This window comes from Nuphar pumila, chromosome 6 (genome assembly GCF_984573655.1).
Source record: "Nuphar pumila chromosome 6, dmNupPumi1.hap1.1, whole genome shotgun sequence".
Classification (NCBI taxonomy): Eukaryota; Viridiplantae; Streptophyta; class Magnoliopsida; order Nymphaeales; family Nymphaeaceae; genus Nuphar; species Nuphar pumila.
In genome coordinates, this window is record NC_143254.1 from 100,060,761 (window position 1) to 100,327,649 (window position 266,889).

Consider the following 266,889-nt stretch of genomic DNA (forward strand, 5'->3'; position numbering starts at 1 on the left):
TTAATCAAAAGATAGGGTTTGACAAAAAGTTTACAAGGTATATACTTGAGAGCGTAGACGATGTCACCTTTATGTCTGATTAGGAAGAAATGATTCAAATGTATGACCTTGAAGATTGTGTATGGTTACAAAATTTAAATGCAAAAAAAGAGAAGTGGGCATTGGCATATGAAAAACAATACTTTTGTGCAAGTATGATAAGCACACAAAGAGTTGAATTTATGCATGCCACATTGAAGAAAACCCTGTATTCATGTTTAACAATGTTTCGCTTCATGGAACAATATGAATTATTTGTATACGGTCTTAGACAGAATGAACTTGAACAAGATGTGAAATGCTTCAATACACGCCATGTAACTTTGGGCATAAAAATATTAATGTGACCTGCAGATCTGTATACACTAACTATATTTGAATGAATTAAGAAGGAGGTTATGCATGTCATGAATTACAACATAGAAGGATGCATGCAAATCGAGAATATGCACAAATACCATATTGTATGGGAGAGCGAAGAGCATTCAAAAAGGCAATAAACACAAGTTACGTATAATATTGACAACACAACAGTTGAATGTACGTGCAAAAAGTATAAATTCAAATGTATTTTATGTCGTCATGCATTAAAGGCACTTAATCAAGATAAGATACAAGAAATACCTGAGTCATATTTAATGCGAAGATGAACAAGACAAACAATGGTTAAACTACCGGATACATATAATGTCAATCAATCTGGTGTTGATCAAAAGTGCCACATAGCCTCCCGTTACCAACAACTATGTAGGTCACTTATACATGTTGCAGATTTGGTTTTGAAAAGTGAATAAGCCTATGTATGCATGAGAAAAGTGTCAAGAGAGTTACTCAAAAATGTGTAGTTAATTCACCATCACTCTGTTGCAGCTCGTGAAGACCAATCCAAGAAAATGAGAGTGAACAACGGAGGTGAAAATCATGATTCTCTTGATTCGTATGAGAAGTTGCGCCAAAGCGTAAACATCATCTTCAATAAGTCAGAAGTCAATGTTGTAGATTATGATGAAAAAATTTACCTAGCGAAGGGTATCAAAAAGAAATTTGTCTTTAATCGCAGTCGTCGGAGGACAAAGTGTGCACTAAAATTGGTTGGTAAGAAAAGATCTAAGAAACAACCAACCTCTAAGTAAAAGCAACCAAGTCCTTCGCATGAACAAGTATGTAATACATTATATTATTTTCCATGTAAATTGCATTACGTGCAACTTATCAATATCTAACTTGTATAATTTTCAACATACAACAATACCCTACAGATGTGCACTACAACGTTGTAACCTTCAATCCTCCCGACCAATTTTTCCAGAACGATAGCTTCAATTTTACAAGTCTTTTGGCATGTAATCAATGTTGAAATGATGTTTGTATTTCTTGTGAAACTTAATGTAGTGTCTTATATTGTTTTGTTTCATGACAGACTTAGATTATTTCGAAAGCGAGCTATGGAATACAGGAATCACGTGTGAATTGTGTTTAAGTCTTACCATAAAGTTAGTTGTTATGCCTTTTTGCATGACCCAATTTTCACATTGTTGAATTTGTTAAGAGTTTAACAAAAAAGGAGGTGGATATGCTTATACACTAGATGGTCTTATTAAGAAAGAGTTTTTAAATGAAGTCATTTTCATGAATCGTGAGCCAAAATAGAATTATTAATATTTTTGTGGATCACCGTTCATGAAAATGGCTTCATCCAAAAAGTTATGGAACACAGGAATCATGTGAGAATTCTGTTTAATAATGTATCTTTCACATATATAAATCGTTGTAATATGTATCATTCACATGTATAAATCGTTGTCTCATCTAACCTACAGAGCTAGAATTTTGATACCGTAGGTAAATCGTCGTTGCTTAGTGCTTATACAATTAATGAAAATCGTTGTCTCATCTAGCCTTTGCATATACAAATCATTATACATATATTGTAGTTAAATCATTGCATAAAAAGTTATCATGTAAATAAACTTCTTAAAAGCAAAAAGTTGTTACATTTACTACCTGTGCATGATCATTGTTAAATCGTTGTAGCTTAATTTTTAAACCATTAGTAAATCGTCTCTATGGTGATTTATTTGGTATATAAATCATTATACCATGTAGTGTCCTATCACGATTTACATAATGACGTCTATGTCGACCACAACTGGATGAAAATCGCACTATGCATGAGTACAAATCATGGTAAAAGTGCATGGTCAATGTTTGTGCAAATCATTTAAGCTATTTATCAATGTTTGCGCAAATCATTTTAGCCATTTATCAATCATTGTGTAAATCGCGATAGGAACAAAACTCATAAAAGCAAATCAGTGACATTTTCACAATACACAATGTTAAATGCTTATTCAATTTTTATTTACGAAGGTTGATCATTACAACGATTTGTTTAGTGGCATTTGTGTTCTACACTTATTAAAATAGATTTATACACTTACAGAATGTCACGTTACAGAAAAGAATTATAGAATTACAACAAAAAATTATAGAATCCCAAAAATAATTATCAGGACGTCGATTTGTACTTATGAAGTTACCGCGACAACGATATCAATATGTTTGTAAAACCCTAATATCTGTGTAAACCCTAATACGAAGTTACCACGAACATAACAATGATTTGTTCACATAGACAAAGCAAATCGAGATAGGACAAATACTGTTATTTTATGAAACTTAAAGAATATTGGTTGGAAGTCAATTTGTATCTATCAAGTTATCTAGATTTGTAGTTCACCAATAAACATCGTGTCAATTAGTTTTTTTTTTTATCTTTTTCTTCTTTTATCAGTCATTATGTAAATCGCTATAAGACAAATCCTTGTACATATACTGTATTTGAATTATTATATAAGACAATGTCCTATAGCGATTTACAAAATGACGTTTATGTCAGAGACAACGATTTGCCTAATATACATTATAAAATCAGATAGAGTCTGTTTGCAACAAATATGCATGTGTTAACATACATACCTATGACATACGTAAATATATAACTGATAGTGGTTTCATACGTACAAAATTGTTGATAGTGTTTCCTTCTATAAATTCATATTGCAGTCGATTGATGTTATCTTGGAACTCTTTGTTGAGTTTTCGGGCACAACATTTTTTGGATGTTGCACTGACATTAGCAGAATATTCAATAAACGATATTGAAATTCCTTTCTATAGTATACAACACAAATCAAATATACGCCATAAAAGAGATAAATTTTGAAGAAACTCGTCATGAGGTTTAGACAATATATGCCTGATTCACCATCACTGGTCGTGTAGCTGTCGTTGTTTCCTTCTTCGTCATCGCTGGTCGTGTAGTTGTCGTTGTCTCTTTCCTCAACATCAATACCTCCTTTGCGACAGCACAGGTTCTATGTTCGATTCACGAACACGTCGTTTATAAATGAAACATTGGTTTATCTGTTCCTTAATCACGAAGCAAAGCAAAGCAACACCCTCCTGAATGTCTGTGATGTGTCATTCATATATAAAGGAAACGTCGTTTCATATACCACCAGTTTTCAAAAACCGTGCGCACATAAATTTTATTATGCATTAATTAAATAAAAAAATATTGTTTCACCTGCCTTTTACAAAACTAATCAACGCGATAAGACATATCAAGCAAATTGTGATAGCACGTATCGTTACAGTAAAATCGATTTGCAACTAAGTCTCGATTTGTAGTTTACTAAGTCTAAACATCATGTCAATTTCTTTATTATTTTTCTTGACATAACGTTCACATTAACAAAGCTCATAACAACAAATCGCGATAGGACAAATATTGTTATATTATGAAATTTAAAGTCTTTTGGTTATAAGTTAATTTATATTTATCAATTTAACTAGATTTGTAGTTTATCAATAAACATCATATCGATTTTTTTTCTTCCTCTTTTTCATCTTTTAGCAGTCATTGTGTAAATCACGATAGGAAAATCGTTAACATAGACAAAGCTCGTCAATGCAAATCGTGACAGAACAAATCGTTACAGTGAAATCAATTTGCAACTATGACTTAAATTGGTATCAAGTTGACTTAAATCGGTATCAACTAAACCTCAATCCCTATAACATAAAACCCAAAAACCTAAACCCTAGACGCCTAAACCCTAAACCCTAAAACCCTAAACCCCAATCCCTACAACATAAAACCCAAAAACCTAAACCCTAGATGCCTAAACCCTAAACCCCTAAAACCCTAAACCTTAAACCCCAATCCCTACAACATAAAACCCAAAAACCTAAACCTAAAACCTAAACCCTAGATGCCTAAACCCTAAAACCCTAAACCCTAAACCCAAAATCATAAACCCTAAACCCTAAACCCTAAACCCCTAAAACCCTAAATCATAAACCCTAAACCCCTAAAACCCTAAATCATAAACCCTAAAACCCTAAACCCTAAACCCCTAAAACTCTAAACCCTAAACCCTAAACCGTAAAACCTAAACCCCTAAAACCCTAAACCATAAACCCTAACCCCTAAAACCTTAAACCTAAACCCCAATCCCTACAACATAAAACTCAAAAACCTAAACCTAAACCCTAAACCCTAAACCCTAAAAACTAAACCCTAAACCCTTAAAACATTAAACCCTAAACCCCTAAAACCCCAAACCCTAAACCCTAAACCCTAAACCCGAAAACCTAAACTATAAACCCTAAACCCTAAATCCTAAACCCTAAAAACTAAACCCTAAAACTCTAAAACCTAAACCCTAAACCCTAACCCTAAACCCTAAAACCTACACCTAAAACTTAAAATCTAAAACCTAAAACCTAAAACCTAAAACCTAAACCTCTAAAACCCTAAACCCTAAGCCCTAAAACCCTAAGCCCTAAACTTAAACCCCAATCCCTACAACACAAAACCCTAAACCCTAAACCCTAAAGCCCTAAAACCTAAACCCTAAACCCCTAAAATCCTAAACCCTAAACCCTAAACCCCTAAAATCCTAAACCCTAAAGCCTAAACCCTAAACCCTGAATCAGTCATTATGTAAACGTGATACGACATATCGTTCACATAGACAAAGCTCAAATAGGAAAATCACAATAGGATATTCAAACAGATTTGGTGGGATGAGATGCGTTCGATTGAATTGATGGGTTTAAGTAGGGGATTGATTGGATTGGGTTGGTTGAGAGACCCATTTAACTCTCATCAATATTGCAACTGTTATCGATATGTAATATAGTGATTTATTCATATCAATTTGCAAATGTTACTACGACAATGATATGTCTTTGTTTATATTTGTGAACAATATCGATATGTAATATTGTGATTTACTCATATCGGTTTGCAACTGCTACTAAAATATTATGAACAAAATAATGAAATCGATTTGCAACTGTTACTTAAATCGGTCTCAAGTTGTAAATCAATTTGTATTTATGAAGTTACCTCGATTTGTATTTACTAAGTCTAAACATCGTGTCGGTTTGTGTACACATGCATAAAACCCTAGTATATGTAAAACCCTAATATAGATCTGTGTAAAATCCTATTCTATGTAAAACCCTACCCGACCTGACCCATGGTCCATGTATAAAATTCTAAACAACTTTTCTTCTTTTCTACGGCAGCGCAACTTCTTCTACTTCTTTTTCTTCTTTTCTCTCCTCCACCTTCATTTTCCTTCTTCTTCTTCCTTGTATACCAGAGCAAGCACATATATTCTGCATGATAGACAGGGAGCAAAGCTGATGACCATCTATTTGATCTATTCTTATTGTCGTACCCTTCATCATTCACAAAGTATCATTCGCAGTTGAAAAAATATTTGCCTAATCTTTGATATACTTCATGATAAATATGCCACAGTTGTGCGAACTTCATCTTCTCCATTGGTTCACATAGAAAAGAAAACTAACAACTGAAATTATCACTATGTGCTGCAAAAACAACTTGCAAAGAGATAAAGACCTTCATTGGTAGATAGATTTACCTTCTATCGTTCCCAGTGACTAGCGAAGGCCACTTAGTAAACTGAAGGTGTTGATGCTGATGCTTCTAATGATGATGATGATGATGATGTTTGTTTTGAAGCACATAACTATTTGGACATGGGGGTGATGCTGATGATGATATATGTTTTTTTTATGATGATGGTCATGTATTGTATTTAAGACAAACCATTGGTCATGATGTATTGTAACTAAATACTTATATATTTTGTAAATGAATGTGATTGTAATGTATCGTTGAAGTTAACTAGATTTATAGTTTACTAAGTCTAAACATCGTGTCGATTTGTTTATTGTTTTTCTTTTCTGCCTTTATAAATCAGTCATTGTGTAAATCACGATAGGTCATATTGTTCACATATACAAAGCTCATAAAATTAATTCGTGATAGGATAATTGGTATCAAGCAAATCATGATAGCATATATCGTTACAGTGAAATCCATTTGCAACTACGTCATGATTTGTAGTTTACTAATTCTAAACATTGTATCGATTTATTTATTGTTTTTTTTTGCCTTTTATGAATAAGTCATTATGTAAATCACGATAGGACATATCGTTCACATAGACATAGCTCATAAAAGCAAATCACGATAGAAAAATTATTATTATATTATGAAGCTTAAAGAATTGTGGTTCTAAGTCGATTTGTATTTATCAAGTTACCTAGATTTATACTTCACAAATAAACATCATTCTACATATACTTTATCTGAATCGTTATACCAGATAGTGTCCTAGAGCAATTTATAGAATGACGTTTGTATCTTTGAAGTTAACTCGATTTGTTCTTTACTAAGCCTAAACATCGTGTTGATTTGTTTACTTTTCTTTTTCGCCATTTATGAATCACGTCATTGTGTAAATCGTGATGGAACATATCGTTCGCTTAGACAAAGCTCGATTATTTGATGGGTTTTGGTGGGATGGTTGTATAGATCATGATGGAACACCTTTTTAAAAAACAAATCATGATCTCTTATAGAACTGGTTGCAAGGCAATCAGAGTCAAGCAAATCGCGATAGTACGTAGTCTTTATACGTACAAATCGTTTCAGCCTTTTATCAATATTTGTGTAAATCACGATATGAAGATAGCTCATAAAAGCATTTCATAGTTTGCATAGTACACAACGCTTAACACTTTTTTTATTTTTTTTATGAAGGCCAAACATTACAATGATTTGTTCAGTGGCACTTGTGTGTTACACTTATTAAAAAAAGAATTATACATTTATAGAATGTCACTTTACAAAAAAGAATTATAGAATTACAACAAAGAATTATAGAATTATAATAAATAAATATTGAGATAAAAAGCCATATAATACTTATTGAGTGACACCTAACAACTCAGATGGACTATGACATACAAATCGTCTTTTTCTTTTTCTTGGTGGACTCTCTTTCCTCAGTGGCCTCTTGGTTCCCTAGATCTTATTCTAAACATTGATCATCATCTCTACCAGTGCATCATATTGTCTCCCCAAATTCCTCACCTGCTTCTGTAACTCTTTATTCTCCCTCTCCATCATCTCTAACCTTATTTTGTGAGTTGTGTTTGCTCCTCATCATGTACTGAAACTGGAAAAATTATTATTGTAGCTGGAGGGATACAATGGAAGTGTTTTCTATGCTGGAAGACGACATGATGGGAGACAGGAGGGACGCATGGGTTCTCCACATTTCCACATTGCTTATTCTCAATTTTTAGATTTTAACACATAGGTTCCCAATATTTTTTAAAATAGTTGGGGTTATATTGTCGTTCTTTATAATCATACGCTATGACACGAACACCTCCTTTGTTCCAGCTATTCAGTTGTTCCCTGAAGCATTCATGTCAATTCATGTTCTTGACCTCGCCACTTTTCATCTTCCTTCTCACTTCCACAGGTTCCTTTGGGGTAGACTGTCCTAAGTCAACTTGTAGAAGAACTCGACTACCATGCTGCAACTCGGCTTCATAATTACTAAACAACCAAATATCGCAGCCGGACAGTCTCGTAGCCTGAGCAATAATCTCTTGGTCCTCGTTCTCCCCATCTCCATACGGTCTCCACATAATCTATATATTAGAGATTATGGTTTAGGTATAGACATAATTATTCATGCTAATGAATGCTAAATATTAAAATAATTTATAATAACGAGTGTTAAATATATTACGACTGTTAATAATGAGAGATTTATATTGAAATAATTTACACTAACAAATGATACATATTACAACGATTTACAATAACGAATGCTAAATGCTAAAATGATAACACTTTGTACTAACAAAGAAAAAACCCTGCAATGATCATTACTTAAGAAAGCTAACGATTACAACGATTTATAGGCGATAACGATTTGTACTAAGGAATACAAAATCCTACAATGATCATTACTTAAGAATGCTAACGATTAAAATGATTTACACTAATGAAAGTTAAGTGCTAAAGCGATAACGATTTGTACTAAGGAATACAAAATTCTGCAACGATGATTACTCAAGAATGTTAAACATTAGAACAATTTTTACTAAGGAATACAAAATCTTGCAACAATCATTACTTAAGAATGCTAACGATTACAATAATTTCTACGCGATACGATTTGTACTAAGAAATACAAAATCCTGCAACGATCATTACTTAAGAATGCTAATGATCACAACAATTTACACTAATGAAAGTTAAGTGCTAAAGCGATAACGATTTGTACTAAGGAATACAAAATCCTGCAATGATGATTACTTAAGAATGTTAAACATTAGAACAATTTTTACTAAGGAATACAAAATCCTGCAACGATCATTACTTAAGAATGCTAACGATTACAACGATTTACACTAATGAAAGTTAAATGCTAAAGTGATAATGATTTGTACTAAGGAATACAAAATCCTACAACGATCATTACTTAGGAATGTTAAACATTAGAACAATTTGTACTAACAAAGACAAAATCTTACAACAATGATTACTTAAGAATGCTAAATATTTCAACAATTTATACCAATGAATGGTAAATGCTGAAACGATTGTAAATGATTTTAAACCATTTACCTTATTTAATTATAGACCATCTGAAATAAACTTAGTATTATCTTGCTTTACATTTATTCCAGCCCACCAACCAATCTTTGGAAAACCACAAATAGCAAGGTCACACTGAAGAAGCAAGGCGACAATATGCTCCCACAACCAGGCCTACAAAATCAATATATTAGTAAGACTATAACCTTCAACTATCTTAGTTTACAAATATAAAATATGTAATCAACAATTACCTGAACAAATGATGAAAACCCTGCGACATTTTTTGTACCCTTACATGCACGATAAAATTGATTGTACAAGTGTGCGAGCATAGCAGCATTCCATGCATAGTTGTCGACTTTATCTAAGTCTTCAAAGAATTTCAGCTACAGATAACTTATCCTCGAACCAGACAAATAAAAAAATAAAGTTAAAAAAAATAAAGAAGGAAGCTGCACAACTCTTGGTCAGCTCTTTCAGATGCACATGTAGCAGACCGACCTTTCCATTTATTACGAAAAGAATAATCTTTCATCGATGTGAAATTGCTTCCACCAGAAATACATTGCCTCCAGTCCTTCATCAACATTCCTAGAAGGGTCGTGCACTTGTTCCTTGCGATATAATTTGAATCCTGTAATAAGACAACACTTTCATGGCACTTAACTTCTAGGGTCATGGTGATCTCAAAAGAATCAAACTGAAATGTGTTCGTCTTATTATTTCACTTCTTTACTAGGTGGATCATGGTGTTTCAGCACGTTTTAAAAAAATACTGGTCCAGAAGGTCGTCAAAGTGCATATTTCATAATCGATCCTTCTGTTATTCACTTAGTTGTCCATACCATGACAGAACTACAGGTCACTGACATCGCCCTTTGAGCTTTTTACCTGGTGTTCTACTTCTCTTGTGACCTCCCTATAACACAAAATAACATATTATTCGTATCAAATCAAAATTAGTCTCATTTGTACTTCTACACGTCATTGTACACAATAATCGCTATAAATAATAATCGTTGCACACTCGCTATACATAGTAATCATTATCACACTAATCACTATATATAATCATACCTATAACAGTAAATCGTTTTCAGTAATCGCTATCACATTAATCACTATATATAGTAATAACTATCATAGTAAATCATGACAAACAAGACTGATTTACGTACCTTGGTCACATTTTTCTCCTCTTCATCTCCTCCCTCCATCCTCTGCCTTTCTTCTTCCTCTTTTGGCTCCCTCCTCTGTTTTTCAATTTCTTCCTTCCTTTCCATTTCCTTCTCTTCCTCCTCTTGCTTTTTCCTTTTCATTTCTTTCTCTTCCTGCTTATTTCTTTCCCTTTCTTTCTCTTCCTCCTCCTGCTTCTTTCTTTCCCTTTCCTTCTCTTCCTCCTCCTGCATTTTTCTTTCCCTTTCATTCTCTTCATCCTTCTCCCTTTCATTCTCTTCCTCCTTCTGCTTTGTCCTTTCTCTTTCCTTATCTTCCTCGTCCTCCTTCTCCTTCCTTTGTCTTTCCTTCTCTTCCTCATCCTTCTTCTTTTGTCTTTCCTTTTCTTCCTCGTCTTTCTTCTCCTTCACTTGCCTTTTCTTCTCTTCCTCATCCTGATGCTTCTTCATTTGTCTTTCCTCTTCTATCTTCATCACTTGCTTTTCCTTCTCTTCCTCCTCCTTCTTCTTTAATTGTCTTTTTTTCTCTTTTTTCTCCTCCTCCTCCTTCCTTTACTTTTCTCTTTCCTCCTCTTTCCTTTGCTTTTTCCTCTCCTCCTCCTCTTCCTTTGCATTTGTTTTTCATTATCTTCCTTCTTCCTTTGCCTTTCCCTCTCATCCTCCTTCTTTCTTTGTTTTTCCATCTCCTTTTCATTTGCCTTAGCTTTTCATTCTCCTCCTTCTTTCTTTGGTTTTCCCTCTCTTCCTCCTTATTCTTTCTTTGCCTTTCCCTCTTCCCCTCCTCCTTCTTCCTTTGCTTTTCTCTCTCCTTCTCCTTCCTTTGCCTTTCCCTCTCCTCCTCATCTTTTTTTGCCTTTGCTTTTCATTCTCCTCATTCTTCCTTTTCCTTTCCCTTTCCTCCTCCTTCTTTCTTTGTCTTTTCCTCTTCCTCTTATCTTCCTTTGCCTTTGCTTTTCATTCTTCTCCTTCTTCCTTTGCCTTTCCCTCTCCTCCTCCTCCTCTTCATTCTTCCTTTTCTTTTCTCTCTTCTCATTCCTTCCTTTACCTTTCCCTCTCCTCCTCCTCCTCTTCCTTTGCCTTTGCTTTTCATTCTCCTCCTTCTTCCTTTGTCTTTCTCTCTCCTCCTCCTTCTTCCTTTGCCTTTCCCTCTCCTTCTTCTCCTTCTTCATTTGTCTTTGCTTTTCATTCTCCTCCTCCTTCCTTTGCCTTTCCCTCTCCTCCTCCTCCTTCTTCATTTGTCTTTTCTTCCTTTGCTTTTCATTCTCCCCCTCCTTCTTTCTTTGCTTTTCCTTCTCTTCGTCATCCTTCTTCTTTTTCTTTTATCTTTAGTTCTTCTTCATGCTTTTTTTGCTCTTCAGCCTCAATATCTGATGAATAATGCTCTGCATAATACAATTCCAATGATTTGTCCCTTTCTTTATCATTCTCAATCTTCATTATATTTTGGTACCTTTCATAACGCTCATAGAGATGAGATTGGCGGATCATTTCAGTAATAGTCATGAAATCGAACGCTGAATGATTTCTTATCTGACGAGCTTTAGACATTACTAACCTGTACAACACATAAATTTAACCACATCATTATATGTTACAACCGCCTCTCCAAGTATATAATATTGCAAATTATCTCATTCGTTAAACAATCACCAACATACAAATCGTCGCAATATTTGGCTTCATAAGTAAACATCGTTGTAAGATTTAGCAAACTTAAGTACAAATCAAGGTAACTTCATAAATACACATTGCTACTACTTTAAATGTATAAATCGTTGTTGCTTCAAACTTACAAATCATTGTAGAAATTATAACCTTCATAAGTACATATCATTGTAATGTTTGGGCTTCATACGTAAACATTGTTGTACGATTTATCAAACTTAAGTACAAATTGTGGTAATTTCATTAAATCGTTATTGCTTCAAACATATAAATCAACATTGCTTTATAAGAATAAATCGTGCTAACTATTTTTTGATGCCCAGAAGGTGGATAGGTACAAATCAATTTGTTTCAGTATGAAAATAGGTGTTATTTAGTATGAATAGTACAATCACTTGTAAGATTTAGCATTGAGATTTACAAATCGATTTATTTGCATAACGAAACGTTATACGAAACTCACCAAAATGATATGAGTTTTGGTAATCTGACAGTAGAGAAGAAACACCCAGAAGGTAGACGTAGTCGATGGTGGCAACGATATTGCCACTGTGCAGATGACAGTAAAGAATGCTTCAGCAACAACAAACAAGGGCAAAGGGTGCCCTGGCGGCAGCAGATGACGCTAAAGGCTTCTCCGGCGGCAACAAATGATGATAAGGGCTGCTCCAACGGTAGTAGACGATGACAAAGGGTGCTCCGGTGAAAGTAGATGACAACAAAGAAGGGTTCAGTGGCAGTAGACGACGGCAAAGGGTGCGTCGTCAAAGAGAGCTATTGCTACATCAGATGGTGCAAAAGTTTATTGCTTAGGGAAAAAACGAAAAGTTTGGACTTTGAAGAGTTAACATCATCTTCGACTTTTTGTGATGGAGGATATTTTTGTCCTTTTCTCGAACCATCATTTTGCTTTTCTAAATAGATGGCATTTTTATCCTTTTCTTGAACCGTTGTTTCATGGCGAGAAAGGGTAGTTAAGTCTTTGCAATTGCACTAGACTCTGATGCTAAGTGATGCATACACACATGAGAATACAAGCCCCACGTGCTTATATATGTGACGCTCATTCGGACCCTGAACACGCACTATAGCAAACAGTGCATCTTAGGAGGAAAACATATAACCTGCTTCAGTGAATTATTCATTGTCTTTTAGTAACTCTCAACCTAATCTTAAATTACTTTATTTATGGATAACTACCTTTTTTTCAATGAAAAACCAAAGCATATTATTGGGGAAAATCTTTTTTAGAGGTCAGCCTTTGGCCCATAATGTAAAAAATGGGTTTCACATTTCTAAATTTCTTGATATGCTGCTCTGTTTGTCTGAAACTGCCCAACAATGGTCTACCTTTATTACCACATATATTAACTCAGGCTAAATCATAAGTTAAATTACAATAATAACCTTCACGAACAAATATTTATTTATTTTTCTTTTTTTTCTTATTTGGACAAATGAGTATTTTTCCAATTTTGAAAGGACAATTCAGGAATCCCAAAAAATATCACGGTTTTTTTAGATGATATCCTGAGGTCCCTGTTTGACAGTTTTCAGGAAATATATGGCTTGTATCAGGTATTTAAGAAAAGTGAAGCTCAATCTTGAGATGAGGGGAAAAGGGTTGGTATTAAATGCAATTTCCCTTAATGTTTCCATTGTTATTGGTATTATCATCATTATAAAAGTAATAATGTATATACCTCCTCAAACAAGTGTTCATATGGGGGCGTCTCGGCCTTACTCTATAAATGAACAAAATTACCAAAATCTACCGGAAGCATTCATTTCAGTTCACACAAACCGCCGGTTCCGGAAAGAAAGACCGAGTTAAAAAAAAGTACCCTACTTCTCAGATATTTACAAGAAGATGCTCAATATTTCATTTTTTACATTCAACTGATTGTTTTCTTGACGTATTTAAAACACCCGCTTAAAGATAGAAATTATATTCGCCGTTCGTAAATAAGATCAACTCACCTTTTGTGAAACAAACACAAATTGAAGGCATCATGATCAATTTGTTTGGCCAAACGATTGTCAACAGGCTGATTTTTGGATCAAGTGGGAACTTGAAACAATATAGGCGGTTAAACGCAATAACTTGTAAGTTGCTGGCTATTTGCAAAAAAGCCAATAATGTGGATACCTTTTTATCACGACAGAGCTATATTTTAAGACAAGCTGGGGTTAGGCGGACCCCTACCAGAACAACAGCCGCTCCATGTGACTGAGGGATTCAATCCTCCGCCTTCTGCTTGACACATGACCCGGCTTACCACATGGGATACCACCCGGGTGGTGCTATCTATCTATCTTATTTATTTATTCTTACTTCATCAATATATATATATATATATATGGGTAAGTGCTCGACATTTTTTGTGCCTACAGTGTGCTTACCGAGCTTGGATAGGGGTTTTCAGGTTTTTTTTCAAAAATCTGACTGTTTGCATGATCGATTTGCAAAAAAATCATACTTGGATCATATTTTTGAGAAAAAAATAAACTTTTTAAGCATTGAATATTTTTAAAATTGTAGACAGTTGATTTTTGAATCTTATAAAAAACAATCTTGTGTTGGAATCGGACGACTTACAAAATCAAGCATGTCAAATTTTAGAGAAAATAGAATCAATTTTTTGAAAGCAGGGTAGGCACAAAGAAGTGGACACCTCCTAAAACACAAAAAAAAAACACATGGACGCTGGTCACGGCCGATGCTATATATATATATATATATATATATATATATATATATATATATATATATATATATATATATATATATATATATATATATATATATATATATATATATGAGTTAATATTTGGTTCATTCAAAGACACCAAATTATATAAAACTATTGAGTTGAAAATCATAAGTTTTAATTTCTTTGTGTCAATTAAATGATATGGATGTGGCCTAAAATGTTTGCTTAGTGAGAAATGAGTTTTAAATCATATATATAATCAAGTTTTTAAAGGGCTTAAAAAATAAATGGTGCACTAAAATTTCATGACTCAAAAAATCATATTTTTGGATGGAAGTAACACTATCCAAGGCTTTATCCTTAGCAAACAAACCTTCCTGAACACATCTATGTGGCCAGATTGAGTTGATAAAGCTTGAACCTATGATTTTAACTCCATAGTTCTATATAAATTAGCAGCTTCAAATGCACCAAATATTAACCCATATATATATATATATATATATATATATATAGAGAGAGAGAGAGAGAGAGAGAGTAAATACTTTAAACTAGTGAAGGTATAGAACTTTTGAGGTAGAAATCATATGTGCAAGCCATAACAAATCAATCTAACCACATGATGTGTTCTTTGATGCCGTCATGGATCCAAATCAAACAAACATAAAGAAGAAGAAGACCAAAGGGTGATGGGATTGAGATTCAGGATCTAATTTGATCTGTAGTTAGTATTTAGGATGTGGGTTTTATTTTTGGGTTTTCTTTCGTATTGGAATGTTATCTTGGATCCATATCCATAGTAAAGTTAGGGTTTTCTTTTCATGCTATAAGTATTTGTTATGAGATTTTTTGAGGGTGGTTAATGATTGAGATTTTGAATATTTTATTTTATTTTATGAGTTATTTTATTGTTGAATTTCTATTATTGTGATGACATGGCATCCATGAACAAATCAATGAACATGATGAAAGATTAATACCGAGCACAAATGGCAGTGATGGAATGACGACTTGATTGTTTCTCGCGACGTTAGGAGAAACAACCAATTGAAGAAGATCCTATCATGGATGCTCACAAAGAAAACCCCCTTGAGGCAGGTGGTGATGCAACATCGGTGAATGTGGGGCTGCAGGCACAGACATCCCCCAACGGTGAGGGGAACCTGATGAATGATATTGTTTTCAAGGTGAAACTGATCAACATGACATTGATTTTAGAAGCATAGTCCCACGTGGTGCAACAACCTGGTGAAGGTGGGTCTCAATCACCTTTCCTTCTACCACCACCCACCTTTATTCAAAGCAAGGGAAAAGCCACCACCATCCAGGGGTCATTAGGCGACCTTATGTCAGAGGTCTTAGGGCAGCGAGTGACTTTTCAATTGGTGGAGGTGGCAAGAGGAGCATTGCTGCTCGCCGTCCCACCTGAAATATCCAACTTGATCCTTATCAAGTTTACTATCCCACACCCAACCCGCGAACAAAACCCAACCCAAACTCAAACTCATCCAAATCAGCCCTTATCCTACCCACAACCACCCATTTATCCTATGAGTCCCATGCCTAGGCCTACCCAAGTCAACCCAAACCCCATACTCGGATTCAATCAAATCTAGGGTTCGTTTCACGAGAGGGTGGTGTATGTTCACCCCCGATGATTCACTGAATCCCACGTCTGTGTTCGGGGGTCCCAAAAAGCACCACGTATATAAGCACATGGGGCTCGTATTCCCGTGTATGTTGACATCACTCAGTATTGGAGTCTCGTTCGGTTGCAAAGACTTAAGTACCCTTTCTTGCTATTCTTGCCATAAAACGACGGTTTGAGAAAATGACAAAAATGTCCATTCAAAAAAGAAAAATAAACGGTTCAAAAAAAGGACAAACATGCCCTTCATCCAAAAAGTCGAGGATGATGTTGACTCTTTAAAGTCTACACATCGAAACAAACCTTAGCCGACGATCTGATGGTGATCCGGCGAAACGATGGTGAGCCAACGATCCGATGGTGAGCCGGTGATCCGATGGTCATCCGGCGAAACGAACCTGAACCATAAAAAATGTCTGTTTGAACTTTTCATCATCATCTTCTTCTTCTTCTTTCTCCGTAAAACACTGTAAAACTCTCTCTCTCTCTCTAGAGAAGAACTCAAGGGAGGCAAAGAGTTCCCCTTAGAGAAGGTCATGAACATCAACCCTCTCACTCTCTCTCCCTTCTCTTTGTACTTCTATGCACATCCAGCAGACGATCCTACATTGCTCCATCAAACATCGACTGACCTGCACACTGACTGTAGCATCGTTCAACTTGATTCGTTGTGGAGCCTGATTCAGAGTTTTTGCCCTTACAGAAATGAGGTTTGGGGGCTCCTCCCAGCGTGGGTAGCATCGTTCAACTTGATTCATTGTGGAGCCTGATTTAGAGTTTTTGCCCTTACAGGAGGGGGGTCCGGGGGCTCCCCCCCTCCCCCCGGCGTGGGTCGAAAAAGAGCAATAAAGCATTTTTTTTAATCGTGGGGCTCATGTTTCCTTCAATTGTTTCTTGCTCGAGGTTTTCGTAACACCCCTTCCCATGATTTTTCTAATTTCCTTTTTATCTTTCTTTCTCACGATTTTTTCACTGACTCCTCTACAACGATTTTTAGTGTTTTCGGGTCTCCAACGAGCCCCACAACGATTTATAGTGTTGTTCGATCTTCCAACAATGATTTTTAGTATTGTCGGGCCTTCTTACAATGATTTATAGTGTTTTCGGGTCTCCAACGAGCCCCACAACGATTTATAGTGTTATTCGACCTTTCAACAACGATTTGTAGTGTCTTTCGCAAATCACTATAACGATTTATAGTGTTTTTGGGTCTCCAGCGAGCCCCACAACGATTTATAGTGTTGTTGAATCTCACTATAGTGATTTGTAGTTTCTTCCGCAAAACACTATAGCGATTTGTAGTGTTATTCAGTAAGCAAATCGCTGTAAATTGCTACCCGAATTAGGACCAACTTGTCAGGGTCATATCTCTCTAATCAGAGGTCATATTCCAAATCCGTAAAAAGTGGTATCTTCGTTATTGTCTCTAGTTTATTTCTGTAAATTTTCAGTGATTTCTATTGTTATTTTATTCCCTATTTTAACTAAAAACCAGACCCCTATTATTTTGTGTTATTTGAGTTGCACAACACGATTAAACAAAATGCTTTATTGCTCTTTTTCGATAGTTAAAAGAGGGAAAGAAAATAAAAAAATTATACAAGGCCCCCCCAAAAATTGGTTCGGGGGGCACTGCCCCCCCCGAGCCCCCCGCCAGGGGGAGCCCCCGGACCCCCCTCCTGTAAGGGCAAAAACTCTAAATCAGGCTCCACAACGAATCAAGTTGAACGATGCTACCCACACTAGGAGGAGCCCCCAAACCCCCCTCCTGTAAGGAAAAAAACTCTGAATCAAACTCCACAACGAATCAAGTTGAACGATGTTATCCACGCTGGAAGGAGCCCCCAAACCCTCCTCCTATAAGGGTAAAAACTCTGAATCAAGCTCCATAACTCATCAAGTTGAATGATGATACCCACGCTGGGAGGAGCCTTCAGACCCCCCTTCTATAAGGGTAAAAACTCTGAATCAGGCTCCACAACTCTTCAAGTTGAATAATGCTATCCACGTTGGGAGGAGCCCCCAGACCTCTCTCCTGTAAGGGTAAAAACTCTAAATCAGGATCCACAACTCATTTAGTTGAATGATGCTACCCACGCTGAGAGGAGCCCCCAAACCCTCCTCTTGTAAGGGTAAAAACTCTGAATCAGGCTCCACAACAGTCAATGTGCAGGTCAGTCGGTGCTTGATGGAGCAATGTAGGATCTTCTGCTGGATGTGCACAGAAGCAGAAAGAGAAGGGAGAGAGAGAGAGTGAGAGGATTAATGTTCATGGCCTCCTCCATGAGAGATTTCTTTCTCAGATAATCCTGCAGTGCAGAGACTGGGTCTTAAATAATCATCTTTGGGGCACTTAAGTCTTTACAATCACTCATTTTCTAGAATCATTATTTTTTTTGGCACCAATGGAGGAGAGGGTACTTAAGTCTTTGCAATCGCATCAAACTCCAATGCTAATTAATGCTGACAAACATGGGGATACGAGATACACAAGCTTAAATACGTGGTGCTTTTTGGGACCCCTGAGCATGAGATGCCCTGTTCGGGGGGGGGGGCATATAACCTGCTTCATCGTTTCACTATACAGATCCATGACTCGCTTTACAGGGGGATCGTTTGGGCCAACATGCACACATTCCAGCAGCTTCCCATCAAGATCAGATGAAACCAAACATGCCTCAAAGCCGTTTACCAGAGAGGTTGTCTCCTAGGCATACAGTTCGAGGTGATTCAACAGATCTATTTCAGAATCTGGATCATGATGCAGACTTTTGGCATGATCACCCTTAAGGACCTGTCTTGCATCATCAGGAACGTGTGATCGAGTGAGTGGATACTTATGGGTCCAAGCTAGACCTCTCTGAGTCTGTGGACCAGCTTGACATTGTTGTTTTCTTAGATTGTAAGATGGTGATGAACGTGTACTTCTCTTCTCAGCATGTTTCAGATCACCGACGGGTAGAGATTGCGGTGACCTACCTATGAGGACTAACATTGCTATGGTGGTCCCATTTAGGTTAGGTTCATAAGGGCCAAGGTCTTGAGCCCACAGAGGTGTGGGATGAGATATTGTTGGCCATGAAAGCCAAGTTTGTCCCACTAAGTTACTCCATATCATTGATGCCTCTTGCTTAAGTTTGATTATCTTTGGATAGTGATTCAAGTTAAAGTAAGTTGATCTAGCCTTGTACTTTATTTTTTCTTTTTTTTTAATTAATATAAATTTAAGAGCTTTGGTTGTGAAATGCACACTCTTTCTTTCTTGATATTATTAATTTATGCATGTTATTTATTTAAATTTGTGTTTGGATCCTATACATATGTTTGGGTAAAATCATAACATAAAATCAGATAGCACTTGACAAAGTCAGCTTGTGAAAGCCATTAACTTCATAATTGTATATCAAAATTCAGTGATTTTTGATGTGTTCTAAAACTTATTTAATTCTTTAAATTGTGTCTTTTTAAACCAAAGATTTTTTTTTCTCTTTCATGTCTGAAATTGCATAACAATCAAACAAATTTTGTTTTGTCAGATTCAGTTCTTATTTAATAAGCTTGATCTTATTTTTTATCTTAACTAAAATCATGTTGATTATTGGTTATAATTATATGTTTGTTTCTAATTATAAGTATAGAATATTTGTAATTTTATTCATCTATATATGCTTAGATATTTTAATTGATTATTTATGATCTTATATACTAATTAGTACATTAATTTGATTATAGAGATACCATTTGCATATTTGAATTGTCATGTCATATGGATCACATAGAAAAGTGTATAACTTCTCTTGTTACTATGATTATTTTAAATAAATAAAAAAGTAATATAATAAAACAAATTAATAAAATTCTACACTTAATTGCAAGCATATGTGGGTGTGTCATACTCGATTGATAATATTTCTTGTAGTATTTAAATTTTATAAAATTTATAAGTTATTTTTAGTATCTTGACCTACTACATTTTTCAACCGTCATAAATTTAATTATTTAAAGATAGTTTAAATAAAAAAAATGAATGATTTAGATTTCACCAACATATAATTAAGAAAAGATGTCCAAGTCCAAATTGTTAGACAAAAAGCATGATAGCGTAGAATAAACAACGCAAAAGCCATTCTTTATGGTTCGATGTATTTGAAAATGCATAAGGTAAGATTGAACTCACATATATATATATATATATATATATATATATATAGAGAGAGAGAGAGAGAGAGAGAGAGAGAGAGAGAGAGAGAGAGAGAGAGAGAGATGCATTTCTTAGGCCCCATTTTTAGTTAGGTCTTGTTAGGCTCCTTCAAAAATCATAGTTTTAAGTTTTTTTTCTCATGTCTAACACCATAGGGTTTTGTTTAGTTGGAACCAGCTTTTAGATCTTAGGAATATGACCTATACAAGTTTTTCTAGTAATCCAAAATCAATGGCTATAAAGATATCAGTTTTTTACTCATAAAAGCATGTTTTTTCATCAAAAAAACATGATCCAAGAGTCGATTCCCACTAAATCGAGCATGCTAAACACATCTAACGGTTCAGATCTATCATAAAACACTTAAAATCTATAAGAAAGAACGAGAAATGGGGTATAATATGTTAAGTTCTCATATATATATATATATATATATATATATATAGAGAGAGAGAGAGAGAGAGAGAGAGAGAGAGAGTCTAAGTGTATTTTAAAGTCAGATACTAGGTCTGCAATCTCTTCTGTGATGTGGCGAAACTCCATTTTGAAAGGAAAACTAAAATCTTCTCAATTATAGATGATTCTTTTTCCCAGCTATATTGGAAAAAGTTTCTCTATATACAGAGTTGAAGAAAATTTTTAGATAAAATTTTAAGAAATTTTCAAATATGACCCAAACTTTTTGGTCTAATTAATGCATACTCCAAAAGTTTTCAAAATTGCCAAATTCCCACCAAAGCTTTCTTATTAGAGATGGATCGGGGCAGGGGACAAGGTCTCCACCCCAGCCCCGTCTCAAAATCCTACCCTCCATCCCCGCACGGGTTTTGATTTTAACCTCTATCCCCGTTTTATGTCCTCCATCCCCGGTCCAAACCGGGCGAGGTAGGGCCCCATTTCCCCTCGATATCCATTGTCATCTCTAAAGAAGGATCGACGGGGCAGGGGCCAGTTTTCCCCTGGTCCACTGCCATCTCTATTTCCTATTGTTTAATCAAATTTCCCCCGTCATAAACTACCCTTTGGTTGTGCTTAGGTTAACACAAACTTATGTTCTAAAGTTACCATTTTATCCCATAACAGGCAATATGAGCTTGATGATGTAAAATAAAATTATTAGTTTACCCCCTATTCTTGAAATATAAACTAGTAAGTTTAACTGTGGATGCACGAACTGTCAATGGATCGGGTTTGTGTTGGATGTCTGACCCGACCCGAACCTGTAATTCCTTATGTACTTCTTAGTCTAATTCGTGGCTACTAATGACGACATTGTCAGCACTTTTCTGGTGGGCTCCGCACAACTTGCACAGGGGACAGCTTGATCGGATCAATGGACGGTTGGAATGTTATAGCATTTCTTCATTGTGATATTAGATCACCTGATCTGCCCTCGGGGAAGAAGAGATCTGGGTCTTGCTATCTCAGCACCGTACAAGATCTTGCAAACACAGGCCACTCTACCCACTTGTACGGTTAGGTTCTTATTGCTTTTCTTAGGTGCAACAATATTTTGTTGTTGTAAGAATTAATAAAGAGAAGGTCGTGCAAATCAGTTGAGATGCTTAGTGTTTTATGACTACTTAAACACCAAGTGCCCACGTAATAATGTGTCAAAGGTGACATGGTTCCAAAAGCCTAGTCAATTTGTTGCTCCGGGTTGGCGGCCTTTAGACAGAAATAATCAAAAAGTACATTTCTCTTATTAATTTGTTAATTATAACTCTCTCTCTATATATATATATATATATATTGTTGGAATTCAGACCAAGATGTGTGCAGAGAGGGTCTCGGAAACAGCCTGTGTCAATGGGGATCGCTGGTACTATGTCTTACTGTGGGTGCATGCGTAGGAATGATATTTAACCTCCCTTGGTGTGGCTGTTTACATCACTAATTAAATATACATTTCATATATTTAATGCATTTTAAATGCGGCTATTGGAACTCTTATAGCTATACTGGATCCAATTACCAAGATATATATATATATATATATATATATATATATATATATATATGTGAAGAGGGTAGCTGCCTTCACCAATCCAAGCCTACCACAGCTTACGGGGTTTTTTAATGGCTTCTTTTCATGCTTTGCTCGAATCTGATCAATTCTACATGCTTGACTTTATAAGAATTGACTCTTGTATAATCTAATTCCAATGCGTGGCTTTATAAGGTTTGAAAATTGACAGTGTAAAATTTTATAAATATCATAATTTTTAAAGTTTAACAATCATATTTTTATCGAAAAAACACAATCAAATGTTGTTTCCTAGCAAATAGGCTATGCTGAACGCATCTGTGTGGGGGTAAGATTTGCGAAAAAAGAACTCAAAACCCATTGTTCACTCACAGTGGGTTGTGGCAGGCACAAAACAGAGTGTGTGTATATATATATATATATATATAGGTGCTTGAAGGTTTTTTTTGTTTTATTTTTAAATTCTGACCATATATATGTGATCAATGTACTTGATTTTATAGGGATCAGCTCTTGAAGTATTTGATTCCTATACATGGGTGGGTTTTTATAACATTCAAAAAATCAATGGTCTAAAATCTTTGTAAATTTTTGAGGCTATAAATATCATTTTTTTTCATTAAAAACACATGATCTGGGTGTGAATTCCTCATAAATCCCAATACATTTATGAGGTCAAAACTACGAAAAAAACACTGAAAGAGCATAAAAACCCATCAAACACGTATCACAAGCACCTAATGTTCAAGCACCTGGGCTCTACTATATATATATATATATATATATATAGTAATGGGTAGGTGCAAAATTGATACTTGCTAAATGGGTGTTTTTGCTCTTTTGGTATTTTTTCGAAGACCCTATAAATGTGTTGGGCATGGTCTATTTACTAGGAATCTACACTTGGATCATGTGTTTTCGATGAAAAAAATGATATTCGGAGCTTCAAAATTTTACAAAGATTTTGGACCATTGATTTTTTTTGAACCTTATAAAAACTCACCCATATTGGAATCAAACACTTCAAGAGTTGATCCCTATAAAATCAAGTACATAGATCACATCTGTATGATCAAAATTTAAAAATAAAATGAAAAGACCCTGCAAAACTCATTTAGCACATTTCATTTATCACCTACCCAAACTCATATATATATATATATATATATATATATATATATATATATATATATATATATATAGAGAGAGAGAGAGAGAGAGAGAGAGAGAGAGAGAGAGAGAGAGAGAGATTGGCACACCTTAGGTGCTAAATGATAAATGTTTAGTCTTTTTTCAATTTATTTATAAATTCTGACTGTACAAATGTAATCTATGTACTTGATTTTATAGGGATCAGTGCTTGAAGCGATTCTGATACATGGGTGGGTTTTTATAAAGTTTAAAAAATCAACAAAAATCTTTATAAATTTTAGAGGCTCCAAATATCAATTTTTCATCGAAAACACATGATCCAGATATGGATTCCTCGTAAATTGATCATGCCCAACAAATGTATGGGGTCGAAACTGCAAAAAAAAAAAACCTAAAAGGGCAGAAAAACCCATTTAGCACGTATCATTTAACACCTAACGTGTGAGCTCTCTCTCTCTCTCTCTCTCTATATATATATATATATATATATTCAAGTTATGTCACATGAACATGCCATTTAAGGTCTCATGTTCAGGGAACATGACACTGACAATACAAACTCACATGACATGCTAGGACACATTTTTATAGATAGTCCGAGAAAAACTGGCTAAGTTTCTATCAATTAGAATCTCAATCAGTTCACCCATGTTCTCGTGACTTTCTTTACCTACCAATGAGTAAACCCAGCTGAAAGACTTACACCGTGTGTTTCAAACTTGTAACGTCCCCTTCAACCTGGTGAAATTATCAGCCCCTCATAGCCACTATGATACATGTGAACGATTATTTTATAATATTTGAACGGTTTTCTAGTAGTTTTGAATAATATTGTCACTAATAAATTTGCATCATTGTGTTTTAGTACCACCGTGCACATGACCAGCGGGTGGTTGTGACGGCATTGAGATGAAGACACAGAACCAAACCCTGATGCCTGATGGCACGCACACTAGCTTTCAGAGGGTTGGGCCACCAAAGACGAACACTGATCCCATCATTTGAAATAGGATGGGTCCCGTCATACACTCAATCCTATATGATGGGACCCATTCTATTTCAAATGATGGGACCCGTGTTCACTCGAAGGCAGGGTGATCGTGTTTCATCATTGAATCCTAACCATATTGAATGGCTAGGATTGAATGTATCCTATTTCAAATGATGGGATCCATGTTCATGAGGTTTGTCTGGCTTCGGGGCGGGTTTCTCATCATAAAAATCATTGTAGCTTAGTTTTCAAAGGTTCAGATCTTCTTGAATCCCTGTCCACGTGGCATTTCTCCAACGGTTTCTTAATCCACCAATAGCTAAATTACATTCTTAATATTTTTAAAATAATGACAAAAATGTGTGCTCATTTTTACACATGTGAGCATGTCTTAATTCCTATTTGACGAGGAGATCGTGACAGGCACAAAACAACACCCACTTATCTATCAATAATCTATCGCTCACTCACTCACATCCCCATTGGTCGAGAATCTTAGTGAGAGAAAGCATGAAGGCTGTCATTGCAAGTGCAACCAACACAAAACCCAAAAAAACATGGCACGTGTCTCAATATGAGCCAATACATTCATGCCATGTGGCACGAATGGCCACACGTTCCGTACGTACAACAACTAGATAGAAAGGATACCATGAAACATAGGAATGGTATTTTAATGGACCGCCCCATTTTGGGAGCTTGAAATTATGCTAATGAAAAATTAAAAAGTGGTAATAAAAAAATAAGTGAAAAAGGAGAAAAAAACAAAGTGAGACCCCCCCCCCAATCTTCCTTTTTTTCACCTGCTATACTTGGAGATGGGCCATTTCCTAAAACTGCAATCCAATTGGACGAATATTGATCTTTTCCATCACTTTCATTCATGTCAAATCACAGATGGGGTAGTCATTGATACACTCACGCAAACAGCATAAAAGGAGAAGGCACTAGTAAGCATAGGGAGGGGGCATTTTGAAGGACTCCTCTAATTAAGGACACATGTCTTTCAACAAGTCCCCATGATTCCCTTTCCATTCCCTTGCTTTAATAATAATAAAAAAAACTTTTTAAGTAAGTGGGCAAAGGAGCATAAACCTAATTTTCTTGGTGTCCTTGTAAAAAGGGAAAAGACCAAAGTTCTCTTTTGTTCAATGAATCCCCTAGGATTACCTTACCTAGATTGATTCAAGTTGGAAGGTAGACCTATGGTCAATACATGTATGTGTAGCTGTTGTGGGGCAATTGTGGTTTTCATTGTGCCACAAACTTTTTAAACTCCTCTTCTTGTGGGTGAACAGGATTTGGCCCACTTTGCACATAACTCCTAACATGTTAGCTCAGTTTTCTTCAACCACCAAGGGTAGACCCCCCCCCCCCAAAAAAAAAAGCAAGAAAAATCAACTTAAAATAGGATAAATTCATATATAAGCGCCTAACACACAGTAAATTTATGCTTAGCTGCTTTAGTTTTGAAAGATTTAAGATAAATTGTTTACCCTTTGTAGAAATTGCTCGAATGACTGCCAGAGTTATTATTATCATTATTATTATTTTAGTGATGAGGAATCGGGCTAGAAATATAAATAAGGGTTGTTTAATGGCCCTCCTCCTAAATAGTAATCCCCGAATGAGTTCCCTAGCCCATGAAGAAGGACACCCGCCAGGCAAGCCACCAGTATGACCCTGGGGGGAAGACTGCCCGAGGTGCTTTTTATATCACCTAATTGCAGTTAACTCTTTAAAATGACACGTTTAACCTCCTTTTCTTTTTTTTGAAAAGCAAGCTGAGGTTAGGTAGACCCGTACCAGTTATATAACTATACCATTGGGATTTGAACTTGCAACATCCCAACACAAGGTGGTGACACGTATAACTTTTTTTCTTAACTATTTATTGTCACTTTTGTAGCTCTTCATTTTTCTACCTAGCAAATAAATAATCAGTGTATTGACAAAAATATAAGGACAAGTGTTTATCTTAAATATTTGAAAACTGAGGCCAGTAAATGTAAAATTCAGGATACATTTTTATGTAAATTACCCCTTAAAATATCTTGTATTTGCTTTTAGCTTTCGGTTGTGCATGGAAATTATGTTTTGTATCTAGCCAAACAGTAGGTCAATGGGAATGAAAAGAATGGTAACCTTGTTTGAATATATGAATGCACTTGAACATGGTTGGTGTAGGAAAAAAGAACATGATAAATGAACTCGTGGCCCAGTGGTAGACCACACCCATGTTAGTGGTTCAAACACAAAAGGAGTCACTCGAGTCAACACTGGTTGTGTAAAGCACAGTGTTAACATAACAGAGCCACGAACATATACGTGCACGCATGAATGACTTACCACAGCTGTGCATGACTTGTTCTTGGCATAACATAGGAAATTATGCATGTGTAAGGGTAGGGATGTCTATGATTTGGATTTTCTCCAATATCCTACTGAATTAGATTTTGTTTAGTTACATTTGGTAAGCTAAAATCACATCTGATTAAAACAGGATGCAGGTATGGTTTTGATTTTTGCTACCGAATCCGACAAATATCTGTATTTAATGGATATCCGAAACTGTTTACAAGTAAAAAAGGCAGATCTGGTACGAGTTTTTCACCATCCAAACCCGAATCTGAATTTGCATCTTAGCCAACATTCGAAGTCATATATGGTATTTGCCACATTCGATCCAAATCTGAATCGTTTACATCCCTATGTAAGGGCAAGCATTATGACCTTAGGGGCATATGTGGTTGCATATGAAAAACCTTATGTATAACTAGAATGGTAGGACACTCTATGACACGTATGGATGTTATCATATTAAATTTGTAATAGTTTTTCATAGAATTACAATAAAATGCATTTTTATGTATTAAAAAAATACTAAATAAAATATATCTCATAAGTGAGAATTTTCAATGAAAGAATTCATGTCTTTGTGACAAAACCAGGGTCCTATATTTAAAAAATCTTACAAGCTCGCGTCTCAAACTCATGTCACGTACATGTCGGGCCATACCCTTGTCTTTGTGGAACATGTCACACTACAAGAAATCTGCGGATTAGCGACGAACGTAATCCATCGCAAATCTGTCATTAAACAGTTTAGCGACGGACTAGCGGCAGATAACTTTCATCACAAATTCTTAGTCGCTAATTAGCGACGAAGAATATTTGTCACTACTTTCATCGATAATTCGCGACAGATTAACGAATGCCATGATCCATCGCGAGGCCGTCGCTAATCCGCAGATATTTGTTTTTGCGATGAATTGTAATTCGTCGCTATTATAGCGACGAATTACAATCTGTTGCAAAACAATGACCAATTAGTTTTGCGATGGATAAATATCCGTTCTTAATCTGTCGCTAAATTGGAGGCCGATACTAATTAGCGACGGATATTATCCATCGCAAAAACTAAAAATAAATAAATAAATAATTTGTTTGAAATATAAATATCAAGAAAAATTTTCTCGTTATACAATTTATATATCCCGTGTATAAAAAATAAAGTACACATAAAAAATACATATACAAAGCAGTTGAAACAACTTATCAATCAACTATAATCCTTGTCAAGTTCTAATTATTTACAAGTAAACATTTACAAAGAGTTTCTTTTGAAACAACAAGAAGGTATAACAAATTCAACACATAAATCTAATCATCGCCAAGATTATGAGCATCAGCTTCTTCATTATCTTGATCTTCCCCTTCATTCATGCCTCCATCATTTCCTCTACGCTGATTATCTCCAGCATCCTACAAGAGAAAATAAAGGTTAGTATTGATAAACAAAATATAATGAAATAAATTATATGCAATGCAACTAATCTAAGGCAATCAAAGTAACATGAATGAATTACACATAGACTAGCTAGCAATAAAGTGAAGGACATTAACAGAATTCAGACATGTGTTCTACGACTGACAGAAAAAAATTTATAGTGATTCAATCATGCGGATATGTGTTCTAAGGTTGTCAAAAAATATCATAGTGATTCAAGCATGCATATATGTGTTATAAGGTTATCAAATAAATGTCTTTTGTATCACAATCATGCTTATATGTGTTCTAATGTTGTCCAAAAGCTCTCATAGTGATTCAATTATGCATATATGTGTTATAAGAAAGTCAAAAACTTTCATAGTGATTCAAGCATGCATATATGTGTTCTAAGGTAGTCAAACAATTTCATAGTGATGAAAGCATGCTTATATATGTGTTATAAGGCAGTGAAAAAACTTTCATAGTGATGAAATCATGCTTATATGTGTTCTAATATTGTGAAAAAACTTTTATAGTGATTCAATAATGCATATATGTGTTATAAGGCAGTCAAAAACTTTCATAGTGATGAAATCATACTTATATGTGTTCTAATGTTGTCAAAAAAACTTTCATAGTGCTTCAAACATGCATATTTGTGTTCTAAGGTTGTCAAACAATTTCATAGTGATGAAATCATGCTTATATGTGTTCTAATGTTGTCAAAAAACTCTTATAGTGATTCAATCATGCATATATGTGTTTAAAAGTTGTCAAAAAACTTTCATAGTGATTCAATCATGCATATATGTGTTCTAATGTTGTCAAAAAACTTTCATAGTGATTCAATCATGCATATATGTTTTATAAGAAAGTCAAAAACTTTCATAGTGATGAAATCATGCTTATATGTGTTCTAATGTTGTCAAAAAACTCTCATGGTGCATCAAGCACACATATTTGTGTTCTATGGTTGTCAAAAACTTTCATAGTGATGAAATCATGCTTATATGTGTTCTAATGTTATAAAAAATTTCTTATAGTAATTCAATCATGCATTTATGTGTTCTAAGCAGTCAAACAATTTCATAGTGATGAAATCATGCTTATATATGTGTTCTAATGTTGTAAAAAACTTTTATAGTGATTCAATCATGCATATATGTGTTATAAGACAGTAAAAAACTTTCATAGTGATTAAATCATGCTCATATGTGATGCATTCATGCATATACTAGCTTAAAATCTAACGACATGAAACAAATGACATGAAACTTTCATACCTGACAGGCAGTTCTAAATAAAGTTTTTTTGTCCCGAAAAAAGCTGCACAACTCATTACGGACAACGTCGAAATTGCTTCATGTAATAGTCATGCATTGTGTCCTCAACAAGCTAGCGGAGACCATCCCAAGAATTAGTGGGGTCAATCGGACGCTTAGAGTTGATACTGGCGGGAGAACTCTGAGAGCCCTGGCTGAAGGAGGCAACGACTGGTGTGATGTTTAAATTACTCTCAAACCTGAACACACGACTCTTTTTGGGTTCACCGGTTGCAGTCACTCATGCTGCATGATCAAAAGGCGAATGTTGAGTGGAGTCATCGCCATATCGCTCTACCATCTGTTGCTCGTATGACTTCTACAAAGGAAGGATTATAGTATGGATTAATAATTAAGAATTACAATGTTCATGGTAACTTGTATATTATAATGTTTATTAATACAATAAATACATACCATTGTCGTTCTCGCCTTCTCTGATACGAACTCTTTCGTGCTCTTACGTTTATGTGTTTCAACAAACACATCCTTGTAAGGCACAATGCCTCTTTTTTTTGCTTCTTGTGAGGTTAAATGATAAAAAAATCATTTAAAACGTATGCAACAATACTTATAGATTTGACAATATATATATATATATATATATATATTGATGAGTTACCATTTTCTTTAGGTGGCTCCCAAAAGTCCTAGATCCACCTGTGTGTAGATGGGCATCAGGCATTTTCGCTCGGTTTTGTGCAGCCTTTGCTGAGCAGATTCAAAATTCATGCCCTGCCCACTTGTCGCACATTGCATCCCAAAAATCTAACCTGATAGTAGGAGGGTCATGACCCTTCCACTCTAGTGGATCATCTATCCCACCAGATGCTTTTATTGTTGCGGTCTTCATATTGTACAACATGTCTGAAAATCAACTGGCAGCCACCTTCTGTCACACCCGCCTTGCGTCATGCTCCTCCATCACAGTCGTGAAGCAATTCAAGGCTTACAAATAATTTCAGAAAGTTAGTATACATAAGTATAACAACAAATTAAATATAAAACACATTAGCTATTATAAATGATTGTATACCATAAATGAGGACCACAATCTGTCAAATACCTCTTTCGAGTACTCTTTTTATTGAGCGACCGGTCTTGGTAGATGTTGAACTAGTGACTGCCTAATCTCTCATATTACTTCTTGTAGCTTGAATCTCGCACTACACATGAATTGATACACATAACTATTGATATATACTATTTATAAGATAAGTATTGGATAAGTGAAAATAAAATACTTACGGTTGATTATCGATATACACTATTTGAATGAGCCATCGTGTGTCAGACTGAGAAGACCCTACATCCATCTGTACATAAACCTAGCCTAACATTTCTCACTTTCCTTGCGAAGGTCTGATGAGTACGATCAAAGTGCTTCCAAGCTTTCGCGTAAACAGGATGTGTGATCATGTCTTCATCATGTCGAACTTTATTTGCATGTCATCTCATGTGTTTAGTTGTCCTTGAAGACATATACAATTGTTTCAATCTAGGGGTGAGAGGGAAGTAGCAGAATGACTTGTATGACACTTCTTTTGACCTTGTACTACCATTGCCTCTTGTCTTTGGCGTGAACCGAGGATGCCCACAAGACGAACATGATCTGCTATTTTTTTTTATCTTTGAAATACAACATGCAGTGATTTGGACAAACATCTATCTTTTGATACCCTATACCTAAAATGTTGAAAATAACCTTCGCACGATAAAAATTTTGTGGTAATTTCTCATCTTTGGGTAACATACTCTCATAATAGAGCATAGACGGTGAAAACATGATTGAATCAAATTATACTCGGACTCTAAATTCATTAGTTGAAGAATTGCAGACAAGATAGTGTGACTCTCGCAACCATTCCAAAGTGACTCATCAACATCTCTAAGTAAATCATAAAATCTACTAGCTGCATCGTTTGTTGTTTCTTCCTCTACCCCAGTTGGTACATCACTAGGACCCATAGCAGAACCCAGTTCTGGTCCTGTGACATCAAATATCATATGCACATATGAATTATCATGCACCACATCCACCCGTGCGTCAAAATTGTTCCAAAATTCTTCACCATGAAGCATCTAATTCTGATAATCACTCACAAAATCCTTCTTGTATAGGTGATGTCTAATGTCATGAGGTTCTACAAATAGATTGTTCTTACACATCGTGCAGGGGCACATGATCCGACCTGTGGAATCCACTGTATTGACACTTGCCATTGCAAATTCAATAAAACTGTCAACATCATCCATATATTTATATGATACCTCATTGTCAACTATCCTATGATACATCCTTTCATGATTTGCAGCCATTTTGGGAGACGGATGTTACATATAATATTTTAACCAATTAAAAGAGAATCATAAGAATGCTATGATAAAAAAAATATCTAATTTATCATGCATTCATGGTGGATGTAATGATTTGATATATATATATATATATATATATATATATATATATAATGTTATTCAATCACAAGAACTATGATGCATGCATTGATAACTTAATATTTTCATGTGCAAAATCATTCATTTGAAGCATATATATAATGTCATTCAATCACAAGAACTATGATGCATGCATTGATAACATAATATTTTCATGTGCAAAACCATTCATTTGAAGCACGTTTGAAGCATTGATAACTTATCATTCATTTTTAGGTGCAAACGCATTCATAACACAATACATTCATTTGAAGCATATTTTCATGATACAATTTCATATGGAAGGCATAATCAAATTGAAAAAATAATCAAATTGAAAATAACTCCATGCAAGCATGCATACAGTCACATCAAACATTGCAATACATTCAAATCATTCATATCAAAATAATGTCAAAAATGTATTTGCAGCAAACACACTTCAATATCATGCTAACTACTACCATGACTAGCATAAAATCTGAATTCCAAAAATAAGAGCACTTCTATTTTCAGACATTAAAATCATGCTCAGCATGATCTTCAAATTTCATCAAAGCAGTCATAGATATTTACAACTAAGTGAGTGTGTGAACAGAAAAGTATTGCATCCAAGAAATTAAATAACTTGTGATGCGCTTGCATCACTTACTTACTATGAGTATTTACCTAATTTGCATGCTATTGTTTTTGCATTTTTTTCTTATTTCTTTTTGCATTGCATTTTTAGCCGCATGTGATGCTTAACACTAAGCATCACACAATTAGCTCAGCTACGCACCTGCAAAACACATTTATATACGACAGAGGTAGCAACTCATCAAAAGGCGGCAGGGGCTCCACCACTGCCTGACACATAGAGAGAGACAATATACCTGCAGACTCACCGGCGAAGGGGATCCTGTCGCGGGTCGATTGCGGAGCGAGATAGAGGCTGGGGTTATATCGAGCGAGCAAGATGAGAAAGGGCGGGGGCGAGAGACGGGCAGGGGCATCGACCCCTGCCATAAATAAAAGAGGGGTAGGGGCATCGGTCCCTGCCAAAAATAAAAGAGGGGCATCAACCCCTACAGGGAATAAAAAGAGGGGCAGGGGCCTCCAGACCAAGAAGAAGAAAAAAGGCGGTGGGGGGAGGGAAGGCCTCTGTAGCTCTTGAAAAGGAAGAGGCAGGCGCCGCTGGCCCCTGCTGGACCCAGAAGAAAAAAAAGTGTGTGTGTGTGGGGGGGGTGGGGGAGGGGGGGGGGGGGGGGGGGTGGGGAGGGGGGAAAAGGCCCCTGCGGCTCTTGAAAAGGAGGAGACAGGGGTTGATGGCCCTTGCCGGACCAAGAAGAAAAAAAAAAGGGGAGGGGGGGGGGTCCCGACCCCTTTCGCCGACCCGCTGGGTGACAGAGGGCAGAACGAGAGAGAGACAGATGAGGGGAAAGATGAAGGGAAGGGAGGAGATGTACCTGGAGGAGGAGGTCACCGGCGTCAGCAGATGAGCAAGAGTGAAGGAGAAAGGAGAAAGGAGAAAGGTGGTGCCGGCGTTGGGTGGCCAGAATACAACGAGAAAGGGGCGACAGAGGGGGAACGATCGAGGGAGGAGAACGGGAGGTGGCTGACGAGGTCTCCGGAGGGAGCTGTCGGTGGGTCGCCGGAGAGCTAGGGCGACGGAGACAGAGAACCCAATTTGGGGGTGGCCTCCAGTGAGGCAAGGATCGGGGCTTAGGGAAGGGAGCAGCGACAGGGTGGCTTCAGCATGGGCTACCGGCAGTAGGGAAGGTCGCCGGAGGGTTAGGGTTTGGGGATAATCAGAGAGAGAGGAGAGATAGAGAGAGAATTTCATGTGTTAGATGGGCTTACATAATAAATTAGCGACAAAAAAATTCTATCGTAAACACCGTCGCTAATTAGAGATGGAGTAGCGATGAAAAAATTTTGTCGCTAAGTTGCAACGCAGTTTGCGATGAAATGTAATCTGTCGTTAATCTCTCACTAATTAGCAATGGTGTTTGCAACAAAATTTTTTCATCGCTAATCACGCTTTTAATTTCAATTTTAGCAACGGCTAGTTTTTTCTAGCTAATTCGTCGCTAATTTGCGACGAAAAGAATCCATCACTAATTAACATTTTTCTTGTAGTGTCTCAACAAATAACATGATTTGGCTAACACAACCACAGGGTACAGTAAGACGTAGTTATGTGAGGGAGACCTGAGCCTTCTTTTGCAATGAAGCCAAAGCCAAGTGAAGTCCTTTGTGGGCAACAGAGACCTGAGCAGCAGTGAACTTGAGTGAGGTCATTTTTTCTCAGTTATCCAGAAAAAAAAAATTTCCTTGGAATTTAGCTATTTGTATCCTATCATTAGAAAAAAAAATCAACTTGGAAAGACCAAAAAGAAAAGGAAAAGAAAAGAAGAATTGTGCACGGCAGAACGCACACCACAAAAGGATGAATTTCTTTGACCACCCCCATGAACTCAAACATTTAAGAAGATCACTAGAACATTTTCAAAGTCAAAGAGAATTTGTCATTTCAGTTCCATACGCCAGTTCCTGTCCACCAAGATTTCAACAAAGCAATCTACATATACTAGCTTTCCTAATCAGCAAAAGCAATATATTGCTTATGCATATAGATGGGACCTGTCAATAATGTGCACCTCCCTTTCATTCCACATTAAAAAGTAACAAAAAGAATTTGTTTTGGGACACTTAATGTATACTTTTTTCGAATACAAAAGGGAATTGCTCATCTCATGATCCCTTTAGGCTTTGGAAGTGGGCCGTGTTCACTTTTCATTACTTTGCCATTGGTGCTCAATGTTGTCATGATACTTAAAAATTGCCACAATCCAAACGGAGTGCTTCCCAAAAACATTGGATAGCCTCACACTGAGAGAGAGAGAGAGAGAGAGAGAGAGAGAGAGAGAGAGAGAGAGAGAGAGAGAGAGAGAGAGGAGTTTCAAAACCAACCACGTTGTAGAACAAGTCGCGACTTATTCAATGTAAAGAAGTTGCTTGCTCAAATTCTTATTGATTGATAGCAAAAAAAGGCGAGTCCACTTGTCAACCTAAGACCAAGGCACTACTGAAGGATTTTTTATTGTCATGTTTGATACCAACAACTAGAGGTGCACAATGGGCCAAGCTAGCTTGAGCTCGACTCGATTAAACTCGGCTCGGACTTGTCCGGGTAAATAAACAAGCTGTTAAACATAAACAAGTCGAGTTTGATCAGCCATTAAAACCCTATTAAGCTCGATTAAGGCTGGTTTGTAGTTGTATAATGAAGAATATTAGGATATGTATAGTTTTTGTTTCTTAAAAATCATAAAAAGTGGTTTCTCCCAAGTGGTTAGGGCACTGTGCACTTGTGCATGAGGTCTAGTGTTTGAATTCTCCATTTACGCTTGCTTGGAAAACACCTTTTTCGAAACAAATCAACTGAGCTCAATGAGCCAGGCTCAGACTTTAGCTGAGTCAATTTTGTACGTTGGGAGTTCAAGCCTTGAACATATACTTTTTTTGAACGAGCGGGGCTTTTTGAGCCTAAGCTCGGCTTGAGCCCGACTCGTGTGCACCCCTACCAACAACCATGAGGGGATTCCAAGCATAATAAACAAGATCTTAGCTCCCTTAAACACATGCTAACTCCCCCAACATGAAACTAGGATGCCTATTGGATCCTTCCAATTTAGAATTATTGTTTGGTGGCCATTGAATCGATTGAATACATCTGACTTGATTCAAAGAAAGTAAAGTGCATTGGCTTCATAATGATGATGATGAATGGTTGAGCAGTTTGTATTTAAGAATGATAGAGATAAGATTAGGTCTTATCTGGCTGACAGTGTCCAATCTTAGGTACTGGTAAAGCGTAAAAGTGAAAGATTAAATACTGCACAGAGTCAAAGGCGTGAACACATTCGGACCAGGGTAAGATGAAGACACGTGTCACAACAGCCGTTGAGATGAGTCCAAGTGCCCAAAAGAAAACACTGTTCGAGGTTGACCGTTCATTCTCTTTTGAGAGAGGATTGAGTTGCATATATATATATATATAGCCGCCTAGCTATCTTATTTTTATTTTATAAGAAAATTTTCAAAAACACACCTAAACTTTGAGTGATAATTAAAACTACACCCAAGTTTTCATTATTGTTAAAAAAACACACAAACTTTACCAGTTGATTAAAAAAAATCCAGGGTTTACTTCTATCAAAGTTACCATTAAACGTGTGCTGTAATTACCTAAACATAGGTGTGTTTTTTATTACCACTAGAACTTTAAGTGTGTTTTGAAAGTTTTTTCTAAATAAAAAACGGTTTTGAAGGTAAATTAATAACTTTATCCTATTAACTCAACTTTGGTTAGTGGCACTGAAGTTAGATTGATGAAAGTTATTCTTAATTAATGAAGCAGAAATTTTGGTGTGTGTTTTTAACTATATAAAAAATTTTGGTGTATATTTTATTATCTCTAAAACTTTAAACTTTTATTTATATGACTACCTAAGCTCCTTTATCATGAGCACGATCTTGGCTCAACTAGCCACGAACAGGAACAAAGCTTTTATTCCAAAAAAAAAGGGACTAGCCAAAAACATGAGCAAAGCTTTTATTCCAAAGTGAAAAATAGAAAAAATACATTTACCTTTGGACCCTAATTTAAAAAATATTAATGATACTCTCACCTAATTAAAGCTTTAGATTCTCAAATTTCTTAAACTTTTCAGTTGATCAAACCTTATAGATATAATCTATAAGCATTATTTAGTAGAAAACAAGTTTTGGATCATGTGATTGTAGCATATATGTAGGTTTTTTAAGACCTTTAGAAATCAACGGCTCTCAATGTATCAAAATTTCATGACTTAAAAAATCCTACTTTTATGTTAAAAAACCATGATCCAAAGCATGATTCCTATCAAACAAACTATGTTGAGTACATCTATAAGGTTTAATTGAAAAGATACAACCTACAACCATGATTTATAGTATGTGGGAGTAGGTACTCCCGGAGCATCTCTCTTTAAAAAATGAACCTTGGATTTCTGAAGTTCCAGACATGGGCCATTCTTTTGCTGAAAACAGTTAAATGGGGACTTCACTATCATCTTGAAAAATGTGATTCTTTTTTGGTTTTCCTCATTGTCCTCTGAAAATTGAAAAATACTCATTCATCCTCATAAAAAGAAAAGGTAAACAGTTCGAGCACTTAATGATGAAGGCTATTATTGTATTTTGATTTGACAATAATAAATGTAGGAACTTGTTTGGTAGTTTTCAGGAAAACAGTGGACCACATCTGAAATTTCAGAACAATGAGACCCATTTTTAGAATTAGGGGCAAAACTTTGGCACCTAAGTGGAATTTTCCAAAGAAAAAAAGAGCAATGAACATCTCATGTTGGGTTTGTTCAGCTTGCTTACTAGCCCTATCCAATACATCAAGTGACAGCCTGATTTTTCTTAAAAATGCTTCCATTTAAGAGTTTCAATGTAATTATGTTCAGCTGTTAATGACTATTGGTTGAATATATAAAATAAAAACCTTTAACCTTCATTCTTTTCTCCTAACTTCATGGGTCCGGCGTCCCCAACTAGCAACGCCTAAACTCTCTCTCTCTCTCTCTCTCTCTGGTGCAGATGTCCAAGTACTACTCATTTGTACTGGTTGAGGTCTGCCTAACCCCATCTTGCCAATCTAAAAAAAAAGGATATGCATACAGTGAGTCCAATTTTCACCTCCACAAGAAGAGCTGTACATAGATATTTAAAAAAAATAATATATATAGGAAAACTAGAATATGTATACCAACAAACTATGTTTGCAGGTTTGAACCAACAGGAGCCGGCTCCAGTCTTTCCTCTGAACAAGAAGAGCTGAACATGAGCTGGCTTGTTTAATTTAAAATATGTCTTTTAAAATGTAATAATACATATATAATATGTAATAGATATTACATATAATATATATGACATTAAAACGTATATAATATATAATATTATACTATATATGTAAAAATATATAATGTATAAATATATAATATATATTAATGTACTGAGCCAAGCCAAGCTTCCTTTTTCATACTCCATTCAGCTACCAATTCGAGCTAGCTTGTATCTAGGCTCGTCGAGCCGAGCATTTTCTAAACTGATCGGAGCTGAACAGCGAGCAGCTCATCTCATTTGTTAGGCCTAGTAATGATGCAGGAATAACCACAAACCTAGTTTACTATAACACTGATCAAGGGTTTAGACGCAAAACATAGTGAGATCCCTCAAAACTTTGATGAATTAGCGAAGCATTTACATGCCCTAATCAAATAGTAAGTAAATGAACCGAGCGACTTGTAACCATTTCAGTTTGGCAGGATAACAAGCTGGTAAAATAAGCTCTCAGACAGATATGAACTCGTTTATGTTTAACAAACCAAGCTTGAGCAACTCATACTGAAAAGGCAAGCTCAACCTACTTACAGGATATATATTTGCTGTTGTCTACTGTATGTACAATCTAGTGGGAAAATCATAGGTGCAAGTTGTATCCACTCAATCTGACCTCATAGATGTGTTCAGTGTGGTTTGTTTACTATGGATCACACTTTGGATCATCTTCTTTAGATGTAAATACATGATATTTTGGGTCATGAAATTTTGGTACATTTTTTATTTTTGAAGCCCTTGAAAACCACTTGCATATTGCAAAAGCATGATCCAAAACTTATTTCCTACCAAGGAAACTATGTACATCGTATCTGTAAGCGTAGATTAAAAATAATAATAATGTTTTTTATTAGATTGCATGTACAAACAACTGTAATTTATGTTCTTTTTACCAGACACAATGCCTAACACAATGCCTAACACAACTTTTCTGACGGGGAAAACTTGCATCATTTAAAAAAAAAATTGCAAGCAAATAATCCTATAACATGAGCCTAAGCCGCCCATGGTACGATCAGAACATGCTCAAGGAGAGCAACCAAACCTTGTTGCATCTAGAATCTGAGACAGCACATCGATCGCAGATAATTGGTCCTCTTTGTTGGGAACATAATCAGAAACAGTTTAGCTCATGTATTCTTGGCAGCACCACTGCAGATAATTGACCCTCCTGCTCAAAGTTGGGTGGCCTGTCCACAAAATTCCAAGTCCCATTAAAGACAGAAACTATGACATGACTTCAGCCAACCATGACTCCATGCACACTCCACTGACAACTGCCAAGACCCACGAAATCGCAACTCAGTCAGCTTTTGTTAGTGAATTGTCTTGTGATTAATTGGTAGTTTATTAAATAACTCATGATTAATTGTGACTACTTGGTTTATAGAATTGAATCTAATTTTTTTTTATGATGAGGAACCCTCGCCGAAGCAAGGAAAACCCCGGGTGGGGCCCCACGACCACCCTACCTTAAAAATTGAATCTAGTTTAAGCTTTATGTATTAACTTCTTATTCATTTGTAATGTTGATTTTCTTAAATTCATATTCAGAAACAATACAGATAAACAACAGTGGGACCCCTCAATTAATTTTCCAAAACATAAAATTAAATGAAAATTGACCAGAACAAAGTCTTTCGTACGCAAGATACATAAATAATAGCAACCTATGAAGCTGCAAAAGAACAAATCCCCATTTATTGCAGCAGCAATTTTTTTTTTAAGCAAACTAGAGTTAGGCAGAATCCAGACCAAGTACACAAGACAATCACACGTTACTATACGGTAGAATCTGAGAAGCACTCTGGTTTATCTTTCTAGGTTCGATCTTGACCAATTACATTGAGATTGGCTAATTTATGAGCTATAAGATCACTCTTTTTTCAACTAAATGGATCACTATTATCTGCTACATTTGGTTAATGATGGCCACTTTGTCCCTTCGAAAGTCTCAAGAACAACCAGGTTACGAGGCTTTAGTTTACTTAATATGTCTAACCAGCAAGCTCATTCGCTTAAAGACATTGCCTCTGTTCCTCACCATCCACCCAAGATACAAAGGAGACCCTTTGTGATCTCTTATACTGCAGCCTGCATGTCAATTCTGCTGGCACAAACTGTAGACATTAAACTTTGTCCGTCCTTCAGATGGTCGAAACCACCTTACTGCATACAACCATGTTAGTTTGACGTGGTGACACACCGGTTCACAAATTCTTAGAACAGTATGTCTGCCACAATGACCAGTTTAGAATAGTGACTTTGGAGAAATATGATTTTGTTGCGAAAGTTCCATAACTTTTTTTTTCACAATTATTTGAAAGGCCAGAAGGCATGCTTCATTAACATGCTTAAAATGGATGTTTAGCCTATCTCTCAAGTTCAACACCTAGTTGGAGTTTAGGGATCTTCCATCTGCCAAAGCAGTGGACAGTTATGCTCCAAACTGTAGCCACAGTGTCACAGTTGATGATAATAATAGTTATCCTTTCTTATTGCACATTTCAACTCATCACTCGCACAACCATCATATGTCCTGAGAAAATATCTATCCCTAGTAGTCTGATTTCATTCACTTTAGATGTGTGTGTATTGTGATTAATCCCAATTAGTTGTTTTGATTTGTTGGCAATGAAACAATCCTGATTTCTTCAAAATAGTGATCATTCTAACACATTAACAAGCAGCTCATTGGCGATTTTACCAATGAGTTACCAAGTTCTCTACTACTCTGGGTACCACCCCTTGCTCAACCATGCCTAGACAGTATTCGTAGCGGACAACAGATAAGAAGTGGCATAAGATAGCGTGAGTAGAACAGCTTCCGAGTGCCACTACTATGGGGTACAAACCCTTGCTGTTGGATGCTCAAACGTGTCCAGACAGTATTCATATTGGACAACAGATAGAAGTGGCACAAGAATTGCGTGTGATCATAAGTTTCACAATACATATCGTTTGTTACGCTACCATAGTGATGGCATGTTTTCATTATTGCTGCACATAAAGTTGCTGAGCAAGTACCACCAGATTGACATTGTATCAATTCAGGGACCATATGAAGAATCTTCTTCCCATGTCATCGAATTGATAGAACATAAGAAGTCGGTCAGCATGTCAGGCTCAGTAAGCTAATTATCCATGGACGCCGTACTTTTTTAAAAATAACGATGGACTTGAAACTTGGATTTCTCAAAAGAATGATGCAACTGTACTGAAAAGCATATTCCTTCAAAAAAACAAAAACTGTAGGGTAAAGCATAAGAACAGACACCTCTTAAAGAGTCACATACAGTTACGAGCGTGGTTCACGTCTATACTTGTGGTGAATAGCACCTGCTTAGGCCTATACAAGGGACAAGAAAGGAAGAAATAAATTTTGTACTGTTTTTTTATGTCGATTGAAACAACATTGCTGTGTCTGAGGAAAGATATTCTTTAGGCCACACAACGGAGAATAATTTGTTCATCAGCGGTTCATTCACTATAGATCAAGTGATGTTACCAACCTAATAACTTTGAACATATTGAAAGCATAATTACTTCTTCATTAGTTCGCATATCAAGAAAAGCATAAATTTCATGACAGGTGAATGGCAATAGTTCTTGCAATCAGAAAACTGAACACAGAAATCAATGACATTCTTGTTTTACATCTGCAGTTCTCAACAAGAAATCAGATGATCAACTTCGGGGCATGCATGATTGGTTTGGAAGACAATTAGCTTTCCAAAAGATCTTCGAACTCATCAACATCATCAATGGCACCAGAATACTCGCTACCATCATCAAAAGCTTGATCACCGCTCTCTGTTGGTAACATATCAAAATCCAGAAGTAACCCTTAGCCAAAAGAGTAGCTGTTCAGCAAGGAAAATTAGACTAGCTTCCCAACAATAAGCTCAAAAACAAGAAGAAGAAGATCACATCCAAACCATGGCAGATTGGTAGCAGCAGAAAATATTATCTTTCAAGCTACAGAACCCAAACCTTCCCCCATAGAAAAAGGAGAAGTTTCTCGGTTCACATTTGCAGAAGTCCTATAAATGTTGCTGATATTATCTTAAATTTCCACCACCACCAAATTTATAGATGCATATTGAGCCAAGACTTATCGATACGTTCGGAAAAAAATAATTTCACAGAATATGTGTATGAGCCTACAGAAAAGAATACAATCACAAGAGCACTTCAAAAACTTTAGTCGCAAACCACAAGGTAAAACCGAAAATTAAAAATGTATGATGAAATAAGTCAAATACCTTTAACAGGAAAAAAAAAGGGGAGGGAGGGGGCTCATACACTGCATAACTAATGTGGAAGCAAAGAGCAATATTGCTAATAATAAAGTATCAGCAGTTAATCATACATGAATGGTATAAAAGGTTATAAAACTTAATTCAAGTCTATGATAAGGTCACTTTGCTTAACATTGACTTCATGAAGAACAAACCATGAACCTAGTGATAAACATCAAACATGCACCCAGTTGAATTTGGATTCAGATTCGAATCTGGGGTATATTCACAGAGTCTAAATCCAGGTCCTACTGGACCAGACATAAAACATCAAGATCCGGGCCATAATTGGGTTAAAAATCATAAGGGCCATGCCAGCCTAATCGGGTAAATCTTCCTTTTCCTTCAAATTCCCCCCACCACTTTTTGCCGTTTCAAGTCATCGCACTCAAAAGGGTCATGCATTGATTGGAGCACAGGTTGGACCTAGTTCTAATCCACAGACACCAAATCAAGCACTCTAGCCAATGCCATTAGCTTGCAGCCTTACAGGATCTGTTCCAATTACTTTCAAGTGTCTACAAGGTCGACTCTGAACAAACCTGATCCATTGAACAGCATTCTTAATAATATTTTCAGATATCACAACATTCTCGTAGCCTGTAAAAACTCCAGAAATGTCAACAAATAGAAATTTGAGTGTCATTACGAAATTCAAAATATCATATTTTGATATTGATGATATGTTTGAAATATGTTAATATTATCATAGACCTAGTTAACTGTCCCATACATCCAGTTATTTCTGTTTTCCGTACTTTCACAGAATTCTCCGAACAAAAACCCGATAAGATTCCACCACAACTTCAAAAATGCTTCGGAAAACCCTTCTTGGTTTGTATTAGGGGTATTTCTAAGGTTTCAGAAATCATGAGAGAGAGAGAGAGATCTATCAGTTCCTATTTTTAAGGAAAACATGTTGGACTCCTCTCTCATAGTTTCTCTCTATTTACATATTTGAATCTTTTTAATGATAGAAAGGCTAATAATGAATACGAAAAAGATTTTCATACCTAGTTGTGACTTCAGTAAATACACCAAGGCAAGCTGAAACCTAGTGACCTTCCTGTTTTGGATTTTACCCCTCTGTTAGAAGGGACGGTTAGGCTAGTATAACTGAAATATTAGAACAGCTAACATTAGATCAAAAGAATGTGTCTCAAGACTCTCAACTATCTGCTACATCCTTAAATGAATGAATCAGTCACCGCCATCTGCTACATCCTTAACTGTATATCTATCTCAATAAGTCCAAATAACAAATACAGAAACTTTGAAAAAGGAAAACGAAAAGTTTGTGAACTCATACATGTACAGGTTAAGGATACGCACCTGATGTTGATGTGCTGTCAAGAAGGTAAGGAAGCTCTAGCAGTTGCAAGAAGGATTCAGTTTGCGGGTTCCGAACATGTCCTATACAAAAGTATTTCAAAGAGGCATCAGAGAACCTTTAATCAACGAGTTCACTGTAAGCATCACACCATAAGCTGAAATTACTAGAAAGATAATCTAAAGTTCTAAGAGAAATCACTTGTAAATTATGTTACGTAGGTGAGGGTTGTTAAGATTAATGCATCCTTTTGTATATATGTATAATTATATATTTATTATAAATATATATAGGGACTAAGTCAAACAAGTTGATTTAGTCCCAACGGCTAGAATTCTAGCCATTGAGAGGTCTTTCCATTCGTTATTGAGAGTACTTTTTTCCTCTATTTTATGTAAAGGGTTACTTGTTTGTTTTTGCAAACTTAGAGTGACTCATTTTGAGAGGTGTGTGAAGATAAATGCATTATATATATATATATATATATATATATATATATATATATATATATATATATATATATATATATATATATATGGGTGTGTGTGTGTATGTATGTACGTACATATATATTTAAATATTATATATATAATTATATATTTACTATAAATATACATATGGACTAAGTCAAACAAGTTGACTTAGTCCCAACAGCTAGAATTCTAGCTGTTGGGACCTAGTCAAACTTGTTTGACTAAGCTCCCAAAAGCTAGAATTGTAGCTGTTGGGAGGTCTCTCCCTTGGTTATTGAGAGAACTTTTTTCCTCTCTTCCACTACTTTTTCCTCTCCTTCTCTATAAATGGGTGTGGGTGTGTGCTTTGTAAGGTGAGAGAGTGATGGGTAGTATTAGGCTTCTGTGTGTTTTAATTGTATTGTAGTGAGGTTTGAATGTAATTTTCTTTTTGTATTTTTAATGTTCATTATTAATAAAGTTATTCATTCACATTTTCATGTGTGTCTTTTTAGTTCTAAAGTTTGTGTCCAAATGTATAATGTTTTGATACTTGGAGTTCATTATGGAGTGCATTGAAATGCGTACCATTTCATGACATGGTATTAGAGCGAGGCATCGGGGTCTTGAAAAATATTTGTATTAATGAATGGTATGGATTCAAGAATTTCACATTCCGGTACGTATCTTTGGATTTTCTATTTTCATTTGTATGGTAAGTGTTTTAAAAAAGGTTATGTTAAAAATAAATGTTTTTTTAATATGGGAAAACTGTTGTGTTTTGATATATGAAGTATATGTTTTAGATTATGGATATGCATAGTGAAAAATTATTTTTTGCAAAAGATATGTGGTTTCTTAAAATCCTATATGTGTTCATGTTTTGCAAAATATTAAATTTCATATTTGAATGTCCCCTATCATAAGTGTATACACGGAATATCTTTGGGATTGTTAATATATTGGGATGTTTCTTTAGGTTATTTTTAATTATGTGACCAAGCATGAATTTTTAATGATATATTGTGTAAACTATTTTAACATAGATATTATTTTATGCTCTCATAAAGGTCTTTCTTTCATCATATGAATGTGTTATTCCATGTATGATTGAGTGATATTGCTCTATAACTTATTAAGATTATCTTCAAATTAGTGCTTGTATTGGATTAAGAATTCTTGGTATATGCCTCAAAGTAGTCCTTATGATTATTATTGAATGACATAAGCATGGCTTGTCATCATGTACTCGAATGCATATGATAATAATATTAATTGTCTTTCTCTAATATGTGTTGTATCTTTCTCTTAGTAGATTTTTGTGTTTATGCTTCTGCTTGAGCATTGTTAAAACTTATTTTTGAAAGATTCTTGCATGCTTGTCATTTATTCCATAGTGGCTTTATGTACCTTTGCCCATTGGTGAATTATTGATTTGGGTACTTGTGCACTATTGCAACTCCTAGTGGTTTCTTTCTTAAGCATTGATATTTTATATCATGCTTCTTAAAAATTTCACATTTGTTGCATTTTGATAAAATTTATTGTATATGTGGGTTCATGATTAGAGATAATTATGTATGTTATTAAACTTCTATATGTAGATCTTTATGAATCTCTAAATGTTTGCCTTAGTATCTCGTAGTAGACTTATGATTTAGATTTAGCTTCTTAAAAGGCTATTATTCTTGTCTCTTTATTGATTTCTATTGGATCATTGTACTTTGGTGCACGTGTTCCTTGATTGATGGATTTGTGATTACATTATCTCTTGAAAGATACTCCAAAAGTTTAATCTCCTCTATGTTGATTGATTAATTTGAGCATGATCCTTGTTCATCATTTGGTTGTTCAAATTTGTGAAAAATGGTCATGAGGCATCATCTATTGCATATAATTGAATCAATTGGCATATTGTTATGCATATGATTGCACTATATTCATTCTAAGTTTTCATCTATTTTTATTGGATTTGATTTGAAATTGTCCTTTCAAATCGGTTATTTTATAAGAACTCGCTTATTTGAAAATTAATTTTCATGAGTATGTATTGCCTTTTTAATGACATTTGGATTGCCCATCACTGAATTTTATATAATACATCATTTGGTTTTTGCCTTGTTACTATTGGGTCAGGGTTAGCCGTTGAGTTGAGTTATGTGTGTACCTCATGTCATCCTATCAATCTAGTTTTTTAAGTTTATGAGTGACATGTCATTTGCCTTGGGTCTGAATAATGGATGATTGGCCTCTGAACTCATTGTTGTTGGATATCCGAATTGGTCATTGGGATAAGTTGCGTGTGCACCTCATGTCATCTTGTCAGTACAGGTGATCATGCATATATTTTACATTTTATTTATACTATTTTATGCATAATTCATCAAAAAATCGCATTAAAAACCCATTCTTATCTTTATTTTCGAGAAACCACGTTGAAATTGAAAATATATAAAAATCGCATTAATAATGAACGTTTGATAGGGGTATTAAGATTAATGTATCATTTTGTATATATATATTTATTTAAATATTACATATATGATTATATATATATTTACTATAAATATATAGTGGGACAATTTGACTTAGTCCCAACGGCTAGAATTCTAGCAGTTGGGACCTAGTCAAACTTGTTTGACTAAGCTCCCAAAAGCTAGAATTCTAGCTGTTGGGAGGTCTCTCCCTTGGTTATTGAGAGGACTTCTTTCCTCTCATCCACCGCTTCCTCTTCTTCTCTATAAATGGGTGTGGGTGTGTGCTTTGTAAGGTGAGAAAGTGATGGGTACTATTAGGCTTGTGTGTATTTTGAGTGTATTGTAGTGAGGTTTGAATGCAAATTTTTTTTTTAATGTTCATTATTAATAAAGTTATTCATTCAAATTTTCATGTATGTCTTTTTAGTTCTTAAGTTTGTGTCCAAATGTATAATATTTTGATTCTGAGTTCATTATGGAGTGCATTGGAATCCATACCATTTCGTGACAAGGGTTTGGATGCAAATAGGGGTGTGAGTGTGGAGGGTGCAAACACAACAATTTTGAAAACTTGGCTGTGGGAGTGCATAATATATATATATATATATATATATATATATATATATATATATATATATATATATATATATATATATATCGGCAATATTTTCAAAATATCACGATATTATTGTTGTAAATTCAACAAATATTTTGAAAATATCGCCAATTTGATAATATCATGATATTATAACAAGAATATTGTGATATTTATAAGATATTATCAATTAGTTTTACTGTTTTTATTTATTTTTTACATATTAAATATGTTTTTACATTTTTTATTTATTTTTGTTATTTTTTTATCATTTTTAAGCCTCTAGATTTTTTCGAGATCTATCACTAAACCTATAATATCACGAGATATAGCCGATACTGATATTTGTTACTATGATATATAATATATATAGCTGGACTTGGTTAGGGTTAACTGAAACCACATTCGGACATAAATGAACCTCAGTGTAGTTGATTTCACCTGACACAAGGGAAGCTGTCCAAGTGTTGTGCAAACATCAATGCAAGTGCGACCTAGGTGCATTGCTGTTAGAAGTGTCCATGTTACATAGCTTATAAAAATAACATTTATTTCTCTTCTTTTCCTCACGAGTCTTTTATGCATTTGAGAAGTGAACAAATGGGCAATCAATACCGAATTTATCAATAGCATGAATACCATTGTATGTACCAACATGCTTTCCCTTTTCCTTATATGCATATCCTCACTCAAGAAACACCATACTAACTACAAACTACACAACTTGGAAAAGCTAAAAGATATGTGACTTTCATAGTTTGCTTCCTATCAATGGTCAATGCTGCAGGTCCAGAAAACTTCATAAAACCCCAGAGAGGGAGACAAAATCCAAAGCACAATAAAGAAAAGGGAATTGTTCCAGACAAAGGAGAGGAGAGATTTGAGCTGTAGCACTCTCAAAGAAAGGAAACACCCTTGATTATTCCTTAGAGGGGCATCTTTAGTATTATTTATAGTGAAACCAGAATTGGTTCAATATAAATTTACAACATATTTTCCCCTATATTACAACAATGCCATCTATAGATGGTGTCAGTAATAAATAGTTAAAAGCTTCCCATTGCTTAAATATTATGATTATGCTACAATGAAGTATGCATCCCAATCCCATCCCCCTCAAGTTGTTCAAGGTTTTTAATCATAGATGCAATACCTTTAAGAAACCAATAATTGCCAGTGTGCCCCTCTGGTAATATTGTTAGAATCTGCACCTTCAAACCTTGGAGATCTGCCTTCAACCTGAAAATACAAATTAGGGAGAAGAGAAGAGAGAAGAGGGAGAGAGAAAGAAAAGGGATGCTGAATGGGAAAATAGGGTACGTGATATCGATACCCTCTTTGCTGTATGTATTTATAATAAAACAACACAGAAATTACAAGTATGCCACATTCGTTTGGATCTGTTCGGATATGGATCCTGAAATCGGATCCATATCCAATACAGATATAAATCTAACATCCCCCCTCAAGTTGTGCATGATATTTCATCATGCCCAACTTGTTCTTCAAATACCAAAACTGTGATCCAGTAAGTCCTTTGGTGAAAAGATCAGCAACTTGTTCAGAAGTATGTATATACGCAGGGGAGATTTCCTCATCTTCTATTTTCTGACGGATGAAATGTTGATCAATCTCAATGTGTTTGGTACGACTGTGAAGGATGGGATTGAATGAGATTTTGATGGCACTTTGGTTGTCAACAAGCATGTTAGACTGAGCAATAGGAAGAGACAATTCCCCAAGAAGATGACGAAGCCAAGTAGCATCGGCTGTGCCAGCAGCCATGGCCCTATATTCAGCTTCTGTGCTGGATTTGGCAATGGCGCGTTGTCTGCGACTACTCCAACACACAAGATTAGAATTAAGAAAGACACAATAGCCAGAAATAGAGCGGCGTTCATCAAGATCGCTTCCCCAATCAGCATCAGTGTATGTAGAGATAATATGGCCATCCACAGTAGGAGAGACGCGTTTATAAGTAAGTCCATCGCCAATGGTCCCCTTGAGGTAACGTAAGATACGCTTGACAGCTTCCATATGAGCATCTGTGGGAGCATTCATAAACTGGGAAACCTGATTGACGGCATATACAATGTCGGGACGAGTGAATGTTAAATATTGAAGTTTCCCAACAATACTGCGATAAAAAGTAGGAACAGGATATGGAGGACTGCCATCTGAAACGTTCAACTTTGTATGCAAAACACTGGGTGTGTTAGTGGGCTTACAATCAGTCATACCAGAGGATGTAAGAATATCAAGGGCATATTTGTGCTGAGAGAGGGTAAGGGAATCCTTAGTCCTGTCTAATTCAACCCCCAAAAAGTATCTGAGGTCCCCAAGGTCTTTCATTTTGAAATGTTGTTCTAACACTTCTTTGATCTGGACAATATGAGAAGAAGTATTACCCGTGAGAATAATGTCGTCCACATATATCAATAACCAAGTAGTGATCCCTCCTTTGTGATAGATAAAAAGAGAATGGTCAAGGGCGCTCTTCTGAAAACCAGCTTCTTGAATGTGAAGAGAGAACCTTTCAAACCATGAACGAGAAGCCTGTTTTAACCCATATAATGACTTGTGCAACTTGCACACCCATAAATTAGGATCACTAGTAGCATATCCTGGTGGCTGTTCCATGTAAACATCCTCTTTGAGAAAACCATGAAGAAAAGCATTTTTGACATCAAGTTGATGTAATGACCATCCAAAAGTAACTGCAAGAGAGAGAATAACCCGGATTGTACTCATCTTAACAACAGGGCTGAAAGTCTCATCATAATCTTCCCCATGTTGTTGAGTGAAACCTCTGGCTACAAGACGAGCTTTATACCTATCAATACTTCCATCTGGTTTATATTTGATTTTATAAACCCATTTGGATCCAACAATATTCTTATCCTTTGGTCGAGGAACGACTTCCCATGTTTGACATTCATTCAAGGCTTCCATTTCTTCATTCATGGCTTCAATCCAACGGGAATTGTGAGAGGCCTGAGAATAACACTTTGGTTCAGTCTGTTTATGCAAACTGGTCATAAAAAGTTGAAAATCCAAAGTGAAAGAGTCATAGCTTATCCATCTATCCACGGGATGTCTTGCTCGAGTGGACCTTCGTGAATGAGAAGGAACAATGGCAGAGTCAATGGTAGGGGCAGGAGTGCGACGAGAATAAACCAAGCCAGAGAACCTGTCTAAAGGAGGATCATCCATCTGAGCATCAGACATGTCTGCTTCATTATGAGTACTATCCATCTGGGCATCAGACATATCTGCTTCAATGTGAGTACTGTCAGAAGAAACTGGAAAAATAGTCGGTTGAATTCCACCACTTAAGATATTTGAACACAGCCATGGATCATATAGTCTAGATGCTGAATCATGAACGGCCTTGGATGAAGTATGAAATTGCAATCTGAGTTCATCAAAAACGACATGTCTTGAAACATGTATACGACCTGTAAGGGGATTATAGCATCTATAGCCTCGATAATGATCCGCATAACCCACAAACTGACACATTATAGCTCGTGTCTGAAATTTGTTCCGGATGCTGGAATCAACATGAACATAGCAAATGCATCCAAAAACCCGAAGCTCATCATATTTAGGATGCTCATTATTCAAAAGAAAGAAAGGAGATTTCCCAGCGAGAAGAGCTAGAGGCAGTCGATTTATAACATAAACAGCTGTGTGAAATGCCTCAGTCCATAGAGTCATAGAGAGATCAGTGTCATGAAGCATGCTTAAGGCAGTCTCTACAATGTGTCGGTGCTTGCGTTCTGCAATGCCATTTTGCTGTGGTGTGTGTGGACAGGATATCTGTCTAGTGATGCTAAGTATTCGGTAAATTCAGATGATAAATATTCACCACCACCATCACATTGAAAATGCACTATGTTGGATGAAAATTTATTTTGGATGAGGGCATGAAATTGGGTAAATAGATGAAACACTTCAGATTTGTGTTTTATGAAATGTATCCATGTATAGCGAGAAAAGGAATCAACGAAAATGACATAGTATCTACTGCCAGAAGGAGATGAGACAGGAGCTGGTCCCCAAACATCGGAGTATATCGTTTCAAACAATTTAGAAGCTCTTTTATTTATGGAATTAAAAGGAAGAGCATGACTCTTACAGAGTTGACAACTTGAGCACATGCCTGACTCACTAACAGATTTCAAACTGGATTTGTGTAACAATCCATTATTAACAAGACTGGCAATAAAAGAATGACTACAATGGCCTAATCGATTATGCCAAATGGTCGGCATATCAACTTGAGTCAAATTGACTTCATTCGGATCAACTGAAGGAGAAACAAGCGGACTGGACTTGGACACTGGAGGAGCTTCCTTGAGGACGTACATGTTGCCTTCACGAATTCCTTCAGCGAATATCGTCTTGGTGAGAGGGTCCTTGACAAAAACAGAGGAAGGAGTGAATTCAACTGATGTGGAAGAGTCATCAATGAGTTTAGATACTGAAATGATGTTTTTCTTGACATTAGGAACAACTAAAACATTTTGTAAAGGAAGAGAAGTATTTGGCAAAGACACATGTGCATTTCCAATGTGAGTGATTTTGTGATGGGTGCCGTCACCTGTAACTACAGAACCTCTTGCTAAGTATGGAGAAACACTAGATAGTTTACCTGCATCATCAGTCACATGAGCGGCAGCATCGGAGTCCACATACCAGACACCATCATTGTTTTGCTTGAGATTCAGATTAGAAATCGCCGTCATTAGGAGTTGTTGAGCATCAGGTGTGAAGGAGGAGGAAGACGATCTAGGAATGGCAGAGGGGTTTGGCCTGTGATCACGTCGACCTCCCTTAGATTTGTTCTGAGGATTGTGCCAACATTCAGATTTAACATGTCCTCTCTTGTTGCAATAAAAACATGTAGGGATGCGCTTCGGCAAGTTAACATGAGTGCTGCCCTGAGGAGTAGGGAGAATACCCTTTCCTTGTCCAGATGTATGACCCAAGATGTGTGCACGCTGCCCTGACGTACCATGTGTAGAGGTGACTAAAATACTAGCCGAAGTAGGAATAGAAGCATCATGCCTGTGAACTCTACTAGCCTCATGCTGAATCGGTTTTGCCTTTAAGTCTTCAAAAGAGGGTAAGACAGGGAGAACCTCTAGGGCAGTGCAAAATATATCAAACTCTGACCCTAGACCACTAAGGGCCTGCTGGACTTTATCCTTGTCTGAAATAGGATGACCTATAACAGCAAGTTGATCGCTTACATTTTTAATTTCATAAAGATACTCAAGTACAGATCTAGAGCCTCTATTGATACTTTGAAATTGACGCTTCAATTGAAGATATCTAGCTTCTGAAACTTGAGAGTATGTCTTTGCAAGTGTATTCCATAGTTGTAAAGCCGAGATATCATCATCAATGCCTGCAAGTACTTCTTCAGAGAGAGTAGAAGTAATATAAGCCACTAAAGCCTGGTCATGTGCCATCCATACAGCATATGCTGGGTTAGGGATATTATCTGTAGCGGTCCCTGAACTGGTAGCCTCCATTGTTTCACCCAAGATGAATTCAGGCGGGACTAGGGTGGAGCCATCAATGTGACCATACAGACAATGGCTCTTAATGAAAGGGACTATCTGACGTTTCCACGTCAAATAGTTGGAATGGGTTAACTTTTGGGAAATGAGTTGGGAAAGAAAACTCGAAGAGAGGGTAGACATTATGATGCTGATATAATATTGCCCTTAAAAAAAAATACTCGGCCAAAAAAAAAAATGAGAAGTTCAATACTCAGCAGACGTGGACAGGCAAGGATGCTCGACTGCTAATGCTCAACTGGAGTGAGATAATCAATGCTCAGCAGTCATTGACAGGTAAAAATACTTGACTGCGTGTCCACAGATGCTCGGTGGAACGAGGTTTGATCGTGATGTTGCTCGGTGAAATGAGATCTGATTGGCAGCTGCAAAGAAGAAAAACCAGCGAACCAGCGAGGTCTGATTGACAGGCGTGAAGACTATCTGATCGTGATCAGTCGTGGCTCGGTGGAGCGAGGTTTAATCGTGATCAATCGTGGCTGAGAGGCTGAAGAATGCTCGCTCGATCGCAACAGGCGTGAAGACTCGCTGCTCGATCGCGACGGGCGTGAAGGCTCGCTTGATCCTGCAGAATACTCGTTCGATCGTGAAGAGGACTTGCTCTATCGTGACAGGCGTGAATACAGGGAAAAGATCGATCACGGATGCTTTGATACCATGTTAGAATCTGCACCTTCAAACCTTGGAGATCTGCCTTCAACCTGAAAATACAAATTAGGGAGAAGAGAAGAGAGAAGAGGGAGAGAGAAAGAAAAGGGATGCTGAATGGGAAAATAGGGTACGTGATATCGATACCCTCTTTGCTGTATGTATTTATAATAAAACAACACAGAAATTACAAGTATGCCACATTCGTTTGGATCTGTTCGGATATGGATCCTGAAATCGGATCCATATCCAATACAGATATAAATCTAACAAATATGTCAGCTAGTTGCTTTTCTATTCAACACATCACATATCTATCGCTTTATCTTCATTGTCTTGAATCTTGATTGATCTTTTCATATTCTGGTTCAAGTAAGAACGTGACATGTCAAAATAACCTTTATGGCTAGTGAGGCCATAGACCTCTATTCTACTTTCATATTAGATCTAGATACAGTTCTTTGTCTTTTGCTACCATAAAAGATGAAACTCTTTTCCAACAGTCATATAAATTTACACTAGGATCTCCAGCTAGATCGACACCCAAAGAGCCAGCTATAATTTGTCCCTTCTACAAATTCCAAACCATCATAGCTTTTACATATCATAGCATGTGATTCACTGCCCTCATATGCCAAACGTATGGTCATATAAATTATAATATGTAATCAAACGCATATGAAATATTTGGATTAATAAATGTTAAGTACTGTAAGGAATATACAATATTTTTTTGACATGAAAGTAAGTGCATGGATCACTTTCATTTGCCGTTAAGCTCTGATTTATTGATGAGGGACACTTTAAACCTTTGTAATCTTTCACTCCAGATTTTTCAATAGTCTATAGCGTATCTTTGATGTAATAAAAATATATGGCTCTGTCCCTCTATCATCTTCCACTCAAAAATGTTCGAAGTGTCCAAGAATTTTATTTGGAATTTGGTTGTTTTTAAGATACTTTTTTACTTCTTTAATATGTCATTCACAGATTCTGACACATGGCAAGAGATAAGACCATTTGATTATATTGTTTTTATAAATGAGCTAAATATTTCATCATAGTCTAAACATGTTCTTAAGTATAACCCATGGTTACCAAAAGCCTCTATCAATCATGGGAGGTCACTTTCTTGGAAAGTTGTTTCAAAGGTCAAAAATTATGTGCTTCTGAAACTCATTTCCCTTATCTTGGGAAGCAGCACTTCCAAAGGCACTAGATTTTCAACATGAGAATTGAACCTTCACTAATAAACAAAACATTTACATAACTTCAATGAATTAGTGTCATGTATTATAATCACTTGACCTTTTTCATGCATTCTAAAAATCATCTTAATTAACTTTTTAAATGCTTCTTAGTTACTTCTCACCTTCCATTTTATATCATTATAAATCTCTCATTTCCCTTTTGCTTCCTACATCGCTTCCCCATTCCACTTTTGTTTGCAAACTAGGTATAACATTTCACCATTAAATGTGTTTTTTAAACCCTTCATATGGCACCCTTTCTTAATAGAATGGAGTGTACATTTATGTTATCATGTTTGAAAGATTTGCAAGAAATATGTGTCTGTGTGCAGGTTCAAAGAGAAGGAGAACAGAATGAAGGTAGAGGAAGCAGAATGAGAATAAGTGGAAGTTTTGTGTGATAGAATTAAGACAAAAGAATGAATGAACTTTATCCAATGGTTCTCAAGTTATGTACATAAGATACATATTTTCCTGGACAGAAATACCCATGAAACATAGGGCTAGACAAGGAACGGTCTAGGAAGATTCTGCCCAGTTTTTGGACACGGGCAGGCCTAAGCCTTTTTCAGATCAAGCTAGGGATTGATGCCTGGCACATGGCCCACATGATGAACAAAGAAAAGTCATTCTCTAGACATTGTATGAAACACTATTAATACAAGTGAATTAGAACTTAGGCCGTCAAGTGTAACGCCCCAAATTTCAAACTTGCGAACCTTTTCAGAAAAACAGGCAAGAGACTAGAAATATCTCTTTCCTTCAGAGTTGGTTTATGAAATCAGCGGAAGATTTTTCTTTGATAAATCATAAGGCAAGCTGACAACTCTGGGCACGTTAGCTAAAAGAACCAAAACGCACAAAAATTCGGATATCCTAAGGGAAATCCGATACAAACCCAAGCGTCCAGGACGCAAGCTAAGAGCAGGAAGAAGAAGTCTTGAAGCCATCTTGCAAACGCGCCATCGCCCGTAGAGTACCTAAACATCACCTGTACCCATAGAATGGGTTAGTTTCGCGAAAAACTAGTAGGTGCACAAGAGAGACTAACAGAAAACTGAATTAAGTACATTTAATTCGGTAGGCTACGCAGTTTAAAGCAGATAGGCAGTTAAACAAGTAAGCAATGCAAGCAAGTGAATAGTGCAAACACGTAAGCAGTACAAGCGAAAAAGGCGTGTGAGCGAGTAAGTAGTGCAAGCAAGTAAGCAGTGCAAATGCGTAAGTAGTGCAAACAGTAAGCAGTTCAACGCAAGTAAGCAGTTCAAAGCAAGTAAGCAGTGCAACTGACCAACGCAGCATACGATCCATTTGATCGTAAGTTGGGAACTACTACGCAACAAGCTTGTCCTCGTTCCTAGAACGAGGTCTCTACATCTAATCACCATCAAGACATCGTTTGTCACTCACTACTTCTAACCAACGCTTTATCCTGAACGACCTTAATCTATCCTCATCTCTCAAAGTCTTACGCGGTTAACCGTCAACGGTTATGACGCACTAAGGCGTCATACTTTCTCAGAAAAGCTCACCCTTCCATAGAAGGTCCAAAACATGATCACTAACTCAAATCGCTAACGATCTGATTCTCACACCTAAGTCAAGCATGTAATCATGCTAAAACAAAAAGCCGAAACTATGAATTCATAGTTGGCTATCACAAACAATCTCAGAAGATCGTCACAGCTCACTATAACTTTTTATGGTAAGCAAAAACACAAGATCCACATCGGATCGTTCGGTCTGAGAGATATATGACCGGACAAGGAATTACCGCCCTAAAGGGTATACCTGATCTTGGACCCTACACTTCCTCACAGGAGTTCACCGTCTTTGCAGCTACCCGTTCGTGGACAGTGTACATCCTCACAGAGATCTCCCACTCTAGCCGGGTCACCTGATCTGGGAAATGTATAACCTGACAGCGAAACCTTTTGGAGATCGGTCCCTAACAAATGTCATATCCAATGAAAATCATTACGATACACGCATCCACACAAATGACCGCTCTCAGGGTCGATAGTTATTAATACAAACAACAAGATCAACGCCCGGATCACCTGGTCTGGGACATGTATAACCTCACAAGGAATTCCGCCCTAGATGGTATACCTGGTCTTGGACCATACACTTCCTCACAGGAGTTCACCGTCTTTGCGGCTACCCGTTCGTGGACAGTATACATCCTCACAGAGAATCTACCACTCTAGTCGGGTACCTGGTCTTGATCATACACGCCCTCGCAGATAATCCTTTGGAGATTAGGTGCTCGACAGACACCTCACTTAGTGATACATGCATCAATAATCGAGTACTCTGAACCATTGACCATCTCGGGGTCGGTAGCCACAATATGGGCACAAGCTTGCATATCAGCAATATGCATCGTATCACTTCACATAGAAGCATAATATCCTACGCATCGTGTTATTGCCACAAGGAATATTGCAATCCTCAAATAGGCCCTCAAAGCATGTGTAAACGACACATGAGAACGCACAAATATGGCAATTCAGTTGATTCTATGGGCGAAGGGTAACTAACTCTACCCGTCAGCCAAACAAAACAACCGAATAAGACAAGCACTCATAACAATGCTCGTAAAACATATAATTACCATAAAATGACTCAGTCCATGAACAAGTAATTAAATTAATCGTAAGGCATAAACCATTACATCACAAGCCATTCATAAGCAATCATACGGCAACAGTTATATCACAATATGTAAGCAGCTTATAAGACAAGCGGCCACATCAATCCTAGTTGACACCAGTTCGTAGATTACGAGTTGTATGCAATCACATCAATCATAAGAGATGCAAGCCAACAAGTGTTACGCTACAATAAGCACCAAAACAGTTCGACCAAGGGATAAAGCAAGTCATATGCTAATATGTAGCAACTGGTATAATGCTATTATTATAAGCATTTAACTAGTATGAGAAACTCCTTATTACTCTGCAAAGAACTGCGTAAGCAGTTTAACCAACTAGAGTAACGCCTTGACAGGCGTGCATAGTTCAACGAGTAGCATACTGAACTATCGAGCAAGCAAGCGAATTAGTAGTGTAAGCGAATCAGTATTGCAAGTGAAGCAGTAGTGCAAGCGAAGTTCACGACTCAACGACCAGTGTGAACAGACCTTATGTTTCGATAATTACTAGTCTGCGGGTACGCGTAGGCAAAACGTAGAAACAACTGAGACTAGTTCGAGCGTCTGTTATTCTATGTATTTTCAATAACCCGAATAGCAAGTTGAGTCCGCTCCAAAGGTGACGGCATTAGCCGAGAGAGAATTCCCCAGAGGCAGAAAAACAGTGTCACGGATGCATCCAACTTCTGCAGAAGTGTTGAGTTAACTTGTGTAGCCTAGGTCCCCTAACTCCAATGACTGGGAAGGCCGGATCTTTGCTCGTGGGGTGGTTGTTAACAACCTGTCCAATGGAGTTTTTGTACCGATCTGTCCTCTCCCTTGACAAACATCAAGAAGCGAACGGATGTGTTAGAGGTTGCTTAACTAACGACGCATTCTATGTCGTGGTCTTTAAACCACTCGAGCATCTTGCCTGTGAAGACGAATGTGAGGTCATTTATGTGATTACAGCATTTTGTATTTAGCGTTGTTCGAGGTCGCCCGACCGTCTCATCCGATCATCGCAGTACTAGACGTGTTGTGCACGACTACAAGTACTCCAGGATGAAGGGAGTATAACTCCTCAATAGAAGCCTCAACAGGAGTGTTTCACAAAGATGTAAAGTTTATCAACTTTACTTTATCTTTTAAAACAACAGTACATTGTGCCAACATTATGCATGTGATTATCTCGAATCACATCCGCTATCGGGGTATCTACATGTCTCGCATAACTCAATATCGACCTCGATAGACGGGATACGGGTTTCTCAATAAAACACCAGATAAGAAGTTCGCTCGAACCCCCCAATTCGGGATCACCCGAGATATGCCAAAAAGGGCGAGCAGAACCGGCCAGTCACATCCCTCCAAATGCTTCGATTTGGAGCAGCCTTTGATGCTTTTGCGCGGCTCCCTAAAATCTCAAGTCGACTCTGTCGGACTGCACACACGAAGAGCCAGGATCCTTGCGAGGTATCCCTCTCCTTAGACGAGGATGTGACGCTCGCTCCCGACTGAACTCTGGTCGCAAGAGGGAGAGGGGGGGTAAATGCCCCTTGCATCCTCCACGAGGATGCCTTTAAGGCATACGCAAAGAGCAAGAACTTGCACGTCATCTGCAATAGCAAGGCAGTAACAACACATATGCAAAAGCAAGAGCCTAGCGCAAAGCGCGACGGCAAAGTAAAGACTGTAAACAGGAGTGCAGCGCAAACCCTCTACACAACGCGCAACAACAAGTAAACACTGTAAACAGAAGTGCAGCGCAAAACCTTTGCGCGATGAGCGACGGCAAGTAAAGACCGTAAGCAGGATTGCAACGCAAAACCTTTGCGCGGTGCGCGACGGCAAAGTAAAGGATAAGGATCGCGAAACCGCATCCTTGAGTTAAATGCGTACTCATATAAATATATATGATATATATATATGCATATATATTTATGTAATTGTCCTTTTTAGTTAATTGAACTCAATTCAATTGTCCAAGTCTTCTGTGCAATCTTTCCCTACCTTGAGAGGTGGCGGTCCTCATATACCAGCTGCGTAGGTAAGCACGAGCTCAAGCCATGAAGAGTGAGCATGATCCAACGTTCAACATGCGATGCTTAGAGCTTTAGTATGCTATACCATAAAGAAAACAAACAGGAGGTGAGTCCGACAAGACCCGATGCGAAGCAAAACAAGGGACTTCGCTCCCTGCAGACACGCTGCGGAAGCAGAGGCCTGGGGCACGAGCCCTGCTTAGCGCGGCAGGAACAGGGGAGGAGAGCCCTGGCTTTCTGCCAGCGAACAGAGGCAGGTAGGCCTGCTCCATGCCAGCCAAAGCAGACCGAGAAGACAAGCAGGGAGCAGCCGCTCCCTATTTGTAGAAGACTCAGGTTGCTAGGGTCCAGCCCCTGCCGACCTGCTAGAGGACGAGGGGGGCGGAGTGGAGCGGAGCCCCCCTGTCAGAATAACAAACGAAGGCAGGGGCGGCAAAGGCATCACCCCTACCTTCCGACCAAAAAGAAAGGTGGCGGCAGAGGGGCGTCGCCTCTGCCAGTCCGCTGGAAAAGGTGTCAACAGAGGCATAGCCCCTGTCGGCGGGTCAAAAGGAGAAAAAAAGAAGGGAAGGGGGGGGGGGGGGGGGGAAAGCGTACCTGGTGGTCGCCGACGGCGGCATCGTCAGCGTTGGAGGGAGGTTACAGGAGGCGGCAGCGTCGACGTCGGGTTGACAGGGGTCTCCAGAGGGTGTAGAGACGAGAGAGTCAATCGGAGGAGAGAGACCGAGAGGCGGTGCGGGAGAGAGACAGCGAGGGAGGGGTTTCATGAACCTCCCTCACCTCTCTTGCCTCGACCTTAAAAGGCACGGGAGAGACGGTCAGGTTGCCCGACCGCCTGTTCCCCCTTTGGATCCGGGTCGGGTCCAAAACTGGTCCGACCCGATCCAACAATTTTTTTTTGTTTATTACATCCTACCCTCCTTAAAATAATTTCGTCCGCGAAATTTCTATTGCATAAATTGGTCAAAAGGCAAGCCAGAGCATTTTTCCTTAATATTTGACCATTCGTTAACCGAATCTTCGTTCGAGTTCCTTACCATCCTTGAAGTAAACAAGAGATACCAAGGATCAACAAGATACTTTAGTCGATAACGCAACAACCTTAAGAATAAATGTGTGAACATACACACCCAAGAACACTTGTGCACAACAAACACAACACACCGAATCACAAATGTGCACTTGCACCCATAAGTTTCATAAACACTAAAGAGGTTGGGCTATAATCCCAAATCCCTTGAAGAAATACAAGAGGAGCTGCCCATATATATAGGGCTTTGGAGGAGGCCTTGGGAGGGGCTCCACATAGTCGTTGGAGCCCCTCCAACGGTCACAAATGTGACCGTTGGAGGGGTCCAACGACTAGTGGGTTGGGCCCCTCCCAAGGCATGTACAATGCATTAAATGAAAAAGCAAAAATAAATAAAGAAAAAGAAAAAAGAAAATACAAAAAACATATTCTTGAAAAAGAATGTGTAAAATTCCTAAACTACCCTTACTATGACTATATATATTTTATATATATAATTGGTAAATACATATACATATATTATATATATGTATATGTATTACCTTATATATATATAAAATATATATACGAAATTACAAGTTTGATTACATAATTTAACACCCCCCCTCAAACTTAGGGCAAGATGACCGATAGTTTGCCAAGAAGGAAGTTGAACCGCGGAGCGCACAAGGCTTTAGTAAAGAAATCTGCCAACTGATATTCGGACGTGACATAAGGAAGATCGATAACTCCTCGGAGATATGCTTCACGAACATAGTGACAGTCCATTTCGATGTGTTTTGTCCGTTCATGAAAGGTGTGGTTCTTTGCAATGTAGATTGCACTTTTGTTGTCGCAGCATAGCTTGGTGGGTCCTTCAATTTTGATCCCCATGTCTTCTAGCAGTTGGTGAATCCAAACAATCTCCATAGTAGTAGTGGCCATGGCACGATATTCAGCTTCAGTTGAGGAGAGCGACATATTTTGTTGCTTCTTGCATCTCCACGAAATTAGTGAGTCTCCTAAGAACACACAAAAACCAGTGGTGGAGTGACGGTTATTTGGGTCACCTCCCCAATCAGAGTCAGTATAAGCAATCAATTTTAAGTCAGAGGAAGAGGACAGAAAAACTCCCTTATTTAGAGTACCCTTTATGTATCTTACGACCCGTAAGATGGCACTCATGTGAACGGATGTAGGCGCATGCTGAAACTGACTTGCAGTATGGACTGCATGGGATATATCTGGTCTGGTAATACTCAGATACATCAGAGATCCTACAAGCTGTCTTTAGGGTGTAGGATCCAACAGGGGAACTCCATCATCAATTTTCATCTTTGCTCCTACAACCGCAGGAGTTTCACACAGCTTCTCATCTGTAATACCTGACCTGTCAATGATCTCAGAAGCAAGCTTAGTTTGAGATAAGAAATATCCTCTAAGAGAGTATGCCACTTCAATTCCCAAGAAATAAGTTAAAAAACCCAAGTCAGACATTTCAAATTTATCTTTTAAGATAGATTTTATACTTTTAACCCCGTTAGAATCACTCCCAGTGATGAGCATGTCATCAACATACTGAAGTAAAATTACAATCCCTGCATTGGATTTTCTAACAAATAGAGCAGTGTCAGTAAAACAAGAGGAAAAACCATTCTCAATCATAACAGAGTTAAATCTATCATACCAAGCCTTGGGAGCTTGTTTTAGGCCATAGAGTGCTTTCTGAAGACGAAGCACCTTTCCCTTAGGAGTCTCCATTCCAGGAGGAGCATCCATGTAGACTTCTTCGCTTAAATCGCCATTTAAAAAGGCATTTTTCACATCCATTTGATAGATGTTTCATTTGTTGATAGAGGCAACGGTTATAAGACATCGAACAGTGACCATACGAGCTACAGGAGCAAAAGTTTCTTCATAGTCAATACCATATTCTTGACTATATCATTTTGCAACCAAGCGAGCTTTATACCTTTCAAGGGATCCATCACTTTTAGTTTTTACTTTGAAAACCCATCTGCACCCTATTGTTTTCTTGCCTTTAGGAAGATTTTGGAATTCCCAGGTTTTGGCTCTTCTCAGAGCCTCAAGTTCATTGTTCATGGCATTAATCCATTCAGGGCATTTACGTGCTTCTTCAAAATTTCTAGGTTCTATATAAGAGTGGATGTCACTAAGGCAGGCTCTATATCTTGGGGAGAAAGAGTCATAGGAAATGAACCTAGAAGGAGGCCTTCTACTTCTCTCAGTTTTACGAGGGATCACTTCATTCTGAGAGGCACTGGGACTGGCATCATTATATCTGTCAAGAGCACTCCTAAAGTTGTTTTGATCTCTATGAGAGTAGGTGATAGGGTCTTTAGGTAATTCAATAGGTTGATGTGACGAAGGAGACAAGGAGATGTTTTCCTCGGTTTCAAGTTCATTTGGGTTACTTTGATCTGACTCATTATCACTAGTATCATCGTCCTTATTCAATAAATCAAATAAAAAAAAATAATCCATATTTTCATTACGGGGTCACAACGTTCAAATCCACTAACATTTTCCAAAAAACTCACGTTCCTGAAAACATACAATTTATCACTTTTGATATCATAACAACGAAACCCCTTTTGGGTTTCAGAATAGCCAAGAAAGGCACAAGAAATGGCTTTTGGAGAAAGTTTGTCATTCTTATCAGTAAGAACAAAACACTTACACCCAAAGACCCTTAACCTGCTATAATCAGGTTCCTTATCATACAGTTTTTCAAAGGGAGAAATTTTGTTTAAATTTTTCGATGGAAGTCGGTTTATGAGATAGACAGAGGTAAGGGCTGCCTCAGCCCAAAGATTTTTTGGAATGTTTTGAGAAATGAGCAAAGTCCTAGTTGTTTCAATGATGTGCCTGTGTTTTCGTTCTGCTAACCCATTTTGTTGAGGGGTTTTCGGACATGATTTTTGGTGAAGAATTCCAAAATTTTCAAGATAACTCTTAAATTCATTTGAGAGGTATTCTCCTCCAGAGTCAGACCTAAAGATTTTTAAACATCCATTGAACTGATTTGAAATCATCATGTGAAAACTTTTAAAGGTTGAAAAAACTTCATGTTTATGTTTAAGGAAATAGATCCAACAAAACCTAGTATAGTCATCCACAAAGATCACATAATATGAAAAACCTCCTTTTGACATTACCGGAGCCGGTCCCCATACATCGGAATGGACAATTTCAAATGGTTTTGTCGTAAACATGGATCTTTGAGGAAAAGGCAAACATTTCATTTTCCCAAGAATGCATTCATTACACAAAAAGTCACTTTTACAAAGATGTTTAACAAAAGGCAAATACGAGATTTTAACAATATTGGGATGACCCAATCTCTTATGCCATACATGAATGTCTTTGTTTTGGACGACGTTGCAAAATTGACTCTTGGGAACTTGAAGAAAATCTACGTAGTAGAGGTCTCCTCTTCTAGAGCCTTCCCCAATCAATCTCCCGGACTGGCGATCCTGTATCCAACATTTATTAGAAGAAAATTTTATATCGCAACCATGGTCCGAGAGTTGGGAAACGGAAAGAAGATTTAGGTTAAGGTTTGGGATAAAACGAATTTTTGGAACAAAGAAGTCTTGTTTTTCAAAATTACCTATTCCTTTAATCTCAAGAGATGTACCGTCCGCGGTTGATACAAAGGATGGAAAAGCATTTTTAGAAAAATTTGAAAGAGTGCAATAACTAGGGGTCATGTGAAAGGATGCCCCGGAATCTAAAAGCCAAGATGTCTTACCGGGGGAAGAGGATGACATAGCGGCTCCGGAAGTACCTCCCTTGAGAAGAGGTTGTAGGGCTTCCACGATTTGTTGAAGAGAAAGAGACTCACTTGATAAGGAGGGTCGTTCTTCAACTTGAGATGCCATAGCCGTTGCAATCAATTTCTTCCATTTAGGACACAAGGGTTTGATATGTCCGGGTTCTTTACAATGATAGCAAGTTACTTTGCTATAGTCTCTTTTGCCATACCGATCATTTCCTCCTTGACCTTGATTCTTGAAATGAGGAGGTCTATAGGTCCTCATGCTATTTCCCGGTCTTGACACGACATTAGCCATTTCACCATCTTCTTGAGTAGAGGAGGTAACAAGAATGCTAGGATTATTTTTGCTAATCCCCATACGGGTTTCTTCACCACTTAGCTTGGTGATAACATCTTCGAGTGAGGGGGATGTGAAGGCGGAGAGAAGAGAGGACCGAACTTGTTCAAATTCGGGTCTAAGGCCATTTAAAAAATTGAAGAACCGGTCTTCTTCAAGTTGTTTGTGCCTTAATTCGATTGCCTCACCACTCCATTTAGGTTCAAGGATTGCGAGCTCGTCCCAAATAGAGGATAATTCGGCAAAGTACTCCCGAATGGTCATGTCATTTTGTTGGAGAGTCAAAGCCCTCTTTTGGAGAAAGTACTTGTGGGATAGATCTCTTGAGGTGTACATTTTCTCAAGATATACCCAAGCTTCGGAAGCCCTTTTAAATTTGATGATGTTGGCATTTATCTTGGTCTCAACGGATGAGAAAATCCAAGATAAGATCTTGAAGTTCTTCATTTCCCAATCATCATGTTTCTTAGAATACTCTTCAAGGGCCTTTTGTCTTTCATCCCCTTCAAGGATCTTAATATCCCCTCCTTCAACAATGGTAATTTTGGGTTCCGGTTCCGGTATGGATCCATAAACGTAACCCCAAAGCCCCTTTCCTTTAATATGGGCTTCCATATTACCGGCCCAAACATGATAGTTTGAGCCATTAAGCTTAAACCCAAGAGAGAAATGGGAGTCTTTTTCGCCCATTAGAGAAGAAAGAATGCAAGAGATAGTATGTACCTTAATTACTTTTTGCGTCTTTCTTGACAAAAGAAGCTCCTAAAATATTGCCCGAAGAAGATGATCCTCTTTGATTTCAAAAAACTTGAAGGCACGCTTCCCAAGGAATGCAAAAGAAGACGAGTCGCAATTCTTCTTCTTCAACGAGGCTTTGATACCATGTAAAAGTATCTTCAACAAGATACTTTAGTCGATAACGCAACAACCTTAAGAATAAATGTGTGAACATACACACCCAAGAACACTTGTGCACAACAAACACAACACACCGAATCACAAATGTGCACTTGCACCCATAAGTTTCATAAACACTAAAGAGGTTGGGCTATAATCCCAAATCCCTTGAAGAAATACAAGAGGAGCTGCCCATATATATAGGGCTTTGGAGGAGGCCTTGGGAGGGGCTCCACATAGTCGTTGGAGCCCCTCCAACGGTCACAAATGTGACCGTTGGAGGGGTCCAACGACTAGTGGGTTGGGCCCCTCCCAAGGCATGTACAATGCATTAAATGAAAAAGCAAAAATAAATAAAGAAAAAGAAAAAAGAAAATACAAAAAACATATTCTTGAAAAAGAATGTGTAAAATTCCTAAACTACCCTTACTATGACTATATATATTTTATATATATAATTGGTAAATACATATACATATATTATATATATGTATATGTATTACCTTATATATATATAAAATATATATACGAAATTACAAGTTTGATTACATAATTTAACACCCCCCCTCAAACTTAGGGCAAGATGACCGATAGTTTGCCAAGAAGGAAGTTGAACCGCGGAGCGCACAAGGCTTTAGTAAAGAAATCTGCCAACTGATATTCGGACGTGACATAAGGAAGATCGATAACTCCTCGGAGATATGCTTCACGAACATAGTGACAGTCCATTTTGATGTGTTTTGTCCGTTCATGAAAGGTGTGGTTCTTTGCAATGTAGATTGCACTTTCGTTGTCGCAGCATAGCTTGGTGGGTCCTTCAATTTTGATCCCCATGTCTTCTAGCAGTTGGTGAATCCAAACAATCTCCATAGTAGTAGTGTCCATGGCACGATATTCAGCTTCAGTTGAGGAGAGCGACACATTTTGTTGCTTCTTGCATCTCCACGAAATTAGTGAGTCTCCTAAGAACACACAAAAACCAGTGGTGGAGTGACGGTTATTTGGGTCACCTCCCCAATCAGAGTCAAGTATAAGCAATCAATTTTAAGTCAGAGGAAGAGGACAGAAAAACTCCCTTATTTAGAGTACCCTTTATGTATCTTACGACCCGTAAGATGGCACTCATGTGAACGGATGTAGGCGCATGCTGAAACTGACTTGCAGTATGGACTGCATGGGATATATCTGGTCTGGTAATACTCAGATACATCAGAGATCCTACAAGCTGTCTTTAGGGTGTAGGATCCAACAGGGGAACTCCATCATCAATTTTCATCTTTGCTCCTACAACCGCAGGAGTTTCACACAGCTTCTCATCTGTAATACCTGACCTGTCAATGATCTCAGAAGCAAGCTTAGTTTGAGATAAGAAATATCCTCTAAGAGAGTATGCCACTTCAATTCCCAAGAAATAAGTTAAAAAACCCAAGTCAGACATTTCAAATTTATCTTTTAAGATAGATTTTATACTTTTAACCCCGTTAGAATCACTCCCAGTGATGAGCATGTCATCAACATACTGAAGTAAAATTACAATCCCTGCATTGGATTTTCTAACAAATAGAGCAGTGTCAGTAAAACAAGAGGAAAAACCATTCTCAATCATAACAGAGTTAAATCTATCATACCAAGCCTTGGGAGCTTGTTTTAGGCCATAGAGTGCTTTCTGAAGACGAAGCACCTTTCCCTTAGGAGTCTCCATTCCAGGAGGAGCATCCATGTAGACTTCTTCGCTTAAATCGCCATTTAAAAAGGCATTTTTCACATCCATTTGATAGATGTTTCATTTGTTGATAGAGGCAACGGTTATAAGACATCGAACAGTGACCATACGAGCTACAGGAGCAAAAGTTTCTTCATAGTCAATACCATATTCTTGACTATATCATTTTGCAACCAAGCGAGCTTTATACCTTTCAAGGGATCCATCACTTTTAGTTTTTACTTTGAAAACCCATCTGCACCCTATTGTTTTCTTGCCTTTAGGAAGATTTTGGAATTCCCAGGTTTTGGCTCTTCTCAGAGCCTCAAGTTCATTGTTCATGGCATTAATCCATTCAGGGCATTTACGTGCTTCTTCAAAATTTCTAGGTTCTATATAAGAGTGGATGTCACTAAGGCAGGCTCTATATCTTGGGGAGAAAGAGTCATAGGAAATGAACCTAGAAGGAGGCCTTCTACTTCTCTCAGTTTTACGAGGGATCACTTCATTCTGAGAGGCACTGGGACTGGCATCATTATATCTGTCAAGAGCACTCCTAAAGTTGTTTTGATCTCTATGAGAGTAGGTGATAGGGTCTTTAGGTAATTCAATAGGTTGATGTGACGAAGGAGACAAGGAGATGTTTTCCTCGGTTTCAAGTTCATTTGGGTTACTTTGATCTGACTCATTATCACTAGTATCATCGTCCTTATTCAATAAATCAAATAAAAAAAAATAATCCATATTTTCATTACGGGGTCACAACGTTCAAATCCACTAACATTTTCCAAAAAACTCACGTTCCTGAAAACATACAATTTATCACTTTTGATATCATAACAACGAAACCCCTTTTGGGTTTCAGAATAGCCAAGAAAGGCACAAGAAATGGCTTTTGGAGAAAGTTTGTCATTCTTATCAGTAAGAACAAAACACTTACACCCAAAGACCCTTAACCTGCTATAATCAGGTTCCTTATCATACAGTTTTTCAAAGGGAGAAATTTTGTTTAAATTTTTCGATGGAAGTCGGTTTATGAGATAGACAGAGGTAAGGGCTGCCTCAGCCCAAAGATTTTTTGGAATGTTTTGAGAAATGAGCAAAGTCCTAGTTGTTTCAATGATGTGCCTGTGTTTTCGTTCTGCTAACCCATTTTGTTGAGGGGTTTTCGGACATGATTTTTGGTGAAGAATTCCAAAATTTTCAAGATAACTCTTAAATTCATTTGAGAGGTATTCTCCTCCAGAGTCAGACCTAAAGATTTTTAAACATCCATTGAACTGATTTGAAATCATCATGTGAAAACTTTTAAAGGTTGAAAAAACTTCATGTTTATGTTTAAGGAAATAGATCCAACAAAACCTAGTATAGTCATCCACAAAGATCACATAATATGAAAAACCTCCTTTTGACATTACCGGAGCCGGTCCCCATACATCGGAATGGACAATTTCAAATGGTTTTGTCGTAAACATGGATCTTTGAGGAAAAGGCAAACATTTCATTTTCCCAAGAATGCATTCATTACACAAAAAGTCACTTTTACAAAGATGTTTAACAAAAGGCAAATACGAGATTTTAACAATATTGGGATGACCCAATCTCTTATGCCATACATGAATGTCTTTGTTTTGGACGACGTTGCAAAATTGACTCTTGGGAACTTGAAGAAAATCTACGTAGTAGAGGTCTCCTCTTCTAGAGCCTTCCCCAATCAATCTCCCGGACTGGCGATCCTGTATCCAACATTTATTAGAAGAAAATTTTATATCGCAACCATGGTCCGAGAGTTGGGAAACGGAAAGAAGATTTAGGTTAAGGTTTGGGATAAAACGAATTTTTGGAACAAAGAAGTCTTGTTTTTCAAAATTACCTATTCCTTTAATCTCAAGAGATGTACCGTCCGCGGTTGATACAAAGGATGGAAAAGCATTTTTAGAAAAATTTGAAAGAGTGCAATAACTAGGGGTCATGTGAAAGGATGCCCCGGAATCTAAAAGCCAAGATGTCTTACCGGGGGAAGAGGATGACATAGCGGCTCCGGAAGTACCTCCCTTGAGAAGAGGTTGTAGGGCTTCCACGATTTGTTGAAGAGAAAGAGACTCACTTGATAAGGAGGGTCGTTCTTCAACTTGAGATGCCATAGCCGTTGCAATCAATTTCTTCCATTTAGGACACAAGGGTTTGATATGTCCGGGTTCTTTACAATGATAGCAAGTTACTTTGCTATAGTCTCTTTTGCCATACCGATCATTTCCTCCTTGACCTTGATTCTTGAAATGAGGAGGTCTATAGGTCCTCATGCTATTTCCCGGTCTTGACACGACATTAGCCATTTCACCATCTTCTTGAGTAGAGGAGGTAACAAGAATGCTAGGATTATTTTTGCTAATCCCCATACGGGTTTCTTCACCACTTAGCTTGGTGATAACATCTTCGAGTGAGGGGGATGTGAAGGCGGAGAGAAGAGAGGACCGAACTTGTTCAAATTCGGGTCTAAGGCCATTTAAAAAATTGAAGAACCGGTCTTCTTCAAGTTGTTTGTGCCTTAATTCGATTGCCTCACCACTCCATTTAGGTTCAAGGATTGCGAGCTCGTCCCAAATAGAGGATAATTCGGCAAAGTACTCCCGAATGGTCATGTCATTTTGTTGGAGAGTCAAAGCCCTCTTTTGGAGAAAGTACTTGTGGGATAGATCTCTTGAGGTGTACATTTTCTCAAGATATACCCAAGCTTCGGAAGCCCTTTTAAATTTGATGATGTTGGCATTTATCTTGGTCTCAACGGATGAGAAAATCCAAGATAAGATCTTGAAGTTCTTCATTTCCCAATCATCATGTTTCTTAGAATACTCTTCAAGGGCCTTTTGTCTTTCATCCCCTTCAAGGATCTTAATATCCCCTCCTTCAACAATGGTAATTTTGGGTTCCGGTTCCGGTATGGATCCATAAACGTAACCCCAAAGCCCCTTTCCTTTAATATGGGCTTCCATATTACCGGCCCAAACATGATAGTTTGAGCCATTAAGCTTAAACCCAAGAGAGAAATGGGAGTCTTTTTCGCCCATTAGAGAAGAAAGAATGCAAGAGATAGTATGTACCTTAATTACTTTTTGCGTCTTTCTTGACAAAAGAAGCTCCTAAAATATTGCCCGAAGAAGATGATCCTCTTTGATTTCAAAAAACTTGAAGGCACGCTTCCCAAGGAATGCAAAAGAAGACGAGTCGCAATTCTTCTTCTTCAACGAGGCTTTGATACCATGTAAAAGTATCTTCAACAAGATACTTTAGTCGATAACGCAACAACCTTAAGAATAAATGTGTGAACATACACACCCAAGAACACTTGTGCACAACAAACACAACACACCGAATCACAAATGTGCACTTGCACCCATAAGTTTCATAAACACTAAAGAGGTTGGGCTATAATCCCAAATCCCTTGAAGAAATACAAGAGGAGCTGCCCATATATATAGGGCTTTGGAGGAGGCCTTGGGAGGGGCTCCACATAGTCGTTGGAGCCCCTCCAACGGTCACAAATGTGACCGTTGGAGGGGTCCAACGACTAGTGGGTTGGGCCCCTCCCAAGGCATGTACAATGCATTAAATGAAAAAGCAAAAATAAATAAAGAAAAAGAAAAAAGAAAATACAAAAAACATATTCTTGAAAAAGAATGTGTAAAATTCCTAAACTACCCTTACTATGACTATATATATTTTATATATATAATTGGTAAATACATATACATATATTATATATATGTATATGTATTACCTTATATATATATAAAATATATATACGAAATTACAAGTTTGATTACATAATTTAACACCCCCCCTCAAACTTAGGGCAAGATGACCGATAGTTTGCCAAGAAGGAAGTTGAACCGCGGAGCGCACAAGGCTTTAGTAAAGAAATCTGCCAACTGATATTCGGACGTGACATAAGGAAGATCGATAACTCCTCGGAGATATGCTTCACGAACATAGTGACAGTCCATTTTGATGTGTTTTGTCCGTTCATGAAAGGTGTGGTTCTTTGCAATGTAGATTGCACTTTCGTTGTCGCAGCATAGCTTGGTGGGTCCTTCAATTTTGATCCCCATGTCTTCTAGCAGTTGGTGAATCCAAACAATCTCCATAGTAGTAGTGTCCATGGCACGATATTCAGCTTCAGTTGAGGAGAGCGACACATTTTGTTGCTTCTTGCATCTCCACGAAATTAGTGAGTCTCCTAAGAACACACAAAAACCAGTGGTGGAGTGACGGTTATTTGGGTCACCTCCCCAATCAGAGTCAAGTATAAGCAATCAATTTTAAGTCAGAGGAAGAGGACAGAAAAACTCCCTTATTTAGAGTACCCTTTATGTATCTTACGACCCGTAAGATGGCACTCATGTGAACGGATGTAGGCGCATGCTGAAACTGACTTGCAGTATGGACTGCATGGGATATATCTGGTCTGGTAATACTCAGATACATCAGAGATCCTACAAGCTGTCTTTAGGGTGTAGGATCCAACAGGGGAACTCCATCATCAATTTTCATCTTTGCTCCTACAACCGCAGGAGTTTCACACAGCTTCTCATCTGTAATACCTGACCTGTCAATGATCTCAGAAGCAAGCTTAGTTTGAGATAAGAAATATCCTCTAAGAGAGTATGCCACTTCAATTCCCAAGAAATAAGTTAAAAAACCCAAGTCAGACATTTCAAATTTATCTTTTAAGATAGATTTTATACTTTTAACCCCGTTAGAATCACTCCCAGTGATGAGCATGTCATCAACATACTGAAGTAAAATTACAATCCCTGCATTGGATTTTCTAACAAATAGAGCAGTGTCAGTAAAACAAGAGGAAAAACCATTCTCAATCATAACAGAGTTAAATCTATCATACCAAGCCTTGGGAGCTTGTTTTAGGCCATAGAGTGCTTTCTGAAGACGAAGCACCTTTCCCTTAGGAGTCTCCATTCCAGGAGGAGCATCCATGTAGACTTCTTCGCTTAAATCGCCATTTAAAAAGGCATTTTTCACATCCATTTGATAGATGTTCCATTTGTTGATAGAGGCAACGGTTATAAGACATCGAACAGTGACCATACGAGCTACAGGAGCAAAAGTTTCTTCATAGTCAATACCATATTCTTGACTATATCATTTTGCAACCAAGCGAGCTTTATACCTTTCAAGGGATCCATCACTTTTAGTTTTTACTTTGAAAACCCATCTGCACCCTATTGTTTTCTTGCCTTTAGGAAGATTTTGGAATTCCCAGGTTTTGGCTCTTCTCAGAGCCTCAAGTTCATTGTTCATGGCATTAATCCATTCAGGGCATTTACGTGCTTCTTCAAAATTTCTAGGTTCTATATAAGAGTGGATGTCACTAAGGCAGGCTCTATATCTTGGGGAGAAAGAGTCATAGGAAATGAACCTAGAAGGAGGCCTTCTACTTCTCTCAGTTTTACGAGGGATCACTTCATTCTGAGAGGCACTGGGACTGGCATCATTATATCTGTCAAGAGCACTCCTAAAGTTGTTTTGATCTCTATGAGAGTAGGTGATAGGGTCTTTAGGTAATTCAATAGGTTGATGTGACGAAGGAGACAAGGAGATGTTTTCCTCGGTTTCAAGTTCATTTGGGTTACTTTGATCTGACTCATTATCACTAGTATCATCGTCCTTATTCAATAAATCAAATAAAAAAGAATAATCCATATTTTCATTACGGGGGTCACAACGTTCAAATCCACTAACATTTTCCAAAAAACTCACGTTCCTGGAAACATACAATTTATCACTTTTGATATCATAACAACGAAACCCCTTTTGGGTTTCAGAATAGCCAAGAAAGGCACAAGAAATGGCTTTTGGAGAAAGTTTGTCATTCTTATCAGTAAGAACAAAACACTTACACCCAAAGACCCTTAACCTGCTATAATCAGGTTCCTTATCATACAGTTTTTCAAAGGGAGAAATTTTGTTTAAATTTTTCGATGGAAGTCGGTTTATGAGATAGACAGAGGTAAGGGCTGCCTCAGCCCAAAGATTTTTTGGAATGTTTTGAGAAATGAGCAAAGTCCTAGTTGTTTCAATGATGTGCCTGTGTTTTCGTTCTGCTAACCCATTTTGTTGAGGGGTTTTCGGACATGATTTTTGGTGAAGAATTCCAAAATTTTCAAGATAACTCTTAAATTCATTTGAGAGGTATTCTCCTCCAGAGTCAGACCTAAAGATTTTTAAACATCCATTGAACTGATTTGAAATCATCATGTGAAAACTTTTAAAGGTTGAAAAAACTTCATGTTTATGTTTAAGGAAATAGATCCAACAAAACCTAGTATAGTCATCCACAAAGATCACATAATATGAAAAACCTCCTTTTGACATTACCGGAGCCGGTCCCCATACATCGGAATGGACAATTTCAAATGGTTTTGTCGTAAACATGGATCTTTGAGGAAAAGGCAAACATTTCATTTTCCCAAGAATGCATTCATTACACAAAAAGTCACTTTTACAAAGATGTTTAACAAAAGGCAAATACGAGATTTTAACAATATTGGGATGACCCAATCTCTTATGCCATACATGAATGTCTTTGTTTTGGACGACGTTGCAAAATTGACTCTTGGGAACTTGAAGAAAATCTACGTAGTAGAGGTCTCCTCTTGTAGAGCCTTCCCCAATCAATCTCCCGGACTGGCGATCCTGTATCCAACATTTATTAGAAGAAAATTTTATATCGCAACCATGGTCCGAGAGTTGGGAAACGGAAAGAAGATTTAGGTTAAGGTTTGGGATAAAACGAATTTTTGGAACAAAGAAGTCTTGTTTTTCAAAATTACCTATTCCTTTAATCTCAAGAGATGTACCGTCCGCGGTTGATACAAAGGATGGAAAAGCATTTTTAGAAAAATTTGAAAGAGTGCAATAACTAGGGGTCATGTGAAAGGATGCCCCGGAATCTAAAAGCCAAGATGTCTTACCGGGGGAAGAGGATGACATAGCGGCTCCGGAAGTACCTCCCTTGAGAAGAGGTTGTAGGGCTTCCACGATTTGTTGAAGAGAAAGAGACTCACTTGATAAGGAGGGTCGTTCTTCAACTTGAGATGCCATAGCCGTTGAACTCTGGTCGCAAGAGGGAGAGGGGTAAATGCCCCTTGCATCTTCCACGAGGATGCCTTTAAGGCATACGAAAAGAGCAAGAACCTGTACGTCATCTGCAATAGCAAGGCAGTAACAACACATATGCAAAAGCAAGAGCCTGGAGCAAAGCGCGATGGCAAAGTAAAGACGGTAAACAGGAGTGCAGCGCGAACCCTCGGCACAACGTGCAACAACAAGTAAAGACTGTAAACAGGAGTGCAGTGCAAAACCTTTGCGCGATGTGTGACGGCAAAGTAAAGACCGTAAGCAAGAGTGCAACGCAAAACCTTTGCGCGGTGCGCGACGGCAAAGTAAAGGACAAGGATCGCGAAACCGCATCCTTGAGTTAAATGCGTACTCATATAAATATATGTGATATATATATGCATATATAATTATTTAATTGTCCTTTTTAGTTAATTGAACTCAATTCAATTGTCCAAGTCTTCTGTGCAATCTTCTCCTACCTTGAGAGGTGGCGGTCCTCATATGCCAGCTGCGTAGGTAAGCACGAGCTCAAGCCATGAAGAGTGAGCATGATCCAACGTTCAACCTGCGATGCTTAGAGCTTTAGTATGCTATACCATAAAGAAAACAAACAGGAGGTGAGTCCGACAAGACCCGATGCGAAGCAAAACAAGGGACTTCGCTCCCTGCAAACACGTTGCGGAAGCAGAGGCCTGGGGCACGAGCCCTGCTTAACGCGGCAGGAACATGGGAGGAGAGCCATGGCTTTCTACCAGCGAACAGAGGCAGGTAGGCCTGCTCCCTGCCAGCCAAAGCAGACCGAGAAGACAAGCAGGGAGCAGCCGCTCCCTATTTGTAGAAGACTCAGGCTGCTAGGGGCGGAGCGGAGCGGAGCCCCCCTGTCAGAACAACAAACGAAGGCAGGGGCGGCAAAGGCATCACCCCTACCTTCCGACAAAAAAGGAAGGTGGCGGCAGAGGGGCGTCGCCTCTGCCAGTCCGCTGGAAAAGGTGTCAACAGGGGCATAGCCCCTGTCGGCGGGTCAAAAGGAGAAAAAGAGAAGGGAAGGGGGGGAAAGCGTACCTGGTGGTCTCCGGCGGTGGCATCGTCGGCGTTGGAGGGAGGTTGCAGGTGGCGGCAGCGTCGAGGTCGGGTTGACAGGGGTCTCCAGAGGGTGTAGAGACGAGAGAGTCAATCGGGGGAGAGAGACCGAGAGGCGGTGCGAGAGAGAGACAGCGAGGGAGGGGTTTCGTGAACCTCCCTCACCTCCCTTGCCTCGACCTTAAAAGGCATGGGAGAGACGGTCGGGTTGCCCGACCGCCTGTCCCCCCTTTGGATCCGGGTCGGGTCCAAAACTGGATCCGACCCGATCCTACAAAATTTTTTTGTTTATTACATCAAGTATTCATGTAATGCATAAATAGAAAAAAATCATTAATTTAATCAGAAAATTGAGAAGCAAATGCGGCAAAGCAACAAGGCTAAAAAAGTAGAGATTATCTGTGGTTCCTTAAATGTAATCATCAAATTTAGAGTGGGAACATTGATCTTCATCAGGTCATGCATCATGGACATGAATCCAGTCCCATGATCCATAATCAATGGGCTACCTTGTGGGGCTAAGGTCATGCACCTTAGAAAGTTGGAATCACCACAGGAGAAGAACTATGGTATATGATCTAAAACAGGAGAGCTGGCCATGATTTATCCATGCACCTTGAAAACACTAAAGATCATGCACCATATTTGATGCATGACCTAAAATAGGGGAGCTGAACATGCATGTAGGGCTGCACACGAGACAGGTTTGAGCCGAGCTTGGCCTGGTTCGAACTCAGCTCGTCGAAAAAAGCATATCCAAGCCGAGCTTGAAAAGCACATGTACGTGATCGGCTCAGGGCGAGCCCGAGCAGGATTCAGCTCAGATCGAGCTGATCATTTTTACTTAACAAAAAATGTTTGTAATCAATAGAGACCGACATGCTGGGATTTGATCCTAGCACTCTCATGTGAAAGCCCAACTGTCTTACCCATTAGGGTGAGAACTTTTTTTTGTTAGTTTTGTCAACAAAAACTGTACATATACTAAACCTAAGGCATCACATACATATATGAACCGAGCTTCACCAAGTTTGACTGCCTATTCAAGTTCAGTTCTTTTATCTATGTCAAGCTTAGACCATTGTTCAAGCTCGAATCATTAAATTTTTCAGATGAGTTCGACCCGAGCTTAAACGGGTCGATTCCCAGCCAAGCTCGAGCTAGCTCAGCTCGTTGTGCAACCCTACATGCATGGGTTATCCGCACCATGGCAACCCCAAGGGCCCACGGAAGACCATGCAACCTTATCCTATCTATGCACATGCTTAGGCATGTCTACATTAGGCTAGAATTACTTGGGCAGTAAGTGAAAGGGGCATATAAAATGGGCATCGCCTTGCATCTTGTACTACACATGTTAACTGCGATCATCTCTCTCTCTATTCTTGTTTACATTTAGAAGGATTTAAAAGATTCAAGGCAGAAACTAACATGATGTGGACATTTAATGTGTAATCACCATATACTTTTGGATAAAAAATAAAAGAAAACGAATCGGCAATAGAGAATGAAGACAAAAAGGTTAGGAAATCAAGTGATGCATAAAGGGGAAAAGTAGCAAGCAAGAAATAAAATAAATAAATACACAATGCACTGGTAACTAATGCAAATATCAGAAATTTGTAAAACATTAAGTTTCTCCAGGAAAATTATTCCATAACAACAAAAAAAAAAAAAAACTCAATCAAGAGCTCGTTTTTAGATGACTCAAATACATTATAAATTGTGATGCAAAAAGGGAATTACCAGGAAAATTTGTTGGGTTCGATAAAGTAAATTCATAAGCAGGCACTGCAGGAGTGAAGTCAAAAGGTTTTGACGACCCTCTCACCCTAAGTTGATTCCTGACCCACTGCCTATGGTCTTCGATCTCCAGTTGTTGATTTCTGATTCCAATCATGATTATTGCAGGATAAGTAATATAGCCACAAAATTATAGTTGAACATGACCACATAAAAAATTATGACAATAACAACAAACAACGAGGATGCCTATGAAAGGAATCTTATAAACAAAGTCCAAAGAAACAAACCCAAGCCGTGACAGTTGCTTAGTCAAGGGGAACATGGAGTTGCATTTCTTTGTTATTGCCAACCACTCTTCATCGTACAGAAGCTCAAAAGGTCCAGGTTCTGACTCAATGTCAATAATCTGAATTGAATCCACATGATAAAGAAACACAACCAACTACTAAGAAAGAAGCCTAGATATGGATCTTACAATACATATAAAAACATTTTCTTGGAAACTCATAATTTGAACATAAGCAAGTTAAGACCTGCAAGAATTTGCGTCGAGGAAGACATTTATCCAGAGCAAGAAATTTTGTGATAGGGCCTCCATCTCCATGTTGAACAACAGCTGCAAACTTGCAGTGAAGATGACCAGAAAACCAGTAAGGAGGTTTCAACTTCTCTAACAATTGCGCACCAGCTTTGCTACCCAAGGATTCCGCCATAATCTAAACCATTAAAAGTAACTTTGTGAAACTTCAAAAGGTTACTGCAACACTCGACAAATATTGCAAGAGAAGCTCCATAGAGCATGAAAAATCCCTATTATAACTCAAGAACAGTTAAAAACTTTATAAAAGATTCCACCACCCTATCCAAAAAACAACAGCAATATAAAATATATATAACTAAAAGGAACCAGTGAATCTTCTTGTAATATTCAAAAATAAAATAAAATGCAACAAAAATGACAGATTCTTATGTGCAACAGGAAACTAACTGAAAAACAGTGAGCAAACAATGAAAAGCTAGGAATCAATACAATTACTCATATGCTTCCAACTGTTAACAAGGTCAAAGACAAATTTTCTGTTAACAAAAATACATGTTTGAAAGGGGAACCCACAATTAGGGTCTGTTTGGTTAGCACTAATTATCCAGATAAATGAGATTTTAGAAAAATAAAAAACCAGAAATATTTTTTTCTGTGTTTGGATAGCAAAGCTTGATATTCAAAAATCAGATTGTTTGAAAAAAAACCTGAAATATGATAATCCTATATGTACCTGGATTTTTCAAAAGAAGGAAAAAAGTCAGAAACAGATTATCCCAAAACACGGGTGCCCTGCCCCAGCCCAACCAACCCTCCCTTCCCTCCTCTCCCCAGCCTGCCCCTGCCACAAGCCAGAATCCGGCCAGCTCAAATTGGCAAACATCACCACCTCCGGCCCCCTATTTTCCCTCTCCACTCAGCCACCCACCTTCAGACTTAGGCCCATGGTTGCCAGTCGAGGAAGCGGGAAGCGGAAGCGGTAAGCGAGGCACTTTCAAATATTTAGGAAGCGGGAAGCGTGGGATGACTTAGGAGCGAATCAGGAAGCGTCTCGGAAGCAACCTAGGAAGCGAACTGGAAGCGACCTAGGAAGCGAACCGGAAGCGAGGGAGAAGCGAAAAAAGAGAAAAACAAAAAAAAATAAAAATAAAAATACAAAAAAATGAAAAAATGAGGGAAGCGAGGGGAGGCGAGATAAATGGGAAGCGTGTAAAAACCAGTGTTAAAAAAAAAGAAAAAGAAAAAAAATCGAAAGCCGGGTCGGACCCGATCCAGATCTGTCACCCGGTAGGGTTTTTAAAACTCTGGCCCGACCTTTTTCCCCTTCCTCCCTGTAGCCGCCTCGCACGAAAGGGGCTCCCCGTAACCAACGGGGCCACGATCTCCCCTCTTCCCCCTGTGCCTTCCTATTAAGCAACGCAGAGGGAGAGGAGGCATTATGTGCAGCCCCTCTCCCCTCTCTATCTCTCGTTCGCTCCCCTGCCTGCAGCAACCGTCGACGTCGGGCGACCAGGTACGTTGCCTCTCCCTCTCTGTTTTCTCTTCCTTCTCCCTCTGTTTTCCCCCTCTCTGGTTGTCAGGGAACCCATAGGAGGTCGGCGACCTCCCCTGCTGACTGCCTTCTCTCTTTTGCCTCTCAGAGGTCACCGGGAGGCCGGCAGGGAGCTGACGCCCCCTTCTCTGCGATTGACTTCTGTCACGAGGTCGGCAGGGAGCCGGCGGCCTCTGCCGCGATTTCCCTCTGACACGAGGTCGATGGGAGGCCGACAAGGAGCCGACGGCCCCTGCCGCGTCATTCCCCCTCCTCGCGTTCGCCGGGAGGCCGACAGGATGTCGGAGGCCCTGTCGTGCCTCCCATCTTTTTCCCCTTTCCTGGGGACCTGCTAAGGGTCGGCAGATGGTTGGTGGCCCCTGCCGCCCTTGCCCCTCCTCTATGGCCCGTCAGGGGGGCCGCCCCCCTGCCTGATCCCCCTTGTCGGGGAAACCAACAAGGGCTCTGCTTGTCTGGTAGGAACAGCTAGTACAAGTCACCTTGTGTTGGGACGTTGCAGGTTCAAAACCCAATGGTATAGTTATAAAACTGGTAGGGGTCCGCTTAACCGCACGTCGCAAATTTGAAACTCAGTGGTAAGTTGACTAGTAATCGGGTGGGGTCTGCTTAATCTCACCCTTTACTTTTTGTTGGGCCGATCTCAGCTCAATTGGGGTCCAACCGAGTGTGGCTCTATTGGGGGCCTAGTCGACGGCCTCAATATTCTCGCTCGGTGCTCACCGACTCGGGGCCTAGCTCAAACTAACAACGCAGGCTAGGGTTGTGTTTCGCTTGTGGTGACCTCTTTCCTGTGCTTAGGAGACACTCCGACGACACTAGACTAAGTCGTTCCTCACCATCAGCATTTTTGAGTTTTTCCTTCAAGCGTTGATTTTAAGGTACGGGTTCTTTCTTTTGATTCATGTGAGAAATCGAATATCGATTCCATTTTCATGCAATATTTAGTGTAAATCCATGGTTAAAGAGTGATTCTATGTGTTTAGTCTAGATTACATGGATAAGGATCCATAGATCCTCTATTATATGGGTGTTTTCAGTTCTTTACACATAAAAATTTTGTGTACGGGGTGTTTATATAAAAACGGATTCATATTGGGTTATGATCAAGATTCATGCTACTTTAATATGTATTTTCTGTTCTTGGATTGGGTTCTCGCTGGATGTAGTGTGAATGGCTCGATTGATGCTTATAAAATTGATTTTCTGGTATAGTTAAGATCAATGCGTAGGTGGTGATTAGGTTTACAAAATTGTTTTCAAGTTCATTGACTCAGCAAATTGCATATGGCTATATGTGAATTCTCATATGGAAAGCGTACATGTTATTCACTGATGTACATGTGTTAAAGGTTTATTCTTTTTTTCTACGCATGGGAATGTATGGACATGTGCGTGTATTCAAAACATGGATCATAAAAGTTTATTGTTGTTACACTCGCATGATTATATACTTGTATGCATGTTTTGCCAGAAGTGAATCAAGGAAAAATGATATTTCTCTTGTGCTTAGAATCAATATGTTATGCTTAATTAAGACATTAGTGCAATGTTGCTTGCATATGCTTGTGCATATATGGAATTGATGTATTTTGGCACGTACCTCATGGCGTGCGTATTCACATATTTTAAGGTGAACTGGTTCATGAATAAAAGTATGCATTTGACTTGAGTATGCATCTGAATTGAACAAAGACATGCTTATGAATATTTTGTGGCATGCACATTATACATGTTTGCATTTCTGAATATGCATATAACTTTCCAGAATGTGTGGTGTGCATGTTGGTTCTCGAGACATGACAAGATTTGAAATTATTCATATGCTTTGACTTGATCTGACGTGCTTAAGCATCATACTATATGAAGTTTGTTTCAAATGCATGTGTATACATGCGTTGATGTGTCTCGCATGTACATAAAGGCATGAGTTGTTCACTTGTCCCAATTGAGATAATTCATGAGCGAATGCATGTATGTTGAATGATTTTGTAAAGGCACATGCACATGAATGGTAAACACATGCATATGAATGTGACATGTCATGCACATGGTTAAATCGACATATATAAATATGCATTTGGAAGCATATTGACATCATTGCATACATTGCAAGTTGTTATGGTTTTTGCGTATGATGCATCGATGGTCTAAATAAATCATCACAGGCTTGGAGAGCCTTGAGCTTTGGTTGGTCTTTCTTTAATTGTTTAAATGCATCGCAAAAATCACATTTATATTATGGCTTTAATTGTGTTGTTCTATTGTTGTCGTGGATGGTAGACCATGAAGAGTTGTGCATGCTGTTTTGTGTGAGCTTATGGTTGCATGTTGATTTGCAAGCCTATGTTATTAATTTTGAATGTTGATTTGCAAATGTAATTTTATTGCACTATATTGCACTCTTCTATGTGTTTCCACGAACGGGAGTCCCGTGATAGTTCTCGCAGAGGTGAATGCGAGCTTTTTCCTTGTTTTTTGCATGTTGAATTGCAAAACTAAATAATTGACTTTTAATAAAAAGATAATGAATAAGAACAGTATAATATACATTATGGGATCTCCCATCTGGAGAATGGGAATCTTAAAGATCCGATCTTCGGCAGACTGTGAGGATACAAAAACTTCGTGTGCTTTATTTTCTGGCCACGGTTTTAGGGAAAATCCGCCACTTTGCCTGGGGAAAGGTATGTTTGACACAGTTGTTGTTGTTTTGGTACCAAGAAAGTGGCACTTGTGGGCGTGGGGTGTCCCTTGTATCCCCGACATTAGATGTGGAGGTCTAATGTTCCGATGGATAGTGTTTCATGATATCGGTCGAGGGCTAAGTTTGGAACCCATTAATAAAATACAAATTGTGTGTTAAGATACCCTAGAAACCTAACTTGACATCGAGAATTTTACCTGTTTGGTGTATTCGCGGGCAACGGTAATTAAAAAGAGGAATTTAAATTGTATGCATTTAATAGGGCATGCATATGAAAAGACAAACTTTAATGAAAGATAATAAAGTGTTCATGCATTGCACATAAATCATGCATATGTCTGCTATGCATTAGAACATACATATGTTATCTGTTTCCTTAATTGTTACATGTTGATGGATGCATGATGTATAATCTCTAATGTCTTGCTTATTTAAATTGTGATCCATGCTATTGCTCAATGATTTTTCTTGCTTATAAATTATTATTGGTTGCATGATTGCTTAATTGAAATTATGAAGTTGGCATAATTGCTTTCCTCTAAATGTTTGCATGAAATTGTATCTGTATTCTTTTATCTCACTTGTTTCATTAGAAGTATCTGTGCTCAGGATTTCGATTATGTCACCCTACTTCTATGGTTTTTCGCAATCGCAGGTGATCAGTGAAGCGACTGACTTCTGAGAGAGTTACGAGTGTCACCTTCTTGTTGAACGGTTCACAGAGGAACATTGTAGCTCAGTTTTTTATTATTTACTTTTATGTCATTTAAAATAACTCTGATATGTCTTTTGCAATTATTATTAGATGTTCTTTCTTTTATGATTAATAAATAATGAGTTGCTATGGGTTGTGATGATAAGTGTAAGCTCTATTGTGGTGTGTGGTTATCCAGCTGAAATTAGAACTGTAAGGACCCTGGGTCTCTGGGATTGTTTTCGCACATGTTTAAAAAAAAATTGCACATTTTCAAGGGGTATGAGTTAGGGTCGTTACAAATAGTGCTTCCCATAAAATGGAAGCGCGCTTCCCCAAAAATTTTTTGCTTCTCAACACGTTTCAAAAGAACGATGTTTCGCGCTTCCCCAGTTACCTAGGCGTTTTTGGTAACTCTGCTTAGGCCAACCAAGACCCCATCTGCCAGTGCTTGCCGGCCACCCACAAGTCGGTGGCAGAAGCACCAGCTACCGACCACCGGTGGCAGTGCCAGCGCCACCAGTGAATTCTCAAAGTGGGTGGGTTAAGGAGTGTTTACAAACCCTAAGCACCCTTTTCCTTTTTTTTCAATATAAGTGACGAACCCACTGTCCTAAGCGAGGAACCCACCATCATACGCCCTTTTCCTGCCATTTATTGGCTAGAGTGAAAATGAATTCAGACATAATATGAAAAATCAATATGCAAAATCTGCTGGCAATTTGTCTAGTTGTCTATCTGTTTGGGCCTTTCGCATCACATATCAAGAAACTAAACAAAGAAGATAATATGCTCCAGCTGAACTTTGGATTTCCCCAACTTTTACTTGAGAGAGAGAGAGATCTTGAAGTCAAATAAACAACCAAACAGGTGAAAATCAAAATCAGGATATTTTTCTGAGATTTTCAAGTGCAACCAAACACTTCGCTTTTCCAGATTTTCAAAAACCTGAAGAGCAGAAAACTAGAAATTTAAATTTCTAGTTTTCCAACCAAACAGGCCCTTAGGGAAACTAGAACTCTAGAGGTGAAGCCACACAAAAAGAGATCTTAATGCAAGTCCATGCTGCTGTAAGGTCATCATGTCTCTTGTTAAATGATGTCACAACAGCACATTCTCCCTGTACAAAAAAAAAGCCGATTAAAAGCATTGCAATGTACAGGCTATGTTACCAGATAAAAGAATCTATGTAGAACATGTCGAGGCTATAAAAAACTAGACGTGCTCTCTCTCTCTCTCTGTGCTTTGTTGGGTCCCACTCCCAACCCCACAAAAAGAATGGAAGAGGTCTCGATTTGTGCAATCATCTCACCTTTTCTCTCTGTTTTACTAAGTCTCAACCCCACAAGAAAAGGTTGGCAGATCCCCTTCCTATGTGAAAGGATCTCTCTCTCTCTCTCTCTCTCTCTCTCAATATATATATATATATATATATATATATATATATATATATATATATCTGTGTGTGTGTATAGTTTTGTCTATGTATCTAGTTTTTCAAGGCTCGGTGTGTCCAATGCCGACACTCATGTCAGTATCCAATTAATACAGTGCTAACCTTAAAAATGATAGAACATTCAGTTTCATTAAATTTATTCAGTGGCTACATTAGATCTTAGGGTCATGGGATATTCACTACAAAACCGCTCAAAAATAAAGTTTCCTATGATCCCTTCAGGGCATATTGGTCTAGTGGCTGTTAGGGTTTGATATTTCTAGAGAACCCTAAAAACTTCCCTCTGTTCATGCACTTATAATTAATCTTTTGGTGTTGGTCACAAGAATTCACTCTTTTAGGGGCTCAGAGGAGACAAGGATTATTTGGTTTTTAGGTTTTGGATCCAAGATTTGGCGCGTGATGGCTTTAGGATCCATTATACATTGCACCAGACAAAAGGTGTTGGGTTCTCCTAGTGGGATTTTTATTGTTTTGGACAGTGTTTACCCCAAACTTCCTCCTTTTAGACCTTTTAAGACGCACAAAGGATACTCACCATCAGAGCCTTCAATGGGTTTTTGCATTCAGATGGATTTATGTTGGCTGCTTGTTGGAAGCTATTTTTGTGCTGTCAATCTCCATGTCTCTTGGGTTTTCACTGTATGAGAGTTGTAATTTGTAAACATCATGTAGCTGAAAATGATCTTTGCTTGTTAATTATGCAGACTGGAAGAGGGGAAGTCACATTTGGGAAGAACTTCAGCCTCCAAGGGAAGTTAGTAAAAGGTTTTATTTAGGGTTGACGCCGACGGTTGACCTCATGGAGTCTTTGGGCATATTCTAGGATCCCGACCCTTATAAATTGTCCAATATAGAGATATTTAGACCAATTACTAGCAGGATGAGAGGAGAGATTCGCAAGTGCTGGAGACATGATATGGTACCAGGCATGTTCATTTCACGAGAGAGCTAGGGTCACTGCTTAAATCCTCTTCATCCCATCCCCAAACTAACACTTTCAGGTCATCCATCAAACTTCACTGAAACTATGAAAAAAGAAGAGCCTTGGTGCATAACCACTTCCTGGGTAACTGTATGAGTTTCTCCCTCTCTTGCAATGAAAAAGAAAAGCAAAGAGAACAAGGATTATAACTTGAAACTACAATAGTACTATGAAATACTGATTTAAGTGTGAATAATGAAGATGTATAACGCAAAGTTCTGGCTCAAACTATGGATATCAAAGAAGGCCGTCATCTAACAGTTTCAAGGTGATTTGGTTTAGCCACAAAGTTGAGGCCTGCCGCCTGCCATCATCTTCACCGCGAACTCAAAAGCATGGCAGATTAGTACCATGCATTCTTTGGTGGCCATAGGATGGATGGATCTTATGGTTCTTTATTCAAACCAAACTATGTTGTAAATTTATTTAGAAACATTGCTACCATATGATTTTTTTTGATGCATGGATTGAGTACATCCACCTGGGCTTATATGGTTAAAAGTGCATGCTTTCATGAGCTCACAACTAATGGTCAAGGATAAACTTCTAACAACAACAAACCTACAAAAGTATAACCCTATGTCACATGGGTGCGGGTGCGGCGCAATTTCAAAAATTTTGGACACGGGGACTCGGCTATATATATATATATATATATATATATATATATATATATATATATATATATATATATATATATATATATATATATATATATATATATAAGACTCGGTCAAAGTTGTGCCCATTAGGGGACAGGTGATGAGTTGTGAAGCCTGATTCAGGGTTATTTTTTTTTAATTCTGTAGCCCAGAAAATTTTTTTAACAAAAAAAAATCCAAAAAATCAACCAAAATGACCCTGGGTGCGTTGACCGCACCCAGGGATGGGTTGACTGAGTCCGAGCCGCACCCATGTCGGTGCGTGTCGACGCGGGTGCGTCGACCTTGGAGCCGAGTCCGTGTGACATAGGTATCACCTTACTACTAGGTCTTCAATGTGAGCCAGATTAAAGCCACTATAATTTGTTAGAAATTGGAAATGCTTTCCTTATCTGGCGCTCAGTTGCATGGCCTGAAGATCACAGGTTCCACTGCACTGATTAACCTATTACAGGCTTGATCTTTGTCGCTACAGTGAGCACAATGAGAGAAATGGCCAGACCGAAGTGGTGATTTAAAACTAAGCTACTTTTTCAGAATTCTTGTTAAAAAAGGAAAAAGAAAGATGCATTACCTACGTTACATGCTATATTCCATTCACAGTAGGGTGGTTATCATGTAGATCTATATCATGGCTGAATGATTATCTTCATGGATCGATTATCATATTCGTCAGGGCACAAGATTTTTTCATGCATAAAGGTTATCATGGCTTCTTTTTCTTTTTTCTTTTTGAGAATTCCTCACTAACATTTCCGCCTTGTGCTTATTTTTCCAATCGAAGTTGTTCAGGCGACAAAAAATAAAAGATCTGAGATTACCTCTTCCTTAAAGAATGGCTTTTGACGGATAAGTTCCTGCCAATCTCCAAATTTTGTGATACCAAGTGGCCAATCGTGTGAAATGAAAATATCAACAGGCTCCACAATTTGCATTAGCTTGTACACATCATACTCACGTACATGGTACACAGACCTGATTTCTTTCTCACTGTAAGGTGCCCGCTCATGGTGTCCTGTTGATGAAAAGTTTATTACATTTATATTCCCCATATAGTACTGAGTAGTGGAGGCAATAAATCAAATGCCAAACAAAAAAAATGCATCCATGAAACTTAAAGAGTGGGTGCAGTGATGATCAAGGCACTAAAACAGCTTGCAATCCACCTCAAAAGTAAGCTAGTTAGCAAACACAGAAATATTATAAAGCACACAGATATCTCCCTTTCTTTTGAATGCATACAAACTACAAAGTGTTAACCACTGTGTAAGTATAGACAGGATTTACTTGCCTATATAGTAACTGTATTCCTTGTAAATTCCAGACAGCCCAGCAATACGAATGTTGCCAAATTTGATCACTCCAGCAAAACCCAAGAAATATATGTTAGGTGCTGCCCACCCACCATAATACCTAGTAAGGTTGAAGCATACAATGATTACATACTTCCATATGCCTCAGAAGATGGTCTCAATTGCATGGTTGATTGAATTTAATGAAGCAACTCTTGAGAAGTAGGCATTTCTGAAAAAAAATTTGAAGCTAGAGGAAGGACAGTTTCAAATGTTCACCTAAACAGTAACATGGTATGGATATGGACTTATATTTTGTTTTCTTCATACAATGCTATGTAAGTTATGAGCAGTAATACCTACAAAAATAAAACTACAAAACTATACTTTTTTTTGTATCCAACACCCAACTTGATATTCAGAGAGAGAGAGGAACGTTTCATTTTCATTATGGCCAGTAAACAGGGTGTTGGTGTCTCTTGGTTACTGCTGCATACAATGGCCAGTTGCATTATGCATTCGAGGCCACAAAAGGGAGTATTTATGAATTAAGATGAATACTGTGAATATTTAAATCATTATAATCAAGTGTGTTAGAAGTCAACTTGAGATCGAGGAATTAACGAAAAGCATTCCTACCTCAAGTAAGAGGAACATGGTTGCATATAATTCAGCATCAATAATAGGATCGATGTTATTGTGCATCCTAAGGCGCTTTTGGTTTTGCTGGTTTGCTTGCATGTATTACTTATGACCATATATGTGCAGGTGTGTAGCCAACCCTATAACAGTTTGTTATCTGTTATCATTTTGAATGTGACATTAATTTATGCTGGCAACTGTTGATTGATTTTGACGTCTACTGGTGGATCATAAATATATGGTTATATGAAGAACTACATATTTGTATATATAGTTTTCTGTAAACCAACTAAGATGGACCTCAAATTTACACATGGCCCATCTTTAGGCTATAAAGAAAGCATGTGGCAGTCATGGGACCTTATATTATCAAACTGTATGCTTTTGCCTTATTATGTGAGAGGGAAGCATGTGGAAATTTTCAAGTATTAACAGGCGTCCAGATTATCTGGGATCGTCAAAGGGTCACTACAAGAGATGTAGAGTTGAGTATTATTGCAAGCAAAGAAAACTACAACAAGGGGCCGGGTGACACTCACAGGAATAGAGGCCTCAAATGATGTCTGGATGGAACATCTATTGTTCATGTTTCTTCACTATATACTGTTAAAATACATATGTAATCTATATATATATATATATATTGTCTAAATATACTCACTAGGGGTATTTTAGACATTTCACAAGTACCCGATAGGCGTACTTGTTATTTTGTTTTTCTTTTTGTAATTATTTTGCACTTTATTTTTATATTTTTTGTTTTTTATTTTTAGCCACATAAGGGGCCCCACCATGGAGTCGATGGGGCCCCCAACAGTCACATTTGTGACCGTTGGGGGCTCCCAACGACTCCATGGGGAGCCCCCTAGGTGGCTCTCCTTTTAAGGCCTAAGGTCACCCCTCCTATCCTTTTTTTGTGTATATATAGGGGTGAACCCCTCTTGTATTCTTCACTCTTGAGAACTCTCTCTCTTTTCAATAAGAGACATTTATATTTTTATGTTGTGTTGTCTCTTGTGGGTTTGGGTGTTAGCCCTTTTATTTGTTCATTAGTGGATGTTGCAAGTGCTTAACGCACTCTTTGTTTTTCCGCATATTTCATTACATGGTATCATAGCCTTGTGTATGCTCTTCTTCTTAATATAGCTTGTTGTGTAGCTATATTTTTTTCTTGTTATATCTCTCTTTGTTTGTCCTCTTGTGAGTGATTAAATGGAAGGAGAACAAAAGATTGATCTCTCCTTCAAGCTCAATGGTTCCAACTACATGATGTGGGCCGCCGCCATGGAGAACAACCTCAAAGGTAAAAAACTTTGGGGATACGTTATGGGCACCATTCCGGAACCACAACTTCAACTAACTAAGATGGATGGTGATCAAGAAAAAGCTCTTGAAGGAAATGCCCGCATGAAGGCCATTGAAGATCACCAATCTAAAGTGGAAGATTGGGAAAGTAAGCATGCCAAGATTCTTGCTTGGTTCATGAACAATGTGGAGCTCAAGATTTGCGCCAACATTGCTAAATTTCGGATGGTTAATGAAGCATGGTTCTTTATAAAAGGTATGTTTACTCAAAAAGACCTTGCTCGTCAATTCTTTCTTCAAGAAAAAATCTGGACTATTAAGCAAGGGGAAATGAGTGTAAGGGATTACTTTAGCACTCTTGGACCCTTATGGGATGAACTATCCTTACTAGAACCAAAGTGGGTTTCTAGTGTAGAGCACTTTTTTCAATTTTTACAAGGGCTTAGGCCCGAATATGAACAAGTTAGATCTTCCCTTCTTCATAGATCTAAGCTTCTTCCCTTGGAAGATGTCATAGCCGAAATATGCCAAGAAGAAACTCGTCTTGCATGATTAAAGGAGGAGATGATGTTTTGGCCGTATCAAAACCCGACAACCATATGAAACCTTACAAACCTCCACATTTTGGAAGGCAAAATAATTTTAATGGCAACTATAGAAAAGCCATTTGCCATCATTGTCAAGAACCGGGTCATATAACACCTAATTGCCCTAAGTTGAATGAAGGGCCTAAAAATAAGGTTGCTTCCATTGAAGAAGCTACTCAAAAGAAAGAGGAAACCATCAAAGAAAAGGAATCTTTTTCTCTTGCTCAACTATCGGAAGCACTACAAACTCTACTCAAGATACCATCAATCTCGGGTGCCGCCATAGCTTCTTCATCTCTTCCAGGTATGTCTTCTTGGATCCTTGACTCTGGAGCTTCCTTTCATATGACCCCGTTTGAAAATGAGCTTTCTGATTTGTGTAATAACTATAAAAACTCCTATGTTTCAACTGCTGATGGTACATCTTTACAAGTAAAAAGTTTTGGAACTTTAAACTTTTCCAAAGATTTCTTTGTGTCAAACGTGAGAGTTGTACCTCAACTTGATTTAAATCTCCTCTCTGTTGCTCAAATATGTGATCATGGATGTGAAATCTCTTTCTCAACTAAGGATTGCTCTATACAGGATCTCCGGTCCGGGAAGCAGATTGGGCAAGGCCATAGGAGGGGAGATCTCTATTATATGAGCAACTTGAAACTCCCCACTAACTCTTTTTGTAACCATGTCCAAGATAAAAATATTGAAATTTGGCATCAAAGACTTGGACATCCAAGTTTCTCAAAAATGTACTCCTTTCCATTTGGAAAGAAATTATGTAATGAGAAACATTTTGTTTGCAAGAGTTGTATTTTTGGCAAAATGAAATACACTCATTTTCCAAACCGAACTTTTGTGTCCAAAAGACCTTTTGAGTTAGTCCATTCGGACGTTTGGGGTCCTTCCCCGGTCATGTCTAAAGGAGGGTACTCCTATTACGTTACTTTCATTGATGACTACACTAGGTATGTGTGGATCTACTTTCTCAATTTAAAATATGAAATTTTTGACTTCTTCAAAAAATTTCATATGATAGTTAAAAATCAATTTTCAAGTAATATCTCTACTCTTAGATCCGATTCGGGTGGAGAATATTTATCAAATGAATTTCAAAATTATTTAGAAGTGAATGGAATTTGTCATCAAAGATCGTGCCATAGGACTCCCCAACAAAACGGCTTGGCCGAAAGAAAGCATAGACACATCATGGAAACCACTAGGACACTCCTTATTTCTAAGGAAATTCCAAAGAGTTTCTGGGCCGAAGCGGCCTTAACCTCAACTTACTTAATAAATAAAATGATATCTTCATCCTTACAAAATACATCTCCATATGAAAAACTATTTGAAAGAACACCTGATTTCAATAGATTAAGAATTTTTTGGTGTAAATGTTTTGTCGTTACACATAAAAGGGACAAATTATCTCCTAAAGCTATTGAATGTGTTTTCTTGGGATATGGAGAAAATCAAAAGGGTTTTACATGTTTTGACTTAAAAAATAACAAACTCTATGTATCCAAAGATGTAACCTTTTTGGAAAATGAAAATGGTTTTGTGAAAACTAAAGATATTGACGAAAGTGAATATGTTTTTTTATTTGATCTTCTCTATCAAGAAGATGAGACTCCTCAAGAAGAGGAAATCTCTAATGAGTCTTTGAATGACTTAGAGGATATTCCTCTTGACAATGTTGTAGATGAAAGTGATAGACCAATCCAAACCTACGTTAGGCGTGGTCAACAAGCTCAAATGAGCGCCTTAGAAAAATACTCTCAAGGATCCAACATAGAAGAAACCTCTTTAAGGAGATCCGGTCGAATCTCCAATCCTCCTAATAGGTTTGTTTCCTATGAGTCCCTAACTCCAAGGTATAGAGCGTGTCTAATTGCATTGCACTCTTTTCATGAACCTTCACACTATAATGAGGCCAAAAACATTCCCCAATGGGTTGAAGCCATGAACTCAGAGCTTAGTGCCCTTAAAAAGGCAAAAACTTAGGAAATAACTTCGTTACCCACTAGAAAGAAATTGATTGGATGTAGATGGGTAATCAAAATTAAAATTAAAAGTGATGGTTCATTAAAACGTTATAAAGCCCGGTTAGTAGCTAAAGGATATGCTCAAGAATATGGTATAGATTATGAAGAAACCTTCGCACCTGTAGCTAGGATGACTAGTGTTAGGACTCTTATCGCCATTGCGTCAGTCAAAAAATGACATATCTATCAACTAGATGTTAAGAATGCATTCCTAAATGGTGAATTAAATGAAGAAGTTTACATGGATCCCCCACCAGGAGTATGTATTGGTAAAGATAAAATTCTTAAACTTATAAAGGCATTATATGGTTTAAAACAAGCCCCAAAGGCTTGGCATGATAAATTTAGTAATGTAATGACAAGTTTGAACTTTCGTTCATGTTATACTGACACTGCTTTGTTTGTGAAAAGTGCAGGGTCTTCAGTAGTTATTTTACTACTTTATGTTGATGATATGATCATCACTGGAAGTGATGAGCAAGGAATTAATGATATTAAGAAAGTTTTAAAAGAAAATTTTGACATGTCTGACCTTGGTTTCTTAAAATATTTTTTAGGAATTGAAGTGGCGTACTCTCCTCGAGGGTACATTCTCTCTCAGATGAAACTTGTTGCTGACATTTGTTCCAAGTATGGTATCTCTGATGATAAGAAGAAACCCCTGAAGTCATCAATGCGAAGTTAAGATTGGAAGATGGAATACCTCTCGAGGATCCTACTCCCTATCGGCAACTTGTTGGATCGCTAACCTACTTATTCATCACTCGGCCAGACATAGCTCATGCCGTCCACTTAGTCAGTCAGTTTCAACATGCACCTACAACCGTGCACATGAGTGCAGTCTTAAGGATCGTCAGATACATCAAAAACACCATAACTAAGGGAGTTTTTCTTTCCTCCTCCTCATCACTTGATTTAATTGCTTATACTGATGCAGATTGGGGAGGAAATCCCAATGACCGAGTATCAACTACGGGTTTCTGTGTTTTCTTAGGTGACTATGATTTCTTGGAGATGCAAGAAGCAGCACAAAGTATCCTTGTCCTCAACGGAAGCGGAATATCGTGCTATGGCCACTACAACCATGGAACTTGTATGCTAAGAAGCCTTCTCAGTGATATGGGCATTGTCATCTCTACTCCTTCGAAGATGTGTTGTGACAACAAAAGCGCAATTTATATTGCAAGCAATCACACCTTCCACGAGCGTACTAAGCATATTGAGATGGACCGCCATTATGTACGTGATGAATTCCTAAGAGGAACCATAACACTTCCTTACGTCACATCCGAGTACCAGTTGGCGGACTTCTTCACTAAAGCCCTTGTTGCTCCTCGTTTCTTGTTTCTTCTTAACAAGCTTTCGGTCATATCCCCGTAAAGCTTGCGGGAGGGTGTTAAAATACATATGTAATCTATATATATATATATTGTCTAAATATACCCAGTAGGGGTATTTTGGTCATTTCACAAGTACCCGATAGGGGTACTTGTTATTTTGTTTTTTTTTGTAATTATTTTGCACTTTATTTTTATATTTTTTGTTTTTTATTTTTAGCCACATAAGGGGCCCCACCATGGAGTTGATGGGGCCCCCAACGGTCACATTTGTGACCGTTGGGGGCTCCCAACGACTCCATGGGGAGCCCCCTAGGTGGCTCTCCTTTTAAGGCCTAAGGCCACCCCTCCTCTCCTTTTTTGTGTATATATAGGGGTGAACCCCTCTTGTATTCTTCACTCTTGAGAGCTCTCTCTCTTTTCAATAAGAGACATTTATATTTTTATGTTGTGTTGTCTCTTGTGAGTTTGGGTGTTAGCCCTTTTATTTGTTCATTAGTGGATGTTGCAAGTGCTTAACGCACTCTTTGTTTTTCCGCATATTTCATTACATATACTTGTTATTCAGCTCATATAGATAATTTTTAAAGGATGTTATTGAAATAATTTTTTTCTAAGCACCAACTAATTCATAACGGGTGATGGCATCTTTGTGAATAATTGGAGTACATATTCATTTGTGTCCTAGTCATACAAAATCTAAAGGAACATAACATGAATGAGAAGTACGATTAAGCAAGTGCATGTCAGGTTCAGACTTGCTATTTACATGTTTTGCATGAATGCATGTCATTATGTTCGGAATTTTTCTTTTTCGATAGGCAAGCTGGGGGAATAACCTGCTATGGGATTCCAACATGCAACCCCTTGGTTATGAAAGTGTGACATTTATGTGTGACACTCATTTGATTTTTTTCATTTCATTGGGGAAGTTGCATGCCCAGGAAAACAAACATATGAAAAATTTTATTCGTCATAACCTCCCCATGAGAACTATTTTCTCAGTTTGCAAGCATGTCCTAAGCATCATATACCAATCCTTTTCGTCTGTTGCGAGAAAAAAGAGAGCATAATTCAACTAAATGAAACATAAATATAAGGGTGACCAGGAATGTATCCACAAAGGCAGAAGTAGTCATTTAACAGTAACCAGTAACTGCATTCCTCGGAGTAAGAAATGGGCAACAAAAGACCACTTACAGTTCCCATAAATAGTTGGATGCTTCATGATTTCCACCAATAAATACTGTTGGAACTGGCACTACTTCTTTGCCAGCATAGTATTTCCAAAAAGAATTCATACTGCGGTACTTTGGTTTGATGTTAACACATTCCAAATCATTGTTATTTCTAACAGCCTATTTGGAAAAGGAAAGTGTATTTTATAAGGTCTAATATGCAAATATAGATAAAACATAATCATCAGCCTACCAATTAAAAAATTGTAAATTTATCCATTCCATCAGAATATCAATAATGCTGGAAAATGTAAGATCTTAAGACTAATAACTACGCCAAGACCACTGAACAGAAAAGACAGTGCACATAATACACATGATGAACTACAGTGCAGCTTCACTATAGAGATATTGAATCAACATTAAAGAGATTTAGTATACCACCTTTCAGTATTGAAGTATATGTTGTTGATATATTGGCCTGAAATTAAACTCACATAATCATGTCAAAGATTACAAAAGGCAAAACCATCAAGCACTCAAAAAGCAAGCCCTATGGTGCTCCGGAGAGTCAGAGAAAGATATACGCTGAAAAAAATACCAACCTGTGTAGGAAAAGAATTAATGACCAACCTACTACCACTTGACAGCTTATGACCCATTTCGGTAAAGCATGCTTTCATTAAAACAATCACAGCTGTAAGTTGAATAAAGAACTTCAAAGCAATACTGCTACGAAGTCCATATCTCATGATTAGGTCACCTGAGAGTCTGAGACTTAACTTTGAAATGCAGGTTCAAGTTGGGGTTTTAAGGCATCAACTTAGCAAAATGCACAGTGATCCAGCATAGGGGATGTGTACAGAAGCAACACAAGAAAGCAATGGTACAACCTCTGACCCAAAAATGTACGATATATGATAATGATAGAAAAAATGGAGGTCTACCACAAGTATTGGCCTCAATACCTACAAATATGAACTATGCTTTCCATTAAACGGGGCACTGAAAAACTAGCATATCCCTGCAGTAGATGATAGTATACATGGAAAACTCACTCCAACAAAAATCTAAAGCACCATTTCCCAAGATAGCTGATCAAGGAACTTCCCTGAGTTACAAAAAAGAACAGGATCAGAGAGGCACATTGGACTTCAACCCAAATTTGCCATTTTCCTATTACCAACCACTTTTACAATAAGACCAGCAGTAAGGCTGAGGTCCATGCCCCTAGTCAGTTAAATAACCATATGGAGAACTAAAATAATAAATCACACCAAGCATTACAAGTGTGCCACATCAAAGCACGTTTTCCACTATCAACCCACATCCCACATGTGGATCACAGACTTGAATCGTGGATCCGATCCAAAGTTCCTAACCCATAATATGTTCCAACTAGATCAATATAGAATTTTGTTGGATTTATCACATCCATGCTGAAGTCCCACATGTTCCAGAAGGATCTATATTGAGAGAAATCATACCCATTTGGATCTATCTCATCCCTTTCGAAGCACTAATAAATATGTTTAATCATTTTCTGAATCCATTTAACCTGAATTTGATGGAACCATAACTTGATTAATTTTACCCAACCTATGTCAAAATTAATTGATCCAAATATTTTCTTACACTTTATATGTGTGACCAAACATATTGCAGATCACGCAACACAGGATCCAATATAAACCCAACTCTGCATCTAGATCCATTGCAGCAAATAATGATCCATAGTTCAAATATTTTCTTACACTTGATACATACCCATTGCAAATCATGCTATACAGGATCAGTATGAACCAGTGTTGTGAAAAGCGTTGAGGCGTAGCGAGGCGCTCCACCAAAATTTGAGGCAAGGCGTAAGCTTCGAGGCGCAAAGCATACGCCTCAAAAAAAATTATTTAAAAAAACTGTAAAAATTATCTAAAATTATAAATAAATAAGAAATGTTTTAGTGAACCTTGGGAAGAAGAATCTCACATACCTTAAGAACTCTTGCAGCGTGTTACACATGTGCCCCCAGACGACCTTCAGCATCCAACAGAAGTTGAAGGCCGTCCCTAACACCACCCACGCGATGCGGTCCTTCATGAACAAGCCCGACCACCTGAACTGGGGGTTGAGGACGTTCAGGTCGATACCGTTCTGCAGGTTAACGTCGACGTTGATGCCACGCTCCGTCAGATACTGCCGCAAGTCAGCGTTGATCTCGTTTGGGGAGTTGGCGACCTTGACGTGGAACTCCCAGACTAACTTCTGGCCGGTGTGGGAGTGGGTGTGGAGGTTGTCGTTCTCGTCGGAGAAGGTGAGGCCCAGTCGCAAGAGGCAGAGTCGGCCCGTGTTGATGTTTTCGGCGAAGTGAGCGTAGTTGATGCCCGGTGTGTTTTCGCCATCGGGCAGCAGTAATAGGTCGCGGCTAGCTTTGGCGAGGAGAAGGGAGAGACGAGAGAAAGGGGCTACGAGAGAGAGAGGGGATGCGAGAGAGGGAGAGACAAACGAGATAGAGAGGGGTTGAGACAGCCAAATTAGGGCCCCCAACCCTTATTAGGGTCGGGGTAACATTTTAATGTTGGTCAAATAAGGGCTTTGGCCCTCATTTGACCAACAAAATGAGGCGTGCGCGCCTCGCCGTGAGGTGTGCCTCGCCTCGAGGCGTACGCCTCCATGCTTTTACGCTTTATACCTGCGCCTCAAGGCACAAAGGCCCTCGCCTTGAGGCGAGGCGCACTTTTTGTGCCTTGAGGCACGTTTTTAATAACACTGGTATGAACCCAACTCTGCATCCAGATCCATTGCAGCAAATAAGGATCCAAAAAAAGCATTGGATTAAATCTTCAAATCCACATGGGTAATGGTCATATCATGGTTGCCAGTCGAGGAAGCGGGAGCGGGAAGCGATACAGGAAGCGGAAGCGGGAAGCGAGGCACTTTCAAAATTTTAGGAAGCAGGAAGTGTGGGACGACTTAGGAGCGAATCAGGAAGCGTCTCGAAAGCGACCTAGAAAGTGAATCGGAAGCGACCTAGGAAGCGAGTGGGAAGCGAAAAAAGAGAAAAAAAAACAAAAATAAAAATAAAAATACAAAAAATGAAAAAAATGGGGGAAGTTCGCTTCCCATAAATGGGAAGCACGCGCGCTTCCCCAAAAAAAGTGCACTTCCCAACGTGTTTCAGAAGCGCGACGTTTCGCGCTTCCCCAGCTACCTAGGCTTTTCCGGTAACTCTGGGTCATATCAATCTATGTAACATGAGTACCCCAATATGCCCAGCATGCAACATGTTGGTGCTGGTACTCCGGGGAGCTAGTGCTTCTTGGTGCTGCCAAACATGCATATATTACATAGTACCAACATTATATATACATGTGCCACATTTTCAAATATGCTTTTCATTTCCTATACAATTTCCTTCATATTCAGTGATGCTACACACACATGCACACATAACAGATGCAACCCATTTTATGAGAAACACCATGTCATACTTGTAACCAAAAGATGTGATACAGCTTCAGACCAGTGTTATTAAAAATGCGCCTCAAGGCGCAAAAAGCGCACCTCGCCTCAAGGCGAGGGCCTTTGTGCCTTTAGGCGCAGGTATAAAGCATAAAAGCATGGAGGCGTACACCTCACGCGCCTTGAGGTGTACGCCTCGAGGCGAGGCGTGCACGCCTCATTTTGTTGGTCAAATGAGGGTAAAAACCCACATTTGACCAACATTAAAATGTTACCCCGACCCTAATAAGGGTCGGGGGCCCTAATTTGGTTGTCGCAGCCCCTCTCTATCTCGTTTGTCTCTCCCTCTCTCGCATCCCCTCTCTCTCTCGTAGCCCCTCTCTCTCGTCTCTCCCTTCTCGGCCTCCTCCTCGCCGAAAGCAGCCGCGACGCTGGCAAAATCGTGGAAGATGGAGAGGAAGATTGCAAATGCTCATGTCCATTCCAAGCTTTTCAGGCAATTCGTGGGCCGAACTACCCAAGAGATTATCGAGACCCAGCTCATCCCAATCCTACAGTGATTCGCCTTCTCGGGATCATCAATCTCCAAGATGTGCTTCTCAGGTTCACTTTTGATAGCACCTGTACTGCTGTTTTGAGTGAAAGCCTCCACTGTCTTTCCAGTGGATTCCCAACGGTGCCATTTATGAAAGATATTGATGATGTTATGGAGTCTATTTCGTACCGGTATGTGTTATTGGCAAGCTGGTGGCAAATACGTCGTGCACGTCTTGGCTGTCAACCTCCTTCGAGAGTTGGAGTACATCCGAAACCACATAGTAACAACTTTCTTTACGCCATCATGTGGCCCATCCTCGCCAAAGCTAGCCGCGACCTATTACTGTTGCCCGATGGCGAAAACACACCGGGCATCAACTACGCTCACTTCGCCGAAAACATCAACACGGGCCGACTCTGCCTCTTGCGACTGGGCCTCACCTTCTCCGACGAGAATGGCAACCTCCACACCCACCCCCACATCGGCCAGAAGTCAGTCTGGGAGTTCCACGTCAAGGTCGCCAACTCCCCAAACGAGATCAACGCCGACTTGCGGCTCTGACGGAGCGTGGCATCAACGTCGACGTTAACCTGCAGAACGGTATCAACCTGAACGTCCTCAGTCCCCAGTTTAGGTGGTCGGGCTTGTTCATGAAGGACCGCATCACGTGGGTGGTGTTAGGGATGGCCTTCAACTTCTGCTGAATGCTGAAGATCGTCTGGGGGCACGTGTAACACGCTGCAAGAGTTCCTAAGGTACGTGAGATTCTTCTTCCCAAGGTTCACTAAAGCATTTCTTATTTATTTATAATTTTAGATAATTTTTTTAATTTTTTTTAAATAAAAAATTTTTTTTGAGGCATACACTTTGCGCCTCGAGGCTTACGCCTCGCCTCAGATTTTGGTGGAGCGCCTCGCTACGCCTCAACGCTTTTCACAACACTGCTTCAAACATTGCCTCAAAAAAATGGGAACAGAATAAACTGTCATTACACCACGTGTAACCATCAATTGAGCACTAAAGCCCACTTTCTCAGAGAGGTAAAAGGAAGAATCGCTACAAATGCCAAATGACATTCAAAACAATGGAGCCAAGGGTCCCATTCTTTGAATTCCCAATGAATCATGGATACTAAGTTTCAAAATCATGACATGCATGGACAGGGAATTTTGAGGAATATCAAGATATTGCAAGAACAGTGTTGAAGCATTTAAACCTCAGAATTAATACAAAATGATGCCATCAAGTAATGTTTCTTTTTATAAATAGGCCTCTACAATCTTATGCTCTGAACATATAATAGAGGGGTGGTCAAACAAAGTCCACGTTGAAAATGTAACTGTGTTCTTTTCTATAATCTCCTTTAGAAAAAGTGTTTGCAAGGAAGCACGATAATGAGAGAATCTTGTCTGAAATCAACAAAGTTTGCAACAGATATAAACTTTTAAATAAGATAAACCAGATATTATTCCATAAAAATCAGCCAAGGATTACAAGGCCACTATCTGTAAAAGTATTAAATGGACTGGATTTTTATTACATGTCTTAACCACAATATGTGTTGCCTTTCTTTTTTAAATGGCATGATTACAACACCACAAGTAGAAAAGAAAAAGGACACTAATATTACAGTAATTTTTCACTTCTGGAAATGATATCTAGGTAATACCAGTATGGACATAACAAATAATGCGTACAAAACCATAAAAAAGATCCAATCAACAGATCAACACAACCCCATGGTTTAAGCCAGATAATAATCAATTGTAGATTTGCAGGAAACATACTCTCAAAATGTCAGAACAATGATGTTATTCAAGAACATGAACATCGGCTGTGTACACAAGGAAACCACAAAGAACGGACGAAAAGGTGATATAGAATTTTTCTGGGACTAAATCGGCATTTTGCCAAGAGCATGGTTAACTTGCAATTTTAGTTGGCTACTATGCGAGTTGCACTGACATAATAATGATTAGTTGGATCATGCCCCAGATAAATCCACCACCGTCAGACTTCTATCTGCCTCCATGTATTGGTTACGATAACAAAAGTCAACAAGAACCATTTCAAGAATGAAATAACATACCTGAAAATCACCACAGCATATAAGTAGGTCGACCTTTGTGTTCTCCACTTCTTCCAAGTATTGAAGAGTGGAGTAAACATTATCAAGTTCTCCATGTGCACAACCTTCAATTGCGATCTTTTAATAAGATCAACAAAAAGAACCAAGTAAAAGAACTAAACAAATAACTTTAATTCAAAGACATGATAGAACTTTTGCCAAGTAAAAAACTAAACAAATAGCTTTAATTCAGCAACATGATAGAACTTTTTTTGGGTTAACCAGGGAAAAAAACGTTCAGAGACATGATACAAGCTATTAAGGAAAGAATACAAAAACTAAAATTACCATAAATCAACTAGTTTGAAACTCAATAACAGTGATAATAAAAGAAAACATCAAATATCCAATCAACATCAATCACATAAAACATACAAGGGTTAAGAAAAGATGGCATCAACTCCAATAGTGTAGGTAAGTTAAGATATGATACAACAACACATCACAAAAAATGTGCTCTTGTATTAACTGCAGCATCTAAAACCAGAGTGGTCAATCGAGAAAGCGGGAGCGGGAAGCGATACGGGAAACGGAAGCGGGAAGCGAGGCACTTTCAAAATTTAGGAAGCGGGAAGTGTGGGGCGACTTAGAAGCGAACCAAGAATCGTCTCGGAAGCGAACCGAAAGCGACCTAGGAAGCGAGGGGGAAGCAAAAAAAAGAGAAAAATGAAAATACAAAAAAAAATGAAAAAAGGGGGAAGCGGGGGTGGGGAAGCGCTCTTCCCCTAAATGGGAAGCGCCCAATTTTTTTCTGCGCTTCGGGGAAGCACGCTTCCCCACTCCATGTGATGCTTCCGGTAACTCTGTCTAAAACTACAAATACATGGCATTGCTAATTTTTTGTTTCTGCACAATGGCCATACCTGTTCTTCCTGCTGGTTCCAAATGCAAACTAAGTGTATATTTTTAAGCAGAGAAATATTAGAAGGTAAATGCATCTGATCATTTCAGATGTCCTGAACTATTTCCAATAGGGGTGTGTTTTTAGGTCTGTACATGAGCCAACCTCAAGCCCGACTCTGGCTGTTCAAGCTTGCTTTCCAGCAAAGGTGTGTTAAAGGAAAGCTCAAGTTTGGTTTGATTAAACTCATGAAGAATCTTTTATTTTAAGTTACTTGAAAACGGTAGTGAAAGATGGGATTTCAGCCCTTGACCTTCCCTATACAAGCAAGAATAGAGTGTGTCTTTGGATACACATAACAGAAGCACAAGACTTGTGCTAACAGCTAATGCTCAAGAAGCACACAAACATGCACATGCACACACACACACAGAGGTGCACACGAAGACAGGCACACACATACGCGCACACACACAGCATGTTTGGTCCTAATCAAATTAAGATATGGATAAAAGAAAAGTTTTACCAACCTGAATAGGATTGCATATCTATATAATGACATACTTCACATGCAATTGAATTCTAATGCCAATGAGATTCAAAATTGAATGTAAAGCCCTTAAAATGAATCTAACCAATGTCATTAATTAGATCTTACCAAACAGGTTTGCATTGATTGAATGCCTGACTTGAATATCAACTAATGATACCCCAGTGACCTTGATCTAATCAACCAGTTCAACACTGTTTTTTATGATTAGACAGTATTAGATCAGGTCCTCTTAGGGCTTGAGTTGATTAAGAAGGTACGATGTGAGAAAAAAGAGGGAAAATAGATGGAAAAAGAAGGGTTAGGACTAAAAAAACAAGGGCCTATCCCTCACCCAAAACTCTTTTATTCATAACATGAGAGTAATATATATTACATGACCAAAATGGCCTTGACCACTTTTACTATTTGTCAACCTGGTCAAACATAACATGTACAAAAATGTCACAATCTTATTACACTTCCCTTAACTTCAGTCATAACATACTACTCACTCCCAACTTACCTAGAATCTCCTCATGACTAACCGGGATCTCTGGAAATAGAGGACCACTCTCTCTCCCTATCAACAAGTTGCATAAATGCTCTCTCCAAGCAAGCAACTGAGACGGAGAGCAAAATTACAGGAGCAAGCTTCAAAGCGAGGATCGCCAGACTGCTACGTGCTGCGTAAGTTGTAACTGAGAGTAGGACTCCATACAGTTTATGTGCTATGGACGTTTTTGACACAGAGGTAGCTTCCGACACTATGCACACTTAGAAAACGTTTTAACTACTTTTTGTTCCATTGTCGACCGACTTAGTGAGAATATCAGCTTACTGGTGTAGAGTTAGAATTGAGCAGTCTTGATTATGTCTTTCGCAACATTTTCCAAAATAAAACGATAATGTCAATGTGTTTGGTTCTCTCTTGATATATGGGGTTAGAGGCAATATGATGGCAGCATCGTTCTCACAATAGAGAACAAATGGTAGGTTCACTCTAATTTCTAATTCACTTAACATTGATTTCATTCACAATCCTTCACAAATCTCACCTACATGGTTTTATACTTTGCTTCAGCATTTTATCTACTTACTGCATCTTATTTCTCGCTTTGCCAAGGCACCAAATTACCACCACCACGCGTGTGATATCCCAATGCAAAACTCCTGTCATCAACGGAAACAACACAATCCGCATCGATGTAGATCTCCACATCACACTAACCATGACTTGAGTAGATAAGTCCCTTTTTGAGGCTCTTCTTGAGGTACCTTAATACTCTAAATGTGGCTTCCATGTAAAAAGATTTCTTGGGGCATGCATACAGCTAGTTTAGAAACGAAGAATGATACACTTACCCGTTTATTCCATTTGGACTATGGGTGTATTGCCTCAAGCAAATACATTTCTATGGTTATTATCCCTAGACAAGATCAGCCCCCACGACAATTTGAAACACAAAGGTTTCCATCTATGCAAATTAGTGAGTTGCATGCTGCTCCAGAGAAATCAAGTTTCATTTATTCTACACCTGTGATTTCTTTTCAAAAGCTACTTAAATTAGCCCCGCCTAACTTAATGGTGACCCTATATCTTGTATTAGAGATTTACCTACCAGCCTGAGAGTCCTCAAAAGAAGAAATCGAAGTTAATCTGGAATTGGAGGTAGTTGTCTGTGTAATGGTTTGTTTTGGACGAAAACTATCGCAATGTGCCAATAATGATAAGGCAAAACATAAAAAATTAAAAGAAAAAGAGCTCAAAGAGGGTAAATAACCTAATCCAAAAACAAGTCTATAGGATCTCAGTTATAGATCATGTGAAGGGAAACTGAAACTAGGATATAATGACCTTCAACCAAGATCAACAAAAAGAAACCTAACTAAAAATCATTTCTAAATAATAATAACAACAAAAATGACTATATGAATATGAAGAGAACAAAGATACAGCATGAGACAAAAAAGAAAAAAAAAATACCCTAGAAAAAACCATGAAAGCATTAGGGGAAAAAATACAAACATATACAAAATTGCTGAAGTAACTTGATTTGAACACTCACCCTCATCTCCAAGTTTGACTCCCCTAGGAGAAGCCCAAGAAATTATTTATGTTGATGAAACCATGAGCATTAGCAAGCCCAACAGTTTTTTTCTATATCCTGCAGGAACAAATGCCATGTTGCCACAAACTGTTAAAATCAGGTAGGCCAAAAGAAATAATCCATTACCATCAGTCATATATCTTCTAAAAGAACCAATATCTTAAAAGAAATGAAACCCATTCGGATTCATCAATTACACCATTTTTTTATTTTTGAGTGGTTATACAAGTGTCCAACATTGAAAAGAAAGCACAAAAGCAACGCAAATGCAGATAAGAGTTCCCTGTGTACGAAATTTCTGTAAGACACATGGCAATAGCTTATACACTAGACATGATAGTAGAAACCACCAGATTTTTAACATTTTTGTGAGTATTTTGTGAATCAATCCCTACAGATATGATCTACATGGTTTATGCAATAAAGAACAAATAAAAAAAACTTCAAACACAAAGTTTTTGCATCCGCACATCATTTTCTTGAAGGAAATAGAATCAAATATAAGAATTGTCCTGATGAATACATCAAACAGGGGCGATCAACAGACCAAAAAAACATAGGCTAACAAGGATGCCGGAAAAGGGAAAGGGCACACCAAATTTGCTAGGCCTGAAGCAACCATTCCAGCTGCGGAAGGTTAAGATGGATTTCTCATTTTCGGGAGAGTGAGGGAAAATACTATGTTACAGGGGAATGAATTTCTTGAATGGGCATGAGAGTTGGTGTGGGCGAGGTTGCATCTCGCACACCCTCAAGAAGAACGAAGAATCAACGAAACCTAAAAACCTCCTAAAACGCGCTAAAAAGAAAATGAAACTAAAGCACCTCACTGCGTTTCCTGCGTCAATACCCAATAAAACAGGAGAGAGTACCAGGAGCTACTCAGGCCTGCCGCAAGCCATCCCGAAGCGAGGAAGATGAACGGAAGGAACTAGGAGAGATGGGAGGGGACGGAGAACGTAGCGCCCTCAGAGAGAGAGAGAGATCGCGGGACGAAGCCCTGCGCTTGAAATTAATAAGGCCGTCGACGAGTCGGACCTTCACTGGACCCGGTAGTGTGGACTCGGATCCGACTCTGAGTTACGGGTATCAGGTCCGGATCTTACCGAACCTATTACAGGCACAACCAGACCCGAGTCCGGTTATGATTAAATAGGATGTGAACGGGTCGGATGTTGTCAACGCACTACCAAATCTGACCTTATTAGATCTAGCATAATCGAATTCGGATTTGGATTAGGAGTCCGATGTGGAAAAGTAATATCCAAATTCAATTAGCTAGTCAGATATATTTTATTCATAATCGGATAGGATAATCCATGGGATTCAGATTCAAATTAGATCTGCATACTGAATCCAAATCCAATTATTAATCGGATCTTGCTTGCTTTACAAAATCTGACTAATCAGGATCCAAGTTTGGTCAAATATCCGGCAGTTTGGTTACCCGTGGACGTCTCAAGCTATGAATAACATGAACCAGACTCGGTGCCTGTCAGGATATACCCGAACCCGCCCAAATAACTGGTTGTGTTCAGGTTCGAGTTTGGGTAGTACCAGGTCACGTAAATGAAATTCTAAACCAAAATCCATATTTCGTAAGCTTACTTTTACTTCAAATTACATGTAAAACACTCGGTTTGATTCAGGTCGGGTAAGGTACCCAGCAAAAACCGTAACCCAAACTCTGCCGGCACAATGTTTGAGACAGGTTCAGCTCGACCCGAATATTATTCGGGTTGGCACTTTTATGCCCAAACCCAGAAAATAATGGCAAACATTAAAAAAAATGTTTTTTTCAAAATGGTCCCTGCCTTTATACACGATTAGCAAAATTGTTCCTGCCTTATGTGATTTTGCAAAATAATCCTGCTCTTTTCTACTAGGGATGACAGAACAAAACTGAGATAAAGGCATGGACTATTTTGCAAATCGTGTATAAGGTAGGGACCATTTTGCAAAATAAAGTGTTGGAACCATATGAAACAGGCAGAAACTCAAATGGTTACTACAACCTTCAGGCTATGATCCAATTACAGGCAAGGTGACTTGCTTCAGTGCTCATTTGATCATCAGTGAGCCTGTCCTGTAAACATATCTAACCCAATCTCTGTGCACCTCAAAAAATATGAGAAAGAAAGGGATCTTTGTAAAGAATTGGATACAAAAACATCTTTTTCCTCCACTGCTTCTGAAAAGAGGCCAGAAGAAGAGAAGTATCAAATTTTAATTTGAGGAAAAATTTTAATAAACAAAAGTTTCCAATATTGTTAAAAACGCACCTAATTTTTTTTTTTATGGTGAATCGAAAACACCCAGGGCTTACTTTTGCCAGAGTTGTTGTTAAATGTATGTAATAAATAGCAAAATTTAGTTGTGTTTTTTATTATTGTTGAAACTTATTTTTTTAAAAATGATAAGTGAACTTATCCCATTAACTCAACGTGGGCAAATGATGAGCCAACTTTTTTTTAGGAACGATAACCCAAGTTAAATTGCCAGAAGTATGTTTTAGATTAAAATTTAGGTATGTTTTTAACAATATCAAAGCCTTAGGTGTGTTTTTATATCATTGCCAAAACTTTTGGACATTCTTTTTAAATTTCCCATAATTTTAATGGTATTTGTGGGTACCATGTTTCTCTTTCTGGCAATAGAAGCATTTGTAAAGCGGTGGATGGCCGGAAGCCAACGCACGAAACACCCCTGCCATTGGACAATTGCTTCCCCAAGGGGGGTGATGCAACCAATAGAGGCTACAGGGATGCCAACAGATAAGAGACTTTGGTGACTTTGGGTACTTTAGATTGAGCCCGACTGAAGTACATGTGTTGGAGGTACAGAACAAAACTGAGATAAGTGTGATTTGGGTTTCGGGTGTAGATGCTTTGGTTCAGAGGTTCTAGGGTCACCTAGGGATATCGGGGTTTAGGATATGACCTATACTCAGAAGAAGTCTGTTTGTAATTAAGATTTGTCCGTATAACAGTTTTGAGCACTTGAGGAGATGTAGTTTTGGGTTTTGTGACTTAGGAAGTTAACAAAAATTATATTAAGGCTAAGTTGGGCATATATAAGTAATTGAGACGTCTCTAAGAGTTTGGTATGAGGACTCCCATGTTCTGAAACATGAACACACGATCTTCAATGTGAAGATGCCGCTCGGCTCACTGAAAGAACAAAATGCATAGTCTGATGGTTTGGGGTTGCTTAGACTTCAGTGAGGTGTTGGACATCCAACCTTCTAGGTCTGATATGCAAAGAGTTCCAAGAAGAACAAGGGAGTAGTGAAAGAGAGAGAAAAAACATTAAAGAGAGAGAGAGAAAAATAAAGAGAGGGGGATGACTAGAGAGAGATTTAAGAAACTTCAATCAATTCAATAATAATAATTGAGCTCATGCCTCTTTATATAGAGGAGGATGAGGTTGAGTCATAATTAAGCTACACTTTATTTAATTAACAAAGTTAATATCATAATTAAGTATATCAATTAAGGATTCTTAATTAAATCTAAACTAGGACTTCTAATCTATCAAGACTCTATACTAATTAACTATATCAATTAACGATTCTTAATTAAATCTATCTAAATCATCTTCTAGAAGAAAGGGACATCCTCTAGAACTCTCTAATCTCATGCTCCCACCTGTGGGCGTCCTTCTACTAATTGCTTGCTTCCTGGTGATGACATGTGTCAGCCTTCTCTTATGTCAAGTTGTGACTCTCGATAATTAGTCTTTCTTAGATTAAGGAGGTCTCTTGAGTAGTCACCCATTGCTTGTCGACCCTCTTGGGTCTTTGTAGCTGGTGTTTGGATCCTTGGTACTTGATTTAAATCTCTTATCATATTTTGGACTCTAATAGATCCATCACACTCCGATGTACCTTGTCACCTAAGTACAAACTCTGAAAACTTCTCTTTTAGATCACTCGCACTCCCACGTGGCAGTCTCTTGGTCTTTAGAATTCCAATGGGTTGGGGCTCTCTTTCCTCATCATGGGGATCATCTACTCTGGTTGGTGGCTCACCATAAAACGGCTTGAAAAAGGAAACATGGAAGACATGATGGATCTTCAATTATGCTAGGAGTGTCAAATGATAAGCTAGTTTTCTTATATATTCCTTCAGTTAGTATGGTACATAATATTTGGGTAGGAGCTTCTGGTAGTCTTGACCCAAGAGAATCTTCTGTCATTTAAGCTTATGTTTCAGCCACACCCAATCTCCTACCTTGAATGTTTGATCGGTATGCCCCTTGTCATAGATTTGTTTCATGTGTTTAGCCTTATCGATGTTTTGCTTTGGTATAGCGAGAATCTAACCTTGCTCCTTTATAGCCTAATCTACTTTGGGAGATGTTATACTTTTGTGCTTGTATACAACCCTTGACTTCTGTTGTAGGTGTACTTCATCCATGGCAAAAAGTGGTGCTACTTGTTCGGACGGTCTCCCATGAAGCAACGAAGGTAGTGTGAGTTTTCTCCAGAACTTGCGAACAAGAAATTAAGAGAAGGAAGAGAGAGAGGTTGCAATGAGTCGCGGTTTTCATAATGAGAAACCGTGACCTATTTCATTAATATATAGGCAAAAGTCCTAATACATAGCCTTCACAATAACCCTTACAAGTTGAGGGCATTTACAAGTATGCCATTATGTTGTGGACACGGTACATACAAGTAGTTTGGATCCGGTTTCGGATCCAAACTTAAATACAAAACAAGTACACTGTCTAATAGTCTCCTTCAAGTTGTGCATGATTTTGGATCATGGACAACTTGCTCTTTAGGAACCAAAAATGTCACTTTGTGAGTCTTTTAGTGAACAAATTAGACACCTGGTCTTTTGTTCTAATATAATGGGGCTCTATCTCTTTTTCTTCAATCTTCTGCCTGATAAAATGTTGATCAATCTCAATGTGCTTGATCTTGCTGTGATGAATGGGATTAAGAGATATTTGAATAGCACTTTGGTTGTCACAAAAGTGAGAACAACTAGCAATCGTCTCTTTTAGCTCTGTTAACAAATGTCTAGTCTATGTTATTTATGTTGTAGTAACAGCCATCGCCCTGTATTCTGCTTCTGTGTTAGATCTAGCCACTGCTTTCTATTTTCTACTATTTCAAGAAACAAGATTGGCACCAATGAAAACGTTATACCCTGAAACTGACTTTCGATCATCAGGATCTCCGGCCCAGTCTGCATCTCAATAAGCAATGATGTCATAAGCAATATTCATGGATCTGCTTTTGGTGTACGAAAGTCCATCTCCAACAATACTCCTCAAGTACCTCAGAATCCTTTTTACTGCATCCATGTGTCTCGTCCTTGGCTCATGCATGAATTGAGAAACTTGATTGACTGAATATGTAATATCTGGGCTGGTAAAAGTAAGATATTGAAGCATTCCCACTAGACTCCGATATTTGGTGGGATCATGATACAAGTCTTCGTCTTACGCACTTAGTTTCTGGTTAAGCACACTAGGAGTAGCAAGAGACTTGCAATCTTTTATTCCACCCTTTTTTAACAGACCCAGGGTGTATTTATGTTGGGTCAAAGTAAGTTTATTTTCTTGATTATCCACCTATACTCCAAGAAAGTATCGAAGGTTTCCAAGGTCCTTCATTTTGAACCTTTGACTCAGAAGATCTTTAGTTTCTTGAACATGATTCTCACTACTTTCTGTAATAATTATATCATCAACATATATCAACAAGAAGGTAGTAAAGTCCTTACCTCGAAGAATAAAGAGGGAGTGATCCAACTGCGATCGATAAAAACCATGTCTTTGAATTTCTAGGGAGAAACTCTCAAACCAAGATCGAGAATCATGTTTTAGTCCATAGAGTGCTCGATTTAATATGCATACATACTCCTTTAAATCTCCTTCTGTATATCCTGGCGGTTGTTCCATGTATACTTCTTCCTTCAAATCCCCATGAAGAAAGGCATTATTCACATCTAGTTGACTTATTCTCCAACCCTAATCTACAGCCAATGAAAGAACAATGTGAATTGTGCCCATTTTCACAACTGGACTAAAAGTTTCATCATAGTTCTGTCCAAACTCTTGAGTGAATCCCTTTGCTATGAGACGAGTTTTGCATCATTCAACACTCTCATCCAGTTTGTATTTGATCTTGTAGACCCATCGTCAGCCAACAACATTTTTATCTGGAGGTCGAGGGACAACTGTCCATGTTTGACACTGGTACAAAGCTTTCATCTCTTCATTCATAGATTGAATCCATTTTTTGGAATTAATGGCTTGATGGAAATGTCTAGGCTCAGTCTCTTTCTCAATATGTGACAAAAATAACTGAAAATTCATGGTGAAATTCTCATAACTGACCCATCTTTCAATAGGATGTCGAGCTCTTTCAGATCGTCTGATCGGAATTGCTACTGTATTAGAAATTGGAGATGTAATGTCGTTGAATGGATGAAACATAGGCACTTCTTGTTCAATATCATCCGGAGCCAAGAGTGAGTCCCTTTCTTTTCTCCTATAAACTTGCCCAACAAACTTGTTAATCTCTGGAGGATGTTCTATTTCAAGTTCCTGTATGCCACTGTATCCATCTTGACAGGATGTCCCTTGAGCACAGGAGGAAGAACACTCATTGTTGGTTGCAGGAAAGAGCTATTCACTGAGTCATGGATAATAAAATAGCGCATTCATATTGGTTTGGGCAGAAACATATTCTCTATCTCTAAAATTATTTTCATCAAAAACTACATTCCTATATATCTTAATTCATCTGTTGTCAGGATCATAACACTTGTACCCTTTGTGGTGATCTGCATATCCGACAAATCTACACTTGGATGCCTTAACCTAAAACTTGTTTCGCAGAGAAGAGTCAATATGAACATAACACATGCAGCCAAAAAAATTTAGTTCAGCATAATCAGGATGTTTCCCAAATAGTATGAAATAAGGTGATTTGTTTTTTAAAAGCTTCATGGGCAGATGATTAATAATGTGAACAGCAGAATGAAATGCCTCTGCCTAGAGTCCTACGGGAGTATGACTTTCGTGCATCATGCTCATAGCGTTTTCCACAATGTGACAGTGTTTCCGTTCTGCAACTCCATTCCGTAGGGGTGTATGCAGGGAAGATACTCTACGATTTATCCCATTATCTTAAAGGTAATTGATAAAATCCTTGGAGGAGTATTCCCCCCCACCATCACATTGGAAATGTAAAATATTACAATAAAAGTGAGTTTTGACAAATGCATGAAAACAACGAAAAATAGAGAAGACTTTCGATTTATTCTTCATGAAATATATCCAAGTGAAGCGAGAGAAATTATCAATAAAAATAACATAATATTTGTTGTCAGAACTAGAAGGATTAGGAGTCGGTCCCCATACATCAGAACAAACGATTTCAAAATGCCTTGAAGCTCTCTCATTTATTGAATGAAAAGGAAGAACATGACTCTTACACATTTGACAACTTGAACACATTTTATTATCTGGTCTAAGAATCAGGCTAGACTCAGGAATAAGACCATCATATACTAGTCACTCAACAAGGACTCGACTACAATGACAAAGACGCAAATGCCAAAAATCGAGCTTATTGAAGATAGCAAATTGAACACATGAATATTCTTTGATGACATAGACTGAGGAGATGACTTCAAGGTAGGTCGAACACAAGTAGAAGGATCCTCCTGGAAGACATACATATTTCCCCGGTGTTCCCCTCTAGTGAACGTCTTCTTCATTTGTAGATCCTTGACATAAACAAAACACGGAGTAAATTCAACAGAAGAATTGGTATGATCAACAAGCTTAGAAATGGAAATAATATTTTTTGTAATATTTGGGGCATGAAGAACATTGGAAAGATGAAGTGGGGATTCAGGCAAGGGGATAAAAACATTTCCAATGTGGGTGATGGGGTGGTGTGACCCGTCTTCAGTGACGATGTAACTTTTTCCAAAATAGGGAGTTAAACTAGAGAATTTACCCGCATTACCAGTGACGTGAGTAGTTGTGTCTGAATCAATGTACCAGACTCCTTTATCATCATGTTTCAGATCAAGTTCAGACAATGCGGCCAAAAGAAGCTCTTTCACATCTCCACCAAACTTTGAAGGGTTCTCCTTTCATCCTGACGAGCTCTCACCTTTCTGAAAGTTTCCTTTGTTTTGTGCATTATGCCAACAGTTGGCTTTGACGTGACCTCGCTTGTTACAGAGATAACAGGTGAGCACGTTTTTCACATTATAATAAGGAGAGGCATTCAGGGTGGGTAGTAACCCACGCCCCCTAGAGTACCTCATCCTCTGTTTATACCAAAATGACTATCACCACGTCCCTGGCCAAAAGAAACACCAGTAGCAACAACCTGTCCACTAGGGTCATGTGACATCCTCTTTAAGGTCATCTCATATTGAAGTAGTTTCGTGTGCAAGTCTTCAAACGATGGTAAGCTGGGTAGACATAACAATGAGGTCGAAAGAACATGAAATTTTGGTTCCAATCCATTCAAGGCTTGCCTGACTTTATCTTTGTCTATCACTTCATACCCAACAATAGTTAGTTGATCACTTATGCTCTTAACCTTGTTCAAGTACTCCATGACAGACATGGAACCCTTAGTGAGGAGTTGAAATTCACACTGAAGAAAGGAAATTCTAGCCTCTGAAATCTGGGAATATGTCTTCACTAGCCTGTCCTATAATTCTTTTGTTGAACACTCATATGGAATTTACACCAATACTTCTTGAGAGATAGTGGAGATAAGGAAGGCAACTGCAGCTTGATCACGCTTCATCCAATTCTCATATTGGGGATTTGGTATTCGTTGTATAAAATCAGCCTCATTTCGATCCTTAGTTTCTTGTATGATAAATTCTGGAGGGGCTGAAATTGATCCATTTAAATATCCAGAAAGACCTTGACTTTTAATGAATGGAAGAATTTGTCTCTTCTAGAGCAACAAATTGGAATTGGTAAGTTTTTCAGAAATGAGTTGGCTAAGAAAGTTGGATGAGAGAAAAGTTTGAGAAGAAGAATCCATGACGTAGAACAAGAAAAAGAATATTATTGGCGTGTGCAATCAGTATATAAAATGCAGCAAATTTGTTTTTTTTTTTGAACTAGTAGAGAGCTGAGTATTCAACATGAATCTGATTATCAGAACCGATACCCAGATTATCAGGTCTAATATGATTTCACCAAAGAAGCTAAGTCTTTTCCTTTTTTTTTTGTATATATATAAAAATTGCACACAACAATAGTAAAACAAAAACAAAAAGAATATCGTTGTATGGATCTGATGTACAGATCTGTGAAATCAAATGGAAAGGGGAGAAACAAATCTGATGTATAGATTTGGAGCAGTCGATAAAACCCCAAAAGATATCGTGAAAGTTGATTTGGCACAAATCCAAATCAGTTCAAGAGATCAACTGATTTGATGGACAAAAATATCGTGAAAACTAATTTGGCCCCAACCCAAATCAGTTTCAGCAATCAAATTTGATGAAAAGAGATGTGAAGAAGAATGGGAAGGTAAGACTTATTCTCAGATTTCAGATCTGAGAGTGAAAACAAAGGGTAAGACGTCAGATCTGATACGCAAATCAGACTGACTTGTTGGAGAAATGAACTAGAAGATTGAAGAAGTACCTGGGGCTTGTATTCCAACAAAGGAATAGATGAAGAAAGATATGGGCTCGTGCTCGTATTCCAGCAACCACACCGAATAAGAAAAGAGAGGAAGGAATATTTAAGAAAGTACGGAAGGAAAGGAAGATCTTGTATGGACGTACCTGTGTAGAAGAATTTCAGCCCTCGGATCAGATGTGCTATGATACCATGTGAGTTTTCTCCAGAACCTGCAAACAAGAAATTAAGAGAAGGAAGAGAGAGAGGCTGCAATGTGTCACGGTTTTCATAATGAGAAATCGTGACCTATTTCATTAATATATAGGCAAAAGCCCTAATACAAAGCCTTCACAATAACCCTGACAAGTTGAGGGTATTTACAAGTATGCCATTATGTTGTGGGCATGGTACATACAAGTAGTTTGGATCCGAATCCGGATCCAAACTTAAATACAAAACAAGTACATTGTCAAATAGGTAGGTCTATACCATTTTGTTCACAATCTTCGTATGTATGTCCACTTGTGGGTGGTGAGTGGTATTGTAGTTCAATTTTGCCCCACTAAGGTTGAAGTAGGTGGTCCAAAATTGACTCAAGAAGATTGAGTCCTGATCTTTCACAATACTTCAGGACATCCTTTGAAGCTTCACCACATAGCTCATACAATGTTTGGCGACCAACTCGGTCGAGTACTGTCGTGGCAACCTAATGAAGTGGGTGTACTGTCCACCACTGTCATGATGACCTCTTTTCGCTCACATGATGGTAGGGCTTATACAAAGTTTATAGAGATATCTTGCCATGCTTGATCGCATATCGACAATTAACCGTAATGACCTAGGCGATTTCATTGCCTCGTACTTACTGATTTGACAAACTAAGCATTGTCGCACATAATCATAAACACCAGTCTTCATGCCCAGCCAATAAAAAAGGGTTTTCAACCTTTAGTACGTCTTGGACACGGCGCCATGTCCAACACTAGGCATGCCATGCACCTCGTACAACAAATCTCGAATCATGTCGCTTTTCAACGGCAAGTAGTTTCAAATCTGATTTTATTAAGAAAATTGAATCCAATTATTAATCAGATTTGGTTTAGGATTTCATAATCGATTACAACGGAATCCGATTACATGTACTTTTTTTGGATTCAATATTTACTTTTTTCCATCCAAAATCAAAATAAAATCTGTGTCCAATTAGCCAAATATGATATTCACTACGTCCAACCTGAATCCAAACTGTTTACACCCTTAGCTTCAGTGGATGGTAGACATAGTCAGATGACCGGGGCATTGACCCTTAAGGTTATTCGCTCTCGATGTCGATTCCAGACCCAAAATCCAAATTTCCCTCTTTGCCTATTGTTAGTAGGGGTGGCCCAGTGCCCCCAAGGGCTGTTGGGTACCCGGCCCAAATCAGGTTGGGCTCAGCTGCAATTTGCAGCCCTAACCCAAACAAGGTCGATCTGGGCCCAGCCTGATTAGGTAATTGGGATCTAATCAGGCCCAGCCCTTGTGTAAATTACATAGGGACTGACACCCCAGACCATTAACCGAGTTGGGTTTAAAGGGTCCGGACAGACCCGAGCCCAAGTATGACTGAATCAGGCCAAGACATGAGTCAGGCCCTTATCAGGCCAACCCGGCTCGACGGCCACCTCTAATTGTGAGATTTTATCTCGAAGGATGGAGACTGGGTCCCTTGGAAAGACAAACCACATGATTAGAATGTACTCCCAGTTTCCAGAAGGGGGCCCTTGATTCCCCAGCTTGGTTATCAAAAAAGAGAAGAAAAAAAACATATTTGGAGAGTGCAGATATTGTAGCAAGATTCGACAGCTGGAGAGTGCAAAACCAGAATCAAAATGTTGAGAATCACACTGGTAAAAATACAATTATCAGTGGCATAATGCCAACAGTGCCTGATTCAAGAACCATACAGGATAATAAAAATGTAAACAAAACCACTATTCACCAATCAATATCCAAACAACCATTCCAATCCTTTCTGTTGGCCCGAGTAAATTTACAATGACCCCCCAACAGGGCAGGAATGGAAAGTGGAAACTCTACAGGACGGGAGAACATGCATAATCATATAACCACACCAATAAGAATGCACACACTTTTTTTTGGGGTGGGGGGGGGGGGGGGGGGGGGGGGGTGGGGAGGATAAGCTAAGGATGCCTGAATGAGAAGCAACCGAGTGCTGCATGATGATGAATGTTGGCTCCCCTGACTTAGCATTTCCCATAAGAATTAAAACGATTTCAATGGTTGATAATGACTGACCGTTTCTGGGGCAAACGGGTCAGGTAACAGATACAGCTTAAGCAAACCATACAACAGCATTAGATATCTATTTTGGAGCCTGTTGTAGAGGCAGCCAAGCAACTTCGTGATCATCGGTGTACCCATGAATAAGGAAATCCATACAATTCTTCCTAATTCCATGGTTATAAGGATTTCGAAACCGGCCATCTGGTCCATGAAGATATCCATATCGAGAAGAATTTGCCAATTCATTGGTGGTAATGTTTCGAGCAATCTACATTGCAAACAAAATAATGTCGTTACAGCCTCTTTATACTAGTGTCCTAAATCTCACAGTTGGAATTTTCTCAAGAAAAATCACGTGAGCTTTTCAAAATTTAGTATTATTTAGGAATTATTCAGAAAAGCCCGACAAAGAGTACAAAGAAAATGAAAAAAAAGATATTTAAAACCTATAGAGAACTAAAAGCTGCATTAAAATCACAACAAATAAATGGTGTTAATGGCCAGATGACAAAGTCATATCCATCTCCACTCTCAATAAGACATTTTTATTCTCAGAGGTGGTTCTTCAGGCGACCACTCAGCCACTGCCCTCAAATATCAGCTAGATGTAGATCCCACAAGAACCATGAACCGGAAATGACGAGCATTTGTATAGCAAATGATGCATGCAGGAGCTTCACCAAATTGGGGATGAGGACGTGAAGCTAATCACAATTTGGAAATTTAATTATCTTAAAGTCCCACAAAACTGCAGATATGCATTATACTTTGATGGATCCAAAAAAGAGCGCAATTTGATCCCAAAGCGGAGCTGGAATCCATGAATTTATCAAAATAAATATGAAATCTCACTGATATTTGTCATGCACACACACACACACACATATTTTCTAGGCCTGTCACTGCAGGTATAGAATCCCACTTGGAGAGAAAGAGATCTTTGTTTTTCTTCTTTTACCTATCCTCCCTTAACAAGACGTGCATGGAAAGGCTGGAACTGCTAGAGATAGGTGGCTGAATGAACATACACTAGACTAGGCATCTAAAGGGAACTAGTCAAAACTGACCAGGTTGCACCACTTATGTTGATTAGTCCCACCACCTACAATTCTTCTATGCTAAGAAATCTAAAAAAAAATGATTTCATGCCAAGAAATAATTAAAGAATATCATTTAAAATAGGTTTAAAAATGTTAAAAATGTTGCATGTAAACCCATCAGAACACTAGTAAGAGAATTTGACAAAATGCAAATAAAATTAAAAATAAAAGGAAAAGACCAACAAAAACTTGAAGGAGAGAGTGGTGAGGCATATAAAAGATAATAAACGAACTATGTTGCAGCTCTAGATAAGAAAAAGATAAGGAAACAAACTTATAAATCCTAGACAACAAAATCGGGATAAGGTCACATAAGCGCATATATAATGAAGGAATTAAAGCATAGAGCAAAAGTTTTCAATCTGTAACTAAATTAACAACCTCTAACTTATCATTTCAAAGGAGGTAGTGAGAATTATTACCTGTGATGCCTGGGCAGCTGTCAAAGTTGTAGCTCCAATCAACATTAGCACATCGATGACAAGAAACGTGACAGCACCAGGATAGTTAACAATTGTATTATAAGCCCAAGAACCAGCTGGTGAAGGCATTATTCTTTCACTCCAAATCCCTATTAAGATATTTGGGTCAGACCTGCTAGCCTATCAAATCATCAATCAATATTAACTTAAGAATGAACAGTAGGAAGCACTAATTGACTTAAGTTTTCGGTTCATACTTTGAACTGCAACAGCAGCAGCAATAAAACTTGTTAACGTACACAGACAAATAAACACAAAGAAATCCCACTTATTCCTCTGCAATTAATCCACATAAGAAAACAGGGTTAAGATGCAACTGTAGGAAACCAAGAAACAAAAGTTGGGATGCAAGCAACTGCTGCGGTAACCAACAGGAAAAAGAATAGCATGGATAACCGGGAAAATATCTAACAAACAAATTAATATTTATTTTTTTAAATGAAAAATTGTGATCTCAGTATATAAATATAGAGGAATATGAACGATAAATCACCAAAAGAGTTCAACAAAAAGGCCCACATACAAGTTCAGGCAAAAAAATTTAAAATCCTCGAGGAAATTACAAAAAGATGATCAATTTATCACTTATTTACAAATATCTCCTAACTTTCATTTATTTCAATTAGCTACCCAAGTTTCTAGATGTGCAACAAAGACATGCTTTGTCCTTTATTCATTCATCTGACAATAGTTTAGTCAACTAAATGGCCAAAGTATTCTTCACATATAATTTATTTGCAATAGAAGATTGAATGCGGTATTTCATCAATGCAGGAAAAAAAATAATTGCATGCCCTCGGCAGCTGTATGAGATGAATTAAGAAAAGTCAGGCAGTTAAATTTGTGGTAAAGTTGCTCAAAAACCTCAGCTCCAATGGTCAAAATCAGAAAAATGGCAAGGGTCTCATGATACATTCACAAACCAACCAATAAAGAGATAAAAATGAAATAGCCGATTAAAAATGGTTAATTCATGATGAACAAAGGCTATGATTTTCTATAGCTCTCACCTTTCCGACACAATTAGATATCCATGGGCAGTGATGGTCAAATTGCTCCACGCAGCGCTTGCATGTAGAACAATGCTTGGAACGCACGGGTCTGATTATCTGGCAAGAAGTTGAGCATGGTATGAAAATCCTAAGGTTTTGATTATATATATATTTTCCTTGTGGATTTCCATAACAGCAGGCATGGGGCATATATTATATACTAAAGTATGTGACAAACTTAACTCTGTATGTGTGTGCGCGTGTGCGAGCTCGTGTTATGACTTTGTGAGACATCTCTCTAACTCAAACCCATTTAGACCAATATGTTAATGTTTTTCAGATTGACTTGAATAACATAGCAGGACGGGTCAGCGTCTCACTATCCCGAGGGGCTATCAAGCAACTTATCAAATACACAATCTTTTGTTTCCAATTAATTAAACAGGTTGAATCTGGCTTCATTATTATCATTTTGCATCAAGAACCAAAAAAGTAAAAAAAGAATCTGATTAACAGACAAACCTGCTTGTATGCAAAAGTGCATCTAATTAAGAAAAATAGATAACAGGATCTAAGATGAGGCTTTTCCATCCATATGCATTTCTGATTAGGCCATAACCAGATTCACTGATGCCTGTATGCAATGCAGGCACACAATGCAAGCACGCGTGTGCATGCACACACACACACACACATGTGTGTGTGTGTGTGTGTGTGTGTGTGTGTGTGTGTGTGTGTGTGTGTGCATGCATGCACAGACACAGAAGCACACAAGCACACACATGCGCACACACATACATAGGCTAATCTGATTATGCAGGATATACTGATGCCCGCATGCAAATGCATCTGCTGAATCCATTTTCTTAATTGAATGATATAAGATGCTCCTGTAAGGTTTACAAAAAGCCATTATCTAAGAGCTCTCGTATATGTCCATGATTGCTTGAAGTTGCAGGTATCCTACAAAAGCCTATCCAAGTTGAGTTGATGAAACCTTGCAGGTTGGGCAGAGCTGGGACCAATTTCCTGTCCAAAGAGAGTTGTTTTCCAGATCCATGCTTAACAATGGCACCTGTAAAGTAAACAATCAATGTAACTCCAGATATAAATAATAGCATTGGTCCACTTCAGAAAGACCAAAAGTTGCATGTATATAGTCATAGGATATGGGATGCAGTTATTTTCATCAAGCTTCCCTTCAAGAATGGCTTGCATGGGACGTGCGACACAATAAAAACGAACATCTATTGGCATAGCAAAATGCATATCAATATATGTGCATGTATATAGTCATAGGATATGGGATGCAGTTATTTTCATCAAATTTCCCTTCAAGAATGGTCAGAATGGGAGATGCAGCACAATAAAAATGAACATCTGTTGGCATAGCAAAATGCATATCAATATGTATGAAATTAACCAACAAATACAAGAAAATAAGACCAAGGAAACAAAAGAAAAATGGAAAAAATGAAGTGCAGAGTCATCCAATGCTATCATTGGCTTCAGGTGTGCTCAGTGTTTAATCCTCATCATCAAAACACTCTTTATGTCAAGAATTTTTGGTGAAATCCCTCCAGTTACACAACAGGTATGTTCACTGTGGCATGATACACAACCAAAAGAAATATTGTGGAGACAATGTCGTTGAAAGAGATTTACAAATTAAAACAATAACCAAACTTTATATGTATGACTACAAAATGGTACAAATTCCAAATAATCTGCACTTAAAGAAATTTAACACTTTATAATGTTTTTATCATTAGGTAGTTTTGCAACACGCAAACAGTTAGTACATTTTCTGTGACAGTTGAGGTTAAAACAAGCTTCTATCTGTTGTGCTATATATGAAAATGTGAACTTATTTGACCATTACAACACATTCTACATTGATTCTATTTTTACAACATTAAACATACATGGATGCTTAAAAACTCCCCGTCAAACTCGAGAAGATGTGAAAACGATCATCCTGAGTTTGGCAAGGAGTGTTCTAAAGAGAGAAGTATACAAGTTTTTAGTAAAGAAATCTGCTATCTGTTGTGCTGAACCAATGTAGGACAAAGAAATAGCGCCATTCAAATATGCTCTTCTAGTAAAATGACAATCAATTTTAATATGCTTCGTATGCTCATGAAACTTTAAACTCTTTGCTATATGAATAGCACTTTGATTGCCATAATACAATTTTATCCCAATAGTCAACTTTACTCCCATATTTTCAAGTAGCCATCTAAACCATATTATCTCAGCAGTGGCTTGAGCCATGGCCCTATACTCAGCTTCTGTTGTAGATAATGCTACTCTTTGTTGCTTTTTGCTCTTCCAAGATGTTAGAGAATTACCCAAGAAAATACAAAATCTAGATGTAGAATATCTATCTTTGGATGATCCTCCAAAGTCCAAGTCACAATATTCTCTTAGTTCCAGCTTTGATGATGATGAGAAAAATAATCCATGATGTATAGTGGCACATGTGTACCAAATGATCATGAGAACAACTCCTAAGTGAACCAACCTTGGAGAACTCATGAATTGGCTCACAACATATATTGCAAAAGTGTTATTTGGTCTAGAAATAGTCAAGTAAATCAAACTGCCAACAAGGCCACAAGTTGTCTATATACAATAGGATCCTGCAACAGTTCCCCATCATCACACTTCAACTTAGCATTTGGCTCTATGGGAATATGCTTACGCTCATCTACCAATCTGGTCTTAGCTATGAGTTCAGCTACATACTTGGGATGAGTCAAAAGACATCCTCTCTTAGCACAAGCAACTTCAAGACCCAGAAAGTATTATACTTTTCAATATCTTTCATTTCAAACACATCAGCAAGTTTCCTCTTCACATTTGCAAAAATTAATGATTCATCACCTACAATGATCATATCATCCACATACATTAGCATAGGCAATGCCCAGTATTAGATGAGGACACAAATAAGGCTGGATCATAGAAACTTTGTCTAAAGCCAAGCTTTTTCACAGCTACACAACTTCTTAAACCATGCTCGAGGAGCTTGCTTCAACCCATATAATGATCTTCTGAGACTACAAACTCTTCCTTTCAGATCTGTCACTCCTTGAGGCAATTCCATATAGACTCCCTCCTTAAGATCCCATTCAAGAACACATTCTTCACATTTAGCTGCCACAAATCCCAACCCTTAACTGCAGAAACCGCCAATAATGTCCTTATTGTAGTCATATGTACCACAGGTGCAAAGGTTTATGCAAATAAATTAGAGCAAGAAAGGCTTGATGAGTAGCAGGAAAGGACTCATAGGAAACAAACCGAGTGCGAGGAAAAAAAGGACGGGTACTACATCATACCTGTATTGGTGGAGGGTCTTGTGTAGACTGTTTAAGATATGTGGAAGGAATATTTGGAGTTGGCTGAGAAGGACCTGTTAAATTATGTATATATAAATATATATATACATATACTTATATATATACATACGTATGTATATATATACATATATGTATATATACATAATATTTCATTTTCTTTTTCTGTACAATCAAAAACCCGATAGGGGTATTTTGGTAAAATACCATGTACCTTTTCCCTTTTGTATTTTTTCTTTTTTCTTTCTTTTTCCCCTTTTTCTTTTCCTTTTTTTATTTCTTATTTTTCTTTTTGAAGGACCATAATGGGCCCCACCCATCTAGTCGTTGGGGCCCCAACGATCATATTTATGACCGTTGGGGCTCCCAACGACTAGAAGGGAGCCCCCTTTATGGTCCCTCTTTTAGCTCTCCTCCTCTATAAATAGAGGAGGCTCACACTTGTAATGGCATTGGGTTTTCACCCTCTTCTTTCTTTCTTCAATAATATCCAACTTATGACTTTAAGTCATTTTCTCCTTTTGTGGGTTTTTTTAGTACACTTTTAGTGTTTGTGTTCTTGGCTCTTGTAATCACTCTTAAAGAGTGTTTTTGTTTTTTTGGTGCTTCCGCCCCTCTTCATTACATGGTATCAGAGCGAGGTTGGTGATCGGGCTTCTCTTTGTTATCTTGGGACGTGTGCCTCTCAAGCTTTTGAAGAAAGGAAGACTATTCAGTACCTATGGAATGCGATTCTAAAGTTGAGCTTTCTTTTAAGCTCAATGGGTCCAATTATCTTATGTGAGCCTCCGCTATGGAAAATCATCTAAGAGGTAAGAAACTTTGGGGTTTTGTTATGGGAACTACTCCCGAACCCTCTCTTGTTCTCACTAAAATCGAAAATGAGGTTGAAAAAGCTTTAGATGGCGATGAGCGCATCAAAGCTATCAATGACCATCAATCCAAAGTTGAGGATTGGGAAAGTAACCATGCCAAAATTTTGGCATGGTTTATGAACAATGTGGACCTCAAAAATTGTGCTAATATTGCTAAATTTAGAAGGGCCAATGAGGCATGGTTCTTCCTTAAGGGTATGTATACCCAAAAGGATCTTGCTAGACAATTTTTTTGTCAAGAAAAAATTCGTTCCACTAAACAAATGGATATGAGTGTCCGAGACTACTTTAGCTCTTTAACCCCTCTTTGGGATGAACTTGTTCTTCTTGAGCCTAAATGGGTGGCTCCGGAAGATATTGAGTTGACAAGGGAATAAATTGAAAAGGAGCATTTTTTCCAATTTCTCCATGGTCTTCGACCGGAATTTGAACAAGTTAGGGCATCCCTTCTCCATAGAACTAAAGCCTTACCCATTGAAGACGCCCTTGCCGAAATATGCCAAGAAGAAACTCGACATGGCCTAAGCATTAAGAGTGATGAAGTGTTGGCCGTTACTAGGCCCGGATCAAATGTAAAAGCATATAGACCTCCCCACTTTAACAAAAATAGTGGGTATAGAAAGGGAGTGATATGTCACTATTGTAATGAACCGGGACACATTAGACCGGTTTGTCCAAAGCTTAAGGGAAAAGTGACCGCGGTTGGAGAAAATTCTCCAAAGAAGGAAGAAGAAAGTGCCAAAGAAGGAGATATCAAAGAAACTCTTAATCATATCTCCGAAGTTCTCCAACATCTTCTCAAGACTTCTTCTTCAACATCCGGAGCCGCCATCGCCTATTCTTCATCACCTCCAGGTATGTGGATACTAGACTCCGATGCTTCTTTTCATATGACATTTCATAAAAACTCTTTCTAATGTTTTTTCTGAACCCATATCTTCTTATGTTTCAACGGCCGATGGAACATCTTTAAAAATTGAAAGTATTGGAACACTTGATTTTAAAACTTCTCAAAACTTTTTCGTTCCTAAAGTAAGAATCATTCCAAAGATTAATCTAAATCTTTTTTCTGTTTCCCAAATCACCGATCATGGATGTCAAGTCTCTTTCTCAACTAAAGATTGCACCGTGCAGGAATTCCAGTCAGGGAAGCTGATTGGGCAAGGCCATAGAAGGGGTAATCTTTATTTTATGGACTTTTTGACTCTACCTCCAAAGTCTTTTTGCAATCATATAAAGGACAAAAGTATTGGAATTTGGCATGAGAGACTTGGTCATCAAAATTTTGTAAAGATGTCTCTTTTTCCTTTTTTGGACAATACTTGTAAAGACAAACATATGACTTGTAAAGATTGCATTTTTGAGAAATCTAAAGTTATTCCATTCCCTCAAAGAAATTATTTTACCACTCGACCTTTTGAACTTATTCATACCGATGTATGGGGACCTTCCTCTATTTTATCCAAAGGAGGATTTTCGTAATATGTAGTCTTTATTGATGACTTCACTCGATTTACTTGGATTTACTTTTTAAGTCGCAAATCCGAAGTTTTTACCTTCTTTAAAGATTTTCATGCAATGGTCAAAAATCAATTTTTAGGAAATCTATCAATTCTTAGGTCCGATTCGGGAGGCGAATACATGTCCAATGAATTTCAAATCTATTTAAAAGAAAATGGAATTTGCCATCAACGTTTTTGTCCCAACACTCCGCAACAAAATGGTCTTGCGAAAAAAAAGCATAAACACATAATAGAAACCACAAGAACTTTATTAATTTCAAAAAATATTCCAAAATCCTTTTGGGCCGAAGCGGTTCTAACATCAACATACCTTATCAATAGAACCCCGTCATCTTCTTTGAAAAATCTTTCTCCATTTGAAAAACTTTACAATATGTCTCTCGATTATAAAAGACTAAGAATTTTTTGATGTAAATGCTTTGTTCTAACTCACAAAAATGATAAACTTTCTTCTAGGGCTATTGAATGTATTTTCTTAGGATATGGCGAAAAACAAAAAGGTTATCGATGTTTTGACATACTCAAAAACAAACTTTATATCTCAAAAGATGTCACATTCTTAGAAGAAGAAAATGGTTTTTCGAATAAACCAAATGAAAACATTGATTATTCTTTTTTATTTGACTTGTTACCTCAAGAAAACATCATAGATGATCATGTTGATCCTAGTGAACCTCTCATAGAAGATCATTTTGAACATCCAAATGATGACCAAAATTTAGAAGAAAATGTATAAAGACAAACACAAGTCTACTCTAGAACGAATGAAAGAAATCCACCTTGTGCCCTTGAGAAATTCTCCCAAAGTGAGTCGATTGAAGAAACCTCTCAAAGAAGATCAAATTGTATCTCTAAAGTACCAAATAGATTTGTATCTTATGATTCTTTTTCTCCAAACTTTCGAGCATGTTTACTAGCTCTTCACTCATTTCATGAATCATCTCATTACAATGATGCTAAACAATATGCTCATTGAAATGAAGCAATGAAACTAAAACTTAATGCACTTAAAAGGGCACAAACTTGGAAAATCATAGATCCACCCAATGGCAAGAAACTCATTGGATGTAGATGGGTTTTTAAAGTAAAAACTAAGAGTGATGGTTCATTAGAAAGATATAAGGTTAGGTTAGTGGTCAAAGGATATGCCCAAGAGTATGGGGTAGATTATGATGAAACTTTTGCTCCAGTTGCTCGAATGACTAGTGTTCGAGCTCTTATTGCAATAGCCTCTATTAAAAAATGGCCAATTTTTCAACTTGATGTCAAAAATGCCTTTTTAAATGAAAATTTAAATGAAAAAGTTTATATAGAACCCCCTCCAGGTATGAATTTAAATGGAAAAATTTTAAAATTAATAAAGGCCTTATATGGACTTAAGCAAGCTCCTAAAGCTTGGTATGACAAGTTTAGTAATGTATTAATCAATTTAGGATTTACTTCTTGCTATACTGACCCTGCTCTTTTTGTTAAAAAGACAGGTGACTTCATTGTTATTCTTTTGTTATATGTTGATGATATGATCCAAGGTTTTAAAACCCATGACTCGGAACTCGACTCGTTCTTTATTGACTCGTGACTCGGCGGGTCAACTCGGTGACTCAGGCCGGGTTTTGTTAACTTTTGATTTTAAAAGAAAAACAATATATAATTTGTATCAAACCATGTTTTTCAGTAAACATATAGTCTAAAGAGTTGACAATAAAAAATTGCAAGTGCAGAGTAGAAAACGTACAAACTTCTTCATAAGAAGGTCACATGGAAAGATCAAGTTACATGAAGAAACTTCTTCATAACAAGCATGTCTTTGGTATTCAATGAAGGCCCCATGTAACTGAGTTTAAAAACATACTTAAACTCAAATTTCTAAATAGAATGGTTTAGGAATTTCAGCTAAACTTCTCCAGAAGACACCCTAGCTTTTGTTAGCTTTCCTTTGATCCTTTCTAGTGATCTCACCTCATTGAGAACAACAACACATCATCTTGCATAAAAAGCCAGATTGAATTAGTTGCAACAAGGTAAAACAACAATAAGAGAATGAATCACCAGAAGAAATTCCAATTATGACCAAGGGAAATGCTCTCACATGGATACATGTACAAGCATATTGTACAAGATCAGCATAACTGGTATGATATGGGTGTTTCTGTCAAAAAAAAAGGATGACAGGGTACAGATTATTATGCACAGGTGTGATACAGACTTTGTACAAAAATGTATTTTTATATACAATGAAGGATATGATATGTGTTCATAAAACAACACTCAAAGGCACCCAACACCAGAACATGAAGTACAAGCACCGATACGTGTATGCTTCACTTTTTTGTTAGATCTTTGAATCATTTTTTTTGCCAATATGTTTAATCAACACATAAAGATTGATAGATTATTGTATCTTTGAACTGGTTTGTCTTGTAATTTATTATTTATTATTAAACTGTTATTTTGAAATACCCAAAAAATCAAATTTCAAATATCCCAGAACTCGGCCGAGTCAGACCGAGTCAAGGCAAGCCGAGTTTACCCTGCTGGGTTGATTCGCTGGAGGGCCGAGCTGAGTCACCGAGTTGACGCGACGAGTTTTAAAACCATGATATGATCATCACTGGGAGTGACAAAAAGGGGGTAAATGATGTAAAGTCTATGTTAAAAGAAACTTTTGATATGACTGACCTTGGATACTTGAGATATTTTTTAGGAATTGAAGTAGCTTATTCCGCGCGAGGATACATCCTATCTCAAATGAAATTAGTTGCAGACATTTGTACCAAGTCAGGAATATCTGATGAAAAGAAAGTTGAGACTCCCGAAGTTATCAATGCAAAACTAAGACTTGAGGATGGTGTTCTTCTTGAGGATTCAACCCCCTACCGTCAATTAATTGGATTCATCACCTATCTATCCATCACCCGTCCAAATATAGCTCATGTGGTTCATGCAGCAAGCCAGTTTCAGCATGCACCTACTTCGGTTCATATGGCAGCCGTAATGAGAATTGTGCGATACATCAAAAATACCATCTCCAAGGGACTCTTCTTATCCTCTTCCTCATCTCTTGAGTTAACTGCTTTTACGGATGCTGACTCAGGAGGAAATCCCAATGATCGTATCTCAACTACTGGTCTTTGCATGTTTTAGGTGAATCTCTCATTTCGTGGAAATGCAAGAAGCAGCAGAAGGTCTCACTATCATCCACTGAAGCTGAATATCGGGTCATGGCAATGACAACTATGGAAATCGTATGGCTCAGAAGTCTCCTTGGTGACATGGGCGTCCTCATTTCTTCTCCCACCAAGCTCTGCAGTGATAACAAAAGTGCGATATACATTGCAAGCAATCATACTTTTCACGAGCGAACCAAGCATATCGAAATGGATTGCCATTATGTTCGAGACGAATATCTCAGAGGAACTATCACAATACCATATGTTACTTCAGAATATCAACTGGTTGTCTTCTTCACCAAAGCGCTCCCAACTCCACGATTTATGTTTCTTCTTAGCAAACTTTTGGTCTTCTCCCCGTAAAGTTTGAGGGGGCATGTTAAATTATGTATATATAAATATATGTATACATATACATATATATATATATATACGTATGTATATATATACATACATGTATATATACATAATATTTCATTTTCTTTTTTTGTACAACCAAAAACCCGATAGGGGTGTTTTGGTAAAATACCATGTACCTTTTCCCTTTTGTATTTTTTCTTTTTTCTTTATTTTTCCCCTTTTTCTTTTCCTTTTTTTATTTCTTATTTTTCTTTTTGAAGGACCATAAGGGGCCCCACCCATCTAGTCGTTGGGGCCCCAACGATCATATTTATGACCGTTGGGGCTCCCAACGACTAGAAGGGAGCCCCCTTTATGGTCCCTCTTTTAGCTCTCCTCCTCTATAAATAGAGGAGGCTCACACTTGTAATGGCATTGGGTTTTCACCCTCTTCTTTCTTTCTTCAATAATATCCAACTTAAGACTTTAAGTCATTTTCTCCTTTTGTGGGTTTTTTGTGTACACTTTTAGTGTTTGTGTTCTTGGCTCTTGTAATCACTCTTAAAGAGTGTTTTTGCTTTTTTGGTGCTTCCGCCCCTCTTCATTACAAGACCCTCTACCTCTTGAGCATGTTGATCATAAAATGATGTAGACTCAACTCCAGGCTCCTTCTTGCTATAGATCATGACTCTATTCTCCTTTTCTACTTTAGTGCTTTCATGGAAAAGAATCAGAAATAACAAATTAAATTCAATCTTATCCACTTCTTTCTCAGAACAAAAACATGGTTGATCTTCAACAAACTCCACATGTCTATCCATATCTTCTTTAAACAAGATCATAACACTTGTACCTTTTCTGACGATCAGGATATCCTAAGAAGCAACATTTTACAGCTCTAAGTGACAATTTATCCATTTAATGAGGAAGAACAAATATGAAATACACACTCCAAAAAACTCTCAGAGAATCATTATCAGGTTTCTTACCATACAATTTCTCAAAAGGAGTTACTTTTCTAAGAACGCTTGATGGTATGCAATTAAACAAGTAAACAACAACTCCTATAGCTTCAGCCCAACATATTTTGGGTACACAACTAGTAAACAAAAGAGCTCTCATGGTTTCTAATGTGTGTTCTTTCTTTTTGCAACACCATTCTAATCAGGGGTATAATTATGTACAATTCCCATTTCACACAACAAATTCTGAAATCCATGACCAACTTACTCTCCCCCTGAGTATGACCGCAGGTTGTTAATTCTAGTAGAGAATTGAGTTTCAACATGAATACAAAACTTTCTAAAAAATTCAGGTAAATCACTTTTGTATTTCATAAAATATATTCAAGTAAATCTTATACAATCATCTATGAAGGTAACAAAATAGGTAGAACCCCTTTTAGACCCCACGGCAGAAGTCCCCCAAACATCAAAGTGTACAAGACCAAAAGGACTACTAGACTCAATCTCCTTAGACACAGAAGGAAGAGCATGACTCTTAGCTAGTTTACAACTCTCACAACATTTAACAAGGTCATACTCTAAGGGTACAGACTCCCCCTAAATATCATGAGACATATACAATAACACTATGTCAATCAATGATGCCCCAAAACAATAAGATCCAAAACTGCAGCACCAAGACTTGACTCCACCATTCTCGTTGGCCTCATATCAAGATGGTCCACATAATAAAGGTGCCCCTTCCTACTCCCAATCCCAATCCCAATCATCCTCCTTGCAGACCGATCATGCACATAACAACCAACAGGGGTGAAAATAACATCACAATTTTGTTGAGTAATTTGACCAACAAAGATCAAATTCATATCAAGGGAAGGAATAAGGTAAACGTCAGAAATATTCAACTTATTTTTGGAATCAGAAGTAGATGTAATAGAACCTATAGATCCATTCGCAGTGTGCAATGCTCCACCACATGGTCTACAATTGGTTAACAAGGACTCATTGGCAGTCATATGGCATAAAGCCCCTGAGTCTATTAATCAATCGAAATGTATGCTAGGAATACTTGCAAAAGCACTACCAGAAGTAGAGGAAGCATGAGATGACTAAGCAAGAGAAGGAGAGGCATATGAAATGGATGATTGAGCCAAGAATTTACGAATTTATAGCATCTTCTCCATTAATTGAGAGTAACTAACCTGTTGTGGATCAAAAGCTATGTCACATGGGTGCGGGTGCGGGTGCGGGAGCGGGTGCGGGTGCGGGGATTCGGCACTTCCAAAAAACCCGGGTGCGGCAGGGGAAAAAATGTAAAAAAAAAAAATTATATATATATATATATATATATATATATATATATATATATATAATTTTGAAGTTTTAACAGTTTAACATTTAACAGTAAACATTGTCATAAACTCATAAATCATAATATGATTCATCATGCATGCAGTATATCAACCTAAATATCAAATTATCAATCAAATAAGTAAAGCAATTACATAAATCGACCTAAATATCAATCAAATAAGTAAAGCAATTACCCAGAGGGTGAGAACCCAAGCCTGAAAGAACAAACTGCAACACTAACCCATCAAGAATAGAACAAAGTGGTGAAGAAGAAAATGTGGGATATCCCCAAATCTAAAATCCAGTGAGTATGATGACCGCACCATCTGGTAGAGGCGCACCTGCTTCCATTCCCTACAATCACATGTTTCATCGCGAGAGCCCGAAGCCATGGATGAAGTGCCTTTACTTCTAGAAGGGAAGAAAAAAATTGCAGAGATTTTACAACACCCACATTGAGAATGAGAGCAATGGTGGCTTCAGCACAGCATTGCTAAGGGCAATGTCCAAGACCACCACCATTGATCCATCTTTCACACTCACACACAGCTGATATTGGAAGCTTAGGTTCATGTTTTGCTCTCAATTATTATTATTTGTCTTAAACGTTAAATTTATTCTCAAAAGGCACGTTTGATGGTTTCACTTTCACCTGAGCATCAAAGTTTGCTTATGAACAAGTGATGTTCTCTCATTCTCGCAGTCGGATCTGTGAAAGAGAGAGATTGCCAATATGACCTCAAAAACTTTTCATTTTCCTGACAGAAGTATATATAAAATTTCAAAATGAAGCCACCAATATGGTATTCATGATTTCACAAGCACAAACAACCAACAAGGGTCCCATCAATTCCTGAACAGACACCACTACAGGAACTTTTGTCTCACGTTTCCAGATTTATTAAACAAATGGATAATGGCAATCAGCACCAACTATACACACAAAAGCAAAGGGAGGCCACCGTTTCCTTTCCTTTCTTCCCAAAAGAATGAGATAATACAACCGCCAATCAGGTCATATATGCATAAAAAAACAAATGCAGTGAAACCAAAATGGGTGATGTATAATGTACCAACCAAGAGCGAACCGTTACCGCAACGGAACCGAGACTGTCAACTATACGGGCATGGCATGTCTCGAAACAGAAGGTCCGTAACCACCACCGCAGATGCGAGCCAGCGACGAGGCCTTCCGTCTCGCCCGGGACGTACCGGAGTAGAGCAGCGACTGCAGGGAGCGAGGCAGCAACGGCGCCCTCACCACCCTCTCCAGGGCGTCCGGCCCGCCGTGCTTGCACAGCTCGAGCAGGGCAGCCACTGCGTGTTCCTTCGCCTTTGCCGAACCGGTTCGCAACACCCAGACGAGGGCCGAGATTCCCGCCGGCAACGCACTCACGGCGGCTACCCCGTCGGTGTGCCTCGTCAGCACCGCCACCACGGCCGCGGCCTCCTCCGCCACCCCGCCGTCCACCTCCCGCAGCAGCTCCACAAGTAAAGCAATTACATAAATCGACCTAGAGGTAGATGGGGGAGGGGCTCGGCCCCTCCTGTGCCGAAAAACGAGGGAGCAGGGGAGGCTCAGCCCCTCCCCTGCCGACCCAACAAGAGACCGAGAGAGGGGGGGAGGGGGGTGCTCGGCCCCTCCCCAGCCGACCCAAGAAGAGAGTGAGACATACCTGCGAGCCGAGAGGAGGAGTCTGTGAGGCGGAGCTGGGGGCGGCGGCGCTGGGGGAGGTGGCGCTGGGGGCGGCGACGCTGGGAGCTGGGGCGGCGATGGGAGAGCTCGAGCTCAGGGGGAGAGAGAGGAGAGATTAGGGCAAAAAATTTTTTTTGCCCTAATCCTCCTTTTCATCGGGGGGGGGATTTTTTTTTTCGCCCAAAAATGTGGACAAAAATGACCCTGGGTGCGTTGACCGCACCCGGTGCCGCACCCGCACGCGATCCCGCGTCGCGTCGCGTCGACGCGGGTGCGGCATCTGTTTTGCCGAGTCCCTGTGACATAGATCAAAAGTAGTTGCAATTGTAGGAACTGTCTCCTCTCTCCCTGGAGTATTCTCACCCCCTAAACCACCAGAAAGTAGTAGAAGTACTAATAGCTGCTCAAAACTTCTTCTTCTTAAGAGTTGGCATGCATTTTTCATATGCCCCGACTCTTTGCAACAATGGCATCTCACGCAAATCATGTCCCCTCTATAAATCCTAGCCTATGTCACATGGATACGAGTGCAGGTACAAAGGGTACGGCACAACAATTCCAAAAAATATGGGTACAGGGATATGACTATATATATATATATATATATATATATATATATATATATATATATATATATATATTACAAGATATTTCCCATAAACACAAATTTCAAAGAATCAAATTTCAACAACAATAAATTAATTTAACATTTAACAATAAACTAACAACAAACAAGATTAGTTTAATCAAAATTGGGGGGGGGGGGGGGGGGGGGGTGTTAGGGTTTATCAAAGCCAAGGTGGGGACCAAAATGGCCACGCCCTTTGACCCAGGTCAAAACACACAAAAAACTATGTTATTTGGGTCAGGTCAAGGTTGGACCCAACCCAACACATACCTACACCGTGTCGAACCATGTCAACATGGGTATGGCAGGTGCATTGATGTGTCTATATTACATAGGTCCTAGCTTATCCCATACGAACCTACCTCACATTTCTCCTTGTTTAGTAACAGCCAACACAAACTCTTCAGATGATCGAGTACTAAGAGACTTTGTCTTCGTTTCTTCTACTGAGAGCTCATAAAGAGTTTGATTTTAGAGGTAGAGAGGCTCTACGTAGTATGGTACTTCTCACATTGTCATACTCAGGTCGTAGAGCCATCAACAATTCAATGACATGTATCATTTCCTTCGCCTTATTGCCCAACTCCATGCACTCCTTTACGTTTGGCACACCTCTCATTAGACCCAATCAATGCAAGAGAGTGTTATATTTGTTGAATCTCAGAAAAGAAATTTTCAATGGATTTATTCTCCTACCTAAGACTTCTAAGCTCCTGTAGTAACTGATACTCTTACCCAGTTTTCATGTTTGCAAACCTGTTCCAAGAAAGCCCATGCATCTTTTGCTTCTTGGAATTTGGCGATATTCATAGCAATGTGCTGTTCCACTGAACCAAGTATCCATGACTTTACTCTGGCATTATTCATTTTTCACTCCATCAACCTATCATACTCCAACACCCCTTTGCTTAGGCTTCTCACTTGTACCATCCAGCTACCCACTAAGGTATTGTCCTTCTAACACAACCATCATGAACTCGGCCCAATACACAGTTTCTTTCATCTAGTTTCACAGGAATCAACTGAATAGGTTCACTCCTTCATACTTACAACCACCACCAACTACGATGCAAAAATGTTTCACAAACTCACAACTATAGCAAACAAACCATGATATGTTGCACCAAACAAGAACTCAACAAGATACCACCTTCAAACAGACAACAGCACTAACAAAATTATGCACACAACCAGCCAAAACACAATAACTAGGAGCAAACAAGTCCAAAAATCATAACTCAGACCAAATGAGTGCCTCAAAACATAATACATATGCTATAGGGACTGAACCAGACCAAACAGTGCCCAAACTCAGCAATACTAGGGCATCGTGCACAATAAACCCCAAAAAAATGAGTTACTGTCTGCTAGTATCACCTTAAAAACACCACAAATCTCCTCCAAAACACCAAACCTGCTTTACCCAAGCAGATTTCTTAGTCTCCACCAAAAAATAACCTAAATCCAAACAATTTCAGGACCTAAAACCCCAAAACCTGATCAGATTCAATTGGTTTCTCAGATCTTGTCAGGAACTCCTCTATAATACAGAACTTCTTAGAAAATTACCAAAAATCCAATACTTCTTCAAATCACCTGATATTTGCGTATAAAAACTTCCAAAATCATGAGCTAGTGAATCCCTAACTCAAATATCACAAAATTGACCTGACTTTACAAGATGTACCAGTTGACACCTTCAAGGATGATGTCAGCACAGTCTTCATGTGACCGCAGAATGGAGCCCTGCTCTCCTCACAAATGACTTCAATCTCCTCTCAATTTTGTAGACATGGCTCTGAAACCATGTGCAACAATGAAGAGAAGAGGCCTTAATACAATAATTTCTGGACTAAAATGCCCACACTAACATGAATACTTACAACATTGACCTATACATAAAAATCTGGACTTATTTGACCATTACAACACATTCTACATTGATTCTATTTTTTCAACATTAAATATACATGTATGCTTTAACAAATATTTTTTTTTGCATTTAATATTTCTAAAACCTCAAAATATTTTGAAAGAAGCCTGTGACCATAATAATGTGACTTTACAAAAGATAAGGGTATATGCAATCAATTTATTGAACCATAGAACAACAATCAAAATATGATGAGAATCTGACTAGCTATAATCAAAATATGATGAGAATCTGACTAACTAACGTTCAATGTTCACCCACTTGAGATCAACTACAACAAATTTTACCATAATTGTTTTAATCAATATTCAATTTTCAAAAATAAAGTTACATAAGAAAACTATACAGTCTGTAGACTGTAATTCCCTTCAATATCAAAGAGCATACCATTTCTTCTAGTTAACCTTCTTAAGGAAGAAGTTTCTATGCAAAGACTCCATTTTTATTCATGAACCACATTATACCACTGCAAACTATTTCAAGCAGAAACTCCGATCAAATACTTGCATCTTGTATGATCATGTATAATATTCGCATTTTATTAATCATTATTTATGCATGATCCATGTTAAAATCGTTGTAAAAACCCATTTTTATCGTTAGTTTTGAGAAACCGCATTGAAATGAAAATTATCAAAAAATCGTATTTTTCAAAGCTTTCCCTGTGTTTTTAGTGTTTTTATTAGATTTAGAATTTCTTAATTATAGTTTAGTTAGCTTAGGTTTGTATTATCTAATTTTTAATTAGTTTAGTAAGTTTTGATTTTTAGAAAAAAAAACACGTTTTCATAAGAGACCTTGTTTTGGAAATTATCGAAAATTAGCGGACTCTTTTTGAAAATTCAGATTTTAACCTAATTAGGGATTATAAATAGGATTAAGAGGGCCGAAGAAGATGTTTTTTCCAGCAGCCTCTTGCCTCCCCTCCTTCTTGCCTCCCACTTCTCTCTCTCTCTCCCTTGCTTTTCCTCTCTCTTTTGCCGATTTCTTTCTCTCCTTGTTCTCCTCTTCTTTTTCTTCAAGCTTCGAACTCTTTCGTCATCGGCAACCTCTTCCTCTTCATAGGGGCAGCATGGATGCAGCTGGATTGACCACCTTCTCTTCTCAACCCCTCCATCGGAAGCGGATCGTATGGTTTGTTTCTTCTCCCCCATCTCCATAGTTTAGGATCATGGCATCACATGCATCGTAGTTAGTTTTTGTTTTTATTTTCATCGCATATTGCATGATTTGATTTTGTTTTATTTTCAGCATATAGTTTTTATTAGATCTGCATACATTTTTGTATTAAACTTGTAGTTCATTGATTAAGGCATTTGATGTTGATAGTGATTTTTACTAAAGTCGATTTGCATGTTATAAATAGGTTAGCAACTAACGTTTTTTTTATTGGTAAGCATCGCGTCTGATGTTATTAAGTTCTCTATTGTTTAGATCATTCAACCTGCAGTGTCATTGTCTTTATTAGAGTCTTATTGGTTAACTAGTTCTTAATACTTCTTTGCTGAGTGTATATTTGATTTAGTTGACTTAGATTGTTATGGTCTTAACATAAACGTTTTTCTATTTAGGTGTGCATATTTCATTAGTTTTGTAAACGTGTTTTATTTTTCAGGTAGTTTATTTCATATTTGGCTGCAGTTCATAGTTATTTACTTTATTAGTTATTCATCTCATAGTTAGTTATATGCTATGTCACATGGGTGCGGGTGCGGGGGTGCGGCACTTTCAAAAACCTAGGGTGTGGGGGTGCGGCATGGGGAAAAATGTAAAAAATATATATATATATATATATATATATATATATATATATATATATATATAGAAGGGGGGTCCAAAATTGAAACTTCTAAATAAAATCATTTAAAACTTTAAAATATGGGTTTAATTTACACGTTGGACTTTAGGAGACCTTTCATATTCTCAATGAAAGCTTTTAATTTCCAAGAATCTAAATAAAATCATTTAAAACTTCAAAATATGGGTTTAATTTACACGTTGGACTTAAGGAGACCTTTCCTATTCTCAATGAAAGCTTTTAATTTCCAAGATAGATTTTAGGAAACCATTTTCTATTATCAACACTTTCCAAAGCTGCCTTGTTGAGAAACTCGTTTTATGTTTTTGGTGGATGAGAGGAAGTTTTATTACTATTAAATGAGAGAGAGAGTTTAATGAGAATTTATTCACTTGAAAATAATGTTGTTCAATGCATTTTAAATGAATTTAAAGCAAGGGTCTCTTTTTTTTATTTTCCAAAGCATATTTTTTTTAATCCAAAAAATGGACCAAAATTTATTCACTTGAAAATAATGTTGTTCAATGCATTTTAAATGAATTTAAAGCAAAGGTCTCTTTTTTTTATTTTCCAAAGCAGATTTTTTTTAATCCAAAAAATGGACCAAAATGACCCTGGGTGCGGCGGGTCGGATTGACCGCACCAGGTGCCGCACCCGCGTCGCTTCGGCGCGGGTGCGGCACCTGTCTTGGCGAATCCCTGTGACATAGGTTATATGTCTATGGTTATAATGTTCTTAGGGGCTATTTGATAAGTACCAGGGTAGGGAATTAAGGTCTTGTGTGCCAGTCAACTAACCATGTGTTCAGTTGTGTTTTTTTTATTTAACTAGCTATAGTCAGTTTGCTACATGCCACTATTTTAAGTTCATGTGATGATAAATTAGGTTAGTCAATAGTGTTTATTCACAGGTTTTTTTAGTTAAATAGTTAGATGGTTTAATGTGTTTTAGGTTAGGCTGGTTTGAAGTCATTTTAGTGGTTGTTTGAAATTCACGTCTAGCATTCGTTGTCTATAGTATATATAGCTGCAATTTATTTGTTATACATCGGCTATTTTTGTTTCTGAGACTGTTTTCATATGCAGATTTCTCTCTTATATGCTTAGTTACACAGTTGTTAGGTTGTTATGCTATTTTGTCTTTTAGTGTTTGGTTGTTAGATTAGTTTGTTCATAGTTTAGTTCAGTTAGTTAATGCAAATCTTGTTTTTGCTGAATATTTTTAGTCATTAGCTATTAATTTCTTGTTTAGTTTCATCGCTTTGTTTTTGTGTTTTTATGTTGCAGGAAAGCGTTGGAAAGTGTGGTAGAGCCCTTTTTGTGCCCTAAAAGTACCCTCTGAGGTCCCCTCAGACTCTCAGAAGCGCCCTCAGGGAGCCCCCAGAAAAGCAAAAGTTCAAGAAAACATACATTACCTCAAGAAGGGACAAGAAGACTCGAAGCACTGAAGCCTTTGCTTTTATTTTTAGATTAGGTTTTCATTTTTAATTCAATTCAATTATTGGGCCTGTAATAAAACATTGTTATTTTGTTTAAGCGCTCTGCGCAGGGCAATACTCTCTTAGTTATTTTAATTAATTAAGTAATTTTTATTTTCAAGGCAACAAAGAGTAGTTTAGCTTGTGTGTTTGAATACAAGTATGTCTCGTTCCCTGAAATCTAAGGATGGCAATGGATCGAGGCGGGGGACAAGGTCTCCACCCCCGCCCCGTCTCAAGATTAGAACCTCCATCCCCGCACGGGGATGGATTTTAACCTCCACCCCCGCCTTCATCCCAGTTTCATGTCCTCCATCCCAGGTTCAAACGGGGATGAGGCGAGGCCCTGTTTCCCCGTAGTCTATTGTCATCCTTTAGAAGGACTGGGAATGGGGCGGGGCGGGGCGGGGCGGGGATCGGGGCGGGGAAAAGTGTAAGTTCATCTCCGTCTCCATCCCCGAACAACAACAACAACAACAACAACAACAACAACGCCTTCATCCCAAAACAATTGGGGTCAGCGATATGAACCAAAAAAGAAATTCATTTTGGGTCTTCCACATGAATCCTTTTCCTCCAATCATTTCTATCCAACGCCATGTCCTCGGTGAGGTTCAAAGCATTCATATCCTTTCCTATCATCTCCATCCAAGTCTTCCTAGGCCTACCCCGACCTCTTTTAACTAATATATTTTCCCATTTCTCCAACCTTCTAACTGGAGCATCATTAGGCCTTCGCCGAATATGTCCAAACCACCGTAAACGATTCTCTCGCATCTTATTTTCAATGGGTGCAACACCTACCTTCTTACGTATCTCTTCGTTCCGAATCTTATCTTTTATTGTATTTCCACACATCCATCTAAGCATCCGCATCTCAGCTACACTCATTTTTTGAATATGATGTCTCTTGGCAGCCCAACATTCCGTACCATATAGTAAAGCGGGTCTAATAGTCGTCCTATAAAACTTTCCCTTCAACCGCAATGGCATTCTACGATCGCACAGCACTCCAGTAGCACTTTTCCATTTCATCCACCCAACCTTTATCCTATGATTTACATCTCCATCAATTTCTCCATACTTTTGAATGATGGATCCCAAATATTTGAAATAATCATTCACCGGTATATCTTGCTCACCAAGTTTCACTACACTCCCATTCACCGGTCTCCATCCCCGAACGAGGATGGATTTTAACCTTCGTCCCCGCCTCCATCCCCGTTTCATACCCTTCATCCCCGGTCCAAACGAGGCAAGGCGGGGCGGGGCGAGGCCCCGCTTTCTCCCGGTCCACTGCCATCCCTACTGAGATCGACCCGGACTCCACCACTCGTGCGAGCCGGTTTTTATATTTTTGGTGTCAAGTTTTCACACTTGTTTTCATTAAAAATATTATTTTAAAAAGCGTTTTCTAAAACTCACACCATTGTACCTTACAGACCTATGTCACCAGGGTACGGGTATGGGTACTGTTAAAATATATGGATGTTATATATATATCTTTTGTAATGCCTACTAGGGGCAATTTGGTTTTTTCATCTAATTGTAAATAGATATCCATTAGAGACATTTTTGTATTTTTACCTTTTTGTTTTTCTTATTTTATTTATTAATTAAAGGGGTAAAAGGGGATTCCCTTAACAGTAGTTGGGACTCTCCCCAACGGTCATAAATGAGACTGTTGGGGAGCTCCACTTGGCCCCTCTTAAGGTGTATAAAAACGGAATTCTCACTTTCTCTATAATGTTTTTTCAAGCATTTCAATAATAGTTCCATTATTATTTCAGGTTCTCTTTTCGATCCTGTGTGTGTTTGGTGTTTGCCCTTTGTGGCATTGTTTTTTGGCACTTGTATTTCATTTCATGGTATCAGAGCCCTAAGTGTTTGAACACTCTTGGGACTTCTTTCCTTTGTGTTTAAATGTTATTAAGTTTCACACTCTTGATCTTCTTTAACTCTTCCGAAATGGCTGACAAAGATGCAGAGATTGACCTCTCATTCAAATTGAATGGAACCAACTATAGAATGTGGGCGGCCGCTATGGAAAATAACCTTAAACGCAAGAAATTTTAGGGATATGTTATGTGAAACCGTTCCAGAACCACAATTAAGGCTCACCAAGAAGGAAGGGAATGAAGATAAAGCTTTGGGTGATGAGGAAAAAGCTAAACATATTGAAGAATAACAATCCAAAGTTGAAAATTTGAAAAGTGAGCATGCCAAAATATTGGCATGGTTCATGAATAATGTGTAGCTCAAGATTTGTGCTAATCTAGCCAAATTTAAGAGGGCAAATGAAGCAAGGTTCTTCATGAAAGTACGTACATTCAAAAGGATTTTGTTAGATTTTTTTTTTTACAAGAAAAAGAAAAAGAAATCAAGCAAGGGGATATGAGTATTAGAGATTATTATAATACTCTATCTCCTCTATGAAATGAGTTTGCTCTCCTTGAACCACAATGGGAAGGAAGTATCATTGTTATGAGGCAACAACAAATATAGAGAAAAAGATTTTTTCAATTTATTCATGGGCTTCGTCTCGAATTTGAACAACTAAGAGGATCCTTTCTTCATAGGGCTTCTACTCTTAATAAAATTCTTGCCGATCTATGTCAAGAAGAAATTTTCTTGGCTCGTAAAAAAGACTTTGATGAGATCCATACAGTATCAAAACCGGGAAATAACATGAGGACATATAAACCTCCTTACTTTTAGAAAAATAATAATGGTGAAACATCATTGTAATGAAACGAGACATCTTAAACCCGATTGTCCTAAGCTTAAAAAGAATGTGGCTTCCGTTGGAGATATTCCAAGCAATTTTAAGTGAAGAATCAAGAAGAGATGGACTTCATTGGTCAACTTACGAAAATTCTTCAATAATTCAACTCTTTCTCACTTTTCACCTCTGGTGTCGCGGTCTAATCAACTCCCGGTATGTCCTCTTGGATCTTTGATTTGGATGCCTCCTTTCATATGACTCCAAATGCATCTCTTTTATCCACACCAAGTCTTATTTTTTTTAAATCACTCATTTTCACGGTCAATGAAACATCATTAGATGTTAAAGGGATGGGAAACCTTGAAAAAATTTTAAGCAAAGACAAAGAATTTTATGTTCAAAAACTTAGAATTATTCCAAAACTTAACATAAATATTTTCTTCATTTCTCAAATAACCAATTTTGGATGTAGTGTCACTTTTTCACCTACCAATTGTTGTGTAGGATCTTCGGTCCGAGAAGCGGATTGGGCAAGGCCATAGAAGAGGAGACCTATATTAAATAGATTTTTTGTCTTTGTCATGCAAATCATTTTTTAATCATGTTCAATTCAAAAATGTTGTCACTTGGGACAAAAGACTTGGTCATCCAAGTGTCTCTAAGTTGCATCTTTTTCTTTTTCTTTTTTTAAAATGTAATTTAAAAGAATTTAATGCAATGATTGTATTCTTAAGAAAATGCATTATCTCCCTTATTTACATAGTAACTTTATTTTAAAGAGACCATTTGAATTAGTGCATTCGGATGTATGGGGACCGACACCCGTTATATCTAAAGGAGGATAATTTTTAGTGATGATTTCACTAGATATACGTGGATTTAATTTATTAAAAATAAATTCAATGTTTTTTTTTATTTTTAAAGAATTTCATATCCTTATTCAAAATCAATTTCAAAACAATATAACCATTTTTAGATCTAATTCCGAAAGCGAATACATGTCAAATGAATTTCAAAACTAGCTTAAACAAAACAACATTATTCATCAAAGATCTTGTCATAAAACTCTCCAACTAAATGACCTTGCCAAAAGAAAACATAGGCATCTTATTGAAACAACAATTTTTCTTATTTCTAAAAATGTTCCAAAGAACTTTTGCGCTGAAGCAGCTCTTTTCGCAAATTATCTTATCTTATAAATAGGATGTCATCCTCATCTTTAAAAAATGTTTCATCTTTTGAAAATTTGTTCAAAATATCTCCGGATTTCAAAAGATAAAAAACTTTTTGTTGTAAATGCTTTGTTCTTTTTCACCAAAAGCTCTTGAATACACTTTTATTGGCTATGGTGAAAATCAAAAGGAATATAGGTGTTATGATATTGAAAATAATAAAGTTTATATTTCAAGAAATGTGACTTTTTTTGAAGAAAAAAATGGTTTTGAATCTCAAAAACCCAAGGTAGAGGTTGATTATTCTTTTTTATTTGACTTATTACCTAGAAATGAGTCTAAAGATTTTAATGATATTATATGTGATAATGTTTGTTATGGCAATTCTCATCAAAATGATGATTTGCTTCATCAAAATGAAGATTCTCACAATGAGAATCCCAATGATATCCATGTATATACTCAACGAGAAGGAAATGAACATCAAAATGCTTTTGACACATATTCACAAAACATTTCCATAGAAGACCAAGTAGAAGAATCCCTACCTAAGTGATCTTCTAGGAGTAGTAGACCTCATCAAAAATTTGTGTCATATGATTCATTTTCCCCAAATTATAGAACTTGCCTAATGATCATCCATTCCTATCACGAGCCTTCCAACTTTAAAGAAGTCAAGCAACATCCACATTGGATTGATGCTATGAGACTTGTAATGGAAGCACTCAACAAAGCTAACACTTGAATCCCTTTAGGAAAAAAGGTTATTGGATATAAATAAGCTTATAAAGTCAAAACTAAGAGTGATGGGTCATTAGAAAGATACAAAACTAGGTTAGTGGTTAAAGGGTGGGAACAAAAATATGAAATTGATTATGATAAAACCTTTGCTCTGATTGCTAGCATCTATTAAACAATGGTTTATCTACCAATTAGACATAAAAAGTGTTTTTTAAATGTGAATCTTTGTGAAGAACTCTACATGGATCCTCCATCGGGTCTTGAGATTGAAAAAGAAAAAATTCTTATTAAACAAGCTCCAAAAAGCTTGGTATGATCACTTAAGTAAAGTTGTTCTGATAATGGTTTTACTTCTTGTTATACTGATACTGTTTTTTTTGTTAAGAATGTAGGTAATCACATAACTATTTTATTGTTATATGTTGATGATATGATCATCATGGGGAATGATAAAAAGGGCGTTGAGTTTATTAAAAATGTTCTTAAAAACAATTTTGATATGTCTCACCTTAGATTTCTAAGGTATTTTTTAGAGATTGAAGTTGCAAATTCTCCTCGAGGATATGTTCTGCCTCAAATGAAGATTGCATCATATATTATTGCTAAGTCTGGCTTAACTGACAAATAGAAAGTGGAGACCCCATAAGTAAACAACGTCAAGATGAGAAACGATGATGAAACTCCTTTAGAAGATCTCACTCCTTATTGTTAATTGATTGGATCACTAATATATTTATCTGTTACCAGACCAGATATTACTCATGTCGTTCACAATGTAAGTCAATTCCAAAATGCTCCAACTACTATCCACATGGCTGTCGTCATGCGAATTATCAGATATTTGAAGGAATCCATAACAAAAGGACTATTCTTATCTTTTTTTTCATCTCCTAATTTAATTGCTTATACTGACTCAGATAGGGGTCGTAACCTTAATTATCGTATTTCTACCATAGGTTATTGCGTTTTTTCTTGGAGAAACATTAATCTCTTGGAGATGTAAGAAACAACAAAATGTGTCGTTATCTTCCACGAAAGTTGAGTATAGGACGATGACTACAACTACAATTGAACTTGTTTGGTTAAAAAGTCTGCTCAAAGATATGCGTCATTATCTTTATTCCTTTGAAATTGTATTGCGACAATAACATTGATATCTACTTTGCTAGCAATCACACATTCTATGAACGAACAAAGCACAATGAGTTGGACTACCATTATGCTCGAGATGAATTTTACGGGGCACCATTCAACTACTATATGTCACTTCAGAGTATCAACTCGCTGATTTTTTTTACCAAAGCCTTGTCATCACCCCGTTTCTACTTTCTCCTAAGCAAACTCCCGAAGATCTCACCGTCAGTTTGAGGGAGGGTGTTAAAATATATGGATGTTTATATATATATATAATGCTCACTAGGGGCAATTTGGTATTTCCATCTAATTGTAAATAGACATGTTCATTAGGGACATTTTTGTATTTTTACATTTTTGTTTTTCTTATTTTCCTTTTTATTAATTAAAGGGGTAAAAGGGGATAAACTTAAGAGTGGTTGGGACCGTTGGGGAGCTCCCAACCACTCTTTTGGGAGCTCCCCTTGGCCCCACTTGAGGTGTATATAAAGAAGACTTCTTCCCTTCTCTCTATAATGCTTTTTCAAGCATTTCAATAATAATTTCATTATTATTTCAAGTTCTCTCTTCTCCCTTGTGTGTGTTTGGTGTTTTCCCTTTGTGACATATTGTATCTTGTCCATTAGAGACATTGTGCTTATGTGATTGTGCCTTCTTATAGTCACTTTGTGACATTGTTTTTTGGCACTTGTATTTCATTTCAGGTACGACACAACAATTCCAAAAAATATAGGTATGGGGACACAACCATATATATATAAAGAGAATTTAATATTTCGAATATGAAATAAGGTTAAAATGATTTTTTTTAAAAGGAGAGGAAATTTGATATTTTGAATATAAAAAAGTTAAAATAGAACTTTTGAAAAATATAGAGGCCACTGGGATATTTTTTCTTTTATAGAAGGATAAAAGAGACCCACCGCCTCTCTCTCGTTCTTTTTGTGATTCCTATACAAGGAGCACGAGGAGGAGAAAGAGGAGGAGATGAAGGAAAAACAAGAGGAGAAGAAGAAGATGAAGAAGACCGAGGAGTAGGAGGAGAATGATGAAGGAAAACATGTTGGTATTATCTTTCCTTCCCTCTCTCTCTTTCTCCCTTCTTGGACAAATAAAAGAACGAGACCGGAGAGAGAGAGAGAGAGAGTCTGTTGAGGCTTTCGAGAGAGCAGAGAGAGAGACAGAGAAGAGGGAGGGGGGAAGAGCGAGGCCAGAGAGTTGAGGGTGAGTCAAGGGCTTCGGGGAGAGCAGAGAGAGTGTTGAGGGTTTCAAGAGAGAGAGAGAGGATAGGGGATTATGTATTGGGTGGGACGGGACCAAAATGGCCTCACCACTTTGACCTTGGTTTGACCAAAGAAATTTCGGGTCTACGCTGGACCCGAACCGCAGCGTAGTGCGGAACCTGACCAGTGGTGTACCAGCACTACGCATGGTATCTGCACATGTGTCTATGTGTGTGTATGGCTAGGGTTTAGCCGTGTCGCAGTTACATAGTTACAGACATATTATGTGACGTGGAGGTGGCATTGTAAACCTTCCCAATGTGACCGTAAAGGGACTAGGTTCTCCTGTTGGTGATTCTGTACAGTGTTGTGAGAGACGTATGCCTCAGTACCTGAAGCGTATGCCTCAGAGGCGAGGCGCACGCTCAAGGTACTGAGGCGTTGCTGTGATGCGCAAATTGCCCCGCATCACAGTTCCCCGGTTACAAATTCCCCGGTGGCGAACTTCGTCGTTGGCTGCTCAGTCTTCTCCGACCACCGGACGCGGCCCCCCCTCGCTTCCGTACCAGCTGGGCGTGTGGTCCTTCTCCTACTGCATCCCCTCCCACCTCTTCACTTCCAGTCTAGTTGTGAGAGGCGTACGCCTCAGAGGCGAAGCGCAGGCTCAACGCCTCGCTTCGCCTCATCGCATTTAACAACCTTGATTCTGTACCTATTGGTGTATGCAGGTACTATGTATGTGTGTGTGTGTTTTGCATTTCAGATACTGCACTAAAAGAAACTTTCTTGGCATATTTTGGAAACTCTGGTTTCTCTTGAGCAAATTTACAAATTTATAAAGACAAAGTAAAAGGGAAATTTTCTATCAAATAATTGTTATTTCTCTACGCTGTCCCAAGTATGAAGAAAGTCAATCACAAATCACTACGATATACCATCATAATTATCCGTTTCAATGAAATGCAAGAATGATTTGCATAAATATACAATGCGGCTGTTATTTTGCAAATATTGCAATATTTTCACAAAGATTTTAAAGAAGCATATATGACAGTTTCCAAATATCATGTAAATTGAAATCTATCATGGTATCCTCTTAATAACTTCATCAACCATTCTGTCATTGCTCAAAACCCAAATTTTCTCTTATTTTATGCTTTGTTTTGTTCATTGTTCTTGATTAGCTGATATTTCTAAATACCATAAGAGACAAATAAAATTTTTTAAAATATTCAGAGATGTCATGTTGCCAACGACTGCTCAATGACATTTATCATATGTGTGGAGTGCATTAAGTACATGTTCTTTAGTTGATGACAACACTTGTTCCAAACAATTTTCAAAATCCTATGTTTGTTTGTAACATTATTACAATGGATATTCTGATACTTCTAATAGAAGATGGATTGCCATCCGTTATGTTTTAAACTACACAAAAAAATATGGCTTGTATCTTTTTCTAAAATTATCGATCTACCTTTAACGATAACTTTTAAAGTATGCATGATGAATAGATGGATAGGGACAAAAAGTTTTGGTTAATTCCCTCAAAAGGTCATGGATGCTAACATGTTAGCCACAAATTTCAAAGTTCCATGGTGGTCATCACGTTGAGTACAATACCAAGGATACTCCAATAAATTTATGCCACATACCATTGTTTTCTAGAGAGATCCCCTAGTCTTGGAAAGTACATATCTATAAACATAATATGCACTTATTGAGTATTTGATAGCATATGTTGCTGGCTTAGAATACTTTTAGGAGACTCATTTAAGAATCCTTTTCTGTTTTGGCTATGGCATCCAGCTTAAACCTTACTGACTTACAAACTTAGTTGTCAAAAGCGGCACCTAGGCGCAGGGCCACCGCCTAGGCGCAGGGGTCTAGACAACAGCACCTAGGTTGTCTCCGCCTAGGCCATAGGGGCATGGTTGTCAATATTTTTCTTTTTTTTATTTCCTTTTCTTTTTCTTTTTCTCCTTCCTCCCACCACTAACACTTTCTTTTTTCTTCTTTTCCTTTTCTTTTTTACCTTTTTTTTTCTTATCCTTTTCTTCTTCCTCCTCCTTTCACCCTCCACCTTATTCTCTTCCTCTTCTTGTTTTTCTTTTTCTTTTTTTCTCCTTTTTCCCTTTTCCTTTTTCTTTTTTCCGTCTTTTTCTTTTTTCTTGTTCATCCTCCTCTCGCCCCTCCACTCTTCTTTTTTTCTTCCTCTTCCTCTTCTTCTTTTTCTTCCTTTTTCCCCTTTTTTCCTTTCTTTTTTATTTTTGTTCTTTACATGTATGCATGTGTTTTTCACAAATATATATATATATATATATGTGTGTGTGTGTGTGTTTTATGTTCAATGTTATGCAATTTTATGAATTTTGTGACATGTTACACAGATTTACACACTTCATTGACAATTACAATCATATGTTTGTTACTAAATTTAACTATTTATTGTAATATTCTGCTTTTCTTGATGTTTTATTTTTTGGTACCGCCTAGGCCGACTAGTCCTTTTAAGGGTATTCTGCCTAGACTCCGACTAGTGGTTTTGACAACTAAGCATACAAACTCAAAACCTTAAAACCTATCATCACGTATGAGAGGACACAATTGTCACATCACTTCCTTCAAGCTTTTTATAAGGTTGGGATTTAGATAGTTAATTGCTGCAACTAACAAAAAACTCCAGAATGTATTTTAGACAGAAAATTCCTTGCTCAACACTCCAATCTATTCCCATCTCTTGCAGAAAATTTCCCATTTGAGTTGGGAAAGAAATTGCTTGTCTTGTCAATGTTCTCGTTTCCTATTTATTTGTTTTCCTCAATTTTCTTTTCGCATTTTTCTGCATTTAGTATCTTGTTTAAAAAACTTGCGTCTTCAATTTTCATGTGCAGTCTACTTTTAAATCATGATAAGAAAAAAGCACAATATCTTTCCAATTAAATGGACATTGCACAATATCTTCCCAATCAAATGGTTATTCTCACAGGACAATGATAATTAGGAAGACTGCACTCTCTGAAGACTAAACAAGAAATGAAAGAACTAGCAATACTACTTGGGGAGACATGGTTAATTCTATGATGATGAAGCAAATCAGATGATTATCTAAACCTAGAAGAGCTAAATAGGATTACTTACATCTACATGCCTGGAATTTGACAATCCTTCTGTACTTCTTTCTATGTATCCTGGATCCTTACTGCAAAAGGAAAACAAAACTACAGCATTTATAGTACAGAAAATATTGAAAGATTATGCAAGGGAAACCAAACAGCATGGATAAAAAATCCCATGACCAATCAGGATTAATGATGAAGAAAAGGGGAAATGCATTTTTCTTCATAAAGAGGTCAAACACAAGCTTCTCAACCAGGTCTTCTGTTCTCCATTGAATCCTTAAATAATTGCAATTCCTATCCCAGAAAACAATATTAAATTCCAATTCTCATTAAGGGTTTCATTTCTGCATGATGATACTAAAAGACAGTGCTTACTAATGGGAAGAAAAAAGAAGTATAACGAGTGTTGATTTGTGAGGTAAAACAAATGTAATGAGTAAAGCCCTACATCAAATGATATAGATTTCACTTATTTTATGCATCAAATTTCTTGTAATAGTCCCATCTGTTCTTGCTTTTGTTTTGAACGAACTATAGAATTTCCCCTGCTCCCCCCTTCCCTATCTCCTTGCCACAAACCATAGCTTCAGTTAAAGATGTTGAACTGTTGTTTAACCATGTGTGTGTGTATGAGAGAGAGAGAGAGAGAGAGAGAGAGAGAGAGAGTTTGTATGAATGATTAATCAACATAACATCCAGAGCTTCAGGGTTGAGATAAGACATTGTATCCATGATTAATGAACACAATAGTGACAGGTTCAGGTATTATTAGCAGCACTTTCCAAGAAGCAGTAAAGCACAAGCAATGAAATAATCAAAGCATCAATGGACTCACCTGCTACACCTATAGAAAAATAGCAGTGTAACAACAGCAAGAGAAACAGCACTCCATCCCCACAATCCAACAACCGCCGTAACCTTGGTAAATGTTGGTGCTGACAAGTGACAAAATGGACGAGATGTGTAAGTAATACAAATTTATCTATCAACTGGTTTCAGGAAAAAAACTTCAAAACCAAATTTACTGACATGCAAGGGTTGAGTTGATAAAAAGAACGATGAGAAGAAGCAAGACACATAGAAGGATGGGGGCATATCCTATCCTTTCCATTCTCTGAAAGAAAGCATTATCACCACACCGGTTGCCATGCATCCTTTGTACATTTGACTGTAAAAGATGGATGTCAATATTAGTTAAATACTCCAAAGAAATGATAATCTGAAATAATAATAATGATATATTGTCAAAAGGTGAACTATTAGCGTCCAAGCACAAAGAATCAGTGTCTCCTATGGAGATGCGAAAAGTTGGATTGTTGAATATACTTTTGAGATGGACATTTCACTGAACCATTTGATTGTTCAGTGTCAAGCTAAGCTAATTGCAGTATGCACTAGCACATGAATGTGACAAGCACTTCAAAGAGCTTTAAAGCAGGAAACATAGAGTACATTTGCATGAGTGAGGTGAAGACTGAAACTATAAAAATAACAAAAAGGCTTCCAAGTTCCAATGAGGAGATTCAAGCTCATTAATGTTCAGTTATCCAAAGCACAATAAAGTTCCTTACATGAAAAAGCATCTTTTGAGGTATATCGCATGAAGATGGGTGTGGGTGTGAATAGACATTAATTTCATAAAATTAGGGCATGAAACACATATTTAGGCACTAGTGCATAGTATTTTTCTTTATTGTCGCAACCAGAAGTACCAGCATCTACATTACACAATTTTACATATGGTGTAAAACCCGAGATTTTTATTAGAAAATATTTCAAATTTTTCAATTTGGGCCTAGATCCACATTACGGATCCAGGACCCATAAAGGGAGGTAATTAGGATTTATTTATTTGAAATCTTGATTTGATGGTAATAATAGATAAATAAAAAAAATCTATTTTAAAATTTTAATTTAATTCGAGGATCCACAGTGGATCCATTTGTGGACCCATTTTGTTTTGGGGCCGGGTTACGGGTCCCGGGTTCGGACCCGAGCCCCACCCCATATAACAGCCCTTTTAAAACAGAAAGGGCAACCCGATAAGGGTTGCCCGATAGGTTTTAAACAGAAGCAGAAAGGGGCAAGAAGGGGGGGGGGGGGTCGGCGATAAAAGGAAGGCGGAAGAGGGGGTCTCACCCTCTTCCCTCGTCTCTCTCTCCCTGTCTGCGTGCGCGCACTGGAGGTGGAAGATCGCCGGCGAGCTGCGACAGCCACCGCAGCTCTAGCAAGCACTCCCTGTCACGGCAGCAACAAGGAGCAACCCCAGCCGACCGTGTCTTCGCGTCCCCATCCTCCAATCACCGGAAGGATCGCCGGATAAGGTACGGGTCTTCTTGGAAATAGGGTGAGGGATCGAATAGGGATTCGATTCCGTGCATGTGGTTTCGAGAGGAGAAAATCTCGGGGTTTTGAGTAGTAACGACACCCGATTTGGGGGTTTAGCTGACAACCCCATTTCGGAACCCTAGCTATGGTTGGGGTTTCGGTGCCTAACCCTAAACCGAAAACATTTTTTTTCCAACCCAACTGGATTTGGGTATTTTCTTGCTTAATCTCACCCTGCAGAATCCCTAAATCTCATCGATTTGGGATCCGACTGGGGTATCGGATAGCCCCAGTCGTGGGATTCCCGATTTCCCGAAATTGGACAACCCCAGGTTTGGGGGTTTCCTCTTTGGGGACTCGATGAACCTGATTGTGGAAGCCTGGGGTCGATTTGTGATAAAAAGAAGATTAGGGTGCATGTAAATGAATTTACAAAAGAGGGAATCTGATTGTTTTCTTGTTGTGGTTCTGGTTTCTATTTAATTTAAATTTTTGTTTTGGGTATAGTGTCCTTGGAATTTTGTTCTTGGTTTGGAATCGTACTTCTAGGTCTGATTCATGTCAGGGACTTTAAATAAGAACTCTCTGGCCCGTGTAAATCTGGAGTTTTGCAATTGAACATAATGGATTCTTTGTTATTATATATATTTTGCGGAGTAAAATCTGTGAGTATAACTGTCTGTTTTAGAATCATGTTAGCTGAAATCGTGATGGTATATGATGAACTGCGACCTTATGATTTCGAGTCCGATCCAGAGACTAATATGCATTAATGGAATTCACATGCTTGTTTTGAGTTTATTTAGGAAATGTTCTTGTTGGGTGATAAAGATAGATTGGTAGTATATGTCTAGATCCAGAACATAGCTCGCCAATCATATATTATCAAGTCACAATCTGGCTGAATGCATTAGTCCTTTAACGCAACCCTGAGTTGCGTTGTATAATCACTTTTGATATGCCTAGATAAGCTGGTGGAAATCAATATGAATATACTTGAGACTTGTTTTGGCTGTTGGCATACATGTTAAAACCTACAGTACTGAAACATAGTTATTAGCAGTAGTGAATATAGATTAAGTTTAATTATAAACTGAAAAATTTTAGTGTTAAAAATATTGAATGTATTCAGTTTCTGTGGAGTGCTCAAGAATACAAGGAGTTTCTTTCGGTTGAGCACAAGACCGAACTCATTCTGTGACTGAGCTATGATTGTTTAAGTAAAAATTTACTTGTATGCTAGTGAGTGTCTTCTGCGTTTCCTTTATTAGCTATTGTATTATAAATAGCAGAAAGAGGATGGTTTGGTTTTATCAGGACATATGGCCTGTCATGTATCATTCTTTAAGATATATATATATAGGTATGTGTGTGTGTGTGTGGGGGGGGGGAGGGGGGGGGGGGGGTTGAAATTGTTAGTATGGCTACATCATCAGGTGACAATATTAGGTAAATAGTGTCAGATGATTTGCAATTTTTCTTTTAGCAACCAAACTTGGGGCATGTAGGTGTTCTTTTCAGACCTGATTAACTATATGTAACTGTTATAAGTAGTAAGTGGAAGGATAGCATAAGATCATGGGTTGTGTGGGACCCTGCCAAGCCCAGCCGAATGGTGCTGGACTATATTTTTTTTACAAAGGAAAATATGGTTACTGCCATATCCTTAACTGTCCATGCTTGTGGACAAATGACAGGTCGATGGAATCCTTGTTCATGTTTAGGTTAGCTCATATGGAAGCTTAGCTTAGCACTTTAAGTTTCCAGAATATTAGTTAATCATGTTAGACCTGGCTTTTTGCATACAGGTGAATGAAAATGCTCGTAGGCTTAAACTTGATTTGATATGCTTGATGGGATATCGTTGTCTAGTTGTTTTCATGGGCATGAGCAATCAGGAAACTAGTGCTTTATTGCTGGAATTTACATGCATGGGTGTTCACATGATATAATAAAATTAACCAAGGAATGACAACGTACATTTGATATAAATATGTGAATCCTTGTGCCTGAATCTTGGAAACCGTGCTTGTGAATGTTGTTGTTCTATGTCCATGGTTATATCGGCATATATGGATGTACATTTGGAAACACTTGTCGTGGAGATTTATGTTTTCACTTGACTGTTATGATTATGGTATTCATGAGTGTGAGCATGATTCAATTATTACTAATTCTTCCTGAACATGTACACTTGATTTATATGTGAAATTGCACATGTACACTCATACACTTAAAGAAACCATGGATTGGTTAATACCCATATGCGATGTAGGTAACACACACATATTGAAATTGCTTATAAATGAATTATGACATGCATATGTTTGGGGTTATATTTGCATGAATATATATATGCTTTTGGCATTTTGGCCTAGTGTTATAAATGAAACACTAATTTGGTTTTATTACGTGATGCACTGATGGCCTAATTGGACCATCACCGGCCTGGAGAGCCGTGGGTTTGGTTTTCTTTTACATATGTTTTTAAAAGCATCACTTAAACCACATAAGATGGTTTGGCACATTACTGCACTGTTCTAATGGTTTATACGGGCTGAAGTCCCGAATGGGTCCCTGCAAGGGAGGATGCGGGGTTTTCACTTTACTTTTGCATATTGTGTTGCAAACTTAAAGAAATTGACTTAATTAAAAATATAATGAATAATAACAGTGTAATTTACATTCTGGGATATCTCATCTGGAGTATGAGAATCTTGGATATCCGGTCTTGGGGAGACTGTGAGGATACAAAAACTCCGTGTGCGTTGTTGCCCCTGAACCCGATATTGAGGTTCTTCTCCTGGCCACGGTTTTAGGGAGAGCCCGCCACTTTACCCGGGAGTGGTGTGTTAGTCACAGCTGTGAGTTTATGGTACCAAGGAAGTGGCACTTGTGGGCGTGGGGTGTCCCTTGTGTCCCCGACATTAGATGTAGAGGTCTAATGTTCCGATGGATGGTGCTGTTTCCTGATATCGGTCGAGGGCTAAGTTGGAACCCAGTAATAAAATACAAATTGTGTGTTAAGCTACCCTGTGAACCTACTTGACCTCGGGGTTTGTACCCGTTTGGTGTATCCGCGGGCCACGGTAATTAAAAAGAGGAACTTAAAGATGTGTGCATTTAATAGGGCATGCATATGGAAAGATGGAACTTAAATGAAAGATAACAGAAGAAATCATACATTGCACATAATAATGCATTTTTCTGTTATGCATTAGATCATGCATGTTTGGATCATTCTTGATATCATGACATCATTTGGTGGTAGCATATGCTTTACTTTGTGAAATCATGTTGAAAGGTTTGGTTATTGATATGTGACATTGCTTTACTGTTCTTGACTGGTAAGTATATGCAAATGTTGGTAGTTATAGATATGTGAATGTTGCAAAATTTTATATCTGCACTCACTCAAATCACTGCATGAAATCTTATCTATGTTCTTTCTCTCACCTGGTTTCTTTAGAAGTAGCTGTGCTCAGAATTTCGGTTCTGACACCCTACTTTGTTGGTTTTTCACAGGAAATGGTGAACAGTGAAGTTGGACATGCATCTGGGGATGGATGAGTTACACTTGGGCTTGCCAGCTTCAGTAGAGGATATAGTGGCTCTTTCGTTTGTCTTTCAGTTCTTTTAATTTCTGCAATTGTTACTTTACTTTCAGTTGAAGAAAACCTTGTCTTTGAAATTTTCTTATTCATTAATAAAAGAGTTTTAGTTGGTTGATATGGATGATAATTGCAACTTCGTTTGTGGTGGATGGGCTATCCAATGGAAAGTGGACTGTGAGAACCCCAGATCTCTGGGAAGGTTTCCGCAACTCTTAAAAAAAAAAATTTATTCTGCATTTTCAAAGGGTCTGGATTGGGGTCGTTACATATGGTCATGACAATGATACAAAGAATAGAAGCTAATAACAAAACTAATACTCAAGATCATAAAACAATCATGAACAATGTCATCCACATGCCTTGACCATATCCACTACATGTTTTATAATGTTGTGTCCTGCGGAAATGTGTGCAGCACTGAATAAAGCATCCATATCACATAGCTTCTGACTGAAAACAAAAAAAAAGGAATGGCCTAACTTATCATATTCAAATCCCTTAAGCTTAACTTTGAAGAATCTTACAAGCTGATCAAGTCTAGATTCATTGCGACAATTTGATTTTGACTAGTTCTTGATGTCAAGCCCCAAAACAAGCTCATAATTTGTCATGTCTTAGGGTGTGACACTTGGGTTGTTCATTTTTGCCTATGAGTCTTAAATAAACCTGACAGAGCTTTACAAAAGTATGAATATGAACATTTACAGCAGTGTTGTATCGTAGAATATCGTATGATATGCTACGATATGTATCGTATCTATGGTGTTTTTTTATACGATACTCATATCTATCTCAATACGGGTACCTTTGTATCTTATGATACGCCCTTGTATCTTAGGGTACACTCCGATAGGGGGTGTATCTTAAGATAGGCTATAACTGCAGTTTCAGTGCACTCAATTAAATTGTTTTTTCAAAAAAATATAAGGACCCTTGGGGCTAGTTCATATTCATCCCTATAGAGCTTAAGAGTGATTTAGGGAGATTTTTTGCAAAAAAAGGAAGACAATGATGATGATACTCATGATTGACGTTATCTAATTCATTTTTGTTTGAATTTTGAATAAATTTGGTTATGTAAAAATTTTATGTATTGAAAAAACACTGATATATTTTTTGTTTATGTAAACACACATTATTATAAATATTGTGACTTATTAGCTTAGATTCATTATTTAATATGCATATTATTTTATAGTTTGCATTTTTCTTGTTAGATATGCATGTCATTTATAGCATATTATTTTGATTATTGAATTTTCGATGTCTTGTAAGTATCGTACCACATCGTAGGATACAGTATGATACATAATTATAACTATGGGCAAAATCGATACAATACGAGTGTGTATCGTACCTGTATCGGTTATATCGTATGATACAACCCTGTATTATACAATATCATACTATACATGGTGTATTGTACGATACACCTTCAGTGCACTTTAAAAAAGGCCGAATCGTATTTTTTATTTTTTGGTTTTAAAGACTTCTTGTGGGTCGTCGTTCTCATTTGTGTAGAACTATGTAGTCAAAAGCGCCAGGCGGTGCCTAGTCGATGGACCCCTAAAAAACCTAGTCGGCGACTAGGCAGACTAGTCAGTACCTTAATTAAAAAATTAAAAATATAAAAAATATGCAAATGAATTTCTAAAATTAGTAACAAACATATATGCAACATAAAATCAATCAACAATAAGCAATAGACAAAAAAAAACATGTACAACATTACAAAACCTTACCAAATATTAAAAACAATTGAATAAGCAAAGCAAACAACTATTAACAAATGCCAAATGATTTAAAAATAATCTAAATTCTTAAAATAGAGTGCTAAAACTAACAACAAACATGTATCCAACATAAAACTAATAAAAATTTTGATTGAAGAAGAGGGGAACAAAGATAGAAGAAGAAGAGGCAGAGGAAGGGGGAGAGAGAAAGAGAGAGAGAAGAAGAAGAGGCAAAGAAAGGGGGAGAGAGAAAGAGAGAGAGAAGAAGAAGAGGCAAAGAAAGGGGAAGAGAGAGACAGAGAGAAAAGAAGAAGAAGAGGCTGAGGAAGGGGGAGACCATAGTCACTTATATTGTTAAAGGTAATTTTTCGACGAGGGTATAACTCAGACAAATTTTTCAAAATTTGATAAATCTTGAAAAAATCTCGAGTTTAAAAAATTGAAAAAATATAAATAACAAAAAAACTAAGAAAATAATAAGATTTGCATTATTTTTCTTCAAAAATATAAATATGTTTTAAAATTTTTAAAATATAAAATAAACAAAAGAATAAGAAATGCAAACTTTAAAAAAAATAACTTTTCTCAAAAAATGTACCGATATTTTGTTTCTGTCGATATTTTGAAAATATCATGATATATTCCCAATATTATCATCGACCTTAAAATTGTTGATAATATCGCGATATCACTGACTGAGGGGGAAATGACGGTGCATGAGGGTGCTGACGAAGGGCAACGATGGCAAGCGAGGGTGTCAACGGAGGGCGGAGGGTTTCAAGCGAGAGAGAGAGAGAGAGAGGGTTTAAAAACCATGGGCTCCACAGACTATTGTAAAAAAACCAACAAAAAAAAGAGGGTACCCTTTCTCCCGCCTAGGCACTGACTAGCTAAGGGCCGACTAGGCGGCTAGTCGGTGCCTAGGCAGGCAAATCGGTACCCCCTGACTGGGTCCAACTAGGAATTAGACTGATTCCTAGTTAAACCTGCGACTAGGCACCGACTGACTACATAGGTATAGAGGCCATTAAAGGGGTATCCATGCACCCTATGAGTCATGAGAGCGATTCGAGAGCTGATCCATGCGCAAAGGAGAGGCTTTTGCGGTTTGCTCAAGTAAGTGCATTTCCATCATTTTTTCACTCAAGTGGGTTAAGGCAAAAAAATCCTTATTCTTTGTTTCTTATTGAGTTTTTTTAGAAGATATCATCAGATGATCTGACATGGCAATGGGGCATAAAAATCTTATAAATTTTATGGTTGTATTTTGTGCAATTCATCATTGTTTCATGCATTATAATTTTTTTTTAGAATTTTTGTTAATTTTTTATTGATTTTTTTATTAAAAAATTTGTGATTTTTTTATGATATGTATATTTTTTTTGCCCAACTTGTAACGCCCCAAAAGTTTGACTAGAGACAAGAAGATTTGAATGAAATTTTCTTCGAAAGTCAGAGTTTGCAGCAAAGATTTTTAGTGATACCAAAGGTTTTCAAAATAAAGTACAAATCCAAACTTCTGAGTACGTTAGCCAAAAGATCCAGCAAAAACACATTTTCCAACTGAGCCAAACAGTGAACAAAAAGATAAAAATATCTTATCAGTAAAAAGGTTTAGTCTGTACAGAACAGTGGGGTCATCCACCCCAACAACAAAAGTACAAAAAACCCGAAGCGAAGTAGCCAGAACGCCGACAAGAAAGGTGCGGCTTTAATCATGTATCATTGCACCACCGCCTACAAGGAGAGCCTACCTGTCACCTACACCCATAAAAAATGGGGTCAGTCTGTAAAAACTGGTAGGTGCGCAAAAAGAACAAGAAGAACAACAAGTAATCTAAAACATGCTCATGTCTAAGCAGATAGGCTCATACAACAAGCAAAAAGCAAGTGACTAGCCAAGATCGTAGGAAAGCTAACATAAGTATCATCATGAGCATAACCAAGCTAATCGTACAGTGATACAAATCTAACTGTAAGCAGTTGCAAAAAGGCTAATCATGCACACTTTTGAACTATCTCAAGTAGCAAACTAGTAGCAAGGTAAAACATGCAGTCAAGCTCAAAAGCAAAGAACTGTTGGAACATCACCAACGTGCTAATCCAACAATACTGTGAGCATGCCATGTTTGTTCTGATTTTTAACTGACCATTGTGGTTACGCACAATGTATGAAACGTAGAAACAAGCGAGATCGATTCAGAGGTCCATTATGTTATGTATTTTATTATAACCCAAATGACTGACTGAGTCCGCTCCTAAGGGAACGACCAGTGGCCAAAAGAGTAAGTCCCCAAAGGCAAAACAGGGCCTAAGGATGCATCCAACTTCTGCAGAAGTACTGGGCGACTACCACCTAGGATACTTATGGTAGCCTCATTTCCCCTACCTCCGATGACTGGGAAAGCCGGACATTTGCCCGTAATAACCATTAATGGCCTATCCATCGAAGTTTTTGTACCATCCATCCTCTCCCTTGATGAACCATCCCGAACAAGTACGATGAGGGGTTTTTCTTCATCATCGCCTTGTTATATATGCCCTGGTCTATTTGACCCACTCGAGTCTTGCCTGTGAAGGCGCATGATTATCATTTAGTGAAACGTCCATAATTATGTTTTATCGTATATCATGAAGTTTATCCGCCTCGTGCTATCGTAGCATCACATATCATCACCAAGGGATGCGACTACGCTGATAGCCAAGGGCCACAAGGAAGCACCCAAAACAAGCTCAAACCTGTCAACATTCTCGAGAGAAACCTGAGAGATAAAAACAATAGCATAATCGTAATTTACATGGCGCAAGCAAGAAATAAAGCAGTAAGAGCGTAAACAAGCAGGTCAAGAACAAGGCCAAGGCGTGTAAAGCGCGGGGCAACAGAAAGTAAAGTGCTGAAAAGTAAACAGCCAAGGCGCATAAAGCGCAGGGCAACAGAAAGAAAAATAAACAGGACAAGGATCGCGAAACCGCGTCCTTGAGTTAAAAAGACAAAAAGTAAAGCCTAGGCACATAAAGCGCGGCGGCAACAAAAAGTATAGTGCTGAAAAGATAAAGAGGACAAGGATCGCGAAACCGCGTCCTTGAGTTAAAGAACGTACATATATAAATTATATATATACGTATATAATTGTCCTCTTGTTCGATTATCTTTTCTTTAGTTTAGTTTTGTTCATTCAAGGTCCTTTTACGCAACTTTCCCCTACCTTGGGGGGTTATGAGTTCTCGGACACATGTGGGTGTAAGTGTGAATAGTCTCGGGCCACGAGACACGAGTGCGCTCCGTCGTGCAACCTGTACGAGTTAAAAGGTTAGCGTGAAAGCAAAAGTCAGAAAATGGGTCCGGTCAAAAACTGCAACGGTACCAGACCACCCAGACAGAAGCTCCCTACGAGAAGACAGTGGAGGGAGCACGACGAGGAGGACAGGAGAAGCAGAGCCTCCTGTCAACAAGAAAGAAGAGACAGAATGAACGAAGCCCCCTGTCGACACAGCAGATGGCAGGGGGAGTCGCCTGCCCAGACAGCAACTAAAGGGGGACAGGGAAAAACAGAGCCCCATGTCGAACAGCAGATAACAGGGGGCTCTGCGCCCCCCTGCAGACAAACGAAGAACGGACAGGGGGACGAAGCCCCCGTCAAAACAAGAGGTGGTAGGGGGCTCCACTCCCCTGCCCGCAAACACAGAGGGACAGAGGGACGGAGCCCCCTGTCAAAACAAGAGGTGGCAGGGGGCTCCAGCCCCCTTGCCGGCAAACAAAAATGGACAGGGGGATGGAGCCCCCTGTCAAAACAAGAGGTGGCAGGGGGCTCCGCCCCCCTGCCGGCAAACAAAGAGGGACAGGGGGACAGAGCCCCCTGTCAAAACAACACGAAAGGACAGGGGGACAGAGCCCCCCTGTCAAAACAAGAGGTGGCAGGGGGCTCCGCCCCCCCTGCCGGCAAACAAAGAGGGACAGGGGGACAGAGCCCCCTTCTCAAAACAAGAGGTGGCAGGAGGTTCTGCCCCCCTGCTGGCAAACAAAAATGGACAGGGGGACGAAGCCCCCTGTCAAAACAAGAGGTGGTAGGGGGCTCCGCCCCCCCTACCGGCAAACAAAAAGGGACAGGGGGATGGAGCCCCCTGTCAAAACAAGACAGATGGCAGGGGGCTCCGCCCCCCTACCGGCAAAGGAAGAGGAAACAAGGGGAGCGGAGTCCCCCTATCGACATAGCGAGACGAGAAAGAGGGGTTTTACCCGATGGCTACCAGCGAAGATTTTGGTGTCACTGATAGGCGCAGAAGCAAAAGGGGGTGGCGGCGTGAACGTCGGCTGAGGTCGCCAAAACGCAAGGTGGAGGCGGTGGGTCGTTGGCATCCACGCTTCAGAGAAAGGAAGGAGGGTGGTCGGCGACTTCAGTCGTCGATGCTTCCCTCAAAGGGTGAGATGGTCGGCGGCGGCGTTCGCCGGCAACTGCGGCCACGGGGGAAAACGAGAGGAGGAAGGCGGGAGGCGCAGAGAGGAGAGAGAACGGGCGAGGGCATTAACCCCTCGCCCGAGGCGCCTGTGCCTTTTTAAAAGGCATAGGCTTCTCGAATACTCGAGAAGTCGGGTCCGGGCTGGGCTCGGGTCCGACACCGCAGATCGACAGACTTGGTTTTTTTTAAGGGACTTTACACAACAGATACGGGTAACAATACAATACTTACAACCTTTGCTTATGCATGTCATTCATTACACATAATTGTTTTGATATGTGATATTATAGTTTTATCTTATGCTATTCATCATTATTTTTTGTTTTTTCTTGATTTTTTTGGATTTTTTTATTTAAAACATATGATTGTTTACGATACATATTTTATTTTGGGCCCATCTGATACGGGTTACGATACACTTTTTACAACCATGATTTACAGAGCATTTGTACAAGTCTATCTATTAGCTCAACCCTCATTATAATCTCTTAGACAATTACCAGACCTTTCAATACATAATGCTATCAGGCTAATGACTCAAATAGTCAAATGTAAGATAAGAAGCTTGACTCTCTTTGCTGGTGTCCTCATCGTAGTATCCTGTGAGGCTAATTGTACGCACATTCTTTTTTTTAATATATTACCCTCTTTGAGTTTATTGAAAATTGTGTCAATCAGCAAACTGGATTTAGCATTGAAAATCAAATGAAACTATGAAAGTTCCATTTCAAAATCTTCTATTCTGAAAGGATATTGTTGTTATTGAATTTAAGGCAGCAAAAGGGGGGTAGGTCGGTTAGGCTATGGGACAAAATTACCATTTTTCCCTTAGCATTTTAACTTATTTAATGTAATACCATTTTCGTAAATGTCCCCATTATTTTTGTTTTCTATTTACTTAAGATATTGCAGGTAAATAAGCAAATACCTTTCTACTTGAATCCATTAAAAATAGTTAAAAAACAAATGTCAAAAGTTCAAGAGAAAATCCTTCATAATGTAATTATTAAAAAAACATTTTCTCGTTATGGGCACCTTTCACAACACTTGGACAAATAAGGAACTAGGTTTGACTTTTATATAAATCGCCACATTTAAAGTTAATTAAGGCTTATAATTGGGGGAAATAGGGTGTTATGTTATACTTTGTCTTAACCCAAGCAGGTAACGAAGCCTCAAATCAAGCAACCAAGTTTCAGAAAAATTTCCATCTTTCTCACTTAATTTCTTTTTTTTAATTGAAATTTAGAGAACATTGCAGATCCAGAGGAAAAATATGAAAGCAATCAAGGACTACTAATGATATGGGCATCTTAATCTAAGATAAGCCATTTAAGGCCAGGTCATACGATGGTCGAAGTTGAAAGTTTTAACAATAAAAGAGTAGAATGACCAGTTTACATGCATATACTAACTAAAAAACATGGGGACATATGAAGAAAATGGATAACCTTCACATGCAAACCACAACATGGAAATTTGTGACAAAATACTTACAAGAAAAAAGGCAACATGCCGATGACCTTTATCAGAGGCAAGTTGGGCAGGGGTAAATCCAGCATTATCTTTTATTAGTAATTCATGCACTGTGCCAGCATGTGCAAGTACTGTACAAGCCTCCATGTTTCCTCTTATTGCAGCCCAATGCAATGGTGTGCAGCCTGAGAAGAAAACATTAATGCATAATAAAATTATTCCAATTTGATTTTACATCCAGAAGTCCATGCTGTATCTAACCTCAAATAAGACTTACCGAAGTTGAAGCATTGGAGTGGGTAATCTGGTGGAAAATTGATTTGATTCATAAAAACTTCCAAAACATCATGGAAAACCTTTTTCATCCTAGCTTCATTTTTTCTGGATTAGACACTTACTGCTTTTTAAAGATGATGAGAGATAGTGATAGTACCTTGATAGGTTCTTCCTTTCTTTCATATACGAATAAAAAAAAAACTTTTTTCAGGGAAAAAAACAAAGTTATCATGATAGATCATGTTTGTTACCCAAATATACCACACTGTAAAATAACAAAGTCTTAACTTTTCCTATGTAACCTTCTATTAGGAGGGACAGTCAGGCCTAATATCAGTTGAGAACAGAAAGTAAAAAGTGCAGCATATCAAAAATAGTGTGCTCTCCATCTTCAATACAAAATAAAATCTTAGATAATCATCATTACAGGGTCCATATCTATTTTAAAAAAAAAACTAAATAATCCATGAAAAACTTGCTGCTAATTAATACACTTGGATTAAAAAAACTGAAGAAAACATGAAACTAAGTTGGCAATCAACAATAAAAAGAAAATCATCCAGAGGTAAGAAAATATCCATTCACTCACCATCTTTATCTTGCCGGCCTAGGTATGCATCATTGAACAAAAGTAACCTGACAGTGTCTGCAAAACCTTTGTAGGCAGCCCTGATCAAGATCAAGCAAATTTCATCATGACTACAAAACCAACAAGCAAGAAGTTCCTACTCAATGCCGAGCATTTATGTGCACTTGAATTCTCAGAAATAGTTCATGTATCAGTCATTTAGTATGGTACACCACCAAGGTGCATGCTTATTGCAATCTGTATCATTGACCTAAACATTAGAATCATAAAATGAAAATCATAAGGCAATGTTGCAGGAACAAGACCAGGGGAACAACTATTAGCTATTGTCGCACATTATCCATCCAAATAAAGTAATATGAGGACCTTCACATCTAGGATACAGTTCTCTATAACCCCAAAATGTAAATTAAATCATCTGAATGCAGAGATATTTGGGAAGCATAGCTTTTAAACTGGTTGCAGCAGGTCTAAGGTCTACTGGACCAAGACCTGATTTGAACCTGATCCATGATAGGAATCAGTGGCTCCAGATGCACCTGTAGCATGGCAACAATAATTACAAGACTGACAAGTTATAAACATGATCTGACACCCTTACAAGCATAAGGATTTGTAACAAGATGCCATCTTACAAGGAATTGAGAAGCAGGACCCCCACTGCAACAATGAATGAGGCAACGCACTGAAGATGAACAGGTATACAACAGCAGATACCGGCCTTACATGCTAAAGTTGTTATCCATATCAAGTGCACATGAAGGATGATCAAGAGTTCTTCTGAAATAAGTTTGAATATCATGATTCTGGGTATCCTCTATGGTAATACCAGAGTCATCAATATGCATATGCGCGTAACCTCATCAGAGGTCTTCTTAGGCAATAAATCAAACAAGGAATACTTGGAATTATCATTAGGCTTACCAAAATCAAAACCATTTTCATTTTCAAGAAAGTTAATATTTCTTGAAACATATAGTTTGTCATTTTTCTTATCATAGAATCTATACCCTTTTTGGTTATTAGCATAACCAAGAAACACACATTTAATGGCCTTGGGAGATAATTTGTCTTGTTTGTCAATAAGTACAAAATATTTGCATCCAAAGATTCTTAAATCCGAAACAGTTTGATATAATTTTTCAATTGAGGGTATGTTTTGCAAAGAGGATGAGGGCATTAGGGTGATAAGAGAAACTGCAGTTAGGGCACCTTCTAGCTAAGCCATTTTGTTAAAGAGTATTTTGACAAAATCTTTGGTGTGAAATCTCATTTTCTTTTACATAATTTTTAAGTCATTAGACAAATATTCACCCCCTGAATCTGATCAAAAATTGATAATATTAGATTGAAATTGATTTTGAACAATTTTATGAAATTCTTTGAAGCATGAAAATACATTAGATTTTTGCCTAAAGAAATAGATCCAAGTATGCCTAGTATAATCATCAATAAATATAACATAATAGGAGTGCCCTCCTTTTGATATGAGTGTAGTGAGTCTCCATACATCCGAATGAACAAGTTCAAAAGCTTTTGAAGAAATAAAAGTTCTAGGCAAGGTTGTTTGTATCGTACGATATGTATCGTTACTTTTTTTACTAAACGATATGATACGTAGGTGTATCGTATGATACACCTTTGTATCGACCCATATTGTATGATATGGGTCTGGCACACTTAAAAAGACCCGCAAACGAGTCTTTCATTTTGGGTTTAAAAGCCTTCTTAAGGCCCGACTTCTACACATATGTAGAGGTTGTTGGAAATGAACCCATGCACCCTAAGTTCTTTGAGATCGATTTATAGGTCGATTTGTGCGCAAGGGAGAGGGCTTTTGCAATTTTCTCAAGAGTGCATTTTCAACCATTTTTTCACTAAAGTGGGTTAAGGTAAAAAAAATCCTTACTTTTTTCTTGTTATTGAGTATTTTTAGGAAAAAATGGCATCGAAAGATCCAGCATGGCAATGGTGCACTCAAGTAACAATTGAAAACTGATTAAGAATCAAATACAACTATTGCCAAAATAGTTTTTTGGGTGGTATCTCTCGGTTGAAGCATCATTTAGTTGTGACACATCATAATGTGCAAGCATGCACGTCAAGAAAATTGTCGAATGTCGTAAAATGGCAATGTCAGCAATTACTTGATGATCTGAGAAGAAAAAGACAAAAAAGAGAGATGAATGAGGCATAAATGAGGTATGTGGAATCCTGGGATGATGTGTAATATGAAGATAAGCTCTCTACTTCTGATCCTATATCCTATAATATAGGATCAGAAGTAGAAAGTTCTGCAGCGAAAGGAAAATGTGTGGTTGGTGCCAATAATAGTGTTGTGGGTACATAAAGAAGAGGAGGAAGAGGAAGTTGTTCGAGAGGAGGACCAGGAGGTAGAGCTAGAGGCTCTAGAGGAGCTTTTTCCCTCATAGGATTGTCCCTAGGCATAGCTCGACATTTATACTGCTATGACTCAACATTTAGTTGAGCAAGCGGATGTCACGGTTAACAGATGCCTCTATGATGTCTACATTCCTTTCAATGCGGCCAATTTCTTTCATTTTCAGGTTATGGCATGGCAAATTCCTTTTATTTTCAGGCCATGGCAGATGTCATAACCAGTATCGAAGCTGGATACAAGATTTCTTGATATCATGCTTTAAGAGTAAAGATTTTATATGCTAATATGAATGAAGGCTTATTGTGGTGAGATTGCTTATTGTGGTGAGATGAGACAATCATGGAGAGAGACAGGGTGTAACATCATGACAAATGGGTGGATAGATATAAAGTCGAGGACCTTGATAAATTTCTTTATCTATTGCCTCAAAAGAACCATGTTTTTTAAATCAAATGATTTGTTTGATATGCCCAAGATAGTAAATGTATTATTGAGGGTTTTTTATAAGGTTGTGGAAGAGGTTCAACCTCAAAATATTGGACAATTCATTATTGATAATGCAATAAATTATAAGGCCGCAAGCAAAGAATTAGCAAAAAAAATTGGGTCATTCTTTTGGACCTCATGTGCTGCCCATTGCATAGACCTCATACTTGAGGACATTGGCATCATTGATGAGGTACATCAGACAATTGAATGTTGTCAAGAAATTACTAAATTTATTTACAATCATGCATGGGTTTTGAGCTTAATGAAAAAGTACATTAGTGGTATTAAGTTGATTCATAGTGCAGTTACTATTGGCTATGAATTTTTTGACAGTGCAAAGTTTAGTAAAGAATAAAGTTGCACTAAAAAAAAAATTTATCAGATTAGTAGAATGTATATCTCCATGTACAAAAAAGAAATGTCAGAGAAATTGTAGATATTGTATTCAGAAGTGACTTCTGAGATTCATGCGTGAAGTTATTGAGAATAACTATACCTTTGATGAAAGTGCTTTTATTAGATAAGAGTGAAGACAGGGCAGTTATGGGTTATCTCTATTAAGCCATGGATAAGGCAAAAGAGGTCATTAGAGATAATTTGAAGGAGAAAAAAAATCTACATACCTATATAGAATATCATTGATCTTAGGTAGACTGGGCAACTTCATCAACCTCTTCATTCTGCAATATATTTAAATCATGTATTTAGATACTCTCCTACTTTTAAAATGGACAGGAAAGTCAACAAGGGACTTTCGGATTGCATCGAAAGGTTGAACCCTAATTATAGCATTGAAGATCAAATTCATAAGGAAATGAAAACTTATGATGATGCATTGTATGATATGGGGAGACCTGCAACAATGTGAAACTGTGTCACAATGCGTCTAGGTAATTTATTTTGTCTATTTCAATTTTAATTTCAAATTATTATTTAGTTATGATGTTTTGTATGATTGTATATTTGTTATTGTCATATAATTGATTTCTCAAATTATTTTTTCAGACTTATGGTGGGATAGGTTTGGAAGTGATGTTTCAAATCCGAGAGCTTTTGTCATTCGCATTCTAAGCAAAACAGAGAGTGCAAGTGAATACTAGAGAAACTGGAGTGTCTTAAGCAAATCCATATTAAAAGAAGAAACAGATTGGAGCACAAAAGGCTCAATGACCTCGTCTATGTTTGCTACAACTTACAACTGAGGCAGAGGTATGTAAAATTATAAAGTTTATTTGTCATTTTTATTCAAAACTCAACTAATTTTAATTTTTTTATATCATCTTTTTAGGCAAATCGAAAAGTCATCCGCAAGGAGGTAAAAAAAGCAATTTGATACCATCAGTTTGAAACATTTTGATGAATTAGATGCATGCGTTAAAGTCAGCAGAGACTTTTTTGAATGAAGAGAACATTTAGTGGATTAACATGGAAGGAGCACAAGAGGTAGATGATGAAGACCCCCATGTATCTTGAAAATAATGTGGATGTCGAAGAAGAAGATAATGAAGATGATTATGATTATTGATATATCATGTATTCATGTTTTATTAAAAAAATTGTTCTTATGAAATGCTTTTGTTTATGTAATATGAAAAATATGACTCTTGTAGTATGTAATAGACATAAATGCTTCATATGTGATTTTATGCATGTAATTTGTGCAATTCATCATTATTTCATATGATATGATTTTTTTAAAATTTGTCTTGATATTTTTGAATTTTTTTCATTTTATTATTAGAAATTTATGATACGTTTACGATACGATATAGTGTTACTATTGCGTCGACCAATACGGGTAATGATACACTACTTACAAGCTTGGTTCTAGGACTAAAAGGAATCTTCTTCATTTCTCCAAGAATACATTTGTTACATGTAAGCTCTTTATTACAAGAGTTTTTCAAAAATAGAAAAAGAGATAACTTAGATATATTAGGATGACCTAATCTTTAATGTCAAACAGAAATATTTTTTTCCTTGAAAAAATTACAAAATGATTCTTTGGGAAGATGAAGAAAAACCATGTAGTAGAGGTTTCTCTTGCTATAGCCTTAACCAATTAGCTTCCCCGACTGGCGATCCTGCACCCAACACTTTTTGGATGAGAAAGAGACCTCATACCCATAGTCCGAGATTTGAGAGACAGATAAAAGATTTAAATTAAGTTTGGAACAACAACAAACTTTATGTACTTGATTTTTTTTGAAATGTTTGAAAAAGTTTCAATTCTTTTGATTTCTAAATTAGTTTCATCGGTCGTAGAAACACAAGAGTTATAAAAGGATTTTGTGCATTAGGATAAAAAAGACTCTAAAAGAGTCATTAGAAAAGAGGCATCGGGGTCAAGAATCCAAAAAAGCATACCTGGATGAGAAAAAGTAGACACGGCGGCACCAGAAGTAGAAGTAAAGGAGTTCTTAAGAAATAGTTGAAATGCTTCTATTAAATGCTCAATAGAATATTTAAGTTCGCCTTCTTTCATGGTACCTTCACCACCTTTTTGGGTGGAGTTTTTTCAACGGTTGCTACCTTTATTTTGAGCTTGGGACAATCCGGTCTAATGTGTCTCACCTCTTGACAAAAGTGACAAATAAATCTCATCTTCTTCCTCCATTGTTATTTTTTCAAAATTGAAGGGGTTTATACGCTTTGACATTGTAACGGGGTCTTGACACGGCAAGAACCTCCTCACTTCCTTTAGTCATGCCAAGTCAGGTCTCAGCTTGGTATATTTTTCCAAGTGCATCATCGACAGAGGTAGTTTTGGTCATATGCAAGATATTGGACCTAACTTGCTCAAACATGGGTCTTAACCCGAGTAGGAAGGAGAACAAATATTCCTCTTCAAGTTGCTTTTGCCTTTTTTTAATAGCAGATCATTCCCAATTAGGCTCAAGCAAAGGTAACTCATCCTAAAGAGGTGAGAGAGTACCACAGTAATCTCTCACTCTTATCTTCTTGTTTAACATCTTGAATCTTGTAAAAAATATTTTCCAGCCAAATCTTTTTGCACGAACGCTTAAGTTATGTCACATGGGTGCGGGTACGGGTGCGGAGCAATTTCAAAAATTTTGAACACGGGAACACAACTATATATATATATATACATATATATATATAATATATATATAACAATAATAAGATTGTAAATTTTAAAGCAAAAATAAAAAAGTAATTTTATTGAAGTAACAACACAAACTTACCAAATATAACACATAAAAAAGCTATTGAGTGTGATAACAACAAAACTTATCATAAATCTGCCTCATCGTCTAAATTAGAGGGAAGAACAGGATCAAGATCCATGTTGAGAGTATGCAAATCATGTTCTCCCTCAAAGTCAAAATCTTCTGAATTTACATCTCAATACTTGGATGGTCCATAACTGCATTAAAATATGACTAACTTAGTATCTAACTTCAAACTTTGAATACAAATATTTAAATACGAACTTTGAATACAAAAAAAAAGTACATATACTCATCTTTGGTGCGGCGAGAAATTAATCATAGATTAGAGTGAACATAAACCAAATTCTCTGCTCTTTTACTAGTGAGTTTGTTTCTTTTAATGTTGTGAATTTGAGCATATGTACTTCAATTTCTTTCACAACACGATGATATAGCAGGTTGGGATAACAACTTCATTGCAAGACGTTGCAGATTTGATGTCTCTAATCCATATGTTGCCCACCAATTAAGGGGATCTTCCTCGTCCCTTGCCATAAGTGCTTGTAAAGAATCAAATCTCCCAGTAGAGAACTTTTCAAACTCACTATTTACAGCCTTAAACATATGAGGATCATTAAAAAGTCTTCCCAAACATATCATTCTATTCCTTGATATCTCTGGATCTTTATTTGGAGAAACACGATCAAGACCTTCTGGCAACTATTTTTTTGCATAATATTTTGGATTGAGAGAATGTGCCATGCAATGCAAAGGTGTATTGCTTTTATCCCATCTTTTCACTAAAATTGAATGCACATTATTGCAAAATTTTGAATCATAAGTGCAACATCTTTCTTCTCATGTTTGAAAATGATACTTTGAACTTTTTTAATCATATTGTCCCACATTTCATAAATTCTATGAAGCATGGGGACATCTCTGTCAACTTCTCTTAATATTTCCCAAATAGGCTCTATAAATTCAATAAAATATGTAATTTTATCCCACCAAAAATCATCACAGATGCATTTTTTGATAGCTTGAGCCTCAACATCATCTTCAGTACGATAAAAATCCTAATCTTGATCAACCACCATCATCATCAATGCATTCTTGAGTTGCTTAATTCTTCTCATCATAACAATGAGAGAAGCAAAACGAGTTTCAGCAACTTTCAGTAACTTGAGATCAGAATGCTATTAAATATAGAAAGGGCATGATGATGGTTTACAATAAAATTTCTAATATTTCGAACACCATGCTCTATTTCTTCAATCCATAAACACATTTCACGTGCATGTGCATGATCTTTTGATGGATTGCATAAACTCTTAAGTGCCAAATTTAAATTGTGTGTTGCACAAGGAGTCCAAAAAATACGTGAATACGTATCTTCACTTGCCAAATTCATTCTTGCACGACTGCAAACTGAAGCGTTGTCAGTAATTATTTGCACCACACTTTCTTCACCCACTTCGACAAATAATCTCTTTAAATATTCATCATCTTTATACTTCTCAGATGCATCAACAGTCTTCAAAAAGATTAGTCCATTAAGTGAGTAAGCAATGAAGTTTATCAGTGGTCGCCCTTGTATATCAGTCTACCCATCAGAAACAATAGACACTCCAAGTCGTTTCCATGCAAATTTTTGAGTCTCTAACAAGTCTTCAATTCTATTTTTTTCCTCAACAAGAATGATTATTCTTACTTTTTTCTAAACTAGGAGGCATATAACCACTCAAATTACAATTAGCCAAAGATGTAATCATATCTTTCCAGAATGGACTTTTAGCTATATTAAAAGGAATTGGACTTGAGTAAAAGAATCGACCAATCTTTTTATCAATTTATGCTCTTGCCATGTTTTTGAATGACCCGTGTATTGTTTTATTGCCTTCCATCTTTCTTTTCTTCAAAAGCTCTTATTGTTCATCACTAGCAATAGCAAAAGGCAGATTAATCGAATCGCTTCTCATCTCTGCAATTTTTTTCTTTTCAGTTTCCTCTTGTTCTTTCTTTAATTGCTTTAACAAGTCTTTGTCAACCCTAGAACATGGCATAATTCCTAGACCACGAATATGCAAAATGTAGAAAATGAATCGAGACCTAGAGAGAGAAGAGATAGAGAGAGAGAGAGAGACGGTTGCACTGGAAATACTCAGAACTCCATATCGATATTAGGGCCTCTCTCTATGTTAAATAGAGAGAGGCTTAAAAGCATAATTACAATAAAGCCCCAATTATAAAAACAAAAATACAAATAGCATCTTACCATAAAATAAGTTTACTTAAAACCACTTACTATAAAATAACTTTACTTAAAACCACCTATTCTCAACACTCCCCCTCAAGCTGGAGCATAGATATCAATCATGCTCAGCTTGTCACAACATTTTGAAAAATTTGGTCTGGCAAGAGGTTTTGTGAACATATATGCAACTTGGTCTTCCGACTTTAGATATTTGGTAGTGATATGACCCGCTTGAACCATATCCCTTACATAGTGGCAATCAACCTCAATGTGCTTTGTTCTCTCATGAAATACAGGATTGTTTGCTATATATGTTGCAGCTTTGTTATCGCACATCATGGTCATGGGAGAGGAAACCTTCACTTGAAGATCAAGAAGAACAGTACGAACCCACATCAATTCAGCAGCTGTTTGGGCCATAGCCCGATATTCTGATTCTGCACTCGACCTAGAAACCACATTTTGCTTCTTACTTCTCCAAGAGATCAAGTTGTCTCCCAAGAACACACAAAATCCTGTGGTAGATTTTCTATCTACTACAGATCCTGCATAGTCAGCATCAGAATAGGCCACTATATCCAGAGTTCCACCTTTCTGGAACAATAACCCCTTTCCAGGAGAAGATTTTAGATATCTGAGAATCATAATAGCTGCATTCCAGTGTACCTCAGTTGGTTTGTCCATAAACTGACTGACTTTACTTACTGCTAAAGCAATATCTGGCCTGGTCACAGTTACATACAATAGTTTCCCAACTAGGGAGCGATAGCTTTTGCTATCAACCAGTTTTGACCCTTCTTCAAACAACTGAACTTTATGGTCCATAGGAATATTTGTTGGTTTAGCTCCCAACATTCTTGTTTCCTTTAATAAGTCAAGAACATACTTCCGTTGAGACAAAACCATCCCTTCACGGCTCCTGACAACTTCTATACCCAGAAAATACCTGAGTGAACCAAGGTCTTTTGTAACAAAGTGTTTTTGAAGATGAGCCTTTGTGGCTTCAATAGCTTTCACATCATCACCTGTAAGAATGATGTCATCCACATATACCACCATAACAACTATGCCAGAGCTAGTTTTCTTTATGAATAGTGTATGATCTGCTGCTGACCTATTAAAGCCAAAACATGACATTACTTCAAACAGCTTCTGAAACCATGCACGAGGACTTTGTTTCAAGCCATAAATTGCCTTTTTCAATCTACACACCTTCTGACACTCCCCCTCAACCTCGAATCCCGGAGGTTGTTGCATGTAAACAGTCTCAGATAAGTCCCCATATAGAAATGCATTTTTCACATCTAATTGGTACAGGCTCCACCCATGCTGAACAGCTACTGAGAGAACAAGACGAATGGTACCCATCCGTGCAACAGGAGAAAAAGTTTCAAAGAAATCAATACCATATGTCTGAGTATACCCTTTGGCTACCAATCTGGCCTTGTACCGTTCAATTGAACCATCAGATTTGTACTTTATCGTATATACCCATTTACATCCAACAATGTCAGCATCTGTCGGGGAATCAACTAGATCCCAAGTATGCTGAGATATTAAGGCATCCATTTCTTCTTGCATAGCCAGCTTTCAGCGAGTATCAAGCTCTGCCTGCTGATAGTTCAGAGGAATAATTTCAGCAGATAAAGTTGAAATAAAAGATTTCATATGATTTCCAATTCTGTCTTCGGAGACAAAATGAGATATGGGATATAGGGTACATTGTCTTGTCCCCTTGCGTAGAGCAATCGGCCTGTTATCATCATCATGAAGATTATTATTTTCAGAATTTACCTCAGGGGAATAAGAAGATGGAGGCACTTGCGGAGGTGGATCTCTACGCACATATACCAATGGAGGATTATGATATCTGGAAGATGAAGTGTGGTTCTGGAATGAGGGCACGGATTCCAAGGGAAAAGGAGGTATAGGTAATGGACAAGACTCAGCTGGATCAAGCTGCAGCGGGGAACTGGTATAAGAGTAATATGGAGTGGATTCCAAGAAAGATACATCCGCACTGACATACTCTCGGCGAGAAGTAGGATCATAACATCGATATCCCTTTTGATTTTTGGGATAACCTATAAATATGCATTTTGTAGCTTGAGCAGCTAATTTTTCACGGTCAGGGCCAAGTTTGTGTACAAAACAAACACATCCAAACACTTTTGGCGAGAGGGAGAAGAGAGGGGTATTGGGTTTTAGGATATGAATTGGAATTTGATCACCCACAGAAGAGGAGGGCATGCGGTTGATCAGATAACAAGCAGTTGTAATTGCATCTCCCCAGTATGCTGCAGGAACATTTGATTGAATCATAATGGTCCTGGCAACATCAAGTAGGTGACGATGTTTTCGCTCAGCCACCCCATTTTGTTGAGATGAATAAGCACAGGAAGTTTGGGGTTGGATGCCATTATCTTGGTAAAATTGTAACAGACCTTTTGATTTAAACTCGAGAGCATTGTCAGTGCGAACAATCTTGACAGTAGATTCAAACTGAGTTTTTATTTCAAGAATTAAAGATTTGATAATATTTGGAACATCAGATCGTTCCTTTATTAAAAACACCCATGATAACTTAGAGAAATCATCAACAATAACTAAATAGTATCGACACTGAGTCCTAGTAGGAATCTTACTAGGACCCCATACATCTGCATGAAGAAGTTCAAAGACTTTATTACTAGACTGACTCTGACTCGAAGGAAACGAACTTCGATGATGCTTGCCCAGCTGACATGCTTCACACTGAAATGATGTGGTGGAGGGAATCTGAGGAAAGACCGAACGAAGCTTTGACAATGAAGGATGACCAAGACGACGATGCCACTGAATAGGACTAAATGAATGTTCCACTGCAGCATGAACAGTACCCATTGGATGATGTAAGTAGTAGATTCCATTTTCTTCATAGCCTCCACCAATCTTCTTCCCCGTCAGCAAATCCTGAAAATGACAGCCCATTGGATCAAATATTACTCTACAGTGTTGTTCTTTTACAAGGCAACTAACAGAAAGTAAAGTTTGAGGAAATTTTGGAGCATGAAGAGCATTTTTCAACTGTAATGAGGAGGATATAGAAATATTTCCCTGACCAACAACCGAGGAGGTACTCCCATCGGCTAATGAGACTCCAAGTTGAGCCTTAATATCCTTTAGATCTGAAAAAGCAAGGGAATTACCACACAAATGTCTGGATGCACCAGAATCAATAATCCACTTACGGTCAATCGGATGAAGAAGATTCCCGGTTGAATAGGCAACACCAGCAACAGGAGAGGTAGAACTCAAAGGACGAAGAGCTATCAGCTCATCATATTCAGCACGACTGAGAGTTATACTGCTGTCACTTGCAGATATATTTTCTTGTGCCTTTATTGCCTCGAGAGTAGTATTATTAGCTTTAGGAGCATATGACTTTGATGAAGAGGAGGTTGGTCGGTCATGCTTATCCCAGCAACGATCTTCTAAATGTCCAGATTTTCCACAGAATGTACATTGAAGCTTTCCTCTGCCTCCCACACCTCGTCCACGACCTCGTCCTCTGATGTTCTGAAGATTTCCACGTCCATAACCAGATGAGACAACTAAGGCAGATGACTGAGTACCTGGCTGAGAATGTGGAAGAGATATCACAAGTCTGCTTAGACGGTTATATGCCTCAGCAAGAGTAGGTACATCCGAACCAGTCAACATTTGGACTTTTGCAACAGAAAATTCTGAAGATAAACCTGTAAGAAACCTAGCAACCATAGTTTGTTCTTGATGATCTTTTTGTTTCGAACAACAGAGAGGTCTGTGAGCATTAAGTCTTTCAAAAGCAGCTTTTACTGAAACATAGTACTAGGCCAAGGTTTGATCTCCCTGCTGTAAATTGTATATTTCATGTTCGACTTGTAGGATATGACTCACATTAGTCTCTTGTGAGTATGTATCTCGAAGATTGTCCCACATCTGCTTGGCTGTATTATAACAAATTAAACCATCTGCAATATGGGGTTCGACACTATTCATAATCCATGACATAACTATGTCATTATCTTCATCCCAGGTAACATATTTTTCCACCTTTTCAGTGGGTTCATCTTCCAACAAGATATGTTTTCTACGATGTCCAGATACCGACATCATAAAAGTTCTGGACCACCTGGCATAGTTAGTTTCATTTAACCTTACAGACGAGCCGTACGAAAATGGATTGGCAAATGCCTTATATTCTCCAATATGCTCCAATTTTGAATCACATTTCGAAGTTTCAGCCATACTTCTGGTTTTTTAAAAAAAACTGGACAGTCTCCAAACTAAACAGGGAAAAACCGTGTGTTACACTCACACACCAACTGATATTCCAAGCAGCAGTTGTTCACTTACGAACAAAAAAAAATTCCACGACAGTAGTGAGCAGCAGCCCACAAACAGAAAAGTAATTCAGCACGTCAGTGAATCACCACTAACATGACGTCTGCATATGCAGCAACATTTTTCATAACAGGGGCAGCTCCCCAGACATATACAGTTCGACAATGAGTCATTCATTTTTTTTTCTCACGAGCAACACCACTACGTGTTGGATGCTGCTAAAAAAAATTAGCAGAAAGTCACGACCTGAAATCACAACATGTCCACAGCAACGATATCCAGATTATACCAACAGCAATCAACCTCCCCACAACATCAATATCCAGAGTAGATTGTACCAACAGCAATCAAACTCCCACAGCAACGATATCCAGATAAACAAAACAGGGCCCCAACCATATATAGAATTACCAACAGCAATCACACTCCCAACAGCAACGATATCAATATCTCACACGACATGTTCAGTGTAAACTATGCCAACAGCAATCAAACTCCCAACAGGTAGTCACGAAACAATAAAAAACAAGGAGCTGCAAACCCACAGCAAGCATCCACGACTAGTAGCATGACCAGATCTGTCATCAGATCAAAAAAAAATTAATTTTCATCACTGACCTGATTAGGTATTGATTTCTTTTACTCATGGGATAGGAGTTTGATCACGATCAAGATGTAATCACGATCAAGATGGCCTTCACTATCGACTGAGCCTTGATCACACTCGATCACATCGAGCTTTGATCACGCTCGATCAAAAAAAAAAAATCACGTCACAGTCGATCACGCTCCCACGATCGACTGTGCTCTGATACCATATAGAAAATGAACTGAGACCTAGAGAGAGAAGAGATAGAGAGAGAGAAAGAGAGAGAGACGGCTGCACAGGAAAAACTCAGAACTCCATATCGATATTAGGGCCTCTCTCTATGTTAAATAGAGAGAGGCTTAAAAGCATAATTACAATAAAGCCCCAATTATAAAAACAAAAATACAAATAGCATCTTACTATAAAATATCTTTACTTAAAACCACTTACTATAAAATAACTTTACTTAAAACCACCTATTCTCAACACAAAAGATGAGCTTTCACAGGCGTATAAGAACCCGTGAAAGCAGTCTTACATAAATTACAAAGAAACTGCAGATTCCCACCACCACCACTAGCTTTTATCCCTTTTGTCACAAGCTTCTAAAGTGGTTGAGAAACTTCTAATTTAGAGTTAGAACTTGAACCGATTGTATTGACACTGCTACTAGAACTCGTCGTTATATCTGAAAAAGTGAAAATTGAAAAGAAAAGTGAAACTGAACACAAAATTGAAAAAGTAAGAAGGGGCAGGGGCCCCTTGCGCCCTGCGCTGCAGGAGAGAGAGCGACTAGCAGGGGCGTCACTCATGTCAATGCTAGAAAAACTGAGCGGCAGGGGAGAAGCCCCTATCAGATGAGATGCAAGGAGGCAGGGCCTTGCCCTGCCTGCCTATGACAGGGTGCTCAAGGGCAGGGGCATTGCCCCTGCTGAAAAACCCCAATCGGTAGATGGCATCGCCCCTACCGAAGACCCACGTGTGGCAGAGGCATCGCCCCTGCCATGCTGGGCAAACGAGCAGCAAGGGGAGGCGAAGCCCCTTGTCGAACACGAGGAGGAGTCGAGCCCCTCCTCTGTAAAAAAAGAGGCGCAGGGAGGGGCCGAGCCCCTCCTCTGCGAGCAAAGGGTGCAGGAAAGGGGGGGTCGAGCCCCTGCCTATCTTGCAATAAGGAGGGTCGGCAGGCCCTGGCTGCCGGCAATGAAGGAGAGGACAAAGAGGGGAGGGGAAGAGACACAGAGGGGAGACCTCCCCCCTCCCCTGCGTACAGAAGGAACGGGGAGGTAGGGAGGGGCTCAGCCCCTCCCCTATGGAAACAGGGCAGCAGGGAGGAGCTCAGCCCCTCCGCTGCGAAAACGGGATGGCAGGGAGGGGCTCGGCCCCTCCTCTGCGCAAACAGGGAGAAGAAGACAACGAGAGGGAGAGAGAGAGAGAGAAAGATTACCTAAGAGGTGGCCGGAAAAAGGGGTCGCCGACGTTGGGAGATGGCGCACGGGGGGTGTTGGCATCAACTGCTGAAATACGACGAGCGGGAGGGAGAGTCGAACGTCAGGGGTTGTCGGCGCTGAGTGGCCGGGAAACGGGAGAGAAAAGGGAGGGTCGGCGGCGGCGGTGGTCGTCGATGGCCTGCCGGAGCTCGGATGAGAGAGGACCCTAACCCTCGAATTTTGTAAAAAGAATTCGGGGGGGGAGGTATTCCCCTCCCCCTGCGCCTCTTAAGGGTCGGGCCCCGACCCCTCGACTGTTTTGGATCTAGGTCGGGTCCATATTTGAACCTGACCCGAGTCTAAAAAAATAGACAAAAATAAACTCAGTCAAAGTTGACCGAGTCCAAAATGTGGACGGATTCGGCCCTGATGGGTTAACCGAGTCTGACTCTTCGTTGATCGTGTATGCCCCGTGTCCGCACCCATGTCGGGGCGTGTCGACGCGGGTCCGTCGACAGTCGAGTCTGTGTGACTTAGCGCTTAAGAAATAGCCAAGCAGCATTTGCCTTTTAAAATTTGACTATGCCTACCGCAATCTTGAGGTTCATGCTATTAAGAAACCAAGAAAGAATTTTGGCATTTTCGACTTCCCAATCTTCCACATTGATGTAGTGTCCTTTGAGTGCAACCTCTCTTTTTTGGTCACTGAGAATCTTCACTTAGTCACTATCCTTTTTTGTGAGTACGAGTTGTGGTTCACATGCGGTACCACTTACATACCCTCATATTTTTTTTCCCTTAATATGGTGCTCCATAGTGGCAGCCCACATCAAATAGTTGGAATCATTTAGTTTGAAAGCAATTACCGTCATAGATTCTTTTTCACCCATTTTGATCGAGAGAGATTATGCTTGTAGATGGACCTTCCTTTGCAATCATGAACTTTTGGAGAAGAGTTACACAATCCCAAGAGCTTTTGGCTCTGATACCATGTAATGAAACAAGCGAAAACACAAAAGAGATCCCAATAAGGATCAACACAAATACATAAGGAGTGCACAAGCACTAATTCACCAAGAGATAATACAAAGTGAGAACAATCTCAAGAACATAACACACATACACAATTGGCCACTATGGGCATACACAATAGCCACTATGGGCACACACAACACAATGTAAAAAAATATAGACTTTCATTAAGAAATGCTTAGAAAATTATTGAGAATACAAGGGGATTCATCCCCTATTTATAATACAATAGAGAGGTAAAGGGGCAGAACAACTAGACATTGGGCTAGCCCCCCAACGGTCATATTAAGCAGCCCAACTTCTATTTGGGCTGCCCCAACAGTTACAAAGTACAAAAAGAAAATAAAATAAAAAGAAAAAGAGACACAAGCCTCTAATAGGCTGACACCTATACATGGGTGAAATGACTGAAATACCCTTGTTGGGTATTTGAGTTTACATGAAACAGAAAAACAGAATATATATATATATATATATATATATATATACACACACACACACACACATAATTTAACAATAGGTGCCAAGCTCAAGTAATTGTTGCTTATCCTAGACCATGAAGATAATTCCTCGTAGACAAAAGATGAACAACACTAACCTTTGATGAAGCATGATATTGCATCAAGGGATGGACATCAAGGTAAGAATGACAAAATGAATCAGATTCAAAATTCTTTGGATTTAAGAAGGGGAAACAAAACAGACAATAATATGCAAAGTTAACATCTTTCTTTCAAAAGATATGTAAAAAGATAGACAGGGATTCCTTTCTTTTTTAATATCTTTCTTTCTTTCTTCAAAAGAAAAAAAATATAACGATACACAAGGAGAACTATGGCATACCAATGCAGTGGACTCCTCCCACTGTTATCAGGTGTATCAAACTCTGCACCATATTTTGTGATAATGTGGTACAAGAAAGCCGTTTGTCCATACTGAGCTGCAACATGAACTGTCTGATCCAAAAGTAGAAAAAATGTTACAACTTATATACATGTAGCATTAGCAAGCTGACATATACAGATATATAATGAAACTAATGATCATGAACACTCTACTGAAACAAAGTTAAGGACCCGAGATTCTCAGTGAACTCAGAGATATTAAAAATAAATATCATAAGCCATTCGAGGTGTAAAAGCATTTTCAAGTATACAAAACTAAAATTAGAGTGACTCTCAGATGAAAAAGGAAATGGGACAAATTGAACCTAAAGCAGGTACTGAATGGAGACAATGCTCAAAGAATAGGCCATTATGCAGAAAGTATCAATATGCTGAGTGCTGACATAAGATCAATTTTACAGAGAAACATATGAAAAAATAAATCCAACAATAAATACATTAAAAAGATAAAGTTTTCGCAAATAAGTGAAGTAGAAAAATCATTGTTTCACAGGCACCAAGGAAGCTATTCCACTTCGAGCTTGACTCCTAATTCCAAACTGTAATATCTCGCAAATTTTGCCTAATTTTAAAATTTTAATAAATGTAAATTTTATGAAATAAATATATTTTTACTAACTAAATCTAAATAATATATATATATAATGGGTATATAGTGGCTGACATGATGTGAATCTTGATATGGATCTTAGAACCATTGCCAAGATCCATGATCCATTTGTGACATGGATCTTGGAACTGATGCCAAGATCCATAATCTAATTAGAATATGGATCTTGGATCCTATGTCAAGATCCATAATCTAATTATAATACGGATCTTGGACCCATTGCCAAGATCCATAACCCGTTTAGGCTAAGATAAAGTTTATCTTTATTTTTGAAATTTAAAGTGATAAATATATACATATATGTATATATATATAAGAAGTTTTAAAATAGGAAGACTTCTATTTCCTGGAAATAGACGCCTTTCTATTTTCATTTAGGTGGAAGGGGGACAAGGCTGAACCGTGGGTGAGAGAGAGAGAGAGAGAACATAGAGAGAGGTAAAAGAGCTGCAGGCTGCAGCGTGCTCTCCTCTTTAACGCCCTCTTCTTCTCCAACTTTTTTTTTTCGCAGCTACAAGCAAGGTACAGGATTTTCAGTCCAGCTTGGTGGGATTTAGAGTAGGTTGATTCAGGCATGGGTTTAGTGTTGGAAATAAAAATCTGGTTTCCTATGTTTATACATGTTTTTAGGCAGATTGTAGATCGGAATCTGTATTGTTTTCCGTAAACCCAGTTCTTTTCGAAATCTGTGTTTTGGATCAGATTTAGGCTGAATATAAATTCTGTACGATAGCTTAGTTCTGAAGAATCGTATGTCTGGGATTGAACTGTGTGTGTGTGTATATATATATATATTCCATTTTTTTCTGTTTCACGATAGAACTGAATTTATAACCTCTGAAATCGTGTTTTGATTTAGATATGTACAGACCTGGTCGTGAAGCTGATTATGACTGTTTCTTTTGTTCAAAAAAACATTAAACCTAATTGGAATAGGGTTGGCTGTTGAGACTGATCCAAGGTGAGTTATTTAGTAAACAGGGCAAAAGATCAGATTCACGTTTTTGGGTAAATTGGCACCTGTGTTTTTCTTTCTTGGTTATAAATCTCAGATTTTCTTTGGGCTGAAAACTATCTGTGTTGAATATTGGCAAGGCTCTGCATTTCTTTTCTATGTGATTCAGATTGAAAAAATATATATACGTGGAATCGGTGGAACTTGTGTGTGTTGGGTGTTCTTTTGGATTAACATCCGAACCAGTTTGAGGGCTTGGGCTGGACTGGACCTTGGAACAGTTGGGAGGTTTCAGGTGAGCCTGAACCGAAAATTTGTTCGGATTGATCTCGAACAAGAAAAGTAGATTCTTGAATTGAAACCAAGAATCGATCTTGTGGATTCAAGACCGATTCTTGAGGCGACAGATTCAAGACAGAATCTAGTATCAGCCAGTATATATATGTCGATCAGCATGTATATATATATATATATATATATATATATATATATATATATATATATATATTCAGGGTTGCAGTTAATGTTTTCTCAAGTTTTTGGTGTTCCAATTTCTTGACTAATGATCTGATTATCCGTACATTACCTATGTTCCTATACATAAAATGATTTAGCCATGATTAGTATACAAATTCAGTTATGTGTTTATTATGGTGTTAATCCAATTTTAGTGTGCTGACTGTCATGCTTTAGAAATCTGATTACAGTTTTATATATGAAATTTGCTTTCTCCAACCCGAGTAAACCGTTTTGTTAAATAATTTAGAAATCAGATTTTTTTTAAAGAGGTTTTGAAAATGTTGAAAATCTTATTTAGTTAAATCTGATTCTAGAAGCAAGTTTGAGATGTTAGAAAAATCTGATTTCTGGTATGCCATAAAATCTTATTTCTAGCATGTAAAAGAAATCTATTTAGAAATCAAGTTCGAATCTGAATTGACAGTTGCCTAAAACTTTGATTCCTATAAGAAAGTGTTAAAACTGATCTGCCTTGGATAGTTAGTCAATCTGAGGAAAATAAATGTTGAATCTGAATGGTTATAAAAGTTTTGTATTTTCGGATGGCATGGTAAAACTGATATGCTTGGCTCAGTGTGTATTCATTTATTTGTTGTGAATGTAAAATGATGTGTTGTATCGTGAACACAAAATTTGAATGTCTATGTGTGATTTTTGTTCATTGAAATTTGCAATGTCATTTAGATCTTATTAACTTGTATATTGGTTATGTGTGAACCACTGATGGGCCTTTGGAGGCCAAGAGCATGTATTGCTCATGAGATAACAAACTGTAAATGCATTGCAAAATGATTTTTCGTATTGTTTTTGAATTAATTACATTGTTGAATCAATAGGACAAGGGCCTGAATATGTTATTACATGATGATGTGCATAACTATTAATTAAGTAAGATTGATAAAAGAGACCAAACAGTGTAATAAATTTCTTCTTTGGTGTCACTCTGAAATGGTGGAAACCTTGGATGGCGATCATGGGATACCGTGAGGATACTAAACACTGTGTGCATTGTTTGCCCCAAGAACCCAATGTGTAGTTCGTGTTTCCAGCCACGGTTATAGGGAACTTCCGCCACTTTGACTGGGGTGGCGTTGTTGGACTCAGCTGCAATTATTGGTATACCAAGAAAGTTGCATCAATGAATGTTGATTTACTTATCGTACCGGCATTAGGGGATGATTCCTAATGTTTCGATTGGTGATGATAATTCCTGACGTCGGTCGATCAGCAATGTGCAGAACCCAATAATTAAAATATAAATTGTATGTTAAGCTACCACTATAAACTGCCTTAAACTTCGGGAATTTGACCCATTTTTTAGTATTCACGGGCTTTAAGAAAGTGAAAATTAAATTATGTGCATTAAATAGGAACATGCATGCAAAAACAATATTAATAATTAAACTTAAAAAGTTATTCATGCATGTTGCATTAATTCATGTATCCCTAAATGTTTAATTTAGCATGAAATTGTTGATGGTTTGAATTGAACTGCTTAAATTGCAAGTATGTTTTAAATGTGTGATGTTTGTTGAGCCCTCTTAAACTTATGTTTTATTTAATCTATGCTAATTTTTCTTATTGTTAGATTTCGAGAGGGTCTTGTACGAGAACTTTGATTCTTACCCGTTTTTTAAAAAATCTTTTTCAGGTACTAAGGCATAATGATGGAGGGACCAACTTGCTAGAAGGAGCAAGGGTTATGATAGTGGTCTGGGTCTGACGATGTTTGAGAGTTTTTGTTTTTGGAACCATGTGAACCCTAAATGGGACCGATTTAATTAAATTAAATTAAATTTCAGTTCATGATTTGATTTATTCAATGACTGAAATGATGGTTGGGTTGTGTATACTAAATCTCAAATATGCCCCTGGTCCCTGGGATATTTTTCGCAAATGTTTTAAATTTATTTATTCGAAAAAAAAATCTGCATTTTTTTAGGGTCAGTTTGGGGTCCTTACATAAACCCTCCCCAGCCTCTCTCTTCTCCACACGCCATGCACACAAATACCCATGAATAACAACTTCTCCAAGCACAAAAAGCACTGTTCAACATGTGATTCTTCTTTTCCAAGCACAGAAATCACGGTTCGTCATGTGATGCTTTCTACACCATATATTGTTTATGCGGTGAAACAAGGCATGTGGTTCTCCACTAGTCCTTCATAACAGAAGCACTAAAAAGAACTATTAGGTACATAAATGAGGGGATCTCCCAAAGGCTGGTTCATCATCACAAATAAATCTAGAAATTGAATGCATCATTGTCATAGGATGCGGATTGGATTTAAACAAAATTTATTCATTTATTTATTTGAGCAACTAAGGAGAGAAAATGATTTGACATCTTAGGGAAGTAAGAAACATAAAAGTGTGGTGGACATCACACTGAAGCTAAATACCATTAGTTTTCTGGAAATTTTTTGAAATATAATGATATGTAGTTTGTCAACTGTCTTATGTAGGCCAACATGTTGATACACAGCATTTCCGTAAATCCAACAGACTTGCAGCTAGTTCTAATTCTGAATAAAGTCAAAGCACATATAAACTGCCTACCCTTTTTTGAGGGGAAAAAACTTTTGAAGTTCAAAAAATGGAAAATAAAAATAAATATGTTGGTAGAGAGAAAATCACGTGGGAAACATCCTCAACAAAGGTTATGCAAATCTGCAGGAGCTTGTCTGTTCAAGTATGATCTACATGTTGAGAGCCAGACATGATGGTTGATTATTTCTCCATATAGTTGTACTCATAGATGGACTTAGCCATTATGATTTTGTTATTTGCAATTAGCTGTAAGAAGCTTCTATGATATTTAATGAAAAGAAAGTGTGTCCCATAACTTTGAAGGATTAGGGTCATGTTTGTACTTTTCTTCCATTTTTCTCTTCTCCCCTTCTTCATTATTTTCATGCTCCAAAGGAGTGTCTTGCTGGTTCTTTTGACTTATCCTGTTCTCCTTAAGTTGTAAATAATTTTCCTTATATCAACCCTAGATATTTCTTCTGTTGATTCTTAAAATGGCATACACTGGAACAGGTTACCACCACAAACATTTCCACAGGACTCAAGTGTTTGTCTTTAATTAGAGTAGACAGAGTTTTTTTGAGCTATATGAGCCAAATGCATGATCGGCAAAGTCAAAATATAAGCCAATAACTGGCCGAAGAATCACCTACCAACATGCAGCACAACTGCATCACCTGAGCTTTGGGTTCAAAAGGGCAATCAATCGTGATTCTATAACGAGAGCTTTAGAAACCAGTATAATCCTGAAAGGATCATGATATTTTTCAAAAGTTCCATCTATTTCGAACATAACACTATTTTATCAGATTTAATGATGTTTTTTCTTTATATTTCTACATAACTTCAATGTATTTTTTTAATTCCATACAAGCTGATATGTCCTGATGTTTCTTACAAGTTCTCATTTCACTTGTACAACCAACCACGTTCGATATTTAGGATGGTAAGTTGGGATCAAATCCAAAATACAACATTGCAACTCTACTATTTGGCCAGCATTACAGCCCAGGGAATGCATTGCCCATAAGCTAATTTTAGCACTAGTGAAAGAAAAACTCAAAATCTTTATCAAAAAGAACAAAAAAAAAATCACGATCGTTTCAAGAATTAGCTCTAAGTAACAAAAACAAGCAAGAATAATCACAAACAGGACGCATCTGAATCAAAACAAAAGACTTAATCTCACCCGGTAACCATTGACGTCAGCGGCCCCCAAATGCGCCCCGCTCTGCAAAAGAACGACGGCCGCCGAAGTCGAACCCCTAACAGCCGCCCAATGCAACGCCGTCTGCCTGCTGTTGTCCGCAGCATTGACATCGCCGCCATGCTATGCAACATCCACGCAACCAAAATTCAATATCCAAAGGAATTCACAGCCCCACTCGACGAAATTCGAGGACGATTCCGCCGGGAATGAACCGCGTACCTCGATTATGTACTGCACGACGTCCGTGAAATTGTTCAGCGCGGCCCACTGCAAGGCGTGGTAGCCATTACCGTCGGACCGCTTCAGGCAGGACCCGTCTTCCTCGACGAACCTCCGCACCTTCGTGAGGTGGCCGTAGGCGGACGCCGAGTAGACATCGGCGACGCCGTTCTCGGGATTGGGATCGGAGTTCCCGTTGGTTTGGGAGGAGTCCTTGTGGCTGCGGCTCTCGGAGACGACCTCGATCTCCGAGGAGGCCATTCTCGGAGAAGGACAGAGGGGACGGGAACCGCGGGGAATGGGGGAAGGGGAGAAGCGGATTTAGGGGAAGAGAGGGGAGAAATCCGCGGAGGGAAAGAAGGGGCTTAGGGCTAGGGTTTGCCGGACTCGGAGAATGTTGGAGTTGTTGGTTGCGTGGTGGTAATGGTCCTACTCCTTCCTTGTCGTCGCCCACCATACCGGCGTCTTCGCTCTTCTTTCTTCCGTATCTTAGAATGTTAAATTAGAGTGACATGCTGTTGAGTTTGAATAATAAGCGACTGAACCTTCTGTAGCCACGTTTTAAACTTAACGAATTCTCTAAAAATCCTTCGCCTACTTTCTCTACAAATGATCACGGCGGGTCGAGACTTGACCCTTGGGTGGGCATGTATATATCAACCGCGTTTTTTCGGATAGAATAATGCTAGAATGCAAAATAATTCGCTAGAGTGTAAGAATTCTGACCCCTTTGTCCAAAGTTCGATTCCCACCCGGTGCACTGGTGCTTTATAACTGGTGGGCTCCTTAAGAGCATGGATGTCGGTGACGTCACCTGAGGTTTAGCTCCAAAGAGAGAGAGCCCATTATTTTATATATATATATAGCTGCTCACTCGTTAGTGCTCCAACTTAGGTCACTCGGGATGAGCTTCCATTGTGCAGCATGATGGTCTCAGCATTTTTTTGCACAAAAAGACTTTTAGTGAGCAGCTAACAATTTTAGTATATATATATGTGTGTGTGTGTGTTGGAAAGCAAAATAATTCACTGTAAAAGGTTGGTATGAGTAAGATGTCGACCCCTTGGTCCAAGTTCGATTCTCACTGGGTATGCGGGTGCCTTAAACTGGTGGGTTTTGTAAGAGCTTAGATGTCAATGACCCCACCTCAGGTTTAGATCACAGGGAGCGAGCCAATTAACGTTGTTAAAAAAATTGTTGTTAAAAAAATTGTTGGTAGGTGTACATAGGTCGGAATAATGCTGGAAATCAAAAGAATTTGCTGTAAAAGGTTGGTAGGTGTAATAAGTTGACCCCTTCGTCCCAGGTTCGATTCCCACTAGGTGTGTGGGTGATGGGTCATGTAAGGGCTTAGATGTTGATGACCCTAGCTGTGCTTTAGATCCCAGGGAGTGAGCCTTTAAGTGACCTGATTCTCGACAAGGTTTTACTCTCTCTCTCTCTCTCTCTCTCTCTATATATATATATATATATATATATATATATATATATATATATATATATGTGTGTGTGTTGGTAGGTGTATATGGGTCGGATTTGGTTTGGATGTAGGTATTATTGAACCTGCTCCATCGGATATTGCCTCGTTAGATTCCAAGTTGGATTCGGGTTATAAAGAGAAGCTGATACTGGATGATACGATTCCTAAAGTCCTACTATATCAAACAGTTAATCGGATACATATTTATAAGCAACCGATTTCAGATACTCTTTGGATTCCGTATACCTAACCCAAAGCTGATTCAGTTTTGTATACCTAATCCGATTAAATGGATTCATATTCAGTAGGATATATGGCTTAAATCTGAACAGTTGACATTCCTGTTAGAGACTATAAGGTCAATGACGATGATTCTTATTGGATATGATTTTTGGTCCACAGTTAGATCAAGTCTCCAAAAGGGATGGTTCGTGTTTTATGGTTATTTTCACATAAACTAAGGTTTTTCATGGTCTCTTACCTGTAGTCCCCAATGTTTTCCCCTGTAACATTTTTTATTTTTTTGCAAAATTCTTCGGCATTGTTGCTTGCTCTTATTCACACTTTGGCACTTCATTAGCTACTCTTTTAGTGTTTAAGACATCATTAATGGTGGGATATTGTGGTAAGTACATCTTTAACAGCTGAACAAGTTATTTTTTTATTTTTTGGCATGAATTAGTCATTTTGTCAATGAATTGAATAATTCTTAAGTTATCTTTAGATGTTTTGTTTGTCTGATTTCATTTTCATGTGAGTCTTTATTTCTTTTCTTTTTTTCTTAATTTGACATGCACATATTTTCATGTTGTTGTTTATATGATGTGGTAATGAACTTTGCACTATAAAAAAATATGTATTTAGTGCATTGTTTGTCCTTGATCATTAAATTTATTGAATATAGTTTTGTATACCTAATCTTAAATATCTTCATGCGTATTCATATAGCCCCTTATACAAAAAAAATCAATAAATATTATCTATTTTCAATTTCATCACTATGGCCATATATTATGTTACAAAGTATAACATTTATGTAAAACCTATATAACTACTCTTGTTTTGTTGTGAATGGTTCATGCTTTTCATTTTTCATGCTTTCAATATTTGAATGTAAAGAGTTAATGCATACTTTTGTTATTTTTATTTCAATAGCTGTAATTCTCTCTTAACAATGAACTCTTCAAGGTTTTTCTTAGCATATAACATGATCACTAACTTATTGGTTATAACTCGTGTCAAGTAGAAAAATATAAAATATTGTTAATTGCTATAAACATGAATTTTATATAGATCGTCAGTTTCTCAAATTTGTTTTCGTAGAAAATTCACGTAGTTGACTTAGTATATTATTGTTACAAGATTGATTGTAGAATAATTATTCTTATGTATATCTTATACTTGAGCAGAAACACGAAACTCAATTTCATGTAGGTACTTATTTATATGTCATGCTTTATTGTGTTATTAGGATATAAGCTAATTAGTTATTTAGTAATAATAAAATTTTCAAACTAATGCATTAAAGTGCAAGAAGTGTATTGTCAAAAAATACGAGAAAATTAAGAAAAAAAAAATGATAGAAAGCCCAACTGAAGGCAAAAGATGGTAAACAAAAGAAAGCATAGGTGGAGGTGTCGAAGGACTTTTATGAGAAATTAGTATGAAGAAAATATGAGATTTTATGAATCGTTGTTAAAACAATATTATAATCAAATGTTTTTTTTTAAATTACTTTAATTATAAAGTTATGCACTTTTACTATTTATTGTTATCTTTATGTAATATTTACATTGATTATAAAGTCATGCATTGGTTACACAATCATAGGTTATATAAAGTTATACATTGACAAGTATATAGGTCAGAGTTCACAAATGGAGGACATCCACAAATAGATGCCTATATTGCCTATGCTCGTAAGTATAAATCATATTTAGCAAATAGGAGACTTTCATAAATATAAATCTATATTCTCAAATATAGGTCATAGTTCACAAAAAAAAGTGCATCCACAAATAGAAGCCTATGATCACAATTATAGGTCATAGTTTGCAAAATGAGGACATCTGCAAATAAAAGTCTATATTCACAAATATAGGTCATAGTTCGCAAAAAAAAAGTATATATGCAAATAGAAGCTTATATTCACAAATATAGGTGATAGTTTGCAAAAGGAGTGCATCAACAAATACAAGCCTATGGCCGCAAATATGTGATGTGAATGTCACAACCTTTACGCATGTTAGTGTCACATATTTGCAGATGTAAGGACCCATTATATGTTATTTTTATGAAGATTTATTTTAAGCATATAATAACTTAAAGTTGAAATTTGACATTCGCAAATACATGTTGTAGTTCATAAATATGTGATGTCAACATCTCAACCTTCGAAACTCTTGAAAATGGACATTTGTAAATACATGTTCACATCTGCAAATATGGTTTCAAGTTCACAAATATGTGTTGATTGTATGTAAATCTCCAGTATGTTAAAAAATGACTTTCGCATACTCTAATGTGCAATTTTTTTAAGGTTCAAACACTTTGATGTGTGAATGTCATCCAATTGATATGGTTAAGTCCTTAGTTGTGAATGTCCTTAGGTTCGCACATTCAGATGTGTGAATATCGTCAAATCGATAAGGTTGTCATCAATTATGAATATTGTGAGGTTCACACATTTATATATGCAAATGTCATCCAATTGATAATGTTGTCCTCGATTGTGAATAACTTGAGGTTTGCAACTCAGATGTACAAATGTCCATAGTTTCACACACTTTGATGTGTATTTACATCCATATATTCATACATTCATTCACTTACTCACAAGAATATCTTGGACTAATTTGACTCCAAACCACAATACCTTCTCTAGCGTTCTTCTAACATGCAACTATAGAGCCTTGATGGACAAAGGTTCATATTTCTACAATCCCATGATCGAGGATTACGGCTTAGAGCCACAGCCAAAGCATTGTGCTATCATGACCAGTCTTTTAGACCAATACGCACAGCTTGAAGAATCAATAAATCTGATGCGTAACACACCATTTGAGCCCAACTCGGCAATGTGGGGTGCAATCTTGGGTGCTTGCACTATTCATGGCAATCTAGATTCAATTGCCCTTTTAACCCCACTCTAGATTGTCATGAATAGTGTGAACCTCTTAAGGTTCGCGCGATATATAGAAACATTGTAAGAAGTTTGAAACATAAAAGAGATTCAAAAAAAGAAGGTTCAAGACGATCATACTATATTTGTGGAGGTCTTATGAGTATGCAAAAGTTAAGGACATTCACAACTGATATTTTCATACACATTTTTGGAGCTCCTTGATAAGTATTTACTTATGTAAGATTCACATGTTATATTCGCGAATGTCGTATTGTATTTGTGAATGTCGTATTGTATTTACAAATATTTGTCGAATCTCTTTTTTATTGAAATGTTTCAAACTTCTTACAATGTTCCTATATATCACACGAACCTCAATAGGTTTTCATGTGTGAAGGGAAAAAATGTTCTAAAAAAACCGGACATCGATGATTTTGGATATGCGGAGATTTTTTTAAATTGCTAGATATAAGGTCAATAGATATACAGTCATTTTCTAAATAATACAATTCTTAAAAAAAAAACATGCACACGCATACACACATTTTGATTCTTTAACTACACCCCAACTACAATTCTCCAATTTCTAGCTGATATCGGTGGGCATTTTTTTAATGTTATTATATTTATATCACTGTGACAAAACGTTTAAAATTGCAAAATAATCTTCCCAGATAAGTTCCAACTAAGGGGTTCCTTATCCATGAATGTAGCAAATGCTATCCTAGGCAAAAATATAGATAGTTGGCAGGGTTCATGTGATCCATTTAAGTCAATGAAAAGTGATAAACATAGTAGAACAACCATAGCAACAACTAGTGATGGACTTGGTAAATGTTTCATTGTCCATCTGCTAAATGGAACCCTTGCCCAGCACTTATGTTTCACTGTCCATTTGCTAAATAGAACTCTTGCCCACAAGTTCTAGGCTCATCTCGTAGGTCCCCTCATGAATGCCACCAAGTTTATGCGAGTTCAAAAGTCACTGTTGTATGTCTAATGCCACAGGATTTGATGCCAATGAACCCAGTGAGAGAGGCAATTTTTCTCCATATATATTAAAAAAACAAGATGATCTTTCACGTAACTAGCACCAATTTTTATTATTAATACGATAACTGACAACAAACTAAAAACTACAACAGTCATTTTGTTGTTTTACTGAAGTTTTATCATTTTGTTTGATCGAAATCATGGCGCCTGATTTTTTTTAGGAGAGGTGTCTGATTTTTCTATGAGACAACTTACATAGTGCCTCATTTTTTCTGGCCATACTTACATGGTGCCCAGTTTTTTAAGGCAACAACTTAGACAAGTTAAATTTTTTATTACAATTTATATGACGTGATTTTTCAAGCAATAATTTACATGGATGCTTGTTTTGTTTTTCAAAAAATAACCCTACTGTTCTTATAAAATGGCACAAATAGAAAATGTCATCCTTCCCATGCCTAAAATTCAGTTTTCTAACTTTTAAGACATTTGTCTTCTTTGCAAGACCTCTTGACGCTCACATAAATATGTTGTGAACCTCTCGACGTTCGCACAAATATAATGTGAACTTCCTGGCATTTGCATGCAAACCTCATGACGTACTAAAAAATATGTTGTAAACCTACGAATGTGATTAAAATCACTTAAGAAATTCACACGATAGTTGTGCAGACATGCCGACATTTGCACAAAATCACCCAAGAATTACATAGAGTTGGAGGATAACACACAATTAGGGTTTTCTCGATGGACAAAGAGAGTTACACAAAAACATATAAGTATCCTAAAAAAACCAAAACTCTAAATTTTGATCAAGGATTTTGGCAAATTGCTGGCCATTTCTGAAATCTCACCATTTTACAAGGACAGTACAACCATTTTATATATTTTTTGGCGACACATGACGCCTGATATTTTCAAGCAACAACTTACATGGTGCCTGATTTTTTTTTTCAAGTGACACATGGCACCTAATTTTTTCAGGCGATAACATGGACAAATGGCTTGACCAAGGTGCCTAACTTTTTATGTGATAAAAGAGTAAAAAAACTAAGAAAAATATCAAGTGGCCAGATTAGATATATTTTGAGTAATGGATTGACCATGTTGACATATTTCTTTAATCTCAGCCAAAACAGGAAACAGTGCCAAAAGTGAGTGTCATTGTGAGAAGAAAAAACTCTTCAGCTTCTTGACTGACACAACACTGAAGAAAACAATAAAGACAATTTGCTTGAGTTACTCTGCGAGATAACAATGTCAGTTTCGTGGATTGGATCTAGCGTGGAGCTCATATCAAATGCAAGATTCGAACATAGAATCTGAACCCTTCGTTTTTTGAGGACTTGATATCCATATGGTGTAAACTGATGAATTTTTGGTCCAATTTCTGAAAGGATAAAAGGATTGCTAATCCTCAGTTCTAAAATCAGATCCCTCAGATGTAGGAACTAAGGTATTTAAATGCATCGTAAATACGATTGAACTTCCCCATCTGAATCAATCAGTAAATACAATTGAATTTCTCCATCTGAATCAATCAGTAAATACAATTGAATTTCTCCATCTGAATCAATCAGGTTCTGTCTGTGATACCCTAGCGGTTAGACAAGTGGAGCCCCGTTGGTTTTAAGATCTAAATATTGGGTATTGTATTTTGTCCACTTGACTCTACCGTACTTTCTTGTAGAAAGTAGTGGTTTCGAGCTTTATCTAATCTTGAACTCGTAAACGTGTCTAGCATAGTTCCTGTAGCATAAATCACGCATAGACCCATCATTTTGGATATACAAATGTGATTCTTTTTTTAATATTCACAACAGCTATTCACTTATTCACAAGAATGTCGAGGACTAACTTGACTCCAAACCACAGTACCTTCGCTAGCGTTCTTATAGCATGCAACTATGGAGGCTTGATGGACGAAGGTTCATATTTCTACAAGCACATGACCACCAATGACTACGGCTTGGAGCCACGGCCAGAGCATTGTGCCAGCATGACCAGTCTTTTAGGCCAATATGCACAGCTTAAAGAAACAGTAAATCTGATGCAGAACACACCATTTGAGCGCAACTCGACAATGTGGGGTGCACTCTTGGGTGCTTGCACTCCCTACGTTCAGCTGGCAAACATCTACCGTTCAGCCAGTAGGGAGTAAGGAAAGTACAAGGGTGCAGTTGGATTGATGTAAAAACTGAGGCAGTCTTTTTCACCGCAGGAGACAAATCCCCACATCTATATATGATAAATTGAAGGCGCTTAGCAAGGAAATGAAATCTATCGGTTATGTGCCAGAAAAGTCCGGTTTACAAGGACGTCGATGAAGGACAGAGAGGAGAGTCTTGCTCAACATAGCGAGAAGCCATATGTAGCATTCGGGCTACTTGAATTGCCCAATGGTGTGACTGCGAATTGTGAATAACCAAAGGATGTGTGTTGATTGCTATACAGTCTTCAAATTTATTTCAAAGGTAACAGGTAGAAAGATAACTGTAAGAGATGATATTAAGTTCCACAATTTCCAAGGCGGATTATCTTCATGTAGGAATTTTTGGTGAATAAATTTCAATGCGTCAATTTCTTATTAAAATCGGAATGACTAAAAATAAAGCTACAAATGTATAAGACCAGCAACTAGGAAAAAGCATGCTTTTTATAACGAAGTCCAACAAGTGAAGCATAATTCCCCGCTCTCCTTAAACGCTACAAACTGTCATATTACCTCTAAAGCATAAAACTACAAGTACGGTGTACCCATACTTGATTTAAACAAAAAAGGAATGACAACAGAAAAAAGCAGTCCTGTCAGAACTCAAGCCTCTCAAAACATCAGTAAAAGAATGGCTGATTTGGGAAGTAAAATGAACCAATAATTGTGCCACTACTGATGACAACAGAACACGATACCTCAAGCGAAGGTGATGAAAAGTGTCTCCAAAATAAGAAGCTCCCATCACAAATTCATGACGGAAGATTGATGATCGCATATATAAACAGTAGATCTAACCACCTTTCTGCTTGAGAGTGATCTTGTCACCTAGGCTTAGAGCTATGCCCTGTGTCTTGCTTCTGATCCTAATATACCCAGTAAGCTTACCATCTGCCTGCTTCTCAATGCTTATGTTCACCAGAGCATCCTCGCCAAAGACACTCTTTGCATAGAGATTAGCTGCTAGGTATCCACAATCACCCTCCATTGCACACCTAAAATCAGCAATCACAGAACATAATCATCAAAACTCTTCTTTAGCTAAAGAAAGAACAATTCAGAAGATGCATCTACTCAAAAGTAGGACTATCAGCACATGTCAATGAATGTATGAAACCCAAAATTAGCGACCAAGAGGATTCTATTTCCTTCCAAATAATTTTCCCATGCAGATGTCCTGGAGTCGATAAAGCTGCTTATAGTCTACATGTATTCACTAACCATCACATATGAGAGCATTCAAAAAGAGCATTATTATTCCAACACAGAAAGGACAAGATTCCTTTGGGATGATCAGTATTTAATTAGCAAAACTTAAAAGTGCAGGGCCATAGGGTCAACTATCCAGACTGTAATGCCAAAAGACAGGATTTAACAAACCTAAGAACAACTGTCAAATCTGATCTGCCAAAACCAATCTTACCTAGAGTTACAATTAGACAGGTGGGGTGGGGGAACATGCCAAGGGGAAAAGCAAGAAGACCCATTACTGAGCACTTTATGACTATAGTGGGAGAATTCCACCTGTGCTAGTCCTCCTTAACCAAGCTTAATTAAAAATAGGGAAAAAAGATACAAAAATGGGCAAACAAGCCAGAGAAAAAAAAAACTTTTTGCAAGTCCTGATTAGAGAAAGCAGAATAACTTCTTTATAACCTTGTCCAAGGAGCAATCAAATTGCTTGTGCATGATTTATAACGGATAACTAAATGACATGCTACTTTTCTCAGTATACAAAAAATTTAGCAATTCCTTCGTTCCTCTAAAATTAGGATATTGCTCAAAGAAATGAACTTACGGAGGTGTGAGGCATTTCATGTTTGTAGACTTAACAATGTGATCAAGGAACTCTTTCTCATCCTGAATTACAGTGTTCACAGCTACCTGTTATCAGTACAAGAGAATTTACCAGCAATCAAAACATGAGGAATGACAAGGCACAAACTTTCAGTTGCATCAACCACTTATTTAAGTGATTGTTACAACTTTGCACATGACTAACTTCCAAGATTTAAATTACTACAAAAAGAAATAACAAGTTTTGAGAAATAATCACTCCAAAAGTAGAGCATGAGAACAATACCTTGTTTTCCCATTCAAATTCCGCCCACATTGTTCTGAATGCCACATCAGCACAGGTAGCAGGAGATATGTAGTCCATGATATCAATGTGAATGTCATTAAGGACGACGACGGTGCGATCAAGCACATTTGTTGTCTCATAAACAATATTTCCAAATATAACACCGGTTTCAGTGGAAGAGACCTTTATGTTAGCACGAATCTGTTTGCTTGATGCAGGAGCCAATGTGTAATTTTGAGGGCGTTCCACAAGTTTAAGATCCCCCATCGTTGCCAGCTCCAAGCAAAGATTCTGCAGTGTATCTTTGGTCCGATTTATAATTGTGACATCAAGAACAATGTCATACTGATGTACAGTTACATAAGCTTCTGCATATACAGGGTCACTGAATCCAGTGAGTTGAAGAATGCGATTAAGTTTATTTATATCATCTCCATCCTTGGTGAATTCTCCTGTGGCCCTCTTGAGGTCATCTTGCACTTCATCTTCCAATTCAAGCTGGCTCATGCCCTGTAAAAGGAAACAAGAAATTATACTCTGTGAGAAGACTCAATAATGTTATTGCAAAAAAATGCTCATCAGAGGCAATTTATCGGCATCAATGACTTAAACGTGTCATTGTGCTTCAAATAGAGACAACATGAGATTAACCTTTATTAATTATTAGTTAGTTTTAAAGTTTTTTTTAACTCTATATAGAAATCCTAAAGCTTTAGGAAAGAAAAACTCATCGGCTGACATCAGCAGGTACCGTGGGTGTGAATCCCAAGGTAAGAAAACAATAGACTGGTAGCAAGATGAGAGCAAGAAGAGGAAAAAAAGACGGTCTTTTAAGAGAAAAGAAGAGAGTAAGAGGAGATAGAGAGAAGAAAGACAATTAGGAATGAGAAAGGAAAATTACCCTAAATGATTAAGATAAATTAAATATTTGGCTCTGATACTGTAATAATTTTTGTAGATGCTTAGGGAGAGAACAAAGAATGATTGGAGAGGGAGGGTTATTGCAATGACATGATCCAAAACTTGTTTTCTACTAAGAAATGTATGTAGATCAATATCTGTAAGTTTGATCAACAAAATAAAATAAAATACAAACACAAATTATGAAAACTGTGGTTCCTAGTAATTGTGTGTAAGTGCTCCTGGAGCACCTTATCATTACTCTCTCTCTCTCTCCCTATATATATATATATATATAATGCTATGGTGCTCCAGGAGCACCTACACCCACCTTGTAGAAATCATAGATGTAGGTTGCATCTTCTCAATCAAGCTTCATAGATGTGCTCAACATAGTTTCTTTGATAGGAAACATGACTTGGATCATGTTTTTTAACATAAAATAAAAATTTTTAAATCATGAAACTTTGGTACATTGTGGACTGTTGATTTTTAAGGTCTTAAAAACCTATACAATCATTACAATCATATGATCCAAAACTTGTTTTCTACTTAAAAATGCATGTAGACCACATCTATAGGGTCTGATGATTCTGATCAATAAAAAAACTCAAGAATTTTGAAAAATGAAAGCTTTTACTATGTGGGAGTAGGTGCTCCTGTACCACCTTATCATTACTATATATATATAGTCACTAGAATATGAGAACTAGAAATATGGGCATTTTCAAAGCTTTTTTTGCAAATCCATTCCTTTTCATGAGATAAATCGTGACTTCATGCGCAAGATTCAAAAGAAAGAAATTGCAGAGGCTTTGAAGAAAATGAAATCAAGAAGGGCAGTTGGCCCAGATGGTATACCTATCGAGGCTTGGAAATGCTTGGGAGAGAAAGGTTTAGAATGGTTGACAAATCTTTTTAACTTGATTTGGCGAACAAATAAGATGCCTAATGAGTGGAGGAAGAGTACTTTGGTGCCTTTATATAAGAATAAGGGTGATATACAAGATTGCACAAACTATCGTGGTATAAAACTCATGAGTCATACTATGAAACTTTGGGAGAGGGTGATTGAGTCTAGGTTGAGGAAGGTTGTCATGATATCGGAGAATCAATTTGGTTTTATGCCTGGAAGATCAACTATGGAAGCTATACATCTTCTTAGACAACTTATTGAAAGATATAGAGAGAGGAACAAAGATTTGCATATGGTTTTTATTGATTTAGAGAAGGCATACGATAGAGTACCTAGGGACGTTCTCTGGTGGACAATGATGAAGAAAGGTGTTTCTCTCAAGTACATTAGTATAATTAAAGATATGTATGAAGGAGTAGTAACCAATGTCCGCACTTGTGGAGGGGTGACAACCAATTTCCCGATAACGGTTGGGTTACATCAAGGATCTGCTTTAAGCCCTTTCCTATTTGCAATAGTGATGGATGAGCTTACGAGATCAATTCAAGAAAATGTACCGTGGTGTATGTTGTTTGCTGATGATATTGTTTTGATTGATGAGTCTAGAGCTGGGGTTAATGCTAAGTTAGAATTATGGAGACAGACATTGGAAGCTAGAGGTTTTAAGTTGAGTAAGAGTAAGACTGAATATATGGAATGTCGGTTTAGTAAGCAACGAAGTAGTGATGGGAGTGTAGTGAAGCTTGGTGAGCAAGATATACCGGTGAATGATTATTTCAAATATTTGGGATCCATCATTCAAAAGTATGGAGAAATTGATGGAGATGTAAATCATAGGATAAAGGTTGGGTGGATGAAATGGAAAAGTGCTACTGGAGTGCTGTGCGATCGTAGAATGCCATTGCGGTTGAAGGGAAAGTTTTATAGGACGACTATTAGACCCGCTTTACTATATGGTACGGAATGTTGGGCTGCCAAGAGACATCATATTCAAAAAATGAGTGTAGCTGAGATGCGGATGCTTAGATGGATGTGTGGAAATACAATAAAAGATAAGATTCGGAACGAAGAGATATGTAAGAAGGTAGGTGTTGCACCCATTGAAAATAAGATGCGAGAGAATCGTTTACGGTGGTTTGGACATATTCGGCGAAGGCCTAATGATGCTCCAGTTAGAAGGTTGGAGAAATGGGAAAATATATTAGTTAAAAGAGGTCGGGGTAGGCCTAGGAAGACTTGGATGGAGATGATAGGAAAGGATATGAATGCTTTGAACCTCACCGAGGACATGGCGTTGGATAGAAATGATTGGAGGAAAAGGATTCATGTGGAAGACCCAAAATGAATTTCTTTTTTGGTTCATATCGCTGACCCCAATTGTTTTGGGATGAAGGCGTAGTTGTTGTTGTTGTTGTTGTTGTTGTTGTTGTTGTTTTTGCAAATCCAACCATGTAGATGTACTTGGCACAGTAAATTTGCTAGGAACCAACTGTTGGATCATGTATTTTCAATGAAAAAAATGCAATTTTTGAATGCTTGAATATTTATGAAGATTACGAGCCATTGATTTTAAAGCCTTAGAAAAATCTTGTTTATGCATCGTAGTTGGATGATTCAAGAGCTGGTCCTTATAAAACCAAGCATGTAGATAATATCTGGTTAGATTTAAGAGTAAAGAACAAAAAAATCCATGAAAATTGCAGTTCACATGGTAGTTCTCATTATATATATATATATATGGCATGGGAAATGAATGCAGGAGATATAAAAACAAGAAATCTTAGGATGCTTGGCATCACATCAATGCCAAATATGGAAGTATTAATAATTCCTCACATGCTCCTATAAAAAGGCAGCACCAAGGTTCACGACCCACAACCAGAAAACCGAGTGACTGTGGACAATCCTTTGGATGAGAGAGAAGATAATGTTGAGGACTGTCCATGAAAAACTGAGAGACGACATCAAATGAGCAATCAGATTTGTATTTACCAATTTATGCAATGCTAGGTTAAATATGTGCTGGCTTCAGCAGTTTGTCTTTGCAACTAAAACTGATACTTTTCAAGGGCAAGAGACAAAAAGGTACTGCGAGGTGTCATGAAAGCAAAATATGCAGCATCACTCTCTAAACAATGATCTGAGAGAGGAGAAAGGTCAAGCATAGCAGCGCCATTCCGGTTCTGCCTCCTCTTTTCTATGAATAATGAATAACTTATGCTTTGGTGAGCAATCTTGTCTAGCTACACCCTAGGTATAAAGGTGGCTTCGTTAGAAAAAATACCATAAATCAAAGTTCTGAGAGAAGAAACACCACAACAAATTGTTGTAGTTGACTGGAGAGGTGAAGCACAGAACTTCAAATGAATGCATCAATATGTGGGCATCTAGAGGGTGGACATCCATTGTTTGCATAAAAAAGAAAAGTTAGACCACTTATTATGAAAGATTGTTATGTTGCCTATCAAGTTTTCTTTTTCCCTCTGTTTATCAAGGTGCATCATAATGAGGGACTTGATAGAAAGAGAGACTATACAAAGGCACTTGGCAATTTCAGTTCAATGCATCCCTTTTGAAGTCATCACAAGCAAAAGTTGCAGTTTGACACTTCTAATGTGAAATCTTCTCATATTTCTCTACTAAGCAGGTGATGAGCATACTTATTAAGGTGAACCCAGGACCATCTCCTCGTGCAGGTTGCATGGCTAAGCATTCGTCCAAATGCCTCCTTACAGTGCATCACCAGCCCTAATTAAAGTGCACATCTACCATTCAAAAGATATTAAAGACATCCCCATATTAAGTGGCCAATCAATGTGTATTGAGCCGATTAGTTCTGTGCCACAACACTCTTAACTTCAATTTATCCACATAACTGGTTGCTTCTTAGTTTCTCCTTTTATTGGGATGGTGTTCACTCATCCTACCCTTGTCTTCTGCACTAACTATGCACTTGCTTAAAAAGACTCAATTTGCTTACCAAAAAACTAAAAATAATTTTGCATCACTACTAGAACATATTCTTATAGACAAGGATAGTTACTTTCTAATGTTATTAAAAAGCTTCAAAATATGGAACATTATCAATTAAAAATAAGAAATTACACTAGGCACCAAAGATCTGACCATAACTTCATCTCCTATCTGTTTGGGAGCCATATTTGGGATGGCATCTGGGGGATTCACAGAATTCTCAATGCCCTCCGTTTTAGTGGGATCCTGAAGTTGGAAGCCACCCAAAGATGGGAGGGAATTTGGCAACTCCAAAACCCCTACCATCTCTCCATTCCAACAACAACCTCTTGAGGATCTTTGGCGGGTTCCATCTTTAGCGGTGTTGAGTCAGCGGCCCAACTCGCGCTACTGTTCAGTCCTGCCGGGTTACACTAATCTTTCTTTTTCATTGTGTGGAGATGGGTACATGAAGAATAGGAAAAGGGATTGTGTATCATATTGTTTAGGCATTCCAAATCGGAAGATGGGTGTGGAGTAGGGGTGGCAATTTCTGACACGACCCGCCAACCCGCCTCTTAGGCGGGTTCGGGTTGGGCTTAAGCCAACCCGTTTAATAAACGGGTTGACCCACGCAACCCGTTTATTAAACAGGTCGGGTTCGGGTTGGGGGTATGCCAACCCGCCAACCCGGCTGACCCGTTTAATAAACGGGTTAGGCGGGTGGGTCAACCCGCCAACCCGTCTGCCCGACCCGCCAACCCGACCCGCCAACCTGCCAACCCGATCCGTCAACCCGCCAACCCAACCCGCCAACCTGATCCGCGAACCTGAAAATCCGTTCACCCGACCCAACCCATTTATTAAATGGGTTGGCGGGTCGTGTCGGGTTACCCGTTTATTAAACGGGTCGGGTTCGTGTTTGCCACAGCCGACCCTTTTAATAAACGGGTCGGGTTCGGGTTGAGGTATGCTGACCCGCCAACCCGACCCGATTGCCACCCCTAGTGTGGAGTGCTTGAGTGAGTTGGACTGGAGCCTGACCCGCATTTAGGATCCAAATGAGATCTGATCTTAATAATCTATATTAAAAAAATGCCAAAATTAGATCATAGGTCTAGTCAACTGCAATCCATTTGAACAGCCTTGCTGCTAGTTTGTTCATTGTACATGTATTTTGCACATTCCCTGGAAGCCTATCCCAATTCCAGGGAGTGTGAAATCACCTCTGGAACTTGTGTTAGCTTCCACATAGGTGATAGATTTGACATATCCTCAAACTTTCAACTCCCATATTTACAAAATCTTGGATTTGTCATCTCCATCAACTACAAGCGCCCAAGCAAAGCCTTACTCTGTTCATGATTTCATATGTTCAAAAGTTCTAGCACTTCTCAGTTCTCAAGACCTTGTGCCTGAATCAACCTTAACTGATCTATGTCAGCAATGAATTATATATCGTCTACAATAAACTGGCAAAGACAGAATTTTCATACATATCTTTCTTAATCATGCATAAAAAGAATTTTTTTATAAAAGAATAGTATATCGTGAATAATATCATAAACTAGAAAAAACAGACACAGTACGTCTTACACTGATTTGAAAAAGACTAGCCACAATATGAAACCTCGTAACATTTCTTGTAGTTCAACTGGATGAAGGGTGCATATCAACTTTAGGTTTGGTACACATTGACAAAAAGGACATGGAACTTTGTCAGTATAGCACAAAACCCGAAAAGATAATTGACACATGATGTGATATTGATCCCAAGAGCTTCGTCTGAAAAATACAGTCACATATTGCGGATATTTTAAAATATAACAATATGGTCATGATATGATGGATGAGAAAGAACAATATCACAATAAATATAAAATATTGGCAATTTAATAATATCACAATGCTGTTGTGAAAATATCATGATATTTTTTTTACTTATCTTAATTTTCCTCCCTTTTTGTTCCAACCTTTTTGCCTTTTTGTACACATTTGCAAGAAAAGCAAAAGCAAAATATATTATTCTTAGCTTGCATATATTGTTCTCTAAATGAAAAGATTTTCTACGATTTATAGAAAATCAAATAATACTTGAGACTTTGCCCCATTGAGATATTGTCGAGACAAGTGCATGTGACTATGGCATAATAAATGGGTAACTCATTAATGATATATTGTAGCAGGTTGAATCCATCTGTGTTTGACTGAAATGCATCTAACGTGAACACTGAACAGATATCACTCTTCTTACAAGTTAATTATTCAATGCATTAAACATATAACAAGATCATTCTTTTAGACAAATATCGCTAATCTAAGTTTTAAGATGAACTTCAAGATTATTCACTCTATGATAAAGTTTGAACAACATAAAAAAATCTTACTACTTAAAATGACAGGTTATTTGCTGTGTAGGTGTCTTTTTAGAGATGTTGAAAACTTTTGTTATTATGCCCCTTGTCACACACATATAAGATAGAGAAAGAAAGAATAAAATGAAAGTGTCCATAAACTTAAGAGACAGAGTAAGATAGGTAATTAGCTATGTATACATTAACAAACTCCTTAAAGTAAGGAGAGAGAGAGAGAGAGAGAGAGAGAGAGAGAGAGAGAGAGAGAGAGAGAGAGACTTCGATCTAAGCCCTCCATTAGGAGGGTGGTTTTGGCTAGTTTGTGTGTGTGTGTATCCAAAGCAAAAAATATCACAATACTATCAATGTCATTTGCTTGGAAATTTCATTTTCACATTTTTCAACATTCAGTTTTAATGCTATATACTTTTATCATGAAAATTGGAGTTTTTTCAGAGATTGTCCAAAGAACAACTTATTTTTATATTCACCCAATGAAAAGCCTCACTGACATTATTGTGATATCAAATTGTATCTATCTGCGGCCGTGATACCGATACAAATATCATCTCTATGCTTCATCTATGTGCCATTTGATTAACCTAAATAAGATACAAAATGCATATTAAGCACCTTTAAAAGGGTAATTGAGTTCAGAACTTGCATTAATCAAGTAATGTGCACCTCTAACATGCCATGACAATATCTCCTGGTTGTAGTCATAAACAGGAAGCATATGTAACAAAGTCATGCATGATAATTAACAATAATTTTTTTGCCGATAAGAAAAATCAAACAGCCTTAGAAGAAAAAGAAGCAAGCAAAGGGGACTTTTACCTTTCTGCTTTTCAAGTGATAGAAGTCAATCAGGTCATCTGGTTGGGCATGGGATATTTGAGCCTTTGCTTTTATCTCCTCCGATTCACGGAATTGCTTATCAGAAAGCATCTTTACAAAACTTTGCCGACAGGATTGCAACCATATCTTCCGAACCTCATCACCAGTATTACACAGTATCCGCAAGCAGAGGAAAATCCTATCACGAGAATCATTGTCAATAGGGTGAGGGAGAAAGGAGGACTCACCAAGCTGCAACATAGAAACCATGATAAGTAGAACTCCTGCAGAAGTTTTATTCACTTCCACTTTCGACGAATGCACCTCCTCCAGTCTCAGAACAAGCTTAGTCAAAGTACATGCCACAACTGCAGCAAGGAAGAAATCACCACTAAGGATCAGTGATCTCAAGTTCCCAGTGGAAGTCAATGATCCCTGGACAAGGGTAGGTGCTGAAATGGCAGTTTCAGAGGCAGCACTTTGTGTGGCATACGTTCCGTCAGCTAAAATTGCAGGCCTTCTAGAAGATACTGTAACTGAGGTTGGGTGCTGTGGTTTAGACGATGCCAGCCCTTTTGTATCTGCATTATCCCCATCCTCCGCTATGGTGAAGAAAGGGAGATCGCCCAGACACTGCTTAACGGTTGAAATGCCATTCTCAACTTCAGATGCTGAGAGGCAATACTCACCAATGATCCAAAGAGCACACGAGCAAACCCGAGATGAACGGATCTGATAGAATGTATCCAAAAGCCTAGTGATTATTGACACTCTAAGTTTCGGATTTGTTTCAATGATCTCCCGTACAAACACAACCACATCCATTGCAGAGGCAACATTGCTATCGCCCAAGAAATCCATCAAAAGATGCACAACAGTGCTGGCCACTTCTGGGAACTTAATTGCACATGAGTGGATTGCTTGAACTAGCATCTGGCGGTATTCCCCATTCTTCTCCAGTTCTGCACTCTGTGTTTTCACAACTTCCTTCTTAAGGGTAAGAACGACCTCATCAACGTTTCTAGGAGTGATCAACTCAAGCACAATGTCAAGCGTCTTCCTCCGAATGTCCACATTGGGGCTAGAAAGCGCCCTCAATATGTCCATAATCATATCGACCATAACTTCCCTGTGTGAAGTCTTCAGCTCGTTCAGCCGGTCAAGAATGATCAGCTTCACATTGTTATCGCTTTGAGAAATAAGAAGCTGGCAGTAGGTATTTGCAGCCGCTCTAATAGCGGTGGGTGCCGAAGAGAGTGAAACAAGTGTACCAGCACACTCATAAACCACAGCAGCCGAGGGTGCATTCAAAAGGGAAATGATGATCTTAATGTACCTACCTTTTTCACCGGAATTGGATCTGCAGACCTTGCGGATCAATTCAAGGACCACCATTTGTAGCAATTCTCCCCAATTGGGTACATTATCCAGGTGACTCAACAGGTAATTAATCGCCCGATCCTGGGCACACGTAAAAAGCATGAGGAAAGCATTCCTCTTGGCAGACGGATCTTGCTCCGTAGCCAGCGCGCGTTCGATGCTCTCGGGAGCATCCACCAGCAATTGCTCCCCTTGAGGAAGCTTGAAGACCGACATGATCGCCAAAATCGCGTTCCTGCGAACAAACGGATGTCGATGCTCCAGATTTGACAGGATGGACGGGATCAGCGGCTCGATGAGCTCAGCTTCGTTCAGTCGGCAGAGGAACCGAAGAGTAACCCCGCGGATGTACTCGTTAGGATGCTGCAGATTGTTCCTCAGGTTCTGACAGATCAGAATCATCTCGGGAAGGATCTTCCCCTTGGTGTCGGTCTTGTCGATGATCTCCAGGTACAGAAGCAGGAGTTTCTGCACCGTGTGATCCTCCGACGGCAGGACGTACCGAACGATCGTGATGAAGAGCTGGGGAAGGGTCTCTCCGTTGAGCAAAAGCATGATCGAATTCTTCAGGGCGTCGATTTTCGCGGAGACGTCGTTGCCCTCGAGGGCGGTTTTGATCTCGTTCGCGAGGGCGGGAGTGCCCTTGTCGAAGTGGACGAGAAGGCTGCACGATTTCTCCATCTTTTCCTGCAAACCCTAACCCCAATTGTCGAAATCCTACAGGGAAGGCCGCAGATCTGATACGAAAACCCTAGTTTTCCGAACCACCACCGCAACTACAGATCGACGGGAAGGAAACGAAGGAAATTGTAGATCGGGAAGTTACCTTTACGATCATCAAATTTCCGGGACTCTCCCGGAGATTTCGGAGAACTCCGCCGGAAACCGTAGGAGAGATCTGAAGCGAAGGGCGCACAGGGAAAATGAAGAGCGAAGGAGAGAGTGGGGACTGAAATGGAAAAAATGACCAAGGGGGAAGTTTTTGTTTTGTCCTTCTTATACTGCAAAATACTCCGTCACTCCCCCATCTCACAAAATATTTTCGTTTAACCCCTTCCCTCAACTGACGCGTGATTACTGATGAACCAGGTCGGATATGACCTGATCTCGACCCGTACCTATCCGATAAGATTGGGTTTGTTAATAAATAAATAGGTCCAAAACAGAATTCAGATCATATTAGATCCTATTAATTTATGGAGCCAATTTTGATATAATAAATTTCATACCAAACTCATGTCCGATCCGAGTTTCAATTGAAATCTACGATTTTTAAGGGACCCTAAGTACGACACGCAAAGCTAGCGCGACTAGACTTTGATCCTAAGATGGTTTAACCGTGTAAATATTAAAAAACATAAAAAAATTTACTTCACCAATTTTGAGCTGCGTCCGGATTATGTAATCCATATAGGGGTCCAATATGGTTTTTCCTATAGTATGCCCGATCAGACCTTGATACTATGACCTTAAAGTTGAATTTGGATTTTGAGGCCATTTACACGCCTATGTGTAGGGGTGGCAAAAATCTGACCCGACCCACCAACCTAACCCGCCAACCCGCTTCTTAGGTGGGTTCGGGTTTGGCTTAAAAGGGTTCGTGTCATAAACGGGTAGACCTGCCTAACCCATTTATTAAACGGGTCGGGTTTGTGTTAGGGGTATGCCAACCCGCCAACCCGGTTGAGCCATTTAATAAATGGGTTAGGCGAGCGGGTCAACCCGTTTACCCAACCCCAACCCACCCGCCAACCCGCCCGCTACCAGTCCACCGACCCGTTTACCCGACCCGACCCGTTTATTAAACGGGTTAACAGTGTCGTATCGTGTTACCCGTTTAATAAACGGGTCACGTTTGTGTTGATGTATGCTGACCCGCCAACCCGCCGACACGACCCGCCAACCCGACCCGATTGCCACCCCTACCTATGTGTGCGCACGCATCAATAGTTTGGATACGAGATGAGCTGCTTGGAGTGTTTTGTTCGGCTCAATTCATATAGGTTTGTTATTTGTTAAATAGTAATAAATATAGTTTAGATAATGCATACTTTAATAAATAGATGAAGTGTTTGGCCTGCAAGCAACATGTTTACATTTAAACCTTACAATTGCGTTCATTGTATGTTAGATGGGTCTCACAATTCTTTCTTTAACAATTCATGATCCACGTTAAAGCATACAAAATGGATGGCAAGAAATAAACTCAAAGCCTTGTGTTTGGGAAGTTGTTCATCTTGTCTTTCTGAAATGCCTATGACCTGATACTCTTTCATCATATTTCAAATATAAATGCATTAAGGAACACAGCGATCCTATATATCCAACCAGCATTTGATCAGGGATCCTAGAGGCAATCTATCCATGATGAGTTTCAACTTCTTCTTGGTGATGAGCTTCAACTTCTACTATCCATGGAGGAATCACACCAGCCCCAAAAAGGGTGATGTCGGTAGCTTTATGAAGGACACGACACGTCTTTCTTCCATGCTATGGCAAAAATAAATGTCATGAGTAAACATGTTAAAGTGACATCGGATCCATGTCCAATCCAAGTGGATCCAACATCACGTCAAGATAAGGAGAAGGGTAGCATGCCTCATTCATTACTTCTTGTCTATGAAGATGTTCACAAACAAATCTTTTTTTTTTGGAATCTCACTTTGTCCCAATCTTGAAAAACTATGGCCTTATGGGATTGGTAGATGGAACAAAACCCTGCCCGGCTAAATATGTGAGTGTTCCTGAAAATGAGGGAACACATGGATCAACTTCTATTAAGTTGGATCCTATATGCACTATCTGACACTACATTGCCAAGTGGTGGGTTTAACCACCTCATATAGTGTGTGAAATATGTTAAGAAAAATGTACGTTGCTCGTTGTAGAGCCAAAATTCAACAACTCAAATCTCTACTACAAAACCTAATTACTGGTTATTTTCATAAAGCCAAAAACATAGCCCATCAACTTGCAATGGACGGGAAACTCATTTCAAATGAGGATCTTAATATGCATATCCTTGCGAGACTCCCTATGAGTGAATATAGGTCCTTAAGAATAGTTTTGAATACTAGAGATGATCCCATTACCCCTCTTGGGCATGTTACTTGTTCATGAATCTCAGTTGCATGAACTTAAAGAACCTGTAGCCAACTTGGCTTATAAGATTCTCACTCAAGGGTTGTTTCAAGGAGGTCATGATAATTAAAATCACTTCAACCCTTCATGTAGCAAGGGGTGATATCCAAATTGGTTTGGTCTCAATCGTGGGTATAATCCATGACACCAAATGGTCTGACCAATCCAATAGTATGCCATGCCTACAGAAATCAAGGTTGCATGACTGCAAAGTGTCTCACCATGTGTCAAGCATGTCGAAAGCAAGGACAAATAATAATGTGTGCGCACGCATTATTATTTGCCAATCCTGAAGCGTACAATTCCACACTCATGAGTCCCATAGAAGACGATGCATGGTTCCCTGTTATCAGTGATATGTTAAGAATTGCAAAATGGGAAAAGTAATGCTTCAGGGTATAAGTGATCAAAGGCTATATAGGAAGTCTCCTTTTCAAATCATGTACAAAACTTGCCTTATTATAATTTTTTTAAATGTTTGGGTGTGTTTGTTATCCTTGTCTTCTACCTTTCAACAGTCACAAACTTCAGTTTAGAAGTAAAAAATGCCTTTTCTTGGGATATATAGTCTTCACAAAGGATATTTGTCTAGATCCTATTATTGAGAAGATTATTATCAGTCGTAATGTGTAATTTGATGAAACTGATATTTGTCTAGATCCTACTATTGAGAAGATTATTATTTGTCCCTCTTGTCCCAATCCCCCTCTCACTTGCACAAGCAACCCCTCCACCACCTGACCCCCTGCATCTCCCTTTACTGGATCTTCCTCAGATGTTGCCCCTTATTGAGGGTACAGGTCTGGTCACACCTACTGAGGACCCCCCATTGACCCAGCCTACCCCTATATTGGGTCATGCTCCTATTTCCTCACAGGAACAACCCACTACCCACACTCACCATATGATTACCCATTGGCATCAAGCTATAACAGATGATTTTAATGCTCTGTTAAAGAATGACACATGAAGTTTAGTTCCTCCTAATCCCAATACAAATGTGATTGGGTGTAGATGGATTTTTAAAATCAAGCATCATGTAGACAATTCTTTGGAACAATATAAAGCCTGGTTGGTTGCTAAAGGTTATAGTTAAGAGGAAGGGATTGATTACTTTGAGACATTCAATCCCATGGTAAAAACCCCAATGTCTGTTATATCATCACTATTGTTGTTTCCCTGAGATAGACTATTAGATAGCTTGATATGCATAATGTGTTCCAACATAAAATTTTGATTGAGGAAGTGTACATGACTCAACCACATGACTTTGTTGATTCTCAGTTCTCTAACCATGTGTGTAAATTGCATAAGGCTTTGTACAACCTCATGTTCTTAGTACCACACTACAAGAAAAACTCCAATTAGCGACGGATATTGGCGATGGATATTTGCGACAAATTTTTTCCGTCGCCCATTTTCGATGGATTAGCGAGAGAAAAATATTCGTCGCTAACAATCAAATTATTTATGGAATTAGCGACAAAAAACATGTCGTCGCGAGTTAGCGATGGATTAGCGATGACCAAATTCCGTCTCAAACTCCGTCGCAAATGCGTGACGGCTCAGCAACAAGAATTTTTGGTCGTTACTCCATCTCAAAGTCGCGACGGAGTATGCGACGTAATTTGGTCGTCACTAATCCATCGCTAAATTTCCAGTAAATCCCTAATGCGAGCCCTTTTTCCCTTTCTTTTTCTGTTGTCGCCCGCCCGCCGCCAGTCGAGCTTCCGTCGCCCGCCTCGCGACCTCCCATCGCCTGTCGCCCGTCGACCTCCCATTCGACAACCACAGATGACCCCCCACCCCTTTATCTTCTTCTTCTTCTTCTTCTTCTTCTTCTTCTTTTCTTTTCCCTTCCGTCGACCCCTGTCGCATCTCCCACCCCCCTCTCTCTCTCTTTCGGGTTGCCGGAGGGTCGTCAACCCCTGTCGGGAGGCCGGTGGCCCCCTGCCGCATCTCTCGCCCCCCTCTCTCTCTGTGGTTATCAGAGGGCCCGCCCCCTCTCTCTCTTTCAGGTTGTCGAAGGTCCGGTAACCCCTATTGTGCCATCCCCTCTCTTTTTGTGGTTGCTGGGAGGCCGGTGGCCCCCTGCCACATCTCTTGCCCCCCTCTCTCTCTGTGGTTGCTGGAGGGCACCATCTCAGAAGGGACTGAGCCCTTCAGCTAAGTGAACAAGGTTGGGCTCGGTTCAAACCACAGAGAGAGAGGTGGGCGGGCCCTCCGGCAACCATAGAGAGAGAGGGGGGCAAGAGATGCAGTAGGGGGCCACCGACCTTCTGCCAGCCTCCCGACAACCACAAAGAGAGAGGGGAAAAGGAGCAGAGTGGGGGGGGGGGGGGGGGGCTCGACACCCTCCCTCCTAGAAAATCCAGGCCGGTGACCCCTGCCCTTTCTCTCTCTCTCTGGTTGCCGAGAGGCCGACAGTAGAATGACATACAGAGGTCGTACCTGTGTCACTTTCTGTTCTTTAGTATGGCTACAACCTTCTAAGTCTTCATACTTTTGCAGTTTTACGCAACATTCACCTTTTGACTCAGCGGCCCGAGCCCCATATCATTTACACTCGTAGACACTTATGTCTATTTTGAAATCGTTGTAATTTTGAAAAGATTTTTATATGTAAAACATGTGAAAACCAGACATCAAATAATAAAAACCGGTTCTCACTAGAGGATGAGACTGGGTCGAACTCAGAGAACGGGAATATTTCGTATTCAAACAAGCAACTAACTAATCTTTATTGCCGAAATGAAAAATAGTTCGAAAAAGGAAATCTAATTAACTACTTATTACAACAAATGAATACCCAACGCAGAGGGCTTAAAAGACATTATTTACAAACCCAAAATTAAATTCCTAATTCTAAACTGAAAACAAAAAGCTTCTACTCTTGCGCTTCCGTGTCACGTATGCGCATCAGCTCCACTCATGTGCGATCCTGCACAAATCAAACGAACACGAGCAGTACAAAAGAGAGAAGTAGAAACTGTGCTAAACGAAGAATACTAAAACAATAAAAAGTAATATAAATGAAATCTAAATGACAATAACTAGATAAACCTAATGACAATTAACTAACTAATTCTAAGACTAAAAGGAATATTAAAAACAACTAATTAATCAATTACAACTAAGCAAATTTTATGATCTAATATTGAATAAACTGATTTATTTAACTAAATGATATCTAACATTTTCAATTAACTAAGAGTGAATTCAATTAACAACTAACACTTAATTAACAAAACAGAAAATGAGCTATTGGAAAAAAAAAACACAAGAAAATTAGAATGAAGAACATAAAAACAAACAAGAGAGAATGCCTAAAAAAATAACAGAAAAAAAAATGATTGATTAAAATAAATGGGAAATGAATGTTTTAAAACAGGAAATAAAAAAACAAAACAGGAAAATTCAAATTGTAAAGAAACATGAATTGACTGTAAAAACAAAACAAGAAAACAGGAAAATGAGTTGAAAAACAAGAAATGGAATGATAAAAGAAACACAAGAAAATGAAATATAAAAACAGGAAAATGAAAAAAAAAACTGGAATTGACTTGTAAAAAAACAGGAAAGGCATGATGTGAAAAACAGGAAAATAAATTGTAAAACAGCAAGTTAACGAGTAAAAAAAAACAGAAAAACAGGAAAATTAGAAGATGTGTTACAGAAAACTATGAATGACAACAAGACCTGTAACTAATCTTACTTGAAATTAACACAACAGGAATGGAAATCAACAAAGAACAGAAAATCAAATTACAGTAAGCAGAGTTTGAACAAATTTGTAGATGAAACAAAAACAAAACGGAAAACAGGAAAAGATATAGGCAGAAATCATGGAAACAAATGCAGAATCCATAGCCGAATTACATTCTTTTTCATTTTTTTCTGAAACAACAACAAGAACAAGATCAATTGAAAATAACGAAGATGAAGAAACTAAAGAAGAAGAAGAAGAAGTTACCGTGAAATCAGAGGGATTAGAGGAGAGGTGGCCTCCACCACGTACGCCGCCACCGACTGAGAAGCCTCCACCGGTTTGAAGAAACAGAGAAAGAGGGAGAAGGGAAAGAAAAAGGGAAGAAGGCCGGTGGTGGAGAAGGAGAGAAAGAAAGGGAAAAGAGGGGAAAGGGGATGGCTTAGGCGCACAGGGTGAAGACCAGTGCATTTTTTTCTTTCGTCGGTTTTTAAAGAGGGCAAACCGGTTTAAACCGGTTTGTTATGATTTTTTCAAAAATTAAAAACACTCTACAAACAAAAATTATTTACAAAAAAACTCATTTGACTATTTTGTTCTTTTTTTTAAAAAAAATAACTACTCTAATATGTATATTTAATAATTTTTTCTTTTCTATAAAGAAAACTAACATTATTTTAGTAACAATATAAAATGTATACTAACTTGCAAAATAAAACCATTTTTCTTTATTTTCTCTATTTTTATTTTTTATTAAAATGCTCTATCCTAGCATAAGATGGTTTTTTTAATAGATTTTAATATGAAATCATGCATGTTTTTATGTAAAATGTACATAAAATCTATGCATGATCAGACACTCGAGCGCGTCGCAACCTCACAAGGTAGGAAAAAACTGCACAAGGACTTTGGAAAGTGCAAATTGGGTAAATACCCGTGGTGAGTAAGTGATGCAAGCACATCACATGTTATTTAATTTATTGGATGCAATATTTTTTTGTTCACACACTCACTTAGTTGTGGATATCTAGGACTGCTTTGATGGAGTTCGGAGATCATGTTGAGCATGATTTTAATGTATGAGAATAGAAGTGTTCTTATTTTTGGAGTTCGGATTTTATGCCACTAAGTTTGTGGCATGGTTGAAATAGTTGGTAAGAATGATGACATAAATTATTTTAGTGTAAACAACAATAAGTTACCTAATTGGTCGTGATCACAATCACTGTTTATGTTTGTAGGTCCGCCATGGTGGTGTTAAAGATCAAGGAATATGTGAATTACAAAATGGTATGACCAAAGTTGTGCAATGTTACAACGGGTACATCATAAATGATTATCAATTCTATACAAAAGACTATGGTGTAAACAAATCAATGATGAATAGTGGTGTGTGTGTCAAGGATAGCAACTACGTTGAAAATGAACATGATTACTATGATGTTATAGAAGAAATAATTTGACTTAGGCATAAATAATAGGGTAACATTATTCAAGTGTCATTGGTTTGATCCCACTGCAACAAGAGTCGACAAAGCCTCAGGCATTGTGAAGGTGAATCATAAATCAAGGTTTAGAACATATAAATCATTCATATTAGCCTCGCAAGCTCAACAAGTTTACTATACTTCATATCCGAGTACAAAGAAGTCAGATAGAAATGAATGGTGGGCAGTTTGCAAGGTGAAGTCCAAACTATACCCCGAGTATAATCAGTTATAGGAAGACAAGTTAACTGAAGAGAGTGATTACTATCAATCAGATGATATATATGACTTCTCTTATGGTCATGATGTCGCGCATGGTATGCATGTCATATCTCCATTGGTCGATGGAACATTCATGGAAGAATGTGATCTAAATGATATATCAAATGGATGGGTGGACAAAAAAGAAGAGGATGAATAAAAAAATATGAAAGTCAAACAAGTGATGAGAAAGAATTCTCGAGCTAGTGAAATAAATCTTGTAATACAAACCTCTATTTGATGTAAATGATTTGAAATATTTGAATGTATTGAAATATATTGCAATGATTTGAAGGTATTGCAATATTTGAATGTGTTGCATGACATTTTTTATTTGTTAGAATTTATCTTCGATACGTGTAGAGTTATGATTTGAATGTATTGTAACGTGTTTGAATGATTTGAATATATTGTAATATTTGATGTGAATGATTTGAATTATTTGAATGTATTGAAATGTATTGCAATGATTTGAAGGTATTGCAATGTTTGAGTGTATTGCATGACATTTTTTATATGCTAAAATGTACCTTCGATACATATAGAGTTATGATTTAAATGTATAGTAACGTGTTTGAATGATTTGAATGTATTACAATATTTTATGTGAATGATTTGAATTATTTGAATGTATTGAAATGTATTGCAATGATTTGAATGTATTGCATGTTATTTTTTATTGGTAGCTACTACGGTATGCCTAGTAGTACACTACTTTGACTTTAGAATGAGATAGGATTCTCGTATTCTGGGTTTTGGATAGAGGGTCGCTTTGACGAAGTATCCTAAACTCTAGTGCAAGTGTCTCAATATTTTCAAAAGGTTAAAAGACATAAGAAAATGGTTGAATAAACGCTCTTGGACAGGTCGACTATGCCCACATGAGCTATGGGAGTGGTGTTCCTTGGATATAAAACAAGATCATAACAAAAAGTGTATGTTAAGCATCTCATATAAAGCAACAGAAATTAAATGAAAGATTTAATAAAATATTCATGCATGTAGGTCAACATGGCATGAGTTTGTGAGCTTGGTGTGTGAGGCACCTAAGGGTCGACCCCTATGTTGGAGGAGTCGACTCATTTTTAATGTAGTTATGATTTAATCTATTTTGAGTCTCGACCCTTGTGACAGAAGGGTCAACTCCTCTTATGAAATTGATGTTCTATTTTTTTTGTGGGTTGACCCCTGATTGTGAGGATCAAATCCTTTTTGTCTATTGATGCTAGGTCTGTTATGAGAGTCGACTCCTCTTGAGTTTCTTATATATGTGTGTGTGCGCTTTGATTTGTGAGTCAACCCGAGTTGGGGTGAGTTGATTCTTTTGAGTTGTTCTCTTGTATTGAGTAAATTTGAAAGTCAACTCCTATGAGAGGGTCAACTCTTCATATTTGAGAATTAATTATTATTTAAATGGTATTTCATCAAGTTTTTAAAAAAATCTATTTAAAAAAAATATTGTTGGGGTCCGGGTGTCAGGAAGGCAGAACTGTATTTATTTAAGAAGAGATAACTCTCCTAAATAATTATATTGAATATCTATTTAAAACAAAAACCTTTTCTCTTCAGAAAACAGTTGAGAGAGAGTATTGTCGTAGACGTAGACCAGCATAAGGTTGAACCATGTTAAAATCGGGTTCGTGTATGTGTTCTTGTCCATCTTGGCTAGTGCGAGTGAATGTGAATGCTCTTATTATATTTTACAAAACACATCAATACTCATTCTTGATGATGATAATGCCTGAGTCTCCCAATCGGATATGCACGTAGAGGTGATACGATATTTCTCCAGTCTCATCAACAAGGAGTACATTCCAACTAGACGATTCAATAGTCTCTCATACAAGGGTATCCATGATGGAAAATATGTCCCTTCTGCAATCGGACTCATATGATGGAAATCAAGGGTGCGGATTTTGATATGGATGGCGACAATGCGAAGTAGGTTATATGCCCTCCCCCCCTAAAGACGCAGGTGCGTGTTTAGGGGTCCGAATGAGCGCCACATATATAAGCACGTGGGGCTCTTTTCCCCATGTGTGTCGACATCACTTCACGTCGGAGTCCAGTGCGGTTATAAAGACTTAAGTACCCTTTCCTGCCATGAAAAGACGGTTTGCGAAAAGGACAAAAATGTCCTCCATCCAAAAAAGGGAGGATGATCTTAACTCTTCAAAGTCCAGACGTTCTGTTTTTGCCCTAAGCAGTAAACTCTTATGCTTTCGCTGAATCACCTTTTGACGACGCACCATCTGCTATAACAGGAGCTCCCTTTGACGATGCACCATTTCCCGTCATCTGCTTTCGCCAGAGCACCATTTGCCATCGTCTGCTACCACCGGAGCAACCTTTGCCATCGCTTGCTACCGTCAGATCACCCTTTATCGTCGTCTGCACAGTGGGAGCACCATTGCCACCATCGGCTGCATCTACCTTCTGGTTGTTTATCCTCTTCTGTCAGATTATGAAAACTCATATCATTTCAGTGAGTTTCGTGTAAGGTTTCGTTATGTAAACAAATCGATTTGTAAATCTGAATGCTAAATCTTACAACTGGTTGTAGTATTCATGCTAAATAATACCTATTTTCATACTGAAACAAGTCAATTTGTACTTATCCACCTTCTAGGCATCGAAAAATAGTTACCACGATTTGTTCTTATGAAGGCCAAACATTACAATGATATGTACTTATGAAGGTTAAATTTCTACAATGATTTGTACATTTGAATGCAACAATGATTTATACATTTAATGCAATAGCGATTTGTACGTTCGATGTAGCAACGATTTATACGTTTAAAGCAGTAATGATGTGTATTTATGATTTATGAAGTTACCATGATTTGTACTTAAGCTTGCTAAATTATACAACGATATTTACTTATGAAGCCCAAACGTCATAACGATATGTACTTATGAAGTGTGTTTTTTCTATAATAATTTGTACATTTGAAGCATGAACGATTTATACATTTAAATCAGTAGCAATTTGTACATTTCAAGCGGCAACGATTTATATGTTTGATGCAGTAGCGATGTATATTTATGAAGTTACCTCGATTTATACTTAAGTTTGCTAAATCTTACAACGATGTTTACTTATGAAGCCAAATATTATGACAATTTGTAATGTTGGTGATTGTGTAACATATAATGATGCAGTTAAATTTATGTGTTGTGCAGGTTAGCAATGACTAAAATTCATAAGATAAGAAAGCCTCTGTCGTTCGATGGGATGACTACTAGAGAAATTATCCGCCAGTCCGATTTATAACCGCCAGTCATAATATGGTACACTGGTAGAGATGATTACAAGTCGTTTTAATAAGATCGAGGGAACCAAGAGGCCACCGAGAAAAGAGAGTCCACCAAGAAAAAGAAAGAGACAATTTGTATGTCATAGTCCATCTGAGTCGTCAAGTGCCAATGAATAAATATTATATAATTTTTGTATCCCGATAAATATTTGTTGTAATTCTATAATTCTTTGTTCTAATGTGACATTCTATAATTATATAATTCTTTTTTTAATAAGTGTAACCCACAAGTGTCACTGAACAAATCGTTGTAATGTTCGGTCTTCTTAAATAAAAACCGAACAAATTATGATTTCCTTTTATGAGTTGTCTTCCTATCATATATTACACAATGATTGATACAAGGCTGGAATGATTTGTACGTATGAAGGCTACATGTTATCGCGATTTGTTTGATACTGATTGGCTTGCAACCAATTATAATTCTTTGTTGTACCGTAACATTCTATAATTATATAATTCTTTCTATAACAAATCGTGATTTGTTTTTATAGAGAAAGTCATCTATCATGATTTGTACAACCACATACATAAAGCGGAAACGATTTGTCATATCACGATTTGCTTTTATGAGCTTTGTCTTTATGAAATCGCCACGATGCTTAGACTTAGTAAAGTATAAATTTAGGTAACTTCAACGATACAAATTGAGGTAATTTCTTAAATACAAATCAATTTCATTCACAAAAACAAACACAAACGTATCATTGTCGTGGTAACTTTATAACTACAAATCAACGTAATTTACAACCACATTCATTTACAAAAAATATGAGTATTTAGTTACAATACATCATGACCAATGGTTTGGCTTAGATATAATTCACGACCATCATCATCAAAGAAAGCAAACATCATCATTAGCATCACCCCCACGTCTAAATAGTGATGTGCTTTGAATGCAATCCAGGTGCGCATGAAATCCAGCTTCCTAGTGCAGAAAACATCGAGGCAAAGCTGGTGAAGCTGCAGAATGTATAGGATCCCATCATCATCGATATATTTCTACAAGTAGAGAGGATGGAACCACACGACTGTAGCATATTTGTCATTGTTATATTCTGCGTAAACTTCGATATACTTCACGACAAATATGTCATAATCATGGTCTCCTCGTTTGTTTTAGATCGAGCACATATAAGGCTTCGCATGACAAATAGACAACTAAGCCCTTCGTTCATGCCAGCGGGCATCTATTTAGGGACGACGGTTGTGGCGTAAGTGTCATGAATATGTCGATGTATATACAGAAGATAACCACCATAATCATCATCGAAGATTATCTAAATCTTTCCTCACGACATGAAACAACCAGATTATCAGCATCAAACTTCATCTATCAAGCACATGTAGAAGGAACACAGAAGAACAAAGAAGAACAAAGAAGAAAGAAAAATACAAGGAAGAAAAAGATGAAGGCGAAGGAGAAAAAAGAAGAAGAAGAATAAGAAATTGCGATGCCGCAGAAAAGAGGAAGCAAGGTTAAATAGATTAGGGTTTTAGACTTGGACAACGGGTCAGGTAGGGTTTTATATAGAATAGGGTTTTACAAAGATCTATATTAGGGTTTTACGCACGTGTACCTCTTCTTCTTCTTTGTTCTTCTTCTTATGTCGTTCTTTTTTCTTCTTCTTATATCATTCTTTTTTTTCATCTTTTTTCTTTTTTCTTCTTCATTGTTCTTCTTTATCTCATCTACCTGTGCATGATAGACAGGAGGTGATGCTGATAACCGAGGATAGATCTGTTTCATCTACTTCGATATACTTCATGACAAATACGCCACATTTGGTACAACTTCATTGCCTTGGTCGTGATGTTGATAAATGCTTATGTGCTTGACCATTAGATCCATTCTAAATGGCATGTCAGGTGGAATGCTGATATATACTTCGAGGATGAAAACATCTATGTTTTCTTCAATGATGATGATGGCATCTTCTGTGTAAACTTTGATGATGATGGTCATGTATTATATCTAAGTCAAACTATTGGTCACGATGTATCTATGAAACATTTGTGGTTGTAAATGACTGATAAAAAGCGAAAAAGAGAAAGAAAAAATAAATCGACACGATGTTTATTGATAAAGTACAAATCGAGGTAACTTGATAAATGCAAATCGACTTACAACCACATCGATTTAAGTTTTATACTATAACAATATTTTTGTAACAAAGGCAAATCATTGTGGCAGACATAGACGTCATGGAGTAAATCGCAATATTTGTTGCAACATCTATATCTCATAACTAGCTTGGATCAATGCAAGCTACCTGGATCTGAACGCATAAGTTGGCATGTTACTTGATGACTTTAAAGTATAAGTCAGAAATGATTTGTCATATCGCGATTACAATGACTGATAAAAGCCAAAAAAGTGAAAGAAAAAATAAACTGACACGTTGTTTATTGGTAAACTGCAAATCAAGGTAACTTGATAAATACAAATCGACTTACAACCACATCGATTTAAGTTTTATACTATAACAATATTTTAGTAACAAAGGCAAATCATTGTGGTACATATAGACGTCATTGCGTAAATTTGATATTTGTTGCAACATCTATATCTCACAACTAGCTTGGATCAATGCAAGCTACCTGGATCTGAAAGCACAAGTTGACATGTTATTTGATGACTTTAAAGTACAAGTCAGAAACGATTTGTCATATCGCGATTACAATGACTGATAAAAGAAGAAAAAGAGAAAGAAAAAACAAATCGACACGATGTTTATTGGTAAAGTACAAATCAAGGTAACTTGATAAATACAAATTGACTTACAACCATATTGATTTAAGTTTTATAATATAACAATATTTTAGTAACAAAGGCAAATCGTTGTGGCGGACATAGACGTCATTGCGTAAATCATGATATCTATTGTAACATCTATATCTCACAACTAGCTTGGATCGATACATGTTACCTGGATATGAAATCACAAGTTGGCATGTTACTCGATGACTTTATAGCAGATCTTCAGACCGCAGAGTATTTGGGTCGACCCAAATGGATATGGAAAGAGTTTGGTCTCAAATCAGGGTTTGGACAGGACCTATAAGGGATTTGTATCCATTTAAGAACCAAATAGATCTCCTCTAATGTAAAAAGTATTTTATATTCATTTAGAGACCAAATTGGATCCTACTAAGAAAATAAGATATCAAATCTACTTGAAGACGCAATTAGATCCCATTATGTAAATAAACGACGTGTTCTCATTTAGAGATCCAATTGGATTTCAATAATTAAATAAGGCTTTTGGATCTATTTGAGACCTAAATGGATCTCATGAAGGTAAAATTAATTTGTTTGGATCTAAATTCAATTGGAAACAAATAGATCCTACTTAAGAAAACAAGATTTAGATTCACGTATAATCTAAATGAATCTTTTTAGTGTACTACAAAATTTGTTTAGATCCACTTAACCCAAATGAATCCTACTTAAAAAATATAGATTTAGCTTAGTTTGATATTCAAATGAATTTCAGTAGAATATGTCTTATCGCGATTTACACATTGTCTAATTCATAAAAGGCAGAAAAGAAAAACAATAAACAAATCAACATGATGTTTAGACTTAGGAAAGTACAAATTTAGGTAACTTCATAAATACAAATCGATTTACAACTTGATACCGATTCAAGTATTATACAAAAATAATATTTTAATAACAATTGCAAAACGATATTAGTAAATCTCGATATTACATATCGATATCATTCACAAAGACATCATATCGATATCGTTGTCGTGGTAACTTTATAAATTTAAATTGACTTGATTTACAACCACATTCATTTACAAAAAAATATGAATATTTAGTTACAATACATCATAACCAATGATTTGGCTATGAAACGATTTACACAATGACTGATTCATAAAAGACAAAAAAGAAAAACAATAAACAAATCAATACGATGTTTAGACTTAGTAAAGTACAAATCGAGGTAACTTCATAAATACAAATCAATTTACAACCTGATACAAATTTAAGTATTATACAAAAACAATATTTTAGTAACAATTGCAAATCAATATGAGTAAATCGCGATATTACATATCGATATCGTTCATAAAGACAAACAAAGATATATCGTTGTCACGGTAACTTCATAAATACAAATCAACATGATTTACAACCACAGTCATTTACAAAAAATATGAGTATTTAGTTACAATACATCATGACCAATGGTTTGTCCATGAAATGATTTGTATTATGAAGATCTTATCTCGATATTATATTTTCTATAGCAATTTGCAATTGAAATGACATTATTTAATTTATGCGTAATGTAATTTATTTGTTTATTATATACTTTGTGCATGATTTTTTAAAACGAGCAGGATGTGAAACGATGTTTCCTTTATAAATGAGTGACACGTCACATAAGTTCAGGAGGGTGTTGCTTTGCTTTGCTTCATGAGTAAAGAACATACAAACCGACATTTCCTTTATAAATAACATCTTCGGGGGCTGAAGATATAACCTACTTCATTGCAAAGGGGGTATCAATGTTGAGGAAGAAGACAACGACAACTACACGGCTAGCGATGATGAATCAATAGTATATTTTATAAACCTCGTGATGATTTGTTTGTCTTTTTTATGTAGTATATTCAATTTATTTTGTGTATTATAGAATGAAATTGCAATATGATGCGACAAATCATTTATTGAATATTTTGCTAATGTCAGTGGAACATCCACAAAAAAAGGTACTCAAAAACTCATTAAAGAGCTCCAAGAGAACATCAATCGGCTACGAGATGAATTTGCAGAAGGAAAACTATCAATAATTTTGTACGGATGAAACCACTAACTCTTATACATTTACATATGCCATGAGTATGTATATTAACAAGTGCATATTTGTTGCAAACAGACTATATACGATTTCGTCATGTATATTCAAAGCAATGCAACAACCAATACAAGAGTGTTGTCAGCCCTTATTTCATGGTATATCGGTTCTCTTATATGTTTATTTTCATTTTTGATTTACTCTTGTTGCTTAATGTTTTAACCTTACTATTATCACTGTTTCATTCAACAAAGTTTCGTCCGCCGACAACCATACGCTATTGGATTTCAAGATGGACTACAATGTTGAGGTAACAATGATCAATGCAGAGACTTTTAGTCAAGTGAAAAGGTAAGTGAAGAAACCTGTTGTCCAAGGTTTGTGAGGCATAACAGTCCAAACACAATTTCTACTATCGATTTAAGATATTATTTTGATTCTTAATATCGATTTATATGTTGATTCTTAATATCGATTTCTAAGCTTTTAATAGAAATTTCTATATCGATTTGTAAGATACTTTATCATCGATTTGCAAATATTGATTCTTATATTGTGGCGATCGTCTGAGCATTGGGTCTTATACATGATTGATTTATGAAAACAACAACTATGGTGCTACAACTCATTGGACTTTCATACTGGTATAGAACATGATATTATGCATTTGGTAAGTTTCTATCTATAAGTGTATCGTATCTTGTACGGTAGCCCAAAATTTATTTGCTTTCACGTTAACCACAGGTGGAATTCCTAAAAAACGTCTTGGGTGTCGACATTGACGAGTGGAGGTTTCACGGAGCAGTTGATGCTCCTTCACAAAATAATGGCGTCGATTGTGGCGTATTTGTAATAAAGTATATTAAAGCAATATATAATGGATAAGAACCTGATTTCGACGTTGTATGCTTTACACTTAAACATGTTCTATTATCCTATATTATTGGGGACTCAATTTCTATATTGGTCTCACATTACCTTTTTGTTGCAGAATGATATACTTGGATTCTGCACAGAACTATGCAAAAAATTGATGGAGTTTCTAATTACAGGAGAGAAAAAAACTCAGACGACATGAATACCTAGAAGACAACGAATGACGCAAACCCCCTAGGAGTAATATGATGTACACAGATTTATAACAGATTTTGTAGATTGTGTATATAAATTTTGTAAGACAGTGTATACAAATTATGTAAATCTCTCTAGGGTAAAATAAAAATTCAATAATTACCCCAATTTCAAGAGGAATGCTGATAAATACTGATAAATGTTGATATATACTTTCAGAATGGAAAGATCTATGTTTTCCATCCTTTAACATAGGACACTATGTAAATTAATGTGTTTGTAAATCACGCTGATAGACTACATAATAGATTGTTTTTACTAAACATGTCAATAAGTTAGACCGTTATTTGTAGCAAAGGCAAATCGTTGTCTTCGACATAGACATGATTGTGTAAATCGCTATAGGATACTATATGGTATAATGATTCAAATACAGTAAATATACAACAATTTGTATATGTGAAAGCTAGATGCGACAACGATTCAACTATAGTATATGTAAAACGATTTGTATATGTGAGGGCTAGATGAGACAATGATTTGTATAATCATTGTAAAATTTATATGCAGCTTCCTCATTATTAAACTGCATTTCTTCTATGAGAACATATTCAAGTGTACTGTCATGATCGTCTACCTCATTATCAAATTGCATTGCTTCTGCTGGAACATTCAAGTCAAGAGTGAATCCAATGCATGCACCCTTCTTATCTTGTGCATTATTAGTGCACATATTCACTTCTTCAGGTGCGTCATTAGTATAGATGTTCACTTCTCCATAACTTTCAAATGATTGAATTACGTCATCTTCACTGCAACCAGATGATAAGCTCACCACTGTCATAAGTAAGATATCAATTTGCGTTAGCCAGCACATACGTTTACTATAATTTATTCAAGATGCATATAACAACGAATATGATTAGTTAAGCAAGTCAAAGAAACGATTGAATGAATCACAATATAAAAGCAACAACGATTTGTTATTTGCTTATACTATGCATCGAATTGTTATTTACCATGCAATAAAAGAAACTATTTATCGTCTATGTGTATTGACGATAGCTATTTACGTGACAACAATTTAATTATATCTACGACGTTGTGAAGCGATTTGAATATGCAAATCGCCACTGCAAGCGTGCAACAACGTAAATTCTGCACACACATATTTTAAAATCATATTATAAATATCTTGCAAATCGATACTAGAAAACACATAATATCTTACAAATCGATATACATATCACATAATATATTACAAATCGATACGACAATTCAACATAATAGCTTACAAATCGATATTAACAAACAAAACAATATCTCACAAATTGATAGTATGTTACTACAACCACGATTTGCGTTACATTACATATACTGAGTGAGTGAACAATATCAAAAGGGGTAGAAGCCCTTCCTCGCATGTGTAACCAAGCATTCTTGTCAACAGGTCCCAACGTCTTACACATATCTTTAATTTTTCAACTATCGAAAAGCCAACATCCACATGCAATAACAAAATAACGCCTTAATAGCACTCACGATGACATACGTTCTTCAACAAAAGCATGATGACATGAAAATGTATTCACGATGCCTTAATGACACTTGTTGGAATGTTTGTGCGCCATTGCTTTTTTCCACGAGGTAGGAACGAACCCGAAAATGTTTTGTAACACAAGGAGGAACGAGAAGGCGGCAATGTGTTATAACACAAGCTAAAAACAAAGGCGGAAACCTCGATTCACGGGAATGTGCAAAGCTATTTACGGGAGGACATTTTCGTCAAACACATGTCTATCTTACGGGAGGACATTTCCATCAATCACATATCTGTCTTTTTTATATATTATTTATCTTTTTTATATGTTATTTTATTATTAAATCATCATGGGTAACATTGGCATATGAATTATCGCGGGTCCCAAGATATTCCTTCGTATACCCCGAACACACGAATTTGTCTTCGGGGGAGAACACACAACACCCTCCCGCGGCAGTGGGCTTAGGCCAGATGGTTGGTTGGGTAGAAGCTCTTTTAGGACGTTATTGGGATTGAAGTGTGTACAATCATAAAAAACTTCTCCAACCAAAAAATGCTATGCAGCATCAATTTGTACGCACATGATACTCGTTCCCAAATCGGATGGAGCTTCTCGCTTATATAATTTTCTATACAAGATTATGGTCAGACGTAAGTGCAACATTCTTCAAATGATCATCTCCCACGATCAAAGAGCCAGTGTAGTGTCCAATTAAAAAAACTTTGGAGAAGGCCTATGATTGTGTCGGTTGGGGCTGGTTACAGGACTCGCTTCGGTTCTAGGGATTTCATCCCACATGGATGTCTCTCGTCATGTTTTGACTCCGTCTTTTATCGTGCTAATTAATGGGTACTCTACCGACCGCTTTGGGATCAGCTGTGTTTTTACGACAAGGTGATCTTCTATCACCATATATTTATCTTCTCCTGATGGAACATCTCAATAGAAGCTACAATGACAGGATGAAAGGTGTCCCATTCGACCCACAGTGATCCATACCTTCATGTGGAACGATTCTTTATTCGCCAATGATGCACATTTTGTTTTTCTTTTCATTATGACTGCAACCATTTAGTGGAGAATTTCTTCTCCACTATTAAATAGTCTGAATCCAAAGCCACTCACTCATCTTGAGCAAGGAAAATTCAGTATTTGTTCATTTTCATATGTCAAGACAGAGGATTGAAGTTATTCAGTTAAGAGTGTGGGTGGCACAAAAAATTGCAGTAGTCGGCTGGCATCTCTTGCCGGGTGGGTGATGCTCATGAAAGATCTTCCCTATTGAATGTTGTGTTTCTCCCTCCTTTCTATTGTTGTTTAGAGAAGGAAACTATCATGAGGAAACTACCTTTGGTATGTATGATTCATACCAACAGATATACATCCACCTTGTTAAATGGGAAGAATTTGGTGGGGATGACTGGCCATTATCTGCTCATCTAGGCATATCCGCGAACATGGGTCCGTTCGTAGATATGCCTGGGTAGTTATAAAAACAAGTTTCAAAAAGATTTTTTATAAAAAACCGTTTTCAAATGCCCGTTCCAATAATCTCGTTGAACTTATCTGCATAGCTAAACCAAAAAGAGAATCCGAGAGATGAAAAATATAAATCATGCTCAGCACTTGATGTGCGATATACACAGCACAAGTCTAAAGTCTCGAAACAAACCTTACAAACGGCTTAAACAACCAATCTTCTTCTTCTCCCTCTTCTCCTGATTTTCAAAGATCTCTACTTGATTCACCTGCTGCTTGGATGGTCTGTTGCACACTCTATTCCATCCCAAATCAGTGTGGTGGTATGGGCATCCAAGCACTTTAAGAATCCATTATGGTTGCTCTTGCCAAGAATCTTATCACCAGTACAACCAGCTCAATACCTTTGCAAGAGATCTCTTTGGGCTAACCAATCAAGTAAGATCGACTCCTATGGATGGAAAAGTTTAAAGTTGGGTTCCAATGCTCTGAGAGAAGGTATTAGATATCATATTGGTAATGGAGAGACGGCGGATTTTTTGTGCGACCCATTTGCCTCCTCACAGTCCTCCCTTCATTTCTTTTTTAATATAAAGAAACCCCAAAAAAATATAAACCAGATGCATTTTTTTAATTAAAATTTGACCTATGCGTATGGGCTTTCAGTGCTTTGCTTTGAGTCATACGTTTTATAGGACACAAATAATCCGGGGACACGGTGGTTGGACACCGTCCATCGCATGGATGAACGGCATCTCTAGGGTTTAGATCGACGGTTATCGTGGCACCTGCTGGCAAATCGTACGGTTGTGGGCCTCACCATAACCTTTTCTGTCCCTCGTCGTCATCACATGGCAGTGTGTGTGTGTGAAAAGAATCCCAACCAGTGGATTCCAAGACACTCCTGAGAGAGAGAGAGATTAGAGGGCGCGCGCACGAGAGAGTGTAGGGTGTGGTTGGAGAGATGGCGGCCGTGAGGATGGCAACGGGAGGGGTGGCTCTTCACGCACTGCAGTCCGGCCACCAGCCGCTGCTGGTGGGTCTGAAGAAGCAGACCAGGCTACTTCCTTTCAACGGGCGGAGGGTGAGGTCGCTCTGCTGCAGGGCCATCTACCGTCCCGATGTCCAAATCAAGGAGGAAGGCCAGCCTTCCACCCTCGACTACCGCGTCTTCTTCCTCGACAAGTCCGGAAAAAAGGTCCGTTCCCATCATCTCTCTCTCTCTCTCTCTCTCATTACGATGACCATCTGTTTATTGATCTCGGAATTGCTACTCGAAAGAGTTCGATCGAGTTTGTAAGGCAAGAGAGGAAGACTTTAAGGCACCCGTGGATGTTCTGATGACGGGGAGGGTCTGAATTCGAGTGTTCTTCGGATTCGGATTATAATGCATGGTTTGATGGAGATGGTTGTACAAGGGTTTGTGACGAGCGGACAATGTGGGTTTTGATGGATCCGACGAGATGAGAATAAGTGCATTCGATTTGGTTTATGGGAAATTTTGCTTACCTTTTTCGTGGGTCTATCGACAAAAGTAGCATTCTTATTGTGTGTTTTCTTGCCTTCGTGCCATAAAACTTCGGGAATGGGAGAAAATTAATTCAAAACTTGCAGGTGTACTTAGCTTTCCAACTATGGTTATGATACTACAAGGAAATATGGAAAAGTGGAAATTTAATTAGAAGATTCTTTAATCCACTAATTCCATTTACAGGAGGGGGTTCTGCTAATAATAACTTTAAGAATGGAGGATAATGTGTTTGATAATAGGAAGAAGATGGCCAGGAATGATCTTCTTAACTTAGTCAGAACTTCATCTTTCATCAGTGCTGACCCTTTTCAGGTTTAAGATATTTAAACGAATCATTTCAGCATCGAACCGAACCCAGAGTAAAAGACAGAAAACAGAAAGATGAAGAAATTTTCAAGGGAAAATTTTACCCATATGAATTTTTCATGCCCAGTGAAACCTTAAAAAGTTTAATTCCAGTTACACAATAATTCTTCCGTTCGGGTGTGTCCTTCTCTTATTCTCTCTCCCGGATGTAAACGAGCAAGTTCAGACATCGGGTGTACGTAGGTAGTTATCGGTGGACCAAATCTCAGGGAAAATGTACCAATCTATTTCACACTATCCCCGGCTATCACTACAAACATGCTCTAACCAACATACTCGATTAACTGGTTCTTCAGGCAATAGGGTCAGAACTCAGAAGAAAGTCAATAAAACTCTAATATCTAGATATGATTTATTGTGTATTGAATCCTGAACAACGGCTGCAGAATGAACAAAGATCGTAGATCTGAAGATGGCGGTAATATTGCTGAAATGTCACACTAGAATGTCAATGGTGGTATAGGTTATGGCATATGTATAAGAAAATGTATTTGGTAGTATCAATAATACTATACTAATTGGTCCCATTCAAAAAGTGTTAGTTGAAGGTGTTCTATGCTTGATCTGACTCTGTACGTTTGTTTATCATTGCTTGTTTATTAGAAAAAATGTTTGATCAAATTATTTTGAGGAAGAAACCTGACTTTTTCTTTGGTAAACTTCTGGTACAATATGGGCTGTTGACTTTTAGATTTTTAAAGAAAATAAAAGAATTCCTGATCTAATACACTTTTCCCACTAAAGTATACAGATCACGTCTGTATGTCTGATCTACAAAAAGTGCAGTAAAATATTAAAAAACTAATAGTGTGGTATGATCAATAGCACCAAACATATTTCCGTGTGTATGTGAAACACTTGTGAAAAGGAAAGAATTTTGTTCTAAAACTCTGTCTTTCTTGACGTGGGTGATTTTAAGAGTATGAAATAAGGTATTTTCAAAAGGATTTAAACAGTATCATATGAGTTTTCTTTTGGCAAGGATTTTCATTGTCCAAGATTCTCCTAATTAAGTGTCCCAATGGTTTCTTCTTGGAAGTGTGTAACTTGGCTTAGTGAATGTTGAATAGCTGCTAAGAATTCCATTGGCTAAATAAATTGTCTTTGATTCTTAGCCTTGTGTGGTGCTGAATTAATTTTGAACATCCATATCATTAGCTGCAAAATTTTAGTGTATGTTAAAACTTTAAGATAAGTGTAAGTTTTGACTATCTAAATGTGTATCTCATATGAACCATACTTCCAAAATTTGATGGATGGCATACACAAAAGGATGTGGCTGTTTTACGTCTTTATATCATCTTTAAAGTAGTCAAATTCTAAATCTCGATTTGTCATATTGTCTTCCAACCATCCAACTAACAGTATTGTTTTTATGTTCTGTGCTCAACAATACGTATTTATACAATTGATTCGTTGTTCCTGCTGCACTACATTACGTAAGTAAAGCATGCTGGGACATTGATTTATCTCTTGGCTCTAAACATGCAGGTTTCACCATGGCATGATATCCCTTTGCAGTTAGGTGATGGTATTTTCAATTTTGTAGCGGAAATACCCAAAGAAACTAGTGCAAAAATGGAACTTGCTACTGAGGAGCCTTACACACCAATAAAGCAGGATACAAAAAAAGGAAAACTTCGATATTACCCGTAAGATATTCTCATTAGTGCTGTTAAAAATTATAATATGATTTTACTGTCATAAGGATGGCTTGGTTTAGCAACTAAAATCTCTTATTTCATGAGGGGATTTAGCTACGAGGGTTATCAGCTGCCTCTTGTTGCTAAGTGTTTTCTCTTTCCTCCTGATTTCAGGTACAATATCAATTGGAATTATGGTTTACTGCCACAGACATGGGAGGACCCATCCTTTGCGAACCCAGAGGTCGAAGGGGCTTTTGGTGATAATGATCCAGGTTATTGAACTAGTCCTTATCACCCTTCGGTTATGGTACACTGTTAATTAGAAACTTGTGGGAGTCAACCACCTTCCTTTTCTGAAGTTATGTAGCATATGCAGTTGATGTTGTTGAGATTGGAGGAAGACAAGCCAAGATTGGAGAGATTCTCAAGGTCAAGCCTTTGGCAGCTTTAGCCATGATTGATGAGGGAGAGCTGGACTGGAAAATAGTTGCAATCTCACTAGATGATCCTAAAGCTTCACTTGTGAACGATGTTGTTGATGTTGAGAAACACTTTCCTGTATGATCCTTACTCGCTCTTTACTCTTATAATGTTGAATAAAAGTTGGATTTTTCTGAAGCGCATTAGTTTGGCCAGATGTTAATTAATTTTTATGATGTGACCATATTTATCTCTTTAACTTTGCAATTATGGGCAAATTTTATTGATATGTCTTAGTGCAATTTGTTTCTTTCCCTTGTCTTTAGCATTCTGTGAACTTGAACTGCAGCATAAGGAATGGAACATAGCTTGCTATCATTGAGCTCAAACCATAGTATTAGGTATTTCAACTCTCAAACCAAATCATGTCCAAACAAACAAACAAAATAGAAACCTTAGGGCCTGTTCAGGCATCACCCATTGATGGCACTTATCTGTAGTTGGTATCAGTAGCACCATTAATGGGCATCAACTGGTTGAAACACATTTGTCTGACAGTTTATCTGTCTTTTTTATTTGCTCTCTCCAAAAATGCTTACGATATTGAAGAAGGTGATGATTATGGAGAATACTTTGACCAGATTGTAATTGCCTAATGTTTTCACCACTTGGTCACTTGGTCAAATTCTTTTGGTTTACTTAAAAAGTTCCTCCTATATAGATGCGAAGGGTAGCTTATTTGGTTTATTTCCACCTTAAAATGTTCATCCTAAACAGATAGGAAAGGTAGTTTTTATATTGAAATACTTTGAAAACTCTTTAGATGCTTTTAGGTAAAGTGGTGAACTTCAGAGTTTCACCAAATCCACTTCCCTCTTCTTTCAGTTCTGGAATTTCGCATTTCCTTCTCAAAGGCCAGCTCTTAGGTGAAGCTAAATGGTTTTGTATCAACCAATATTAGTTTCTACACTTGCACTCTGTTGAACTAAACTCAGTTGAATTTAGTACAGTTTAAAGTTTAAACACAAACATAGAAACACTTTCCCCTTATTTATATAAACATGTTTATTTTTATTTTTTATATTCTGTTTGGAAGAAAAATAAAGAGAAATGAACAGAAATTAATAATTCAAACACTGCCTTAGTTTTTTTTTTTTTGAGTTTTTCAATATATTTGTATGGACAAACAGTGACTATGAGCTGCAACTGCCAGTGCACATTTAGTACCCATTATCCAACATGCTTTCAATCATGCAGTGTTTATTATGTTAATTAAGGGTGTCAACTGGTCGGGTTTACCCGGACCCGACCCATACCAAACCCTATAGGGTCCGGGTATGGTGATAAATAAGGAAACCCGATTAAGACATGGGTCCGGACCCAAAGGTCCGATTAATACATTGAGCCGGGTATAGTTTGTGAAATTTTATACCAGACCCGGGCCCGACCCGAGTTCCGATTAAGACCCGCAAATTTTCAATGTAAAAAATAAATAAATTATTTTACCAGTTATGGCCCGTGTCTGGTTCATGTAGTTCTTGTGGGGTTTGGGTATGGTTTGTCTTATAGTGGGTCCGATTAGACCCGGGTCTGGACCCAATACAACAACAACAACAACAACAACAACTACGCCTTCATCCCAAAACAATTGGGGTCAGCGATATGAACCAAAAAAGAAATTCATTTTGGGTCTTCCACATGAATCCTTTTCCTCCAATCATTTCTATCCAACGCCATGTCCTCGGTGAGGTTCAAAGCATTCATATCCTTTCCTATCATCTCCATCCAAGTCTTCCTAGGCCTACCCCGACCTCTTTTAACTAATATATTTTCCCATTTCTCCAACCTTCTAACTGGAGCATCATTAGGCCTTCGCCGAATATGTCCAAACCACCGTAAACGATTCTCTCGCATCTTATTTTCAATGGGTGCAACACCTACCTTCTTACGTATCTCTTCGTTATGAATCTTATCTTTTATTGTATTTCCACACATCCATCTAAGCATCCGCATCTCAGCTACACTCATTTTTTGAATATGATGTCTCTTGGCAGCCCAACATTCCGTACCATATAGTAAAGCGGGTCTAATAGTCGTCCTATAAAACTTTCCCTTCAACCGCAATGGCATTCTACGATCGCACAGCACTCCAGTAGCACTTTTCCATTTCATCCACCCAACCTTTATCCTATGATTTACATCTCCATCAATTTCTCCATACTTTTGAATGATGGATCCCAAATATTTGAAATAATCATTCACCGGTATATCTTGCTCACCAAGCTTCACTACACTCCCATCACTACATCGTTGCTTACTAAACCGACATTCCATATATTCAGTCTTACTCTTACTCAACTTAAAACCTCTAGCTTCCAATGTCTGTCTCCATAATTCTAACTTAGCATTAACCCCAGCTCTAGACTCATCAATCAAAACAATATCATCAACAAACAACATACACCACGGTACATTTTCTTGAATTGATCTCGTAAGCTCATCCATCACTATCGCAAATAGGAAAGGGCTTAAAGCAGATCCTTGATGTAACCCAACCGTTATCGGAAAATTGGTTGACACCCCTCCACAAGTGCGGACATTGGTTACTACTCCTTCATACATATCTTTAATTATACTAATGTACTTGAGAGAAACACCTTTCTTCATCATTGTCCACCAGAGAACGTCCCTAGGTACTCTATCGTATGCCTTCTCTAAATCAATAAAAACCATATGCAAATCTGTGTTCCTCTCTCTATATCTTTCAATAAGTTGTCTAAGAAGATGTATAGCTTCCATAGTTGATCTTCCAGGCATAAAACCAAATTGATTCTCCGATATCATGACAACCTTCCTCAACCTAGACTCAATCACCCTCTCCCAAAGTTTCATAGTATGACTCATGAGTTTTATACCACGATAGTTTGTGCAATCTTGTATATCACCCTTATTCTTATATAAAGGCACCAAAGTACTCTTCCTCCACTCATTAGGCATCTTATTTGTTTGCCAAATCAAGTTAAAAAGATTTGTCAACCATTCTAAACCTTTCTCTCCCAAGCATTTCCAAGCCTCGATAGGTATACCATCTGGGCCAACTGCCCTTCTTGATTTCATTTTCTTCAAAGCCTCTGCAATTTCTTTCTTTTGAATCTTGCGCATGAAGTCACGATTTATCTCATGAAAAGGAATGGAGAAGTCTCCAAGATCTTGAGCATGACTATCATTAAATAGCTTATCAAAATAATCTTTCCATCTCTCCTTAATCTCCTCATCTTTGACTAAAACCCTTTGCGTTTCATCTTTGATACATCTAACCATACCCAAATCCTTCAATTTCCTATCTCTCATCTTTGCAAGCCTATAAATATCCTTCTCGCCTTCTTTGGTATCCAACTTGTCATAAACCTCCTTATATACCTTAGCCCTCGCGTTTCGAACAACTTTTTTAGCTTCCTTCTTTGCTATCATATACTTCTCCAAATTCTCATTATCACGACTCTTACTTAGATTTCTATAACACTCTCTTTTAACCTTAATAGCTAATTTGACATCCTCATTCCACCATGATGTATCCTTACCTAGTGGTGCACCGCCTTTAGACTCACCCAATACCTCCTTAGCTACTTTTCTCATACCACCCGCTATCTTATTCCACATTGATTCTGAATCCTCCTCGAGACACCAATCAACTTCCTTAACTACCTGCTCTACAAACATTCCTTGTTTAGCTCCTTTCAGTGCCCACCACTTAATTCTAGGATCTATCCTATGTCTATCCCTTTTGCGGCATTGTCTAATTCTAAGATCTAAAATTAAGACTCTATGTTGTGTAGCTACACTTTCTCCTGGTATAACCTTACCATATACCATACCCAAAAATCGGTACCAGTTCTGGCTCCACCTGGGTCCGAACCAAACCCGACCCGTTGACACCCCTAATGTTAATCCCCCATCTTGTCCATCATAACTGTTCATGCAATGTTTAGTTATTTCTTCTGTATGTTGTTTGTATGGGGTTTGCTGACTGTTCTTTTGACTGCTGTTTCTTGCTGCAATTGTTATTTACTATAACTAGCTTTCGTCATATTGTACCTCTTTCCTCTTGTTTTTAGCTCATAACATTTGGATGAATTGGCAATTGTTCATAGTTTCATACATTAAACTTGAGAATATTTTGCACCTCTCATGATTATCCTGATAAAAATTGAAACATGCTGAGAATAAAGTAAATGAGTTGTGCTGTCCTGTTTTTTTTGGGACGTGATATCTGTTTCTAACACTGTCTACTGTGCCAGGGTACACTTACTGCTGTAAGAGATTGGTTTAGAGATTATAAGATTCCAGATGGAAAACCAGCAAATAAATTTGGTCTTGGTAACAAAGCTGCTAGCAAGGTGTGTTTAATTGTAATAAGAATAATATAGTAATTTTATTTAACTGTATGCTAGAAATGCATGAAATATTTGTTCTTGCTGCGGAAATTATGGTATTTCATATATGTTAGTACATTTTTGGCTTTAACTACAGATAGCCATGCAATAGATGGTCAAGTAGGCTGTATGGAATTTTTAAAGGTCAAGTAAAAGAAAAAAATGTTACAACTTTGAGTCTAATTATTCCTTCTAATTTAGATCATTTTCCAGATGCATATGTACATTGAGGTTACATAGCCAGCATAGATGGCTCGACTCTGCCAGGCATTAGCTGGTTTGGGTTAACCTAGTATTTTGTTTTGTAGACTTCCCAGCATATTGTTACTTGTTTGTGAGCAAGCTTGACTCTGCATTGTATTCCACCTCATGCCCACAAGCTCTGTGTGTGTCTGTGCAGGCGCATGCACACATATAAAGCTTCACAGTGTGTGTACATGGGTTTATTTGATAAGTATGCTGGTGCTCATGGTTCACTCATCTGCAAAATCTGTTGCTGCATTTCTTGTTGCACTCGTCAATGAGCTTAATCTTTTGGAGGCATGCTTTTAGTGTGATGTGCATGCATTATATCCTTCAGCATTCTAGTGTGAAATGTGGCCTGCATGTAAAGAGTGCCTAGGTGTATTCATTCTGTGGAATGTTTTGGTCATCTGATTCATCTACCTGGTGTGTGTACTAGAATACTGTTGGATTCACAAACCGCAGACTGATGCACCTTGGAGTCTAGGGCCACGTTGGAAAATAAAAACTTTCATATCACAGTTGAATCCTCCTCTCACATGAAAAGCTTGGGATGTTTGAAATGAAACAGTTCCACCACAGTTTCTCCACCTATTTAGGTGGAGGTGGAGAAAATTTTCACACAAAATCATACAGAAAGCATGAAAATATCACTCATTTGGAACATGGGAAGATTCATTCGTATTTTATACAGGATTTTCCCACTTCCAAAGCTGTCTCAAGGGGAGATGGAGAAAATTGTCATACAAAATCATCCAGTAAAGGGGAGATGGAAAAAATTTTCATACAAAATCATCTGGAAATTATGACAAAATTTCACCTATTTGGAACATGGGAAGATTCTGCTTTTCATATTTCGTGCATGTTTTTTCCACTTCCCAATGCTGCCTAAGCTTCTAAGGGACTTTCTCGTTTGCAGTTATTTGTTCAAACCTTTGAAGCTTAGAATTAGATATTTGGGAATCTTTGTGTTTTAAGCTCACAGTAGTTCTTGAACAGTAGGAGATTGTAGGGCTGTCAAACTGGGATTAGTTCTTGCTGTGTGCCTTATTTACAATTCAATTGTCTTTGGCCTGCATGAAGAGGCTTTATAAGGCTAGGATGGCCTTTCTTTATGTTATGTACACAAAGGAGAGAGAAAGAAAAGGGATAAAAGCCTGCCTGGCTGCACATCTAAATCCCTTGTGTTTATTATTTTGGATTCCAGGAGTATGCTCTAAAGGTGATCGCTGAGACGAACGAGTCATGGTCCAAACTGATCAAAAGATCAATTCCCGCTGGGGAGCTGTCACTGGTGTAATGACATTTGGAGAAGGCTCGACTGTAGCAGCTCCTTTATTGTATTCAATTTTTTATGGGGAGGAGGTCATTTTTTGTCCATGCTAGCTAGCCAGTCATCGCTATGGTAGTACTTTAGCTCAAACATGGTATTCCAAGCTGCTGCGGACGGCACTTCTTTCTACTCTTCTTAATTAGATAAATAATTATGGTTTCCTTAAAAGGCTACTTTTTTTTTTTGTTTTCCCTCTTTTTGTGACAACGAAGGGAAATCACTGTTATGGTTTGGACCCCTTGTTATGGGATGAGAGGTGCCACAGACCAAAAAGGATACAGTCCTTTGGCATAGAATGGGGTCAATCCTAGCCGTCCAGATAGCTGAAGCATCTGGACAGCTAGTATTAGTCCACATCCAGATGAAAATGTGGACCAATCCTAGCCGTTGATTGGACAGAGAGGATTGGATGTAGGATGGAGCCCATCCTATGTCAAAGGACTTGATCTTGATCTGTCCATGGTCATGTTTCGATGTTTACAGTATAAATCTCTGGGGGTACTCCCTCCTTTCCCACTGAGGATGGTTTCATGTTGGCTTTGACCTTGTGATAAAAAAGTAGCTGGCATTTGTAACTACAGCATCAGACAATGATTAGCTTAAAATCAATATATATTTAATAGATAAATGAAAATGGTAAAATTTAAAAATGTGTGAAAATTATTAAATCAAAACCCACACTTTTCAAACCTAATGTGACACATAAGACCAAGTACATTCTAATTTTTGAAGGGTAAAAAGCTGGCATCTTCATGCAAGCCCAAGAAAGGTTGGTACTAAATGCCATTAATTTTGAATTATTCGTTGAATTAAATTCAAGGATTAAGTGCATTTTAGAAGGGAAACAAATGAACCATCTAAACCCAACCCCGGCCGTTGGTTCACAGAATACTCTATTCTCCCTTTGTTCGGTCTTTTGTTGGAAAACAAATGAACCATCTAAACCCAGGCCCGTCGAACCCATAGCTGTCTGGGAAGTTCATTCGGCCGGAAAGCCCATTTCGGAAAATTAATAACAAACTAGCTTTTCTCACTATAAAAATGAAATTAAACGGCTCTTTATCACGTTAAAAGAAATATACTTTTCTTAAACTATGTTTTATTATAAAAATATACATAATACATGAGTAACTGAAATATGTAATTAAATATATAAACTGATATTTTTATAATTTTTATAAATTTTTTAAATTTTACAGTATAAATGCGATATAAATGTTTGGTTTTATAAAAGCATATTCCTAGATCATCCAAATTCCGATGTATAAAAAAGATCTTAAGACTTTAAAAATTAACAATTCAAAAATTTCGTAAATATTCAAGCATACAAAATCACATTTCTTGATCCAATTACGATGAACAAGTATATGCCAAAAGCATATGCGGAATTAAATTTACAAACAAACTATGAAAATCTTCATTCATACTAGTTTACATATTTTGCTACTTTTCATATTCCAGTTTCCCCAAAAAAATATTATTGATAAAGATACTTAAAATTTAATTTAAGTAAAGAATAGTACAAAGCTTTAACTATGTTATGTTATTTTCAACTCGTTTCTTTGTTGTTGTTTCGTCCTCGTTTCCTCTCATCCTGCAAGCTTCAACACTCGCTTCTGGCCGCACACCAGTTTCCTAAACCATAGTCCCGCCTGTCTAGGGACTAGGACATAAGCAGTTACAGACCGCCCGCGGAGTCGGTCGACCGAATCTAACCTTTTTACAAGCAAACACCGGAGAAGTTCCGTCACATCCCGACTCACCGTTCTGGTTTCTCCCTAGGAGAAGAGAAAAAAAAAACAGGAAAAAGGAGAAAGCCGATCCGATCGGATCGTCGATAACCGAGTCTTCGAAAACCGAAACTATTCCGTCGTATCGTCCTCAGCAAGTAGAGAAAACGAAGCAGACGATGTGTGGACATCTTGTTCAGAAAATATGATTGTATTTGTGTGATCTAGAAAGCATTTCTATCCATACATTCCATCAATTAAGAAAATACAAGACACACACACACACAGCGAGAAGGAGCTATATTCTAATTGGAGTATTTACAGAGCCGTTTAGAAAATGCAGGCGATGCGAGTCAGATCAGCAATTGGCTTCGAGAGTCCAACAGAACCTCTCTTCAAAGAAACGACGCTCTTGTTCCGCTTCTTCAATCTTTGGCGCCCTCTCCGATCGCCGGAGGAAGTCGGCAAACCGCTTTCCGGCGTGCATAGCGAAGTACGAGTGTTTGTGCTGCTCGTTGTTAGCGATCCGCGCGGTGTTGGTGGAGTTCGGATGCTTCCAATCGTACCAGAGCATCAGCATAGCTGCCGTCGGCGACATTCTGAGACCCGATCTAACGAAGGGTAAACGAAAAAGCGAGAGCGAATAGAGGAGAAGAGAATGCTAGAGAGGAGAGATGACTGGTAATTAGTGGGCATGAGGGGTTCTATTACTTCTATATGGAGGCGAAAGGGCGACGGAAACCAAGGTGTCAGGTTTCCAAAACCATTGGTGGCGTTTATCTTTATCCGCTATTTTTTAAAATTTATTTATTCGATGGAAAAAAAAGCAGGGTGAGCACGGAAGGGTGAAAGAGTTGGGAAACCGCGGGCGGCTGTTGGTTTAGGGGCTTATGAAACAAGAAGCTGATTTTTTCTGTGGGTACGCTTGGATCGCCGCCGTTGATTTTTACTTTTTTCACGGTGGATATCTGGTTTGGGGATCTCGGATGAGGACGGTAGGACATGTTGCTGAGGTCAAAATCCGTGCATTCATGCACGAGGCTTATGGACAACACCCGGCTGACACGCGTTGTATCATCCTTTCAAACAGTAAGAGGAGCGGATAAGGTCGGGGGAACCGAGTCTGACCTAATGGATGGGTTAAGCATCATCAAAAGAACAAGAATCACCAGTTATTGTTGAACGTATCACTAGGTTTTGAACCTGCAACGTCCCACCACAAAGAGACGTGCACTGACAGCTCCTATCAACCACGGGGAGTGCCCGTTGGTCTTAAAACATGAGCTCAGAAGCGTTCCTTTTTTGTCACCCTAATCAGACAAGCGTGGAAGGAACTCTTCTCCACGGGAAGGCCATCTTCTTCACCGCTCACCCCTGCCTTATTATTAAGAAACACTATACAAAGATAGAGATATGATGCGCGGGTTAAGCTCACTAAAACATCCCAGTCAGCTGGCTTATTGGTCCAACTGATTGCATGGATCCATACTGGGGCAGTGAGAGAAAAAAATAAGAGCACAGGTAAAAAAAAAAAAAACCGTTCTCAACTACAGAGATACTACCCGCAAGAGTAAGCAAATCCAGCAAGGTAGGGGTGACCCTACGGGTGTCATTCTTCAGCGAGCTGAGCCAATTTTTCAAATGAGCACAGGAATTGGAGATTGAGATTTGTTGCCCTTGGCTAGTATGGATAATAAATCCTTCATATATAAAAGATATATCACAATGCTCCACATTGTTAGGATGAGACTCTAGCATGTCACGATAATCTATATCGTGACTGAGATAAAGATAAGCACTGGGTAACGATAACCTTATCATTATCCCCAGCTAATATCGTGGAGATAGACTCAATGTATTTGTATATATATGACCCATGTATATCTCTGTAAGCATTGAATGAAATAATTCTTCTTTTTTCAGTATGCGTTAGCTGTTCTTCTAAGACGTCTTCTGTTGGATGTAGGAAGAGATGAGGAAATAATTCAAATAAAGAAAACAAATGGAGATCACTTCTTTATGGAGTGCTTTTGGACTTTGATGATGTGAAATAGTTCCATATTGAAGAATCTAAAAAAGGTTGTGGATTTTATAACCTACATGGAGATTCTAACACTTGTTCTAAAGAACAAAAGGATGAGATGGCTACCACACACACGCGTGCGCCCGCCTGCCCACTGCGCTGTGCCGAGCCGGGTTCGGGTAATTGGCCCTTTAGGGTCATATCCATTCGAAGTCCAATGTTTTTTTTGTCCCGTATTATTGTTTTTATTTGGATTAAATAATCGGATAAGAGAAATGGATAACAGATCATTCCGTTATTGGGTCACGTTACTTCATAATTTGTAACGAGTCTCTTCTACGTTTCGTAACCGTTCAGAGGTTATAAAACATGGTTAGAGGGCTAGGGTTTCACATACGGAGATGCAAGTGACTCTTGCATTCTTGGCTTTCTCTCTCCCTGTTATCTCTCTCTCTCTCTCAGTTTTTCCTATGGGTGTTTCCCTGAAAGGGAAGTTCTGCATCATCCATTCGCTGAGGTTGTCTTTGAAGGACGATCTACCATCGAAGTGCACCAATCCGATCGTCGAGGCTGCTTTATCCTGGGGGAAGGACGTCTGACCTTATTGCATCGTATGTGGGGGTGAATCTTCTCTAAGGGGAGTATTTTTATACGCCTTAGCCTTTTGCAAAATAATAACATGCTTTCTTTGTTGTTTTTATTATGTTCAATGCATATGTTTGATTTGTTATAATTTGAATCAAATGTTTTATTTCTATATCATGTTATATGAAAATTTGATTTACAACATGGTACCGTTTTTTATTCTAACAGTCTTAACAGTCTTAACAGTCTTAGAGAAGATTCTAAGCATGTCGATTGCATCGGGTTTTATACCGAAAGTAGACATGTCCGGTATGCCTGAAAAATATGTCGGGCAAAATTTCAAGTGCTGGCAACATAGCATGAAAATCTGGTTCATGACTATAGGCTTGTTATCTGTTCTAGAACTCGAATGCCCTTCAATTTCTAAGACTGATCTTGATCCTGATGTTGTTAATGCAACTGTAGAATGAAAAAAGAAGGATGGTATATGTCGTGGTTGCATTCTGTTGGCTCTGTCCAACATTTTGTTCGATGTATATTGTTCCTCATCTACCACTGCTAAAGCTTTATGGGATTAACTTGACAAAAAGTACAATACCGAAGACCAAGGTCTTGAAAAGTACTCGGTTGCCAAGTTTCTGAAATATCAGATGGTTGAGGGCAAGTCGATCACTGAATAGGCACACGAGTTTCTGTTGTTGCTTCATAGTTTGACTGAGGCTGATATGAAACTTCCTGAGAAGTTTCAAGTCATGACCATCGTAGAAAAATTTTCTAAGTCTTGGGTAGACTTTGGCATATCTCTCAAGCATCGTAGAGGAAAAATCTCTCTGGATGATCTTATGGTAGCAATAGCCATTGAGGAAGAGCATAGAAGTCAAAAACATGTTGTGATGCCAATTGAACAGCCTAAAGTGAATATGATGACTGGATCTTTTAAAGGCAAGAGACAAAAAGCGAAACCTGCAATGAAAAACCAATTTAAACCTAAGGCCAAAATTCAGAAGAAGGCAAAGAACAAACCATGCTAGAACTGTAGACAGGTTGGGCACTGAGCTAAGGAATGTCCTTCCAAGAAGGCCAAGGCTCATGGGACCACAGATGAAACACCTCAAGTCAATATGATGACTGAGGTCATTGGGACCAGTACTGAGTATATTTCTGTTAACTTGCAAATCTATCATGTTTATGATCCAACTGAGTAAGTGGTTGACACTGAGACTAATGTACACATTTGTGCTGATAAGTTTGTCTTTGTCTCATACCAGGCTGCTGCAGACAGATCCGTGACTATGGGCAACTCCACGGCTGTAAAGGTGTTGGAGATTGGACGTGTGAACCTGAAGTTTCCATCAAGACAAGTTCTATCTTTAGACAGAGTGCACCATGTGCCTATAGTTAGAAGGAATATTTTAAGTGGTTCATATCTAGTTAGAGAGGGTTATGAATTTAATTTTAAATGTAATAAAGTTGTTATTTTACATTCTGAAACCTTTATTGGCAAGGGGTATTTAGATGATGGTTTGTTTAAACTTCGTGTTAAACATGTTTGCAGTAATAAATTAGAGAATGATGTTTGTTTTGATTCATTGTTTAATGTTGCTTATAATATAGAATCATCTGATTTGTGGCATAATAGATTGGGTCATGTGAATTTTAATTCTGTAAAATGCATGATGAACTTAAAAATGATTCTTGAGCATTCCATAGATAAAACTAAAAAATATGAAATTTATGTGCAAGCAAAACAATGTAGGAAACCATTCCATACGGTTGTTAGAGATTTTGAAATATTAGATCTGGTGCACACAAATATCTGTGAGTTTAATGAAGTGTAAACTAGAAATCATAAAAAATACTTTATCACTTTTATAGATAATGGCACTAAATATTGTTATGTGTATCTGCTAAAATCAAAAGATGAAGCTTTTGATAAGTTTCTTACTTTTAACAATGAAGCAGAAACACAAACTGGTAGAAAACTTAAAAGATTAAGGTCTGATAGAGGGGGAAAATATATATTTAACAAACTTGATGAATATTGCAAATCCGTTGGCATAGTTCATAAGTTTATCACTTCATATTCTCCTCAATCTAATGGAATTGTAGAAAGAAAAAATAGAACCTTAACTGACATGATAAATGCTCTACTTGGGAGTTTCGGATTACCTACCTATACGTGGAGGGATGCTATGAATACAGCTTGCCATATTCTGAATAGAGTTTCCCAGAAGCAAAAGGATAGTAGCTTATTTGAACTCTGAAAAAATAGAAAATCTAAGTTAAAATACCTCAGAGTGTGGGGGTGCCTTGCAAAGGTACTTGTCCCAGAGCACAACAGGAAGAAGTTGGGTCATAAAACTGTAGATGTTGTCTTTTGGGGTTATGTAGAGAACAACTATGCCTATAAGTTCTTAGTAATTAAGTCTGAGATAACTAGCATAGATGTAAACTCTATTGTTGAGCTTTGAGAAGCTACATTCTTTGAGGATGTATTTTCCATGAAAGTTGGTATACCTCAGAATCTTTCTTCTTCAGATGTACCTTCAACTTCTGGTTCTATTCTCAAATATATAGAAAGGATGATAGATGTGGGGGTTGAGTCATTTTGTTCTCACTCTAGACCAATTGAGTCCGAGGAAGTGGTTGAACCAAGAAGGAGCAAGAGACCACGAATTACCAAAGATTTGGGAAGTGACTATATCACTTACCTGGTCGAGGATGATCCTCTCACTTTTCGAGATGTAATGGCTTCAACTGAAGCAAGGTATTGAAAAGAAGCCATAAAGAGTGAAATGGACTCCATTGTCTCTAATGGCACTTGAGAACTGATCGACCTTCCTCGTGGTAGCTCCACTATTGGGTGCAAATGGATCTTTAAAAAGAAGTTAAAACTAGATGGATCCATTGATAAGTACAAGGCTAGACTAGTTGCCAAGAGGTTCAAACAAAAGGAAGAAATAAATTATTTTGACACCTGCTCTCCGGTTACTCGGATGACCATAATTAGAGTGTTTATTGCATTGCCTTTATTTATGATCTCTTGGTCTATCAAATGAACGTGAGGATTGCCTTTTTGCATGATGATCTTAAAAAAGAGATCTATATAGATCAACCTGAGGGTTTTGTGGCTCCTGGTAATGAAAATAAAGTTTGTAAACTTGTTAAGTCATTATATGGACTAAAACAAGCCCCTAAACATTGTCATGAGAAGTTTGATAAAGTTATTTTATCATTTGGCTTTGTTGTCAATAAATCAGATAAATGTGTTTATTGCAAAATTAAAAGTGATGCATGTATCATTTTATGCCTGTATGTAGATGATATTCTATTATTTGGCTTCAATATAGAAATTGTGAATGAGACGAAGTCGTTTCTTAGTAGTAAATTTGATATGAAGAATATGAGAATTGAAAATGTGATCTTAGGCTTAAAGCTGACTCGTTCAGCTGATGGAATAGTTATTTCTCAATCTCACTTTGTTGAGAAAGTGGTTAAGAAATTTGGCTATGATAAAGGAAGATCTGTAGCAACTCTATATGACCCTTCTACTCATCTTTATAAGAATATGATTGGTGTTCTTGTGTCTCAATTAAGGTATTCCCATATTATTGAAAGTTTGATGTATCTTGCAAATTGCACGAGATCAGATATTTTATTCTCGGTGACAAAATTAAGTAGATACACAAGTTATCCAAATTGCACTCATTGGCAGGCATTGGATAAGGTACTTAGGTACCTAAAATGAACTATTTCCTTGAGTTTGTATTACAAGAGATTCCCTACCGTTCTTGAGGGATATAGTGATGCGAGATGGATAGCCATAAACTCTGGGAGTTAAGGCATAACAGGGTATATATTTACCTTGGGTGGCGGCGCAGTCGCCTGGAGATCAGTAAAGCAGACCATCTTGTCACAGTCTACTTTTAAGGCTGAGCTCTGTGATTTAGATATCACAGGAATGGAAGCTGAATGGTTAGAGGGACTTCTTGAGGAACTTTCTCTAATGAGCAAACCAAATCCTGCGATATCTATACATTATGACAATATGACCACAATTACAAAGATCAAAAGCACAAAATATAATAAAAAACAGAGAAGACACTTTCAAGTCAGAATAAAATCTGTAAGAGAACTAGTGTCTCAGTTAGTGGTTGTTGTAGACTATGTTAGATCCAAAGAGAACACAGCTGATCCATTAACGAAAGGATTAGATATGTCATTAGTCTTGAAATCCAGAGAGGGGATGAGACTGAAACCCATCAGTAATTCATCTACATTGGAAACCCAACCTATCTGAGTGGAGATCCCACAAAGTAGGTTCAATGTAGTAATAATAAGTTGTAGAGTGAACTGGATAGCACCTTCTTAATGTGATACTATGTATCTGTGTTTTTTCCGCTGATTACTCTGAAAATGTGTTGTACCTGCAAATAAAGGAAGAGTTAAAACTCTGAATGGGTTCAAAGCCTTCTAGGCGAAATGTTAGCAATGCATCTCTGGAGAAGCCCACCTATATGAGTGTGACTGTGTGGCTGCAGTCTAAGGAATTGGGTTATTCCTAAAGTCATTCGTGAAACAGGATTCAGGCGCATGACCATTAACGTGTCGCCCCTAAAGATTACAACCAGAACCTTTATCGTGTTGTTGCTAATGGACACTCCTACATCAAAGGTTCAAGTTCAAGACCTTAGTTCACTTTGTTCCTGTAGGGGTAAAGTTAGTCAACTAAGGTAGTGGTTCAAATCAGAAGGTACCATTACTGAAAGCATGGTATGTTCAGCTGCAGATTACTCCATCTTGCATCTTTGTTTCCTCCTGTTTTATTCTTTGAATTTGTGGGAGAATGTTGGATGTAGGAAGAGATGAGGAGGTAATTCAAATAAAAAAAATGCAGATCACTCCTTTATGGAGTGCTTTTGAACTTTGAAGATGTAGAATCGTCCCATATTGAAGAATCTCAAAAAGGTTGTAGGCTTTATAACTTATATGGAGATTCTAACACTTGTTCTAAAGAACAAGGGGATAGGATGGCTATCACACACACATGCGTGTGCGCCCGCCTACCCACCGTGCCGTGCCGAGTCAGGTTCGAGTTCGGGTAATTGGCCCTTTAAGGCCATATCCATTCTAAGTCTAATGTTCTTTTTGTCCTGCAATATTGTTTTTATTTGGATTAAATAATAAGATAAGAGAAATGGATAACAGATCATTTCGTTACCAGGTCATGTTACTTTGTAATTTGTAACAGGTCTATTCCACGTTTCGTAACTGTTCAGGGGTTATAAAACGTGGTTAGAGGGCTGGGGTTTCACATACGAAGACACACGTGACTCTCGCATTTTTTGTTTTCTCTCTCTTTCTCTCTCGATTTTTCCTGTGGGTGTTCCCCTCAAAGGGAAGTTTTGCATCATCCGTTCGCTGAGGTTGTCTTCAAAGGACGATCTACCATCATAGTGCACCGATCCAGATCGTCGAGGCTACTGTATCCTTGGGGAAGGACGCCAGATCTTTTTGCACAGTATGTGGGGGCAAATCTTCTCTGAGGAGAGTATTTTTATACGCCTTAGCCTTTTGCAGAATAATAACATGCTTTCTTTGTTGTTTTTATTTTGTTCAATGCATATGTTTGATATGTTGATATTGTCTGGATTTTGGTTTAAAACCGTATATGACATGCTTGAAGCCTGTTACAATTTGAATCAAATGTTTTATTTATATATCATGTTATATGAAAATCCAATTTACAATATGATACTATTTTTTATTCTAACAGTCTTAGCATCTTCTTCAAACTGCATTACCATAATTTTAATATGGTATCAAAGCAGTCAATATTCTGATTGATCTTGTTTTTTTTAGCGCAACGATCCTACGATTTTGCTATGGCCGAACTCGCTACAACCAACCCTCCCAGTGTACATGCTCTTCTATGCACCAAAGCCCACACAACCCCGCACAACCCGCGCTCCTATAGATGCACGCATCCGCAGTAGCATGCGTGCTGGTGTCAATCTGCACCTTACAATTTGAGCAGAAGGCATCGAATATTTTTTTTTACCTTGCCAGAACAGTGAAGTCGCGCTGTGATACACCTTGTGGCCTGTTGTGTCTGTCAGGCTAGGCAGTTCAGGTGGGTCGATCTGCTATTTTCTTTCTAGATCAAATCCATACTCAGCGCACCCCTTCTTGCTGTCTAAACTGACTTTTGCATAATTTTCATTGTTGCAAAACCCGCGAGATCCTCTAATATCGAAGGAGACTCGTTGATGGAGTCTATTGTTAGCCAATATTTTTTACATCACTCTGACAATTCAGGTACGGTGCTGATGTCCCAAGTTTTAACTATCAGGAAACTATTCCATATGAAAACGGGCCATGTGCATGGCCCTAAGTGCAAAAAATAAGCTAGGTTTCATTGATGAAACAGTTTTAAAATCGGATATTCACTCTACCTTATTTGCGGGATGACAAAGATGCAATAACATGGTTTTTCATGGATTTTGAACTCAATCCATAAGGACCTATCTTCAAGTGTTATATATTCTGACACTGCTTTTAATGTTTGGAATGAGCTTCACGAGCGATTCTCTCAATCAAATGCACCACACATTTATCAAATTCAATTTGATATAATCAATCACAAACAACATCATTCATCCATCGTTGTTTATTATACAATGCTTAAAGAAATGTGGGATGCGATAGCTTCATATGTCTCATACCCAAATTGCTGTTGTGGAGCAATAAAAGCAATCTAAGACATGCAACAAAGAGACTGCCTTATGCAGTTTTTGATGGGGCTCAATGATAGTCATAGCTCTATCCAAAGTCAAATCCTCTTGATCAAATAAATGCCTTCTGTCTTGAAAGCATATGCTCTCATCATTAAGGAAGAGAGGCAGAGAGAGATGTGAGTTCTTTCTCTGTCATCAAATGAACACCATATGTTGGCTACTACTATTGAGCGTAGGGATGATAAGAGTGTGAATTCAAGAGTTTCTCAACCAAGTTCGCATCCAAATCGCCTAAGACCCAAGTGTGACCATTGCGGTAAGTTGGGTTATGTCAAAGGCTAAATGCTACCAACCTCATGGTTACCCAAATTCAAGTGCAAGGGTGAATTCGATGATGCCAAGGGAGGAGGCTGCCCCACCACAGAGAACACCTGAACATTATAAACATCTCCTAACCCTCATGTCACAAGGTAAACTGGAACACCAAGCTCATGTAGCAGGTAAAACTCTAGCTTTTCCATCTTCTTCTTCATGTTGGATAATAGACACTGGGACTACTGATTACATAGCTTCTAGCCTAGATTTACTACGTTCTTCACAATCTATAATTTGTCCACTAATAAGATTATCCACTGGTCTATCTGCTCCAGTCACTCACATTGGCAATGCAAATATAAATCCATAAATATCTCTCATTGATGTCTTATGTGTTCCTAGTTTTAAGTACAATTTAAAATATGTTAGCAAGTTGACCAAAGATTTATAGTGTGATGTCATTTTCACTAATGAATCATATATTTTTTAAGACCGTCGCTCAAAGCAGACGATTGGAGTGGGTAAGATGCTAAATGAACTTTATATGATTGAGATCTAGAGTGGAGTCGTTCTTTCTAATTTCAATCTTGCTCATCTTTGGCATTATCGACTTGGGCATATTTTAAGTTTTCGTTTTCAATATCTCAGTAATTCTAGTAAATTGAATTCTTGCAAATTTGATGGAATATGCTCAATTTGTCCTTTGGCTAAACAATTACGTCTTTCTTTTTTAAACGGAGTCATTAATTCAACATCAACTTTTGAACTCATCCATATTGATTTATGTGGCGGATATCAAACTCCATCCCTATCTGGTGCACATTATTTTCTAACCATTGTAGATGATTATTGTCGCTCTACTTGGGTATACCTCATGCGTTATTAATGTGAAACATTTTCTCTTATCAAAGATTTTTTTCCATGATCAAAACCCAATTTAAAACTCAAATCCAAAAGGTTAGAAGTGATAATGAGAGTGAATTTTTTTTCAACCAATATGCAAACATTCTTTCGAAATCGAGGTATACTTCATCAACACAGTTGTTTATATACCCCTCAACAAAATAAAGTGGTGGAACGCAAGCACTGAGATCTTCTTAATATGTCTCGGGCCTTGCGCTTTCAAGCCAATCTCCCTATAAAATGTTAGGGGGAATGTATTATGACTACTGCATACCTCATAAATTGTGTTCCCAGCACAACCCTTAATGGGAAAACCCCACATGACATTTTATTCCATAAAAGTCATAATTACCAATACCTCAAGGTTTTCGGATGCTTGTGCTATACTCACAATATTCATCACTCCTACAAAATTTATAGTAGAGCGAGAAAATGCGTCTTTCTTGGATATCCATATGGCTAAGCTGCTTACCATTTATATGATCTTGAGTCCCATGCTATTTTCACTAGCAAAGACGTGGTTTTATGAACACATTTTTCCTTTTCAATATGTTTCATGTGCACCATCTAACTCTCGAGATGTCTTACCCATCTCATCTTCTGATTTTCCATCAGATGTCTCTCATTCACTACACACCATTGACACTCAGGATAATATACTGATTTTCCAAAATCATTCAAGTCCTTCACCACCTATTTATATCCCTTCCGCTATTCCAAGTTCTCCTTTGTCACCCCCCGGATCCGCTATCCCTGTTCGGCGTTCCTTTAGGACAAAGGCTCCTCCTTCTCATCTTCAGAATTATAAATACTACGCTACATTTTGCTTGCTCCAATCAGACGCTTTGAGTGCTCACCAGAAATGTATAAGGTATCATCTTTCTCATTACTTATGATAATTTTTCTATATCTCACCGTGCCTTCTTAGTAGCTTTGACCAAAAACCCTGAATCCCAGACCTTTGCCCAAGCTATAGGGTGTGATTATTGGAGTGAAGCCATGGGACCCAAAATTTATGCACTTGAAGACAACCATACATGGACGGTTACACACCTTCTACCAAGTAAATGACCAATCGATTGCAAATGGGTCTACAAAGTGAAGTACAAATCAGATGGGTCAATTGAGCATTACAAAACATGTTTTGTTACAAAAGGTTATACACAAGTTGAAGGTCTTGACTATCATGAGACATTTGCTCCTGTCGCTAAGCTCGTCACTATTCGGTGCCTCTTGGCTGTAGCCACCGTCAAACATTGGGACCTTCATCAATTTGATGTCAACAATGCATTTTTACACGGTGATCTTAACAAAGAAATCTATATGACACTCCCTCCTGGTTTTCGCCGACAAGGGGAGCAACGAGTTTGTTTGCTCAACAAATCCTTCTATGGACTCAAACAGTCATCTCGAAATTGGTTTGCAAAATTTTCAAATTTTCTTAAAGGGATTGGTTTTACTCAATCTAGGGTGGATTATTCATTGTTTTCTTGCTTTACAAAGCATGGATGCATATTTGTTCTTGTATATGTTGATGATATCATTATTGCTGGAGACGACATTTTAACAATAAGCCAACTAAAGGTACTTTCAAATAATGCTTTTCGCATCAAGGATCTAGGAGTACTCAAATACTTTTTGGAAATCGAAGTCGCAAGATCCAATAAAGGTATTTTCTTATCACAACACAAATATGCATTGGACATCATTGGAGATCATGAGTACTTTGAGGCAAAGCCATCAGATTTTTTCATGAAATAATAAAAAAAACTTAATTCAGAGAAAGGAGAGCCATTGAATGATCCAACTTATTATCGAAGACTAGTGGGTCAATTAATATACCTCACCATTAGAAGGCCTAATATAGCTCATTGTGTCAATATTTTAAGCCAATTTATGCATACACCAAGGAGGCCACATCTTGAGGCTGCACAGAGGGTCTTGTGCTATCTTAAGTTCACACCATGTCAAAGCATACTGTTGTTATCTAATAGCAAACTTTAACTGTCTGTTTACTGTGATTTAGATTGGGCATCATGTTTAGAAACTCAAATATCTACCTCAGGTTGTTGTACCATGTTGCAAAATAGTCCAATATCTTGGAAAACAAAGATGCAAACAACAATATCAAGATCATCAGCTGAAGCAGAGTATAGATCGATGATGACACTTGCAAGTTGTGAATTAACATGGTTAAAAGATTTATTAAAAGATTTAGGAATCAAATATTCCCTGCCTATGTTGATGTTCTGTGACAACCAAGCAACATTGCATATTGCGGCAAATTCGGTGTTCCATAAACGTACAAAACATATAAAGATTGATTGTCATATTATAAGAGTAAAAATTCAAAATGGTTCAATCAAAACTCAATTTGTTCCAACAAACTTACAGTGTGCAGATATGTTTACCAAGCTATTGGGACGAGATCAGTTTCTTCAACTGAAGAGCAAGTTGGAAGTCATCAATCCTCACACTCCAACTTGAGGGGGAGCATGTTAGAACGAGACTCTGGCATGTCACGATAATCTCTATTGTGACTGAGATAAAGATAAGTACTGGGTAACGATAACCTTATCGTTATCTCCAGCTAATCTCATGGAGATAGACTCAATGTATTTGTATATATGTGACCCTTGTATATCTATGCAAGCATTGAATGAAATAATTCCTTTTTTTTCAGTCTGTGTTAGCCGTTCTTCTAAGACGTCTTCTTTAAACTGCATTACCATAAATTTAATACACATAAACTCCCACTCACAAGAAGGACTCCTGAAATGTTGGAATATGGATCGTAATCAACCTGATGTGATTTAACCTGATGTGATTTGTTTTGATATGAGTGCATCATGGGATGCCATAACTCACGAGAGTCACACATTTTGCTTGATAAGAATAACCAAGGGGTGTCCTCTTTATCTCATTTTGGGTTCAGGGTTTGCTCACCATCGACTTGACGACCTGGGCTCATCGTGGGCATCGATAGGTTGAGGAGAACACAGACTATTCATGTACGATAGTTTCATCCATGGCATCTACCGGTATGTATTTCTGCTTTTACATTTTAGTTTTGTTTTGAAGAACGCCAACATGAAAATATCTAATAATAAAAGCATATTTAATACATCTACCTTCACAGATAATGGGCTTAGTTCCAGGAGGTGACCACAGTTCATGTAATATACCTAAAACAACCCAGACTTTAACTATTTTCCCTTACTTATTCGACCAAGAATTCTCCAGAATGAGTCAATACAAGCCTGCAATGTTTTCTTCTTCATTTTAACGAGTGGGTACTGTTGGATTTTAAATCCACCAAAAAACTAAAAGGACCGTCAAACATGTTTATGCTAAATCATTGAAAGCAAGACTAAAACCAAATCTTAATGAGAAAGTGTATCTGAATCCATTGGTGCTTCGACAGATCTTTGACGGGTATGATCTTCTAGAACCTGTATATGTGACCCTTGCCTTTCTCTAAACTTTATCAAAGAGAGAGACTGATTTCTCTTGTTAATGATGGGGAGCCTGAACAGAAAGCCACTATATAAGATTTGAGGACGATAACCTAATTGTAGCCACCTGGGAGTTTATTTTTAATTCAGCCCATCATAGAATTGAAAATTGACAGAAAAGGGCATAAGAGGTATTTTTACATAATAACATCACAACATATGAGATATCACTTGGCTCAACCAAATTAGATCACATAAAGAGGGCCTAAACCATAGACAACATATAACGTGTGACTTATCATATGTAGGCTCTGACAATTTTTCCCAACAATCTTTCACTTGGGCCACATATGTAACCTTATAATCATACATTATAACCTTATGAGCTCAAAAACATTGTCTTATCAATTGATATCTTTATCAATTTGGTCCATTGATCATGTCAATATAGAACCAAAGTGGTCTTCATTATAAATAACATAATTGAACCCATCAATGATCATGTATATTGACATAACCAAATGACAAGGATCAAGTATGGATGTGAAGCATGAAAATTACATATAATGAGATCCAAATATGCCTATTTCCAACTGGTCCTTCCTTAAACTTTAGTGAGATCACAACATATGAGTACAGAGTGAAACCAAAATTTTAACTTTATTATAAAGTGGTAAAAGAAACTTTATTATATGATAGAACACCCAAATACAAACTCCCACTAAACCTGTATATTATAAAATGATAAAACACCCATTCGATCTGTATGGTTGTGAAAGACCTTTGGTGGCAACCTTTAGTAAGCCGATTCGCAATTATTGAGTTTGTGCCAATATGTTCTATCAATATCTGATCATTTTGCACTCTTTCTTTAACAATAAGGAACTTAATGTCAATACACTTTGACTTCGATGGACTTCTGTTGTTATTGAAATATAGCACTGTCAAATTATTATCATAAAATAACTTTAGCAGTCTCTCAATATTATCCAAAATTTGCAGCCCTATGACAAAATTACATAACTATATTCCATAATTGGGTGCCTCATATTAGGCTACGAATTCTGTTGTCATTGTGGAAGAAGTAATGAGTATCTGCTTGGCACTCCTCAAGAAAATATCTCCCCCGACCAACAAAAAAATATAACCTGATGTGGATCTGCGACTGTCTTGCCATCCAACAAAATCAGAATTAGAATACCCAATGATATCCAATTGATCTGACTTCCTGTATGTGAGCATGTAACCTTTTGTTCTCTGCAAATACAACATAACCTGTTTGGTTACTTTCCAATAATCCATACCTAAGTTACTAAGATATCTGCCTAACATCCCAACAATATACACTAAATCTGGACGCGTACACACTTAAGCATACAAAAGACTCCTCACAACAGATGCATATGGAATTTGTTCCATATCCTTAATTTGAGACTGGTGTTTGGGGCACTAAGTAAGACTAAACTTGTCTCCCTTAGCAATTGCAGTATCACTTGGTTTGCAATCCTTCATGCTAAATCTATTCAGAATTCTTTCGATAGCACTTTTGCGATAATCCAAGAATACCCCTTAAACGGTCTCGATGTATTTGGATCCCTGATATAAAAGAGGCATCACCAAGATCTTTCATTTTAAATTTCTTTGTCAAAAATCTCTTAGTTTCGTGCAGTATGCCTATATCATTACTAGCAAGCAATATTTCATCAGCATATAAAACCAGGAAAATATATTTACTCCTACTGAACTTATGGTATATGCATTCATCAGCCACATTTATCTCAAAACCAAATGAGAGGACAATTTGATGAAATTTGTGATACCACTTATGAGAAGCCTGCTTAAGTCTATAGATGGATTTTTTTAATTTGCAAACCATTTTTTTGACATCACCTGAGACAAAATATTTTGGTTGAACCATATATATTGTCTCATTAATGTCACCATTAAGGAATACAGACTTTACATCTATCTGATGTAGCTCCAAATCATAATGAGCCATAAGTATCGTCACAATCCTAAAAGAGTTTTTCGTAAAAAATGGAGTGAAAGTCTCTGTGTAATCAATGCCTTTCCTTTAAGTAAACCCTTTTGCAATAAGACGGGCCTTATATCATTTTACATTACCCTTTGATTTTAAATATCTATTTGCAACCAATAAGTTTCATACCTTCAGGTAATAAGACAAGATCCTATATGTCATTGTCCTTCATGAATTTAATCTCCTCATGCAATGCATCAATCCACTTTTGAGAGTTAGAACTTTGTGTGGCTCGATGAAAGTTGATTGGATCTCTTCCCTTAGGTCAGTATCAACCTCATGTTCTTCTAAAAAGATAATATAATCATTTGAAATTGACCTTCTTTTCTCTCTTGTGGATTTTGTTAGTGGCACTTATTCTTGAGTAACTTGAGGTATTTCTTGAGGTTGTTGAGTTTGTAGTCCAAGAGTAAAACTTGATTTTAGATGGGGAGATCTAAAGTATTGCATTGATCTGGATAAATGAGAACAATGCCAGAAATAGAAATCCGATTATTGTCAATCACAACTGTAGGAAGACATAGAGACTCTTCTTCAAAAGCAATGTCTTTTACTTTATCACTCCCCTCAAACTCAACATCCTCAAAGAAACAAGTGTTTCTCATTTCAAAAAATGACTTATTCATAGGGTGATAAAACTTATAGCCCCTGGATATTTCAGAATACCCAACAAAGTAACAACTAACCATTTTGAAATCCAATTTCTTTTCATGTGGCCTGTAGGTCCTAGCTTCAGCTGGACATCCCCAAATATGAAAATGATTCATACCAGGCCTTTTGCTTGTTCACAATTCATATGGAGTCTTAGTTACTGCTTTAGATGGTACTCTATTCGATACATAAGTTACAGTCTTTAATGACTCTACCCAGAGAGACTCTAGTAAGGTAGAATTAAAAATCATACTCCTTAACATATCCTTTAAGGGTCATGTTTTCTCTCTCAGCAACACCATTCATGCTAGAAGTGCCTAACATGGTATATTGAGGGATAATCCCATATTCATCTAGGAATTTAGTAAAAGGCCCTAAAAGTTGCTCACCTGATCCATCATATCTATCATAGTACTCACCACCACAGTCAGATCTGACGGCCTTAATTATTTTGTCGAGTTGGTTTTCAACTTCAGTCTTAAAAGTTTTGAATACATTAAGGGACTGAGACTTTTCATGAATTAAATATAGGTACCCATAACAAGAATAGTTGTTTAATTATATAATAAAATATTATTGACTATTCCAAGAAGTTGTAGGGAATGACCCATAAATATCTGTATGAATTAGTTCTAAGACGTTTGTTCTCCTTTCGACCCCTAATTTACTTATGTTTGTTCGTTTCCCTTTTATACACAATACAAACCTGAAAGTTAGTGAAATCAAGCGAATCAAGAATTTCACTCGTCACAAGGCTTTCGATTCTTTATTGAGAAATATGACCTAAGCGCTTGTACCATAATAAATCTGAATTCTCATTTATTAATTTTTATTTTGTACCACAAGAACTTAAATGCAAGGTTATATTATATGAGGCACCTGTATTAAGCAAATATGGGTTATCAACCACAAATAAAGAACCAGTCCCAATAAGATTTGAATTAAAAAATAATTTAAATTTATTATTTTCAAATAAATAAGAATAATTATATTTGTCTAAAGTGAAAATAGAAACCAAATTTTGTTTACAAGATGACACAATAAATGTTTCTTTCAAATCTAAATAATTTTCAGTCTTTAAAAGTAACCTAAATGTCCTCATTGCCTCAACTTTAATTGATTTTTTATCACCCACATGGATGAATTTTTTAATATCAATTGACGTTCGACAACTTAGGCAACCCTACATAGACTCACTTATGTGAGTGGTAGTACCAGAATTTATCCACCAAGTGTGTTTGGGTATAAAAATTAAATTAACAACAAAACAAATCAAAGCAAAGAGCATACATTTCTATTTATGCCAAGCGTGATATTTGGTACAGTCCTTCTTCATGTAACCCTCCCATTTGCAAAAGAAACAACTCGACTTTGGATCCTGATGTCTTTTCAGTTTCATTTGCGATTAAGGGTTCATTGTAGCATCCTTAGTCATTTTTTTCCCTTAAATTTGTCCTTAAAGGCTACTGCCAAATGAGCACTTTCTGTCTTCTCTTACTTCATCCTATCATCTTCTTGCACATGTATGAAATGAGTTTATTAAGAGTCTATTTATTTTTTTAACAGTTATAACTGACCTTAAACTAGCTGTATTGTGCAGGAAGGGATATCAAAAGTAAGTGCATGAGTAAGTCCTCAGACAACTCTAACTTTAGTGTATTTATTTTTGAAGCAAGATGGGATATTTTCATAATGTACTCCCTAATGTTTCCTTTTTCTTTATATCTCATTAAGACAAGACTCGAAAAAAGGGTGCTTGTCTCAGCCTTTTCGTTTTTAGCAAAATGCTTTTCAATTTCTTTAAGAAACCCTTTGGCATTAACCTCTTCAGACATAGTGCCTCTGAAGGATTCAAGAATTGCACGTTTCATGATTATGAGACTCATGCGATTGAATCGATCTTGCAGCTCAGAGTTCTTTTTATCCTCAGCAGAACTCTATCCATAAAAGCAGGTGGTTAATTCTCTCGTAGTACATGATCCAAATCCATACATCTGAGAAAAATCATAACGTTCTATTTTTAGTTTTTTAAATTAGAACTACTCAAAATAGGGATAACATTAATGTTTGCAGATATCGAAGAAACAAAAGTATTAACTGAATAAAAAACAAAACAAACTCATGATTAATATACATTTTTACATGCATTAACATAAAATAATATATTTAAACTATGGTGAACCCCATCACAAGATACCCAACACAACATTAAAATTTAGTCATTGGACAAAAAATATCAACTTGTATGTGATACTCTCAATGCAGTAATCAAACATGGATAATTAATCTTGTCAAACAACGAGTCTTTCTTTAGACCGACTCATTATTCACATGAAAAACGGTATAATTATCCCATATTTATTATTGAAAAATTATATATTTGAGCTTGGACAAATAGTAATCTTTCTTTGAGCCAATCACTATTTGCATGATCCACAAACATATAAACATCACAGGATTCCAAAATGCGCTAATCTACACAATAGATATTGCTTTGGGAACATATTGTTTCAATCAATTCAATTTAGAATATCAGACTCTTAATTCTGAAAAGAATATCATGGTTCAAATACGTCAATACATGCATATAAACAAAAGAAAATACAATCACAATTTGTATATGGATGAAAAATAACCGAATATGATCCTCTGAAGGGATCCTTAATACAGACCTAATAGTCTTAAAAATAATAAAGTCCTCAAAAAGAATTATTATTTTAAGGCATGTGCATGGGTTCGGCTCATCAGATCTGGCCAGACCCACTTGTGTGGGTCAAAAACTAGTCTAACCTAGATCGGATAAGAACCAACAATCTACAGCCGGGTGCAAGCCCATGCAGTTAGGTCGGGTCTAACCTGGCCCGACCCGCACAACAGTGCCACCCAACTCGGTTTAGCCCAAAAAAATCAAATGGGACTGAACCGGGTCAGCCAACCTCCCTACTCCAAATGTGACTCAATTCGGTCTGACCCCAGACTGGGTGCCAAACCCGACTCGGGTCACTTGTGAGGCCCGTACCCAACAAAATATCAGACCGAACCGGTCCTGTGTACAGGAGCTGAAACGGCTAGAACCAGACAACCGAACATGCCTTAAACCAAAAATGTGACTCGGCCCGAGACCAATACCCAAACCACCCTGCTTGAGAAAGTCGACAATGGGTGCTAAAAGGGTCGCTGACACGGTTGACAGGGGACTGAACCGATCCCGATTCAGTCGGCTAAAAAAAGAACCGGTACCACCTGAATGACCAAAACCGCCTGGCACCCCTACTTACGTCGGTCACAGCTCGACACCAACTGAAGAGCCAAAAATGACCTCGTTTGCTAGCTGAACTCATCACTGGATGTTGATCGAAAACCCTGCCCTGAGTGTCGATCAAATTGGGCCCTTACTGTCGGTCGATTGAAGCGCCTAAACACTAACCCTAACGCTAAATCCCCTCGACGGATGGCTGATCTAGAGGTCGATGTCCACTAGGTGGAAGGCCGAATCAGATTGCACCAATCGTCGGCCTGTGAACGTCACCAACGCTAGCCGAAAATGGCTCTGAAATGTCGCCGGAACTGAGAACATCTGGACTGACTGGCTGCCTGCCTGCACCGTCCAATGATCCTTAATGGCGACATGCCTCGGCGGTCGATGATCCGAATAGAGACACACTTTGTCGACATCTAGATCTGAATGCCAACAATCCTTAGTCCAGTGTTCGGCAACCAAGGTGACATAAGGCCCTCTTTCGTCGTTTGGTAGTCTGAAAAATAGGGGGCTCTATGCTGCATGCCATCCAACCAATCCAAAAAATCGATTGCCAAAACCCTTAGGGGAGGGCTGATCGGCCCTCCCGCCCATCTCCAAAACCCTAAGGGGAGGGCCGATCGACCCTCTCTGGATTCGGGCAAAACCGAATGGCACAAGAAAATACCGATTGACCCTCCTCCACGGATCGTCGCCACCAAAAAGAAAAAAGCAAGAAATGTATATTGAAATCGAATATTTCAACAATTATCGAGAACAAGCTCTGATAGCAATTGTTGGATTTTAAATCCACCAAAAAACTAAAAGGATCGTCAAGCATGTTCGCGCTAAATCATTAAAAGCAAGACTGAAACCAAATCTTAATGTGAAAGCATACCTGAATCCATTGGTGCTCTGACGGATCTTTGACGAGTATGATCTTTCAGAACCTGTATACGTAGCCTTTTCCTTTCTCTAAACTTTATGAGAGAGAGACTGATTTCTCTTGTTGATGATGAGGAACCTGAAGAAAAAGGCCATTATATAAGGTTTGGGGACCATAACCAAATTGTAACCGCCTGGGAGTCTATTTCCAATTCAACCCATCATAGAATTGGAAATTGATAAAAAAGGGCATAAGTGGTCTTTTCATATAACACCACCACACCATATGAGATATAACATGGCCCAACCGAATTAGATAACACAAAGAAGGCCTAAACCATAGACGACATATAACGTGTGACTTATCATATGTAAGCCCACACAATTTTTTCCAACAATCTCCCACTTAGGCCACATATGTAACCTTATAATCACACATTATAACTTTATGAGCTCAAAAAGATTGTCTTGTCAATTAATATCTCTACCAATTTGGTCTATTGATCATGTTAACATAGAACCAAAGCAGTTTTTATTACAAATAACGTAATTGGACCCATCAATGATCATGTATATTGACATAATCAAATGACATAGATCAAGTGTGGATGTGAAGCATAGAAATTATATGTAATGTGATCCAAACATGCCTATTTCCAACTGGTCCTTAAACTTTACTGAGATCATAACATATGAGTACAAAATAAAACTAAAACTTTAACTTTATTCTGAAGTAGTAAAAGGAACTTTATTATTTTATAGAACATCCAAATACAAACTCTCATTAAACCTGCATATCATAAAATGATAAAACACCCATTTGAGCAGTATGCTCATGAAAGACCTTGGGTGACAAACCTTTAGTAAGTGGATCCTCCATCATGGAGTTTGTGCCAATATGTTCTATCGTTATCTAATCATTTTGCACTATTTCTTTAACAATAAAGAACTTAATGTCAATATGCTTTGACTTCGATGAGCTCTTCGTGTTATTGAAATATAGCATTGTCAAATTATTGTCACAAAATAACTTTAGCGGTCTCTCAACATTGTCTAAAATTCGCAACCCTGTGACAAAATTACGTAACTATATTTCATGATTGGATGCTTCATAACAAGCTACGAATTCAACAATAAGGCTATGAGGGAGACAATTCGGCATAAGGGCTTCTTGACCTCTCAGTAACTTGATCTGGTGCAAAAACAGGTCACCTCTCAAGGGCATCCCTCACGTAATTCTTTGCTGCCATTGACATGTTGAGCACCCAATCTAACGTCATGGACTGGCCTTGGCCAATCAATGTACTTTTTATAAGAAATGTGTTGAATCAAATATTCACATGCTTGTGCATTGTCTACAAACTCAAGGGATTTGGAAGAAAGTTGTCCCCGTGTTTGGCCAACACAGAATCGTGAAGTTGAGCTTGCTGGAGGAATTAACTCGTTGGAGCCATCACCAGTCCAAACACATGGCTGTTTTCCAATGTTGGATGGTGGCCTTCCACGTGGTGGTTTGGAGATTTTGGAGTGCAATAAACAAATTGTTTTTCTGACTCGGCTCATTTAGACAACGCCTTCATTGTGAATCTGCGTGTCATCTGATGGGATGCAAATTCTTCCTATCATTTCATGTCTAAAAGATCCATCTCCATCTGATGGAGGCAGTAAGAGTTCTGGTCTCATCTTACTCTCGGTTGGACCAAAGTCAATACATGTGGTTTTTTAGGAGCCAATTTGTTGGGTGAAAGTACTAGATCTAATAAGTAATGAGTTAAGGGTTGTTGTGGATTCTTCTAGAAGATACCTCATTAGAGTGATATGCAACACATTGAAAGGGAGTGGAAGAATGGATATGGTTCCTCCCAATGTTCTCAGCTCAATCAGCAGGTTTTGTAGGTTCAACAATCATATTGTTACCCCAAGTTGTGAAGCAGATAGCTCACAACCTTGCCCAACTAGCTATTATTTCAATGAACCGTTGCTGGAAGGATAAACCTCTAAGATCGGGGCCTAGCAAATAATATTGTATAACCATACCTTTTCTTTCATTTTGATCAAGAGTAATACACTATTAGGAGTGTATGCCTAACCCTAACTTGACTTTGTAAATCCCCAAATATTTCAAGAAAAATAAGGATAAGTTTGAAAATAAATTTCGGATTAAAAAAACAAATCCAAAATTTAGAAGACAAAAGAGTGTAATTTGCTCTTTAAGTAGTGCATCTTTCCTCTTCTAATGAGCAAAGATCAACCCCTCTAGGAACTTTAGAATTTTTAACAACTGAGCTTTTGCTGGAAAGTAATTAGTACCTCATACAATGGTCCTAAAAAAGGTGAGATTGTTGGTGTGGGGCACCACCAATGCTCAAAAAAGTACACACACAAGCAAATATACGAAAATTAGAGACAAACATTTTCTAAATAAATTAAATGAAATGAAAATAAGAGGGAAGTCACTTACCACATGCTTAGATAGCCCACCTAAGACATTGATTCCGACGTGCGACGAATTGAACGCCACTTTTGCAGGGCACTGACCCATGAAGTTTTAGATCCAGTTGAATGAATCTTAAGAGATTGATCTAGATTTAGATTTGACAAGTAGGTTTGACACAGTGATGAGACTCAGGTTGGGTTAGACTCTTAAAATGACGAGGCTTCCTTATTCTAGTTATAGATGGTTGGACCAGAAGAGTGGATCCTTATTTATAGATCTTAAAATGGATTTGAGTATTGATCTTACAAATTTTGGGGTCAAAGTGTAACGCCCCAAAATTTCAAACTCGTAAACTTATTAAAAATGCTTGAGAAAACTTTTCGTTTTTTAGAGTTTTTATCAGCGAAAATGATTTGTTTAGAAAAGCAAAATAAGTTGACAACTTTGAGCACGTTACCGTAAAACTCCATAATTAAGTCATCCTTATCAAAAACATTTTTACAAAAAAATCAATGAGCCAAAATATTCATTATAAAAACTAGCCGTTATACAAAAGTTAGGATTTCCCCTTATACAGAACTCCAAACCAAAACAGGTAATCAGGGCTCAAAACTGTGAGTAGGAGAGTGAAGTCTCAGACTATCTCACATCCCGCCATCGGCTGTCTGAAGAAAACCTACTCGTCACATGTTCCCATAAAATGGGCCAGTTTCACAAAAAACTGGTAGGTGCGCAAAATAGGACAATAATGAACAAAAACTAAAGCATGATAAGCAGTTGAATTTAACAACTATAGCAAGAATAATTAACTACACATGCAAGTATTTTATATACAATTGATTCCGCATGCAGAGAGCAATTAACTAAAACATATAACCAACCCAAGATATGAGCCAACATAGTAAGCAGTTCATGAAACTTAAAAGTGTACACCATTCAATAATGTGAACATGATATCTTTAGTTTTGATCTTAGTTGGATTATGGGTACGCACAAACGCAAAATATAAAAACAACCAAGACTCATTCGAGAGTTTATTATGCTATGTATTTTTTATAACCCGGATAGCTGACTGAGTCTGCTCCTAAGAGGACGGCCAATGACCAAAAGAGAATTCCCTAAAGGCATTCATGGCCACAGATGCATTCTACTTCTGCATAAATCCATGGGAGCTACCACCTAGGATAATTTTCGGTAGTCCTTTTCCTCTGACTCTGATGACTGGAAAAGCAGAGTCATTGGATTGTGGGGTGGTTGTTAACAATCTGTTCATCAGAGTTTTTTGAACCATCCATCATCTCTCTTGATGAACCGCAAGAGGCAAATGAGCGTGACAGGGGTTACTTAACTGCCACCCCATTCTATATGCTCTGGTCCTGTAGACCCACTCGAGCATCTTGCCTGTGAAGGCACAACATTATCATTTGGTGTATTTCAATAAATATGCTTGTTGCAAACTTTGAGGTTTCCTCGACTTCTCATGCTACTCATCGTAGTACAACATACCATCCCTGTCTAAAGGTACGGCTACGATGGTAGGCATGGGTTTCTCAAAAGATAACCCAATATAGAGTTTTGCATAATGCAATTAAGTCCACGCTAAGTCTTCACCATAGAAGTCTCATGCAAGGCTTAGGATTGTCGTGGATCCAAACATTCTTTCCAAGTAACCCAACTAAGTTTGAAGCTAGCTGCATCTATCAACGTAAAGGAAAATGCTAGCTTTGATATGCATGGTTGCGCACTCGATAAGTCTGTAATCCGCACAAGGACACCCCCTTTTCGAGACTGGAGCATCAATACACAATTTTGCATCTCTTTGAAAAGAGCGAAAGTTGGTACGCGCACCTGCAGGACTTGTGAGGCTTGCATTGGATGAACACAAGAAGCAAGACCTCGCACCAGGTGTGGCAACTCAGAACAAAAACAACGAACAATAGAAAATGCAATAGCAAAGCCTAGTCACATAAAGTGCGACGACAACAGAAAAGTAAAGACAAAAGCAAATATAGAAAATAAGCATGTGCACATCAAGCGCAGTGGCAACAAAAAGTAAAAGCATAAATGTAAAGACAGAAAGTAAGTGCAGGAAAAAGTAAATACATAAAGTAAGCCTAGGCACATAAAGTGCGGCGACAATAAAAAGTAAAAGCAGAAATGTAAAGACAGAAAATAAGTGCAGAAAAAGTAAATACATAAAGTAAGTCTGGGCACATAAAACGTGGCGGCAACAGAAAGTAAATGCAAAGAAAAATAAGCCTGGGCACATAAAGCATGGTGGCAACAGAAAGTAAATGTAAAGAAAAATAAGCCTAGGCACATAAAGCGTGGTGACAACAAAAAGTAAATACAGAAAAATAAATAGAACAAGAATCATGAAACTGAGTTCTTGAGTTAAAAGCTTACGTATATACATATATGTATACGTATATATTGTCCTTGGTCCTTTCCTTTCCATTTTTAGTCTTTAATTTTAATTGCTTTAATTTTTAATTCATCCATTGTCCTTTGCGTAACTTTCCCCTACCTTGGAGGGTTGCGGTTCTACATACGCCGATGAGCGTAAGTGAGGATGGGCTTGAGCCACGAGGCATGAGCGTGGTCCGTTGCGTAATTTGCGAAGAACATAACGTTAGTAAAAAAACAAACAAAAGAAGGGGCAGGGGTCGATCCCCTACCTGACGAGCAGGCGACAGAGGCATCACCTCTGTCTGTCTACCGAAACACCACAGGCGTAGGGGCTTGGCCCCTACTGGTCTGTCGAAAAAAATACCGAAGATGGTAGGAGCTAGGCACTTGCCGGTCCGTCAGTGGGGTCGAAGGTGGAAGGGGACCGACCCCTGCCGTCCTATCAAAAAAGGCCCAGGTGGCAAGGGCTCGGCCCCTATCGACCTACCGAAGAACGAGCGGCAAGGGCAAAAAGCCCCAGTTGGAAGAGAAGTCGGCAGGGGCAAAGCCCTTGCTCGACAAAGGGAGGCAGGGCTTTGCCCTGCCTGCCGAAAATCTCGGGCGACAAGGGTGAAGCCTCTGCCTGCCAGGAGACTCGAACTGCAAGGGGGAAGTCCCTACCGAACAAATGGAGGCGAGGCCTCACCCTACCTACCGAAAAAATCCAGGCGGCAGGGGATGAGGCCCCTTCCTGCTGGAAAGCCCCGACGGGAAATGCGAAGAGGAAGAAGACAGACAAAAGAAGAGGAAAAAGACAACGAGGGAGGGGGGGGGGTTTACCTGAAGAGCAGCGACTGTCGATGAGCGCCAACATCGACCTCCTCCGACGAACCGAAGGAAGAGAGAGAGATGGTCGGCAGGGGGGTTTCCTGCCGAGGTGGTCTCAGACGGAAGGCCGACGAAAATGCAAGGGAGAGAGGTAATAGGGAGAGACAAAGAGAGACTGTCACCGGGGGCGGTGGTGGTCGTCGGTGGCCTGCCAAAAAACACAGCAGCGAGGGGGAGAGACAGAGGGGAGGGTCAACAGTGGTGTCATCGGCGGTTGTGGTCGTTGGTGCTGGGAAGAGAGAGGCGGGTAATATGAGGGGTCGGGGACTACAGAGAGGGGAACAAGCAAGAGAGGAGGGAGCAGGGAACAGGGAACAGGGGAGGTAATGGAGATAGGGCGCGTTGGGGAGGGGCCCTCCGATGAGGGTCGCCGGTGGCGACGATCGAAAAATGGGAGTGGGAGAGAGAGAGCTAAGAGGCGAGAGTGAGAGAGAGATTGGCTACGGCGCAGGGGGGAGGGTTTGAAACCCTCCCTATGCATTGCCTTATAAAGGCATGGGGCGGTGCCTCAACCCTAATCGGGTTTTGGATTTGGGTCGGATCCGGATCTGACTCGGGTCCAACAACCTCTTTTTTTTACATAGGTTTTTACATAAGATTCATCTTTTGATGATGTGACACAATCCTATTTGTTGAAAGTTTTGAATTTTCTTTTTAATTGGTTTTTGCTACCAGGTTGAATCTTGTTAGTTAGAGTTACTTAGCTTACGGGTCAAGCAACTTGAAACTTATCAAGTTAAATGAATCTAAGGTGTGAGCAATTTTTAAGAGATTACAAAGGTTTATCTATAAGAGAATGGAAGAAGCTTATTGGTGGCTTATAGGGTTTTTAAGAAAATAAAAACATAGGGGCGTGAATGGAGCATTCGAAAATTTTATAAGAACTTGATATAGAAATTGTGGATTTTCATATTTCAAATCGGGTCGTACTTCGGATATGTTATGATATACTAAATTGTTTTGACCATAAAACTTTGTCCAAGTGGCAGATTGAGATATTGTTTGATGTGTTGAAATGCTAACATCCTCTAATTTAATTTATCTTTAAAATAAAAAATCAAATTGCATAGTTTTTTTAAGGTAAAAAATGTACTCAAAATGGGGCTACCTAAAAACAAGATTTTTGTGAGACAAGTCACCATGTTTTTTACACGACTCTTTACTCTAATGTCGGATAGACCTAATTTTTATTTCATTTGAAAGATAAAACTCTAATTAATTCATATTTTGGTAAAAACCTTTTAAGATGTCACTTTTAGAGTTAAAAAATTAATGCACTTAAACTTAATTTTTACCTAAAAACAACCCGAGACACCTTGTTTTCAAAGAGATTTCTTTAGAAAACTATTTGATCAAAATTAGGGTGTCCACGAACTTTCTAAAGAAAAAAAATGAAGGTAGCATGCGTTATCCCCAATAATAAGCTTCTTAAGTAGGTGACATTTCAACAATTAAATTAGGGTTTTTTTATTGGATAGTGAATAACCGTCGCCGAAGTGAGGAAAACCCTAGGGGCCCACGATTAATTAAAGTTTAAGAACTAGTGTTCAGCACTTGAAGCATTTAGGTGGCATTTTAGCAAAAATAACGTAGACTTAAAGGAATATTTAAGGCAACCTAGAAATGCACAAGGACCTGGTGGTCTAGCATATAAATTTTCAAACCATACCCGAATCTGACTTATAAGTTTTCATTGAGATCAGCTATTATTTTAATGCAAAAAAAAGATTTTTGAGGAGGTTTGGTTCATGCTTTCTATATGTAGACCTAAGCATGGCTCTGACGATCCTGAGACCAGCACCGCAGAGATGGACCCATGATCAGACCCACTTTTTGGTTTAGGCTCCACCAGTTGACAGCAGTGGGCTGGCTTATCCATCCTTTGGAAGACCAAAATGAAAGAGGAGATAAAGGTATACAAAATTCATATTATCCACATAAGACCTTATTGGATACGTGCCTTGAATCTACGTTGGACCATTGTGTCCAACAAGGTCCAGTAGGCTTGTAGGTACTCAAAACTTTAGTCAACAAGACAATAAGTTACTATCTTATGACGTTACGCAGGTGCACCCTTCTTTTTCTTCTGTGGTTAGGCAAGGAAAAACCCCTCATCATCAACCATAAAGTGACAGGTCTCAAGTTGGTAAAACCCTTGAGACCCCAAGACCACGGGCTGTAAACAGCTTCAACCTTTCAACAAGGGGGCGCCCCCTGTGGGTCTCAAACGGTGGGCCTATGTCATAGGCATCCCTAATATGAACGTGGAGACCTAAGGGGTTTGGCGTAATGGGATGGGACCTAGGCCGTTTGACGGGCAACCTAGGTTCAAATCTCATGGGCGTCACCCCTGTGTAAACCGAAGCTGGGCTATTCTCCGAGGTCGAGAGGTAAGCCTTTAGAGTTTTACACTGACAGTAAGTACAGCAGGTTGAGTCAGCACTATTAGGTCTCTGCACCTGGGTCGGTTTCTCCCAGTTAAAAAAAAAACGTATTGGTGAGATGCCTTTCCCATCGAGTTTTTTGGTATTGGTGAGAACGAAACAAAAGACCCCAAGTGCAATGGCTACCTCAGTGTGAAAATTGCCTCCCAAATACATCTGTTTGGAAGTTGGTAACTGTGATGGAAGTTGAAGATTTGAATAGGAGTTTGGTCAAACTACTATGGTAATGATTGTTTTGGTTTGGACTTTGGAGAAGGTATTTGTGGGAACTGATGGAAATGAAGGAAAATGATTCGGACAGTATTGGGGATTATTCTCATACGGATTGCATGTTTAGAAAAATGATATTTGGATAGAGATAGCCCAAAGGTTATCGTATCCCTGCATTTGAAATGAGTGAGTCCTACTGAGTTCAAATGCATGAGCCTTGAAGAGAGGCGCCATGCCACAACCCACTAACGTGGACTAACAACTCTTGTATTCAGGGGTTTTCACTTGTATTTTAATCTAGTAATAAGGTGTTATACTTTGATACGACATATTCATGGAAAACATATTACTACACATATTAAACTCATACATGAAACATGTTTAAAAAATAATTTATCATATATGCATTTTGTCAATGGGTCAACAATCATGGATCATCAGTTGATAGATAATTGATTGTAATTTCATTTTTTTTTTAATCATGACATAAATGCAATAGTACTTTACAATTATATGTTTGCTTTTGAAGCTGTTTTTTTTCACTTTTTCATCAAGCTAATAGTAGATTGATTATGACAATACATCTCTATTAGCCTATCGGCTATCTCCAACTTGAAGTATTTCATGATGCAGCTTATCCAAATGACAAAATATAGCAGTCATATTACATGCTAAATATTTAGTTTCTTATATATGTAAAGCTATACAACTTTGTTTCTTGCAAGACCAAGAAACATCACCTTTTTGTCATCCCTACTTATAGCAAATTCAACATCGGGATATCCAATTAGTTCTAAATTACTTGCTTGGTAACACAATTTTAAGTTTTTAGTCTCTTTCAAATATTTAAATATTTTTTTTCAGCTTGTCAAAGCCATCCAAAAGTACTTTGAAATCAACTTACAAGTCTCACAACAAAGTTAATATCTAGTCTAGTACATAGGATAAGATACATCAAACTTTCAACAACTTGAGTCGGTATAGTTCATAAGATAGCATACATCAAGCTTTCAATAACTTGTGCACAAGGGATGTTTAATTTCTCGTATCCTTCATCAGTACAATCATTTTTGCTCAATTTTACCCTTTTAGCTATAAGAGTTCTAATGGATTTGCAATTAGACAAAAAAGTCTAGAACTCTTGACCTGAAAAAAAATTATTCTAATAATATAAGATGCCTATTTTATTTCAAATTGATCACTTAACCACGTTTTAGTTCTAACAATCATATAATTGTCATTTTTAGTCAATAATATATCATTAACATAAAGAGATAAAATAAAAAAATGTCTTATACTTTTTCATAAATATAGAAAATGGTTAAAAACATTACCCACATACCCAATATTACATATAGCTTTGTAAAATTTAAAATTTCATCATAATTGCT

General features: G+C 37.8%; 4 protein-coding genes across 9 annotated transcripts; 1 reads left to right on the top strand and 3 right to left on the bottom strand.

Moving 5' to 3' along the window:
* Nucleotides 1–41,573: 41,573 nt before the first annotated feature.
* Nucleotides 41,574–104,642, bottom strand: DBR1 (debranching enzyme 1). Of its 3 annotated transcripts, XM_090008470.1 has the most exons (11): nucleotides 104,530–104,642; nucleotides 103,616–103,714; nucleotides 100,138–100,254; nucleotides 94,077–94,234; nucleotides 86,966–87,087; nucleotides 86,496–86,689; nucleotides 77,614–77,796; nucleotides 77,368–77,486; nucleotides 77,081–77,220; nucleotides 43,677–43,757; nucleotides 41,574–41,856 (listed from the first exon to the last, which is right to left on the bottom strand). In XM_090008470.1, the coding sequence occupies exons 2-11, from the start codon at nucleotides 103,619–103,621 to the stop codon at nucleotides 41,768–41,770; spliced, it is 1,209 nt and encodes a 402-aa protein (XP_089864596.1). In that variant the 5' UTR covers nucleotides 103,622–103,714; nucleotides 104,530–104,642; the 3' UTR covers nucleotides 41,574–41,767. The 3 variants fall into 3 exon arrangements, 2 of the variants coding, with proteins under 2 accessions (XP_089864596.1, XP_089864597.1); XM_090008471.1 differs by lacking the exons at nucleotides 41,574–41,856; nucleotides 43,677–43,757 and adding an exon at nucleotides 55,391–55,678; XR_016432317.1 differs by lacking the exons at nucleotides 77,081–77,220; nucleotides 77,368–77,486; nucleotides 77,614–77,796; ... (4 more) ...; nucleotides 103,616–103,714; nucleotides 104,530–104,642 and adding an exon at nucleotides 48,352–51,024 and having other exon boundaries at nucleotides 41,809–41,856.
* A 10,520-nt stretch (nucleotides 104,643–115,162) lies between these two features.
* On the bottom strand, nucleotides 115,163–185,008 carry LOC149835402 (Ankyrin repeat family protein with DHHC zinc finger domain-containing protein). Of its 4 annotated transcripts, none has more exons than XM_090008472.1 (13): nucleotides 184,540–185,008; nucleotides 184,300–184,440; nucleotides 178,435–178,547; nucleotides 161,862–161,941; nucleotides 161,018–161,181; nucleotides 148,417–148,555; nucleotides 148,223–148,322; nucleotides 147,407–147,467; nucleotides 119,148–119,225; nucleotides 118,169–118,267; nucleotides 117,356–117,434; nucleotides 117,099–117,247; nucleotides 115,163–115,844 (listed from the first exon to the last, which is right to left on the bottom strand). In XM_090008472.1, exons 1-13 carry the CDS (start codon nucleotides 184,798–184,800, stop codon nucleotides 115,656–115,658), a joined length of 1,653 nt encoding a protein of 550 aa, XP_089864598.1. In that variant the 5' UTR covers nucleotides 184,801–185,008; the 3' UTR covers nucleotides 115,163–115,655. The 4 variants fall into 4 exon arrangements, 3 of the variants coding, with proteins under 3 accessions (XP_089864598.1, XP_089864599.1, XP_089864600.1); XM_090008473.1 differs by lacking the exon at nucleotides 115,163–115,844 and adding an exon at nucleotides 115,869–116,280 and having other exon boundaries at nucleotides 184,540–184,999; XR_016432318.1 differs by lacking the exon at nucleotides 117,356–117,434 and having other exon boundaries at nucleotides 115,707–115,844; nucleotides 184,540–184,999.
* Nucleotides 185,009–192,773: 7,765 nt separating this feature from the next.
* On the bottom strand, nucleotides 192,774–204,675 carry LOC149835403 (coatomer subunit beta-1-like). Its single transcript, XM_090008468.1, has 5 exons — nucleotides 204,597–204,675; nucleotides 202,391–204,457; nucleotides 194,432–194,941; nucleotides 194,147–194,232; nucleotides 192,774–193,343 (listed from the first exon to the last, which is right to left on the bottom strand). The coding sequence occupies exons 1-5, from the start codon at nucleotides 204,606–204,608 to the stop codon at nucleotides 193,142–193,144; spliced, it is 2,877 nt and encodes a 958-aa protein (XP_089864594.1). The 5' UTR covers nucleotides 204,609–204,675; the 3' UTR covers nucleotides 192,774–193,141.
* Nucleotides 204,676–225,455: 20,780 nt separating this feature from the next.
* On the top strand, nucleotides 225,456–234,739 carry LOC149835404 (soluble inorganic pyrophosphatase 6, chloroplastic-like). Its single transcript, XM_090008476.1, has 6 exons — nucleotides 225,456–225,797; nucleotides 227,988–228,148; nucleotides 228,314–228,414; nucleotides 228,519–228,700; nucleotides 232,861–232,959; nucleotides 234,446–234,739. The coding sequence occupies exons 1-6, from the start codon at nucleotides 225,564–225,566 to the stop codon at nucleotides 234,536–234,538; spliced, it is 870 nt and encodes a 289-aa protein (XP_089864602.1). The 5' UTR covers nucleotides 225,456–225,563; the 3' UTR covers nucleotides 234,539–234,739.
* The last annotated feature ends 32,150 nt before the right edge of the window (nucleotides 234,740–266,889 follow it).

Bases quoted from the DNA above. Each gene is read 5' to 3' on its own strand.
- DBR1 (XM_090008470.1), bottom strand. The intron at 87,088-94,076 runs GTAAGTGGTCTT...CAACCTTACTAG, and splicing joins TCCAACTATTTATGGGAACT to GTATTATGGTGGGTGGGCAG. The intron at 77,797-86,495 runs GTAATCTCAGAT...TTAATGGTTTAG, and splicing joins AGCCATTCTTTAAGGAAGAG to ATTATGGCGGAATCCTTGGG.
- LOC149835402 (XM_090008472.1), bottom strand. From the start codon at position 184,800: ATGGCCTCCTCGGAGATCGAGGTCGTCTCCGAGAGCCGCAGCCACAAG. The intron at 118,268-119,147 runs GTTTCATCAACT...ACTTCTTGCCAG, and splicing joins AGCTCTGCCCAACCTGCAAG to ATAATCAGACCCGTGCGTTC. The intron at 117,248-117,355 runs GTATGAACCGAA...ATATCTTAATAG, and splicing joins TGCTGCTGTTGCAGTTCAAA to GGATTTGGAGTGAAAGAATA.
- LOC149835403 (XM_090008468.1), bottom strand. The intron at 194,942-202,390 runs GTAAAAGTCCCC...TTCCTTTTACAG, and splicing joins ATCACTTGAAAAGCAGAAAG to GGCATGAGCCAGCTTGAATT. The intron at 194,233-194,431 runs GTATTGTTCTCA...TACTGATAACAG, and splicing joins AATTTGAATGGGAAAACAAG to GTAGCTGTGAACACTGTAAT.
- LOC149835404 (XM_090008476.1), top strand. From the start codon at position 225,564: ATGGCGGCCGTGAGGATGGCAACGGGAGGGGTGGCTCTTCACGCACTG. The intron at 225,798-227,987 runs GTCCGTTCCCAT...CTAAACATGCAG, and splicing joins TCGACAAGTCCGGAAAAAAG to GTTTCACCATGGCATGATAT. The intron at 228,701-232,860 runs GTATGATCCTTA...CTACTGTGCCAG, and splicing joins ATGTTGAGAAACACTTTCCT to GGTACACTTACTGCTGTAAG.